The sequence below is a fragment of the Choristoneura fumiferana genome, chromosome 9, assembly GCF_025370935.1.
Source record: "Choristoneura fumiferana chromosome 9, NRCan_CFum_1, whole genome shotgun sequence".
NCBI classification, from domain to species: Eukaryota; Metazoa; Arthropoda; class Insecta; order Lepidoptera; family Tortricidae; genus Choristoneura; species Choristoneura fumiferana.
In genome coordinates, this window is record NC_133480.1 from 611,051 (window position 1) to 882,174 (window position 271,124).

The window sequence follows — 271,124 nt, forward strand, 5'->3', positions numbered from 1 at the left end:
TCTAGTCTGTCACAGGAACCCTCATTAAAATTATTTTTAGGGAACTTCGGTTACAGACGTTTTTAAACCCCCGACGCGAAAAGAGGGGTGTTATAAGTTTGACCGCTATAGGTGTCTGTCTGTGGCACCGTAGCTCTTAAACGGGTGAACCGGTTTGAATGCGTTTTTTTTATTTGAAAGATGGTTCTTAGACATGTTTTATCAAAATCGATTTAGCAGTTTCATGATCATCAGCCCTTTTGTTCGCTGCGGTAGGAATCTTAGACGCATAATGGGTATTTACTTTACTTTCAAACATCTTTGGGACCTAAAATTTGAAACACCCATGTATGCTTCGGCCTGATGCTGCAGCCAGGATAACCAGAACACTAGTGGGTACAATTTCGATAAAACCATAGCAGATTATATCCTGTTTGGATTCGTTTTGATCAGTTCTTATTTGATTCTACATACAATGCAATGCAGCCAGGATATCCAGCACACTTGTGCACTCTTTAAAAAATAATAGCACATAGGTAGGTATGTCGTGTTTGGATTCGTTTCGATCAGTATTTGTGAGATATTGAACTTTGATATTAATAATAAAAATATTTTTTATTTCGATCAACATAGGATCAGTAATACAGAAAGCTTAATTCTATTGTTAGTAACGCTACACCTTAGTCAGTACATTGTATATTGTGTTAATGTTGGTGGCTTTATATTTTTCTAAGTTAGTTAGGTTATCGACATCTAAGCTGACTATAAAATTTAAAGCTGTCAAATATGTTGTAGACAGAACCATGAGGTCCAGTTTCGTAGAACCACGTGTAATTCCATTTCAATTAAGAACAAAATGAACTTTATAGAAATAACTTACTTTCAAGTAGATTGGATCGGTAGAAATTATTGTGCTTTCCAGACAGATGGAGTCGCAGTAAACACGCGGAACACTCGATTACACGGGTTAAGCAATGTTCACTCAAGAGGGTAAGTGGATGGGTGACCCTTTTTTATTATTTTATGTATTGAAATTGTGAGTTTGACTTTTGGTTTATAACTTTTACCTAAAGTTTAGTGCGGTCTGAAGGAGGAGCCAGATAAAAAGATTATATATCAGATTATAAAGTAACTAAAGCAGTCAATAAATAAATATCATGGGACACCTGACACCAATTAACCTAGTCCCAAACTAAGCAAAGCTTGTACTATGGACACTAGGCAACGGATAAACATACTTACATTAATAAATACAAACTTAAATACATATTAAACATCCAAGACCCTTCATACAAATATCGGCCTGCACGGGAATCGAACCTATGACCTCAAGCTTCGTAGTCAGGTTCTCTGACCACTTGGCCATCCGGTCGTCGACGACAGATGCGGAGCCTACATTAGGTATTTCTACTTTTAGCCACTATGAGCGCTGCGATAGATTTCATTACCACCTAGTACTTCGCAAACAGCCAATAGCTAGAAACACACTGACGCAGGAGTAGAGTTGCGCCCGCTCGGTCTTTAAAGGGAGCGCTCCGATCTCGGTCAATCGGTCAAATGAACTAGTTCGGTCTTTTAGTTCCTTTAGTTCCTTTAGCTCCGAGGAGCGGCTCCGACCGAAACAGAGAAAAGGAAAGGGAAGGGAGCGAGTTTAGACTAGAATCGGTCATGAACTAAACTGGGAGCTAAAGATCGGAATGTTAAAAAATAAGGAGTATAATAAAAATATAACGTTGTAATCAGATAAAAACAATCAAATATTTTGGTATCATCAAACAAGCGGATGTAAAATAAATGCGTCTCTCTCGCACTTGAGCAGGATACGCTTTGAAATAATACTATTTGTCTCGTTCACATCGACCGAGCACCGCGCCATGCCGTCCGCTCCGCTCTTTACCTATTCGTTTCCTCGTTCACTCGCTCACTCCCAGCTCCCGCTCCGTTTTAGCTCCGGAGCCAAAGGAGCGCGGACCGCGACCGAGACCGATTAAGATCGTTTACGAGGAACTAGTTCTTTTCGGTCCGCGATGGGAATTCCGAACCGCCCCTCCACCGCTTTCTGTGTGCTTCAAGCTTAAGTGTGTGCTTATAGTGTGTGTGTGTGTGTGGTGCTGCTTACCTATGTGTTGGTGTTCAATAAAGAGTTATTGTATTTTATTGTATTGTGAGAGTGAGTAGCAGCGTTCTCTATTGCCAACTACGAACTCTTGACTCCAGGGCTGCGGTGTCGAAACCAAGGGAATACCGACGCACTATTTTCCCAAGAAAGTTGTCATGTAGGTTCACTAACTGATCCTCAACCAGTGTTGCCAGGTGTTCGGTATTTTAGCATTGTGCTCGGTGTTCGGTATAACAAAATACCGAAGTATGGGCGGTTCGGTATTTTTTTTTTCTGATAAACTTTTCTCCCTAATAAACGATTCAACTGTCAGATTTTTCTTCATGCGCACTGGTAGCGTTTTTTTCTGCTCACTGTTCGGTATTATTTGAAAAAGACCTGGCAACCCTGTCCTCAACTGATACTACCACTGCAGGGCTACTACGAAACTCGAAGTTCGTATCGTACCGTCCTTCTCGCTCTCGTATTAAATAGTATAAGTGTCAGAGGGACCGCTCGACACGAACTTCGAGTTTAGTGTGTCGTATTAGCCCTGCTAGACAGTCCTTTTGGGGAAAAACCAGGAGCTTTTTTTGCAGGTGGTAGGACCTTGTGCAAGGTCCGCCCGGATTGCTACCACCATCTTGCTCGCTAATCCTGCCGTGAAGCAGCAGTGCTTGCACTGTTGTGTTTCGGCGTGGAGAGTACGACAGCCGGTGAAATTACTGGCACTTGAAGTATCCATCTTAGGCCTCTAGGTTGGCAACGCATCTGTAATCCCCCTGGTGTTGCAGGTGTCTATGGGCGGTGGTAATCTCTTACCATCAGGAGACCCACTTGCTCGTTTGCCATCCAGTCGAATAAAAAAAAACAGTCGTACCCGCCTCTGCGAATCAACATAGCATATCCATAAAATAAAGCTCGTTTCAAAATTTACAGTTTTGAAAACATTTAATTACTATTTGATATTAGTCTTTAACTAGAACCGGTATTAAAAAACAAGGTCGCACCTTAACGGCCACGTAACCATGGAAACGGCAGCGGCGCGCGCACTCAGTCACCCCGTAGCCCAACGGCAGAATAGACGTCTCCCGTTCCAAATATAAACAAAAACAGTTCGTTTTTTCCAAATTTGAAACTGTTCCGCGTTGGCCAATGGCACGGCGGTATTTTGACACCATTCTGGGTTGCCAGTGCTTGTGAACCGTGGATGTGGCATGACGAGCCGATGGCCGAGAATGGCACTGGTGCGGTATGTATTTAATCGATTGTTATGCTGCATGTTTGTTTACCATAACAGTTAACAAACAAGGTAAAAAAGTTTTTCCTTACCTGTAGAATACGGGGGAAAAACTCAAAAAGAACGGCGAGTAACGCAAGCTTCTTAAACAGACAAAAACGTCATATGTGTGTTTTCGACATTAAGAGAAGAATTTTTATCATTTACGAGTTACGATGCAATGTTTATATAAAAACTTTCCGTATGATAACTTTTCCATTTACTATCGAATCAAAATCGTGTCTTAGGAAGAACCTTATCACAGAAAGAGAGAGTCATAGTATCAAAGCATTGCATGACATGGATAGTGACGGTGACACTTAAACACCTTTTTCAGGGTTCCGTAGTGAACAAGGAACCCTTATAGTTTCGCCATGTCTGTCCGTCTGTCTGTCTGCGGCTATGCTCAGAGACCGTTAGTACTCGTACTACAAAGCTGTACTTTGGCATGAATATACATTTCAGTCACGCCGACAAAGTGGTAAAATGAAAAACAAACAGTGGTGGTGTTTTTTTTTTCTCGACACCCTATAGTATGGGATATCGTTGGATAGGTCTTTTAAAACCATTCCGGGGTTGCTGAGACGATTTTTCGATTCAGTGATCTGTTTGTGAAATATTCAACTTTAAAGTACAAATTTTCATTACAGTCGAGCATCCCCTCCCCCTCTAAAATGTAAACTAAAATGGTGGAAAATTTAAAAAAATCCAGGATGGCAGTAAGAATATCAACAAGGAAAATTATAACGGCTAAGATTGCTTGAGAATTTAGTAGTAGTTTAAGAGTAAATATACCTACTATAGATAATATACGTAAACTTGGAAGATTCCGTACACAATACGAAAACCTTAGAAAAATATTACTTATTTTTTTCGTAATGGCTACGTAACCCTATCTTGGGCGTGTACGACACGCTCTTGGCAGGTTTTTTCATTTGCGTTTACTTAGTTCATTGTCAAAAATAACCTGTAACATTTTTGGCTAAATCGAAAATAGAAAACACATAATAAAACAAAGCTTCAGATACATTGTTAAAGGTCACATTGTAAAACCTACAAACTTCGAGTGACATTGACGTGACACGTATGAGACTTAAGAAAAAAATAACTTTTAACGTTCTTTTAGAATATGCCTCATCATCATCATCAGCCGGAAGACGTCCTCTGCTGAACAAAGGCCTCCCCCTTAGACCGCCACAATGAACGACAACTCGCCACTTGCATCCACCGGTTTCTCGCAACTCTCTCAGAATATGCCTATTTGCCCATATTTCTCATCATCAAATTCTGATGAAATTTAAATTATCACAGAGCCTGTTTCACCACTCAATGGTAAATCATGTGACAGATATATGTGAACTTCCGTCTCCATGCGCTCGCGGGTAAAGCGGGCGCAAACGTGAGTGCATGTGTGGTCAATCCAATAATTCGTAAAAACTAGTAAAAACTCCGAATTTTAACTTTTACATATAGGTCGATGATGGGGTCGGGTCTCGTGTAAGATGTTCATTTTTGCTCCAAAAGATCACCATAGCTATGGAATGACTAACGTAACCATATACCATTATTAAGTGTAAGGGAGCACAAACACTAATTTCGAGTTTGAGTGACAATCTTTTTAACTTTTTAATTTTTCTTTGACCATAAACTATGCACTTCACCTTCTGATATGTAAAGAATAATGTCAAATTTTACGGACATTTTTGAGAAAAATAATTTACGCCGTCGCTATCGAGTACGGTCACTGTAAACTCATGGTAGTGGTACAGTTGCCCTCGAACGCGCGAGAAGGAAGTAAACAATACGTAATTCCGCTCACAATATCGCGTTACGTATCAAGAGCACTCAAAGGCAAAACCTCATTTTCGATACCGTCCTATTCTATTTAAAACTAATCTTTATTCGCAGCTTTACTCGCGTAAATTAGCAGCAGTTATATAGAAAATCTGGGATTTTACTAAAGTCCCGTGAGGATTCCCAAAAAATTACATCGTGGTGACACTTGTGTTGTATGAAGAACAATCGCGCAAAATTGCATATTTTTAGACTTATTTCATAAAGAAAAGAAGGAAAAAAAAATCGTTACAACATGAAACCAACAAAAAAATCCTACATTCCAATCCTATTAATATAATAAATGTATAAGTTAAGATGTTTGTTTGCCTAAAAAAATGCATAGCTTCTTGCGGGTTAGTAAACGAACTGTTGAAGCTGTGGGCAACAGCTAGTAGCCTTTACACGCCGATCGAAACTTTAGTTGTAAAGTAGAAGATAATATTTTTCATGAGTTACTGATGCGTAACCAAGCCGTTAACTAAACTAATAAAAAACCGGCCAAGAGCGTGTCGGACACGCCCAAGATAGGGTTCCGTAGCCATTACGAAAAAAATCAAGTAATATTAAGTGCGTTATAACACAATTAAAACACTTACTACAGTCTTAATATCTATTACCAGAAAAAGAGCGTATAGAGTCCTTGTGATAAGAAGCGCAGTTTTTCGGCAATAACTCAAAAACGGTATATCAGATCATGTTGAAACCAATTCTCGAAGTATTTATTAAGCGTTACCTTTTCATATTTTTTGCATATTTTGGACAAACGGTTTACAAGATAGCCCTCTATTTGTGGCACAATTTTTGCTACTTTGGGAGCGATTATTTCCGGAAATCTTCACTTAATCAAAAATTTTTTTGAGAAACCTTACTATCTTTTCATAAGAGCTGAAGGAACTATGTGCCACACGACGATGCGAGTTAAAAATTTTTTTTTACAATTTCTGTTACGTGTATGGAGTGCCCCCCCTATAAGTATTTAATTTTGTAATTTAACTAAAAAACTAAATAGCGGCTTTGACAAGACATCTGTACGCCAAACTTCATTGATATACATCTTGTAGTTTTCGAGCAAAATGCCTGTGACATACGGATGGACGGACAGACAGACAGACGGACTTGACGAAACTATAAGGGTTCCGTTCTCTCTTTGCCTATTATTTGTTCTGTTCCGCCGTCAAATCGTCGTTAACAAAGGCAAACAAACAAACTAAGAGAAAACTAGCTTTTTATTACTTCGAAGGGTTTCAAAGGAAATGTTTTTTCTTCTGCTCTTTTTTTATTAGCCGTTTTAAGAAGCCGTAATACGAAGTTTGCTACGATAAAAAAAAACTGTATCATTTCGATGGCGATTGAACACGCGCGATAAATTTTTATTATTACTGTAATATGAATTTTGATTATTCGATTGTAACTTCGTCATTTTTTTATTTGCCCCAATAAGGCTTATTCTTGAGCCTATCTACGGCTGTAATTACTTGATATTATTCTGTCTTTTTTTTTCTAGAATTGTCTTGGTCAAAACTATATACCGTCCTATTTTTGTTTTTGATGATATTGAACACGTCAAATTAATAAGTTAATTTCACCAAGATAGGCTTTAGCCGCGGCTCCGTTCGCGTTAACGATTGGTTTCGGCATTTTAATTGAAATATTAATTAAGATTGGTTTTTTGGAATCATTTTGTATTTTTTATTTCAATTCCAAATTTTTACTTCTACGGTCTTCCCGTGAAACCTACATTGAAAATACAAACTGAAATATAGATGCACAGAAAAACCAGAAAAATAAGACCAACACTGGGAATCGAACCCAGGTCCTCGGTATTCCGAAAGTTTCTCGATGAGGACTACGGTATAGATGTCGCTAGCGTCACTGCTTAAGTGGCTAAATAAGAAACAAACAAGCTGAGATATGAGGTGCATAGGGGAAATTCGTGTCTGTACCGTTGACCAGCAGTGGTGTAGCGGTATAGCACGCGGTACGGAATACCGAGGACCTGGGTTCGATTCCAGTGTTGGTCTTATTTTTCTGGTTTTTCTGTGCATCTATATTTCAGTGTGTATTTTCAATTTTGAAATATTAATGTTTAAACATTTATTGTTTTTTGTTTATTTGGGCACAAACGGTACAATTTAACTTAGAGCTAACAAACTTATAACTAACAACATACAAGCAACATACATAACATCATGCGTGCCAAATGTAAAAAAAGATTTGATTTATGCGAGCGAGCGAAGAGAGCGAGCAAGACGGCTCGGAGCAGAAGCGACTTGGGTTGGTTAGGTTCAGAAGGCTAAGGCGGGAGTGAAGCTGAACCTAGCTTCCGCCCTAGCCATCGATGTTAGGTTTTTTTTTATAGCAGCCCGGATAATATTGCTTCACAAATGATCTTTGCTGTCGGATATTTGCCTGGTGTTCATACTTTTCGTTCATTATCCTCGATGTTTGTATGAAAATTATTTATTATGAAATAACGTTTTAAACTTTTGTGATTCTCACTCATAAAAGTGACCAAGTGCGGGTAGTTCGTGATACGAGTGCCGGTACTATTAGTGATCAAGTGCGGGTAGTTCGAAGAACTCGCGCTGCTAGGCAGACTTGAACCCCACACTTCAGTCCACTCGTGCCCACGGCCACTGCAATGTTGCCGAAACGTCGAGGTAAATATTACTTGTGTAAAAATAGCGTGATAAGTCCCGTATATGGTATTTTGACTATTTATTATGAACTTTGATTATTATGCTGCATGATTATTATACAGTACTTCAATATGCATAAGACAATTAGGCTAATTCAATAATATGATTTGAGAAATTGCACAATTTGTTTATATGCATATTGTGTTTATACGTTCTCAATATTTCGACAGATTGAAATTCTGATATTTGTGTTATGAGAAATGAAATTTCGCTAATCGTTGTTATAGACAAACATTACACGGCCGTTTCATTTCGCAACTTTTCATTTCGCAAACTCTAAACTGTAAATATTTCAGGATTTATTTCAGGGTCATCGTGTTGAACCCTTTATTAGGTAAGGAGTTTTTTAGCTCACAACGCAAAAAGAGGGGTGTTATAAGTTTGACGGCTATGTGTCTGTCTGTCTGTCTACCTGTGTCTTTTTTTTTATTCGACTGGATGGAAAACGAGCAAGTGGGTCTCCTGATGGTAAGAGATCACCACCGCCCATAAACATCTGCAACACCAGGGGTATTGCAGACGCGCTGCCAACCTAGAGGTCTAAGATGGGATACCTCACGTGCCAGTAATTTCACCGGCTGTCTCACTCTCTACGCCGAAACACAACAGTGCAAGCACTACTGCTTCACGGCAGGATTAGCGAGCAAGATGGTGGTAGCAATCCGGGCGGACCTTGCACAAGGTCCTACCACCTGCACCTGTGTGTCTGTCTGTGGCACCGTAGCTCTTAAACAGATTGGCCGATTTGAATGCGGTTTTTTATTTGAAATCAGGTTTTCTAGCTATAGTTCTTAGATATGTTTCATCAAAGTAGGTTCAGCCAAGTAAGTGACAAAGTAATAATAATAAATCTTTATTTCGCATAAGTAAGAATAAGGTACAGACATGTTCATGCTAAGATGAAAAAAAAATGAAAAAAATAAAAAAAATAAAAAAAAAAAAAAGTCGGGGGTTTTCCAACTTTATGTTGGTAAGGTTATAAAAATCCTAAAATATTTACAGTTACAGAAATATCAAACGTTTTACACCGAAACATTAGCAAACCATAGTTCCCATGCACAGGAAAGTGAAATTCCAGACAAAGTTGGTAATACCAGCTAATACCTGAAAGTTATAAATCATCACAGACAACCTCAATGATTGCGTCATTGCTGATAAGAAGCACGGATAGTTCTCCCTTATCGTTTGACGTGTACCTACATAGAAGCAGTGATTACAAACTAAACATACAAATGTCCTCTAACACACAAACATAATAAATAAATATATATATAATAAAATAATAAATAAAAACCGACCGCCTTAAGCTCAACGCTTTTTTAGGGTTGTCTGTCTGTCTGTCCGTCCGCGGCTTTGCTCAGGGACTATCAATGCTAGAAAGCTGTAATTTTGCACGGATATATATTTAAACTATACCGATAAAATGGTGCAATAAAAAATAAAATAAAAAAATTTTAGGTTACCTTCCATAGACGTAAAGTGGGGTTGATTTTTTTTTCTCGTCCAACCCTATAGTGTTGGGTATCTTTGGATAGGTCTTTTAAAACCATTAGGGGTTTGCTACGATGATTTAACGATTCAGTAATTTTTTCACGCGGAAAGCGTATTCCTACCCCGAGGGTGGTCCCATATAAATAAAAAAAAAATCTTACCCTAAGGGTAGGAAAACAGGAGATAATTGATTGTTCAGTCACTGATTGTAACGTATAATAACCAGGCATAACTTTTTCCAGAGTAGTCCGACTTTGATAATTATTTTTTTAATGAATACCTAGGGTATGCCTTGAGGTTGGTATTTTATAAATTTGGAAAAAATTACCCTAAGTATAAAATAAAAACTTTTTAACAAAAATATTAAACTGCCGAAAAAACTGAAAAGCAAAAATAATAAACCTTCTTTGTTTAACCTTAATCCAGGTACCAGTTTGAAGTCGATGGCTCAGCACAAGCCAGGAGGAGTGACAGGAGCCCATCAGGTAGACGGCTATAAAAAAGGTTTATTATTTTATGCTTTTCAGTTTTTTCGGTGGTTGAATTTTTTTTAATGCCTGTATGTATGTCTGAGCAGTAACTATCTACCTACACACTGCACACTGCGTATATTTTGCTTGGGAAATTAAGCTCTGTTAAAACTGGGTATCGAAAGATATGTACAGATCCCTCGGTGCGCGATTCTGACTCGCACTGGCCAGTTTCTTATAGTAATTTAAACTTTGTGAAGTTTTTTATTTTTATTTTTTTAATTCGACTGGATGGCAAACGAGCAAATGGGTCTCCTGATGGTAAGAGATCACCACCGCCCATAAACATCTGCAACACCAGGGGTATTGCAGATGCGTTGCCAACCTAGAGGCCTAAGATGGGATACCTCAAGTGCCAGTAATTTCACCGGCTGTCTTACTCTCCACGCCGAAACACAACAGTGCAAGCACTACTGCTTCACGGCAGGATTAGCGAGCAAGATGGTGGTAGCAATCCGGACGGACCTTGCACAAGGTCCTACCACCTGCAAAAAAAAGTAAAGTGTTTTATTTTATCACTTTTGAATAGTGTTTTCGAGTGACATAATGTTACAAATCAGTCCCGCATTTGAGCATTATGCCTTTTCAACATTCGTTTATCACACGTCACCCTACTCACTTGACTAGCTGATAACCGAATGCGTACAAATCAGCCGTGACTTGCGTAACTAAAGTATATACCACGCCAAACTTCAACTAAATGTAGATAATATACATTTTTAGGGTTAGTCTTTTAATTCAGCGTTTCCACCAGAGATGATTGAGGATGTGTTGCGAGAAATGCGTTTTTCACCAATAGAAACGCTTCATTTTCTTTTCCTCGCACAGCACAGCTCAGTAGAAAAAGCTGAGCGTAGCGAGGAAAGGTTTTCATTCATTTCAAGCTTTTTCCATTTGGTTCATGAAAAACACATTTCTCAAAACACATCGTGCATCGCTGCTTATATAAACAAAAGCGACACAAATCAAAAAAATAAAAAAGTTCTTTTATAAATAAATCGCATTTTAAGTAGGTATAGCCGTGGTGGCCTAGTGGTTTGACCTAACGCCTCTGAAGCAGAGGATCGTAGGTTCAAACCCCGGCTCGCACCTCTGTGTTTTTCGAAAGTCATGTGCAATTACATTTGAAATTTACCACGAGCTTTACGGTGAAGGAAAACATCGTGAGGAAACCTGCACAATCCTGCGATATGCTGAGCCGGGACCTTTTTATAGCGGCAACACTTCTTATTGTTATTTTTCCTAACCTTAATGTGTCATTGCTGTTATAAATAAATTATTTTCTTTCTTTCTTTCTTTCAACTCAATGGTGTGTGTGAAGTTCCCAATCCGCAGTTGGCCCGCGTGGGAACTACAGCCCAAGCCCTCCTGAGCCAAGCCATTCTGAGAGGAGGCCTGTGCCCAGCAGTGGGACGTACTGACATACATATATAGGCTGGGATGAGATAGCATATAAAATGCGATTTTTGCAATAAAAAAATATATACATATTTTTTATAAGCAGCGACATCATCGCACATCCCTGGTTGAACCGCAGTCTAAGTGACATTTGTCTTATTTTACGAAAGCTTTTACAAAGCTCTCTTAAATTTTCACCGCGCCCTGCAACTTTGCTATTAAAGTTACTCCAGGCGCTCGCTGCAGCCCTTCTATAATAATTATAACTTAGATTAGATCAGATTAGATTTATTTCATTTCAGATTAGGTTTCCTTACGATGTTTTCCTTCACCGCAAAGCTCGTGGTAAATTTCAAATGTAATTCTGCACATGATTTGCGAAAAATTCAGAGGTGAGAGCCGGGGTTTGAACCCACGACCCTCTGCTTCAGAGGCGATAGGTCAAACCACTAGGCCACCGCGGCTTATTATCGCTTTTACAAAATACATCCATACTTAATATTATAAATGCGAAAGTGTGTTTGTATGTTTGTGTGTTTGTCCGTTTTTCACGCCGTAACGGAGCGACGGATCGACGTGATTTTTGGCATAGAGATAGTTTATGGGTCAGAGAGTGACATAGGCTACTTTTTATCCCGGAAAAATGCACAGTTCCCGAGGGAACAGCGCGCGATAACCGAATGCCACGCGGGCGAAGCCGCGGGCAAAAGCTAGTTGAATTATTAATTAGACGACCGGATGGCTAAGTGGTTAGAGCACCTGACTACGAAGCTTGAGGTCCTGGGTTCGAATCCCGGCCGGGGCAGATATTTGTGTGAATAACACGAATGTTTGTTCTCGGGTCTTGGATGTTTAATATGTATTTAAGTATGTATTTATCTATATAAGTATGTTTATCCGTTGCCTAGTATCCATAGTACAAGCTTTGCTTAGTTTGGGACTAGGTCAATTGGTGTCAAGTGTCTCATGATATTTATTTATTTATTTTATTTATTTATTTAATTTATACCAAACCTGAGCGAACGAAAAAGCGACGTGAACTCTTGACCTATGCTTTCGTGAACGTTGCATTTCAATTGTGCACTCTACTTACTCTGTTTCTTGTTACTTTGATGTTTCCTTTGACTGCTATGTAGGTAACTATTATCTTAGCTGATTGTGAAGTTTGTACTTCATTAAATTTTCCTACAAGAATATATGTATATGCCAGCTCGTCAAAGAGCATTAATTAACAACATTAACAACCCTTTATCTTCACTAGCAAAGTACGAAAATTTTTAACTTTGCGATACTTGTAGGTAGGATGACCTGGTTAAAGCCGCAGGTTTACGGTGGATGCAGGCCGCTGCCAACCGAAGCAACTGGAGGTATATAGGGGAGGCCTATGGCCAACAGTGGACGTCCTACGGCTGAGATGATGATGATGATGATACTTGTAGGCAGGTATTTGTTAATACGGTTTTTCAGTTACTAACTAATTAGGTATAATAATCGCAAAAAAAAACTGATAAGAAACCGGTCAATTACGCTCAGGGTTTCACACAAGTTTGTAGTATCTAAGAATATCCGGGGTTAGCAGACCCCCACTTCACTCCTTACAATATTTTAACTTTTTATAAAGTCTTAACTTTCATTCTATACGGTATTTGATAGACCCACAATTTACCAAATTTTACCTAAGTATATTTTGCTCTCTTGTCTTGTAAATTTCTTGTTTTACTGTAATCTGCTGCAGAGATACGACCGAAGTCCGTTTTATCCTGTTAGCAAGCCGGGATGCAATTTGCAGCAATATGCAGTCCGCGCTAAGCGAGTTAGGTGCAGGCACGGCTGTCCTCTATTAGTGAGGCAGCACTGGCCACGCATTCGAGATATTATCTTCTACACACTAATTGACTCTAGCAATTAGCACTTTAAAGCTTAATATTTTGGAAATGAATCCTACACTTAAAAAACTTCTGAAAGACTTATTCAAACATATCCCCACTATATAGTGTGTTGTATGTTTTTATATGTTTCCGTTTTTAAATGGGTCCCACTGAAAAACAGCGTTGCGGCTTGCCGTAACATTATGCTGACTGGGGTCCACTTTATACTATTCGATGTTATTTTTTTTTCCATCTAATGTAATTTTATGTGTATCGAATATGTGTAAATAAATGTTTCTCTCTCTCTCTCTCTATATATATATTTTGCAGCTGGTAGGACCTTGTGCAAGGTCCACCCGGATAGCTACCACCATCTTGCTCGCTAATCTTGCCGTGAAGCAGCAGTACTTGTATTGCAATCCCCTGGTGTTGCAGGTGTCTATGAGCGGTGGTGATCTCTTACCATCAGAAGACCCACTTGCTCGTTTTCCATCCAGTAGAATAACAAAAAAAAAATGGGTTTAGATGACTTTCAAAAACTTCCAAACTTTACGTTTAGGGGACCACTTGGTTAATATATATTGTATACTAGCTTATGCCCGCGACTTCGTCTGCGCGGATCTAGGTTATCGCGCGGTGGCGCCCTCTACCGGAATAAAGGTATCCTATGTTGATCCTTGGGGTTCAAACTATCTATATACCAAATTTCAACGAATTGGTTTCGACGTGAAAACGTAACAGACAGACAGACAGAGTTACTTTCGCATTGATAATATTAGTAGGGATTCCATGCAAAATTACAGCGGACAGACGAACAGACATAGCGGAACTATAAAGGTTCCTTGTATAACTAAAGAACACTAAAAATGTGAACAGAGTAAATATAAAATCTTATTAATAACATTGCTATAGAAGTTTTCTTGAACCAAGTTCATATCTAGTTAGCCGACAATCCTCTTACGACCTGCGCAATCAAAACAAATCCCACGAGGGCTGTTAGCAATATTCCCGGGGGAACTTTCGACAAATTGAAAGTAAGTAGTTGGAAAAATGGGAAAGGATATATACCGTTATAATAATCAGCAGGGGAAAATTAGGAGAGAACAGCTAATACGATTGTACGAGTTATGATTTTATATGTAAGTATAAGGGTCACATTGAATAGCCGTGGTGGCCTAGTGGTTTGACCTATCGCCTCTCAAGCAGAGGGTCGTGGGTTCAAACCCCGGCTCGCACCTCGCACCACGCACACACACACACGCACGCATGCACGCACGCACGCACGCACGCACGCACGCACGCACGCACGCACGCACGCACGCACGCACGCACGCACGCACGCACACACGCACGCACGCACGCACGCACGCGCGCACACACACACACACTCAGTGATGTAAGCGGGAGCACTGCTTATCCTAGATCTACTTGTACTATTACTTATTCTGTGCTAGAACACAGGTTTAACTCATCTAGATATTATAAGAACTTTTGTATTTGTTACAATAAGGGATTCATTTTCCCTTTCGAGGTACGAAACTCTAAAAATAACCCAAATAAATGCGGTTTCATCAAAGGGAAAGTTCCAATCACCCGTTACTTTTCCGCCATAGTAACTACCAGAGTTTTGGAGCTAAACTTTTTGCGTTACATTTCCTTCCATTTACCGAGAGTATTTTCCTGCTGAAATAACTATTCATTACTTCTTAAAGGCGGTTAAACTTAACCATTCTACGGCTGCATGAGCGAGAAAGGAATACTTATATTTTTGAATAATTTTTAGGGTTCTAGAGCCAAAATGGCAAAAACGGAACCCTTATAGTTTCCTCGAGTCCGTCTGTCTGTCTGTCCGTCCGTATTTCACAGGCATTTTACTTGAAAACTACAAGATGTACGAGTATATCAATGAAATTTGGAGTACAGATGTCTTGTCAAAGCCGCTATTTAGTTTTGTAGTTAAATTACAAAAATAAATATTTATAGGGGGGGGGGGAGGGGCACTCCACTCCATACACGTAACAGAGATTGAAAAAAAAATATTTTAACTCGCATCAACGTGTGGCACATAGTTCGACAGCACTTTTGAAAAGATAGTAAGGTTTCTCAAAAACTTTTTTGATTAAGTGAAGATTTCCGGAAATAATCGCTCCCAAAGTAGCAAAAATTTGAGTCCCTATCTTGTAAACCGTTTGTCCAAATAATATGCAAAAAAAATATGGAAAGGTAACGCTTAATAAATACTTTCAACGAAAATTGGTTTCAACATGATCGGATATACCGTTTTTGAGTTATTGCCGAAAAACTGCGCTTCATCTCAACCAGTGAACAGAACAATCAGTGTTTTGCTCCCCCGAGCAATGTTGACCACTGAGCCATGGCCCTTTTGCACTGCAGCGCACACAAGCAATATGAAATGTTTACTTTTAAGTCTGGATTGATGTTTTGTATCCTTGTATTTAATCTTGATTGTGTGTGTTTGCAGTACCAAATAAACGTTTTTATCTATATATCTATCTATCTTCTCAACAAAAGGACCTAAGTGCCGTGAAGATACGCTCTTTTTCAGGTAATAGATTTTAAGACTGTAGTAAGTGTTTTAATTGTGTTATAACATAATGCACATAATATTACTTGATTTTTTTCGTAATGGCGACGGAACCCTATCTTGGGCGTATCCGACACGCTCTTGCCGGTTTTAGTAGTTACTAGCAGTTACCCGCCACACCTTCCGTGTAGAATTCGTTTATCGCTATCCCGCGGGAACTATGCAATAAAACTATCCTATGTCCTGCTCCGGGACTGAAACTATCTGTATACCGAAATTCATAACAATCAGTTATATTATGGTTTAGACGTAATGAAAACTACAAGTCTTACAATCTTTTGCATTTATAATACTAATATTTGTGGGATTTCATATTTGTCATACTCATATACTTTACTGCTCTTCCACGATGTACCTAGGTATTTTACAAAGATGTTATAAACAGATATGCGATCATTATGAACCCATATATGTAATGTACAGCATGGATAGATGTTGTTGTCTTGTGTGTACTTATAATATTTTATATAAAAGCATTCATTAAGGTTAATAGTGCATTATGCACGATTTAATTGAATCTTGAGGTACCTATACGCTTTATATTGATTTAATTATAATTTTTTATCTCGCGTGCCTAGGTTTTCCTTTCAAATTTGTAAGTTTATGCTGGACTACACATAATGCCATACTTATTATAAGCATGGTAGATTTTCATGTAGCGGAAAACCGGTGGATGCAAGTGGCGAGTTGTCGTTCATTGTGGCGTTCTAAGGGGGAGGCCTTTGTCCAGCAGTGGACGTCTTCGGGCTGATGATGATGATGATGATGAGATTTTCATGAAATAACTGTTTTTTTTAGTTAAATAACTTGTATTTTCTTTAACATTCAACTTTTCTTCAACTCACGTATTATTATACCTAAGTGACCCATCCGTAAAATCCATACTATAATATTATAAATGCGAAAGTCTGTGTGTTTGTATGTTTGTCCGTCTTTCACGTCGAAACAGATTGACGGATCGATGTGATTTTTGGCATAGAGATAGTTTAAGATTAAGATTGATTTATTTGCCAACATGAACAATACAGGATAGGCACACAGAATACAAATAAACAATAAACTAATAAAAAATGCGTTTGCCAGTCCCTTGCACTGTGTGGCAAAAGGAACAGGCTCAGCTTATGCTGCGCTTGCTCAGAAGCTGCCAGCGCTGGTTTTCAGCCTGCCCCCGTTGACTCAGGCTAGCTAGAATGGCTTACATAGCTGGTAGATTGGCACGCAAAGTAAAAAAAATAAATGAAAAATGAAATAAAATAAAAACAATAAAACTAAAATATCAACACATAAGTATTCTCTTTTTATCATAAACTAACTTTAATTAACAATTACTTAATTAACACCTGAGAACAACACTGGTTTCAATTAACGGTAGTTGCAGCTATTTTCAAGTTGCGTTGCAAAAAGAACTGCTCGAAACTTGCGTTTAAAAGTAGGTTGGGACATACTTATGGGCCAGAGAGTGACATAGGCTACTTTTTATCCCGGAAAAATGCATAGTACCCGAGGGAACAGCGCGCGATAACCCAATTCCACGCGGACGAAGCCGCGGGAAAAAGCTAGTCTCTATATATATATTCGTCTCGTTGTATAACGTCGTCAATGTATACTCGATTCACAAATAACCGTCGTATTGACCCGCCACTAGATCACGAGTATTTATAGCCGGCTGCATTATTGATACAGTTGACCCGAAAATATTATATACTAGACTTTACCTACGGCTTCGCACGTGCAGACCATGGTAGATCTCAGCTGAACCCTTTCGTGATGTTATTAACTTACCTACCAAGGGAATTCTCAAAATTAAAGTCATTTCATTAACATATAGAATATCCGCGCCACATTCCAAATCTCAAATCCTTTGATGGTGGTTGGAATTTTATATTAATCCAGTGGAAATGAAATGAAATGAAATGAAATATATTTATTTGCGTAACATTATGTCATAGTAGGCGGTGATAAGTTTAAATTTCAATTAAGTATCAATAATGTCAATTACCTTATAGAAGTAGGCATGCAAAAATGTTCTTAGTGTAAATAAAGCTACAAGTTGAATAATGTTCACATTTCGATGTCATTAACAATTAAGTAGCTAGAATTATATATGTATTGAATATTTATACTACTTTATACAAACGCTATAAAAATTATTTGAATGCAAGAATTTTAAGATAGCCACTTTAAAGTTTTTAGGCGGCAACTCTAGTAAATTAGTTGGGAGTTTATTATAAATTTTTACTGCCATCCCACCGACATTGTAGCGGTAGAAGGCAAGATTGCTCTTAATTGTCCGCAATTTATTAAGCCGCGTGCTGCTTGCGTTCGAAAAATCGGGATAAAAAGATAACATTCTAAATTTCATTTAAATCTCTTCTCACTAATCTCACTAATACATCACTGTTTGTTTGTTTATTTGTTTGTTAATTCATCAATCATCACATATAATATAAATTACTGGCACTTGAGGTATACATCCCATCTTAGGCCTCTAGGTTGGCAACGCGTCTGCACCCATGGTGTTGCAGATGTTTATGGGCAGTGATCTCTAACAATCAGGAGACCCACTTGCTCGTTTGCCATCCAGTCGAATAAAAAAATATAAACCACTGAACCGATTCAGATAATATTCGGTATACAGATAGTTTAGGTCCCGAAGAAGGACATAGGATAGTTTATATCCCGGAAAATGGCATAGTTCCCGCGGGATAGCGGTAAACAAACTGCGCGGGCGGAGTCGCAAGTAACGGCTAGTGACTTTAAGTAACCTTGTCGTTTCGGCATTGTAAAGGCTGTAGTCACGAGCCGACTAGGTACGTATATACCTTATAGTTAAGTAGTTAGTCGTCTTGTGACCTGGCACGGAGACACTTCGCACACTCTTGATCATTATAAGTACCTGGGCGACCAGGCTTTGGTCGGACTAAAACTCTATAAAAAGCATTTTTCTAGAGATAAGACCAAGCTAGATCCATTTGTCACCCCCGAAATCCCCTACATACTAAATTTCATCGAGATCGTTAGAGCCGTTTCAGAGATTCTGATTATAATATCCGTAGGTATATATTTATATATTAAAATGGCTCTTTTAATTAAACGTATTAGATATATGTATAGATAGATATGATGACCACATGAAAATGGCGATATCGATTATGGAAATAAATATACACGATAACCTTACGTTAACGTGGACACTCACAGTACGTCTAATCCATCACTTCAAGGTCGCTCAGCGAGCTATAGAACGAGCTATGCTCGGGGTTTCTCTGAAGGATAGAATCCGCAACGAGGCTATCCCACAGACTAAGGTCATCGACATAGCTCAGAGAATTAGCAAGTTGAAGTGGCAGTGGACTGGTCATATCAGAATCTGTCGAAGAACGGACAACCACTGGAGTAAACGAGTTCTTGAGTGGAGACCGCGTCTTGGCAAACGTAGTGTAGGACCCTCCGGCCAGGTGGAGTGACGATCTGCGAAAGGCTGCTGATAGAAGCTGGATGCGTCTAGCAGAGGACAGGACGCAATGGCGCTCTTCGGGGAGGCCTACGTCCAGCAGTGGACTACTATAGGCTGATGATGATGATGATGGTGGTAACCTACGTACCTCTATTATTAGATCTATGTTAACCACTGCTTTCACTTTATTTCTTTAAAGCCCACTTTACAACTGTACTTAACTTAAGTAAAAGCTGTGAGAGCTTAACGTCCAGTTCTGTTTGCTTTCGTTAAAAGGTGATGAAGTTTACCTAAATTCTCGGCGAATCAGGCTCATAGCCCGAATTCTAAGCTCCTTAGCGTTAAGTGACACCTTTATAAAGCTGAGGCCTTTTGGAAACTTTCAACGGATCCACTAAAGGGTTTGGAAATATTTAATTTATAGGAGCTTGATGGAGTAACTCGTTTGTTCAAAAGATTTACTGTCTACGAATGTTTCAAAGTCAAAGTCAAAGTCAAAGTCAAAATATCTTTATTCAATTTAGGCTACAACAAGCACTTATGAATGTCAAAAAAATCTACCACCGGTTCGGAAAACCTCTGCTGAGAAGAATCCGGCAAGAAACTCAACGAGGTTTTTCTCGAGTCTTGAGTGTTTAACCTATATATGCCCAGTGGGTCGTTTTTGTCCCGAAAAATAGGTATCAACTAACGCGAAAAGAAAATTTGTTTTTTTTATTTGAAATTTGAATTTGAATTTGAGATTTTGCAAAAGAAATTGCTTATTTGTGACTTTTGTGCTGAAAAAGAAATCGGAGACTAAAAATAGTTCTGGGCATATATGGGCACTACTTTGAAAAAATCTCGGATCTCAAATCAATACGTCAGCAAAATTAACCCTTAAAATAATGTACATAAATTTCACTAAGAAAGATTATCGATTTTGAGGTAAGTAAGAGTTTTTTTTAAAGTAGTGTCGATTATGTATCTATTATTACAAAGCTTAAATGCATTTACAAAGTTTAAATGTTTTCCGTAAATCTTTTCTGTTTTTCTTTCTGTTTTTATTATTTGTTGATATGCAATATATTTGGTGGTAATTTTATTGACATTCATAAAGTGCTTGTTATAGCCTAATTTGAATAAAGAAATTTTGACATTAACTTTAACTTTACCTCTATTATCATTTCGTACCGTTAACACGTAATACGTTAGACATATAATAACAAAAACAAAAAAAACTGGCCAAGAGCGCGTCGGACACGCCCATAATAGGGTTCCGTAGTCATTACGAAAAAATTAAGTAATTTTTTTCTAAGGATTTCGTATTTTATACGAAATCTTCCAAGTTTAGGTATATTTTATACCTTAGGCTGCTATTTACTCTTAAACTACTAATACGGTTTAGGTTTTAGAGGGGGGGATGCTCGATTTTAATGAAAATTTGCACTTTAAAGTTGATTATTTCGCAAACAAATCAATGAATCGAAAAATCGTCTTAGCAGACCCCTAATGGTTTTTAGGCCTATATAACGATACCCCACACTATAGGGTTGGATGACAAAAAAAACTCACCCCCACTTTACGTCTATGGGAGGTATCGAACATTTTTTTTTGAATTTTTTATTGTACCATTTTGTCGGCATAGTTTACGTATATATCCGTGCTAAATTATAGCTTTCTAGCATTGGTCGTCCCTGAGCAAAGCCGCGGATGGACAGACAGACAGACAGACAGGCAGACAGACATGGCGAAACTATAAGGGTTTCGTTTTTGCCAAAGGTCTCGTGCAAGAATCGTATTATTATGTCTGTAGTTTATGAAATTAATCCGGTACCTAGATCGAGTCAGTTTTTTTACGGAAAGCTCGGTGTGCGGGTCCGACCCCCATTTTGACAGTTTTTTTATCATGTATATCTTGTCTTGTAATTAATCAAGCCCTATCTATGCCTTTCAATGGATAGGAGCTTTACAGAACTTTGTTAAACGATAAACCTAACCTAGCCCAACCCAAAGTACATCAAATCGAATTAATAACAATAGAAGTTTGGTTTTTAAGATAAATTGCATTATATCAAATGAAAGTTATATCAACTCTTACATTATATCAATTGGCTATATCGTCCAAACAAAATATAAAGAAATACAAATGGTAATAATACCCGCTTCGTTGAAGTAGGTTAGCTGTACCAGCACAGAGGGTGTCTGGTACATTTGGGTCGAGAGGATCTCGCCGAAGAGAGCTATTAAATAAGAAAATGTTTTGATTAGTCTGATTCCGGCAAATACAATGCAAGCACACTGACCTGTTCGAGCTCGGTTCTGAAGCATCTGCGAACTTGTAGTGGACGACTTCTTGAAACCTGGCGCCAGGGACAATGATAACACTCCAACAAATTAAAAGTTTTGTTCTTGATGAAAAATAACACGAATTACACACACAGCACACGTTTTAGTCTTTGTTAGCAAAGGACGAATCTTTTGAACTGGCCGGACACACCACGACACGAGCTTCCAAAACTCCTTCTCCTCTTCTAGATGGCGCTTGGTGCGAGCATGCGCATTGGTCAATGCGTAATGCCATCATCAGACTGTTTAAGTTAGTTGAAAAAGCGTAAAAAAAACCAAAATCGAACATTCCGCCCACCAAAAATATTAATATTTTTAAACATAAAACAAAATAAATTATAATTCTAACACAAATTAAAGTTGCAACTTCAGCGGTTAACTAAACATGAAATCTAATGATTTCAATAAAAGGGTAATTTTAACAAAATACTTCTCTAATCACAATTGTCTGGCAGAGGACACAGCTTGACTAATGGTCTCCTGAGAATTCCTGAAGCAGTCTTCACAGTTGCTTGTCGCACAACGCCATCGGGGCTCGAGTGTAATTCTATCACACGAGCTAACGGCCAATGCAGTGGATATGAATTATCACATTTGATAATAACTATTGAGTTTACTTTTAAAGGTTTAGAGTCTTTTGTCCATTTTGCACGTTGGGTTAAAGAATTTAAATATTCTGCGCTCCACCGCTTCCAAAAACCTTGATGTATTTGCTGAATAAGCTGCCAACGATTCAGCCTATATAGTTTTACATCAGTCAGTTCCTCTTCCGGTAAAGAGGTTAAAGGTTCCATAGTTAAGAAGTGACCTGGAGTTAGCGCATTAATATCGTTAGGATCGGAACTAAGCGGACATAACGGGCGTGAGTTCATTGTGGATTCAATTTGCGAAAAAAGTGTATAGAGCTCCTCGAAAGTAAAACATTGTATACCTACTGTTCGATATAATAAAGCCTTGGCTGCCTTTATTTGAATTTCCCAAACTCCGCCATAATGAGGCGCAGAAGGGGGATTGAACCTAAACTCAACCTTATTTTGCTCTGCAGCACCACGCATCAATTGCGAGAGTTGATTCTTCGCACCTACAAAGTTCGTACCACAATCTGAATGAATAGTATTACAGCGACCTCGTCTAGCAATAAACCGGCGCAAAGCAGCTATAAAAGCCTCAGAAGACAAGTCCGACACAACTTCCAAATGAACTGCCTTGGTCGTGAAGCAGATGAACAGACACAAATAGGCTTTGCCTATTTTAGCACCTCGATGAGTACCATGTTTAATATTGAAGGGTCCTCCAAAGTCGACGCCTACAATCGAAAATGGTTTAACAGCGTTTACTCTTGCCATGGGTAAATCACTCATAAATGGTTCTAAAACCTTAGGATTGGTTCGAAAACATTGGATACAATTTTGTAATGCAGACCTTATGGCACGTTTTGGAGATAGAATCCAAAATTGCTGTGCTACTAGATAATGAGTTGTATTAATTCCAGGGTGACAATTATTTCGATGTATTTCTCGTACAATCCTTTTCGTCAATTCACTTTTACGTGGTAATAAAGCCGGATGCTTGTGCTCGTAAGCTAAACCCGAGCGAGAAAGCCTACCGCCCACCCTGAGAACACCTAACTCATCTATGAAAGGATTCAACTTACGAAGTTGTTTAGGCAATACCTTGCCATTTTGAAGTTTCTGAATTTCGTCAAAGAAGTGCTGATATTGAATACGCTTAACAAACAATCTCATAGCATCATTACGTTCCACACTTGATAAAGTTCCAGTTGTTTTAGTAGCAGATTTTCGAATGTTGCGTATAAAGCGTAAACAGTTGGCTACAATACGAATAACTTTATCTAAAGATGAATATTTATTCAGCAATTCGTCAAGAAGATGTACTGGCTGCTCCACTATCAAAGCTGATACACGTTTTTCAGAGTTCACCATTTCTTGATCTGGATCCTCGGACACAGGGATGGGCCAGTGGCTGCTACATTTCAGAAGCCAAGCTGGACCCGCCCACCATAATAAATTGTTGATAAGATCCTTAGGCAAAGCGCCTCTTGAACAGATGTCGGCTGGGTTTTCGTTTGTTGACACATGATGCCAACATGAACTGGGAAGAAGCTCCTGAATGTGACTGACTCTATTGGCAACAAAGGTCTTCCATCGCGAAGAATGAGACCGGAGCCACGATAAAACTACAGTAGAATCGGACCACGCAAAAATGTTTTCAACTGAAATATTTGTTTCAAATGTCTTCTTGACATACTGCATAAGATCAGCAAGCAACACGGCGGCACAGAGTTCCAGACGAGGTAATGATTGGTGTTTCAAAGGAGCTACTCTAGACTTTGCACATATTAATTTAACAATCACCCTTTCATTTACATCCACTGCTCTCAGATAAATAATAGCTCCATAGCCCGCCTCAGAACTGTCTGCAAATCCATGTAATTGATATGACACATTATTGTCTATAGTAATTCTTCGTGGTATCTGAACGGCCTTGAGAAGTGAAAGCTGCTCAATGTATGCCCTCCACTGAATAACTATGTTTTCAGGAGGTCGATCATCCCAACCAACACCTTGTACCCATAATATCTGAATTAATCGTTTTGCCAGAAAGGTTATAGGTGACAAGAATCCTAATGGATCGAATATTCGTGCTAGTTCGCTCAGAATATTACGTTTAGTGCATTCACGTTCACAAGGTACAACATCAAATGTGAAATGATCTGTACTGTTCCATTTAAGTCCCAACACCTTCAACGATTTAACTGTTTTATCATCAAATGAAGCCGATCCATGTAAACAATCCTCTGGTCGAATATCGCTGAGTAGATCCGGTACATTACTGGCCCATTTTCGCAGTTCAAATCCTCCCTGTCTCAATAAATTGATGACTTCATTTTTCATAACCTTAGCTTCTTCCAAGGAGGATGCTCCAGTCGTGACGTCATCAACGTATGTATCAAAATTAAGGACTCGTGAAGCCAATGGAAAATGTTTTCCATCATCATGAACAAGTTGCTTAATAGTTCGGCATGCCAAGAATGGAGCAGCAGCAGTTCCATAAGTAACAGTGTTTAAACGATATTCTTTGACTGAATATTTGGGATCAAACCTCCAAAGAATTCTTTGGTAATCTTGATCTTCTGCTCTAATTCTTACTTGACGGAACATCTGTTTCACATCTCCAATAAACACAACCGCATGAAGTCTAAAACGAAGGAGAATAGCTGTCAAATTTCCTTGGAGCTTCGCACCAATCAATAAAGTATCATTCAGGATTGTCCACTAGCACACACAGCAGAAGCATCAAAGACAACACGTAGCTTAGTGGTTTCACTTTCTGGTCGAATCACACAGTGATGTGGAATATAATAGTCTCCCTTTGCAATGTCAGCTACGTCCACAGGGCTCATGTGTTGATTGTCTATGTAATCCGTCAAGAAATCTTTATATGCTTGATAGAGTTCAGGATCCTTGAGCAGTCGTCTCTCTAATAAATGAAATCTTCGAATTGCAATCTCACGAGAACCTGGAAATTTGGGTTTTTCTTCACTTTTGAAGGGTAGTGGAGCTATGTATCGTCCGGATTCATCTCTACTGATGCCTTTGAGATACTTTGATTCACATAAACTCTCATCTGGAGTCAACTCTGGAGATGATGGAAGATCTTCAAGCTCCCATAGCCGTTTAATTTCTTCATTAAGTGACATGTCACTACTGCAAAACATGGCACACAAGTTATTGATCACCTGATTTGTCTGTACACTTGTTCTTCCCATTAACAGCCAGCCAAATATTGAGTTGATAGCTGTCGGTTGATTTACATCACCATCAATGCGTCCTGGTAACAAAAGCTTCATGAATACCTCAGCACCCAGCAGTACATCAATTGGGCCAGGAATATTACACTGTGGGTCAGCAAGCTGCAAATGCTTCACATGTTGCCATGAAGAAGTATTAAGATGCATTGATGGCATAACTCCACATATTATTGGTAAAGTCAGGAAATCCAGGTTAAAGTAAGTCACATTATCTGTTCCAACACAACACGTAATCGAACCAGAAACTTGAGAAGATGTTTTTCCTAACCCACTTATACTCCTATTTGCAGGGGAAGAGACAAAACCAAGTCTCCGAGCAGCAGCTTCAGAAATAAAATGTGCTTGGCTTCCACAGTCAATGAGAGCACGCATAGTTTGGTAATTCCCTTTTGAATCCATAACCTGTATGTTCGCAGTTGACAGCAATACCACAGATTGGTTAGTAAAAGTTGTAAGAGCACTTGTAGGTTCATTGACCTCTTCAGCAGGACATGAATGAGAATCCGGAGTAGCTTCAACACTTGTGCAAGGCAATCCGTGTTCATGTACAATTTCTTTATCCAGATGTAATAAAGTGTGATGTTTTTGTTTACACTTTTGACATCTGAAAACTGATCTGCACTCTTTCAGATAATGTGAAGCTCTCAAGCAGTTAAAACACCACTGCCTTTGTTTTGCACATTCATGTCGCTCATCCACAGATTTGTTAAGAAACATTTTGCAATTAGTTATAGCATGATTCTCCTGACAAAAGGAACATCTTTGGTCAGTTTTTACCTCAGCACTATCGGAAACTAGAGAATTCACCGGGTTACTCTTATTGAAACGTGACACATATGGGGAATTATTTGTTTGAGCTTTGATAAACTTTGGCAGGGTTTTACTACTACCAGCTGTGACTGACATAGGTATTCTGCCTCCCTTTCACGAAAGTGGTTGTCCCGAATTAAAGCATCACATTTTTTGTAGATAAAATTCTTTAGAGTTGAATAAGATGGCACTTCACAAGATGAGTGTGTTTCTTCAAAATCGCAACGAGTTTTGGAGTCCAGCTTAGAAAGCACAAGATAACTCAAAACAAAATCCCACTGATCAACTGGTAAATTCAAAGTCTTTAAAATATTCAAGTTTTCATTGAATGTGTCAAAAATGCGCCTATATTCTTCAGGGGAATTCGACTTAAGGTTGAAATTTAGCATCTCCTTCCAACAAGTAAAGGCTAACTCACGATTATTCTTGTAACGCTTGACAAGGCAGTTATAAGCTTCTCCATAATAAATTCCATAACAGGGAATGTATTCACTAATGCTAAAGCATCACCTGTGAGACACGAAATCAAATAATGCATTCGCTCAGTATCACTGAGCGATTCATTGAGATGTATCAATGAATTGAAAGTGTCATAGAATGCAGGCCATTGCTTAATGTCCCCTGAAAAGCTAGGTAAATTTATCCTAGGTAGTTTTAACTTGCTAGAGGTCTGGGGCACACTATTATTGACATCACTTTCAGCTACCTCACTCGCATAATCAGATGGGACCAAAGTCCTATGTAGTGTCAAAATGTGATAGTAAATTTCATCACATTGCCCTTGCAATTCATCAACATTCTCTTCATCGTCTTCCTCTAGGCTAAGAATGAACAGATGACACTCGTCAAACGAATTTCGATGTTTCTCAACCTCAATAAAGTGCGAAAGGAACAAAGTTAAATCTGACCTGTCTTGTAGAGCTTTAAGACCAACCTCCAACGCTTTTGATAGCCTGTTATAAGCTATTGTTCTTTTTCGCCGCAACGCCGGTAAATCTTTAACTGTGTAGTTCACCTCACTGTCTTTCTTGGATTTTCCAAGGGACACGCGACGCTTCACTTTGTTTGACATGGCGATCATTTACGAACACACTTGCAATTTCACAATCACACGAAATAAACACCACTTAACTTAAAATCGGTGACTTTAAAGTAAATAGCTCAGGCTAAACAACACGAATCGGAAGTGAATGACATCCAACTTGACAGCTGACTTTTATCACCCGCCATAACTGACTGACATAAGAAGAAAAACGTTTCGTTTCACCGAAGGATCCAAACGTGTTGCTACGCCCGCCGACAAAAACATGGAATGAAACTTAACGAAAAGAACGTCTCACAGATTGTACAAGTCTGAACAATTACCTAGTTCTATAGACATTATTGTGCACAATAATATGTAGGTGTAGTGTAGGGTATTTATGTATGTAGGTGTAAGTTCGAGAAAATTCGGTCGAAATGTTCTAGGTGAAATGAATGAAATATAAATATTGTAAGTAACACGACTGTATAAACACCGCATGAAAAGAGATTGTTTATACGATCTTACAAAATATTGTCCTATGCGACAAAACGATAAATAAATTCTAGCAGCTTAAAACTTTGCGACTAAAATTTACAAATCCACAATGAATCTACACAATATCCGCCATTACAACACGAACTTCACGAGAATAAAATAGATAACCAGTTTATTTCACGAGAACTTAAAATCTTACTGGAATAATCAGGCTGAATCGTATTTGCTTTAGTTTACGTTAACCGATATATTTACAACAGGTTAAATAATTAATTTTCCGACAAAAGGCACAAAATACTCAAAATAAAACGGAAATTAAAATTAATTTTAATTAGCATCTAATTTGAAATTTTGAACTAAAATGGCGGACGGAATTATCTACAGTTCCCTGGTTTCGGCACCAAAATAATGTACCAGCACAGAGGGTGTCTGGTACATTTGGGTCGAGAGGATCTCGCCGAAGAGAGCTATTAAATAAGAAAATGTTTTGATTAGTCTGATTCCGGCAAATACAATGCAAGCACACTGACCTGTTCGAGCTCGGTTCTGAAGCATCTGCGAACTTGTAGTGGACGACTTCTTGAAACCTGGCGCCAGGGACAATGATAACACTCCAACAAATTAAAAGTTTTGTTCTTGATGAAAAATAACACGAATTACACACACAGCACACGTTTTAGTCTTTGTTAGCAAAGGACGAATTTTTTGAACTGGCCGGACACACCACGACACGAGCTTCCAAAACTCACCTCTTCTAGGTGGCGCTTGGTGCGAGCATGCGCATTGGTCAATGCGTAATGCCATCATCAGACTGTTTAAGTTAGTTGAAAAAGCGTAAAAAAAACCAAAATCGAACATTAGCAATTACCAAATTAATAACATAGAGCTCATAACAACATTCTTTCTTCAAGAAACCACTTTGTTAATTAATTAGCAATCTAATGCTTACCTAACTGACTATTGCCGGATTATTCTGAGGCTTTGATGGTTCTGTACATTATTTAATCTTCAATTAATCGTCTCGGCCTATATACGTCCCACTACAGGGCGCCAGGCCTCCTCTCACAATGAGAGCCTAGAACTTGTGCTATGGCTTCCCACGTGCGCCCAGTGCAGATTCGGAACTTTGACACACGTCATTGGATTTCTTCACAGGTTCGTGCAGGTTTCCTCACGATGTCTTCCTTTCACCGTACAGCTCATGGTTTTCAAATGTTTATTTCAAACATAAATTCCTTACAACTTAAAGGTGCGAGGTTTGTTTCTCTGTGTGTTTTCTGTATCGCTTACTATTTCTGGTGTATAATAAAGAGTCTTTGTATTGTATTGTATTGTGCGAGTCCGGGCTTAAACCCACGAGCCTATGCATGAGAGGCCATAGGATAGGTCAAACCACTGGGCTTCTACAACGCTCAACCCTTCAATTAATATAAAGCGAATTTGTCAAGTATACATATAACCTAGTCATTTGACCTATCTATATGCTCTCGCAATTAGAGAACCATAAGTTCAAACCAGAGCTCACGCCTATGGGCTTTCCGGGATGATTTACCAGAGCTTTACGATAATAAAAAACCTCGTGAGGAAATCTGCAAACATCTACGATGATGATAACGCCAAGAGATTGTAAGGCGTGTTTTCCTATAGGTATCGAATGGAGGCAATGACCGTAATGAACAAGGTTTTTACCCGACTGCAAGGAGTGGTATTGTTTTTCGCACGTATCTTGTATGTAATTGAGTGGATTGATGAGGGGTAAGTGGGTCTCCTGATGGTAAGAGATCACCACCGCCCATAAATACCTGCAACACCAGGGGTATTGTAGACGCGTTGCCAACCTAGAGCCCTAAGGTGGGATACCTCACGTGCCAGTAATTTCACCGGTTGTCTTACTCTCCACGCCGAAACACAACAATGCAAGGGCTGCTGCTTCACGGCAGGATTAGCGAGCAAGATGGTGGTAGCAATCCGGGCGGACCTTGCACAAGGTCCTACCACCTGCAAAAAATTTAGGAGACTGGTTCGGCTTCCAAAATTAGAATCACCATGACGTTGTCCAACCTCTGATAGGAGAGGAATGGGAAGAAGAAGTGTGTCTATGTGTGTAACTGGAACTAAGTTATAAATAAGGTAAACGTCCTAGTGGTCGACACGTTAATCTCCAATAGATGACATAAAATTAAAGAGATGACTATTGAGACAGTGACGAGGAGTCGTAAGTTTACCTTAGATATAACACAGCCAAGACCATTATCTTCAAAGCAATTAGGCTTCGAAATAGAATTCGTGGCTAAACAACAAGCATGTTTACAAGTATGTCTATCAAACTCAGCTGATGTTCGCAAGTTTATTTAGTTACGTTCATTGCTGTTATAGTGTAGGATCTGACTGCATGTTTACCTACATCATAGACCACTGCATAAGGACAGTACAGGCTCTTATTTAAATCACTAAAGATTCGCCAAGAAACAAGGTCTTTCCGAGTTTCATTAGCCAGTTTATTAATTGAATTGTAATTAAACCATTGTCAAGTGAAAGTGTTAAATCTGATACGTTAGTATCATGTTATTTGTACCACATTTTTTAAATACACAAGTCCGCTACGATGCAATAAAATTGGCCACAAGTGCACAACTCAAAAAGACCAGGTACCTACTCGTACCTCGCTAACTCGACAAACATAACTCAAGCAGATTCTCTATTTCATGTAATTTTGGAGTTATTAAAAGCCCATATTTATTTGCCTCGTGAGGAATTCGATGACGTAAGTATATTTAATATGACGTAAGTACAATTGTTATCAGATCCTGTACTATAAGTGATGTGTCGTTCTAAGGCTTTCTAAAGTCTATAGACATTTCCAAATGCTTTGCCGGCGCAGAATATTTAAAATATTAATAGGGTATAATTATTATTCATACACAAGAATAGAAGTTAGTTAAGGTAATATAGTAGAAGTTAATAAAGATTTATGGTTTATAATTTGGTTATTCACACAAACTTCAGGTACTTTGAACTTGAAACTACCGCGAAACTTACTCGTTGCTTGTACTATTACGACAAAACAAGTTTAGTTCGACACGTTTCGGGCTAATTCGTAGCCCTTCCTCCCGAAGCACATGTCACGGCAGAACATCAGTGCGCGTTTTGCAGCAGCCGCCGGGGTGTGCGCTCCGAGATGCAGCGATTAGATGCTACGAATTAGCGCGAAACATTTCGACCTAGAAGCCGTGGTGGCCTAGTGGTTTGACCTTATTGGCCTCTCAAGCGGGAATCGTGGGTTCAAACCAACGCGCACCTCTGTGTTTTTCGAAATTCATGTGCAAAATTAAATTTGAAATTTAACATGAGCTTTAAGGTGAAGGAGAACATCGTGAGGAAACCTGCGAAGAAATTCAATGGTGTGTGTGCAGTTCCCAATCCGCACTGAGCCCGCGTGAGAAATACGGCCTTAGGCCTCTCATTCTGAGAGGAGGCCTGTGCCCAGCAGTGGGATGATGATGATGACTTAAGTTACTTACTTACTTACTTAACTCGATTTAAGACGTGAGTCATCCGGGTTTATTTCAATATAACGTTTAAAGTAATTACAAGCTTTTATTTAGTTTCACCTGTCCCGTTGTCTGTCTGTCTGTCTGTAATCAAATCTTGCAAGTTAAATTCGACCACTTCCAGTAGTCGCATTGACTAGAAATTTGGCATAAGTACTTACTTATGTTAATTGCGTGACAATAATCTGATAGTGACATCCAGATAGTCCGGCCAGGATCGTCTCCGCAGGACGGAACTCTTCAACGGTTAATGGCATCGATTTGAAATTTGATATGCAAATGTAGTTTGAATGACAATGCAAGTTAAGTCGACGAAAAGTACAGTCAGCCAAAAATTTTGTGTTAAAAATTATTTTTTTACCAAAAACTTATTTTAAAAGTATATACGTGACTATAATAATATGCTAAGTAATTATATTGAGTGAGGTACTCGTAGCTTGCCATTTATTACCCAGCTTGCTTGTTTACCTCTTCTATAAAAAATAGAAGCACATAATAGATAAAATTAAGTAGAAAGCTTGTGGAAAATAACCTTCATTTCGCGGTTCGTCCGTCAAAACAAAGTGCTACGGCGTAGAGTGTCTACGGCTACGCGGCTACGGCGTAGCAAACAACGAGATATATAAAAGATGATAGACATTGAATATTATTGTGGCTGCCGCTCACACCGTATTGCCCAAAGAAATTGTTTTTCAGTCGTATATTTTATCAAGCTTCATCATCATCATCATCATCAGCCTACAGCAGGCCACATAGGCCTCCCCCAAAGAGCGCCATTGCGCCCTGTCCTCTGCTAGACGCATCCAGCTTCTACCAGCAGCCTCTCGCAGATCGTCACTCCACCTGGCCGGAGGGTCCTGCACTAGTTCCCACGCGGATCCATTGCGGATCGTGAACTTCACGCCATTGAATTGCTTCGCAGGTTTGTGCCGGTCTCACGATAATTTCCGTCACCGTAAAGCTTGTGGTAAATTTCAAATGTAATTTCGAACATGAAATTTGATAAACTCAGAGGTGCGAGCCGGATGAACCTACGACTCTCTGCTTGAGAGTCATATGTCAAACCACTGGGTACCATGACTTCTCCCCCTAAATAATAGCTTGCATAAAATGCCCTGAAAGTAGCATGGTGGCACGGTGTGATGGGCGGCCCTTGTACCCTCGTCAACCGAGTCCGTGATGGCTGATCATTCTTTTATTCGATCTACAAGTAAATATTACGTAAGATAGGAATTGTGATGTATTTATCTTGTACCTAGGAGTAATAATGAGTATGTAATGGATGCTATCGGATAAATATAGTATTGTATTTAATTGTATTGTAATAGTACATTGTATCTTAAGGGCGGTAAATAAGGAATTACGAACGAGAGTCTATTAGAAGTCAGAAGTCGAAGACTTAATGAAGAAATAAAACCCTCTACCTTAATGTGCTTGTCATGAAACCCGTGGTCGGTAAATGAGTCATTGCCCGTACTAATTTTCTTGTCATGAAGCCCAAGGTCGGTAAATGAGTCAATGTGCGTACTGATGGTGTTGCGCGCGCTCCTGCTGCAGGAGCACCTGCACACGCACGCTGCGGCGCGTGCTGCGGGAGGGGGAGGGGGAGAGCGGCGCTACCAAGAGCGCAGCCTAAGGTATCGCCAATATTTGGAAGAATTATATTGTTCTTTTAGAAATATAAAATTTTACTCGTAAATGTGATAAAAAACATTGTTTGTCGCATGGGCGGTACTAGAATTACGAACATCGACTCACTAAAGCCCTCGGTCTTCGACTTGGGGCTTCTAATAGACTCTCGTTCGTAATTCCTTATTTACCGCCCTTAAGACACAATGTACTATTATCACATTTGCGATTAAAATTGTATTTAAAAGAGAAACTTATATTTTTTAAAAATTGCCGATACCGCTGACTGCGCCCTTGGCAGTAGGTACCAGCTCCCCGCCGCCCTCCCCCTCCGCAGCATGTGCCTGAAGTGCGCGCGCAAGTCCTCCTGTAGCAGCGCGCGCACGCAGCAGCAGGAGCGCGCGCAGCATTATAAGTACGGGCAATAACTCATTTACCGACCTTGGGCTTCATGACAAGAACAAAAGGTCGAGGGTTTTAATTGGGGGTTGCAACCAAGGTAGTCTGCATGTTATGACACTGTGAGCTACTGTGATAAAAACTTTAAATTGTACAGAAAAATAAATGAAATTCACAAATAATAAGAAAATAAGATTAACAAAGTAAATAATAACATGTTTTCTGATATTCGCTTATTTAGAAAGAGAACACACTACATACAAAATTACCTATGCTGCATTAGCTGCATACATTAAAAGGCCAGATATACATTCATACAAAACAAACAGATGCATCACAAAATGTATCAATGAGTGGCGCCCCTAAATGTTTCACAAAGTATCATCCATTTCTCACAATTTCAAAAGAGCTTTAGCATATTTTTATAAACCGCGGAAGGCGATCCATCACGCGCGGGCGCAACATTTCGCCAAGTTCCTCAGACAGAGACTGATTACTGCTAATCATCGATGAAAGTACCTTGAGGTTACTGGTTTGTTTTTTTTACCAGACTGCCCGAGGGAAGCCTATGTTTTTCAAGCGTATGTATGTAGCTATATATACGTCTATTTCTTTGATCCTCTCTCCGTTTTTTATTATGTAAGAGGGGGAAAACGAGCATGAGGGTCACCTGATGAGAAGTAATCACCACCGCCCATGGACACCTGTCAACACGAGGGGTCAACAAATCTAAAAATCGTAAGCAGGTAATCATTATTTACTTACTTACTTCGCCGGCTCAGCGACCCAAAGTGGATCTTGGCCTCCGACACAAGACTCCGCCAATTGTTCCTATCCTGTACAACAAGGCGCCAGTCTGCCACCTGCATGTCGCACAGGTCTTTTCGGACTTCATCCAGCCAGCGATACCTAGGCCTTCCGATTGGCCGTCTTCCAGTCGGTTGTCCTAGGTATGCTCTCTTGGCGCTGGCCCTCGCGCTGGCCCTCACGGCGTAGAGGAGCGTCCCCCGGGTGGTGGATGGGGGAACGGTCGGTAGCACAGCCTAGCTACGATTCCGGCTAAGTCCATTGGGCTCGCTAACCAACGACGGGTGTGGTCCTCCGGCATTTTGGGGGTTGTGCGGCGGGTTAACGGCCCGCCCATGTAAAAAGACGTTGTTACGAAACCGACAAAAGAAAATATACGATCCGATCTTAAATCATTAATTATATTTTATTATTTATTATCATTGTAGTGTATGATTTTGGAATGACTATCAGGTGAGCCGTCTGCTTATACATAAAAAAACGTTTTTTTTTTTTCTGAATAATATAATTTGTTATAGCTACTAAGTCTTAATACTTATAATAATGTAATGGTTTAAAATTAACTCTGTTCAAACCGTGTAGCTTAACTCTACGTTTCCACCGCAGACGTGCATCATCATCATATATTTAAGAGCTCTTGTTGGTGAAATAATTTCCAGCTTATTCTACGTTCCGCTCTTTCCTTCTCTTCTTTATATAATGAAACATTTATTTTTTCTTTTATTTGCTCAATATACCTATGTCCTTCTTGGTCCTCTCCTTTTCCTTTTCTCTTCTATCTTTCCTTCTATTATAGTCTTAATGTAATTATCGTGCCGTAAGATGGCCTAACATCTTCCCTCTCCTGTTCTCAATTATTTTCAACAAAGATCTTTTTTCGTTAACCATATTTAAAACTTAATTATTACTTTTCTTTTCTGTCCAGCTGATCTTTTCTATCCTCCTAAAACACCACATTTCAAACGCTTCCTTTCTCTCTCTGTCTCTTTGGGTCATGGTCCACGTTTCGCAGCCGTAGAGAGCTATACTCCAGATGTAGACTTTCACCAGTTTCTTCCTGACGGAACTTGATATTTTAGCTGCAAGCAGGCTTCTTTTAGTGTTAAATACCTTTTTTCGCCATGGCTATCCTGGTAATAATATCTGGTGTACATCTAGAGTCTTCTGTAATAATGCTGCCTAGGTTTCTAAACGACTTCACTTGTTCTATTGCAGTGTTTTCCAATGTAATTGTACTGTCGTCTCTTCTTTTGGAGACTACTAAAGTTTTGGCTTTGTTTTTATTAATTTTGAGACCCCTTTCCGAAAATACTTTATTCATTTCTAGTAGCACAGCAGTCGCAGACGTACGAAGGTGATAATTAAATAACTGAAAGCTTCAGACCACCCAAAAAAATTTTTTTATTTCTAAATTGGTTGATTGCATTTATTTTTGAATATCTTCATTATTTTAAAAGATATTCGTCTGTTTTGCTAAGTCAGTAATTCTATTTCATTTCTAACTCTACACTCATAATTTGTATTTGTCAGTTGCGCTTTGACGTTTTTAGAAGAAAATCACACATTGACAGCGAAACGGCCAGTATTAAATCTCAATAAATGAGCCAAATTTGACATGTTTATGTGATATAGTTTTTGAGTTATATATAAGTTATAAGGGGATCAAAAGTGGCTCCAAATGGTATTTTTTTTATACGACTGGAAGGCAAACGAGCAAGTGGGTCTCCTGATGGTAAGAGGTCACCACCGGCCATAAACATCTGCAACACCAGGGGTATTGCAAACGCGTTGCCAATCTAGAAGCCTAAGATGGGGTACCTCAAGTGCCAGTAATTTCACCGGCTGTCTTACTCTCCACGCCGAAACACAACAGTGCAAGCACTGCTGCTTCACGGCAGGATTAGCGAGCAAGATGGTGGTAGCAATCCGGGCGGACCTTGCACAAGGTCCTACCACCTGCATTGGGTTCGGGTAATACTGCTGCTCGCCAGTTCTGTTTGCTTGACTCTAGATTATCGAAATAGTATGCAACCTCCCTAAAATATTTAATTGGTGTCTGTTGCAGTCGTAACTTTTCGACTGGGCACAATAAAAAAGGGATTTCAAAGTCAAAGTCAAATATATTTATTCAATTTAGGCTATAACAAGCACTTATGAATGTCAAAAAAAAATTACCTCCGGTTCGAAAAACCTCTCTTGAGAAGAATCCGGTAAGAAACTCAACGAGGTATTTTGTTTAAACAGATTTACAATATTATCAAATGATATCTATTCATCACAAGTATTTAACACAACTTTATTTTTAACACAGTAGGTCGCTATTTGAAGGGATCGCTAATGCGGATCGGAATTATTTCCAAATATCCCTGTCCATGATATTTAAAAGCACAAGCACAACCTAATTTACTTAAAGCATAGTGTAATCGATTCTACTCTCGACTCTGAGCAAACTACGTTCTAGTTTTCAGTTATTTAGTTAACACCTTGTATTATGTTGCGAGGAGTGTGCTTGTCATGAAGCAATAGAAACTCTTCTCTTCATTTATGTATACTCGCTCCGCTAAGGTGTTTCCACTAGAGCTGTGTTAAGCGAGGATAGCTAAATTCAGCGTTTCTATTGGTTCATGAAAAACACATTCTCCATCTTTGGCGGAAATGCAGCCTATCAATCGAAGTCGAATCGATGATCAACCGGTTTGTGTGGCAACACCCTAATAAAAGGGCGGGCCAAGGGCGCGGGGGGTTAAAACAGCTGTGGTATTTTAGGGTAACTGGCTAAAAATAGACAACTTTTAAGGAAAGCGGATGTTGTTCAACCCTTGACTTTTAAAGGGTTTGTTAAGAAAAATTTACTAAGTGATTATTTTATCACAATAATGTTGAAAGTTTCTTTTGATTAATTACTTCCTACATAGGTACAGATACCGTTCGTATATACCTTACAGATTCAAAAGAGTCATTAGGACGAATCGGTCGGTACTTCATAATAAATAAATATCATGGGACACTTGACACCAATTGACCTAGTCCCTAACTAAGCAAAGCTTGTACTATGGATACTAGGCAACGGATAAACATACTTATATAGATAAATACATACTTAAATACATATTAAACACCCAAGACCCGAGAACAAACATTCGTATTATTCATACAAATATCTGCCCCGGGCGAGAATCGAACCCGGGACCTCAAGCTTCGTAGTCAGGTTCTCTAACCACTTGGCCATCCGGTCGTCAAATCTATCGTCTATGGGAGGTACCTACCCTAAAAAACTTTTTTTTTTAGTTTTTTATTGTACCATTTTGTCGGCATAGTTTACATATTATATTCGTGAAAAATTACAGCTTTCTAGCATTGATAGTCCCTGAGACAAGCCGCGGACGGACGACAGACGACAGACATGGCGAAACTATGAGGGTTCCGTTTTTGCCATTTTGGCTCTGGAACCCTAAAAAGCTGGAAAACCCCCGAAATTGTCACTTTAAAGCTCGATATCTCAAAAATGGCTAAACCGATTTTGATAAAACATGTCTGAGAACCATTGCTAGACAACCTGATTCACTCGTTTAAGAGCTACGGTGCCACAGACAGACAAATACACATAGCGGTCAAACTTATACTTACTCGTAACACCCCTCTTTTTGGGTCGGGGGTTAAAAAAATAAGAAACTTTGACGGACAATTTCTTCTTTCTTACGCGAAAACTCGTACCATGGGATATAAAACTCAGGCGCGCATTACTTTCCAAATATATCCTAAGTATGTAGGTGTAGATGAAAGTATACTGAGAGAGCAATGTATTTTTAGCACATTTAAACAACTCAATGAGATAAATGCGCAAAGCGAGCTTGGTGATTTATTTATATTTGTATTTTATATAACGAAGCAATAGCATTGGATATTAATCCTTCTTCCTGGCGTGTCCTTATCCAGCCAGATCTCCCGGGGTAACCATTCAGTGTCGTTTACTGGTAAAGCGCCAGCGTTCCATCCTGGGAAAAGTAAGGGTTTAGCAAGCTATGCAGGGAGAAACAGGAAAACTTTAATTAAACGTTTGTGCTGTCGAGAAAAATGTGTTATAAAGAATAGTATATTATGAACGTCATGAGCGACCGAACTTCGCTCGAGCTCAATCTCGGATGGCGCCACTGTTGCGTTAGGTTTTTGTGTGGCATTCAAAGTCTGTTATTACGGGCGTGAAAACAAAGTTCAGAGATTAAAACCATATTTAATACACCTTAAAAATAACGAGCAACCACAGTGTTGCGTAGTCCCGTTTTGTTCGGAAAAAAAGGGAGGACAAAAGTTTCCGAAAGACGAAACTGTCTCAAAACACAGACATTCATTGCCCCTTATCGCATAATTGACATAATTAATTTCAGGTAATGCAAAATAGTCACAAAATTATTCAAATTATAAATAAGCCCGCGTAGCTCACCCAAAAACTATGAGATTTGACATTTCGGAGACCTCACGCTACACTAGCGCCTCTAGCGGCGAATTCATACGCGATAGCCCTCATTGCAAGCAAAACCGTAACGTCAAAAAAACCTCACGATACTAACGCCATCTAGCGATATTTCGCCTGTCTTTTAGTCCTCATTGAGAGAGCACGATAAATACAAACTTTTCCGATAAAATACGATGGGAAAATATTATGCACTACATCTACATCTTGTACTTATTTACAATAAAGGAACCATAGAAAACATTTTTACTACAGAATTTTTTGCTGACTGTACTTTTTGTTGACTGTACTTGCATTGTCACCCAAACGACATTTGCATACTTATCAAATTTCAAGTCGATGCTATTAACCGTTGAAGAGTTCCGTCCCGCGGAGACGATCCTGGCTGGATTACCAGGATGTCACTACTAGATTATTATATTGTCACGCGATTTACATAAGTGTTCCAAATTCCAAGTCAATCTGCCTACTGCAAGTTGGCCAAATTTAACTTGCAAGATTTGATTACAGACAGACAACGGGACAGGTGAAACTAAATAAAAGCTTGTAGAAATAGGCAAAACTTGTGTTATTTTTATTAACAATAGGTAGTTGCCCCGACCGGGGGTCGAACCCGGGATCTCAAGCTTTGTATTCAGGTTCTGTTACCAGCCGGCTATCCTAACTATCGGTTAGAAAAGAAACAAGATTTAAAGCTGCCTGGAATCCACCACTCTGAAGCAACAAGGCCGCCTCTTGCTTACCTTGTAAATTTATCTTTGTGTACGATCAATTACTTTTATTCATGAGCTACCATGGAACCATTTCACAGTAAACGTCATAGTGACAGTCTTTTTTTACGAGGCAAAGCGCGCAGCAAAGGATTTGCGCCAATCAGCCACCGACAGCCAAAGATTCATTTTGTGCCCTGGCACCGACCCAAGCCTTCGGATTTACAATCTATTTAATAGGCTCTACGTGACAAAAGAGGCAAGTGATTTTACCAACGTAACATCTTGATGGAGCTATTTTTAGGTGCTAATAGTAGATTGTACAACAAGAGCATAAAACGAGCCATTTTACCCAAGACGTTCATATAGCCACCCGAGCCGGTACGGCGAGGGTGGATAGACACGTCGAGGGGAAAATGGGTTTAATGCTCGAGTTTTACACTCTGCTTTTCACTTAGATTGCGAGGAACTGGAATAGGAACAGTGGAAACAATAATTCACTTTCCATGTACCTTTTATTTTTTATGCATTATTATAATAATTCTTTTTTAAATTTTACTGATTTATTATGATGAAATTGAATATGTACAAACTGTGAAATAATAATAATGTGAAATTTGTACAAACTTTTTTGTTTGTGGCTGTTGACACCTGATTACCTTGGTCTTAAGTTGGTCTTAGACGAAGATTTTATTTTATGCACTAGAACATAAAAAGTCATTTTATGTCGCCCAGATACAGCATAAACACGAATATTACGAGCATGAGAAGTGAAAAAGTTATTTTTTTATTTGGAGTGAGATGATAAAGTAATACAATGATTATTATAATAAATCGTTTATTTCGGAGCCTCCAGATCGTATTAGTTACAAAATTACCTTGTTGAATATGTAAGTAACAACGGCTGTACTGTACCACCTTACATATATACGGTATATTTCTTGTTACTAACATACTCGTAGTCAATAAGGTTTATCTTTGTAACTAACACGATATTGTGGAGACTCTCGTTTATTATACTAGCTTTTGCCCGCGGTTTCGTCCGAGTGGAATTCGGTTATCGCGCGCTGTTCCCACGGGAACTGTGCATTTTTCCGGGATAAAAAAGTAAACTATCTCTATGCCAAAAATCAAACTATGCAAAAAGAAGGAGAAACATTAAAAATAAAAAGGACGACAAGTGCGCAAGCATTGTGTGTGTGTGTGTGTGTGTGTGTGTGTGTGTGTGTGTGTGTGCGTGTGTGTGTGTAGCTGTATCTACTGTGTATGCAGATGTGTGCCAGCAGGAGAAAGAATTATCTAACAAGAAGTAGGGCCTCCGTGTCTTTAAAAGATAGTGAGAGCAGCCACCCTTTTACGATCACTTTAACTTTATCAGTCATGCAGTATTCCAACCTATGTATTTTTTTGCAGATATTATTATACATTCGCCGGTGCATATAGTTTGGTGAATTCTGGAACAACACATAAAACTGTGTTCATGTGAACCACGTTCGTTTACTGCGTAACCGCTCAAACCCTTTTAATCACAGTGTGCTCGTATTTGTACCGCTTCAGTGTAATTAATTAGTTATCAAACCTATTAAATAGTTGTACCTCACTTTGACATCAAGCCAGGAAGTCATTTGTGTACCAACCTGTAGCGTTTGCCCTATTTCCTCGATGTGACAGGGCTGTCAAAATTCGTTGCCTGTTTCGGAATTTAATCAACATGTAATTGGGCCGATCAACTTTTTTACCGACACTAATCTGTCCGCGACATTTTTCAAACAATTGCAGATTTTTGTATGTAAACATGTTTTTTCTGTAATTTAATATTATGGTGTGTATGAATACATGCCATCCTACGTTAGTTCCACCTATTAAACCGTGAAATATCTTGTTGGTAGTACGATTTTTTGGTTACGCCAGAGACAATTTTGGTAACGCAGGAGACGCCCAAAGTGTCGGTAAAATAGTTGATTGGCCCAATTAATGGACTGGCTGGCTATTGCTGTTATAACTCAATCTATATATCATTATATAATTAGCCTATTGAATTATTCAAGCGTAAACTTAGGAACTGGCTAGTACAAGAATGTTTCTACTCTGTTGAAGAATATTTTGATTATTTTATACACTGAACGTGACATTTTATCATGTAATTAGCTTTATTGGATCTGTATTGTAATCATGACATATTGGTAATATTATTTTATTGTAATTATGACATGTTAGTTATCACGTTATTAGGCGATCATGTTGACATTATAATTTGAAACTTAATTGTCAAGGCATGTTTCTTCATATTAAGCGTAAACTTTTGTTACTGTCTCTTCTGTGCTCATTTTGCATGCCAGTTTCTGGTGAAATGTGTGAGACCATAAAATGTAATACCAGCTTTTGTACCACATTTTTACGCAAAATAAAGATATTTGTATTTGTAATTAAAGGGACCCGTCACGTGCCACTCGAGAGGCTAACAGCATCACAAATACCAGAGAATTTCATGGGGGATTTCAGAAAAAAATGTACCCGTTTTTCCTTAATCGTCCTTAATTTTCCATACTTTTTTTTTTTTTTTTTTTAGTAGCACATATTATAATTAGGAAAAGCAATAAATACTATCTAACTTCCAAGACTAAAACTATTTATAAACTAAACTATGTTACAAAATAAAACGTCATCCAAATTTTCTGCCCCAGGCATTGACCCCAAGACACTGGCAGCATTACCTCTCTGAACTGTTATTCCTAATCTTTGCGAGAGGTAAGTGCCAGCCCTGGGGTCACCTGAGGCCAAAACCAGACGAGTAGATAAGTCCTTGATAATATTTCCGACCATGGACCCATTGTCTCGAAAGCAAGCGCCGCAAACTCATGATAGTTTGTTAAAGCTGAGTATTTGCGGCGCTTGTTTATCTGAGCCTGTTCAGCAGCCGCCCCAGCTCTGAGCGCGGTGCTCTGGATGTGAGACGCGGCTAGAGTGTCGACACACGTCGCGTCCCACACCAAAGTTCGTCCCAAAGTCCAAGGCACTAAGGTGGCACATTTTTTTAATTTGAAATTTTCCATACTACAATTTATTAAGTCAGTTTTGTGACGGTCCATACAACATGTATGGTTAACAGCGTCACAAAACTGATAATTAAAGTGGGACACTTTTTTATAGCTTAAATCGATAGCGCTCGTGATTCTGAGTAGAAATAACCCAAAATTTGTTAGGTTTTAAAAAAGAAGTAAAGGGTACACTTTTTTCAGAAAATTCCCTCATTATGCTTTGAAATATTGGAACAACATTACAAAACTTGCTCGTCAACTTATGCAGTATGCACCCCAGGTATTTGAATGAATGGACTCTTAGTAAGTACTGCCTGGTATCTGGCATTTGGCTTTCAGGTTTGGTAGCGAGACTTGAAATTTTTCACAGTCATAAACTTTGTCGTTTTAAGGGTTCCGTGGTCAACTTATAGTTTGTAGTACCCTTATAGTTTCGCCATGTCTGTCCGTCTGTCTGTCCGCGGCTAAGCTCAGAGACCGTTAGTATTAGAAAGCTGTAATTTGGCATGAATATACATATCAGTATCTCCCATAGACGTAAGTGGGGGTGTTTTTTTTTCTCGACTAACCCTATAGTGTGGGGTATATATAAATATGAGACGTAATGGTGAATGAACGATGCTATACAACAGTTGAAAGAAATAACAATTAAAATTACTATACTACGTTTCTCATAATGGTCAAAATACATACTAGAAAATGCACATATTCATCATCATCTCCAGCCTATTTACGTTGTATTTGCATGTTAAGTTCTTCGCGGAGCTCCTATTCTGCGTAGTTAAGGCGCTTGGCGCCTGGACAAAAGTCTAACCTAACCTAGCCTATAAGATACCGACTGATCGGAGGCCGTATTGTCTAACTATTTTCAATTTCAGTGTCGATTATGTATTTCAACCATTATAGAAAACATACTGTAGGTTTTTATAATTTTATGTATTTTGAACGTTTACGTTATCAACATAGGTATGCATTTTGTGCCATATGACTAAGAACTATTATGCATTGTAACTATTAATTATTTTTTTATGTATTTTGAACGTTTACGTTATCAACATAGGTATGCATTTTGTGCCATATGACTAAGAACTATTATGCATTGTAACTATTAATTATTTTTTTTATGTATTTTGAACGTTTACGTTATCAACATAGGTATGCATTTTGTGCCATATGACTAAGAACTATTATGCATTGTAACTAATAATTATTTTGATCACTATGCATTTCAAGTCCCTTAGACAACGAGACAGAAAAACAAACAAGAAAAAGTTATCCGATCACACAGCGAAGCCTGTGAAATATCTGACACGTCCTGCCGGCCCGAAAAGTAGAGTCCTATCAGATATTTATGTAGACTTTGTTGAGCCATATATTATCCCTGGTGACTGTACAAGTATTGCTTGAAAAACATAACCCTTCTTCGGGCAGTCAGGTAAAAATACGTGTATATCTGAATCTTGAATTTGCCAGCAACTTCTCCAATGATACAATCATGTTCAGCTCCTGTACATGTCCATGATAGCGACTATACTTACTTATCAATGTTTACTAAAAATATAATGGGTGTGGCCTGTAATACGTGCAAAAAATTAAAACATAGATCGTCCTCGCCAAACTGAACAACATTAGTTCAGCGACTTTTATAAATAATGGAGTCTTTAAATTTTCCTTTTTTCATACAAATTAAATACTGCTATCAATGTACGCCATCCTAGAACACAACTGTCACGCTACAAACATCAAGCCTTTTGCTTTATATTGCTTCTTCGTATAAAAAGTGTAAGTAATAAAAATTAAAATACTAATTATTTTTAAAAGTCGCTTAAGTTGTTCAGTTTGAGGAGTATGATCTATGTTTTAATTATTTGCTCATATTACAGGCCACACCCGGTATGTTGTTATTCTACCACAGAGCATCAAAATATACCGATAATAATAAGCTGTGTTTGCAGGAATACGGCGGCGATAAAAAGAGAATAAAAGAGTCTTAGATCTTGTCGTTATATTTTTGTCTCAGATATTGCTGACGGTGTGCTGCGAGTAGATAAATAACTATCATAAAGTTTTATTGTTTAGCTATTTAAGATGATTAGTGGGAATTTATTATTATTTACTAGCTTTTATTACACCTACACAATTATTATTTTTTATACAAACAAGTAAGAGCAAGTGGGTCTCCTGATGGTAAGAGATCACCACCGCCCATAAACATCTGCAAACCAGGGGAATTGCAGATGCGTTGCCAACCTAGAGGCCTAAGATGGGATACCTCAAGTGCCAGTAATTTCACCGGCTGTCTTACTCTCCACGCCGAAACACAACAGTGCAAGCACTGCTGCTTCACGGCAGGATTAGCGAGCAAGATGGTGGTAGCAATCCGGGCGGACCTTGCACAAGGTCCTACCACCTATTTACATGTATGTATGTATGTATTTACATACACCAGGTGTGGCCTGTAATACGAGCCAATATAATTAAATCGTACTTTTCAAACTGAACAACATTATTTCAGCGAATTTTAAAAATAACGAGTCTTTAGTTTTTCCTTTTTCATACAAATTAAATACTGATATTATTGTACCGCCATCCTATAGCTCAATGACGTCGCCTATCACGCTACAAACATCAAACATTTTGCTTTACATTGCTTCTTCGAATAAACTTTAAAGTGTAATAAAAATGGAAAATAGACTAATTATTTTTAAGTTGCTGAACTAATGTTTGCTCAGGGACTATTAATGCTAGAAAGCTGTCATTTTGCACGAATATATACGTAAACTATGCCGACAAAATAGTACAATAAAAATAAAAAAAATTTTTTAGAGTACCTCCCATAGACGTAAAGTGGGGGTGAGTTTTTTTTCTCATCCAACCATGGATAGGTATTTTAAAACCATTAGGGGGTTGCTAAAACGATTTTTCAATTCAGTGATTTATTTGTAAAATATTCAACTCTAAAGAGCAAATTTTCATTAAAATCGAGCGTCCCCCCTCTGAAATCTAAACCGGTGGGTGGAAAAATTAAAAAAATATCAGGATGGTATTAAGTATATCAAACTTACAAGGAAAACTATAGCGGCTAAGTTTTCTTAAGAATTATTAGTAGTTTAAGAGTAAATACCGGCCTAAGGTATAAAATATACTTAAACTTGGAAGATTCCGTATAAAATACGAAATCCTTAGAAAAATATGACTTAATTTTTTCGCAATGGCTACGGAACCCTATTTAAAAAAAAACTGCGGTTTCTCGTGGACAGCTTTCTCTGGCCAGTGTCAATGCGTGGTCCGAAATGCACTACGCCAGTTTCCAAATCTCGTCTAAAAATACAATATACTTCTTGATCGAGCAATATCATCGTATCACTGACCATGATACAGTTTTCACATCATCAGAATTAGCTGCCAGAACAAGGCCGCATCGATGGGCGGCAAGGGCAGTGGAGTACGCCAAGGTCGGGGGCGCCGCCCTCCACGGACCGCCCAAGCGTGCAAGCGCAGCGATTCCATCTACTAAAAATTATTTGGTGTCTTAGAGAATATATTTGTCATCTTCGTTTTCTCTTTGCTCTTGACTGTACCAGGCAGTTGTCTCACCGCCAGCGAGGAAACGATTGGCTATCGACTATTTTCTCGCTCAAGAAGCGAACAAAACATATAATATCCTGTGTGAGTACAAGATACACATATATTAATAATACTTAGTTGATCGCTGCCTGTTCATTCTGGCGGCGAGAACTCGCTCTTACATCTTTTGTCGCAGCGACAAGAGCTATAAAACTCGCTGAGCTATAGATACTCGCTCACCGATGTCAGCTTGGCGGCCGCCCCGCACGAGCGAGTCGAGTGAAGCGAGTAATCGCCCGTCGCACTCAAACACTCGCTTACAGCCAGCGACAAAGCTTCTCGCTGCTCACCCACTCGTTTCTAGTTACTCGCTCTACTCGCTTCTCGCTCATCGTCGGCGGTGGGACAAGTGCCCTATAGTGGCCAGATGAAAACATTGCCAACATTGCCTCCCTAGCGCCAGTCGGCCCAGCACTTTGACGGTAGTTTTAAAACATCTGCAAGGCGCGTGGACCTGCGCTGCGCGGCTAAATATCGCTAGATGGCGTTGGTATCGTGAGGTTCGTTTGACGTTACAGCACAGGGCGGCCACGCCATACAAAACGCGCGTTCTTGAATCTACATAGGCACGACGACGTCTGTACACGCGTCAATGTGTGCGTAAGACACACAGGGCTGACTATCGCAAAACCCTAGTACTATAGGGTATGTAGGTATGGCTTAGATGTGTAAATAAATGTAATCGTTAATCATATATTTTTATTTAAACCTACTCAAAATGTGTCTGTCTATGTATTTAAGCATTATTATTTTACATTAGAACAAATACAAGTACCTAATTAGTTATTTCATGTATTAATCGCAATACTTTTAGACAATTTGTTATATAATTAGTATAGTGTGTGTAGATAAGATATATATTGGTCTATTGATAGGAGAGAATTAACAAATCAATTTTACAAATACCTACCTACTAATATAAGACGTCTATTTATACATTATAGGTACACACTTTTAAACCTAGGTATTGGTTTTTTCCTCAGTTACCTAATACCTAAGTACATTGTACATGTTGCTAATTAAAGTTGGTTAGGTACCTTACCTACCTTTTTTCGAAAATCGAAGTTCGTATCGTACCGTCCCGCCGACGCTTGTATTATTTAATAAGAGAGTGAGAGGGACGGTGCGATATGAACTTCGAATTTCTTAGTAGCCCTACAGATGCGGAAGCGCATTCCTTCCGGCGGCGCGTTCTCGAGCTGTGCTCTTTTGAATTATACCGTGTAACTCGATTTAACTTTCTATTTTTGTACAATTCATAATTGATTGGAAATACTTTTCTTTTTGATATTTTTTTTTGTTATATTTTGTGTGCCTTATGAAATTTTAAACGTGATACAACAAACAGCAGTCCAAACATAAAAAGTAAACATTTTATATTGTTCGTGTGCATTGTAAAACGGTCAATGCTCAGATGTTACCATTGCTCATGGGGAAGAGCGATGTCAATTCGTTAAACTGTGATAAAAACTACTAAATGTAGAAACGCTGTTAGCCCGTTATTTAGCTCTCCTACCGCTACCACTTATCGATTGACCCCCAGTCAGTAGGTAGGTTCTGAGTGAGGCTACGATAAGATTCCCGACTCAAACCGCGATAGCGCGTAAATTGTTACGAGAGGTCGAAGTTATTATTTCAGGGAGGCTAAGCCTTAACGACTCGAATAAAAATAAAACTTGTAAGCATAAAACGAGCTATTTTACCCAAGACGTTAATATAGACACGTCGAGGGGAAAATGGGTTTAATTCTCGAGTTATACACTCTGCTTTTCACTTATATTGCAAGGAAAAGAAATAGCAACAGTGGATATTTTTTCACTTATTATGTACCTTTTATTTTTTATGCATTATAAATAAATAAATATCATGGGGCACTTAACACCAATTGACCTAGTCCCAAACTAAGCAAAGCTTGTACTATGGACAATAGGCAACGGATAAACATACTTATATAGATAAATAAATACATACTTAAAAATACATATTAAACATCCAAGACCCGAGAGCAATCATTCGTATTATGCATACAAATATCTGCCCCGGCCGGGATTCGAACCCGGGACCTCAAGCTTCGTAGTCAGGTTCTCCAACCACTTGGCCATCCGGTCGTCAACTATTACTATATAAGTATAATTTATTTATTTATTGATTTATTTTGATTGATTTTAAATGATTTTTATTTTTGTATGAATTAAAAATGATAATAATATGCAGTTTATTTTTTGTTTGTGGCTGTTGACACCTGATTACCTTGGTCTTAGACGAAGATTTAACTTTATCCAATAGGGCATAAAAAGACATTTTATGTCGCCTAGATCCAGCATAAACAGGAAATTTACGAGCATGAGAAGCGAAAAAACATTTACATATCGTGCTCCTGCAAAACGCACATGCAAAACGACGAAAACATTACGGTATCGCAGATTCCATTTTTGATTGCTAGAGGAACCCTGGAAATTAAGTAGATATATATATGTGCCAATTCACGCCAATTTAGGTACTTAGTACATAAGTATACTAAGTATCCAAGGCTCGAGACAATCATTCGTATTTCTAACCCCAATGCAAACTTTTTAAGGTAAGTAAGTACTTATAAGGTTCGAAAATACAAATTGAGACATGGATGCACAGAAAAAGAGACCAGCGCTGGGAATCGAACCCAGGTCCTCAGCAATCCGTGCTGCGTGCTATAAACCCTACACCACCGCTGGACAGGAATCTAGACACGAATTTTTCCTATACATACATATTATCTCAGGTTGCTTATTTTTACTACGCTACTTATGCAGCAGCACTAGCGACATGTATCTATGTTCCGCTCTCATCGCGTCACATTCTTTCGGAACTAACCGCTCACCCAGACAAGAGATGTCGCTACTAAGCAAAAAACCACATCAAAATTTGAAAAAAAAACATAATTTGATTGTTTTCAAGGGATACTTACCCGTAAAAGTAACAAATTTGTAGTTGAAATAAAAACTACAAAAAGACTCCAAAAAACCAATCATAACTTATTAGGTTGTTTGTCTGTGGCGTCATAGCTCTTTAATGGTCCAATTTTGATTCTCGGTCCAATTTTTGGTTGAATTTTGAATTTCTTAGCTATCTTTTTTTTTACCTAACCATTTAAAAGTTGGAAAACCCCCGACTTTGTCACTTCAAAGTTCAATATCTCAAAACCGGCTAAACCAATTTCGATGAAACAAATTTAAGAACCATCGCTAGAAAACCTGATTTCAAATAAAAAAAACCGCATTCAAATCGGTCCACCCGTTTAAGAGCCACGGTGCCATAGACAGACAGACTGACACACAGACACACATAGCGGCCAAACTTATGACGCCCCTCTTTTTGTGCGTTAAAAATACATACAGTCGAACATAGAATCCCCTTTTTTGAAGTTGGTTAAAAACTAATGAATAACGCCACAGAGAACATGCTCTTAAAACAATTACACTTAAAATCGGGGTTCGATTCCCGGCCGGGGCAGATATTTGTATGAATAATACGAATGTTTGTTCTGGGCTCTTGGATATTTAATATTTATTTATTTAAGTACATATTTACATAAATATTATTTATTATAAATAAACCCGCGTAGCTCACCCAAAAACTATGAGATTTGACATTTCGGAGACCTCACGCTACACTAGCGCCTCTAGTGGCGAATTAATACGCGATAGCCCTCATTGTAATTGTCATATGTCAATGTCAAATTATTCTTATCTTTTTCATTACATGTACTGTTGCCATGATAATGTGGGCTATACAGCCAACTTATATTTTAGTCTCGTAGCTATTTTTGTATTTGATTTCACTTTGACTTGTTTTGTGTGACTTTCCGTAATTGCACTCTCCTGTGGCCCGGTGGAAGACCAGTGCTGGTTTTCAACCAGCGATATGCTGAGCCGGGACCTTTTTATAGCGGCAACATTTCTTATTGTTATTTTTACTTATTATGTGTCATTGCTGTTATAAATAAATTATTTTCTTTCTTTCTTTCTTTCTAATTAACGAAATAATTTTAGCATTAATTTAAGTTCAAACTTTTAATTATAAGCTGAGTCATATCTGTCAGATAAACACTCCAGATAAAGTAATCCAGAGTATTATTTTTTATTATTGCGGTCAAATTCCAAAAGCTAATCTGTACATTGTTGTACAGTCAGCACCAAAAGTACTCGAAGCTGTACACTATCGTACTTTCTCGTTTTACAGTCACGTACTAAACGTCATGCCAGATTGTCAATGTGTCAATGCGACAGATTAAACAAGTGATCCGCTGCTTTTGATGCTGTCTGTACTTTTCAAAAGGCTGGCGGATAAACCGAGGCCCAAATAAAATTCTATTTACGGAGTATCTTTTTCTGTATGAGTAGCCCCGGGGGGCCTTTATCAAAGACCGGGCTACCACACACACTTTAAAAAATCCTTTTAATATTACAAACTAGCATTTATCCGCGACTTACGGCTCTGTATGGCCGAAACACCTTTTGAATGTCAATTAAAATATATAATAAACTAAGGTGATGACAAACAAACAAGACTTGTGTCAAAGGGTTTCTACTCAGTTGCCGAATACTTCTTTTGATCAATACTAAATCAGGTGACATTTTGATTGTAATAAAAAAAAAAATTCATGTCAAGTTAAGTCAAAATATCTTTATACAATTTAGGCTATAACAAGCAGTTATGAATATCAAAAAAAAGTCTACCACCGGTTCGGAAAAACCTCTGTCGAGAAGAATCCGGCAAAAAACTCAACGAGGTATTTTTTTTTAAACAGATTTACAATATTATTCAATGATATCTATACATAACAAGTATTTTACATAACTTTATTTTTATTTAGCACAGTAGACTCCACATTGTAGACATTTTGCATGCCAGATGATGGTGAAATATGTGACCCAATATTGTCCTTTAACACCTCTTGTACCATATTTTAAGGGAAATAAATTAATTTCTCTCGTCTAATTTACAGAACTTTTGAATGGCTGTTTCATCATCATCATCATGTCAGCCGAAAGACGCCCACTGCTGGACATTGGCCGGAATTTGAAATAAAAAATACAAAAAGACTCCAAAAAACCAATCTTAATTTAATTGCTTAGTAGCGACATCTCTTGTCTGGGTGAGCGGTTGGTTCCGAAAGAGTGCGACGTCTGTCGACGCCACATAGATGTCGCTAGTGCTGCTGCTTAAGTAGCAAAGTAGAAATAAGCAACCTGAGATATAAACTAATAAATAAATAATAAATAATAAATTTGTATTTCGAACTACATTTATTCACAAGACAGCAATAGATAACACTACACAAGACATAACAATATTATTAAGTAGGATAGTATAGATAGGTAGGTTTATGAAAAATAAGTCACAGTATATACCTATCTAACAATTAGCAAGGACATAAATATATGCTTTTGGTATCATAAGTAATAGTTCCTATTTAAAAAAAAAACGTTTTTCAATAAGGTGACTCGCCAAGATTGTCTACCCTTTTTCTAATGCCAAAAAAACGAAGTATAAGAAGCCCCAACCTTAATTTTTGTTAAACATTTTTCATTTGTATTTTACCTTCTAGTTCAGAACGATCCGTTTAGTCAACGAACCTTTTCTGTGGTAGAAAAATACGTGTCCATTATCTTGTGATAATTCAACTGACGGATTAATAACAATTTTCGAAGACACTAGCCTATTATTAACGTGTCCTACTGCTGGGCAGAGGCCTACCCTTTTCTTCGCCATTCATCCTTGTCGAGAGTATACTCCTGCCACTCTAAACTCTTTAGTTGCTATGCGTCCAAGTCGTCCCGCCATCTCCTCTTCGGTCCGCCCCTCTTTCGATGGCCACCCTACGGAACCCATGACCAGTCCAGTCCCACTTAAGCTTGGTCTTGGCACCCACATCTGTAACGCTGGTTTCTAATTGTGGTATATGTACAATAATGTACATACAAAATAATGTAGGGTATGCATATTTATTTTTATATTTTAGGTGTGGGTAGTTTAAATTCCTTCGATGACAACACTGTACGGAACGGACGTGTTTTATCTGTGTTTTATTTAGCTCCGCTGAAACTCCTGAAGTACCTGAGGAATGCGAGGCTGGGACCATATACAATACTGATATGGTCAGTTCTATGAACACTAAAATACTGCGCTCCATTGCTTGCTTAGTACATGCTGGCAGTAATCCGTTTAGTGAACGAGTACGATTCCTTTCTGTGGTACAGCGGCCTAGGACAGCGCTGTGAAAACATCTCATTTCTCGGTGGCCGATTTCAAAGCGGCGCTTCAAACGTTTCCGATACAATTGCTTTTTATTTTATTCTTTGTCGGCGAAGATAATTAGGTATTAGACGCTGCGAAATGTTTACGGACTTCAAAAACTAGAGAACTCGTTTATTCGTATTACTTTTATTTTCATTGGTAGAGACGTAGTGTTTTTAAATAAAACTTTGATCATCACGCCTTGTTCTCAGTTGTACAGATAAACATTTACAAAAAAAAGGTCCTGAAGCTTCGCTAGCCGCTGCTGTGACATCCTTGCTTCGCTCGCTTAGCTCTCGCGATGTACTGTCACAGTTTTTCTTAAATATAGAGGCTTCGCTCGTCTAATTTACAGAACTTTTGACGGCTGTTTCATCATCATCATCATGTCAGCCGAAAGACGTCCACTGCTGGACATAGGCCTCCCCCAAGGCTCTCCACTCAGGCCGGTCTTGTGCTTTCCGCATCCACCGCGATCCCGCGATCTTAACCAGGTCGTCGCTCCATCTTGTTGGAGGCCTACCGACATACGGCTCGTCTCCCGGTCTGCGGACGCCATTTGAGAACCCTCTGACCCCATCGGCCATCAGTCCTGCGAGCACCCACTGCCACTTCAGTTTCGCAATTCTTCGGACTATGTATCTATTTCTGATCCTATCCCGCAGAGAAACCCCGAGCATAGCCCTCTCCATAGCCCTCTGAGTGACTTTGAGCTTCCTCATGAGGCCCATCGTTAGCGCCCACGTCTCAGATCCGTAAGTCATCACTGCTGCTGCTGCTTACACGGCTGTTTGTCATAGGAAAATGAATACTATACGTTTTGGGAATTACCATGAAAATAAACTATGATCCTGGAATTTAAATTTGACAGACATATTTAATGATTCACGCGAGCGAGACTTTTTTGGTACAGTGAAGTATAAAAATATACCTTACTAGCTTTTGCCCGCGGCTCCGCCCGCGTGGTATTCGGTTATCGCGCGCTGTTCCCTCGGGAACTGTGCATTTTTCCGGGATAAAAAGTAGCCCTTGTCACTCTCGGGCACATAAACTATCTCTATGCAAAAAATCACGTCGATCCGTCGCTCCGTTACGGCGTGAAAGACGGACAAACACACAAACATACAAACACACTTTCGCATTTATAATACTAAGTATAGGAAAATGAATACCATACGTTTTGGGAATTACCATGAAAATAAACTATGATTCTGGAATTAAAGATAGGTAAGATAGTATGAAGAATCTTAATACCAACCAATTCAAAAAGAAATTGACATGTTTATTAATTGAAAAATGTTACTATAATATTGATGAATATCTTAATGACAGGAATTTATAATTTTATGCTTCTTAAATGACATTATTTTTTTAGTTTTATATGTATTGTGCCAGACAGACATTGCTAATATTATTGACATTCATGAAATAAAAATCCTCGCTAAAATTGTTATTTAAAATTAATAATTTATATTATACGCGCTTTCTTGGTTATTTTTTAAAATTTTGTTTTTATTGCTGCTGTGAATACTTATTGTATTTAGACTAAGGTTAATGACTTGTTAAAGGAAAACAGAAATATTTGTCCGCCTACTGGCAAAACATAGAGATTCCTGAATGTTATGCTTTTAAGATCGATTCTGTACACCTATGTTCCACAAATAAACGTATTCTATTCTATTCTATTCTATTAAATTTGACAGACATATCTAATGATTCACGCGATCGAGACTTTTTATGGTACAGTCAAGTGTAAAAATATAACCTTATTCAAAGTTTCAAAAATAAGTACCACAGACTCTTATTCCGACGCAATAAGGCCGTAGTAACATATTTTGAGTGGTTCGAATAGATACTTATATTTGCACTTGACTGTACCTGGACTATCCCTAAAAAAGCCCTAGTGGCCTACTGGTTTGACCTATGGCCTCTTAACCAGAGGATCGTGGTTCCTAACCCCGGCTCGTACAGTCGAACAAATTGAATCATGACCCAGGGATGGAACCTTTTAATAATCAATGTCACTATGATTTCCTTGACAAAAGTATGAGATGTCAACATGACATTAGTAGTATTATTAGCACAATTGTCATTGATCTTGTGTATGTCTTGACTAACGAAACAACTGTTGTTTGTCTTTTATTTAACTTTTTACCATTTTTTCACTATTTATTAGATTAACATCTACATGTTAATTATTATAATTGAATATTATGTTTGTTCTCGTCTTGCTTGCTGCACGTGTGGTTGACCGTGTCAGAGTTGTCAATGTCAATGTCATGCTTGGCTTGTGTTGGTAGCGCTGACCATAGACAGTCGCGTTCACAATTAGGCACGGTCCGGTCGCACGTGCAGCGTGCAATGACGGCCTCACGGTCCCACCGGAAGACCAGCGCCAGCTCTTGAGCCGGCATTATGCTGAGGTGGGTCCCTTTCGTGAACAGTAACACTGTTTTTTTTTTCTCTTTCTTATGTAATTATTCTGTCACTGTTCCGAATAAATGTATTTTCTTTCTTCTTTCTTCTTCTTTCTTACAAAGGTTGCACCCTGGGACATGATTCAATTTGCTCGACTGTACCTCTGAGTTTTTCAAAATCTATGTGCGAAATTACATTTCAAATTTACCCCGAGCTTTACGGTAAGGAAGCCTGAACCAACCTGCCAGGCAATTCAAAAGCGTGTGTGAAGCTACCAATTCCATCGGGCCCAAACCCTCTCATTTTGAGACGAGGCCAGTGTCCAGCAGTGGAACGTATACAGGCTGAGATGATGATGATGACTATGATTCTAACAAGTTATTTTCTTTGCAGATGGGTGTGCTGCCGTACGCGGGGACGCGCCGCGCGAGGGCGCCACGGCTTGGAGAGATTGCGAGGTATTTGCCGCGCCATCTATTGGACAAGTAGCTAAACAAAATGAGAACATATTAAATATATTGACCCGGATAACTCACGTCGTAAATCGAGTTTAGCTCGACATGTTTCGGGCTAATCCGTAGCCCTTCGTCTTCGGAGCAACGCGACTCAGCGGCTGCTGCAACACGCGCACTCAGTCACTCACGGTAGTTTCATGTTCAAAAATGAGAACAGTTTCCAACTTTCCATCTTATATTGCAACTTTCGGGGACCTTCCATACGACGTGTTTTTGCTCTCGTTTGTACCGATACAAACGCAAGGAAACCGGCATGTTTATATCTTACAGACGATCCTTGCGTTTTTATCGCGTCTGTCCTCCCCCCCACCCGTTTTTAGGGTTCCGTGGGTATCTTAAAACGATATAACCTTCAGATCACTTTTTTTGTATACCCGCGATTTCGTCTGCGAAGAATTTATTTATGCAATTTCCCGGAAAAAACAATCCTATAGTCACTATAGTCGTTCCAATCGTTTATTTAACTTTTGACAGATCACGCACGTGAAGTTTTACAATAATTTTCGGTACAGTGTACTACAGAGAATACCGTACTTCATGGACGGGTACCGCCCACTTAGTGATTTCCCATTCGTAATGAATAAATCGATTTTATAAATAAAGCATACATTTAAAATTGTTGTGATTATATTTTATATCAAAATCACTTAAAAATAATAAATACATTAATATGCCTTTAGGTATTAGAAAGTAAAAACAGCTAAGATAGGCACTGGTATTACTATTTTTAATTATACCTACCACGGGCGTCTCGTTGTGAGTGACAACAAACTGGCGTCGCTGCCGCGTACAGTTTTGCCGCTTCATAATTGACAAAATTACTAAATTACTGTCGCAAGTGATAAACATATTAACTTAACATACCTAAATGTTTTATTTTAATATGTTAGATAAAGTAACTCAAACACCTGTGAATGTTTATAAAACAATGCAAAATGTTGAGCAAAAATAAAATATGAATGTGTCAAATCGATTAAAACTTCTTCATGAATAAAATCGATTGTTAAAAGTAATCGAATCAGTAACGCATCAGGGCATCACTATTTTAATTAGTACTCGAGCTGTCAAAAGTTAAATAAACGATTGGAACAATTATACTTTGAAAAAATCTCGTGTCTCAAATTAATATTATACTACAGTATGACCAAGTGGTTAGAGCACCTGACTACGAAGCTTGAGATCCCGGGTTCGAGTCCTGGCAGGGGCAGATATTTGTATGAATAATACGAATGGCTCTCGGGTCTTGGATGTTTAATTATGTATTTATATAGTACAAGCTTTGCTTAGTTTGGGACTAGGTCAATTTGTGTCAAGTGTCCCATTACATTTATTTTATTTTTATTTATTTATATGTCAATAAAATTGACTTTTAAAATAGCGTTCATAAAGATCACTAAGAAAAAAAAGATTTTGTGGTACAAGCTTTTTTAAAAGTAGTGACTCTATGTCCTTCGATCTCAAGGTATTGAATTATTTATCTCCCTAATTTCAACTAAATTGGTTGAGCACTAAAGAGTCAAAGCGCAACAAACTCCTATTCGCGTTAATAATATTTTTAAGAAAAAAGTTTATCCCTTTCCTATTAAATATCTTTATCTAGAGCGTAGAAATACGGGTTGTCAGCAAGTCTGGAAAATAGATAAAGGTTAATTTATAGTTCCTGCAAGATGCATTGCTTGGATACGCAATATATCTTGTTTTACAGGATATATGTTCAATTACAACAGATGGAGACTTATTGTGTGGACTAGAGGCATGGCGCGTGTAAAAGTACATTGTGCCTTGGGGGAGGTATAAAGAATTACGAACGAGAGTCTATGAAAAGTCTGAAGACGAAAATTGGAACGAGCTTCGTGAATTCCTGTACCGCCCGCAAAACATACAATGCTAAACATTACATTTGTGAGGAAACAAACCTTTATTTCGTCGTTTACAAAATTACCTAATGTATGTATGGGCTTTGACTCCGTTGCCTTTTCCAAAACAGATAAAAAATAACCGCGAGGCTGAGGCGTAAGTTGCAAACAAACAGCCATGACGGATTTTAAATGTAACGAATTTTAAAACAAAAGCTTTTTTATTCAAGATAAGGTAAGCAAGCTATTTGCTAGAAATTAAATCTGTATGTACCATGCCTAACCATGTGGTGCCACAAATAAAAAAAAAATCTCTTCGGCTGTGATTAGAATAACTAAATAAGGCATATTAGGCAAAGCTCTGCGCAGGGAGCGACACTAGCACAAACCGCAAAGAAAGAGTATATATTAATACCTATAGAAATCATGATATATTTATAAGTAACAAAATAAATGATATTTACATCGAAAATATTGAAATAATAATAATATGATATTACGACATCCTACGGACATTTTTTTAAATAGCCTATATGTGTGTCCCACTGCTGGGCAAAGACCTCCCTTCTTGACCTCCACATCTCCCTATCCAGAGCTACATCCGGCCACTCGCTCAGCTCTGCGTCCAGCAGGCTACTACGAAATTCGAAAATCGAAGTTCGTGTCGTTCGGTCCCTCTGAAACTTATACTATTTAATACGAGAGCGAGAGGGACGGTACGATACGAACTTCGATTTTCGAACTTAAGAGTAGGCCCTCTGGTCATCTCGCCATCTATGCCTTGGTCTGCCTTGCCGTCGGTATGGCTGTGTGCGCCCATCTTTGAGGGTGCATCCGACAGATATGCCCGGTCCAATCCCATTTAAGCTTGGCGGACTTTCCCAACATCAGCGATTCGAGTTTTAGAACGCAATGTGGTATTTCGGATTCGATCGATTCTTTTTTTTAACCCCCAATATGCTGCGCTCCATAGCTCGTTGGCAAACCTTGAGTTTGGATTTCTGGTTCTCAGTCAAAGATCATGTTTGCGCACCGTAGGTCAGGACGAGCAATATACACATGTCCACGAGTTTACGCTTCAGTGTCAGAGGAAGGTTACCCTTCAGGTTACCCTACGGGCATTTAAGATACTCAAAAAACATAAACCATAAACATGGTTGTGTTAGTACTGCGGTACTGCACTCTGACGGGAATTATTTCAGTAATTTTCCTTATTGGGATGTGGTATGGCACAATTGATACAAAATTCAGATCTATTGTCAAGAAGACATTAATATCAAAGGCGTATTATAAAGTTAATGATTATATCATGGACAGGGATATTTGGAAATAATTCCGATCCGCATTAGCGATCCCTTCAAATAGCGAACCTACTGTGTTAAAAATAAAGTTGTGTTAAATACTTGTGATATATACATATCATTTAATAATATTGTAAATCTGTTTTAAAAAAATATATATACCTCGTTGAGTTTCTTGCCGGATTCTTCTCAGCAGAGGTTTTTCCGAACCGGTGGTAGATTTTTTGTGACATTCATAAGTACTTGTTATAGCCAAAATTGAATAAAGATATTTTGACTTTGGCTTTGACTTTGATAGAATCTCTCAACAAACAAAAAATCTCTTTCGATTTTCAATGAAGTACAAACAACACGTGTTTTTTTGCTGTCTTTCTTTGTACGGAATCCTTAATACGTTAATCTCTCACGTGGCTGGTTTTTAGAGTTTATTTTTCATTCCTCCATTTTCCCTCCATGCTGAGCTCTGCTCGGCCCTTTACTAAGAAGTGCAAAATTCGAACTTCGTATCTTGTCGTCCCACTGACTCTTATATTATTTAATACGAGAGTGAGAGGGACGGTACGATACTAACTTCGAATTTCGTAGAAGCCCCTGAATATAAACCGAGCGGTGTAACCGAAGCTCAAACGAAAGTTCCGAGCATCTGCTTGGTAAGCTCTTAGAGTATTACATTACACACTTTCGTAGCAATAATAATAACCTAGAAACTCCGAGTGCTTTTAGCCAAATATACCTTCCCTACCTACCTTATTTCTCTGATGCAAGCTTTTCTTTTGATGTCAGCTTCTTAGGAATTGTCAAATTTTTGGGTCAACTTCATATTATAAAATTTCGGGTTATCGGGTAAAAATATGTTTTTCACTTCTCATGCTCGTAAACTTAGTTCGTGTTTATGCTGTATCTAGGCGACATAAAATTACTTTCGTATAGTGTGTTAAATAAAATCTTCGTGTAAAACCAAGGTAATCTGTCAACAACCACAAACAAAAAAGTTTCTACATATATTTTTTTAATAATCTTTAATTCATATAAATTTAAAAATCAATCAATTTAATCAAAATAAATCAACAAAATTAAAAAAAATATGATTACATAATAATACATGAAAAATTAAAGGTACAACTCGAGCACCAAACCCATTTTCCCATCGACGTGTCTATCCACCCTCACCACACCGGCTCGAGTGGTTTTATGAACGAACGTCTCGGGTAAAATGGCTCGTTTTATGCTGTTGTTGTACAATTTACTGTTTTATATTCGTTTTTAATGGCAATAAAGCGTGCTGCTGTCTATTCTCACATTAGGTTCCTTAGACCCCTTTTACGAGACACACAGGAAGCGATCACCCTGTCCTATTCTAAAACCGGAACAGGCTATTTAATGCTGCGTTCCGCAATTAATACCTACCCTTATCGTTTTCCTTAAAATTTTAACTTAACTTTCAGTTAATTGGACTTTAGTCCTGCATAAACCTCATCTTAAGTTTCGAACTCGCCTTTAACTATAGATCCAAGAATACTGATGACTTCACAACATTTATTAGCAAAAGTTGCTTATTTTATGAATATTTAAAACTTAATTATCTTGTTGCGAAACAAAAGTCGAGTAATGTTTATAAATAAACGATGAACGACTGCTTTTATCTGAACTTGCGTAAATATTAAAACTTTTAATCTATTTTGACAAAATTGGTAGGTAGGTATGGTCTAAAAATTTGTTTTTAGGGTTATTTACCTCAGAAGGAAAAACAACGGAACCATTTTTTTATTGGATTAGTCTGTTGTCCTTGTACGTCTGTCATGTCTGTCTGTCTGCTGATTTGGGACCATTTCGTGACCGTGATACGTAATTTTTTAGTTTAATTCTATATACCTATAGTATTTTGTGTAATAATGTCACGAATAAATGTTCTTTCTTTCTTTGTCAAGATCCATTATCATGAACACGTGGAGAAATCAAACTCAATCAATCAATCAATCATTTATTTGCGATAAAAACATACTTAAATGCATGCAAATACAGTTTTAGATGAGGCACAGAACATTATTTTATATTACGAATGAAATTAGAAAATAACTTTCAAATACAATGTCAAAGATAGAAAACATTAATAAATTCAATTCAATTACATTAAAATAACAATAAAGTCAAATTAAATAAAAGGAAGAAGGAATTAATAAAATTGAATTAGAGATGCATTTTTGTGTTGAAAAGTAATCTAGAATAAATGAATAAATAAAATGAGCATTTGAATGAAAATTAAATACGGAAATGTCAAACGGAATAATTAATAAACAAATAAAATTTGATATGCTGTAGATAGTTTAGTCTAACGCATTAGCATAGTATTCTTTAATAGAGTAATAGGGTCTAGTCATAAAATAGTCTTTTAGTTTTCGTTCAAATGTTCTCAGATCACTGCACCCCCTTAAGCTATTATCCAATTTATTGTACACTTTTATTGCAGTATTAGTTAGGCCTTTATCAAAATATTTAAAATTACATTTAGTCACCGAAAATTTATTTTTATTTCTAAACTGATGCACATTTTGTTTAGCTACCCTGAATTGGTCTTTGTGCTGAAAATGAATATCAAATAAATTTAATATTTAGTTAAGATATCTTAGTTTAGTTATTTTTGTTTTTACACCGGGTGTGGCCTGTAATACGTGCAAAAAATTAAAACGTAGATCGTCCTCTTCAAACTGAACAACGTTAATTTAGAGACTTTTAAACATAATGGAGTCTTTGAATTTTCCTTTTTTCATACAAATTAAATGCTGCTATCAATGTACGCCATCCTAGAACCCAACTGACGTCGCCTGTAACGCTACAAATATTAGCAAAAAATGGCAAGAAAAATCACGTTTGTTGTATGGGAGCCCCCTTTAATATTTATTTTATTCTGTTTTTAGTATTTGTTATTATAGCGGCCACAGACATAATCTGTGAAAATTTCAACTGTCTAACTATCACGGTTCATGACAGACGGCAGGACGGACAGCGAAGTCTTAGTAATAGGGTTTCCGTTCATACCCTTTGGGCACGGAACCCAAACTGTCGTAACCGAAAAACCTATTCATCATCATCATCATTTTGTTTGGCCTATACGCATCCCACTACAGGACACTCCTTTCAGAATATTTTCGTTCGCATATTCGGTATTTTAGGTCGCGTAAATTCTGCTGCATTCGGTTTTATACACAAGTCCAGTTTGTGTCGTACGTCAATCCAAAATGAGTTGTGCACTTTATGAAACCAAAATTAAGCGACTCATAACTCAAAAAATTACGATCGTCTGTCATCACGTAGGGTGTGTTCTCACGTCATAAGCTGTCCAAACTTTTCCAAACCTGTCCTACAGCCGTTAAGTAAGTCGTTATATATTAAGGATAAGCTTCGCAAGCCGAGCTCTAAAAGTTTTAACTTTCGCCAACTTCAGATATTTGCAACTTTTACTGGATAAATGTAGCATAAACCATTTCTTGACAGGGATTTTTGATAGAAATACAATCAAAATTCAAAAATTCAAATTCAAATGATTTATTCAGTAAATAGGCCGCAATGGGCACTTTTACACGTCATTTTTTTAAACTACCAGCGCATTCGGAAAGACCATCATTGCCAAGAAGAATGCGCCGCAAGAAACTTGGCAGAAAGTCATTTTGTCATAAAAATATAATTACAAATAAAATACTTAAAAACTATATAATACAATTAAAGAAAAAAAAATACAAAAAATAATAATAAAAGAAATACAGGGATGTATGGGGTCCCTTAGTTACAATACTAAACACTAACTATATCTAAACTATATCTACGTTCAGTGGAAGTGTAGAATGCTTCCACCGTCATAAATTTTAAAATAATAATAACAATAATTTAGTTCTGAAATATACATTTCAGGTCAAGTAACTATTAAGCTTTTGGATTTCGAAGGCAAGTTCACGTCTGCCGCCCCAAAGTTAGCTCACACGCACTCATGTCATGCTCTGAAAGCAGAGCGGTACCGAATCATTATTATCATCATCAGCATCAGTAGCTTACCGAAGAGTCCATTGAGCGCCATGCACCTAGTCCTCCATGCATCCAGCATCCAGCTTCTACCAGCAGTCAGTATCAGAGACATGCTGGAGCACCTAAATTACCTATACAATATCTGACACGCTTAAGAGCGTTTATACCTGCTGAGCTGGCAACGTTTTATTTTGTTAGTTTTTCTCGATTATTCCATAAAAATTCAATGAAAATTAAAAATATGTGGTCTGATAGAACTATACTATAAGTTAATGCGTCTACTCCAATAATTATTCGTGATAGACTTTTATATTTTTTTAAAAACGATTTAATGTTTATTAACGGTTTTTAAAGAAAATAAAAGTATATAACGAATAATTATTGGAGTAGACACTAACTTATGGCATATTAAGAAGAGTTTTATCAGACCACATTTTTAATTCTCATTCAATTTTTATGGAATAATCGAGAAAAACTAACAAAAATGCAACGTTGCCTATTGTCTACCCTGAATCTAAGTGTTTATATCATAAGTTTTTTGTACTGCTTTATGGTGTGCAATAAAGAATATTTGTATTGTATTGTATTGTTGCCAGCTCAGCAGGTATAAACGCTGTTAAGTATTTCCATGTAAATTTTTCTACATTTTTGAAAATCCGTAGTCGCTTTCCCCAATACTGGCAGGCATCGTAAAACTTTTTATTCTTTCTATCAACTAATCTACAAAATCTAATAGATCCCCACGACTCTCGAGTAAGCCCCCATTTAGCATGATTGGCTCCCCTACTACTCTTACAGATAAAAAGTGTAAAGATAACCCTCTAAGAGCTTTATGGTTTCAACCAAAACAGACATAACTCTGAATCAGATACGGGACAAAATGCGCACAAAGGAATAACTAACATAGATAAGAACGTGGAGTTATTTAGCGGACCCTGAACCTTAGAAGGGTTAACTTCGTAAAGACAGGCAACCTTGTCTACTGCAGGGCTACTACGAAACTCGAAACTCGAAGCTCGTGTCGTGTGGTCCCTCTGACACTTATACTATTTAATACGAGAGCGAGAGGGACGGTACGATACGAACTTCGAGTTTCGAGTTTCGTAGTAGCCCTGCAGCATTTTATAAACTATCTTTTACCCAGTCATTTACTTGCAAAAACCATGAGGAACAAAATTGGCTTGAAATTCCGTGATGCTGAATTAAACCTGCCCCGAGATATATTTAGACTGAATATTATAAAAATTATTAAATTACATTAAAATTTGTTTATTTCAATGGCTCTCATTAAATTCTATTCAAATTTCAGTAGGTAATAACATTATAAACCCGTGTGGTGTCGGGTTAAAATTACTCCTCTCCATTTCTCCCGTGGATGTCGTAAGAGGCGACTGAGGATATAGGTTAGGGTATACCGTAGGTGACAGTCTAGCAACCTGTCATATTGTACCGTTTTTGTCAAACTTAAAAGCTAAAATTGCTACACGAAAACCTAGTGGCTCCGAAGCGGTAACGTTTCGTGTGCTCTGCCTACCCCATTTGGGATACAGGCGTGATGTTTGTGTGTGTAATAACATTATTATATTTACAACTGTCATTATCATTCCATTATTATCATGGACAGGAAATAATTCCGATCCACATTGGTGATCGCTTATCAAATGGCGAAGCTACTGTATTGAAAATGTAGTTGTGTTAAAATTTAACAAGTCAAGTAGCGGGGTCACAACCATTCATTCATTTACAATTTTACTTTTACCATGTATTATCTTCAAACAGTTGGTGGTCCATGGCAAGACAGAAATTTTGTCAAATGGTCCCTCCTAACTAAAAGGTTAAGAACCGCTGTGTTAAATTCTTGTAAAATCATGAAATATTATTGTAAATCGATTAAAAGTCAATTATTTGGTTTAAAATAAAATATTGCTCTTTGAGTTGCTTATTAGATTCTTTTGATCTGAACTCAACATACTTAGGATGTCCCGAACCAGTGGTCGCATTTCTTTGACATTTATAAATTTTTGTACTTAATGTGTACTTTAAATAAAGATATTTTGATAGATAGTTATATAAAACGTTTATTTTGACTTTGACTTTGAGAATTATTAAAATAAGGTTCACCGTTACTAACACGGCTACTACAACTGTTAGGGTTCCTTCTTAGGATTACGATACCCAAAAAAGCTAACACTTGTCTCTCGTTCTCGCTTAACCTAGAGATAAAATTTGTCATAGCTTAGCTTATCTCCGTTGGAAAGAAACCCTTACATTAGTCAAAGCTTTGAAGAAGTTTATCTAAATGAAAGCTCGGAGCTTTGTGAACTAAATTGAGCTTTCTTACCGACCCAAATTGTCGAGATCCGAGATAGAGTTAATGGAGAATCCGTCAGTTTCGTTTGCGTTGTTCATTTGTTGAAAGTTGAATGGACAATGTTAGAACAAGGAATTTACGAGTTTAAAAGACTTGTAGAAATAAGAGAGATTATTTTAGAAAAACCCGCCGTGCGAATTGGCCTCGCGCACCGACAATTTCGTAGAAATAACTACATATACGAAATTGTCGGTGCGCGAGTCCAATTCCAATTGTAAAAATATAAGTATATGCTATCATCATCATCATCAGCCTATGTTCGTCCACTGCTGGACATAGGCCTCTCCCATGGCACGCCACTGAGCACGATCCTCGGCTACTCTCATCCAGCTCTTGCCAGCCGCCCTGCGAAGATCATCGCTCCACCGATACGTTTGCCGATCCGTGGTCTCCACTCAAGAACTCGTCTACCCCAACGGTTATTGGTTTTTCGGGTTATATAATATAATAAATATATGCGATAAACGGCCGTATTTATATAAATCTAGTGTTAGTAGAAATCTCATTTTGAATAAAATGTATGCAGTGTGTCATTTTATTTTATAATCATTTTAATTAAAGGATTCTTAGTTTATTTTCATACATTATTGATGTTCCTGCAAAAATTTTACTTGAAAAGTGTTACTTGCATATACTTGAAAAATATAATCCTTCTTTAAGCAGTCGGGTAAAAATAAATAAATAAATATCATGGGACACTTCACACCAATGAGGGCTATCGCGAATGAATTCGCCGCTAGAGGCGCTAGTGTAGCGTGAGGTCTCCGAAATGTCAAATCTCATAGTTTTTGGGTGAGCTACGCGGGTTTATTTATAATTAGAATAATTTTGTGAATATTTTGCAATATCTGAAATTAATTATGGCAAATATGCGTTCCGGGGCAATAAATGTCTGTGTTTTGAGACAGTTTTGTCTTTCGGAAACCTTTGTCCTCCCTTTTTTCCGAACAAAACAGGGACTATGCAACACTGTGGCATGCTCGATATTTTTATGCTACGGTTTTAAGGTGTATTAAATATGATTTTAATCTAAACTTTGTTTTCACGCCCGTAATAAACAGACTTTGAAAGCCATACTTGAAAACCTCACGCAACAGTGCGCCATCTAGTGAGACAAAAAACGATAGCCCTCATTGACCTAGTCCCAAACTAAGCAAAGCTTGTACTATGGTTACTAGGCAACGGATAAACATACTTATATAGATAAATACATACTTAAATACATATTGAACATCCAAGACCCGAGAACAAACATTCGTATTATTCATACATTTATCTGCCCCAACCGGGAATCGAACCCGGAACCTCAAGCTTCGTAGTCAGGTTCCCTAACCACTTAGCCATCCGGTCGTCTAATATTATAAATTCGAAAGTTTGTGAGTCTGTTTGTTTCTTATTTCATCACGTCCAAAACGCTGGACCGGATTAGATGAAATTCGTTTTACAGATAGTTTGAGTACCGGAGAAGGACAAAGGATAGTTTAATTTCCGGAAAATGTCATAGAGTCGCGGGCAACAGCTAAGTAGTAATAGTTATTTGTGTCACAAAGGAGCAAAATGGTGTATTTACGGCGAGGGCGTAAATTGAATCCAGAATGTAGCGAAGGATTCTACAGTAAAGTAGAATCCTAAGCGTGATGAGGGATTCAAGTTTTAGCGCCCAAGATGAAAATAATTTTGATCCCGAGTGGCTCATACAACTTTTCACACCGAGCATTAATAAACTTGAAAAAAATAATTCTTAATATTATTAAAGAACAACCAGCATAGAAAATGGCGTGGCTTTACAATTATCAACTTCAAAAAATAGCATTTGCAATAAAACACTTAGAAAAGCCTTGAACAGAAAAGATGCACTTTGCTCCCTCTCGTCAGGGAAGAAAAGTTACTTTTCTGAAGGAGAGGTGTGAAAAGAAAATTGTTACCTATTGTATTTTATAAGAGTTACATTGAATGAACTATAAATTCGTGAAATTGATACGCTCAAGCATTAAACAGGAAAACTTGCACTTTTACTATCTCAAATTACTTGCCGATAGAAATATTCCCTTACATTCCTTCTATAAATATACTGACAGACTATCGGGGAATATCTCAAGCGTATAAAACATGCCTATAACAGAACTTTTCTTGAAATTTGCAACACAATATTACAAAATATCTCACAAAGAATTTTCCATATTTTCGTCAAGACCTTCGCTCGCAGCGTGTCGGCTTTTTTTCTAAAAGGCATGTTTATAAGTTTATAAAATCGTCTCTCAGTAAAAGAAGAGTATGTTCATGAACAGTTTTGAATGATTCACGGTTATTTTATCGGGAGCTCATTATTATTATTATTACCTACTTATAGCTTTCAACTAGCTTATGGATTCGTCATGTCTGTCTGACAGTCCGTCCGTATGTCACAGCCAATTTTTTTCCGAAACTATAAGAACTATATACTATTTACACTTGGTAAGTAGATGTATTCTGTGAACCGCATTAAGATTTTCACACAAAAATAAAAATAAGCTATTAAATTTTGAATTTCAGTTCTAAGTATGGGGAACCATACTTAGAACTGAAATTCAAAAAAATTTTTTTATCAAACCCATACGTGTGGGTATACGTGTGGGGTATCTATGGATAGGTCTTCAAAAATTATATTGAGGTTTCTAATGTATTTTTTTTCTAAACTGAATAGTTTGCGCGAGAGACACTTCCAAATTGGTAAAATGTGTGTCCCCCCCTGTAACTTCTAAAACAAGAGAACGATAAAACTAAAAACAATATATGATGTACATTACCATGCAAGCTTTCACCGAAAATTGGTTTGAACGAGATCTAGTAAGTAGTTTTTTTTTATTTACTTACTTACTTCGCCGGCTCAGCGACCCAAATAGGATCTTGGCCTTCGACACAAGACTCCGCCAATTGTTCCTATCCTGTACAACAAGGCGCCATTCTGCCACCTGCATGTCGCACAGGTCTTTTCGGACTCCATCCAACCAGCGATACCTAGGCCTTCCGATCCTCGAGTTTTTTTTTTAATACGTCATAAATCGTAAAGTAAAGGAAACTTTTATATTATGTTACTTGCTGCTACGGAACCCTTCATGGGCGAGTCCGACTCGCACTTGGCCGCTTTTTTCCACACTAGTGGTCCCTAAGGGTAAAAGCCTCCTCCATCTTTTTCCATTTTTCCTGAATCATAGCAATATTCATCCATTATTTTCTTGTTATTTTTATTTTTTTGAGGTAATCGATCCATCTTTTTCTCTGCCTTCCAACATTTCTTTTTCCTACTGGGCCAGGCCATTTTGTTGTTTGGAGAGCCCATCTTTTGTCTTTATACCTTGCTATATGCCCTGCCCATCTCCATTTCTGTTTCAAGCTATATTGAAGAGCATCTGTTTTCTTGCGAATATCTATGTTTCTAGTTTCCTGTATTCTTCTCAGTCTTAAGATGCTTCTTTCCATTGCGTGCTGACAGGACAAGATTTTGTAAATGAACTACACTACACTGACACGTTTCGAACTCAACCAGAGCTCATCTTCAGAGTGACACAACCGTACACCATGCTACCAGTTGTTAGTCTAGTCCAGGTGTGTGTTGTGTGTGTTGGTAGTGTGGTGGTGGTGATAGATGGGTTTGTGTGATTTGTGTGTGTTCTTACAGTGTGGAAGTGGAGGAACTGCATGAACACGCATATTTTGCATAAGCTTAGAGCTTTTTTTTCGTGACAAAATTTATTTCCTTTTTTCTTTTCTTTTATTTGTAAAAATGTCACGAATAAATGTTTTTCTTTCTTTTTTTCTTTTCTTTCTTAGCTATCGTAAGGTCGCGGGTGAGCAAGGAAATTCTTTTAGTTCATTGATATGGACCTCCGCAAAGTAACGCCTGATTCTATAAAAGATTTTGTAAGTTCTATATCGGGAACTCATTATGAACCTTTTATCACGGTCGACATCCCGCACCAAATATATCTAGCGGCTGAAAAAGCAAATGTAGTCAACGTAATCAAAACATCAGTCATTACATATAACATAAGGCATTTTTATACAACTGCCGGAGATCAAAACCTATAGGGTAATTACAGTTGTCCTAGAAACTTTAAAAGTATAAGGGTAGCTTAATAGTACACTCTATAAGAAATAAGATTTTGGTAAAAAAAATATATAACAAGTTTTTTGCTGACTGTACTCTTTGTCGACTTTACTTGCATTGTCACCCAAACTACATTTGTATACCAAATTTCAAGTCGATGCCATTAACCCTTGAAGAGTTCCGTCCTGCGGAGACGATCCTGGTTGGACTACCACGATGTCACTACCAGATTATTGTATTGTCTGTCACGTGTATTGTATTGGAAGTTGGTCGAATTTAATTTCCAAGATTTGACTACAGACAGACAGACAGACAACGGGACAGGTGAAACTAAATAAAAGCTTGTAAAATCTGAAAATCTTATTTTTTATGTCAATCTTTCTATTTCAGTAACCAATCTAAAATAATACCATTCTGTTTTGGATATTCACAGATTTCTAAAAATTTCTACGGAACTCTCGGTGCGCGAGTCCGACTTGCAATTGGCCGGTTTTTTATCATCATTTCAACCTAAACATATACAGATCGAGACAGTATTTCACTTCGGCCCACCGCCTCCAGCTTTATAAGGCGCAGGTTCGCCCACATATGGAATACTGCTCTCATCTGTGGGCAGGGGCTCCCCAGTACCAGCTTCTCCCTCTGGACCGCATACAACGGAGAGCGACTCGAATAGTCGGCTGCCAACGAGTTTCCGATCGACTTGACTCTTTGGCGCTGCGTAGAGATGTAGCTTCACTGTGCATCCTCTATCGCATGTACAACGGGAGTGCTCCGAGGAGTTATTCGGGTTGATCCCTGCCGCATCCTTTCGCCACCGACCTACGCGACAACACTTCCATCCTCACCATTTAGATGGTTGGCGGTCCTCTACTGTGCGTTTTTCCAGAAATTTCCTGCCTCGCACAGCAAAACTCTGGAATGAACTATCGCCTGCGGTATTCCCGGACCGCTATGACCTTCAAGTTTTCAAGAAAAGAGCGTACTCCTACCTTAAAGGCCGGCAACGCACTTGTGACTCTTCTGGTGTTGCAGGTGTCCATGGGCGACGGTAATCGCTACCATCAAACGATCCGCCTGCTCGTTTGCCCCCTATACCATAAAAAAAAAAAAAAAGTCTCAATGCAGTGCACAGGCCTCCTCTCAGAATGTGAGGGCTTGGGCGTAGTTTCCACGGAGAGGCCACAATATAACTACATTTAATGTAATATACAGTATTCTGCTGCTCTTGGTGTGCCTGTCGCCCGTCAAGACAATGACATCATGGCATCAACCACCATCTTTATTAATCAGCCTCGATTCATGCCGTCAGTGCCACAGTAACTATAAACAAGCAGAAGAGGTATTATCCTACTAATATTATAAACTAACGTCCGTTTGTTGGATTGAAATTTCGAAATTTGACTATATTATCATGGGAATTCCAAAAAAAAATTTCTTTTTTTCTTTAATGTTTCTATGTAAGACATGCGCCAAATTTCATGTCTCTAGCTTAGCTACTCCTAGCGAGATGTCTGACCTGTGAATAGGGAATAGTACTGCCAAGTTCTGCCGCCAGAATGCAGCACTAGCATAACGTAAACAGTTTTTGACAAGTTCTTCAAAACTATGAAAAGATTAAAATTTAAACCCGCACAACATTTTCGAAGCAGTTTTTTTAGATCATACACTTTTAAATGTCCAAAGGATGCCATTATATCATATTAATTTTATATTTTGCAGGTGGTAGGACCTTGTGCAAGGTCCGCCCGATTGCTACCACCATCTTGCTCGCTAATCCTGCCGTGAAGCAGCAGTGCTTCCACTGTTGTATTTCGGCGTGGAGAGTAAGACGGCCGGTGAAATTACTGGCACTTGAGGTATCCCATCTTAGGCCTCTAGGTTGGCAACGCATCTGCAATACCCCTGGTGTTGCAGTTGTTTATGGGCGGTTGTGATCTCTTACCATCAGGAGACCGACTTGCTCGTTTGCCATCCCGTCGATTAAAAAAAAATATTTTTAGAAATATAGCTCTATCGTTTGATCATGACATATTAAATATGTCATGCTTTTCTCTATAGGTAGGTTTCATAGCAACATGTATAATATGGTATGTGCTAGTGTCGCCCCCTGCACAGAGCTTTGACTAATATGCCCTATTGAACCTCCACAATTGTGAAAAAAAACAGCCCTAGCTTTACGATACCAATCAAAAAGCTCTTTCAAATTGAAATACCATTTCGTTTCAAAATAAAACCGGCCAAGAGCGTGTCGGACACGCCCAAAATAGGGTCCCGTAGCCATTACGAAAAAAAATAAGAAATATTTTTCTGAGGATTTCGTATTTTGTACGGAATCTTCCAAGTTTAGGTATATTTTACACCTTAGGCTGCTATTTACTCTTAAACTCCTAATAATTCTCAAGAAAACTTAGCCATTATAGTTTTCCTTGAAAGTTTGATATACTTACTACCATTCTGAATTTTTTCAAATTTTTCCACCCACTGGTTTAGACGCTCGATTTTAATGAAAATTTTCACTTTAAAGTTGAATATTTTGCAAACAAATCACTAAATCGAAAATTCGTCTTAGCAACCCCTTAATGATTTTAAAAGAACTATCCAACGATTCCCCACACTACAAGGTTGCATGAGAAAAAAAAATCACCCCCCTTTACGTCTAAGGGAGGTAAGTACTACACTAAAAAAATATTTTTTGAATTTTTCATTATACCATTTTGTCGGCATAGTTTAACCTATTCGTGCAAAATTAAAGCTTCCTAGCATTGATAGTCCCTGAGCAAAGCCCGGACGGCCAGACAGACAAACAGACAGACAGACAGACAGACATGGCGAAACTATATGGGTTCTGGCTCCGGAACCCTAAAACGGAAGACAATGGCAGTTTACATCGATGATTCCAACTTATAAGAAAAGAAAAGAAAAGTTTCGCGATGTCGCAAATGCTTGATTTTTTCTTCTTCTTAAATTGTCTATTTGTGTTGTGTTCTATAAATGTAAATGTTTGTATTTTTTTCCGTACTAGCTTTTGCCCGCGGCTTCGCCCACGTGGAATTCGGTTATCGCGCGCTGTTCCCTCGGGAACTGTGCATTTTTCCGGGATAAAAAGTAGCCTATGTCACTCTCTGACCCATAAACTATCTCAATGCCACGGACAAACATACAAACACACACTTTGGCATATTTATAATATTAGTATGGATGTGTTTCGTATCTATCTCATTGCACGAAATTTCTTTGTAGTAGGTACGTCCTTCTGTAAATGACACAAAAAGGGGGTATTGTAAGTTTCACGTTAAAGTTTGTCTGTCTATCCGTTTGTTTATCTGCCCGTCTGTGCCATCGTAGCTCTCAAGCGGATGGACCAATTGCGATACTTAAAGTTTTTCTTACTTACGTGAAAGCGAGTTTTCATGGAACCAGATCCTGAAATAAACGTTTTGTTATTAATATTATTATGTAATTAATAATGTAATGAAATGTGATTGATTTAATTAATTTGAATTTATATGGTTTGACATAGATAGACAGTTTAATTTAATTGGATGTGATGTGTTAATTTGAAATGAAACATAAGTTAATTAATTAATTAGGCAGTGTACATGAATGTCATGTAAATTAATGTAGGATATATATATCTTATCAGCGTACTACCATAGTCTTATAAGAATATTGTATAAATAAAGTAACAATACTTGGATCTACTCAGTTATCCGAAAATAAATTATTTTGATTTTTGATTTTGTTTTTTTTTTTATTTGATATGGTGGTTCTTAGCAATGTTTGATAAAATGAATCGTGGACGACTTTTAATTTGATTAAGGTCAACCGGGGCTAATGCGCCACAATACTTTAAACAGCATATTTATGAGAGAGAAAGAGAGAGAGAGTGAAACATTTATTTACTTATAAGACCAGATTATAACAAACATAATGTGTTGATGTATCCTTAAAAGCTAATTTCATATTTTAGTGCCATTTTATGTAATTTTTAATAACTTCTACGTGTAAATTATGTTTTTGTGAAAGCTGGGATTTTTAGACGCTTTAACCCCAGGTGGGGTGAAAGCCTTTTACTAGTATTATGTGATCGGATTGGTCGGAATGATTTTAATCGAAACCATTTTATAAAATCACACATGACAAAGTTTATTATTATCTCGTACGCTCATTAAATTCTATCCTTAGTTGTAATTAGTTGAACAAAAATATTCGGGGCTATAGCGTCTAATTGACCTCGTTTCTTATAGACGCATTAAAAAAAGAGCTCTGCCACGACATCTAGTGATCATTTTTTGTACTTTTAGTGCCAAAACCTTTAAAAAAATGGCGTGAGTAGTTCTAAAGGATTTAGGACTGTAAAATTTTGGAGTATATCAAACTTACAAGGAAAACTATAACGGCTAAGTTTGCTTGAGAATTACTAGTAGTTTAAGAGTAAACTAAGGTATAAAACATACCTAAACTTGGAAGATTCCGTATAAAATACGAAATCCTTAGAAAAATATTACTTAATTTTTTCGTAATGGCTGCGGAATCCTGACTTGGACCGTGTCCGACACGCTCTTGGTCGGTTTTTAATTCCATCGCAGAAGGATTAATTTCGAGTTGAATGTTGGTCATATTATTTATTTATTTAATAAAACATTACACCATCATTACAGGGCATCCAATGCGATAGCGTACCAACATAATTATTATACAATTTAATATATATACAAATAAGCTTAACTAAAAATTGACTGTATAGATGACCGTGGCGTGTGAGGCATTCCATTGGCTGTCACGACTGGATGACTGTGGCGGTGAAGAGGCTAACTACCTTGACATATGTAAATATAATAGCGTGACAAGGGAGAAATTTAGTAAAGTTTTAAAGAGAAGAATTTCCAGCTAATTTAAATAAAAGCGATTTTTCCCTGCTCAGAAATATAGCTTCAACAAAAAAGTACAATCCATTAAAATGTCAAGTTAGTCCTGAAGATTGAGAAGGCGGTTGTATAATTTAAGTATTATCATTATCATAAGTCATGTTTTTAACTGTAACTTTAGCAGTATCTATTTGTGGAAACAAAAACAACAGAATACTCAGAAAGAACACTTTAATAGACTTTACTCTGTTTGTGTTTATTGTTTATATCTTAACTAGCTTTTGCCCGCGGCTTCGCGAATGCGAAAGTATTTTGTTTTCCTCCCACTAAAACAGTTGAACCGACTATGAAATACCTATATATCTGTAGCGATTCAACGAGGCAATGCGGTAAGTATTTTTGGTACATTTGGTTCCGGATTGCATCGGTCCGGGGATGGCTTTGCGGTTTAGGTTTTAATGACGAAGCGTGTTGGGTTGGGCTTGGGGATCGTGAATATGTTTTGTTGACGAAGCCTGTTGTGGATTACGATTTGTTCAAATATGACGAAGCTTGTTATGGATATCCCAAATGTTCATCTGACGAAACCTGCGCTATAGATGTGGTCCTTCTAAATTGTTATTTTGCTGATATATACAATTTGTCATTTATTTATTATTAAATATAGATTAAATTAAATTAAATAATAATAAGAAGAAGAAGACAAAGAAAACTTACCTAAGAAACGTAAACTAAATATATCTATATGTTACTATAAAAATAAAAATTATAAAAAGAGCACCCCGTCCAAAAGATCTGCCTGTGGCAGAGTTCCCATGATGCTGGCCGCATTACCCCTTTGGACCGCAAGTGCGATCCGCTGGGATAAATACGTACCAGCTCTTGGGTCCCCAGAGGTGTCGATCAACCGGGAAGAAAGGGCCTTTATGAAACACTTCGTCATTGATAATTAAAAAATAAGTAATAACAATAATACAATTTTATATTCATATAGTTTGAGACCCTTGGAAGAACAAAGGACAATTTTAATCCCGCGAAGTAGCGAAAAATGAATTATTGACAGTTGAGATCACGGGCAAAAGCTATAGTGTCAAATAAATAACATAAATGAACAATGAGTTCATTATCACAAGTCGGAGTCATAAATAAAATGATTCACTTGATTCAGACGCATCTGGCGTCATTTGATCTGCACACAAGTAAAATGTGTTGTCTGAAACATATAAAAACCGGCCAAGAGCAAATCGGACCGTGCTCAGTCGGTTCCGTAGCCGTTACTAAAAAAGTAAGGGAAGAAACACTCACCTCTTCCAAAAAAACAAATAAATTCAGGCCTTCGCGAGTAATTGGGGAAGGAACAGGGTCAAAGATTTGTTACACTTTACTACCTTGTCGCTGTCACTTCATGTTTAGACTTTTGTAAAAATAAAACCGGCCAAGAGCGTGTCGGACACGCCCAAGATAGGGTTCCGTAGCCATTACGAAAAAAACAAGTAATATTATGTGCGTTATAACACAATTAAAGCACTTACTACAGTTTTAAATTCTATTACCAGAAAAAGAGCGTATCTTCACGGCACTTGCGACCTTTTGTTGAGAAGCAATTTTTCGGCAATAACTCAAAAACGGTATATCCGATCATGTTGAAACCAATTTTCGTTGAAAGTATTTTAACAATTTTGTCAACATCCAGAGCGATTACTTCCAAAAATATTCACTCCATCATCATCATCTCAAAATGAATGGGCTTGGGCCGTAGTTCCCACGCGGGCCCAGTGCGGATTGGGAACTTCACACACACCATTGAATTGCTTCGCAGTTTTGTGCAGGTTTTCTCACGATGTTTTCCTTCACCATAAAGCTCTTGGTATAATTTCAAATGTAATTTCGCACATGAAATTGGAAAAACTCCTCGCACCTCTGTGCGAGCCGGGGTTTGAACCTATGATCCTCTGCTTTAGGGGCCATGGGTCAAACCACTAGGCCGCCACGGCGTAAAAATATAAACAAAATATTCACATATTAATCATTAAAAAAACTTTTAAGTTCGTTATTATAGAAGTAGGGTAGAATATGATTTTAGTCTTACAAACTTTCAATATATGGCACAAAAGGCTTGAAGGGTTCCAGTAAAGATGCAAAAACAGTTCTTCCTACTTCTGAAGAGTAGTCTTTGAATGGCCCGGCGACGCTTTCTATAAGGGGGAGTACACAATATGTCTAACGTTCTTATAAGTTCTAATTATTCATTCAAATTATCAAAAAAAATATGGATTGGATTGAAAATCGGTCCATTCTTTTGCGAGCTACGATGCCATAGATAGCCACACAAACAGACAGACTGTCAGCTGAGGTTGGTGTCACACTTAAACACCCCTCTTTTCGAGTCAAAAATGGGGGTTAAAAATGTCTAAGGGTCGTTTTAGGCTGCGTCTCAATCAGAGATGTGTTGCGAGATTGTGTTTTTCTTGAACCAATAGAATCGCTTCATTTACCCCGCCTCGCTCCGCTCAGCTGTTTCCACCAGAGATGTGCTGTGCGAGGATGTGTAAATGAAGCGTTTCTATTGGTTGATGAAAAACACATTCTCATTCGATTCCTATTGTTTGCCTTGTAATTTTCTTTCTGTGTACCAGTTTTCTGTATCTTATACCTTTAAACGAGCAATTCTTGTATGTAATATAAATATATTTCGGGATCTCGAAAACGGCTCCAACGATTTCGATGAAATTTGGTATGTAGGGGTTTCCGGGGATGAGAAATCGATCTAACTTGGTCTTATCTCTGGGAGAGCGATTGTTACCGAGTTCTAGCCCGAGCAAAGCTCGGTCGCCCAGGTACTCGCTTATTATTTGTGGTGTACAATAAAGAGTCATTGAGGGTATGGTATTGTATTCCTCGCAACACATTCTCGCACATTTCTGGTGGAAACACAGCCTTATAGGCATCAATAAGAATTTTAGCCCTCGTATCAACTGACTTAAAACTAACTAAAATCTTCACAGCATTTGTACACCTACCTTTATCACGAGCTCTTGACATTGCCAATATTTTCCCCTGCACGTTCGATAATAGTTCCTATTTTACTTGCAAAAGAGTAGGTTCTTCTATACTACGAAGTGCAAAATTCTAACTTCGTATCTTTCCGTTCCGTCCAGCTGACGCTTAAGGTAGGCGTCCACTTATCCGCATCGTACGCTTCGGACGTATCGGATTTGTTGCTTTGTATAGAAATGTGCGATGCTTACGATGCGGACAGGTGGACGCACTTATATGAGTTACTATACAAAGAATACTACGATCCGTTGCGTGCGATGCTTCCGATGCGTACGATACCGACAAGTGGACGTTTACCTTTACTCGTATCTTACGTATCTTACTATCCTACTAATTATTATAAATGTGAAAGTGAGTGAGTGAGTGAGTATGTTTGTTACTTCTTCACGCTGAAACGGCTGGACGGATTTGGATGAAATTTGGCAAAAGGTTATTTTATAACCTGGATTAAAACATAGGATACTTTTATCCCGATATTCCCACGGGATAGGGATAAAATCTTGAAATATAACCGCTCGGCTTAGAATCATGAAATTTGGTATGAGGTAGCTGGACATCTGAAATAACATATAGGCTACTTTTATCCCGATATTTCCACGGGATAGCGATAAAATCTTGAAATTTCAACCGCTGGGTTTAGAGTACTTAGATTTTGGATAGTTAACACAACCTCTATGAAGACCACGATCTAAATTTTGGGAATGGCCAGAGGAATTTTGTAAAATCCTGGAATTTCAATTGTAACTACTAGATCGAATAGTTTAGGCGTGCGAAGCCGCGGGTAAACTAGTATTTAATACGAGAGTGAGAGAGACGGTACGACACGAACTTCGATTATCGAATTTTGTAGTAGCTCCCCTGATTCAGCGAGATATTCAAATGAAATATGATAAATTATGGGTGGTCTTCACGTGGTTGGTGTCGAATGACAATCTCAGGTTATATCCCTTATATGGTAGACATTCCTCCGTATATGGTATGGTGTCCTATTATTAATCTGATATTTGAATATGATACTTTATTAAGCCGTGGTGGCAGAGTGGTTTGACCTATGGCCTCTCAAGCAGAGGATCGTGGGTTCAAACCCAGGCTCGGACCTCTGAGTTTTTCGAAATTCATGTGCGGAATTACATTTGAAATTTACCACGAGCTTTACGGTGAAGGAAAACATCGTGAGGAAACCTGCACAAACCTGCGAAGCAATTCAATGGTGTGTGTGAAGTTCCCAATCCGCACTGGGCCCGCGTGGGAACTACTGCCCAAGCCCTCTCATTCTGAGGGGAGGCCTGTGCCCTGCAGTGGGACGTATACCTATAGGCTGGGATGATGATACTTTATTTCAATGTTATGTCATATACCTACTTACTCTATACACTACAAGTTGTGGCCTTAATACGTTGTGAAGTCTGTCTGGGTTTTGGATGGTGTTAAGACTTCGTGAGTTAACTTGAGCACGGAGGTGTGAACGGGATCGATCGTAAATACATACAAATGAGACTTTGATCTGTCTGCGATGTTAGGAAGTTTATCTGCGTAAAGGCTTTGATACGCCAACGAGACATCTCTAGACGCCTAGATAATAATTTAACGGCGTAATGTGACGTACAAAAAGGAAAAACAAAAAGGTTACACAAAAAAAGTAAAGTATTAAGTACAAAGGCGGACTTATCCCTGCTGGGCTCTCTACCAGTCAACCTTTGAATGGTAGAGGAGCAATCAAAGAACAAGGATCGACAAATAGAGCAAAGCATTTGAATAAATATAAATGCATATATGTAAACCTCAAATACCTAACTATATACAATAAATATATAACACAAACATATATAAAACATTGATATAACTATAACTAAATATAAAATAAAATAAATTCCACACACATTTCAAGAAGACATTAATATCAAAGGCGTATTATAAAGTGAATGATTATTATCATGATTATATCATATTTGGAAATATTTCCGATCCGCATTAGCGATCCCTTCAAATAACGAACCTACTGTGTGAAAAATAAAGTTGTGTTAAATACTTGTGATGTATATTGTAAATCTGTTTAAAAAAATATATACCTCGTCGAGTTTCTTGCCGGATTCTTCTCAACAGAGGTTTTTCCGAACCGGTGGTAGATTTTTTTTTGACATTCATAAGTGCTTGTTACAGCCTAATTGAATAAAGATATTTTGACTTTGACTTTGATTTCGACACACACATGTCGAGCTAAACTCGATTTAGGAGGTACGTTATCCGGGTTTATATCATTAAACATTTTAGATCTACATCGAGCTATCTTGACCTCGTAAACAATTGTTATCGTAAATCATAAGATTTATTTATAGTCCCAACAGTACTTACTTAAGCTAGGTTGCTTAACTGTTTAGCGGTGGGTGGCGATTAACTGCCGGATAAGGGACGGTTAAAGCTGACCGCCGGTTAGTGGGCGGCTGTCGGACGCTTTCGTAATTATTTTCTGTTTTAAATTGTTATCTCTGTTTGTATAAAGGGGTTAAGGATTACATAAAAAATAATTCACTGTTAGAAACCTACACAACATCAGATTAACACAGACTTTATATTCCCGGAACACTTGTCAGTCAGTGAAGTGATTTTATGGTCAACGAAAAATTAAAAAGTTAAAAAGATTGCAGGCGCGCTAGCTCGACAATAATAAATTAGCGCGCCTGCAATCAGTCACAACTTTTAAAAAAAGTTAAAAAGGCCATGGAAATGTTGGCACAAGTCGTATACAGCCAAATCTAATGGGCGGTATCAGATATTTTGTTGGAACTTCGGACTTTTTTTATTGGGTCTGAAACAGCTTGTGGTGTTTTCGGTAGAAAAATACAGCTGCAGTTTATTTTTAATGAAAAAAGGCGGGAAAGCATAAGAAAAATAATTGGAATAAAATTAAATGTTAGATTATGTTTGAAAGGATTCGCGCTGTCATCGTTCATCCACCATTACCTCTCATATTTCGTTATCTAGTATTATGATATATTTTGAGAAAAAGTTTAGTCTATTTCAGATTATTCATCATTTTTGAGAAAAGCTTTATATTAGTCTCGGCTGGAATAGCAATTGCTGGCTTCGTATTAGTTAAACGGACTCGCAAGCTCGTCCGTTTAATACTCATACTCAGCCAGCAATTGGCTACTTCCAGGCCACGACAATAATCTACTATTATTTTGTTCATTATTGTTTAGTTATGACGCTGGTATTTTATTTTTCTTTTTAATGATTGCGTGCGATCGTCACAAGGTCGAAATATAATAATTAAATTATTATTTTGTCACAATTAGCTTTTACCCGCGGTTTGACTCGTATTAACCATTAAAAATAACAGTTTAAAGAAAAACCATGGACTTCCCGAAAATTACATCGTGACATTATTTAGGTATAGTCCTGACAAACGATGCTCTGGTAAGTACCGTAATAGCAAAAACCGGACAAGTGCGAGTCGGGGTAGCGCACCGATGGTTTCATACAAATTTGTTAGGTATCTGGGAAACAGTATTAGCAGATCGCTCCTAAGCAAAATGTAAGCAGCGTGGTGTCATTTTAGATAGTTACTGACACAGACAGGCAGACATAAAAAATAAGATTTTCATTCTTTCTAGGACAATCGGAAGTACCATAGATTTTTCTACTACTGCAATGGAAACTGTAAACTGTATGGAAGCACCGTTTTTAGTAACTGTAATTTTTGATTGCGTTTTTCAGTGCAGTGTTTCAGGGGATAGAGAGAGAAAGAGAGATAGAGAGAAAAACATTTATAAAATTTACGCATTATAAACATACTCGTAGCAGACTCGAGTATCTATCTATTGCTTACCTTGTAATTTTTTCTCGTAAAAAAGCCGTGGTGGCCTAGTGGTTTGACCTATCGCCTCTCAAACAGAGGGTCGTGGGTTCAAACCCCGGCACGCACCTCTGAGTTTTTCCAAATTCATGTGCGGAATTACATTTGAAATTTACCACGAGTTTTGCGGTGAAGGAAAACATCGTGAGGAAACCTGCACAAACCTGCGAAGCAATTCAATGGTGCGTGTGAAGTTCCCATTCCGCACTGGGCCCGCGTGGGAACTATAGCCCAAGCCCTCTTGTTCTGAGAGGAGGCCTGTGCCCAGCAGTGGGACGTATATAGGCTGGGATGATGTATCTGTTTTCTGTATCGCTTACTATGTCTGGTGTACAATAAAGAGTCTTTGTATTGTATTGTATTGTATCTAGTACCCGTCAATTTCAGCTTGATCCTTCCACGCGTTGACAAAGTGTTCCTTTATTTGTGGGTTCAGTTTTTCCTTTTGAGATGCGTAACCTTTAAAACATATATAAATACTACAAACAAAATATATTTCACTTTTGCTTTTATAATATTAGTAGGTACTATTTTGTATAGCAACCGGTAAATTCAGCCCCATTTAAATGTTTATTTCAGACCTTCAGTTCAAAGCCGACAATAAATTATATTTATTCTTGTTTCTCGTGCTTTTGGCCTTTTAGTGAGCGTTTATTTTTTTTTCATCACGCAAAAGCTACGCATTTTAATGGTTTTAATTATCACCTGGGCGACCGAGCTTTGCCTAGAGTATTTTTTGTTTAAACTGAAAAACGAGCGTTTTCCAGAAATAAGACCTAAATAGATACCTTAGAAAATAAGACCTAAATAGATTCCTTAGAAAATCTTTATGTATATACCTGTGTTTTCCAGAAATAAGACCTAAATAGATACCTTAGAATTCTCTATGTATATACCTGTGTTTTTTGTACGCTTACTGTGTTGGTGTGGTTGGAGATGGGGAAACGTCGAGGTAAAAATACTTTTGTGTCGTGATAAGTCCCTTTTATGGCATTTAACTACAAAATAGAACTATTGTTCGAAACCTCCACGTAGAAAATGTCATCAAAACGGTTAGCGCTTTTTCCGGGATCCCCGGAATAAGGAAGGCTTTACTTTTCAACTTTTCCAACATTAGACTTTTATATCAAGTTTCTTTCATGTGCTCGTAGTAATTTTTACTAGTTTTATTAACAACTTTCTTTAGGTAATTTTACTGCGACAGAAAATACCAGGGAGTTTCAGAAAACTCCACATAAACACGCCAAAAATATGATCACTAGTTATTAATTTAAACTTTCCTAAATCGGCCATTATCATGAGAATTAAGTAAAAAATAATAATAAAACAGTTGAAATAGATAAACCTGTAGAGTAGCAACGGATTTTTTTTAATCTACTTTAATGAAAGAGGTTTTTAATTCAGTTGTTTTCTATCATGTTGGGGTGTACGTGTTTGTCATGTCGGGTTGTGTGAATATATTATTTAAATGAACTAAAATAATTTCCTTGCTCACCCGCGACCTTACGATAGCTAAGCTTATGCAAAATATGCGTGTTCATGCAGTTCCTCCACCTCCACACTGTAAGAACACACACAAATCACACAAACCCATCTATCACCACCACCACACTACACTGACGCGTTTCGAACTCAAACAGAGCTCATCTTCAGAGTGACACAACACAACCGTACACCATGCTACCAGTTGTTAGACTAACGAACCACAACCACCGTTTTAACTTGTCACTGTAACTCCCCAAGTACCCACATACGTTTTATGAAACAAAACAAAACTACCCACTAATTATTAATAAATTTTTTAACCGTCCTTCAAAACTACCTTGATTTTTTATTTATTTACTGTCAAGGCAGTTTTGAAGGACGGTTAAAAAATTTATTAATAATTTGTGGGTAGTTTTGTTTTGTTTCATAAAACGTATGTGGGTACTTGGGGAGTTAAAGTGACAAGTTAAAACGGTGGTTGTGGTTCGTTAGTCTAACAACTGGTAGCATGGTGTACGGTTGTGTCACTCTGAAGATGAGCTCTGTTTGAGTTCGAAACGCGTCAGTGTAGTGTGGTGGTGGTGATAGATGGGTTTGTGTGATTTGTGTGTGTTCTTACAGTGTGGAGGTGGAGGAACTGCATGAACACGCATATTTTGCATAAGCTTAGCTATCGTAAGGTCGCGGGTGAGCAAGGAAATTATTTTAGTTCATTGATATGGACCTCCGCAAAGTAACGCCTGATTCAATAAATTAATATATTATTTGTTTGAGAGCGTAGAATTCCCGTTTGTCTTATTTGAGTGAAGAATTAAGTGCCACCAAAAGGACTTGGTGAATGTGTCAAGTGCTCTGTGATATTTATTTATATTTATAATACGGTAAATGATCATTGACCATAGAGTTTAAAGCCGTCCATACACAGGCGCGGACGACAGCGGACAGCGGGCCTTAGTGAAGCAATGTTGTGAGTGCGCGCGCAACCTACTCGCGTGCAACTGGTTTTCGGACAAAGAGTAAAATTAGATGTGGGCAGAAGCGTCAGAAAAACTTTTCGGGCTGCCTTTAAATTATGTGTATAAATAGTAGTCCTTTTTAATAGGTGTTTTACTTCAAATCGATAGAATAATTACATAAAATATCACAGTATTTTTACAATATTTTGATATAAATGATAATTACAAAGTTCTGTCTATATCAAAGACGTTTGGATATAAGTAGCTCTGCTCTGTTGTTTATATTGTGTGAAAAGTTACTCATAAAAGGTAATGAAAATAGTAAATGAATAGTTTATAAGTTTCAAAATATGCGACCAACAAGTAACAGGAAACAAATATACTTAATTAATTTCCTCTTAATAGTCTCGAGCATAGCATTTAATGATGAAAGACTTCGAGACTTCGGGGAACGCATGTTTCCATTTTAATTTATTTTAGATACCTGGAAATAATCACTCTAAAATGTTAAGGCCACTTATGGCAAATGTTCTGTATGCAGTGTTTTTCTCAGTATTTTTATGTTCTTAATATGCTTTTCGTGTTACCTACATCAGCGGGGCAGTGCGAAGTCCATCTGTAGCTATTCTACGGGAACTATGCAATTTTTCAAGATAAACTATTCGGTTTCCCTTTCTGGGACTAAACGAACTCCGTACATACCGAAATTTCATCTAACTTGTATTCCATGATTGAGTAGCAACGTCTCCATAAACTTTCTCATCAATGATATTGAATAGTATATTAGGAAGTAGGATTTAGGAGAAAATAGCTGTTGCTCGCGACTCCGTCTGCGTGGAATTCGTTTATGGCTATCCCGCGGGAACTGAACAATTTCCTGGGATAAAACCTATCCTATTACCTTCTCCGAGGCTCAAACTATTTGTATACCGATATTCATCTAAATTATACAACAATACAATACAATACAATAACTCTTTATTGCACACCAACACATAGCAAGCAGTACAGAAAATTAAAATAAATTATAAAAATAATATAATTATAATTACTAAATTATTTAAGCGGTTTAGACGTGAAACAAACAGACAGACTTACAAACTTTCGCATTTGTAATGTTAGTGGCATTAACGGCCTCAGTGAGGCATAAGTGCCGGCATAACTCTACATACTTAACCCGTTTACACACGGATCTGTCGCTTCTGTCAGCGACAACGGCTCTCCGCCGGCATAGCCGCATGGCGCGCTGAGCTCCGCGCACGTGTTTTATTTTTCTTTTTCTTTTTACGTAGTTGCCACAGTCCGAACCGCTTTTGTTTTTAATTTAGTTTGACACAAACCATACGCAAGCATAGACTAAAGTGTAACATAAACACAAGTGTTTTTGTTTTGTTTTTTGTGTTGTTTGTGCTAAGATGAATGGAGTTTTGGACGAGAGAGAGGCGATCATTGACAGGTTGGTCGGATTGGATTTTTGTTTTTTTATTGGCACAAAAAATTCCGACATCTGAGGACTTGTAGAGTTCAACGTGCTCTGTGTTAAACTTTTTAAAAAGTTTCGGCGACGAAAGAAACTTATACAGCTTCTTTTAATACTATGAAATCTTCTACTAATGATTACGTTTTAAAAAATCTACAGTTTAATAAATGACTATCCACATAATAATAATATACCGGGTGTGGCCTGTAATACGAGCAAAAAATTAAAACATAGATCGTCCTCGTCAAACTGAACAACATTAGTTCAGCGACTTTTAAAAATAATGGAGTCTGAATTTTCCTTTTTTCATACAAATTAAATACTGCTATCAATGTACGCCATCCTAGAACACAACTGACGTCGCCTGTCACGCTACAAACATCAATAATTTTGCTTTACATTGCTTCTTCGAATAAACTAAATTAAAAGTTTAATAAAAGTGTAATAACAATTAAGAAACTAATTAACAACTAAGAAACGACTAGCAAAATTTTATAAAACATACAAACAAATATTATACATTAAATAAAATCTTAAAAAATATATATGTCCTCCTTTAATGAAATCGTGTATAATAAATTTGTACGCTACTATTCTTAAATAATATAACAATAATAATAATAAAAATCATTTATTCGCTTATAACTTTAGACATAAATTATACAACAATGAAATATCTGGCCTCCTCACACTAGGCTGAGTCTGTATCTTGAGAACCTGGAGTGCAATTTAGAGACATACCTGGGAATATAATAACTTAGTCGTATTTTTTTATCATTATAGAACAAAGATATTAAGAGTATAGCATAAATGAACTATAGTTATTTAGCGTAGCGAGGGATTATAAAGTAGAATCCTGAGCATAATGAGGGATTCAAGTGTTAACGCCCAAGATGAAAATAATTTTGCTCCCGAGTCGCTCATACAACTTTTCACACCGAGCATTAAGAAACTTGAAAAAAATAAATTCTATATATTATTAAAGAACAACCAGCATAGAAAATGGCGTGGCTTTCCATTATCAACTTCAAAAAATGGCATTTGCAATAAAACACTTAGAAAAGCCTTGAACAGAAAAGTTGTACTTTGCTCCCTCTCGTCAGGGAGGAAAAGTTACTTTTCTGAAGGAGAGGTGTGAAAAAATAATTTCTTTGCTCACCCGCAATCTTATTATAGCTACGTCTACGCAAGATACGCGTGATCATGCAGTTCGTCCACCTCCACACTGTAAGAACACACACAAATCACACAAACCCATCCATCACCACCAGACCACCACCACACTACACTGACGCACAACCGTATGTACACTGGCCTGCATAAGTGGATGGACACCTTACGTTCTATAATCGTTTGAACACGAGAGTTGGCGATTTTGTTAGGTGTTCACAAGAAATGAACTAGATGGCGCTGTGAATCAGTTATTATGATATGATCGATATTTTATCCCAGTAACAGCAATGTGCCGATAGCTGAGTTGATCGGCTGCTTAGATAAACTCGTAAATGATCATGCATGAGTTCGTATCCTACATATCAGGATTGTTTTTTTGTTCTTATTTTTTATTTATAACTTTCTATTTTAATTTTGTAGATAACTGAAATGGAAATTAAAAAAAATACTCTGAAATAAGGATAACGCTGCAACAGAAATAATACACGTTTTGAAGTTTAAAACATAAAACTTTTATTCCTAAAACAATATTTCTATTCATTAAATATTGACGCAGTTGTTAATGTTATACTATATATTAATTAAATAACTGAAAACCAGAAACAAGTTTGCTTAATCCAGAGTAGAATCGATTACACTATGTTTTAAATCAAGTAGTGTTTGAGTTTTTAAATCGTTTTTTTATTGTGCCCAGTCTAAATATTACGAATGCATACGCCAATTAAATGTTTTAGGGATGTTTCATACCTCTTAGATAATTTAATACTGGCCGTTTTGCGTCAGTTTGGCTTTCTTCTAAATCTGACATTAAAAATTACGACCGTAAAGTTAGAAATGAAGTAGAATTACTGATTACGTAAAACATACAATTATTTTAGGAAATAATGAAGGTATTCGAAAAAAAACGCAAACAACTAACTTAAAATAAAATGAAAAAATATTTTCTGGGTGTCGTGTGAGGTTCAGTTATTTAATTAGCACCTGACCAAAAGTTGTATTTTAACATTTTATTGAGGTATTAGCTTAAGTATTCATTTCCAATTCTGGAAAGAGGATTGAAGCTGAACCACAATAAAAAAATAGTATTTGAAAGTAAATTATACCTGAGACCGGGTTATCATAAGACTCGTACGCGTTATAAATTATAATAATTGAAGTTTTCCAGTTTTAAACATTTACTTATCAATAATTAATGGCGTAGATCCACTGTAGTGTGTAATGTGTTACTGACAGTTATAATAAGATTACAGTCATATATTGAACTTTCATACTTATCTCACATAAGTAAACAAAACTATCAAGGTATAATTAAATGTTTTGTTCATAATAATAATTACTTTTACATAACAAAGTGACACCTACAGGATCACAAATAAAGATAAATATTTTGGTTTATATAATACAGTGTGCTAGAAAATCAGATGCGGATATTTTGAGGATCGATTATTTGCATCGTCGTTAATTGGTTTCAATTAAATTAAATAAAAAAATACAGTTAATGTTAATGCGAGGATGATTATTTTTGGACGGAATGATATTTTTGTATGAAGCAAAAAAATATTACCACACAATACTTAAATAATTTATGTGTATAATTAATTCTTAGGTTATTAATTACATAACCTGAAAATATCCGCACCTTATATATTTTATTATAACATAATTGTTTGAGTATATAACCCGGTCTACACGTAACTATCAATTTTATTTTAATAACTGGTGTAACCACCATGATTGTCGATAACTGCTTGCAAAAAGAATCGCATCGATGCAACTAGATTTTCACACATATTAGAGCCGCGAATACTGTCCCTTATTTTTACACAGTGGGCTTCTAACGTTTCCGGAGTTCGCTTATTTTTGTTATCCCAACGTTGGACATGGTTATAACACCTCATAATTTTTCAATGGGATTTAAATCCGGTGATCTGGCAGGCCAAGGAACGACTTTTTGTGTTGATCAAACCAGTCTTGCACAATACACCAGTATTGGGCAGTTATCTTGCACGAACGTTATGCACGGCACTTGTTCTTCTGGATAGACAACTCTAACAGTGGGCAACATCATAGCTGGCGCTGCGGCGCATCTATGAGTCGTGGTCTACCCGATCTTTGACGATGCAGCAAAGATCCTTCGTCTTGATATCGTCGTACCCATAATATAACTGTTTTTATCTGTAACAATATAAATAAACATAAAATAATATAACGTAGATATAATTTTAATGAAGAAGTTGGTATGATGAACGTAATCAAATAAAAACTCACATTAACTCCAATTTGTCTAGAAGTTTCCGACAATTTTTTTTCCTTCTTCATATAAATTACTTAATATTTTCACACCTTTTAACCATTTCAATATTGCGATGAGAACTCATTTTAAAGAATAATTACGATAATAAGCAGATTCAACTTGAAAGAGATGATCAAACGATGTTGCAAGCAGCTGAACAAGTAGCAAAATCTTTGTAATAAAAACTTAGCCTGGTAGTTTGAAGATATTCAGTCTACCCTCTTTAAGTTTCGTTAAACATGCATGACTTACCGATTAATTTTAAGACGACCCGATATAGATCCGATTTTCATCGCTTTAGATAACAGTAATATGGTCAAGTGGTTGTGAACTTCGTTCTTCGTTCGTATGTCACAAGTTCAAATCCCACCAGGCGATAATGTTGAGTTTGTGTTTTTGTAAATTTACTGCTAGATTTGGAGATTACTAAAGTTGACACTAATTCGCAACATGGGTCTTCGTAAATAAAGAATTTCATTATCATCAGCATCCCAGCCTATAGATACACGTCCCACTGCTGGTCACAGGCCTCCTCTCAGAATAAGAGGGCTTGGGCCGTAGTTCCCACGCGGGCCCAGTGCGGATTGGGAACTTCACACACACCAAAGAATTTATCGTTGGAATATTTGAAGGACATGAAACGATAGTAATGCGAATAATAATATTCTCCTTCTCTGACGTCAAGTACGAAAGAGACAGAAAATGTCGTTACGCGATTCGCGGTATCACCCCACGGTGTCCCACCCAGGCAGAAACATAATTTAGTTACTACGGCAGCGAAATATCAAATTTCTAACATGAATATAAAATATTTTTTTAAGGTCAGCGCCAGTGCCATCTAGTGAGATCTCAATAAACTAACTAAGTTAGTAAATAAGTAAATACCGCTAGTACACTTCAAACACATAGATGGCGCCGTTTCTCGCGTCAGACGATTATGTTTTGGAATTGTCCATCGACTTTTGCAGGCCATAGTACATCATGTTACCAGATTTTAGACGTCTAACGGGTCACTAGTTAAGAATAAGAACATTCGAAAGTATAATAATTTTGGACTACCGGATAGCTCAGTGGTTAGAGAACGTGACTATGAAGCTTGAGATCCCGGGTTCGATCCCCTGTCGGGGCGATCTTTAATATACCTACCAATGGCTTGACCAATTTTTTGTTTTTTTTTTGTGTGTATTCGGTAGGGGAGCGCCAAAGTTCGCATACTCTTCGCTGGTCATACCGTAATTTTTGTCAGAATCATCGTTTGTCATAATTTTTTTCCCACTAAAACCTTACAGTTTTCTGAAATTTTTAAATGTTCATCCTATAGAAAACTTTCCTTTAACCTAAAACCAACCAACACCAACCACCAACCAACCCACCAACCACCAACTTTAACCTTTTTGTTTTTCCTTTTTGTACAATAAAGAGTATAAATAAACAAACAAACAAACAAAACTATTGGTTAGGTTAGGTTTGTTTATACTTAACAATTCTCAACAATTATTGGATTCAGAGAAAAAAGAGTTATGACAAACGATCGTTCTGACAAACATTACATTCGGACTTCCAATAAGTCTGCACACTTACTTACTTTGTACTTAACACTTTGTTTTTTTCTATAACCTTTTTCTTTTTCCTTTTTGTACAATAAAGAGTATAAACAAACGAACAAACAAAGTATGCGAGCCGATATGAACCCATTCGGTAGGTACCTAGGACGTCCACTATTTTTCATACTTTTACGCGGACGGAGTCGCGGGCAACAGCTATATCTGCATAAAATATACGAATGCTTGGTCTCGAGACTTAATATATAATAAATAAATATCACGGGACAATTCACACCAATTGACCTAGTCCCAAAGTAAGCTTAGCAAAGCTTGTGTTATGGGTACTAAGCAACGGATAAATATAATTATATAGATATAGATACATACTCAAATACATAATAAACACCCAAGACCCGAGAACAAACATTCGTATTTTTTACTTGTGTGTTTGTTTAATTTATATTTAAGTATATGTTTATAAGTTGTCTAGCACCTATGGTACAAGCTATGCTTACATACATATATAGTTTCGGTATAGGTCAATTGGAGTCAATTGAGCCATGTTTTTTACACGCCAAGAAAATCTACATAATTATTCACAATCAATTACCAATATAAATATTAAAACTATTTTTTCCTTGAACTTTTAGCTAAGGAGTTGTCACATCACATGCTAATATGTTTAATGGATTGATCACTGAACCAGTTTATTACATTAAGTTACTTTAAATAAGTATATGTCATATTTAATTTTAGCTTCGTATCTCGTAAACAATCAGAAACGAGTTGTTTGAATACTAATATATGTATTAAGATTCATCAATGGTTATATATTCTGTCGATTTTGTTCTCAAAATAGCAAGTGCGCGTTATCTTTTTAAAAATATATCATGTCACATTACAAAAGGAGCACTGAGCCTATTTTTAAAACAACATCTGTGAGAATTCCATTCGATGGAAAAAATCCTACTAATATGTTTTTTTTTTACATAAAACTGACCGTGAATGACCTCTATCTCACCTGATGTTAAGTGTGTGTAATGGTGATTTTCCAATGGCGAGGCGAGACGAGACGAGGCAAGACGAGAATTGAAATTTGTATGCAATATAAATAAATACCACGGGATACTTCATTACCAATTTAACTAACCCCAAAGCCTCAAACGCCGCAAATATGCCACCCTGGGAACCAGCTACATGTTTGCGGCATTTGGTGTTGAAATCTTGGGGCCTTGGGGGCCAAGTGCGCGTCGGCTGTATAAAGATTTGTCGACGCGCCTAATAGAGGCCTCGGGCGACCAGAGGGCTGGCCACTATTTCGCACAGCGTATAAGTATCGCTATACAACGAGGAAATACGGCCAGCCTTCTGGGCACCTTACCCATTGACGGCGATTTAGGCCAAATTTTCTATCTATAGTTTAATTATGTTTTATTATGTTTCTTTTTAACAATATACAATATTGTGGTAATTAAAAAAAAAAAAAACACACCCCAAAACATTGTATTGTAGATACCAGGCAACGGATAAACATACTTCTAGATAGACACATACTTTAAAAAAACCACGCAGGTGGGAAAGCTACTTATTCATTCTTCGTAAATCTATAAATTTATTATTACCTATTTATTGTACACTTTTCCGACACAAACTTATTTGTGCTGATTCCGGTCCAGCACATTAGGTGCAAAGATATGAAGGTGTTGGCTGAAAATCAGCGCTGTAGTAGGCAGCATATACTTACTGCAGCATAATGCTGAGTCAGTTCCTTTTCGACATCATCAAATGTTTTTCTTTTCTGTAAATTATGTATTATTTTAAGTTTGATGTCGAAATAAAGTTATTGTTATGTCTACATAGACAGACAGACTAAATACATATTAAACACTTAAGAATCGAGAATAAACAGTCGTATTTTTTTTACAAATATCTGCCCCGACCGGGGATCGAACCCGAGACCTCAGCTTCGTAGTCAGGATCTTTAACCACTGAGCTATCTGGTCGTGAAATATTTAAGATACTTTTCCTCGATGTGGCATACGAGTAGTCGCGGGAGATCCTGTATACGTGGAGATTATATCACAGCTTTTGTATTCTATATTCTAAGGTACAAAAATATGCAAAGAAACCTCGCTTATAATGGCTCTGTATATATTTGAAGAAGTATATTGCTAATATCTCTGTTTATCCAAGAAGCCAGGGCTACATTTAAAATCACATCATAAACATAAGTGTAAATTTGGAGCCAAGTTAAATATTGAGTATTTGCATGATTGTCGAACTGACCAAAGAATTGGGATCTCAACGGGTGCTACGTTCTGTGGATAATCCAGAAAAGATTTAGCAAATAATTTAGGATAAACTAAAGCTCGAGATCTGAATTGGCTATTTTAACCTAGACATAAGTCTTAGAAACTTTCCCAATATCTGTTTGAGATATATTTATAAAATTTGGAATTGTAGTTGAACTGAGGGGTTATAATATACCTGAACCAAATTTTATTTAGAGACATTAAGGGGTCAAAAATTGCGTCAAATGGTTCGTGTAATACTACGCAAGGTTGTTGCGTAACCTGTTTCTTTTTCTCTGAACTTGGCTTGACGTGCTACCAATTTTTATTTGTTTAAACATGTTGGAGATGCTAAGCGTAAAATGATGCGTAAGTATAAATTAAAGCGACTCTATATAGATACGCAAAATGTCTTATTTTTTTAGACATGCTTTGAAATGATAAATTTGCAATGCAAGTTGCAAGTCCGTTTTGCACTTGATTTGGTTTTATTAAAAAACAAAATGCTATGATCTATAATGGGTTGAACTATGATTTATTATTACAAAGTCAAAGTCAAAATATCTTTATTCAATTTAGGCTATAACAAGCTCTTATGAATGTCAAAAAAATCTACCACCGGTTCGGAAAAACCTCTGTTGAGATGAATTCGGCAAGAAACTCAACGCGGTATATTTTTTTAAACACATTTACAATATTATCAAATGCTATCTATACCTCACAAGTATTTAACACAACTTTATTTTTAACACAGTAGGTTCGCTATTTGAAGGGATCGCTAATGCGGATCGGAATTATTTCCAAATATCCCTGTCCATGGCAATATAATCATTAACTTTATAATACGCCTTAGATACAGTATTATTTAACTAAGGAAAACCCCATTTAAGCCTAGTTTAGACTTGTAAGAAAAATTGTGCAAGTTGCATTACATTGCGAGGCCGTAAAGCCAACGAGTTTGTAGTGGTCAATCCAGCGCCGCAATGCAATGCAACTTGCACGATTTTTCTTGCAAGTCTAAACTCGGCTTTAGACCATCCGAGAACTCGCAAGCAAGTTTCACTACATCGCAGTAAGTATTTGTTTAATCAACAGAATCCATTGTGCCTTAATAGTCCGCGATGTAAAGCAACTTACATGCAAGTTATTGCATGGTCTTCTTCTTCTTCTTCTTCCGCTGGCGCTACAACCCTCTGTGGGTCTTGGCCTCCTCCACAATTTTCCTCCAGTTGTCACGGTGCCTGGCAACCTTCTTCCTGCATGGTCTTAGTGGAACTTAAGTATTACCTAGAGACGTAGTGAGATACGTGATCCGAAGATATTTTTCCTGGCTCAGTAAATGATAAATGTCTCACGATTAAGGTAGAAACATAAATTTACCATGTTTTTCGTGTTGGCCGTGTTATCGTCAGAAGCGCTTATAAAAAGTACCTTCAAAGGGCCAATTACATTAGTGAGTAAATATCTCTAAATGCTAACATTATTATCATTTCCATTAAAAAACTCAAAGTCAAAGTCAAAATATTTATTCATTTTAGAAAGGCAATAACAAGCATTTATGAATGTCAAAAAATCTACCACAATTAAGGAAAAATATCTGCTGAGAAGTATTTTAGGATTTACATCACAAATATTTCACACAACTATTTTTTTAACTCAGTAATATATACACGTTACCAAGGCGCCAAAATATCTATACACCTTAACGCCACTAACAATAAGGTCGATATACTCGTATACATAGTATATGTGGCAGCTCTTTGCCTATATGGTTTTTTTTCGTGTAGGTACAGTCACCAGCATTAATATCTGCCACAGCGGAGCGTGCAAATATATCTGACACGTCCTTCCGGCCCTAGAAATAGAGTCGTATCAGATGTTTATGCACGCTTGTTGTGTCAGCTTGTGCTTGTTGTGGCAACACGCTTGTGTGTGCGCCAAAATTAGGTAAGTGTGACTCAGATAGGGTCCCGTCAAAGTCTGCAGAGAACTAATAGTTAGAGAAACGGAAATTTCACGCGAGTTACTCATACTCATACTCATACTCTTTTATTGGTAATATCATTATTACATGTCATTGTATTATGTTAATACCGCAACCGCGCATCCTAACTAAAAAAATGCGAATGAATGTTTGCAAAGTTAATAAAGCAAAAGCATTTTATTTATTAGAATATTTAAAATAGAAAGAAAGTAAAACATTTGTTGCTCATAAAAAAAAACACTTATTAATAAGAAGGTACATGCTCAGCTATGAGGTAGGTGTTGAGGTAGGTTGAGGTGGGTTGCCTATTGGCATTAAAATGGAAAATTAGCACATGATTACACGGAAATTAAAGTTTAAATCAAGGAATTAATAATAAACAGTATTTAATTTAATAAAATTAAAAAAAAAATTCTTGGCTTAAGTAAAACTATTTTAGAAAATAGGATATTGTTTGCATGTCATTGTATCTGGGTAGACATGTCACTATTTATTACTAACTAGATTTATTTATCAAATTTCATTTCAAGAATCTGACGGCAGAAAGTTGCAGTAATATACCGTATTGATACACTAATGTGACAGTCGTGTATTGTAGGTAATGTATGTCAAATTGACTCACATTTGGGGCGATTCGCGCCGTGCAACAGGCGAAGTTCACGCTTCACGGTTCTCGTTTCACGCTTTATAGGCCGTGATTATGCATAAGAAATATCTAGATTTTCTCAGCATATATAACTCGCACTGCTGGGCACAGGCCTTCTCTTAGAATTAGAGAGAGAGAGAGAGAGAGAAACATTTATTTACACATATTCGATACACATAAAAATACATTAGATGGAAAGAATAAAAATAACATCGAATAGTAAAAAGTGGGCCCCACTCAGCATAATGTTACGGCAAGCCGCAACGCTGTTTTTTAGCGGGACCCATTTAAAAACTAAAACATAAAAACATACAACACACTATGACGACACGAACGCCAGCGGAAAGAAGTTCGCAAAAAAACTATATGGCAACACTCGATCAGTTTAACCATTATTAGAGGGCTTGGGCCGTAATTCCCACGCACCATACACCATTAAATTGCTTCGCAGATTGTTCTTTTCCTTCACCATAAAGTCATGGTTTTCGAACGTAATTTCGCACATGAATATCGAAAAGCCCAGAGATGTGACCCCGGGTTTGAACCCATGGTCCTCTGGATCAGAGGCCATATTACTAGGCCACAGCTCAACATACCGATAGATACAGCATACTCCTACCTAAAAGGACGGCAACGCACTTGTGACTCTTCTGGTGTTGCAGGTGTCCATGGGCGACGGTAACCGCTTACCATCAGGCGATCCGTTTGCTCGTTTTCCCCCTATACCATAAAAAAACATATTCATTGTGATATTCCCGCTCCCGTGTTCGCCAAGACCTTGGAGTATTTAATTTGAAACTGTTCGTTGTTTGTGAACCTCCTTATTTACATACAGACGGTTGTATTAACATAGTCTCGGCTCCTGGGAGGATAGGGATGGGAATTTATCGATCATTCTGGAATATCGATGATCAGTAGTAATTGGAACTAAGTTACCTATACTGTTAACTTTCGCGATTCTCATTTACAACTAATATATCTCGGTACTTAATCACGACTACAGTTAATTTCTAAAATTACCTTGGCGTTTCGACCACATAGCAACGGTCGTGGTCGAAACGTCGAGGTACCTAATATTCGCAATAAATTGTAACCTTCAGCTCCATGGCATTACATCGTAGGCTATTAAGGGGCAATGAATTCACTTGATCAAACAAATACAGCAATGTAGTGAAGCTTGCATGAAAGTTCTCGCATAGTCTCAATAGAATGAAACGAAGAAGTATTTTTATTTAGTACCTACATTGATTATTTAGGGTTCTGTACCCCAGTTTGCAAAAACAGAACCCCTATAGGACTTGGCTGTCCGTCTGTCAGTCCGTCTGTAAAAAACTCCGTGGAGATATCTGAAGAATCTAGGCAATAGGGATCCCGATAACACTAGAGGGAAATGAAATACGTCTTAACAGCTGATCGTTTACTCAAAGACAAAAACATAAATCGATCCACAACTACCTTAATATTAAAATCATAAACATAATAAATCTACCTTCAATATTTGTACATCACACCTCCCGCCTTAATCACTGCCGTTTACATACTATCGGGTACATTAACTACATTAGAATTAAAAACTAAAAGCTAAATAATACCAATAGAAAGTACAATTGACATTTTATTGACTTACAAACTAAAGATTACCTATAATTATGCTAATCTATTTCCAGCGGCAACCTGCGCTTAATCCTATTTGGCAGTGGTCTGAGGACCACCGGCGACCGCCGCTGAGGCTGCGGTAGCGGGCGTGGGGAGGGAGTGCCTCTTGGTTTATTACCACCAGCGATGTCAGACTGTTCAACTTCTACTTCCTCCCTTTCTAATCGCTCAGCACTTTCCCTCTCCCCGTCCGCTTGCCCGTCCGGTAGCACACCGTCCTCACCCTCGTGTGAACGCTCGTCGTTGTCGTTACCCTCCTTAGGAGTTGGAACACTCGATAACCTGGACCTGCGCCTTATCTGGTCGATATGTCTAAGTAAGGGTTTGCCGCTACCGTTATCGATGGAGTATCTGTTTGAGCCTTCCGCGCCTAAAACCGTGCCCCGGACCCACTTGTCTGCTCCGGTATAGTCGCGCGCCCATATATCGTCCCCGGGCGCGACCGCGCGGCGCGTACCTCCCGCTGCCTGCACTTGGCGGCGCTGCGCCTCACTCACGCGCTCCGTCAGCGCGCGCTCGCTGCGCAGCAAGTCCAACCGCGAACGCAGAGAGCGTCGCTGCAAAAGCATTGCTGGGCTTTCGCCTGTTGTGCTATGGATACTGTTTCTGTAAGCCAGCAGATAAGTTTGCAGCGCCGCGTCGATGTCTAAGCGATCCCTATGGGCCTTTTTTATGGCCTTCTTACATAATTTAACCGCATTTTCTGCGAGACCATTCGATGCAGGATGATACGCTGGTGAGAATGATTGCATTATCCCATTTTTCCCTAAAAAGTCCTTCATTTCATTGCTGGTAAAAGGAGGGCCTTGATCAGATACGACTTCTGTTGGCAACCCAAAACGAGCAAAAGTGGCTCTGAGTACCTTTATTACCGCGGCTGCGTTGGTCCGCTCCATTTCAAAAACTTCTAACCATTTTGTGCTCGAATCGATCAACACTAGAAACGTCTTTTTGTTAAATGGACCAAGAAAGTCTAGATGAATGCGTTCCCACGGTTGAACACAATGTGGCCATGGATTAGGGGGCGCCCGCGCCGGCGCAGCCGCCTCCGCCGCACAAGTGCTGCACCGCTGGCACAGTGCCTCGATATCGGTGTCGATGTTTGGCCACCATACGTAGCTTCGGGCCAACGCTTTAGTTTTCACTATGCCCATGTGACTTACGTGAAGTTGTTTTCGAATCGAGTCTCTCAACACTAACGGTATCACTAATCGATAGCCCCACATTAAACACCCCCTATCTATGTACAATTCGTGACGTCTTGTGTGATATGGCTTGACTTCTTCGCTGGGACACGATTCCGGCCACCCTGATTGAACGTACACTACAACCCTGCTCAGAAGAACATCTCTAGCTGTAGCTGCTCGGACGTCCTTATGCGTAACGGGTAAAAAATTCTCAACGAAATTGAGGTATGTAATTTCATTACTTCTCGCGCTTACGTCATTCTTCTGCGGGAGTCTAGAAAGTGCATCGGCACAGTTTTTTTTAGACGCTACGTACTCAATTTTGTAATTATAGCCTGATAACAACACCGCCCAACGCTGCAGTCGCGAGGCGGCCATGACTGGCACCCCTACTTTATCTCCGAAAATATACGTCAAAGGCTTGTGATCCGTTCTCAATATAAATTGACGCCCATACAGATATTGATGAAATTTCCGGATTCCGTATATTATCGCTAATGCCTCTTTATCTATTTGCGCGTACGCTCTCTCTGCCGCCGTCAACGTCCGCGAAGCATAGGCCACGGGGCGCTCCCCCTGTGGCGTAATATGGGATATGACACAACCTACTCCGACACTGGATGCGTCAGCCGTCAGAACCAAGGGCAGTGAGCCTGAATAATGCACCAGCACCTCACTCGAGCTCAAGGCCCGTTTTATTGTTTCAAACGCGGTTTGACACTCTTCATTCCATACAAATCTAACTTCTGTTTTCAGTAAATTGTACAAAGGAGTTAGTATGGAACTGACATTACGCACAAACTTGCCGTAGTACATAATCATGCCAATAAACGCTCTAAGCTCGGATACATTCGTAGGTGCTGGTGTATTTGTAATTGCTTTAATTTTATCTGGGCAAGTGTGGACCCCTGCCTTGCTTATCACGTGACCCAGATAATTTATCGACTCCGCGAAAAACTCACATTTCTCTTTTTTAACCCGAAGACCGAACGACTGCAACCTTCCAAACACCTTGTATAAATTATCCACGTGTGTTTGTGTGTCGGGGCCCGTTATGATGACATCATCCAAGAATACCCCTACGTGAGGTAAATCCGCAAATAGTTGTTCGAGTCGTTTTTGAAAAATTCCCGGACTCGACGACAACCCATACACCAAACGGTTGTACATAAACAGTCCCTTATGGGTATTGATAACGGTATATTTCTTCGATTCATCGAGCTCTAATTGTGCGTAGGCTTGTGAGAGATCGATTTTACTAAACCGGTCTCCCCCATGCAAACGCGCCAACAGATCCTCCACCCTAGGCAGCGGATAGCGATCGACCTCTAATACTCGATTTAATGTTATTTTAAAATCAGCGCAGATCCTAATGCTACCGTCTTTTTTAACGACCGGCACGATGGGCGTGGCCCAGTCGGAGCGGTCCACGGGGGTGAGCACGCCGTCCCTCACCAGCTGGTCCAGCGCGCGCTCCACCGGCTCGCGCAGCGCGTACGCCAGCGGGCGCGCGCGCATGAACACCGGCCGGGCGCCCGCGCGCACGTGGATGCTCACGCGGCCGCCCGTGAAGCGCCCCAACCCGTCAGCGAATACATCAGAGAATCTGGAACTGAATTCCTTTATGTTAAATTTGGGCTCATCGACACTATTTGCATTACAATTTGTAGCCGCCGCTAAAGGTACCCGTATACAGAGCTCTGTCAACCATTGTCTGCCCAATAAAAGCGTTTTACCGCCCTTAACAATATACAGATCTAAATATTTCTGTTTATCTTTATATTTCACTAGCGGTCTTATTACCCCTACCGGATTAACTAACTCGCCTGTATAATAGCGTAGTTTCAAATTACATTTGTTAATTTCTAAACCGCTAAATAATTTAACATATAATTCGTCACTAATGCACGAAACGGCACTGCCCGTATCGCATTCCATAAGGAGCTCGATACCGTGTACTTCGATCTTGATTACAATCGGCTTGTATGCCGTTATAGACAACTGACTTAGATTTGTAATGATTACCTCGTCACTTCCTTCACTAGCCGTAGCGTTGTGATTATTCTCGTCAACCGCTACCTCCACGCTGTGTTGTTGAGTCATGTAGGGCACATGCGCCGTAGATGTCCTTGCTTAGTGCACACTCTGCACACATAGCGGGCGAAACGGCACGTGCCTACGCTGTGCACGCCGCCGCACGCGCTGCACTGCCGGTCGCGCTGGCCCGGCGTGCGCGCCGCCGCCGCGTCCAGTGCCGGCGCGCTCGCGCCGCCGCGCCAACTCGCGCGGCCGCCGCGCCCGCCACCCGGTGCTCGCGCCGCCGCGAGCCCATCCGTCCGCCGCCGTGCGACGCTCGTTACCGCTTGGCACCCTACTGCGCTGGCTCCGCTCGCCGACCCCGCGCGACCTTCGACTACCGCGGCATCCCTTTCGGCCGCCTCCATATTGACCGCCAATTTATACGCTTTTCCGAAGTCCAAATCATCCTCCGTGAAAAGCCTCTGCCGTATGGTATCACTGTTTATTCCACACACCAGCTGATCCCTTAAGCTTTCCTGTAGCCATGAGCCGAATTCGCAGGTTTTCGACATCTTCTTCAAACTCGCCACATATTCTGCAATCGACTCGCTTGTCTCTTGTTTCCTATGCCTAAACTTAAACCGTTCCGCGAGTGTGCTAGGTTTTGGTTGTAAATGTTTTTCTAGAATGTTCGTTAATTGTGCAAATGTTTTCGACTTAGGTTTGTCCGGCGTGCATAAATTAACTAATAACTCGTAGCACTCGGCGCCAATTACAGTTATTAAAGTAGGTACTTGTAATTCTGCATCAATTTTGTTCACCAGAAAATATTGCTCCAAACGTTCTATATACAAACACCAATTGTCCGTTGCCACATTAAACTCGGGAATTTTTCCCACCGACATGTTGCACTTATATAATTTAGGTCACTTATATTTCCACTGCACAACCGCCTTTCCTTCACAAATAACTTGGGTTCAGACCGACTCGTCGCCACTGAAGAATCTAGGCAATAGGGATCCCGATAACACTAGAGGGAAATGAAATACGTCTTAACAGCTGATCGTTTACTCAAAGACAAAAACATAAATCGATCCACAACTACCTTAATATTAAAATCATAAACATAATAAATCTACCTTCAATATTTGTACATCACAATATCAAGCTGAAAATAACATGAAATACTCAAGAGTCGTTGTGTGCTGTATTTGAACTGTATGTTTATCATTCAATGCTAATATTTACATCGATATTTTCGTTTCGATGCCATCACTATACGAATGCATTATAAGATAGTTTCGAATGTAATTGAAATATCGTTTGAATAAGACAATCTGAATTAAACGCGAGCAGTAAAAGGGATTTGCAATATTAAACAGCATTTGAATCGGTTTTGAACTATGGAGATTTAGTGGTTCAATATGGATTTTACATCAATTATATTTAAGTGATTGAATTCAAGTTTCAAACAGAATTGTATTCGTACTTTTTCGGGGGAGTAAAGATTGAAAACAATTTTGGCGACATTTTTGTTATTAACTAAAATAATTTCCTTGCTCACCCGCGACCTTACGATAGCTAAGCTTATGCAAAATATGCGTGTTCATGCAATTCCTCCACCTCCACACTGTAAGAACACACACAAATCACACAAACCCATCTATCACCGCCACCACACTACACTGACGCGTTTCGAACTCAACCAGAGCTCTGTGGTGGTGGTGATAGATGGGTTTGTGTGATTTGTGTGTGTTCTTACAGTGTGGAGGTGGAGGAACTGCATGAACACGCATATTTTGCATAAGCTTAGCTATCGTAAGGTCGCGGGTGAGCAAGGAAATTATTTTAGTTCATTGATATGGACCTCCGCAAAGTAACGCCTGATTCAATAAATTATTTTTGTTATTAAAGCATGTACTGAAGTTGTTTCTTTGTCTGTTATTTTAAATTGCGGAGAGATCGCTTTAAAATAACACTGCCTATTGGCTGGCCTTGCCTTTTAACTTTTACAAGCTTTTGTTTAACTTGCAATATGCATAGCTATTATAAAGTCAAATTCTGTATGTCGATATTCACCATATATTCACTCACTTCTAGTGATAAGATTGTTTTGAAATGAGGTTTGAATAACAATGCAAAGCAAAATCAAGAAAAAATATAGTCAGCAAAAAAACTTGTAATTAAAAGCTGATTTACTTGATACCTTTTTCAGAATTATATTTCCATTATTTAAAACTAAAATGTATTGAGTAAAGTTCACATTATATTTATACAATAACATCACTAACATTCCTACAGTAGCCAATATAGTCAGACCAATGTAATAAACATAACACTTCGCGAAGCACATACACTAACAGAATATATCCTTTGAAGTCGACAGAGTGCTTAGGGAAGAATTTCTGAAATTCCCGAGCAAAGTCAATATTAACCACTAGAGCCCATTAAAACTGCATAGCAAGGAAACAAAGAAAAGGTAATCCATAGAGATTAGTTACAATGAAAAACAATATTATCAACTATAAACATTACTTTGCTCACTCGCGACTCTGCGATAGCTAAACCTCTATCGCCGTTGCTACTGCAATACCGCGTAACTAGCTCTTTCCATAAGGAATAATTTTGACTGTCAGAACAGTACTAACATTGTACTGTTCTGACAATGAAAATTGAACCTTATGGAAAACGCTAGTTACGCGGTATTGCAGTAGCAACGACGCTATGCAACAAGTGCAGCTCCTCCGCCTGACGCTATAAGAACACACACACACACATCACACATCGCCATCACCTCAGTACTCCGACACGTTTCGAACTCAATCAGAGTTCATCATCAAACCAACACAACTGTTCACCAGCTACCAAAATAATGTTAAACATTCGCCTGGATACAGATTTCTCTAGTGGTACACAAGGATGTTTTAAAATCCATTCAACATCATGTCAAAATATTTAACGAACAGTAAGGTTTTTGTGGAATTAATGCAAATATAATTCGCATAACGAGATAAAACATTTCGTTTTTAACTTCGTTACAATGTAGATGGAAGTCAAAGGACAAAAATTACGGAAACCAATTCAAGGTCTAAATCAACTTCTTAGTATGTATTTATACGGTATTTTGACGTTAATAATTATTATTATAACTGTAGAATCTTAAGGAAGAAATAAAAATTTGTTGAAAAAAAAACATTGGAGTTGCAAAAAGCAAGCAAAAAGAACATAAAGCGTGTATGCCACTGTTTACAGTCGGTTATTATGCAGTAAAAAATAAGAAAAGCATCTACAATGGCCATAGACAATCTATTTATGTTCGCGGGTCATGCGCACTCGATCTCGGGGTTATCTGCCACAGATAAACCATCTGTATTCAAAACAAGATGGCGACTAGCTGCGTTTGACGTCATTGCGACTGAAATACAATCGAATTTAAAAACTATACTCCTTTAAAAAAAAATCTGATATAAGTATAATAGCGGGTCACCTCTCTTCCCAGCCTATATATGTCCCACTGCTGGGTACAGGCCTCCTCTCAGAATGAGAGGGCTTGGGCCATAGTTCCCACGCGGGCCCAGTGTGGATTGGGAACTTCACACACACCATTGAATTACTTCGAAGGGTTGTGAAGGTTTTCTCACAATGTTTTCCTTCACCCGTGTTTTCTTTTACCCGTGTGGTGTCGGGTTAGAATAACACCTCTCCATTTCTTCCGTGGATGTCGTAAGACGCGACTGAAGATATGTTAAGGTATACCGTTGGCGACAGGCCAGCAACCTGTCACTATTGTACCGTTTTTATCAAACTTAAAACCTAAAATTGCTAAAAGTGGCTCCGAAGCGGTAACTTTTCGTGTGCTCTGCCTACCCCATTTGGGAATACAGGCGTGATGTGTGTGTGTATGTGTGTGTGTTCACCGTAAAGCTCGTGGTAAATTTCGAATGTAATTTCGCACATGGGTTCCGAAAAACTCAGAGGTGCAAGCCGGGTGAACCCACGACCACGACCCTCTGCTTGAGAGACGATAGGTCAAACCCACGGCTTTGTCGTGGGTAACCTGGTGGAAAGCAAAAAGTAATTAAAAACGTCATCATACATACATACATACATAGTTTTAGTGCTAGTTCTAGTCTTAGTTTTAGGTGGTACTTTTTGGAGCCAAAATAAACTTTTCTTTCTTTCTTTCTTTCTTTCTTTCTTTCTTTCTTTCTTTATTTCTTTCTTTCTTTCTTTCTTTCATCAAATTATACAGCCTAATCATAAATAAAGGTGACCACGACAATGAGGAGGTCAAAACGCTCAAAATACTTTTTGATTTTAAATTATAACAAAACGGGTAACTGGGCCAATTAACTATTTTACCGACACTTTGAGCGTCTCCTGCGTTACCAAAATGGTCTCTGGTGTTACCAAAAAAATCGTACTTCCAACAAGATATTTCACGGTTTAATAGGTTGACCTTACGTAGGATGGCATGTATTCATGTACACCATCTATTAAATTACAGAAAAAACATGTTTACTTACAAAAACCTGCAATTGTTTGAAAAATGTCGCGGACAAATTAGTATGAGTAAAAAAGTTGATTGGCCCAACTACGTATGAAATCGAGTTTAGTTCGATATCATCATCATCATCCCAGCCTATATACGTCCCACTGCTGGGCACAGGCCTCCTCTCAGAACAAGAGGGCTTGGGCCGTAGTTCCCACGCGGGCCCAGTGCGGATTGGGAACTTCACACGCACCATTGAATTGCTTCGCAGGTTTGTGCAGGTTTCCTCACGATGTTTTCCTTCACCGCAAAGCTCGTGGTAAATTTCAAATGTAATTCCGCACATGAATTTCGGAAAACTCAGAGGTGCGAGCCGGGGTTTGAACCCACGACCCTCTGCTTGAGAGGCGATAGGTCAAACCACTAGGCCACCACGGCTAGTAGTAGTAGTTCGATATGTTTCGGGCTAATCCGAAACCCTTCTTCTGGGAGCAACGCGACTCGGCGGCAGCTGGAACACGCGCACTCCAGCGTCTCCAGCAGGCTAGCAGGTTCATGTTCAGGACTTTTTGTTTTTTGAAAATACAAACTGAAATATAGATGCACAGAAAAGCCAGAAAAATAAGACCAGCACTGGGAATCGAACCCAGGTCCTCGGTATTCCGTACCGCGTACTATACCGCTACACCACTGCTGGTCAACGGTACAGACACGAATTTCCCCTATGCACCACATATCTCAGCTTGTTTGTTTCTTATTTAGCCACTTAAGCAGCGACGCTAGCGACATCTATACCGTAGCCCTCATCGAGAAACTTTCGGCATTCCATTGGAACTAACCGCTCACCCGGACAAGAGATATCGTTATTAAGCAATCAAATTAAGATTGTTTGTGTGAAATTTGGAATTGAAATGAAAAAAAAACTTATTTTTTTTTATTTTTTTATTTGGTGATGTGATCCCTTAATGGGAACCCTTTCTCTGTGAACGGTTATATTAAACGTATTTTTTTTTTATTTAACTGGCTGGCAAACGAGCAAGTGGGTCTCCTGATGCTAAGAGATCACCACCGCCCATAAACATCTGCAACACCAGGGGTATTGCAGACGCGTTGCCAACCTAGAGGCCTAAGATGGGATACCTCAAGTGCCAGTCATTTCACCGGCTGCCTTACTCTCCACGACGAAACACAACAGTGCAAGCACTGCTGCTTCACGGCAGGATTTGCGAGTAAGATGGTGGTAGCAATCCTTCAAGTATTTTAGAAGCGAAGAAGCATATGTCACACTATAAAATAAACTCTTTTTACACAAAAGAACAAGGAAACAAGCTCAAAACGAGTCGCTTTGTTTGAGTACAAAGTCGTGTCTAAAAACATTACACTGTTTGTGTTACATTACATTGCTTATTCGTGACTGCGCGATGTAGATTGTTAGATGTATCTTGTTAACGACAATGACAAACTTCGTCTTTGCATTGACGAGCCGAAGTTTCTAGCCGACCTCCGTTCAAGAACTTTAAGACTTTTAGTGTGTCTAGACTATAACTAACCCAGTCAATTATAGGGCATTGTTTTGTAACAATACTGGGTGTCGAGAGGCGGAGCAAGACTAATGAAGGCTATCGCGTATGAATTCGCCGCTAGAGGCGCTAGTGTAGCGTGAGGTCTCCGAAATGTCAAATCTCATAGTTTTTGGGTGAGCTACGCGGGTTTATTTATAATTAGAATAATTTTGAGAATATTTTGCAATATCTGAAATTAATTATGGCAAATATGCGTTCCGGGGCAATGAATGTTTGTGTTTTGAGACAGTTTTGTCTTTCGGAAACCTTTGTCCTCCCTTTTTCCGAACAAAACGGGGACTATGCAACACTGTGGCATGCTCGATATTTTTATGTACGGTTTTTAGGTGTATTAAATATGATTTTAATCTAAACTTTGTTTTCACGCCCGTAATAACAGACTTTGAAAGCCATACTTAAAAACCTCACGCAACAGTGCGCCATCTAGTGAGACAAAAAACGATAGCCCTCATTCTAACGCCCTCAGTAATAGGGAATATTACTGCAATTTTCTGCCGTCAGAGTGCAGCACTAGCACAAACCGTAAACAGGTTTGGTTTGAGTATCTGAAATGTCCGTAGGATGCCATGACATATTATTTCAATGATTTTTTTGGAATACAGCTCTATCGTAACTATGGATGTAAATAAATAAATAAAATAAATAAAAAGACATTTATTGCCACATTAAAAAAAAATACAACGAACATAACAGAAACACAGCAAATAAGACGTAAATTTAGTACTACACAATGTCCAAAAAGGTAGAAAAAATAATAATAATAAAAAGGAAAAAATAAAAACAACAGACACGTTACAAATATGTGGCAATAGGCTCAAGCTCAGCATTCACATGCTGTAAATATCATGTCATGATTTTTAAGTACCTGGGCGACCGAGCTTTGCTCGGGCTAAAACTCGATAATAAGCGTTTTCCTAGAGATAACACCAAGCTAGATTGATTTGTCATCCCCGACCACCCCCACATACCAAATTTCATAGAAATCGCTTGGAGCCGTTTCCGAGATTCCGATTATATAAATATAAGATTTATTACTAAGAATTTTTGAGCTGATCACACGATTTAAATGGGTCCCGACTGTTGATCTTCAACCTCCAGAGTCCTGACATTTTTAAACAAACTTAGTGATTAAGATCCAGACGAGGTTGACCTGCTTTGTTATTTTGGATATTATTCCAGAATTCTTAGAATTCTGTATTCAATGAACACTTTGTACTGAAGGCTGGCAGCATTCCCGCGTTGTATCGCAAGGCTAATCCTTTGCCCAAAATAGCTGAAGCGTAACTCAGAACAAATTCCACAGAAAAAGTGGCCAAGAGCGTGTCGGACTCGCCCAAAATAGGGTTCCGTAGCCATAACGAAAAAATCAAGTAATATTTTTCTAAGGATTTCGTATTTTATGCGGAATCTTCCAAGTTTAGGTATATTTTATACCTTACGCTGCTATTTACTCTTAAACTACTTACTAATAATTCTCAAGCAAACTTAGCCGTTATAGTTTTCCTTGAAAGTTTGATATACTTACTACACCGGTTTAGACTTTAGAGGGTGGGGGGGACGCTCGATTTTCATGAAAATTTGAAAGAAAGAAAAGAAATACATCAATTTGCACTTTAAAGTTGAATATTTCGCAAAAAAAATACTGAATCGAATAATCGTCTTGGCAAACCCCTAATGGTTTTAAAAGACCCATCCAAAAATACCCCACTCTACAAGATTGGATGAGAGATGAGAAAAAAAAATCACCCCCACTTGACGTCTATGGGAGGTACTCTAAAAAATTTTTTTTTTATTTTTTTATTTTATTCGTTATTTACATATCCCGAATTTTTTCAAATTTTTTCACCCACCGGTTTAGATTTTAGTTTGACAGACAGACAGGCATGACGAAACTATAAGGGTTCCGTTTTTGCCATTTTGGCTCCGGAACCCTAAAAACGACTTATGATTCAAATACGAATCCTTTTCAAGGTTGCAAATAGACATGCTTGTTGATTGGTTAAAATTCAGAAACAAAGCAGGGATTGATTTGCGCGCGTGATGCAAAGTCAGATGTCAATCAAATGACACGCAGAACACGCTTTTAACCCCCGTCTACTAGGACAATGAAGGCCATTTCTATAAAGCAGTTACAATTCCTGACTTATTATTTATTCGTGTGTAATTAACATGTAAAACAATTTGGAATGGAGATAGTTTAAGAACCTAGACAGGACATGGGATACTTTTAATCCCAGAAAACTATTTGTTCTCATTCGGGGATAGCGATGTACAAATAGAGAGACATAGTTGCGGGCGATAGCTAGTTTAACATATAAATCTGGTATACTTTTTGTTGTTAGACCACAGAAGCCTGCCAAGGTCGAGGATTACTCTATTTTCGGCCGCAGCCGAGGCCGTTTTTAAAATTGAATTAAGAATTAGTTGGTTCACCGAAACATGTTTCAACATGATAGAGCAAGCGTATGTCAAGCTACTTACGAATCAAGTAGTAGTTTAGTTTAGTTTAGTTTATTTATTCAATCAATACATCATTACATTATAATTTACATAAATGTCAGTTATAAGAATTTGTATTGAAACAATTATCACTTTCATAAACTTCTTATTTATGCTACATAGGTTAAGCAGCGTTTCCAACAGAGATGGGCGAGGATGTGTGGCTAGGAAAGTGTTTTTCATGAACCAATAGAAAAAAAAACAGCGCTGCAGGCGGTTAACGCTTCAGCATAATGCTGAGTCAGCGACCGTTTCACTTTCGCGGGGACACACAACATTGTGTATATTGTATTTACTATTTTCATGTGTTTTCTGTAATTTAATTTTAGTTTATTTGTGTTAATTTTGCTGTATATGTGTGTCTTCTGTGTTAGTGAATAAATGTCTTCTTTCTTTCTTTCTTTCAATAGTAACGCTTCATTTACCTCTCCTCCGCTCCGCCCAGCTGTTTCCACCAGAGATGTGCTGTGCGAGTATAGGTAAATGGTTAATGTAAAACTCATCCCTCGCAGCACATCCTCGCTTATTATTAGTTGCAACGCTGCTTAAAGCTGAATACGACGCTCCCATACTGAATACGACAAAAAGTTCAATACCTATCTTTAAAAAATGGCTGTACCGATTTTGATAAAACATGTCTAAGAACCATCGTTAGAAAATCTGATTTCAAATAAAAAAACCGCATTCAAATCGGTCCACCCGTTTAAGAGCTACGGTGCCTCAGAAAGACACACAGACACACATAGCGGTCAAACTTATAACACCCCTCTTTTTGCGTTGGGGGTTATAAATATACATACCTAATCTTCGTCTAAAGCAATTCACAAACAATGGAAAATTGAAAATTAAGTTTTTTTTAATAATCCGTGATTTGTATCTTTAGGCAAGTTTATTATATTCCCTTGGAATTTCTCAAAATTGACATCGTAGATTTTCATGGAAGCGGTCCTTCCTAACGTTACGTGTTTACGAAAATTTCGCCCGCGCCGTTCAACCATCTGTCTATTATAGGTACAATACTCGTATAGTTTTTAAACATCTCTCATTATAAGTTACGGAACTGTTCCTATTGTGTGTGTATAAGTCTTTTGTTCAAACAGCCGATACAAACATTTTAACAATGTGTCGGCCACATTTGCCTGTTGTTTAAAAAGCACGTTCAATTAACTCTTTCGTATGGTTGCAAAAGTAAACTTAACTAATTTTTGTATACTTTGTGGAGATGTGGAGGTCCATATCAATGAATTGACAATAATTTTTACATGCATGAACACGCATTTCTTGCATAAACGAAGCTATCATAAGGTTGCGGGTGAGCAAAGTAACTAATTGTCTCAGTTTATTAATATTTTTTCACCTAGTTTCTCCGCTGCCAATTTTACAAGCTGGGTACAAGTTTATCTTTAGCTATTTACGGCTTCATACGAACACTAGCGCACACATGCAAAGCGCTAGTCAAAGAAAGTCCATTGTGCCATTTAGCTGAAATTCTAAGCCCTCTTTCTATTGACAACTCCTGAATGACCCAGAAACTGAATCAACGGATTCAGAGCATCATGCTCGCTGGGTTAAAATAAGCCGTTAAGTAGGATCCCTACGCTCGGCTGGCCTTTATATAGAACTATCTGTTTCCGGTGACTACGTCTGCGAATAATTTGTTTAAGATTGGTTTTTGGATCTTTGTGTTTGTTACTTTTACGGTCATCCCTTGAAATCCAACGAAAATACAAGCTGAAACATGTATGCACAGAAAAAAAACAGAAAAAGAGACCCAGCTAAGTTAAGTGGCTAAGAAAGGAAAAAGCGGGCTGAATTGTGTGGTGCATGAAAGAAATTTGTGTCTAGACTCCTGTCTAGTGGTGGTGTAGGGGTTTAGCATGCAGCGCGGAATGCTGAGGACCTGGGTTCGATTCCCAGCGCTGGTCTCTTTTTCTTTTCAGTTTGTATTTTCGTTTAATAATTTGTTTGTCGTGCGCCCGTGGAAACTATATATATGTAAGGTGGAACGAAACGTAATGAGTGAAAGAGACAGAATGAGAGAAAATACTGACGAATGAGCGAGATGCAAGGCAGTTGAGATTGAGGGATGTATGAGAGTGATAGAAATAGGTTTTTAGTATGTAAGAAAGAGATAACAATAAAGAGATCATGGCGGAATCTGAGCCTCAATCCTTACATATATAGGTATATAATTTTCCTTTGGCACATCAGTAAGTTTGACCAAGAGGTTTATCTGGGATCTGACGATGGAACACTCAGGCAGGTTTACCATTAAAGTGGGTTTTTATTATTTATTTGAATATATACAATAACACCCTTCGTCTACGAGTACCTGCGTCATTGTATTCTCAAGCAAAATCAATTGAATAGCATGACGATTAAATCAAATAAAACATGAGTATGAATCAATAATTGTTATTGAAGTTATCGCGTAATTCCATCCCATAAACATTCTGCATGACAATACTAACCTACTTATACTATATGTAAAGTTATTATGTACCGTGTGTTCAATTACGCTTAGAGTTTTACGAATATTATAGTACATACACACACAAATACGCACACGCGCCTGCGCGCACACACACACCCTTTTTTCTATTTTTTATTTTTATCAGTATGTTATGTATATTGTGGCATTGGTAGTATCTAATTATATTAATATAATGACCCGGATAACTCACGTCTTAAATCGAGTTTAGCTCGACATGTTTCGGGCTAATCCGTAGCCCTTCGTCTTCGGAGCAACGCGACTCAGCGGCTGCTGCAACACGCGCACTGAGTATCTAATTAGGAAGGTTTAATTCTGTTTCTTCTGAACTACCTCTGTACCTATTAAGAACACTGTAATTCGTTTTTTGTTTGGAATACCAACCCATCAGGGCGCCCAAGATACAGGCACTGCCTAGTTGGGGCCCGCTGACACTGTATTTTAAGTTATACTGTTTCTAATCAATAAAAACTTTTCATTTTTTTCATTTCACATACACTTTAGATAAATAAAAAACAATTGCCAAAGTAGGTACAGTCGAACAAATTGAATCATGGCCAGGGCGGAACCCTTGTACTACTAATATCATGTTGACATCTTAAAGGGCATTACTTTAAAGCACATCACTCACGGCCTGTGTACCTACATCTTACTACTGTGCAAAGGTCTTCTCCCAGAATAACTGGACTTAATGTAGCTTTAGATCCTACGCGGGCCCACTGCGGATTGGGAACTTCACGCACACCATAGAATTGCTTCGCAGGTTTTCTTTCGATGTTTTCCTTCACCGTAAAGCTCGTGGTAAAACTCAGAAGTGCGAGCTCGGAAGGCTGTATTTGCCACTGGTCCCGTTCTTTTCCCAGTCTTTTTCTTTTTCTGGGTTGCCTAGCAAAAGTTTTCATCCCATGCTACTGGCTGATAGGTATAATTAAGGAAAATAACAATCAATTGTTTTTCCCAGTTCTGTATAGGTACATACAACAGTCGACTGGGATATAGATAGAAAATCGAATCAAATAAACACGATTGCGTATGCTTTATCGACGGCGCTTAAGACATATAAATATAAACATGTTGCTGAAGTCTGTTGATGTTCGACTTCCACCGGTCGGTAAACACTGAGAAGTACTTACAACAGGAGTTGCCTATAGCGAGGGCGACGGATAACACTGCTCATTATGCACACCACACTCATGTCAAAAATGAACATGCCAACTCACTTTAATATTTTTTTTTTTTTAAGTATTTTATACTTTTTCCCACCCTTGGGGTAATTTTTTTCCAAATATATATAATGCAAACAAAATCAAAATAAAAAAAAAATCTAATATCTTTATTTCACATTTATAAGTAAGTAGGTTTACAGTACCTAAATAAATATATATTATACGCGTCGACTTGAGAAGCTCCTTCGTTTTTTTTCTTCGGTTAAAAATTAAACGGCTAGACGGGTTTGAATGTAATTTTTTATTGAAAATACAAACTGAAATATAGATGCACAGAAAATCCAGAAAAATAAGACCAGCATTGGGAATCGAACCCAGGTCCTCGGCACTCCGTGCCTTGTGCTATACCGCTACACCACTGCTGGACAACGGTACAGACACGAATTTCCCCTATGCATCGCATATGTCAGCTTGTTTGTTTCTTATTTAGCCACTTAAGCAGTGATGCTAGCGACATCTATGGATGACCGTAAAATTAAAAATTTGGAATTGAAATAAAAAATACAAAAAGATTCCAAAAAAACAATTTTGTCATTTTTTATGTCTTATAATTACTTACGCGTCTGATATAGACTGTGCGGCGGTAGGGTGTACACGAGGCCTCATCGAACGCACGCAATATCGTGCGAGCGAGATGGCAAAAAAGCTAGATTTATAAAATAATCTAATCAACTTAGAAAAGTTGAAAAGTCCCCGACATTGTCATTTCAATGTCCATCCGTTTGACACCTACACAATGCCGCAGACAGACAGGCAGATAGACAGACATTGGCGTCAACCTTATAACATCCACCTTTTTGTGTCGGGGGTTAAAAATATAATTTAAGAAAAGAAAAAATGATGATTGACTAATTTTAATATTTTTTTAACCAAGAACACTATCCTTTTCCGACGGCGCGTAATCCGCCGTTTCGCTTAATTTGGGCGGACACACACAATTGTGCGTTATGTTACTATTTTCATGTGTGTTTTCATGTATTTTTCTTGGTTTATTTGTGTACATTTTATTGTGTTTGTGTCTTCCGTATTAGTGAAGTCTTCTTTCTTTCTTTCAAATTCTCGCGAGCAATAGCGCGGGTAAAGGTCAATATACTCGTTATTATTAGGCAAGCACACACTGCGCTTGCCGATCCGCGGTCTCCACTCGAGAACCTTTCGGCCCCAACGGCCTGTCGGCGTACCATATGGCCTGCCCATTGCCACTTCAACAAACTAATTTACTTGGCTATGTCGGTGACGTTGTCATCTCTCGTAGTAAGTGCTGCATTGTAAACAACGGCCACTGTAGCTGACGTCAAATAGCCGGTAGTTTTTTTTAGTCAACTGCAAATATTGGCAATAGTAACGATCTGTAAAGGTCTTTCTTATGTGTCTTAATGTAGGTGGAAGTTGTATACAAGGTGTTAATTAAATAACTGAAAACCAGAAAGTAGTTTGCTCAGAATCGATAGTAGAATCGATTACACTATGTTTAAAGGTAGCCTAGAAGAGATAGGCCGCCTATATTGCTTACCTTGTAATTTTCTCTTTGTGTATCTGTTTTCTGTATCGCTTACTATTTCTGGTGTACAATAAAGAGTTTTTCTTTTGTATTGTATTGTAAATTAGGTTGTGTTTGTGTTTTTAAATCCCTTTTTTTATTGTGCCCAGTCTAAAAGTTATGACTGTAACAAGCGCCCAATTAAATATTTCAGCGAGGTTGTATACTATTTCGATAATATAATACTGACCGTTTTGCTGTCACTGTGTGATTTTCTTCTAAAACATCAAAGCGCAACTAACAATTATACAAATGATGAGTGTAGAGTTAGAAATGAAGTAGAATTACTGACTTAGCAAAACAACGAATATCTTTTAAAATAATGAAGGTACTTATTCAAAAATAAATGCAATCAATTACTGCTTGAAATGAAAAAGAGGTTTCAGTTATTTAATTAACTCCTTGTATAACAAGTTATGCAGACATAACGCCCTAGTTTCACGTCCACGTTCGTCAGAACCTCTAAGCCCGGGCGACCGACTTTTGATCAGGCTTAAACTCAAAAGCACGCATTTTTGCGAAAATAAGACGAAATCCCAGAAATATTTTTTTGCAAATGTACTATTTTATTTAATTAGCAGAAGGCTTGCTCAACATACTCTCAGACTCTTTAAAACAAATGAGTTTTTGGATCTTGGCTGTATAGTCAAATTTTAAATTGCTTAGTTGTAACAGTTTTCAAATAAAATTACAGCAATTCTACTCTCATGGATCGTATTCAAACTGTCGCGCATTTCCGTACAACATTGATTTATGCGCACGCGCTGCTAGCAGCAATAGGCATGTCGATAACGTTTTATGTCGCTGCTGCGCAGCCACGGGTGACGAATTCTGTTTAAAATAACTAATAACTTCATACCCATCTGCTACACCGACAGCTCGAAGAATATGCAAGTTAAAATGCAATGGGCGGGCCATTTTTTTTTATTCGAATGGATGGCAAACGAGCAAGTGGGTCTCCTGATGGTAAGAGATCACCACCGCATGGGCATGTTTATGGAAACATCTGCAACACCAGGGGTATTGCAGATGCGTTGCCAACCTAAGATGGGATACCTCAAGTGCCAGTAATTTCACCGGTCTTACTCTCCACGCCGAAACACAACAGTGCAAGCACTGCTGCTTCACGGCAGGATTAGAGAGAAAGATGGTGGTAGCAATCCGGGCGGACCTTGCACAAGGTCCTACCACCTGCAAAATGCTCCTGCAATGCCATGCTCGAAGACCTGATAACCGTTGGGGGAGAAAAGTCCTAGACCGACCACGAACCGGAAGACGAAGCGTTGGCAGACCACTACGTGGTCTGACGACATTGTGAAAATTGCGGGAAACCGGTGGATGCAAGTGGCGAGTTGTCGTTCCTTGTGGTGTTCTAAGGGTGACGCCTTTGTTCAGCAGTGAACGTCTTCCGGCTGATGATGATGATGATGAACCAGAAATTATGATTGGTTTTATGGAGTCTTTTCGTATTTTTTATTTCAACTCCAAATTTGTTACTTTTACGGTCATCCCGATGAGAGCGAAACATAGATGTCGCTAGTTGCTGCTGCTTAAGTAGCGTAGGAGAAAAAAGCAATCTGCGGTATGTGTGCATAGGAGAAATTTGTGTTTAAACTCCTGTCCAGCGATGGGTAGGTAGGGGTTATAGCACGCAGCACGGAATGCTGAGGACCTGGGTTCGATTCCTGGCCGCCCCTGAATATGAAGTCATGGGCTTGTTACTCTGGTCCCTTTAGTCCGCTATCTCCGTGTCCGCTCAATACTCTTCATCATCAAAACCCCATCCTATACACGCCCCACTGCTGGGCACAGGTCTCCTCTCAGAATAAGAGGACTTGTTAGCACCCACACGGGCACAGTGACACCTAAAATCTAATCGTTGTCTAAAAAACTAAATTAAAAACAGAATTAAAAATTCATAATTTCTTGAAATACCAAAGCCACATTGCATATATCTTACACGATGTGTTTTTTTTGCAGTGTTGACACATTTAAAATGATTTATGTTACACCGTAATCGTCAGATTTGCGACCAGCAAAACAGCAAACAAAGTATATCGATGGTGGAAGTCTCAATTGGCGTAAGGGACAAAATACCGAAAATCACTTTTAAACATAGAAAATTAGAGTTTTTTTTTCTCTGTCGATGGTAGTATTCAAGTTACGATACGGCCCTTACTTTTGCTGTTATCAACATTTATTATTTTAAAATAAAATAGCTTAAGGGACATGATATAAAATATTTGAGCTGAAAAATGGCGTAAATGTATTGTTTTTTTAATATTTGGGTCGTAAGGGGCTGTGGCAGTCTCATATGTCCTTTACGACTCGGCTCATGTCGTTAAAAAAAACCCAACAAATATAATAAAAGGGCGTATGGGTCAATTATTGTTTCATTGCCCTTTACACCCCAACATTTTTATAACGAATAAGATAAAAAAGCAAGAAGTTGTTGGGCGTTACCTTACCGCCTGTACCTATTTCTTGTACCTAACATCAAAATACTAACGCGTCTACCTACCTTCCACGCGCCGAGCGTTTGTGCATTGCACATTCGGTCAGTCGTGCCAGACACGTCAAACACGGAGGACGTATTTGATTGCCTACGTTTGTTCTTTGTCAACGCGCGTATTTTTTATAAGATGCCAAAAGCAAAACAAAAAAAAAGATTAAGTTGATGGATCCCTAATGGCTAGACGTCGAGCTAACATTTCCGTAATGGAATTTCAGTCAAGGCTGTTGAGGTACATTTCTCTTAGCTACTTTGTTTATTTTAAGCTATCCTGACAGCTGTTCTGACAGATCCTAATAAAGGAAGCCTGTGCCCAGCAGTGGGACGTATATAGGCCGAGATGATGATGCATATATAATAATAATTGGCCTGTATAATTAATTAAAAAACAGCAATTTATAAAATAAGAAGTACTTTTATGGGCGTAAGGGGTATAAAAAGCAAGAGCTAGAGTAAATTGCCGCTCGTAAGGGACAGTAGCAAACAGACATTTAAAAAAAAGGTGTAATTGGTACGTCGTAAGGGGCATTAAATAACAGCAACTTATAAAATAAGGAATACTCTTATGGGCGTAAGGGACATCAAAAGCTAAAACTAGAGTAAATTGTTGGTCGTAAGGGACAATAACAAACAGACATTTTAAAAATTGAGGTTACTTTATGGGTGTAAGGGGCACTTAAAGTAAAATACCTTGCTTGCTTCTTTTAGTTCATTAAAATACCTTGTTAATGTTAGGTCGTAGGAGGCATCAAAACAGATGGTTTTTAGAACTTGTAGTGATTGAAACAACAACTCAAGCAAGCATACTCCCAAATGTGCAAGAAATAGTGCAAGCAAGCATGTAAGAAAGCATGCAAGCAAGCATGCAAGCAAGCAAGCAAGCAAGCATGTAAGCAACCACCTAAGCAAGCTTGCAAGTGAGCATGTAATTTTGTCAATCAAATCAACAAACATGCAATTTTATCGGCCTGGGTTAGATGAACATCGCGGGCTACCCCGATCCCGCGATGACCGGTCTATGGTATCTCCTCCAGCGCTCATGAAGCGGGCTGGCGTCCCACTCCCTCACAGCTGCAAGCAGTGTGTTGGAGGAAGCATAAATAGTGCAATCAAACATGCAAGCAAGCATGCAAGCAAGCAAGCAAGCATGTAAGCAATAATGCAAGCAAGCAGCGTTAGTACGCCAGTGGTGGTAGTGAAAATCAGTTCATCATCATCGTCATCAACAACATCATCAGTTTGTTTATCGCTATCCTGCCGGAACTATGCTATTTTCCGGGATAAAAACTTATTTACTTGGCGATTTTTAACAGCTGCAATATCTTCCTTGACCCTCTCAGCTATAAACAAACAAGTCAGCCATAGCCGAGCATTTGTTGGAGTCAGGACCAAACCACTGGATTGAGCTTCACAATCCCAAAATTCTGTCCACGGAACGTCATTTCTACTCAAGAATGGTACGTGAAGCAGTTGAAATAAAAAAGCATAAAAATGTCAACCGGGACAATGGATATAAGCTTTCATCTTCGTGGAATCCTGTTATTAATAAGTGTCGACGTCGGGATGAGTGTTGTGAGTCGGTGTGATGGGGTCACAAATAAAAATCACCAAGTGCGGGTAGTTAGTGATACGAGTGCTGGTACTATTAGTGATCAAGTGCGGGTAGTTCGAAGGACTCGCGCTCATAGTCAAAATACCACAAACGGGACTTATCACGCTATTATTACACAAGTAATATTTACCTCGACGTTTCGGCAACGTTACAGTTGCCGTGGTCACGAGTAGACTGAAGTGTGGGGTGTCAAGTCTGCCTAGCAGCGCGAGTTCTTCGAACTACCCGCACTTGATCACTAATAGTGCCGGCACTCGTATCACGAACTACCCGCACTTGGTCACTTATTAGTCACCCTATCACACCGACACACAACACTAACAACGTCTGATCGTCCCTCCGAACATTCATCCCGACGCCGACACTTATTAATAACAGGATTCCACGAAGATGAAAGCTTATACCCATCGTCCTGGTTGAAATTGTTATGCTTTTTTATTTCAACCGCTACACGTACCATTCTTGAGTAAAAATGACGTTCCGTGGACAGAATTTTGGAATTGTGAAGCTCAATCCAGTGGTTTGGCTATGGCTGACTTGTTTACCTGGCGATTTTTAACAGATGCAATGTGTTCCTTGACCCTCTCAGCTATTGTTCTTTTCGTCTGTCCGATATAGGAACTACCACAACTACAATCAACCCTATAAACACCCGGTGTTTAGAAGGGAAAGACATCCTTGGGTGTCCTGATATGCCTCGCAAAAACTAAAACTAAAACTAAAACTTAAGAAAATGTTACAAATTACATATTTTTAAGGGGACGTGCAAAAAAAATATGGCTTTTGCGCGTTATTTTAAATAATTAAAGTGGTTCTTTGAGTTAATTCACTATTTTTTTTAATTTTATTACTGGAACTTACGTCCAAATATGTAGCAAATAAAATATATGATGTCCTATAAGACCAAAAATCGGTTACTACATTATTTATTTATTTACGGTTTATGAGTGTAAGGGGCTATGACACCCGTATGTCACGGGCGTAAGGGACAGCTATTTTTCTTGTTAAGCTTTTTACGAAAATGTCTATAGTTTCACGTTGAAAAGCAAGAAAATTCAAGATTTTACGTAATTATAACGTCCTGCTAAGTTAAACATTAACAATGCTGTGAGGGTTTGAAAATTACCAAAAACTTCTTTTCGCTCTCCTGAAAAGTAGCATTTTGTCCCTTACGTCAATTGAGACTTCCACCATCGATATATTCAAGCCAAAGGTCAGTGCTAACACAACAGCAATACCTAGAAAATGCATGTAAGTTTAAAATAAACACTTATACAATGAACGGTTACATGACATCAACGTATCTCGACGATAATAACCCGTTATTCTCAACTAATTTAATGTCTATTACATACACAGACGGATAAAGGTACAAGGTGTTTGAAAAATTATGCAGAATTCCGTAATATATTTTTGAGTCTTTGAGTCTTTGACATTCGTCTGACACGTGTCTTTACTTCCTGTAGAAATCATGCGAGTGTCTGCCAAATGTCTGCGGGGGCAGGCTGAAAACCAGCGCTGGCAGCATAAGCTGAGCATGTTCCTTTTGCCACACAGTGCAAGGGACTGGCAAACACATTCTTTATTAGTTTATTGTTTACTTGTATTCTGTGTGCCTATCCTGTATTGTTCATGTTGGCAAATAAATCAATCTTCTTCTTCTTCAAATTAGGCCAGCTGGACAGTACCTAACTGATTCCCTACTAGGCAACGGACCCAGATATTAGCAGAGCTACGCTTGGAGTTTGCATGTGTACAGAAAAAAAAGAATAAATATCACCCTTCCAATATCTATTCCTTAGGCTGCATTTCCACAAGAAATGCGCGAGGATGTATTGCAAGGAATGTGTTTTTCACGAACCAATAGGAACGCTTCATTTGCCTCGCCTCGCTCCGCTCAGCTGTGTCCACCAGAGCGGTGCTGCGCGAGGATAGGAAAATGAAGGGTTTCTATTGGTTCATGAAAAACACATTTAAACACACACATCGTCGCACATCCTGGTGATAAAGCCGCCTCATGTCTAATTTGCCTGAAAGAGATCGCTCTGAAGCGATAAGGCAGTCTATTGTTTACCTTTGAAAATCTCTATATACCTACCTGTGTTTTCTGTACTGCTTACTATGTATTATTTTATTGTGTACAGTTATTGTATTGTATTGTATAGGACACTTGACACCAATTGACCTAGTCCCAAAATGAGCAAAGTTGGTGTTATGGGTATGTGTATTGTATTGTATGTGTAATAATAATGTAAGTATTTTGCGAAAGGCGAATAAATATTTCTATTTCTGTTTCTGTTTCTATTTCTATATTTACTTAAACTAGACATTACTCACTGTTTTGTACGCATAATCCAAGATCATCATCATCATCATCATCATCAGCCGGAAGACGTCCACTGCTGGACAAAGGCCTCCCCCTTAGAATGCCACAATGAACGACAACTCGCCACTTGCATCCACCGGTTTCCCGCTACTCTCACGATGTCGTCAGTCCACCTGGTGGGAGGCCTGCCAACGCTTCGTCTTCCGGTTCGTGGTCGCCACTCGAGGACTTTCCTTCCCCAACGGTTATCTGTTCTTCGAGCGATGTGGCCTGCCCATTGCCACTTCAATTTGCATATTTTTCCAGCTATGCTATATATGCTAGGCTATAATCCAAGATGATGCAGTTGAACTAAAAGTTCGGGAGTTTACTTTAATTCCCCCGTTCATCGCTAGATCACCATCGGAGCAACACAACCGTTCACCTGCAACCGTTCGTTCTGATCATGACCTCTGGTTGAGTTCGAAAACCGTCAGCGTAGTGTGATGGTTGTGACACACACACACATTTGTTGCATAGAAGTAGCTATAGTAACGTCGCGGGTGAGCAAGCTAATTGTCTGTAGTTAATTTAGAAACACCTTGTATAGAGACAGGTAATGAGATGCGGCAGACAGCCAACTCCAAGTGGCCAATTAGACAAAACGGTAATTCAATCAGTCAAGTGCGAGTCGGACGTTTTAAAAGTAAATATAGAATGAAAGAAGAAAGAAAGATAGAAGACATTTATTCACTAATACGGAAGACTATACACAAAATAAAAACACATAATCGGGATAAATTGTTAAAAGAACAAACCTACGAATAAATAATAAGTCAGGAAGCGTGACTCAGAACAAATTCCACACAAAAAGTGGCCATGCTTTAAACCAAAACGACTTATGATTCAAATACGAACCAGTTTCGAGGAAAGGAGGTTTAGGAGGATAGACGTTGTTGATTGGTTCAAATTTAGAAACAAAGCAGGGATTGGTTGATGCAATATGAGATGCACGAGAAATGACGCGTAGAACACGGTTTTTAAGCCCCGCCTACTAGGACACGCGAGGCCTTTTTTCTGACGCAGTTTTAATTCCTGACTTATTATTTACTAGCCGTTACCCGCGACTCCGTCCGCGTAGAATTCGTTTATCGCTATCCCGGGGGAGCTATGCTATTTTCCGGGATAAAAACTATCCCATGTCCTTCACCGGGACTCAAACTATCTGTATACCGAATTTCATCTAAATAAGAGATGAATTACGAAACTAACAAATAAACAAACAGACTAACAAACTTTCGCATTTATAATATTAGTGAGATAGTGAGATTCGTAGTAAAAGAAATTATCCAAATAAGAGGTCCAACTAATACTGTTAAAAATAAACTGCCTTTAATAGGTTTAAAACACTGTATTTACTTGTTTTCACGTTAAAAACAACAAGATAAAAAATGTGCGCGCCGAATCTCAGAACAACTGTCAAATGTGAAAATTTCGTTCGAAAACTATATACGAATTCCGTTTAGGAATCTGAATTTGAGCGTTTTTTTTTGCTATAATTAAACATTTTTGTTTACTACAAGGAAAACTACAAATAATTATTTCTAACAATTCGGCCGTCCTGACCCAAAACCCGTCCTCGGGTTTGAAACACGAGAAGTTATATGTATTTACATGTACGTTTAATTAAACGCGAGTACATAGTAAAATAACACATACTATATGCTATTATTATTGTCATTTTACTACACAAACTAAATTCTACTGTGTCCAGTTACAAACAGAATGTTGTTTTATTTATTTAGTTAAACACAAATGGTCTACTCTGGATCAACATAACTTAAAAATAATAAAATTGTAAAATTAACAAGAACATCAATAATAATCACCCTGCCTGAACAATAGGCTATCTGCCTGAATAATAGGCTGTCTGCCTGTATGGTTGGCTATCTGCCCTGTTGGCTATCTGCCTGAACTAAAGGCTGTCTGCCTGTATGGTTGGCTATCTGCTCTGTTGGCTATCTGCCTGAATAATAGGCTGTCTGCCTGTTTGGTTGGCTATCTGCCTGAACTAAAGGCTGTCTGCCTGTATGGTTGGCTATCTGCCCTGTTGGCTATCTGCCTGAACTATAGGCTGTCTGCCTGTATGGTTGGCTATCTGCCCTGTTGGCTATCTGCCTGAATAATAGGCTGTCTGCCTGTTTGGTTGGCTATCTGCCCTGTTGGCTATCTGCCTGAACTATAGGCTGTCTGCCTGTATGGTTGGCTATCTGCCCTGTTGGCTATCTGCCTGAATACTAGGCTGTCTGCCTGTTTGGTTGGCTATCTGCCCTGTTGGCTATCTGCCTGAACTATAGGCTGTCTGCCTGTTTGGTTACATGAAAACAACCATCCACCAGTTACTCTTGCTTTAATCTAAATTACATGATATTTCTGGTTCCCTTCTAACAAAAAAAAAACAATCAAACATAAACACCTTCTAATCAAAAAGTTAATTATGTTATAAACTATATATATGTTTTTAACTTTCTTTACGTAGCTTACTACGGGTGCCATAACTGTCATCTTTCATACCTTCTGTTGCAATGCTAGACCTGTCAGATAGGTCACTTGTCTGGGATGTATCATCGTCAGAATCAGAACTTTGTTTACCACTCTCGTCGTCAGAGAACCGATCAAATATTACCCATGGTTGGAGTTTGTCCACTGCCACCACGGACTTGAAAGTTCCTGATCGTTTCTTTGTGAGAGGTGTGTCTTCAACCTCATAGCGATCATGATCGAATACTTTAGTAATCCTATACGGCCCTTGGAATTTCGGCAGAAGCTTTCTGCTCTGACCTGTGGCACTGTGATGTCGTTGTACGCGCACTAAATCCCCGACTTTGTACTTTTTTGCTTCTGTCCGTCTCTTATCATATTGATGTTTTTGGTATGCCTGTTGTTTACCAATGTGCTCACTAACTTGCTGTAAAATCGGCTCTCTATCCATTCTTTGAACTTTAACATCATCCTGGAGCGATAGACTCAGACGACTATCTGCAATTCCGGTCATTTTGATACCAAACAACACTTCGGCCGGTGTGCGTCCGATGCCTTTGTTTAGCGTGTTATTTAATGACCATTGGACTTTAGCTACATGTTCGTCCCATTTATTTTCTGCACCATCGTTATTGGCGGCCGCTAACGCCTCTGTAATAGTTCTGTTGTACCTTTCCACTTGACCGTTAGCACGGGGCGTAGCTACAGCATTCATTATGTGTCTAATACCAAGTTCTGACATGAATTTTTTAAAAGCCTTACTTGTAAAACTGCTACCTCGGTCTGAAATAAGTCTAGTGGGAACACTAAAGGTATAGAAACAATCTTTCAAATTAGTAATAACGTATTTTGTGTCTGTACCTTTGACAGGCTTTATCATTATAAATTTCGTGAATGCATCAATCAGAACTAGTAAAAAGGTGTTGCCTTTTGAACTGCGAACAAACGGACCAAGATGATCGATATGGACTGTGTGAAACGGGATTGGCGCTTTTGGTATAGGATTCAGAAATCCTTCAGGTTTACCACCAGGTGCTTTATGGTAAGCACACTCTAAACAGGATCGAATATATTTTTGCGTGAATTGTTTCATGCGAGGAAACCAGTACTTTTCGGTCAATTTTTCCATAGCCTTACCCAGCCCTACATGACCTAAGTCATCGTGATTTTGTTTTACAATACGCCATCTTGCAGCTTTAGGAATGACCCACTTATCTCCATCAGTTGTTTTTCTGTAAAGTCGCCCATTAACATAATGATAGTTTTTTTTTATATCCGATTTTTCCTGAGTAGGTTTGTCTGTTAAAATGTTAATAATTCGCTCTAACCTCGGGTCCGCCGTTTGGATAGTGGCTAGCCAATCGGTAGTATTCACCATCATGATACATGACTCATCATCATCATTACTTGTTTCGTTATTACTAACTGGATTTCGGCTCAGTGCATCAGCATGTGCCATTTTAACTCCTGGTCTGTATTCAATGTTGCAGTTAAACTCTTGTAGTTGACCCCACCATCTTGCTACTCTTGGTATTAAATCTTTTTTTTCAAAAGTAGCTCGCAGAGAGTTACAGTCAGTTACTATCTTGAACTCCATGCCTAACAGATATACCCGAAAACGTTGCAATGCATTGATGACTGCTAGGGTCTCTAAATCATAAGAGCTAATTTTTGCTCATCACAAGTAGTCTGCCGGCTGAAATAGGCAACGGCGTTGAAGGCTCCATGTTTATCTTTCTGAAGCAGTATTGCCCCTATTCCAAATCTACACGCATCTGTGTGCAGTTCAGTTTCAGCTCTTGGATTGTACAAGGCCATCGTTGGTCTTTGCGTCAGTTCTTCTTTTAATCGTGTAAAAGCTGCTTCTTGATCTTCAGACCAACTGAACACAGAATCCTTTTTTAGCAGTTGAGTAAGTGGTCTTGCTATTATTGAGAAGTTTTTAACGAACCTTCGAAAAAAACTTGCTAGACCAATAAATTGTCTGACGTTTTGTTGAGTCTTTGGACGAGGAAAGTTAGTAACTGCGTCTGTTTTCTTAGCACCAGGCTTGATTCCTTGTTCGGATAATTCAAAGCCCAGAAAATCTACTATTGTCATAAAAAAATTACATTTTGATAATTTCAATGTCAACCCAGCGTGTTTTAATAATTCTAGTACAGTCGTCAATTTTTGTAAGCCTTCTTCTATAGTTTTCGAAGGTATTATAATGTCATCCATATATGCCATTGCAGTTCCAAATCGCGCTTTACCCAACATTTTATTGATCAACCTCTGGAATACCGCTGGGGCATTAGCTAGCCCAAACGGCATTCTATTAAATTCGAACTGACCTTCTGGGGTAACGAAAGCCGTTTTGTGTTTATCTTCTTCTCTAATCGGTACTTGGTAGTATCCTGAGGCTAAATCAAGCGTTGTGAAATACTTGAACCCTGACAAATTGTCTAGCTGATCTTCTATGCGAGGAAGAGGATAATGTTCCTTTGTCGTTTTCTTATTTAGCGCTCGATAATCAATACACAAGCGCTTGTCACCTGTTTTTTTTTTTACGATTATGATTGGACTTGCAAATTGTGAACTGGACTCGCGTACAATACCTGCTGACATTAGCTCATCAATCATTTGACGAGCTGTGTTTTTTTCATCAAATGATAGACGATAAGGTCTATACACAACCGGTTTACTATCTGTTAAATTAATAGCCATCTCTTCAAATTTTGAACATCCTAATTCTTGCAAATTAAATGCAAAGCAGCTTCGATATGTGTTTAATACCGTTAAGAGTTTATCAATTTCAGTTTGACTAAGACTCAGATCTATAGTTACTTGTTTGCTGGTTATAGTACTAACATCTTGGTTTTTTTGTTTAGTGGCATTCTGAGGTTCTAGTGATTCTATTCCAAGAACATTTGGTTCAGTATACTTAGCTTGGTGTTCGGTTAAATATCCCCTTGCCACAGTATCACCACAACTAAGGCGCAACATACTCCCCAGGACAGTTTTTAAAACAATTTGTCCTTTACCCTTATCAAAACGGTAAAGTCCTCTAAAAGCAAAATATTCTTTTTTTGGTTCTAGTCGAGCCCCTCCTTCAACATATAAATCACCATTAAATGAGGGTTCTGTTTGTACATCAACAACAGTAAGTCCATTAATGATTGTGTCCTTACTGATTCTTATAACAAATTTAGCAGTTTGTTCCTCACTATTTTGGGTAATTTTTAATTCTTCAGCAGTTTTTACAATAACTATATGGTTTTTTTCTGTATATGTGTGCCCAATCAATAAGGGGTAATTAGGTAAATATTTGTCAGGAATTACTATGACTTCAGTTAATGCACTAATACCATCAATAATTATTTGAACATCACAGAGACCAAGAGGTGTTACGGATGCATTACCAAATCCAACCAGCGATTCCTGGTAATATTTATTCCAGTTGCCAAAAATTTCTCGGGCCTCTGTTTCTCTTATTAATGTTTTTCTACTGCCTAAATCTATAAAACAGTTTAAAGTGATACCATTAACCATTGCCTTTTTATAATATTTTGAATCCTCATTGTTGGTTGTAATTTTCATAACTGATTTAGTCAAATTCGAACCTCCATTATCAGCAGATGTATTTGTAGAATTAACACTATTATTAGATTTTTCTTTTTGATAACAATCACCAACCAAGTGACCCAGCTTGTTACACTTTTCACACCGCTTTACAGGAAACGGGCATTTGGGACTATAATGGCCTAACTGACCACAGTTATAGCACTTTACATTATTTATTTTAGGTTTGTACTCTTTTTTTTGTGTCCTGAACTATTAATATTAGTATTACTGGTCAATCGCCCCTCTGGACGTTCATCTACACGTTTTGTTCTAGTATTACGCAAGAATGCTAACAATTTATTAGGATCGTCATACTGAGCTGCCTCAGCGCTTACTCTGACCGCTCTGTCATCAATACCTAGTATGATGCAATCAGCTGCATCTTGCCCACTTATTCTACATCTATTTAACAACACCATTTTTTCATAAAAATACTCCTCTAGGGAATCACCAAACTTAGCCCGCTTTGCTAACATTTCTGTTAAAACTAGACCATAATTTTCATGACAGGGAAATGCAGCTAATAATTTTTCCTGCCATTCTGACCAAGTAAATAATATAGACGGTAAACTTTCATACCACATTTTGGCCATCCCAGTCAGTTTATTTGTAGCAAAGTGTGTGGTCTGTTGTTCCGTCCATCCATGAATAGCTGCACATTCATTTACTTTTCTTAACCACACCGGCATACTTTGGTTTCTTAAGGATGGATTAAACTCTGGTACAGGATTCATGGATGTCAAAAATTTATTACTATTGTTGTTATTACTTTGACTAAACGCAGAAGAGAACACATTAACCAGTCTATTAACACAAATATTGTCACTGTTATTGTTTTCTTCAGCTAATGAAGGTGCACCAACAATTTTAATATTACTGTCAGACTCACCCACTTTCTGTTGAACCCACCGACAACAAGGATCACACATATTTGGCATGCATTTCCTGTGGTGTCCTCTCGCACTGCTTGTCTCTTTGACATCTACCTGGCCGACTCTGTTGCTAGGAGGTTGCTCTCTACGAGAACGCGATCCACAGGTTCCATCCGACGAATGCCTCTCGCACCTACTGCGCCGTCCCGCAGATGAGCGTTCCGTGCGCCGACCACGAAGTGCATCCGGTGATTGTTCAGCCCGCCAAGTCTGCCCGCCACCTGAAGAACGTTGCGATCGCCGATCTCGTCCATCTCGCGAGATCTTCTCTCGCCGTCTGTGCTCTCCTTGAGAACGCTCCAAATGTCTACCGCGAACGCTCTTCGGAGATGAGCAGCTACGCCCACAACGTCTGCCGTCTGATGAACCGCCCTTCTGTTGTCCGTGGCCCCCTTTTGGAGTGCGCAACAGTCTACGACTAGAACACCCACTTTCATGAACGCGCGAACGCGAGCGGTCGCGACCAGAAACGCGGTTTGCACTTAACAAGCGTTTACGACTACGATGCCGACCTCTTTTAGCGTCACTTTTAGGTTCAAACACAAAACTTGGTTCTACAGGAGTATATCCACGACTATCTGTACTCATCTTGAACTTTGGGGAAAACGACCCACTTCTGAATTAAAAGAAATTATCCAAATAAGAGGTCCAACTAATACTGTTAAAAATAAACTGCCTTTAATAGGTTTAAAACACTGTATTTACTTGTTTTCACGTTAAAAACAACAAGATAAAAAATGTGCGCGCCGAATCTCAGAACAACTGTCAAATGTGAAAATTTCGTTCGAAAACTATATACGAATTCCGTTTAGGAATCTGAATTTGAGCGTTTTTTTTTGCTATAATTAAACATTTTTGTTTACTACAAGGAAAACTACAAATAATTATTTCTAACAGTAGGGTCAAACCCAATAACTCGATCTAATAATTCGGAAAAACTTCGAATTTTATCTTCTACATGTAGTGTTAGTTTTTCAACAGTCAATTATTTTGACTTATCGATTCTGTCAACGCACTCCTTTAGATTACATGTATAACTATCTCAGAGTCATTTAAAGTAAACAAATGACTGCGTTACTTTATTTCTAATTTGGCAGGAAATCGTGTAAATGATACAATCCTTTAACACATAAAAAACACGAAACGATTAAAAAAATGACACCCAACAAGTTATTATGTTTGATTCACTGATGTTATCCGATAAATACCTAGAATGTGAGGCCATTAAAAGCGAATATTAACTGGTTTTTATACTATTAATAAATTTACTATACTGTTTGTGTAAACATTTAGATACAGTAATAAAGAAAAACACAACGCAAGTTTAAATTATAACAGGTATCACTAAAACCGGCCAAGAGCGTGTCGGAAGCGCCCGAAATGGGTTCTTACGCACACATTGACGCATGTACAGACGTCGTCGTGCTTATGTAGGTAGATTCAAGAACTCGTATTTTGTACGAGCGTCAGTTAAGGTAGCATCTCGATGTTGGCGACTGCAACCTGCTACCGCGATCTTCTACGCATTGGCCATCCGGTCGATTATTATTAAAACATAGGCATGGACCTACTTGTAGCTTAACACGAACACGGCCGGTATCCCCCCCCCCTTATCCCCTCCCACCAGGAGGCTTTCAGGCTTGACATCTATTAGCTTCGCACCTTGTCTTATTTTCTGTGGAACGTAGACCTAATTGGAATCTAAATTGTATTTTTTACAAGCTTTCATTTAACTTGGCCTTTTTATTTTTTTGCTTAGTTTGGGACTAGGTCAATTGGTGTCAAGTGTCCCATGAAATTTATTTAAATGAACTAAAAGAATTTCCTTGCTCACCCGCGACCTTACGATAGCTAAGCTTATGCAAAATATGCGCCATCATGCAGTTCCTCCACCTCCACACTGTAAGAACACACACAAATCACACAAACCCACTGATGTATCACAAACCCATCTATCACCACCACCACACTACACTGACGCGTTTCGAACTCACCCAGAGGTCATCTTCAGAGTGACACAACCGTACACCATGCTACCAGTTGTTAGACTAACGAACCACAACCACCGTTTTAACTTGTCACTGTAACTCCCCAAGTACCCACATACGTTTTATGAAACAAAACAAAACTACCCACAAATTATTAATAATTTTTTAACCGTCCTTCAAAACTACCTTGATTTTTATTTATTTACTGTCAAGGCATGTTTTATTAACTACCATTGCTGAAATTAGATCCAAGCCGTAGCAAGGGAGATGAAACTTCCCTTGCTACGGCTTAACTTGTTTTGATTTGATTCAATAAATGAAATTTATTTATTTTATTTATTTATTGTTTACCTCGTTTTTTGTTTGAGTCAAATCTTGCAAGTTAATTTTGAACCACCTCTAGTGGTAGGATTGACTTGAAATTTGGTATACATATAGTAGAAGATCCGTTTAAGAGCGACCTTCCGTTATATTAAATTTAATATGTTAATAAATATATTACAAGTGGGTTGCCTAAAAAAATCGTGAGCAAAGTAAAATAAATAAATAAATAAAACTACAACCGTTATGCAAATTCGAACCAGATTTTTTGCAGCTAGGTAACCCTATACCATTATGTTTGCAGTGAAATAGCGCTTCTGCGATAATATGATTAATTTACTATACAAATGATATCCGCAGTAGAACTAAGGTTACCGACATAGCCCGAAGAATTGCAAAACTGAAGTGGCAGTGGGCGGGGCAGATTGCTCGCAGGACTGATGGCCGATAGGAGGTTCTCGAATGGCGTCCGCGGACCGGGAGACGAGCTGTCGGTAGGCCTCCAACAAGATGGAGCGACGACCTGGTTAAGATTGCGGGATCGCGTTGGATGCGGAAAGCACAAGATCGGTCTGAATGGATAGCCTTGGGGGAGGCCTATGCCCAGCAGTGGACGTCTTTCGTCATGATGACTATAAAAATAGTCATCCCAACGCTTATAAAAAAAATTATTTATAGGCTTCATACTTGCGATTTGGTATTAAAATTTATTCGTGAAATTCATGAGTATAGGTATGAACTGAACAAAAAGTTATTAATTTTTTTATTATACTTTGGACAGGATTGTTTTAATCAACCCACTTGCAATATATTAATTAACATATTTAACATGATATAAAATAAGTTTCATCCATTAACTAGTTCGGTGAAGGTCGTTTTACACTCGGATCTTAGACATGTTAGTTGGGTGACAGTCAGCGAAAAAGCTCGTATTAAAAATGATTTCTAACAAAAACGTATTATATTATAAAAATGCATTTTTTCCTTAGGGTTCCGTACCCCAAATTTACAGGTGGTAGGACCTAGTGCAAGGTCCACCCGGATTGCTACCACCATCTTGCTCGCTAATCCTGCCGTGAAGCAGCAGTGCTTGCACTGTTGTGTTTCAGCGTGGAGAGTAAGACAGCCGATGAAATTACTGGTACTTGAGGTATCCCATCTTAGGCCTCTAGGTTGGCAACGCATCTGCAATACCCCAGCATCTGCTACCCCAATAATGCTGTATCAAAAGACCCACTTGTTTGTTTGCCATATAGTCGAATAAAAAATAAAAAATAAATGAAACTAACGGAACCCTTCTAAAATCACTTTGTTATCTATCCATCTGTCTGTCAAGACCCTATTTCTCAGGAGCGCGTGAAGGTATCCAGCTAAAATTAATACCAAATACTCAGGTCCAAGAAAAAACATTTAAAAGTCTCTACCTACTACGTCTCACGAAGGCCCTTTGTACCACTGGGGTTCCATAGGACGACAACACACACACACCTACTACATCGTATCATGCCATGATCGTTATAGGATATACGTCGTATCGTAGTGTCATATTTTTCGATACAATATATTTTTCACTTCTCATTATTTTGAAAAGTCGCTGAACTAATGTTGTTAATTTTGACGAGTATGATCTATGTTTTAATTATTTGCTTATATTAGGCCACACCCGGTATACGTTAATGTGTCTACTCCAATAATTATCCGTGATAGACTTTTATATCCTTTAAAAACGAACACATGTTTATTAACGGTTTTTAAAGAAAATAAAAGTTAGTTAGTGTTAGGTATTTTGCGAAGGATCAATGAACTTTTAACAATTTACTGCCCGCGATATTACGATAGCTACAAATCAACGCACGTAAAAAGAGCTCTGGCGATATACCTGCGCAGTGAGCGAAATACGGACCAAATTGGCGGCGGAGTAATGGGGGACGCGGGAGGGGTGTAGGAGCGCGCGCGCGGCCGTCACGCCATTGGCTTGTTAGTTGACAGATGCGCAAACGTATCCCCTCCACTAGCCACCCAGAGCTCTTTTTACGTTCGTTCGTTGACTTGTACGTCTATGCAACAAATGTATCGATCCAGTTCCTCCGCCTCCACTAATCCTCAAAGTTAAGTTAAATAGTAATGTGAATAAGCTAAGTTCTAATCGGGAGGTACCTATCGGGTGTAGTGTAAACATTTAAAATCGTAAAATTTCAATGGCTAAGGCACTTGTCTCACCACCGGCGAGGAAGTGTTTATCGAAAATAAAATCTGAGACATGGATGCACAGAATAACCAGAAAAAGAGACCAGCGCTGGGAATCGAACCCAGGTCCTCAGCATTCCGTGCTGCGTGCTATAACCATTTCTCCTATGCACACATATCTCAGGTTGCTTTTTTCTACGCTACTTAAGCAGCAGCACTATAAAAAAGCAACCTGAGATTATGTGTGCATAGGAGAAATTTTTCTCTAGACTCCTGTCCAGCGGTGGTGTAGGGGTTATAGCACGCAGCACGGAATACTGAGGACCTAGGTTTGATTCCTGGCGCTGGTCTCCTTTTCTGGTTTTTCTGTGCATCCATTATCCATGTCTCAGTTTTTATTTTCGATATGGTCTTACGGGATGACCGTAAAAGTAACAAATTTGGAGTTGAAATAAAAAATACAAAAAGACTCCAAAAACCAATCATAGGAAGTGTTTAGCTAACGACTATGTTCTCACCCAAGAAACGAACAAAAGATATAGATCGCGTGTCAGTAAAAGAAATACACATAATATTAATCGCTGGCTGTTCACACTGCAGGTATAAAAACTCTTTCTCCACTAGTTTATCGCAACGACAAGAGCTGTCAAAACATAGAACTCTTCCAGCGATGCTTGCTTGGCATTCAGAACTCACGGCGAGAGAACGACCAGCTGAAGCAATAAAGGTCAAACTTCTTCGTTCGGCGTTCAACCTCCAGCTTTGTATATAAGCTACTTGGTCGTCAGCTATCTGTGATTAACCTTCGCACTGGTCAAGTCTATTCATACCATGGAACCTTTTGAAAGGAGTCATTACGATTTTCCTTGTTAATTAATGCGATGTCACTATGACGTTTACTGTGAAATGGTTGCAAGGTGGCTCATGAATAAAGTCCTTGACCGTACACTCACTTATAGCGGTGAGATTAACTCGTGTTTGTAGAGTTCTCGCTCTCTCGCTTCTCACTGCTCGCCAACTATTTTCTATCTAGCTCTACTCGCTTCTCGTTCATCTTTGGCGGTGGGACAAGTGTCTAAGACTCTGTTTCCACCAGCGATGTGCGATCATGTGTTGCGAGGATTGTGTTTTTCATGAACCAATAGGAACGCTTCATTTACCTCGCCTCGCTCCGCTCAGCTGTTTCCACCAGAGCGGTGCTGTGCGAGGATAGGTAAATGAAGGGTTTCTAATGGTTCATGAAATAGTAGATTGATACCAAGGGTGGAAAGTGACCCATTTCATCCGAGATATTTCTGGCCAATAGTTCGAGGGGAAATGGGTAATTTCACCCGAGTTAGACACTCTAATTTTCATTTCGACTGTGAGGAAAGTAAAATACTACAAAAAAATGAGAATAATAATAATTGAATTTACTTATATCCAATCTCCAACGGTACCTTTTCGACTAGCCACTTGCCACGGCCGACTATAAAAAAAATCGAGTCGCTCACGACACGACCAAGGAGCTTATATACAAAACTGGAGGTTGAACGCCGAACGAAGAAGTTTAACCTTTATTACTTATTTATATATTCCATCTCTTTCTTTCACATTTCACGAATGACTTCCATCTCTTTCTTAAACTAACTAAAGAAAGAGGTGGAATGTGTTCATGACGGCGTTCAACCTCCAGTGTTGTATATAAGCTCCTTGGTCACGACGTGCATCTAGATGGCCATACCGAAACGTGAAAAAAAAGTGTCATTGACGTAACTCAATTATCTTCGACTCCGTGGATAATCTAAAAATTAAAAAAAAACTTTCCGAACAGGAGAGATGAAAAACACAGTCCTCGCAAAACATCCTCGCACATCTCTGGTGGAAACAGAGCCTTGGTGCCGATTCATGGGTATTCCTTAAGAAATGTAAATGACGTCGATGTAAATATTCGTGAGTGATTTCAAATCAACTGCCAGATGGAGTGTTTCACGCGACGGGAGCCACGAGCAAAGGAAAGTTAAATTATAAACACACTTATTGAGTGATTTACGATAAAAATAACATTAACAGACTCATTCATATCTGATGTATATCTGACATTTCGTGGGGCGGCGAGAATTGAAATATTAAATGGGAATTAAATATTTACAATTCTCGTTCACGTAATAAGGCTGTATATCCACTAGAAGCGCGCGAGGAAGCAGAGCGGAGCGGTAAAAATCCAGTAATAAAAAAAATCATCTGCAAGTAGGTCGCGGGCTCTTTTGGGCCAATCAACTTTTTTACCCACACTAATTTGTCCGCGACATTTTTCAAACAATTGCAGATTTTTATAAGTGAACATGTAATTTTTTCTGTAATTTAATAGATGGTGTACATGAATACATGCCATCCTATCCTACGTAAGTTCAACCTATTAAATCGTGAAATATCTTGTTGGAAGTACGATTTTTTGGTAACGCCAGAGACAATTTTGGTAACGCAGGAGACGCCCAAAGTGTCGGTAAAATAGTTGATTGGCCCTTTTACGTTCACTTTTTAAACTATCAGCGCTTTCGGAAAGACCATCATTGCCAAGAAGAATGCGCCGCAAGGAACTTGGCAGAAAGTCATTTATTCAAATCAAAATATTATTAATTAGTATAAGAAAAGCATCGCTTACTGTCAGCGAGGGTTTTATGACAGCAGGGCTACTACGAAACTCGAAACTCGAAGTTCGTGTAGTGCGGTCCCTCTGACACTTATACTATTTAGTACGAGAGCGAGAGGGACGGTACGATACGAACTTGGGGTTTCGAGTTTCGTAGTAGCCCTGCTGGCGTTGGCGCTAGTATTGTGAAGTCTATTGGCGCTAATATTGTGCGCACAGAGCGTGTCGCCCGCGCAATGGACAGAGAACACGCCTCCCGCGCCGCAAATCGCGTGTTACGGACTGGGGGCGTCGACGCACACTGTCTGTTTGTATCGGAGTAAACGAGAGCCCACTGTCGCTGTAACTGAGCAGCCGGGTTTCAGATGATAATAATAAATAAATATTGAAATAAAAAAAAGTATGGATTGTTTGTGAAATATGACTCGTTAGTTATTTAGATATGAATATGTTCACTTCATGTTTTTAATTGCAGACTCATACGTCTAAAAAATAAAGACATAGAACCGTTTAAAGATGATTTTAGACCAATCTTTGCAATTTTTTTTTATCGAGCCGATTTTGTCCAATTATGTATCGAGTCCGTCCATTATCTTTGAAATATGATGAATATTAACATTTTTTTTTTTTTGATGAGCTAGAACAATAAATAGTTTTTCTTAAAAAACTGCTTAAATAACATCAATTTCAACAAAATTAGGTCTTGTCAGCCTCTAAATTCTTTAAGATTTTGTGAGATATAACTTGGGCGTAATAATTTATTATTTATAATAATGGGTCAGTCGAGAAACCATAGGACTCTGTGTCTGCTATGAGAGATATAAGCCTCGCGACTGTCTCGAAATGGCTGAAATACGTTTTTATTACGAATAGAAAAAACGGAACTTATAGAATCACTTTGCTGTCCATTTTTTTGTGGCCGGCAACACAGCTGTGATACAGCCGTGTTGCAGGTGTCCGTGGGCGGCGGTGTTTGCTGTTCATCAGGTAACCTGAATACTTGTTTTTCCCCTCTAAAGGAGCGGCCATACCGCTACTTAAAAAACGGTGACGGTACGGAATCGCAGTGACGCATCGTATGCGTACCGTTTTTTTAGTAGGTAAACCATCTGAGTTTATTAGGACCCTTACTTAGTAAGTACTCTTAAAGTTTGTGGTTGTAACAAAAATACCCAAATACAATACAATGTAATCGAAATGTATTGTGGTCGAAACGTCGAGGTAAATATTACGTGTGTTTTATCGTGGTTAGTCATGTTTGTGGTATTTTGACTATGACAATACAATGACTAAGATAATTTCTTTGCGGCGCCTGGGGCTAAGGGGGGGGGGGATTGTGGTTGGCGGTCTAACATCTGGTAGCATGGTGTACGGTTGTGTTGCTCTGAAGATGAGCTCTGGTTGAGTTCGAAACGCGTCAGTGTAGTGTGGTGGTGGTGATACATGGGTTTGTGTGATTTGTGGGTGTTCTTACAGTGTGGAGGTGGAGGAACTGCATGAACACGCATATCTTGCATAAACTTAGCTATCATAAGGTCGCGGGTGAGCAGATAAATTCTTTTTTAGTTCATTGATAAGGACCTTCGCAAAGTAACATAAATTAATACAACGACTCTTTATTTGTACTGTACACCAAAAATAGTAAGCGATACAGCAACAGCAACCTACACAGAGACACTCATATATATGTCAGAGGTACTCATATATATGTTGGATAATGCCAGTCTGAGGATAACAACCCGCAATTTACCTATCTCCTCAATATCTGGATTCTAAACTACAGCTCGCGCCACTAGTCCGTGTGTACACAGCTGTGAACTAGCATCGTTGTGTACACAATTGGACAGTGTGTACATGCACTATGGCTGCCAGCATAGAGGAACTAACCGATAGTGTGGTAATACCAGTGTTCGTTGTCGAACGCTTTAGTGACGTCAGTCACCGGTGGCTCCCTCTTTTAAGTTTAACATGTTAAAAATAAAGTTGTGTTAAATACTTGTGATGTATAGATATTATTTAATAATACTGTACATCTGTTTTAAAAAATATACCTCGTTGAGTTTCTTGCCGGATTCTTCTCAACAGAGGTTTTTCCGAACCGGTGGTAGATTTTTTTGACTTTGACTTTGAACGTTGTTTACGGTGAACTATAAACAAATCGCTCACCCGCGCTCTTGACCTTATGAGATGCCTATGCAGCGAATGTGTGCTCATGCAGGTCCTCCACCTCCACGATGTAAGAACACACACACACACACACACACACACACAAACACACAACAGTGCTTGTTTTAATGGCGAGTGCGGTGGCGGTTTCACGTTTCAATATTAGTAGGAATGTATAATAGCGGCCGTTTCGCTTTTACGGGGACACACTTACATCATTATAAATAACCAAAAGCCCAACGATCCCTCCCCCTTCCCCCTACTCCCTCCCCCCTTTAGCCCCCTTTTAGGCCGGCAACGTACATGCAGTCCTAATAATGCTGTAGGTGTCCAAGGGCGGCGGTGATCAGCTATTTGACAAAAAAAACTATTGTCTTTATTGTATTTTTTCTTTTTAAGAGTGAATTAATGTGTTCTTCCTTTCTTTCTTACATACCAAATTTCATCGAATTCCGTCGAGCCGTTTAATGGTGCACACACACACACACACAGCATAAACTCGCACGCTCACAAACTTTCGCATATTAAATATTAGTAGATCTCTACTCTATTGGTGATGCCTGCGAGGGCCGGCGTTAAAGCGCTCTGCCCATTAAGCGGGTCGTGTTGTCCTGTCCTGAACTTTGCCCGTTTTAACTCGTCCCCGTAAAGCACAAATGGGGGAGACGAGACAGGAAAAGCAAAATTTTCTCGTTGTGTTACTCGTTCCCGGCATTGCTGAGCTCGCTAGTTTTTTACCCCCGACGCAAAAAGAGGGGTAGTATTAATGAGCGTTTTTTGTACAGACGAAATACCGCTAGATTTTATTTTTACATTTTATACCTGCTGAGTTGGCGACGTTGCATTTTTGTTAGTTTTTCTCGATTATTCCATAAACATAAATTGTTGGGAGTAAATTCGTCCTGGAATCCCTATTTCTCTCAATCACTGTTGATACCTTCCATATACGAGTGAAAGACGTTTCGGGACAAAAGGCTTTGATAAAACGTTGCTCAGTTTTACGATTGACTTACTTTTATTGAGAGAATAGAGTTGCAGACGAATTGATACTAAAGGCTCTTATTGATGGGATGTTTAAATAGTCATAAAGTTAGTCGTCGCAGGATATCAATCAGTGTTTCAAGTACTTCACCATAATTAATTGATTTAGACTTTACTTTCCGGTCTATGGGTGATTTTTAATCGGTGATCAGGAATAACAAAAAGCGATAAAGACGGTCATACTGAATAACTACACCTAACCTCGAACCTAACTATACCTCGTTGAGTTTCTTGCCGGATTCTTCTCAGCAGAGGTTTTTCCGAACCGGTGGTAGATTTTTTTTAACATTCATAAGTGCTTGTTATAGCCTAAATTGAATAAAGATATTTGGACTTTGACTTTGACTAACTTCCGGGAAAGCGGGTTTAGCTGTTTTTGAGATGTTAAACTTTGAAATTATGGAGTGTGGGATTTTTCAACTATTAAATTGGTTAGGTTACCAATTCTAAAATGATTGGACTATTACCTGACTAACGGCATTTGAATTCTTGTGTCACGCCCATCTGAAGCCAATGAAATGAAATGAAATGAAATGAAATGAATGAAATGAAATGAAATATTTTATTTGTTAATAGTAACCCAATAACCCAATTTAAAAGATAAATCCTACCAATATTAGATGCGAAAGTTTTTTAGTCTGTTTGTTTGTTACCTTTTCACGTCTAAACCACTAAACTGATTTAGATTAAATTCAGTATACAGATAGCTTGAGTCCCGGGGAAGGATAGCGGATAATTTTTATCCCGTAAAATTGCATAGTTCCCGCGGGATAGCGATAAACGAATAGAGTCGCGGGCAACAGCTAATAAGTAATAAACACAAAAAAGTATGCACTTTAATAGCATTAGTTGGCGTAAAAAGGAGTATAAGTATCATATTTCCACAATATTTCATTAGATTCTGCTGACTGTGTACGTAATCGTTTGTTTTTGTCCAAAGCAGGTCATTGACCGCTCGATGAACATGTGTGCATTCCCCGTTTTATTACGATACCGATGCTATGTACCTACAGATGCGTGAAACGGTCCATTCCATTGCTTCACATTTATCTTCATCTGAGGTCATGATAGGGTTCAGTTTGGGTAAATATAACTACAAGCGTGAAAATAAAAGTGGAGGATTTATTACCACATAGGTACACATTAAAAAACACGGTTGATATAAGTAAACATGTCACTTAAAGGTTGACTGATATAGAACATAAGGAATAATTTGCCTATGTAGGTAGGTACATGTATCTCAACGTTTGTCAATTGGGCCAATCAACTATTTTACCGACACTTTGGGCGTCTCCTGCGTTACCAAAATTGTCTCTGCCGTTACCAAAAAATCGTACTTCCAACAAGATATTTCGCGGTTTAATAGGTTGAACTTACGTAGGATGGCATGTATTCATGTACACCATCTATTAAATTACAGAAGAAGCATGTTTACTTACAAAAATCTGCAATTGTTTGAAAAATGTCGCGGACAGATTAGTGTGAGTAAAAAAGTGGATTGGCCCAATTACCTATGATTGCTAATTTATTTTTACAATAAAGTGTTTACGTACAAACATACATACATAAAACACGATAATGAGAGTTTCTTGCTTGTGATTTTCTCATTTCATTGTTAAACCCTTAATCAAAGGTTAAACCAATCATCATCATGATGCGAGCGTCTTAACCATCGCAATTTTCAAACATTTTCATTCCGCGTCTACACAAGGTTCGACAAATTTGTATCAACATTCCTATGCCTACTTTCTTTTGCTATGTCTGATAACATTTTCGTTGTCAATCTAGTTCGCCTAATTGTGCACTCGAGTATAGATAACCAGGAAACTGTAACAGAATCTTCTACCATGCCAACAAAAAATGTGGCCACGGAAATCATACAGAATATACTCTCGAATAATGACTCTCATACCGTTCGCAACAGACTTCTACCAAGATTATGTTATCCACTATATCAGAAACATTTCCACATTCCATTCAGTCAGCGAATCACGAAAATACCTAACGTTGCTATGCACGATAAGAATCGTTGGGGTATGCGAAACATGCTGCCGATTGGCGCAACTCGCCGGTTTACCGCCTATACGATACCCTTATTGCTAATAAACTAGAAATAATAGAACTAAGGTTAACTGAAAGATATCCCTTTAAAAAACAACATGTTTAACTTAAAAAATATTGTATGTACGGGAGCGCCAAAGTTCGCATACTCTTCGCTAGTCATACCGTAATTTTTGTCCGAATCATCGTTTGTCAGAATTTTTTTCCCACTGAAATCTTAAATTTTTCTAAAAATTTTAAATTTTCATCCTATACAAAACTATATAGGTTAGGTTAAGTTTGTTTTTTAACAATTCTACCGTTTGTGCCCAAATAAACATTAAAACAATTCTGAACAATTATTCGATTCAGAGAAAAAAGAGTTATGACAAACGATCATTCTGACAAACAAACATTCGGACTTACAATAAGTATGCGAGCCGATATGGACCGGAAAAAATCTATATTTCACGTGTTTCGGTTGAGAAACGAGTTTATTTTCTTACATAATATAACTCCATAGTCATTAAGATTGGTTTTTTGGAATCTTTTAAAAAAAAAAAAAAAAAGATTCCAAAAAAAAAAAAACAATCTTAATTTGATTGCTAAGAAACGATATCTCTTGTCCGGGTGAGCGGTTAGTTCCAAAGGAATGCCGAAAAAGTTTGAGGGCTTACGGCATAGATGTCGCTAGCGTCGCTGCTTAAGTGACTAAGTAAGAAACACAAGCTGAGATATGAGGTGCATAGGGAAATTCGTGTCGGTACCGTTGACCATCAGTGGTGTAGCGGTATAGCACGCGGTACGGATTACCGAGGACCTGGGTTCGATTCCCAGTGATGGTCTTATTTTTCTGTTTTTTCTGTGCATCTATATTTCAGTTTGTATTTTCAATTTCCATAGTCATTGTTGAAAAAAAATGTGAAATTCACAAACTTGCCGTATCACAGTAACGTTGCACGCCGTGGCCGTGTTGTGATTGTGACCGCCGCTATGTAGTTATAGTAGTCGAAACGTGAAGGTGATTTTGACGGTAAATAGTTTATGAACAATATTACATAAGCTATGGGCAAATGGACATATTTGATAAAATTACAGAATTAAACATTCAAAAGTCATGATTAAGATTATTTCATATATTTTTCTTATATTTCGTATTGTTTGTATTGCATTGTATTGTTGTTGTAACGGTCCGACTAGTTTAGATCTTTGTTTTTTAGGGTTCCGGAGCCAAAATGGACCTTCCATAGACGTAAAGTGGGAGTGTTTTTTTTTTCTCATCCAACCCTATGGTGTGGGGTATCGTTGGATAGGTATTTTAAAACCATTAGGGGTTTGGGGTTTGCTTAGACAATTTTTCGATTCATTGATTTTTTGTGAAATATTCAACTTTAAAGTGCAAATTTTCATTAAAATCGAGCGGCCCCCCACCCCTCTAAAATCTAAACCGGTGGGTGGAAAAATTTGAAAAAATTCAGGATGGTAGTAAGTATATCAAACTTTCAAGGAAAACTATAACGGCTAAGTTTGCTTGAGAATTATTGGTAGTTTTACTCTTAAATAGCAGCCTAAGGTATAAAATATACCTAAACATGGAAGATTCCGTATAAAATACGAAATCCTTAGAAAAATATGACTTAATTTTTTCGTAATGGCTACGGAACCCTATTTTGGGCGTGTCCGACACGCTCTTGGCCGTTTTTGTTTTTAATTTATAGTGCGTGATTATATACCGTTAAACTGCTTCAACTTTGCCCTCTGGCCCCAACATTACCTGATTTGATTTAGAATCGTTAACTTAGCACTCTTATGAGGTTTTACCCAACTTTGATCCACAAGGGCTTTTATTTTTATTACGGGGGATAAAAGTTTAAAAACCTAAAGGGTGCTAAGTTATCGACTCTAAATCGAATCAGGCAATGTTTGGGCCAGAGGGCAAAGTTGAAGCAGTTTACGGTATTTATGGAAAACCAGCTTTTCAAGGCAACAAAGACCGTGGAAGAACACTTCTGAACTACGAGTATGCTAATGCCTGTCAGTACTCCAGTGTTGAGACGTTGGCGCTGTCACCACCTGCCATGAATAATCGGGCGCCGGCAGGCATACTGATTAGGGTTCGATTCCTGCCCTTGCTCTCCCTCTTGTTTGAATTTGGGCACAGCTTAATTTTGACTTATTTTGGAGTAAATCCGGGTTGATGATAAAACGCGCGGGTGGGACGCGGGAAATTAGCTTAAACCCACGGCTTTAACCATCTAACATCACGGAGAATCGTGTTAAAACTCTTACAGGTGTGTGGCGAGTATAGTTATAGTCCATCGGGAAATGTCGAAATACGATGGCACCCGAAGTGCCAATCAATTATTGTATTAAATGAGTGACATTTTCATATCTGTTGATATGGAACATTATTATTCAGTGTCAAATATCAAAACCCACCCAAACCTCTAAATTTCTTCCGCGGATGTCGTAAGAGGCGACTGAGGATATAGGTTAAGGTATACCGTAGGCGACAGGCTAGCAGCCTGTCACTATTGTACCGTTTTTGTCAAACTTAAACCTAAAATTGCTTAAAGTGTCTCCGAAGCGGTGCCTACCCCATTTGGGAATACAAATCTATATGCACCATATAACCTTCCAATTTCAATTCTTTCCTATTCACTTCCAGGTAGAACCGAACAGTATCGGTACCTAGCTGGTTCACTAATATGTTGCATAAAATCGAATCTCATAATTTCGTTTCTCATAACAACCTTGAGCAGAATCATTATATCACCGAATCACTTTTCGCATATATTTTTTCTCATACTATAATTTCTCATAATTTTGTAAAGCAGAATATTAACATCACATAATATCGATGAGAATAATATTTATATGTTCGAATAGTTGTTACGCAGAAAGACATATCTCATAATATTACTTTGCATAAGGATAATATAAAATGGCTCAGTATAATGCTGAAGCGTTAAAAACACCACAGCGTTGCTTTAATTGTAGCTCTATATTAACCTAACCTTAATTAGCAGCATTAAGATTCTGGCTGTTGTGGTTGCAGTTCTAACCAAACCCAACCTACTATGTAGCTGCTGTTCTGTTCTGGGGCTTTGCCTGCTGCTGTTACAGCACGCTTGCTTTGCTGGCCTTACTTTAACGCTAACCCATTCTTATATGGTAGCTGTTAGTTCCGTTAACTATGTCATTACGCCATGTTTAAGTCAGCGCTATTTAAAATTTCGTGAAAATACAATAGTCCAAACTAGTATTTTGCTATGCCATTATGCCATATAAAAATCGGCGATACTAATGTTCTGCTATTTAATATTCGGAGAAATGACTATTATTCGAACTGATAAATTATGCAAAGTACTTAATGATTATGCAAAAGTATCATTCGGTTAAAAAAAATATGAGATATCTGTTATGCGAAGTGTATTTCGGAGAATCAATATTATGCAAGATAAAGGGAACCCTCGGTAGTTCTGTTGCCGACCCAATTCGCTGTAACTCTAGATCACTTGTTCTCCCTAAACTGTGGCGTTTAGCGACCCGCATGAACGATCTGTCACCTCGCTGAGTTGCGGAGGCGACGGGCCGTGGGGCAGCCGTCGCAGCGGATTATCGAGATTGTGCAGCTTCTGTATTTTATATAGTCTGTGCCATAGAGTAACTTGTGTCAGGAGACGGCGTAAAATGGTTTCTAATCCACCTGTCTGTGTCTGGTTTAACTTTCATTTATATCCACCTGTTTTCACCTATGTTTGACAAATAAACGTATTTGTATTTGTACTCGTAATGTAGCGACCTACTGGAAAGAAATTTGGACTACACTACAATACTACAAATAATAAAATAATTTTTTATCAAATTAATTTAGATTAATTTAATGTATGATTCAATTTCGCTCAATTTAATGTGATTGTGGTTGTCAAACGATAAGTTTTTAATCAAAACATTTCTCACAACAACACATTTTGTGAAATAAAAATAAAATACCTACCTTTATTTCAGACCTTATAAAAACGATCAATAGTATGGTTAGTAAAATACAGAAATTATTTAAGTAATTAATTGTTGGTTATAATACAAGTAAAAATAAAATCAATATTAAAACCAAAATTTTACAAATGAATAGTTCATTTTACAGACTTGTTAGTTTCGGTGAAACATTAGCAGGTAGAGCAACGTTTACAAGGGACAATCCAATGACAACTCCAGTCATAAGTGCTTCGCTTTGTGATCTGTGGTTTTAATGTGACGTCATGAACTTTGAACAATTTAACAAATTTGATCCGATGGTTATATTAAAACCTTTGAACTGAAAATATTGGCGTAGGTATTTAGGCGAAAGAAAAATATGTATTTTTATGGTATTTTTTTTTATTTATTTTTTATTCGACTGGATGGCAAACGAGCAAGTGGGTCACCTGATGGTAAGAGATTACCACCGCCCATAGACACCTGCAACACCAGGGGGATTGCAGATGCGTTGCCAACCTAGAGGCCTAAGATGACATACCTCAAGTGCCAGTAATTTCACCGGCTGTCTTACTCTCCACGCCGAAACACAACATTGCAAGCACTGCTATTTCACGGCAGGATTAGCGAGTAAAATGGTGGTAGCAATCCGGGCGGACCTTGCACAAGGTCCTACCACTGCATAATCCATACATCATTCTGATGTCGTTTTCGATTTTTTGTTAGAGTTACTGTATTTAAAAGAAAGAAAAGAAAATACATTTATTCACAACACAAGACACAATAATAGTATTAAGTACAGTCGACTAAGAAATTCATTTACCATCATAATAAGGTTTAAAGTCATTTGTAGCGCTTAAAACGTCAAAGCCTGTTTTCTCTCAAAGTCAATATGACAATCAGCCTTATTGTTTTATTGTTAACCGACTTCAAAAAAGGAGGTTTTCAATTCGGTTGTATTTTTTTATGTTTGTCACCTCAGAACTCCGTCATTTATGAACCGATTTGATTTTTTTTCTGAAGTATTCCTACTGTCATTAAAATTGGGAAAGCACTTTCTTGGTCCACTATATAAATCACAGTAAATAGACAAAACCAAGGAAAGTATGTGTCATTGCGGTTGTGAATCGGACACGGCTCAGCATAATGCTGAAGCGTTAATAAACACCCCAGCAGAAACACTAAAAAAACTGTATCAGAATATTCGGCCATTTTCACAGAAAAGTGTCCAGAAAATGAGACGATTGAAAGTATTGGAACGCTCGGAATACCTAACCCTAAAAATAACTCATCCCTCGCTAGACTATGCAACTTTGGTAATATCTACCTAGTGATATTCCGCTGTACATAGGATAGGATGCGAACCCGTGGCCTTTGCCGCTCTCCACTTTTAATTACCGTCATGTCGTCCGACAAACACTTTTATTGGCCATCGCACGGTCAAGCGCGAGTCGTACACTCGCAGGGTTCCGTGCCGTGTAATCCATACTTACTAATATTATAAATGCGAGTGTTTGTATGTTTGTGTGTTTGTCCGTCTTTCACGCCGTAACGGAGCGACGGATCGACGTGATTTTTGGCATAAAGATAGTTTATAGGCCCGAGAGTGACATAGGCTACTTTTTATCCCGAAAAATGCACAGTTCCCGAGGGAACAGCGCGCGATAACCGAATACCACGCGGGCGGAGCCACGGGCAAAAGCTAGTTAAGCTACGTACCTACACTATCCCCATACAAAACAGTTGACCCATAGTGAAAGCGGACTCCTAACAAAAGCTTTATGGTCCCATATTGGGGGCGCCCGGACAGGGAAGGTGTACCGTTAATATAGTATTTTGTATGTTATTTCAGAAAGAAAAGTTTAATCGTTATAAGATCGCTTAGTTCTTTTTCTGTATGTCATGCTCTTTTTCTCATTAAAGCGTGGTCCCAAACTTGAACTTAGATAGGGCTTGTTTTTATTGATACATTTTATATGGCAGATAAGTGTCGTCTCTATTTGTTTTGTTCGAATAAACAGTGACGACATCATATTTAACGAAGAGTGGTGAAGGCCCTTAAAGTTCACAAGATCAAAAGTCATCCTATTGAAAGTGTGTTTTATACAAAAACCGTGGGCTCGGAACCTATAGAGTACTTCCTGTTGACCCACAACTATGAAATTTGGCAAAAAGTAACCTCAAAACACAAGAAAAAAATCCGACCATCATTGAAATTATAAAATAACATTTTTTGTCACAGAAATACCATGAAATAGAAACTTATTTTTTGCTGCTTGTCAAAGTATAGACTCGCACTTGACTGATTTATATCTATAGTCAAATACAGATTTATGACATCAAACCAACACCGTAAGTCTATATACATTTTTTTTGTTACAGGTATGACCACAATTCGTCAGAAGCACGTCAAAACGGTCGACCATCACTCAGTTCAGTGGTTTCAACATAATTTTATTAAAATTTAGTTAGGTGATGAGCTAAAAGACTTTCTTTGCTCACCCGCGACCTTATGGTAGCTGAGTTTGTGCAGGATATGCAATAAATTAATTGCCAGTTGTTGTAGTTGCGCGACTGGTTTGCTAATTGTAAGTAGAAACACAATACATGTATAGAATTTAAGTTTTAAAAGTTGCGTGTTAGTTAAAAAGTAAAAATCTTTATTTGTAAACAAAAGAATGCTACACATACAACAAATACAGTACATACAAACTAAACCAGTTTAACTTGGTGTATTTTTCGGTGCTCGCTGATACGGTATGTTTAAGCATTTTCTCAATAAGTGAAATGTAAATTTCTTTGACAAATAAAGTTCTTTAACCATAAAATCAATCGCTATAAGCGGAATCCTAAATAATACCGTTAGGTTAATAAGCAAGCCAATAACCCGCTCGAGATGTGCTTGTGGCGTCGATAAACGATAAAACAATTGATGTCGATTTAATTAGCAGAAGCACTCCACGCTAGCCGAGTGGGTTATTAAATTTTTTGATATCCGACTCTAAAGTACTAGCGATTTTTAATCACAAAGCAAATATCGTGGCCGTACCGTCTAAAACCCAGTTCAGATCTGCAAGAAAAATACACCAGACTGATGCGACTAAATGTGGCATTCAGAGATGTATTGTGTGGCAGACAAAAAGATACATGGCGTGTAGTGCAAGTCGCATTACAAGTTGCATTGAAACAGACAAAGCCGCGGGCAAAAGCTTAGAAAATAAAGTCTCTGGACTTGACTTTAGTTTATCTTTAAAAAGGACGAAGCAGCTTGTTATGAAAACCTCAAATGTATATTTTCTTTAATTTAACCTGCTGATAAATTTAACCAGTGCTCGAGTGCATTCACAGACACACACACACTCACACTCACGCTCACTCACTCACGCACGCAAAAAATATGAATGTGAAATTGCAAAATATCATGTTATGCGATAACTTCTGTTTTTAGTTTTTAAAATTCTAAAATAAGTTTGGATGTTGTTAACAACCTAGCGCTGAACAATGTAAACGGGCAACCACTGGGGCCTGCAATACAATGAAAACTAACGCAGTTTCCAGGGCTTCAATAGTTATTTGTGTCACAAGGGAGCAAAATGGTGTATTTACGGCGAGGGCGTACATTGAATCCAGAATGTAGCGAAGGATTCTACAATAGAATCCTGAGCATAGCGAGGGATTCTAAAGTAGAATCCTAAGCGTAATGAGGGATTCAAGTGTTAGCGCCCAAGATGAAAATAATTTTGCTCCCGAGTGGCTCATACAACTTTTCACACCGAGCATTAATAAACTTGAAAAAAATAATTCTCAATATTATTAAAGAACAATTAGTATAGAAAATGGCGTGTCTTTACACCTATCAACTTCAAAAACTGGCATTTGCAATAAAACACTTAGAAAAGCCTTGAACAGAAAAGTTGCACTTTGCTCCCTCTCGCCAGGGAGGAAATAGTTATTTGTGTCACAAGGGAGCAAAATGGTGTATTTACGGCGAGGGCGTACATTGAATCCAGAATGTAGCGAAGGATTCTACAATAGAATCCTGAGCGTAGCGAGGGATTCTAAAGTAGAATCCTGAGCGTAATGAGGGATTCAAGTGTTAACGCCCAAGATGAAAATAATTTTGCCCCCGAGTGGCTCATACAACTTTTCACACCAAGCATTAAGAAACTTGAAAAAAAAATCTAAATATTATAAAAGAACAACCAGCATAGAAAATGGCGTGGCTTTACAATATTATCAACTTCAAAAAATGGCATTTGCAATAAAACACTTACAAAAGCCTTGAACAGAAAAGTTGCACTTTGCTCCCTCTCGTCAGGCAGGAAAAGTTACTTTTCTGAAGGAGAGGTGTGAAAAGTTATTTTTCTGAAGGAGAGGTGTAAAAAAGATTATTATTATTCTGATACAGTTCGCACCTCAACTTAAGGTGGTAGGGTAGTACTGGCTTGACGCTATTAGTGCAGCATTTTTTGTCCTGCGAATATTTTGTTGATGTTTCATTTTTCTATATTTGGTAGATGAGCTGCCCACCTATCTCCCATTTAAGTTTGTCGTATATGTATTGTATTGTATGTCGCATATTTGACTGCCCTTACATGGCTCACTGCAATGGCTTGCACCGACCTGCTACCGTCATCATGTGGTGACCCTCATTGTTTTAAATCTTTTGTATTACTAACCAAATGTGTCAATGTTAAATGAATAAACAAGATTTTATTATTTATTATATTATATATTTACGGAACATCTTGTATACAAGCATGGGAGAAATCGCGATGTTAAAGGTATAAAATTAAAAAAAAAACTTTCAAAGTTTGCAGGCCGCAATATTTTACGTTGTGTTTTAGTTTTATAGAAGCACGTTGCGTTGCAAACTTGGGAATTGTTGCGAAACCCGTTTCTGAAACAATAAATCTAGTTGGACCTCATGTGTACAATGTATTGTTCATTACGGTCCTCTAAACCAGTTTTCGCTGTAGACAAGCGTAATCTAAATACAAATAAATATCACGGGACAATTCACACCAATTAACCTAGTCCCAAAGTAAGCTTAGCAAAGCTTGTGTTATGGGTACTAAGCAACGGATAAATATAATTATATAGATAGATACATACTTAAATACATATTAAACACCCAAGACCCGAGAACAAACATTCGTATTTTTCATACAAATATCTACCCCGACGCGGGAATCGAACCCGGGACCTCAAGCTTCGTAGTCAGGTTCTCTAACCACTAGGCCATCTGGTCGTCTACAAAATACAGAGAGTGAATATGTATTTTCATCTAGAAAAGTTGGATCTAAGTAGGAACACACCCGCAGTCCCAATAGTGCTGTAGGTGTAAATGCGAGAATGGTCTCTTGAAATACTTTCATTAAGAACAAATATATTTAGACTTTTCAAAAGATTAATATTTAATAGAGAAATATGATTAAAATGCAACGCAACCTTAACGACACTAAGCTACACTGTTCCTCGCTCTATCTGTCAGAGAGCTTGCTTCTCAAGAATTAATATATGTATTTACCCAGCTGAAATTTACATATATAATATTTTTATTGCCACTGCAACAACAAATAATGAGTTATTGTTTGTATTTTATCAATCAAGCTAATCCAAGTATCTCCTGAATTATTCCGGAACAATTTTGAGACACCATGTATTTTTTTTTATCTATTCGCTCTTTGTCGATTTACAATGAAATCAAAGTCAAAATATCTTTATTCAATTTAGACTAAAACAAGCACTTATGAATGTCAAAAAAAACTACCACCGGTTCGGAAAAACCTCTGTTGAGTAAGATGCCGGCAAGAAACTCAACGAGGTATATTTTTTTAAACAGATTTACAATATCGAAAATACAAACTGAGACATGGATGCACAGAAAAACCAGAAAAAGAGACCAGCGCTGGGAATCGAACCCAGGTCCTCAGCAATCCGTGCTGCGTGCTATAACCCCTACACCACCGCTGGACAGGAATTTAGACACGAATTTTTCCTATGCATACATATCTCAGGTTGCTTATTTCTACTACGCTACTTATGCAGCAGCACTAGCGACATCTATGTTTTCGCTCTCATCCAGAGACGTCACATTCTATCGGAACCAACCGCTCACCCAGACAAGAGATGTCGCTACTAAGCAATCAAATTATGATTGGTTATTTGGAGTCTTTTTGTATTTTAAAAAAAAATACAAAAAGACTCCAAATAACCAATCATAATAGATTTACAATCCTTAATCCAGTCACGTCTAGTCTCCCTATACGCCCTACTAGTCCCTCGCCGGAGTTGTTTACAATATTACGGATAATATAATTATTTGCTTCACTTATATCGCGTCGCTCCGGGACTACAAATTCAAAACCTCCATACTACAAGGTTCTACGTTCCCTCAAAGTTTACTTAAAATCGAACCTTGCTGTCGCGCTGTAAGGTTGAATGTGGATTGTATTCACGGTCAAACAAAGGGTGTTGTTGTTTTGAGCGCGTGAATTTTCGACTCGGAGCAATATAATTCGGGTTTAACTCAATTATTAAACAACGAATGAGGTTTTAACATGTTTACGGCGGTTGGGGAAGAAAATGTGTGGAAACTAAATCAGGACTGTCAAAGTTGCGCATGATCTATGGGGCTAGTACGAACTTCAAAAATCGAAGTTTGCATCGTTTGTAATCTAAGCGTCAACGGGACGGCAAGATACGAAATTCAAATTTTGCACTCCGTAGTAGGTAGAGGGCCTGTACCACCTGTACACTGAAAAATAAGGATAGCTGAACTAGTTTGGCTAGGCACTTGACGTTTAGTCACAATTGTCTAATTAGGAACCAAAATTATGATATATTGCAAAACTGATTTTGTAAGACATCACCTGTCTTTTAGCTACTAGTAGGTCTTAGTTTTGTAGTCACTCAAGTTATGTTACAAGCACCAATTTTTTTGTTACTGTTGGCAAATCTTTTTTTTTCAGACCTACGTTAAAAAAGTCCTGGCCGACTGGCCCAGTCTTTCACATAAGCTAGCTTTGGGGTAAATACAATTTAGGTCGATTTAAAGATGTCCCTACCTCTGGTGGCATGGCTGGTTGGCAATCCAGCACCATTATGTGGAACTTTTTCCACGCACGACTAAACTAAATAACCAGCTTCCTAGGACCACATTCCCGGAGCGGTACAACTTAGGCATATTTAAAAAACAAGTCTTTTAATCTTTCAAAGATCCGGCAACGCACCTGTGATACCCCTCGTGTTGCTGGTGTCCATGGGCGGCGGTGATTGCCTTCCATGCTCGTAAAAAAATACTAAACCAGTGAAGTCTAGAGATCTGAACATCTAGGTTCGACCTCATCTGTACTCATCATCAGGTGAGATAGAAGTCAATCGCAAGTCATTTTTAAGTAAGCACCTGGACTATTGGGCTTCGCTCGGTTTTTTTTAGTTAATTCGTGTTTTTAGTTGTGGATTTATTTAAATTAAATAAGCTTTAGAAGTAAAATTTAAGAGCAACGCGACGTCTTCTTATTACTAGTATTTGTGTTTGAATAAAAATACATGCTGTATATATATACAAATTGTTAAAGAAATATCAAAATACAGGGTGCTAACATATTAAGTACCAATATTTTAAGAGACGTTAAATTAGACCAAAACAATTAAGTAACTTTAAATATAAATTAAGAAAACTTTTTATACGATATTTTTGTTTTAATTTCCTGGACGTTTTATTTAGGGCCGTTTTCTTTTATTTAAGTGACGGATATCAGAGATGCCGTCTTTGTTTGTTTTGTCCGAATAAACAAAGACGGCATTACTTTTATCCGCCGGATATTTCACTGTGCGATTTCAATGTTGTATTATAAATAAATTTATTCTTATTCTTTCTTATTCTTATTCTTATTTGACACTTAAAGTTAGTCGACAAGTGGTCAAACAGGCCCTTAGTAGTTTATGTTAATAAATGGTAGATTTTAGTTATTATTTTTGGTAGGTTCTCCGATAAAAGAGTGATCAAACTGGTTGTTTCGGAGCTGGCGCTCGGGAATTTCCGTCACGTCGGCTAATGTCGGACACAGCCGGGATTGATCGCGTTTAGTTTGCACACATTTAGATTTATTCGACACTAGCGTTGGATAGCGCCGTCCATTGATGAAATTGAGATTAATTTCTTTGCTTTTCACTCGCATTGGTATCTAGGATTTTGCGACATTTCCCGTCGGAATTTCCAAAAAAATACATCGTATGAGGATTCATTATTAGTTGAGTTTCTTGCCGGATTCCTCTCAACAAAGGTTTTCTGAACCGGTGGTAGATTTTTTTGACATTCATTAGTGCTTGTTATAGCCTAATTTGAATAAAGATATTTTCACTGAACTTGATTATCGCTGTACTTGATTATGTTGCATTTTAATTTTTCTGATCTACTGTTAATGCACCACCTGCTGTGAACTAGTCCTTCCTTCTTTCTGTAAAAAGGTTGCCTGGAAGAGATCGCTCTTAAGCGATAAGGCCGCCTATTGCTTACCTTGCAATTCTCTCTGTGTCCCTGTTTTCTGTATCGCTTACTATTTCTGGTGTACAATTAAGAGTAATTGTATTGTATATTTTGTTAAGAAAATTCAACAGTCGGGTCTGGACCCATACAAGATCGAGCCAGCTCAAAGCATCCCGATAACTTACTTAAATGGATCAGTAAGTGGTGGCAGCTTTATTGGTTTATGTATATTGTAATTTGTTTATTTTTAAGAACCATGTACCGTTTGTGCCCAAATAAACATTAAAACATAATGGGTCCCAAGACTGTTGAATCTCAACTTACTAAATAACAGCTTTTTAGTTTAAACTACTGCTTTTTCTCTTTTGAATTTTGTACAAATCAATCTTGTCGTTTTATTATGAAAGAGAAACAAACACAACAAACATTTGGCTTAAGCAATAAAATATGAGAACAATTCAAACAGCCTGTAATTAAAATGGAGATTTTGAGTGCTCGTAATAGCATAATAAATAAATAAATAAATAAATATCACGGGACAATTCACACCAATTGACCTAGTCCCAAAGTAAGCTTAGCAAAGCTTGTGTTATGGGTACTAAGCAACGGATAAATATAATTATATAGATAGATACATACTTAAATACATATTAAACACCCAAGACCCGAGAACAAACATTCGTATTTTTCATACAAATATCTGCCCCGACACGGGAATCGAACCCGGGACCTCAAGCTTCGTAGTCAGGTTCTCTAACCACTAGGCCATCTGGTCGTCTAAAATCTGGTGGTGGTGGTCGCATGAGTAAATAAATACAGTTAAAAATATAGGATATAACGACGTTGATTAATATCTGCCCACACGGAATAGGGATTTAACCACTGTCCGGGATAAATCGATTGTTACGTTCACGATCGGTGCTCCATTTTAAATACCGCGCTGTCAGATCGCGGTGTAAGGCTGCGTTCCCACCAGAGATGTGCAGAAATGTTTGTGTTGTTTGAAAGATTATAAATATTACTAGTGTGATAAGTCCCGTTTTAGTATAAAACCAAAAAAATACTAAAACGGGACTTATCACACTAGTAATATTTACTAAATATTACTAGCGTGATAAGTCCCGTTTTAGTATTTAACTATGAATGGAATGTCATGAAAGTTTAAAACGAAATGAAATGAAAATATTGAAAATACAATTTATATACGGTATTAATTACCGGGTGTGTGTGTGTGTGTGTGTGTGTGTGTGTGTGTGTGTGTGTGTGTGTGTGTGTGTGTGTGTGTGTGTGTGTGTGTGTGTGTGTAATTCACTTATCATTACCCAACTCTTAGTAATAGTAATAGTTACTTAACTATACAATTTTTGTCTTATCTACATCTTAGGACTAGGACGATATCTTACATAATAACAATTCAGTTTCCTCGTAACTCAGATGTTTAAGCAAATCAGTAACGGCTTTCTTACACTTATAGTACTGCAGCTCATATATGCCAATCTTAGTATTTATTGCATTGTATAAATATGCCGGTTGTGCAGCATACCTACTGTCTTTTAATAGTATCTTATGCAACTGTATCGTAATAGGGGTCCTTAAAACACGAGTGTGGGTTTATGAAACGAGGGTCACATGAGTGTTTTAAGGCCTAATTACGTACAGTTGCATACGATATTTTATCTATATCCATATATTAAATCCTCTATCATGTGTTCAAGGACCATTGAGAATGACCTGCATTAACGAGAACTAGGTAGGTATGTCTGCCCCACGAGCTGCGCCCGCGACGACCTGCTGCTGCACGTGGTCGCGGTCCCCCCTCACCGTATTATAATGATGTATGAAATCTCACTGAAAATACGTAAACGCCTACAAGGAACAGCTGAGCAATGCGTTCATAATGACAAAACGGGTTCGTTATTTCTACTGGCGACTCATGCAAAGCTGGCTACGCACCAGGGCCACTACGAAACTCGAAACACGAAGTTCGTGTTGTGCGGACCCTCTGACACTTATACTATTTAATACGAGAGCGAGAGGGACGGTACGATACGAACTTCGAGTTTCGTAGTAGCCCTGCAGCACTCCTTATGGCGCTGCTAGTGATTGAACAGCAGTGATAACCTGAACAAATTTTTCTATTTCTATAATATGTTCTAAGGCGGAGGCCTTTGTTCAAAAGAGGACGTCTTCCGGCTGATGATGATGATGATGATTACTGACGGATTAAATAGATGTTTTTTTTACCCAAGAATCTACCCAACTTTGTGTCGTACTTACTTTTTAATAACTCGTTCACCTGTTGCCACTTTAAAAGTCGAGCTCTAGAAATTATAGAAAGGTATCCGTTAACAAAGCAACTTTATGGCACAGAGAAGCAAGTAAAGTTTCGAACTAAACTCTTTAAAACTACGTAAGTGCGGCCAACTAGTTGCCAGTCAGTTCGCGACAGGCAGTCCCGCGGGAATCCCAGTTAGGGGGAGTTTCGCTTCGTCCCATCACTAGTCACGTACTTAAAAAGTTCCCGGGAATTCGCATAGCTCGTGACTATTTTGAGTCTAAAAAAATACCGATAACGTAACCGACGTTATAGCATCACTCCAAGCCAACCGTTAGTAGTGTAGTTTTAAGCATCTTCAAATACAAATAAAACGGATACAAAATTCCGATCTATTGTCAACAAGGCATTAATATCTAAGGCTTATTATAAAGTTAATGATTATATCATTGACAGGGATATTTGGAAATAATTCCGATCCGCATTAGCGATCCCTACAAATAGCGAACTTACTGTGTTAAAAATAAAGTTGTGTTAAATACTTGTGATGTATAAGTACTACATATCATTTAAAAATATTGTAAATCTGTTTAAAAAAATATACCTCATTGAGTTTCTTGCCGGATTCTTCTCAATAGAGGTTTTTCCGAACTGGTGGTAGATTTTTTTTGACATTCATAAGTGCTTGCTATAGCCTAAATTGAATTTAAAGATATTTTTACGGTAGGTACCTAATGTGTAGACGGCTTTAGGGTAGATCTGATTTTGTATTACATGTGACCTGTTATCTCTGTTATTATTGATCGCAAGCTGTTAATACACATGACAGCCCCAGGCTAGTCCAACCTCGTATTTCGGCTCCCCGATGGCGGGGTCTCATGCATATTCATGTAGCACTGTGATCACATACATCGCAGCACAAATAAGGCGTAAGGCAAGGGGTTTATTTGGGGATATGGTTCGTTGAGGGTTTTGCTAGCAGGGCTGAGTGCTTTCATATAACCAGAGACTCTTACTGTATGATTGGTTTTTGTAGTCTTTTTGTATTTTTTATTTCAACTCCAAATTACTTTATGTATAGAGGTAAGTACTTATGTTACTTTTACGGTCATCCCGTGAAATCCAATGAAAATGCATACAGAAACATGGATGCACGGGAAAAACCCAGAAAAAGAGACCAGAGCTGGGAATCGAACCCAGGTCCTCAGCATTCCGTGTTGCGTGCCATACCCCTACACCACCACTGGATAGGAGCCTAGTTACATTTCTCCCATGATCCACACATTTCAGCCTGCTTTTCTCTTTCGTAGCCACTTAAGCAGCGACACTAGCGACATCTATGTTTTAGCTCTCATCGAGAAACATTAACAAACCGCTCACCACTTACAGTATCCAACCAGTTGAGTTTCATCATCACCATCATCATCATCATCATATCAGCCATAGGACGTCTACTAAGCTGTTGGACGTGGGTGCGTAACGACGGATATAACAACTTTTTTTTTCTTTATTTATTAATGGAACTTTCATCAAAAGATAATGAACATGTCAGTTCCCAAAGGCCTTAACTATAAAAACACCATAACAGCTTAGCCATACGATTTAAATGAGTAACGACTCGTGCCAAGAAGGACATGACCTGTCCTCAAACCATACCACCGGATCACAGAGTGGCAAACCTGCGCACGGATTCTCTTACCCAGATATAACAACTATTGATATAAATAATGTAACAATTGATATAATTTTAATTTGATAAAATGTAATTTATCTTAAATACCAAACATATTTCTATTGTTATTCATTCGATTTGATGTACTTTGGGTAGGTTAGGTTAGGTTTATTTTATAAAAAAGTTCTGTGAAGCTCCTAGCCTTTCTAGTTATATCAAATGTTGTTATATCCTTTGAAATTATATCAAATGTTGTTATACTGATCATTACACACCCGTTGAACGAAAGTCTCCCCCTTAGGGTGTACATCTATCAGCATCGAATCGCATTTTGTAATACAAAAACGCAATGTTGTATGAAGTGCGTCCGCATGGTTCTCCTCTCTGTGTATTTGTATTTTTATTTTTATGTGCAATAAAGAGTTTACATACATACATACAAAAACTGACATTTGATTGCGATCGCGAACGTCAGAAACGTTAGGCAAGGGCCAGGGTGACACTCTTTCCCGGCCCTGATAACACCGACATGGAAATACCGGCCCTGTTTTTTGTGTACACGCCCATAGAAACTGACAGGAGCTTCTATGGGCACCCGTAGGCAATACAGCCTCAAGTCATCCGTCCATCTTGTTGGTCAGAAATCAGAAATGTGGAGATACGTAGAAGAACAAGGGTCACCGACATAGCCAAGCGAATTAGCTCGTTGAAGTGGCAGTTGAGATTATCTAAAAAAAATCATCATCATCATCATCATCCCAGCCTATGTACGTCTCACTGCTGGGCACAGGCCTCCTCTCAGAATGAGAGGGCTTGGGCTGTTAGTACCCACGCAGGCCATTGCGGATCAGGAACTACACACACCAAGGAATTACTCCGCTGGTTTGTGCAGGTTTCCTAGCGATGTTTTCCTTCACTATAAAGCTCGTGGTTTTCAAATATAAAATCGCATATGAATTTCGAAAAACTCAGTGGTGTGAGCCGGATTGAGCCCACAATCCTCTGCTTGAAAAAATACATTCTTTTTTGTATGAAAAGCATTTTTTTTTAACGTCCCATAAGCCTTCCGAAACCGGATTTTTCGGCATTCAAAACCGGAAATTTATAATCGGCATAAAGTTGAACGGTTTCGTTAGAACGAATTTCTTGTCTGTGGCAATGTTAAATATTACTTGTTTCTGAATAAAAAAAGCTACGGTTGGGTGCACAGTGAAAAGTTTTCAATTAGCGCCATTTTCATGTTTCTTTTTGTTTTGTTTATAAAATATGTGAAGATAAAGTAGCAGTGTAAGTAGGTAACTGAACTATATATTAGGTACACATTAAAAAACTCGTGATTTTTTATAAGCTCGCCCATTTGTATTTTAATGCTTCTTATTATGAAACAATCACATAAACTACTATAACTACCTCGATAAACATCCAATTACTATAAATAATCGATGTAATAACCATTAAGTCGACCCCGTACTGACACACAACACAATCGATTTTACCCGCATCGTAAGATAAAACTTTATGATTTTGAACTAAATACATTATTTTTTCTCAAACATGCTCGGAAATGTATGCGTTAATGTCACGAAATGGAGACATGAAGTTTCTCATTTATGGCTCCCTACCACCTCCCTACATAACTTCTTGGCCTAGTCCATGAAGTATGTATGAAATCCATTATTGTCCGCTGCTCTAACTTTTTAAATTTGCTTACTAACATTAAACTGACAAAGAAAAATTACAGACAGCCAATCACCACTACTCTGTAAGCATTTGCGATATTGCGATGCGATGCGATGCGATGCATGGATGGATGGATGGTTGGATGGATGAATGGATGCGTGGATGGATGCATGGATGGATACATGGATGGATGGATGGATGGATGGATGGATGAAGTATTTTTTTATTTTATTTTTTATTTGACTAGATGGCAACGAGCAAGTGGGTCTCCTGATGGTAAGAGATCACCACCGCCCATAAACATCTGCAACACCAGGGGTATTGCAGATGCGTTGCCAACCTAGAGGCCTAAGATGGGATACCTCAGTAAGTGCCAGTAATTTCATCGCAAGCACTGCTGCTTCACGTCAGGATTAGCGAGCAAGATGGTGGTAGCAATCCGGGCGAACCTTGCACAAGGTCCTACCACCTGCAAAATATATTTCCTCACATTGTTTGAGAAAAGCACTATATACAAGCCTCGGCCAGAACAGGGATTGCTGGACTCGTTTTATCCGGCCTCGTCTACGACTCGGCCGTCTACCCCGAACTCGTCCATCAATTAGTAAGGGATTGATGGCCGGTACCCCGGTAAGCGGCCGAGTCGTAGACGAGGCCGGATAAAACGAGTCCAGCAATCCCTGTTCTGGCCGAGGTTTGTGTAGTGCTTTTCTCAAACAATTGTGAGGAAATATTTCATCCATCCATCCATCCATCCATCTATCCTTCCATCCATCCATGCATCGCGAGGCATCGCAATATCGCAAATGCTTACACAGTAGTGGTGGTTGGCTGTTTGTAATTTTTCCTTCGTCAGTTTAATGTTAGTAAGCAAATTTTAAAAAGTTAGAGCAGCGGACAATAATGGATTTTCATACATAGTTCATGGCCTAGGCACAAGGTCATAAAGGTGCTAAGTCCATAAAGGTGCAGTATTTATTTGATATAAAACGTCACTAAATAAATACGATGATCGATGGACGGTCGCCAGTGTTCGGAGATCGTCGTGAACAGCCAAATGTCTTTTTCCGAAGACCGATGTGCAATCTTTATCGCCGATAGATGATATAGGTATCTTTGGCTTAAAGCAAAGGCAATAAAAGCTCTTGTTTCAGAGTAAGGCAACACTGGTTTTAATGGCACAAGACCTCGATTATTATCCAGGCCTATGATTATGTTATTGTTCGTAATTGCGGGTCTGCGTGAATTAATAACGTCGTGACATACTTAGGGCCTGCTGCATGGCCCTCAGATAAGTTTCTGATAGTTTAAGTGATAGATGATGCCGTCTCTTTTTAACCCCCGACGAAAAAGAGGGGTGTTATAAGTTTGACCGCTATGTGTGTCTGTGTGTCTGTGTGTCTGTGTGTCTGTATGTCTGTGTGTCTGTGTGTCTGTGTGTCTGTGTGTCTGTGTGTCTGTGTGTCTGTGTGTCTGTCTGTGGCACCGTAGCTCTTAACGGGTGGACCGATTTGAATGCGGTTTTTTTTATTTGAAAGCTGGTTTTCTAGCGATGGATCTTAGACATGATTTATCAAAATCGGTTCAGCCGTTTCAAGATCATCAGATCTTTTGTTCGCTGCGGTAGGAATCTTAGACGCATAATGGATATTTACTTTACTTTCAAACATATTTGGGACCTAAAATTTGAAACACCCATGTATGCTATATAGCTACGCAAGATTATGGAATCTCGGCCTGATGCTGCAGCCAGGATATCCAGAACACTAGTAGGTACACTCTTAATAAAACTATAGCAGATATATCGTGTTTGGGTTCGTTTTGATCAGTATTTGATTCTACAAACAATGCAATGGTGGCAACAGGATGAGCTGATGCTGCAGCCAGGATATCCAGCACAATAGTACACTATATAAAAAATAATAGCACATATGTCGTGTTTGGATTCGTTTTGATCAGTAATTGATTCTACATACAATTCAGTGGTGGCAACACGACGAGCTGATGCTACAGCCAGGATATCCAGCACACCAGTATACTCTTGAAAAATTATAGCAGATATGTCGTGTTTGGATTCGTTTTGATCAGTAATTGATTCTACATACAATGAAGTGGTGGCAACACGACGAGCTGATGCTACAGCCAGGATATCCAGCACACCAGTATACTCTTGAAAAAATAATAGCAGATATGTCGTGTTTGGGTTCGTTTTGATCAGTAATTGATTCTACATACAATGCAGTGGTGGCAACACGACGAGCTGATGCTGCAGCCAGGATATTCAGCACACCAGTATACTCTTGAAAAAATAATAGCAGATATGTCGTGTTTGGATTCGTTTTGATCAGTAATTGATTCTACATACAATGCAGTGGTGGCAACACGACGAGCTGATGCTGCAGCCAGGATATTCAGCACACCAGTATACTCTTGAAAAATAATAGCAGATATGTCGTGTTTAATTCCTTTTGATCAGTATTTTATTCTACATACAATGCAATGGTGGCAACACGATGAGCTGATGCTGCAGCCAGGATATCCAGCACACTAGTACACTCTATAAAAATAATAGCACATATGTCGTGTTTGAAATCGTTTTGATCAGTAATTGATTCTACATACAATGCAGTGGTGGCAATACGACGAGCTGATGTTACAGCCAGGATATCCAGCACACCAGTATACTCTTGAAAAAATAATAGCAGATATGTCGTATTTGATTCCTTTTGATCAGTATTTGATTCTACATACAATGCAATGGTGGCAACAAGATGAGCTGATGCTGCAGCCAGGATAACCAACACACTAGTACATTTAAAAAGATATACTTATATCAAAGTTTAAAAAACATGAAATAAAAACTTAAATTTAAAATTTAAAAACCCCCGACTTAAAAAACGCCAGCAAAAATAAAAATAAAAACGCCGAAAAAACGCTGCTTGAAAAGACAATTAAAAAGTAAAAATAATTATGCGCTACCTAGCTGTTGCCCGCGACTTCATCTGCGAAGAATTCGTTTATCCCTATCCGCGGGGATTATGCTGATTGCCCGCAAAATTAGCCTAAGTTAATTTAGTATAAAGTATCTAGTAATATTTTTTTATCTAAGCGTTGTCGGTGTCGGGGACCGCTAAGGTTAATACTTTAAAAAATACACATATTTAGTTTCATGTTAACCTTAGCGGTCCCCCGACACCGACAACGCTTAGATAAAAAAATATTACTAGATACTTATACTAAATTAACTTAGGCTAATTTTGCGGGCATCAGCATAATCCCCGCGGGATAGGGATAACGAATTCTTCGCAGATGAAGTCGCGGGCAACAGCTAGGTAGCGCATAATTATTTTTTACTTTTTAATTGTCTTTTCAAGCAGCGTTTTTTTTCGGGCGTTTTTATTTTTATTTTTGCTGGTTAATTTCTTCGAATTATGAGATTATGATGGCATTTCTGTTTCATTTATTCGAATAGTGCGATAATTGAAGCAGGAAGTAAATTAAGATACTAAGGCAAACTCGTTAGTGCTGACCTAGAGTTAAAATAGTGTCGAAATGTAAGGAAATTCCATCCACAATATTAAAGAGTTAATTTTTAACCCTAGCAAGCAAGCTACTGCAAGCAAGTAAGCTTTGGCGACCGGATGCTCAAGTGGTTAGAGAACCTGACTACGAAGCTTGAGGTCCCGGGCTCGATTCCAGGCCGGGGCAGATATTTGTATATTTACTATAAGTATGCTTATCCGTTGCCTAGTATCCATAGTAACAAGCTTTGCTTAGTTTGGAACTAGGTCAATTGGTGTCAAGTGTCCCATGATATTTATTTAGGTATTTATTTTATTTAAGCAGCCTTAGTGAAATTAAAACTCTCAGATTCTCTACATCACTTAAATGAGAACTTAAATGTATGTGAAGAATAAATAATTTGAAGACTCCCACAGATATTATAAATGCTAAAGTTTGTTTTCTCGTTTGTTTGTTTTTTACCTCTTCACGTCTAAACCACTGAACCGATTTAGATGATTTTCGGTATACAGATAGTTTGAGTTCTGAGGAAGAACATAGAGTAGTTTTTATCCCGGAGAATTGCATAGTTCCTGCGGAATGGTGCTAAACGGCAATAGCTAAAATAACAAAACGGTGACCCACGCCTAGATCTTATTTAAGTACTTGCTAGGTACATTATTGCTTTGCTTAAAAAAAGTTAGGACTCAAAAGTTCTCACCGCATAGAACTGACTCCTGAGTCAGGTCTATGGGGGATTCTTATGTCCAACAGTGGACGTCCTACGACATGAGGAGGATGAAATATCCTCTGCTTGAAAGGTCATGTCAAACCACTATGTTGCCAGGACTTACATTTACACGTACAAATTCAGTTATAACTACAGGTAGGTAAACAAACAGCCGTAAGTCGTGCATTATTTAACAGAGCCACAACTCAAGACATCCATTATACTAACTCACTGAGTGCATCTGCACCCGAGGTTGAGCGAGGCTGCTGCCAGAGCTACGAGAAATTCCGGAGCTTGGACATAAATCAGTTCTTTTCTCTCTTTCTCAGTTCCAAAGAGCAGCATCTAAAGGCTGTGTAATTTTTTATGCCATGTTATTCTTTCAAATAGCTACACTCTTTATGAACTACGCACAGCACAGACACACAGACTGCACTACAGGCTGCAGAGCCTCGAGCACTGTCGTAGAGTTGCTTGTATGTCTGTTTTTAACGGATACATTTTGATGAGTATGCACAGAGTAAAAAAAGGAAAAAAACTTTGCTCACGACCTTATTATAGCAACGACTATTTATGCCGTTCTTCCGCTTCCAGCTGTAAAACACACACACACACACATCACACAAGCCGAGTTCATCATCAGAGCATGCATGCACGCATGTTTGTCAGTTCCTTAGCTAAATACTACAATGTAATTCTGCCAATTGTATATTTGTTTATTTTCTTTTGTACGATACGAGTAGTCCTTTTATACCTACAGATTGAGCGTGCCAGACACGTGCCGTGGCAGACAAAATAATATTAATTATTAAGTGTCAGTCGGCGTCTGCGCAACCGTGTAACGATAGATATAAATAAGTAAATAGACACTTTATCCATACTAATATTATACATGCGAATGTGTGTGTGTTTGTATGTTTGTCCGTCTTTTGGCATAGAGAATAGTTTAGGGGCCAGATAGTGACATAGGCTACTTTTTATCCCGGAAAAACGCACAGTTCCCGAGGGAACAGCGCGCGGTAACCGAATTCAACGCGGGCGAAGCCGCGGGCAAAAGCTAGTAGAAGAATGGGTCCATATCGGCTCGCATACTTTTCGAAAGTCCTGTAAGTGTAATGTTTGCCAGAATGATCGTTTGTCATAACTCTTTTTTCTTTGAATCCAATAATTGTTCAGAATTGTTATAAAACAAACCTAACCTCGCAGGTTTGTGCAGGTTTCCTCACGATGTTTTCCTTCACCGCAAAGCTCGTGGTAAATTTGAAATGTAATTCCGCACATGAATTTGGAAAAACTCAGAGGTGCGAGCCGGGGTTTGAACCCACGACCCTCTGCTTGAGAGGCGATAGGTCAAACCACTAGGCCACCACGGCTTTGGCCTGCACAAACCTGCGAGGCAATTCAATGGTGCGTGTGAACTGCCCAATCCGCACTGGGCTCGCGTGGGAACTATAGCCCAAGCCCTCTTGTTATGAGAGGAGGCCTGTACCCAGCAGTGGGACGTATATAGGCTGGGATGATGATGATGATGAAACCTAACCTAACCTATAGTATTATGTAGGATGACCATTTAAAAAAATCAGAAAATTTTAAGGTATCAATGGGAAAAACATTCTGACAAACGATGATTCGGATTTTTTTGCAGGTGGTAGGACCTTGTGCAAGGTCCGCCCGAATTGCTACCACCATCTTGCTCGCTAATCCTGCCCGTGAAACAGCAGTGCTTGCACTGTTGTTCCGGCGTGGAGAGTAAGACAGCCGGTGAAATTACTGGCACTTGAGGTATCCCATCTTAGGCCTCTAGGTTGGCAACGCATCTGCAATCCCCCTGGTGTTCCAAGTGTCTGGGCGGTGGTGATCTCTTACCATCAGGAGAGCCACAAGCTCGTTTGCCATCCAGTTGAAAAAAAAAATTAAAAAAAAATACGGTATGACTTGTGAAGAGTAGGTATGCGAACTTTGGCGCAACCAATACGTGTAAGAATGTTTGTTCTCGGGTCTTGGATGTTTAATGTCTGTTTAAGCATGTATTTATCTATATACTTAAGTATGTTTATCCGTTGCCTAGTACTCATAGTACAAGCTTTGCGTAGTTTGGGACTAGGTCAATTAATTGGTGTCAGTGTCCTATGATATATATATATTTTATAATTTATAATACTCTAATAAAAAATATTAAACTTGCAAAGACTATTCACGAATCATTCTCATTGCCATTCTGGGCAGTCTTGCCATGTGAAATTCCGTAATTTTATCTAGCAACACCTGCACTGCAGTCTAAAGTACCTCGACGCCTGAGTATATAACTCTGGGGCACTTGAAATGCATGAGAATAGAATATAATATAGACTTGAAGCTCGCGTATACTGAGATCTTTTAATGCTTCAAAAATCAAAAAAATCATTCAAAATCATTTATTTTCTCACAATGTGTTTACAGTTGTTGACGAATCCTTGTTTTAAGTGTAACACCTTGTATTAGGAGGTATTCGCTCTTTCGTACAAGGTCGTAATTATGCTAAAAAATAAATTCTAAAGATAAATTTATTACTATTCTGTTTCCTCGTAGCTTTTACCCTCTAACTAAATAGCTAACCAGATACATATTTGTATTTAAAACACATTCATTTATGTACTTAGAACTGGAGAAGTGAGATTTTGGTATGCAAAGACGTGTCGTTATAAAAATAGCGAAATTATGTATGTCATTGAATGAAATGTCACTTTTTTTTAATATAAATAGGCCAGTGTTTGGCCACAATTATGCCTGATGGCAAAGCGAAGACGCTTGCCTAATAAATGTCCACTACCTTAGATTTGAAGAAGGCCAGATTGTAGCCGATCAGGGAACATGGACACAGGCAGGGTATTCCACTCATTTCCACTTTGCGGAAGTCCATGTTCCACTTTTACAACAGTAAAGTAACAACTTCCATATGTATTTAGTGTTTACCCACTGATTTGCACACTTAAATACATTTACTTAAATACTTTAATCCGAGCCGAGCCGTGGTGGCCGAGTGGTATGACCTATGGCCTCTCAAGCAGAGGATCGTGGGTTCAAACCCCAGCTCGCACCTCTGAGTTTTTCGAAATTCATGTGCGGAATTACATTTGAAATTTACCACGAGCTTTACGGTGAAGGAAAACATCGTGAGGAAACCTGCACAACAAACCTATGCGAAGCAATTCAACGGTGTGTGTGAAGTTCCCAATCCGCACTGGGCCCGCGTGGGAACTACTGCCCGAGCCCTCTCATTCCGAGAGGAGGCCTGTGCCCTGCAGTGGGACGTAAAGGCTGGAATGATGATGATGTTGATGATGATACTTTAATAAATTTTAAACTGAAATGTAAATGGTTCTAACGGAAGACCAGCGTCGGCTGCAAGGTTGACCATTTCGTAACAAAATTTGTCTCGATTTCCGTTTTTCTTTTTCTTTGTTTTGGTAAAATGTCACGAATAAATGTTTTGGTTTTACTTCTTTAAATAATTCATCAGTTGAATTGAAATTTCGGGATTTTATTAAACTCCCATAGGAATTCCCGCCCATAATTCCACGAGTAACTCTAGTAAACATATAACTAACACATTCCAAGATACAATTACCCGGATAAAGGTACGGCGAGATGGACAGCCATTGTTCCTTTTGTTAGCCGACGATGACGAACGACTCCTGGTGGATTACCTAATGTTAATGTTATTGTAGCGGATACTACAATGTTATACAATATTTTGGCGTTAGGCAAAAGGGAAGTCTTTCATATTAATATAACAAAAGACAAAAGCAGGTACTCACGATAATATTTTATTAAATTACATTAGCGGGTTACGTTTTACTTGTTGTGAATATTATCTAGCTTACTTTTGTTACTTAAACCTGGATGCAAATTAATAGTTATTTGTTATGCAAGGGTGAAAGTTACTGTTTGCTGCGAGTGTTTATATTAAACCAGAGCAAGCGAAGGATTCTAGGATTTAAAAAAGAAGAATTCTGAGTGCAGCCGAGGGTTTCAAGACACGAGAGGCTAAACAACTTTACAGCCAAGCGCAGCACACAATTTTTCACCTCACTGCAGCGAAAAAATAATAGATCAATGGAAGTAAATAATTGCATATTTATTAATAAGTTTTTGATTGTTCGTAATTAATTTAGAGGTGAATAATTGAAAAAGAAACGGAAATTAGTTACGATTTTTATTAGAAATAACAGTATTTATATTACTTAAACAATGATGAATAACATTACTGTTTTTGAAAACGCCCCAAAATGTTTTTTTTTGGATGAAAAAGTGAACATTGTACGTCCAAATTTATTTTTTCTACAAGATGGGTAAACGCGCTTTTCCACGCAGATTTCGAAGGAGCAAGAGCGCCTTTTCTAGCTAGTGCGGTGAAAATAATTCCTTGCTAATTTATATGGGAACACCCAAATACTCCGAAATATTTTATTCCGATTTTCACACAATTCCTAAGACATATAATTCCGATTACTTAAAAACACGAAATTTATTTTTCCGAATTTGAAAATATCGATTTTTATTATACCAACCAATTTAGATAAATTGACCTGCATACTTAGGTTAGATTAGGTTAGAATTGCGACAAGGCGCGAAGCGTCATAGCTGCGCCGAATAGACCTTTGTGTCACATTTTTGAAAATCAGTATCAGTAAATAGTGTTTTAGGCCAATCTAACCTACATATTATAAGTAGCTTAAGTTAGTAAGTCGGGATTTATTATTGATCGTTGTAATGATATTCGGAATTTTGAAAATCGGTTTTAGTAATCGGAATTCGTATTTTTGACATTTTGGATTATTATTGAGTCGGACTTCTTATTGTTCGGTTTATTAAAATTCGGCATTTTGAAAACATGAGGTATTTTTAATTTTCGGAATCGGAATAGTCATATTAGGAGTTTTAAAACGTTCGGAATTATAAAAATCGGTATTTGAAGTTCGTGATTCCGACTTTTGGAATTTCGTTTTTCGTATTTATGTAGTGTACTTACCCAGTTTATATTTATAGTCATATATTTGAAATTACCTAGCCGACAATCAATTTGAGTAGGTAACCGATTGGCGTGTAATTTCCACAAGATCGAAGTAAATTGCCCACCTGGCCGTGGGTAGTAGCCATTACAATATTAGACCATAATACGCTGGTAAACTACTGTCAAGTAATAAGGATAATGTTTATCGAAAATTAACATGCACGATTTTGCCCGCTATTTCGTTCACGTGTAGGTAAGTAGTAAAATTAACGACACCTACTAGGAAAGTGCCTTCTCGATACGTCCCACTTGTATTATAAATGTGAAAGTTTGTCTGTTTCTTTGTTTTTTTGTCTGCTCTTCACGTCTCAACCGCTGAACCGATTTATTTATGTATTTGGGCGCAAACGGTACAATAAAACTTACATTATAAACAATGACATCTAACATTGACCAACAAAGTTGCCACAGGTTATTAGTTCCCAATAATAAAGTATAAAACGGGAATTTTAAGTATTTATATATTTGTCAAAAAACATAAAATACATAAAGCCTTATTCTAATAAGTCTTACAATATTATGCACCCTGGTAGGGTATAGCCACATTTATAATAATGTTATCTAATTCTATTAGGCAACTAAAAAGTAATACATCCCACGTACTTGCATTAAGGCTTAAAAACTATGGTTACATTATGCTATAAATTAAATTAGACTGTTATAAACTATTATGGCACAATAATATTCTGTTTACAAATGCGTATAATAAGTACATGTACATATTTATTTAAATTTACTGACATTTTCATTCATAGAACATAGAAGGTATAGAAATAACAAACACAGAAAGAAAAGAAAAAGGCTACGACTTGCAAAAAAGAGAACGTGCATATATATATAACCCATTCTCAAAAAAAATGGCATAACAAATTACTTAACTGCTACTAATGACAGTCTTATAGGTACTTAGAGAAATGCTAAATATATCAATGTCAGAGAATTTGCTGTTTATACATTTTACAAACTAATTTTGATCTGAAAAACTTTTTCTTACAATACAATACAATAACTCTTTATTACACACCAACACATAGTAAACAGTACGGAAAACACAGGTATGTACACAAAGAAATTTCTAAGGTAAGCAAGCGACCTTATCGCATCAGAGCGATCTCTTCGCGGCAACCTTTACAATGGACAGAAGTAAGGAACAAAACTGTTTTGGTATGTGTTAACTATTATAGATTAGGGTATCATTGAAGTATTATTTTTAAGCTATTTGTTTTCCATTAAATCAGGGTTTCTCAAAGTGGGGTACGCGAACCCCTAGGGGTTCGCTATTCGACGGTAGGGGGTTCGCGACAAGGCTTACGTGATGGTGGCTGCAAAAATGGCAAGATGATTAAGATTGGTTTTTGGAGTCTTTTTGTATTTTTTATTTCAACTCCAAACTTGTTACTTATTTGTTTGTTATTTGTTGTTGTTTGTTTCAGTTTGTATTTTCGTTGGCAAGATGATTCTTACCTATATTTGTTACTTACATTTTATTTAAATAAATAATATACGTTATATTATGATGATGATTGAAATAAAAATAAACTTAGTTTCTACAACAGCCAATTTTATTACTATCTTTGGGGGGGGGGGGAGGTAGGGGTTCGCTGTCATCTAGAAACTTTAACAGGGGTACGTGGAGCCATAAATTTGAGAAACCCTGCATTAAATAAATAAAAAAAACTCATTTACTTAGGACACGTTACCAGCCTATTGTAGAATCACCTATTTCCTTGGGGACGTACGACATATGGTTCAACAAACGCGTCCTAAAACTCTATTTTTCGTTATCCACCCCAACTAGGTCGCTGTAGTGGAACGGGGTTGATCAATATGTTGCAACACAGGTGATATATCGAAGCAAATTAATAGAGGGCTATCGTTTTTTGTCTCACTAAATGGTGCACTGTTGCGTGAGGTTTTTAAGAATGGCTTTCAGTCTGTTATTACGGGCGTGAAAACAAAGTTTTGATTAAAATCATATTTAATACACCTTAAACCGTACCATAAAAATATCGAGCATGCCACAGTGTTCCATAGTCCCCGTTTGTTCGGAAAAAAGGGAGGACAAAGGTTTCCGAAAGACAAAACTGTCTCAAAACACAGACATTCATTGCCCCGGAACGCATATTTGCCATAATTAATTTCAGATATTGCAAAATATTCACAAAATTATTCTAATTTTAAATAAACCCGCGTAGCTCACCCAAAAACTATGAGATTTGACATTTCGGAGACCTCACGCTACAATAGCGCCTCTAGTGGCGAATTCATACGCGATAGCCCTCATTCATGTCACATGCCATTCATGTAATTTGCGATTGTAGGTACAGTCAGAAAGAGACGTTGTTGAACCAACTGTTTGATTATTTTGTTATAATTTTCTTTTTGCTGACTAAACTTTTTTACCTGACTGCCTGAAGAAATTCTTTGTGGTTAAAGCTACCATTTTCACAGGAACATTAATAAATAAACATCATGGGGCACTTGACACTAATTGACCTAGTCCCAAACTAAGCAAAACTTGTAGTATGGGTACTAGGCAACGGAAAAACATACCTATATAGACAAATATATATTAAACGTCCAATGCCCGGAACAAGCATTCGTTTTATTCATACAAATATCTGCCCGGGCAAGGATCGAACCAGGGACCTCAAGCTTCGTAGTCAGGTTTCTAACCACTTGGCTATGTGTTTTTTTTTTTTTTACACGACTGGATGGCAAACGAGCAAGTGGGTCTCCTGATGGTGAGAGATCACCACCGCCCATAAACAGACGCGTTGCCAACCTAGAGGCCTAAGATGGGATACCTCACGTGCCAGTAATTTCACCGGCTGTCTTACTCTCCAAAACACAGCCGCTTCACGCCGAAACACAACAATTAGCGAGCAAGATGGTGGTAGCAATCCGGGCGGACCTTGCACAAGGTCCTACCGCCTGCAGATGTTCATCTAAACTTGCTTAAAACTTAATACGAACGTTTTAAGAATAAAAGCTGGTAAAAAACCGGCCAAGAGCGTGTCGGACACGCCCAAAATAGGTTTCCGTAGCTATTACGAAAAATAAGTAATATTTTTCTAAGGATTTCGTATTTTATACATAATCTTCCAAGTTTAGGTATATTTTATACCTTAGGCTGCTATTTACTCATAAACTACAAATAATTCTCAAGCAAACTTAGCCATTATAGTTTTCCTTGAAATTTTGATATACTTACTACCATCCTGAATTTTTTTAAAATTTTTCCACACTACCGCTTACATTTTAGAAATTTGCACTTTAATGTGAATATTTCGCAAAAAAATCAATGAATCGAAAAATCGTCTTAGCAAACCCCTAATGGTTTTAAAATACCTATCCAACGATACCCCACACTATAGGGTTGGATGAGAAAAAAAATCACCCCCACTTTACGTCTACTAAAATTTTTTTTTGTATTTTTAATTGTACTTTTTTCTCGGCATACTTTATTTATATATCCCTGCAAAATTACAGCTTTCTAGCATTGATAGTCCCTGAGCAAAGCCGCGGATGGACGGACAGACAGACAGACATGGCGAAACTATAAGACTTCCGTTTTTGCCATTTTGGCTCCGGAACCCTAAACAGGAGCAGTATCCCGTCTCGGCAGCCTCCTTGATATAATTACCTACCTCGGTACGCAAACGCGAGATAGCGCTGCCTACCTATACTAACTGCCACCTTTCAGTTATTTGATTTGATAATGTCACATAAAATTTAACCCTTAACTACCTACGTCCTAACCATTAGGGGTTTGCTAAGACGATTTTACGATTCATTGATTATTTGCGAAATATTATTCAACATTAAAGTGCAAATTTTCATTAAAATCGAGCGTCTAAAATATAAACCAGTGGGTGGAAAATTTTTAAAAAATTCAGGATGGTAGAAAGTATATCAAACTTTCAAGGAAAACTATAACGGCTAAGTTTGCTTGAGAATTATTAGTAGTTTAAGAGGCTGTTTCACCCTCCATTGATTAGTGTTAAGTAACTGTTAAATGTGATGTCTCTGTCTCTATTTGTTTTGTTCGAATAGACGAAGACGGGGCATATTTAACCGTCACTTAACACTAATCAATGGATGGTGAAACAGCCCTAAGAGTATATAAGTAAATAGCAGCCTAAGTATAAAAATACGTAAACTTGGAAGATTCCGTATAAAATACGAAATCCTTAGAAAAATATTACTTATTGTTTACGTAATGGCTACGGAACCCTACTTTGGGCGTGTCCGACACGCTCTTGGCCGGTTTCTATACTGTGAAATAACCCTGTGGAGCAAGCTTCTCCACCGCGCAATGAACATAAAATGCCCGATGTGCCGCCGATCGGTCGTAGTCACATCATAAAGACGTACCCCACCGTTATTATTCCATTAAGCAAAGTTACTTGGGTAGGTTGAAACTTATTAAAGGTTAATGATACATGCACTGTACTTATTAATGCTAATTTATGAGCCCATAATCCACTTTAGGGGCGCTTGCTTTGACACGTTTCCTACTGATTGTATGAGTATGCATAGCTACCTACCTGTAATCTTCCGCATAAATGTTATAGTTAGGCTAAATAGGTGTATAAGGTCCGCCCGGATTGCTACCACCATCTAATCCTGCCGTGAAGCAGCAGTGCTTGCACTGTTGTGTTTCGGCGTGGAGAGTGTGACAGCCGGTGAAATTACTGGCACTTGAGGTATCCCATCTTAGGCCTCTAGGTTGGCAACGCATCTGCAATACCCCTGGTGTTGCAGATGTTTATGGGCGGTGGTGATCTCTTACCGTCAGGTGGTCACTTGCTCGTTTGCCATCCAGTCGAATAAAAAAAATAGCCTAACTATAACAAAAATTGAAACTAATTAACTACGATGCAAATTATCGTTTCAATTCAATTAAATTAAAAAAAATACAGTTAATGTTAATGAAAGGTTTTTAGGGTCCATTATTTTTGGACGGAATGGTATTTTTGTATGAAACAAAAAAATATTACCACACAATACTAAAATAATTTATGTGTACAATTGATTCATATGTTATTAATTACATACCCTGAAAATATCCGCACCAAATTTTCTAGCACCTTATATGTTGCTGTGTATCTATTTATATTTTGTTATATTATGTATTGTCATCAGCATCATCACCAGCCGGGAGACGTCCACTGCTGATCAAAGGCCGCCCCCTTACAACACCTCAAAAACAGCAACTCGCCACTTGCATCCACTGTGTCCCGTAACTATCACAATATGTATTGCACTGATTAAAGAGACTCAGTCTTTTAAAGTTTCTTAAAAGGACTAGACTCCATTTTACACGACTCTAGCTATTCACCCTAAAATGAAGACATTTTGGTTGTACCCGCTGGCTTTCAAAGCACGGAATCTTCAGTAGGCCATTTAAACTCGCTCTTGGCCAATTTTCTGTTACTTACAGCTATAACCGCCTCCGACCGTACTTAATAAAACAGGGCGAAGCTTAATACCCACAAAGATGAAAATTTCAAAATGTATTATAAATAAAAGAGTACAAACAGTTTTAAACATGGTATTGTGAGGAACAGAGGCATGTAATCCAGAAGCTTCTGTTTGCAAGCATTAGGTACTCTGTAGGGACCTTTCTACTAGTGATGTACTGGGTATCCGAATCCGTTTAAAAGAAAAAAAACATTTTATTCACAACAACACAAGACACATCAATATTATTACAAACGATGGTTCTTTCTAGCGGATCACCAAACCGATATTTTTCGTAAAGAAATTCAGTATTACGGAATTGTATTATGTGCTTCAGCTAAAATTCTTTTTTTATCAATGAACTGAATAACCACCAGTTTATCCTTTTCTCATCGGGTGGAAAGTGAAGCCAAAGGTTTAGGTATTGAAGAACCCCAAGTTGTGTTTGTTCGGAAATATCGAACTGAAGGCCCTTTTCTTAGCATCGATAGTAGGTATTAGCCGAAAAAATTCAATGTAAAACAGCCCTTTGCGGCCACTATACAGAATAAACATTTATAATTTGAATAATCCTTATCCGTATCAGACTCTTCGGATGCACATATTTTGTTATAAGACCCAGAACATCACTAGTTTCAGCGTTCCATGCCTTTTGTTCGTTGTTTAAAGATTTAAAACCGGCTGTTTATAGAATTAATTATAAGGGTTTCACGGGATGTTGAATAATATAATGACGTCGCTATTTTGACGAGTGTTTCAAATGTTGATACAATGGAGAAAATATGCGTGGTTTTAACTAATAGGTATGAACTACACTACTTTATCTTATTTTTCGTCTGGTCGTCTTCACTTCAATGGTTCAATGGTTTCAATGCAGGGGGCCTACCATGATCTTTCATAAACGATCCAAACGCAGAGCAGTTCAATTTAGGCACCTAAACTGAATCGTCGAAATTGGTACCACGACGTTTATTTCTCAGAGCTGAGTCTCAATGGTTTACAAGTGAATGAAAGACCGATATTGTCTCTGGTCCGAAACTGAAACGCTAAGTCGCGAAAGGGATGCCGCTATATGCAAACCAAATATTGTATACTAAAACCTCTTTATTTTGGAAAACCATAACTCTATGTCATTCCGTGTTCTTAGCAACCGTTGTGTTGATTACAAATAAAATGTTTACGCTGTCACTAATCCACGAGTCTCTTTTCTCACTGAAAAAATAGTTTTATCAATGAGGAGTTAAGAAGCACAATGTCGTGAGTACCTATGAAAAGTTATAAAACTTGAAAAAAGTTTAAAAGTTCTTTAAATTTAAAAATATTCCAAGTAAACTTATACTGAGTCGCTAAATTTGACACTGAAGCGATTCAATTCCCACTCAAGTTAAGCGTCATGGTACGAAAACCGCTTGAAGTGAGTGAATGAAAATGTCTGTATCGCTGTCGCTGAACCGTGTTTGAACTGAATCGCAACAGTAACGTCGTGATACGAAATAGCGATGCAGTTCAGTTTAGCCTAAACTGAATCGTATTAATAGAGCGTGGTAGGCCCCCTGGTCATCTTACTTGAGCGTCTTATCTACTTTAGTTGATCGTCTTATGTACTTCAATCGGTAGTCTTATGTACATTGGGTCCTCCTATCTACTTTTCTGCAAACATGCTGCCTCATTATTGGTTAGAATGGTTTCGCGCTTTCCAAAAAAATGCTCATTGCGCAAGTACATCGATGTACAACTGTAAATACTCGTATTTAAAGAAACCATACTGCCACCATTATTTTTCTCTAACCTACCCTCTCTATGTGTGTTGTAGCTGTGACATGGACACACACATAATCACAAACTTTCACATGTATCTTTACGTTAATACCTTTCGAGCCATTCTTGTATATACATTCATTCATACAAATAAATCATTCATTCATTCTCTCGTAAACGGCTCCAACGATTTCCATGAAATTTGGTATGTTGTGGTTTTCGGGATGACAAATCGATCTAGCTTGGCCTTATCTCTGGGAAAACCCTTATAAACGAGTTTTAGCCCGAGCGAAGCTCAGTCGACCAGGTAGTTACATTGTAGGATTCATTTCAAAAGAGCTTGGTTATTTATGTTTATTTTTGTTTCTTTTTTAGGTTTCAATAAAGAATGACTGTGTTGTCCGCCTGTTTGTCTGTCTGTCTGTTCGTCTGCCAATTTTTTTTCTTAATTGCATTGGCGTGGGATGGTGGACCTGTACCGCCCACGTCTAAGTGAGTTCCAAGAAACACCTAATGTATAAAAGCGTGATCTTACTGATAATTAATTTAATAAATAATCTCCGTAGAATCAAGATACTCGTAAAGATACATTAAACGACATTTATTTGGATTGGCTCCGCGTAGAATGCGTCGCTATGTTGGCTCACCAGATTAACTTTATAAATTCCCCTCGTCCTTATTTGCTTAGGCCCGTGATACATTAACCAAGAGCGGAATTTACGGCCAGGTTCATTTTAACCTTAGTCTTTTGGTTTTGTAAAGTCTGTTTTGTGTGTTAAAAACTTAAAAAAGGGGGTAACAAATGTAGTAGTCTAGAACTCTGTTAAATTACTTAAAGTTCAACCTCCTTGGTCCTGGGTCCAAAATGGTCCTTAAATTATCAGTGTGTGCGTGCGGCGCCAACCGGCGCGCACAGATTTAAGCCGCGCGATGTACTTTTGTTCGTAGTGAACCTACTTGTCCTCTTTTACTACGTCAAAATGCACCACATATGTTGAAAACCCACCCATGTAATCCATTTAGGATACAGAGAGGATCAAAAAATATAGATACACTCGAAAAAAACATAACCCTCGGACAGCCGGGTTACAATCAGAGCTTCAAATACCGGTAAAAATTTGGTAACGTTACCTCTGTCAAACAGATTTAACGTTAAATCGTAATTAATGTTAAAGGATTGACCTTTACTTTTACAATTTTTACCGGTATTAAAAATTTAACGTTTTAAGCTGTTCACATAAAGTTAACGTTAATTTAAAAGTATCGTTAAAAGATTACTTCGCACTTTTACATTATAGCGGCGTCCCTGGTCATCGTTCTGCTAAATTAGAACATTCGATTATGCTATTAAATCTACACAACGACGATAATGTATGTGCTTGTATGTAATTCGTATCAAAAATAATTAAGAATTGCTATTTTTTACGGATTATATTATGCATTCACGATTATAATTTTGATCCCGACGTTTTGAGTCCATTTCAAGTCTCATGGTCACGGATAAACTTAAAATTGAAGGAAACAGAAATTGAGGATGAATTGAAGTAATTTTACTTTTTGAACGTTATAATAATGTGAATTGGGTAACGTTAACAAGCACTACTATTAGTTACTATGTAAAGAAAATTTACCGTTATCAAGTAACGTTATAATTTAACACCGGTACAAGGTATTTCTACGATTTTACCGTTACGTACCGTTACTTATAATGCAAATTTGGTAACGTTAACAAGCCCTGGTTCCAATACTAAAACGCCAACAGCAAAAACGCTTAAAATCGGGTTTTCTTTAATGAAAAACATATAATCTCCTTTTTTAGCACGTCGTTTTACGCGATGTCGTTAACTCCAGCTTAATTTAATCAGCAAGTCTTCTAGAGTTAAAATAAAACTGTTTACGACCCACCTAACGCGATCCGGTTAAACCTTGGTTATATTAAAACTGAACTTTAAAACTCCCGCTACGTGTATAATTTAAAAAAGGCTATTACCGCGTTGGACTCGCGTACTGAGGGTTATATAAATTTATGCGAAAGCAAAAAAAGTTCGCATACAAGCATATTTCGAGTGATGTTAAATTCGCACGCCGGTTTCCGGTAGGATATGCTACGAGTAGATAGTACTAAGTACTGTAGGAACTAGGCTGTATACCGCTGGCAGGTGGTAAAACTGCAGTGGCGTAGCTAGGTAACCTAGGGCCCTGGGGCAAATAAAAAAATGGGGCCCACTGCTATCAAAACTGATAAGGTTTTTTGAAGTAAAATCATTATATATACAAATACTTTAAAAATGCTAAGCAACTTTATCATCAGCTATAAAGCAGAATTTCGAGGGCCCCCTGAGCTTGAGGGCCCTGGGGCACTGCCCCGCCTAGCCCCTTGGTAGCTACGCCACTGTAAAACTGACCACCTGGCAGGATAGATTGACTTTGTTATGTATAAGGATAGGATTTTTATATTGTATGTTTCTAGAATTTGACTTTAAAAACGATTGACAGCGGTATACATGCCGGAGGGCAGATTGCTCCCGATAGCCTAAGCGGCTGGAACCATTTTATGTAGGTAAATTATTTATAAGTGCTACCAAGTTCTAAAATAAAATATAAATAATTAAAGAAATATATTGTTTATCTCATATCAGTTTAAAGTCACGCGCGTAGATCCCCAGTACCTAAGCTCTTACCAAGTCACAATCCCCACAGTACTGTTACATTATATTCCACCTTTTGTAACCATATTCAGCGACTAAATTTTCATTCATTCAGCATTCATTCATACTCGTAATACTTCCTTAAAAGAACTTAGAACCTACCTATTAGAAGAAAAGTTTCTTTGCAAACTACTTTTCGCTGGCGTTCGTGTTGTCACAGCGTGTATGTGTGTGTGTGTGCGTACGTGCGTGCGTGTGTGTGTGTGTGTGTGTGTGTGTGTTTTTATGTGATTTAGTTTGAAATAGGTCCCACTTAAAAACAGCGTTTTTAAAACATTATGCTGAGTAGTGCCCACTTTATACTATTCGATGTGCATATTAATTTTGCCTTTGTAATGTATTTTTCTGTGTTTCGAATACTTATGTCTTATGTATAAACAAATATCTCTCTCTCTCAAATTTAGTAAGGTCTTAAACTAATAACAGCCAAATTAAAGCTAAAATAAAAAATGTGTTAATTTAATCAAGAACCGCCAAGGCCCTAACGTATGAAGACTAATAATAATAATTTTCGGGAATCTCTATTAGAATTTAATAAAAACCTAAAATTCAATTAAAATGCCCGACCAAATTAACGAAAGCGATGCTAATAAATCTATTAACTTAATAAAGAAGCTCGTTTCTTTGTAAACTATTAATTTACCTGAATAAACCAGTGACCATCTATTATTCATCGGACGCGCCCCAGAACTCGGTTAGCCGGCTCCGCTTAACTTATCCAATCCGAGTGAGGCAGGTTTAACTAAGTTATCTATACCGTATTAGAAGCTAGACAAATCTAGGCAAATCCTAGCTACACAGGAGGGAAATTATCTCATCATTGCTTAACCCATATATGCCCAGAACTATTTTTGGTCTCCGATTTCTTCTTTAGCACAAACGTCGCAAAGTAATTAAAAATCGCGCGTTAGTTGATACCTATTTTTTGGGACAAAAACGACCCACTGGGCATATAATGGGTTATAATTGTTCCAATCGTTTATTTAACTTTTGACAGCTCGAGTACTAATTAAAATAGTGATGCCCTGGTGCGTTACCGATTGAATTTCTTTTTACAATCGATTTTATTCATAAAGAAGTTTTAATCGATTTAACACATTTTAATTTTATTTTTGCTCAACATTTTGCATTGTTTTATAAAAATTCACAGGTGTTCAAGTTACTTTATCTTATATATTAAAATAAACCATTTATGTTAAGTTAATAATGTTTATCACTTCCGACGGTAATTTTAGTAATTTTGTCAATTATGAAGAGGTGGACGCGGCAGCGAAGCCAGGGCTACTACGAAACTCGAAACTCGAAGTTCGGGTTGTGCGGTTCCTCTGACACTTATACTATTTAATACGAGAGCGAGAGGGATGGTACGATACGAACTTCGATTTTCGTAGTAGCCCTGCAGTTTGTTGTCACTCACAACGAGACGCCCATGGTAAAATGGTATGGCCAAATGGCCATGGTATAATTAAAAAATAGTATTACAGTGCCTATTTTAGTTGTTTTTACTTTTTAATCCCTAAAGGCAATATTAATGTATTTATTATTTTTAAATGATTTTGATATAAAATATAATCACAATAATTTTAAATCTATGTTTTATTTATAAAATCAATTTACTTCAAAACGGTTTTTATAGTCTATGGTCATTCATAATGAATGGCACATCACTAAGTGGGGTTGCTCGTCCATGAAGTACGGTATTCTCTGTAGTACATTGTACCGAAAATTATTGTAAAACTTCACTTGCGTGATCTGTCAAAAGTTAAATAAACGATTGGAACGACAATAAGTAGGTATATAGTAACCATCGGTCGGGGCCGATACTTGTATGAATAATACGTACCTATGCTTGTTGTATTATAGAGATTGGTTGATCCCTACACGTCTCCTCTCCGCTCCGCTCGTCTCCGCCTCAGTGGAGTCGCCTGCAGGGCTACTACGAAACTCGAAATTCGAAGTTCGTGTCGTGCGGTCCCTCTCGCTCTCGTATTAAATAGTATTGGTGTCAGAGCGACCGCACGACACGAACTTCGAGTTTCAAGTTTCGTAGTAGCCCTGCTGGAGTCTACTTATATGTAGGCTTTTTTCAGGATTAGAAGCATTGCATTGTATACAAAACCTCCCGCCTTCAGTCTCTAATCCTAGTGGTTGAAATTTTGGGAATTCATCCCAATCCTGTGGGGATAACGGGATAAAAAGTGTAATATAGGACCGAAAATTAAATTTAGTGGTGTAACTCGCCGAAACCGATACCGAAAATTTCTTGGTCACTAATTAATACCCTGTTCGTCTGTATAGCCGTACACGCAAATGTTGACGCGGCTGAGGATCTCAAAGCTCGCCAACAATCCTTTGAGCGAGGAGTTTGTCCATTTTGGAGCGCGCTCGTGTTTGTTAACGAACGGTATTTCCATTCCACCTTTGTCATGGCGCTGCCCGTAGTTCGGGTTCCGTAGCCGAAAGGTTGACAAAGGGAGCCCTTTTTTCTACATTGTCCGTGGGTCCCTATCGGCTAGCATAATACGGTATTTTACTATATTTATTTACTTTATATTTAAAATAAAACTTGACAATTCATGTAATCGAATAGAAAAAACGATTTTTAGATAACTTTAAATACAACAGAGTTATAAAGGTTTGAATTTCAAGGTTAGACGGAGAAAGACTTACTTGCATGTGACGTCAGACGCAAGTAGCGCCGTACTTGCTACATAGAGAAAAGCGTTAAAAAAAGCCAGATATATAGTTTTTTTTAAATCGCTATAAATCCAATTTTCAACCGAATATTTTTTTCTCTTCACTATACATTATCTGTGTATTTATATTTTTATAATAATATAAAGAATATGGCAAATTCAACAGTTGTCCAATACCATATCGTTGAAAGTTATTGTAATGTTTGTTGCAATTGATTATTTCTCGTAACTCTTTTTTTTTCTCTGAATCCATGAATTGTTCAGAAATGTTATAAAACAAACCTATCGAGTTCCACAAGTGATAATTTCATAATTTCTAAATTATTAAATAAATAAGTATGACAAACAATGAATGACTTTCTATAAGAACTATGCGACTTAGACGGTTACCTAATGATTCGCCGACTATTTTTAGGCAGATTATTGATTGGCAGACAACGTTTCGCCGAGTAACGGTACGCCGATGAATTTGTACGCAGATGTATTGTTTCGCAGACTAACGTTTCGTAACTCAACCTTTAGCAGACTATTTACTTGGCATATGAGTCAGTAAGCCGAACAACTATTTACAGAAATTCGTTTAGCCTATTAATCACTACACATTTTGCACATTTGGTCGAACAACATTTCGCTTTTGTAACGGTTGAACTATTATTCAGTGCGCATATCAACTTTTCGCATCTTTTCGTTTCGCATGGGGAATGGCATTCAATACCGCGAATATGTCGCACGACTGGATTACACTATGGCGTTATTAGCATTTTTACACGCCGTGCTGACCGCGCATTCTTTATGATTTTCTTATGTACCCTCACAAGTTTTAAACATATAACGCAAGTAATAAACGTATTTTTGACCATCGTTTGTATTTATTTTGTATTGGAGTCTAAACAAACAATGTCGCGATGCTAGCAGTTCGGTTCTGGCACTTCGCCGGCCGCTACCGCGGCACGCTCGCTTCGCTCGCTCGGCTCGTGCGTTGTTGGTCGCAATTCTACCTAACACTCCTCCTCGCTAACGCTCGTCGTCGCACCTAACTTTATTTTGATAAAAGCTAGTATATTTATATAGTCAACTCAGTAAAATCCTACCTGTCGTTTGGCCGATTTTATCTACGCAGATTACGAAACAAAAATCGACTGAACATTAAATCTACTTAACAATATGAATGCCACATGATAACTCTGCTTATTGTGTGTCGACGAACAGTTGCTCGGTTTACTGAAACAATTATGAAACAAACAATCTACTAAACGTAAATCTGCTTATCGCTATTCTTCCTGCCGACTACTCGGCGAAACGAATAACAGGCGTAACGAAATTATACCAAACGTTGCTCAGCCAAAAGAAAAATCTGCCAATAGTTGTCTGCGAAACGAAAATCTGCGTAATGAAACTCGGCGAAACGACAGGTCACCGACTTAGACACATCCACTGTCAATTATTATCCGTCTGTCCGTGAAAATTAAAATAGACATCATTGTTTTATTGCACCTACAACAACAATTAAGAAAAATAAAATTGATAAATGTATGTCTATAAAAAATGAAGGAGTCTCCCAACCAAACTAGCCAGAACAAAAAACTTCACATCAATACATCTTTCCAGCAATATTTTGGTGTTGAGACCCTAGGGCCGTGGGGGCCAGGCGCACGCGATATCGCGAAAGAGATATCCGCGCGCCTCATTGATGTTTCAGGTGACCAGAGGGCTGGCAGCTATTTCGGGCAAAGGATTAGCCTTGCGATACAACGCGGGAATGCTGCCTAGGAGAGATTTTTAGGGTTCCGTAGCCAAATGACAAAAAACGGAACCCTTATGGATTCGTCATGTCCGTATGTCACAGCCACTTTTTCCGAAACTATAAGAACTATACTGTTGAAACTTGGTAAGTAGATGTATTCTGTGAACCGCATTAAGATTTTCACACAAAAATAGAAAAAAAAATAAACAATTTTGGGGGTTCTCCATACTTTTTTCATCAAACCCATACGTGTGGGGTGTCTATGGATAGGTCTTCAAAAATGATATTGAGGTTTCTAATATCATTTTTCTCTAAACTGAATAGTGTGCGCAAGAGACACTTCCAAAGTGGTAAAATGTGTGCCCCCCCCCGTAACTTCTTAAATAAGAGAATGATAAAACTAAAAAAAAATATAATATTATTATGATGTACCTACATTACCATGCAAAACTTTCACCGAAAATTGGTTTGAACGAGATCTATTAAGTAGTTATTTTTAATACGTCATAAATCGTAAAGTAAAGGAAACATTTATATTATGTTACTTGCTGCTACGGAACCCTTCATGGACTTGCACTTAGCCGCTTTTTTATTTATAGGTTATATATAGCCTAGGTTATATATTTTTTGTACATAGCCATATTAAATGTTTAATGTATAATTTATTGTATATTGTTATAAATAAATGTTTTTACCAGTATATTATTAATATCGACGTCTAAATATTTGTAGAACAGAACTAACAAGTGTATGTTGTTTCAAAATATTATTATTGAATGAAACTCTGAACGCAAGGGTGTGTTATAAAGGAGTGGGGGGTGGGGACAGGATGACGAATCACTTCAAGTGCTGTGCAGACAGTTTGTCTTTTATCTTCTAACATACATGATATATCAGACACAGGGTAGGGGTGAATAGCAAAATAAATGTACTAAAATGTAAAAAAAAGTAAAGAGATTAGAAAATTATACCAGATTCAGTTTAATAATAAAAAATGGCAGTCGTAGGGCCCGGAATTTTACGTGCGGCCATTGACAGATCGTAGGGAGAGAGCACCGCTTTTTATCGATATTATCGACAAATCGACAGTTTTGTTTATTTAAACTCTCCTATGATACGTACAGTCGAATAAATTGAAGACCCAGGCAGCGTGGAACCTTTGTGCTACTAATGTCATGTTGACATCTCATACTTTTGTCAAGGAAGGCATAGTGAAATTGATTATTAAAAGGTTCCAGCCTGGGTCATGATTCAATTTGTTCGACTGTACTTTTTTCAGCGGTCAGTGATGAAAAAGTTCGAAATATCGTAAAGTTTAATCCGTTTAAATTGCCTTATTGAAATCACTATAGCTACAATACAATACAATAACTTAAAGACACAACAACACATAGCAAGCAGTACAGAAAACACAGAGACTTTCTGAGGTAAGCAATAGGCGGCCTTATCGCTTCAGAGCGATCTCTTCCAGGCAACCTTACAGCAGGCTTACCTTAGCTACGAATACATATTAGATATATATAAAGAGTTGTAAGTAAGTAGGTATTTGCTTGCAAGTGTTATTTTATTTAAATAAATTAACCGCATTGACAAATAGGTGGATACAATCGATAATATCGATAAAAAGACTTGCTCGTTTGCCATCCAGCCGAATAAAAAAAAAAAAAAAAAAAAAAGAGGTGCTCTCCCTACAATCTGCCAATAGCCGCACGCAAAATTCCGGGCCCTACTAATGACAATCAATAATTTATTAGGCACTAAGGCACTTGTCTCACCGCCAGCGAGGAAACGATTGGCTATCGACTATTATCTCGCTCAAGAAACGAACAAAAGATATAAGATCCTGTGTGAGTAAAAGTGACACATATATTAATAGTTGATCGCTGGCTGTTTCACACTGTCGGCGAGAACTCGCTCTTACATCTTTTGTCGCAGCGACAAGAGCTATAAAACTCGCTGAGCTATAGATACTCGCTCAGCGATGTCAGCTTGGCGGCCGCCCCGCACGAGCGAGTCGAGTGGAGCGAGTAATCGCCCGTCGCAACGCGAACACTCGCTTACAGCCGAGCGACAAAACTACTCTCGCTTCTCGCTGCTCGCCCACTCGTTTCTAGTTACTCGCTCTACTCGCTTCTCGCTCATCGTCGGCGGTGGGACAAGTGCCTAATATAGGTATATCTGACGTTTTGGACATCTCGCATTGTGGTGATTGATATCAGCACAGACCTGCATAATTATCTGCCACAGCGGAGCGTGCAAAATGATCTGACATGACCTAATGGCTATAGAGTCGTATCAGATATTTATGCACGTTTTGTCGTGTAAAATATCGGTGCTAGTGACTGTACACACTCCGTAATTGTACCATTGTAAATAGGCTGTTGGTATAATTATCAGTAAATAAATTGTCATATTGTAAAATATACATGATGCGAAAGTACTTATCATCCTCATCCCAGCCTAATATACGTCCCACTGCTGGGCACAGGCCTCCTCTTAGAATAAAAGGGCTTGCGGGCCGTAGTTCCCACGCGGGCCCAGTGCGGATTGGGAACTTCACACACACCATTGAATTGCTTCGCAGGTATGTGCAGGTTTCCTCACGATATTTTCCTTCACTGTAAAGCTCGTGGTAAATTTGAAATATAATTTCGCCTGAATTTCTAAAAACTCAGAGGCCACTAGGCCACGACGGCTTACTAAATAATGGATGGTTTGGAGTGGACGTACTAAACAAACAAATTAAGAATATTAAGAAGTAGACATATATACTATCCAGTCGTTCCCTCATGACTGAGAACCGTGTTGATCAACGGGTGGTCTACATTGGCATGGATTATTTGTTTCCATCAGCTTCTGTCCATGGCAGCCTTGGCAACGGAGCTAAACCTCGGAGACCTGGAGTCCCTAATTTGATCGGTGCAACTGGTAGGAGATCTGTTCCAGGATCGTTTACCATTCGTATTCCCAACTACAATCAGTTTCTCCAGGCTTTCATCACCCCTTCGCATTATGTGGCCAAATATGAAAGGATCCTTTGGTGACAAATCGTGGACAGACGAGTTTTTATCTTGAGCTCTGAGAGGATCGCATTTAGGACATTTTGTGGACTTACAACATACATTAAGATAAGATCTCCTTTGTTCCAGACACTCGGCCTTGGATGTCGGCGTCGGCGCCGAAGGCAGAGACGCCAAGCTCTGGCAGAATGCAGACGGAGACAGGTACGAACTGAAGCAATGATGGCGCTTTTAAAATCTCAGCAACCAGTCAACTCCAAGGCTTTCAGACTAGTGTTTTATACGCGCATATAAGCTCGTTTTTGAAAGCGCGTGTACGCGCGCACAGGTGCGGTTTTGTTTTCTTCGAGCGTGTATATAAACTCGTATAAGCGCTAGCTAGAACATGTCCTTTACACCAAACACGAGCAAGCACGCAGAAATGAGCGCGTACACGCGTTCCAAAGTTACAAGTTAATAGTTTAAATTATAAGGTTAATGATTATATCATGGACAGGGATATTTGGAAATAATTCCGATCCGCATTAGCGTTCCCTTCAAATAGCGAACCTGCTGTGTTAAAAATAATGTTGTGTTAAATACTTGTGATGTATAGATATCATTTAATAATATTGTAAATCGGTTTAAAAAAATATACCTCGTTGAGTTTCTTGCCGGATTCTTCTCACCAGAGGTTTTTCCAAACCGGTGGCAGATTTTTTTTGACATTCATAAGTGCTTGTTATAGCCTAAATTGAATAAAGATATCGGCGAATAGCCGGATAGCGGTCAAACTTATACCCCCCTCTTTTGCGTCGGGGGTTAAAAACGAGCATTATACGCGCAGAAAAACACCCTAGTCTGAAACCGCCCCAAATTTGGCACGTACAGGACAAGACACAAATCGAAATGAAACAAAGGGTAACAAACAGAGCCTTCTGCGCACAGCTAATATTTGTTCGTTCTCATTTGCTCGTCGTGTAGCATCACACTCATACAGCAGGGCTACTACGACACTCGAAACTCCAAGTTCGTATCGTGCGGTCCCTCTGACACTTATACTATTTAATACGAGAGCGAGAGGGACGGTACGATACGAACTTCGAGTTTCGAGTTTCGTAGTAGCCCTGCAGCGCGTATGTCGCTGCATGATCAATACTCTCACCTGCGACTACACAGAAATCGTAGAAATAAAGTTTCATTCCATAACACTACTAAACCTTCGTGTTTTTCACATTAAATTCAAAATTCAAATTCAAATGATTTATTCAGTAAATAGGCCGCAATGGGCACTTTTACACGTCGTTTTATTAAACTACCAGCGCTTTCGGAAAGACCATCATTGAGAAGAATGCGCCGCAAGAAACTTGGCAGAAAGTCATTTTTTTCATAAAAAATAATTACAAATAAAATACTTAAAAACTATATTATACCTACAATTAAAGAAAAAAAAATACAAAAAATAATAATAAAAGAAATACAGGGATGTATGGGGTCCCTTAGTTACAATACTAAACACAACTATAAACACTAACTATATCTAAACTATATCTACGTTCAGTGGAAGTGTAGAATGCTTCCACCGTCATAAATTTTAAAATAATAATAACAATAATTTAGTTCTGAAATATACATTTCAGGTCAAGTAACCATTAAGCTTTTGGATTTCGAAGGCAAGTTCACGTCTGCCGCCCCCAAAGTTAGCTCACACGCACTCATGTCATGCAAATTTAAATACAGTTACGCGAATTTATTGGAAAGAAAGAAAGAAGCTTGTCCGAACCAGAGTTTCCACGTTCAGATTAGTTTGTCCTGACTGATCATCATCCCTCAACCAATACTACTGGAGCCAAGGACTGGAATTTTGCAGGTGGTAGGACCTTGTGCAAGGTCCGCCCGGATTGCTACCATCATCTTGCTCGCTAATCCTGCCGTGAAGCAGCAGTGCTTGCACTGTTGTGTTTCGGCGTGGAGAGTAAGACAGCCGGTGAAATTACTGGCACATGAGGTATCCTATCTTAGGCCTCTAGCTTGGCAACGCATCTGCAATACCCCTGGTGTTACAGATGTTTATGGACAGTGGTGATCTCTTACCATCAGGAGACCCACTTGCTCGTTTGCCATCCAGTCGATTAAAAAAAGACATTTCTTCTAGGGTCACTAAGATTCACTAATAAGGGTTCTACGTAATTTAACACTTCAGGATGACCTGGTTAAAGCCGCGGGTTCAAAATGCAGGCCGCTCTTAACCGAGGCAACTGGAGGTCTATGGGGGAGGCCTATGTCCAACAGTGGACGTCCTACGGCTTATATGATGATAATGATGAACCCCTCAAGGGGTTAATAGGGGTCAAAGATAATATTTAAGTCCGTCATTTTTGAAACTGGAAAGTTACAACTTTTTTATAGTTTTGTAATTATAAATAAATAAAAACGTAGTTTAGCTGTTTTAGAAATTCGAAGACGATGTTATTACTTTATGCAATAGAACATAAAAAGTCATTCTGTTGCCTATATCCAGCGTAAATACAAAATTAATGAGCATGAGAAGTATTCATATTTTTACGGTTTATGAGGTCATTCATCCCAATGCCAAGCACAGGTTAAACTTAGGTATTAAATCTATCTAATACCTTTAAACGAGCAATTCTTGTATATATATATATAAATATATTTCGGGGATCTCGGAAACGGCTCCAACGAATTCGATGAAACTTGGTATGTAGGGGTTATCGGGGATGAAAAATCGATCTAGCTCGGTCTTATCTCTGGAAAAACGCTTGTTGTCGAGTTTAACGGCCTGGCCACGAACTTGCGGCAGCGGCAGCGGCAGCGGTGAGCGGCGAGCGGCCAAAACAAATTCAAAAGACGCTTGAAGCATGCCACGAGCCACCGCGGCGGCGATTTTACTCGAGCGGCCGGCGGAAGCGTGGCGCGGGGCGGCGCGCGGGGGGAACAACGATACGGGCTAGTAGGAGGGATGCCACGACTCTGAGCGGCGCGAACGGCGTTATTGGCGGGACGCGAAATTTTAAATAGGCCATATGGCTGTCGAAACATCCTCAGCATAAGTTAAGGCATGTGATCTACTTTTTAACCAAGGTTGGGAGGTTATCAATTCGGCTGTATTTTTTTATGTTTAGTTCGTGCACTCCTTCTCTGATATTCATAATGTCCTGCCTGAAATATGAGCTCCTTTCGAGGCACTGAAGAACAATTTTCGATAACGCTATCTTAATTTAAGTACGTCCCTTCGGCTCGATACCGCTGAAAGCTACTGCGAAGTACCTACGTGGCATGCTCACCGCTCCGCTCTCTCGCCGCGCCGCCCGCCGCCCCGCTCACCGCTAAGACCAAAGTCCTGGCCAGGCCGTTAGCCCGAGCAAAGCTCGGTCGCCCAGGTACTGGTATTAACGACCTAACGAAGTTTAACGTGTGTTATATTGTAACGTAGTCCATAAATGTTATTTATGGCACGGCTTATTGCACCAGACAGCGCAGTTGTTGGAGAAACAGTACGGAATGATGGAAAAAGATTGCGAAGGAAAGATTGGACTGCGTCAGCTGTTCTATTATGGCCATAAGTTGGTTGTTATTACGAAAATCTTTCGAATAAGATGATAATAAATGAAGACAATGTTTCATGTCAATATATCTGCACATTTAGCACTACTTATTTCATTATATCGATGTATTATCGAGCTTTGCGGTGAAGGAAAACATCGTGAGGAAACCTGCACAACCTGCGAAGCAATTCAATGGTGTGTGTGAAGTTCCCAATCCGCACTGGGCCCGCGTGGGAACTATGGCCCAAGCCCTCTTGTTCTGAGAGGAGGCTGTGCCCAGCAGTGGGACGTATATAGGCTGGGATGATGATGATGATGATGATGATTTCATTATATAAAACTAAAAAAAATTAATGTAGCAGACAAACTTTTCTTAAATTTGAATACATACTAATGGCATCAACCTGAAAATCTTGAAACATAAAGTAATCATCCAAAAAGATTGCATTAAAATTACATTTTTAAACATTTTTTTTTACAATACTAGTTAAATTTTGCAAATAAATGTAAAAGTTTTTGCTTTTAGAGAATTTTCTGGAATTCGCTTGCAAACGCCGGTCCATGTGGAGTTAGTTTCACGGTGTATTAGGCAAGCTCTGGACCTGTCCCGATGTTGTATTGCAGGGCATATTGCCAGCGACAGGTCACAGTCAACCCAACTTGCACAGTAAACGAGAAGATTTGTTAAGAGCGTTTATACCTGCTGAGCTGGCAACGTTGCATTTTTGTTATTTTTCTCGATTATATCATAAAAAAATTAATGAAAATTAAAAATGTTGTCTGATAGAACACTTCTTAATATATAAGTTAATGTGTCTACTCCAATAATTCTTCGTGATAGACTTATATATTCTTTAAAAACGAATTAATGCTTATAACCGGTTTTTAAAGAAAATAAAAGTCTGTACTAAAAAAATATTGGAGTTGACACATTAACTTATATATTAAGAAGTGTTCTATCAGACAACATTTTTAATTTTCATTAATTTTTTATGAAATAATCGAGAAAAACTAACAAAAATGCAACGTTGCCAGCTCAGCAGGTATAAACGCTCTTAAAGAAGATTAAACTTCCCTATTTAGATTTGTTAACTTCAAATGTAAATTGTTTGCTTCACAAGTTAACTGATTTTCGTGGACCGGCTGACTTAAAATAATTTATAGGTAGAAAATTGACATGAAGGTTTACTGTTTTTTTTTTATTCGACTAGATGGCAAACGAGCAAGTAGGTCTCCTGGTGGTAAGAGATCACCATCACCCATAAACGTCTGCAACACCTGGGGTATTGCAGATGCGTTGCCAACCTAGAGGCCTAAGTTATGTTTGTGAATCGACGGCCAAGACCACTCTTTTAAGTAAGTAGCGACTTAGAAGAGAGAGCTGTAAAGTTTCGATTGCGCTAAAAAATATTTTTTTAGCAAATAAATTAGTAGACATACGCGAGAAATTCTGAAATGCCTATATAGTACCTACCTATTATGTTAGACGTTTATGTTTAAGTAGTGATTTTATTATTCCCATCTCGTCCTCGTCGCCACTGTGGTGTAGGAATCAAACGCGTCAGCTGTTGTAGCGGAATATTGACAACTAAACTTAAAACTAACTGCGATGCACGCACTCATGCATGCATACACCGCACTTTCCTTGTGTGTATATTCAAAGCGAAAAAAGATAGAGTTCACATTGAGAAAAAAATCGGTAATTCAAAAGAAAAAGTAAAGTGTTTATCTCTAATTTATTGGATCGCCTGATGCTACTTTGCGGAGATCCATATCAATTACCTAAAATAATTTCTTTCTCACCCGCGACCTTGTGATAGCTACGTTTATGCAAGATATGCGTGTTCATGCAGTTCCTCCACCTCCACACTGTAAGAACACATCAAAAAAATGGAGTCTAACATCTGGTGCCATGGTGTACGGTTGTGTTGCTCTGAAGATGAGCTCTGGTTGAGTTCGAATCGCGTCAGTGTAGTGTGGTAGTGGTTAGTGATGCAAGAGACCTCTGTTTCTGTTTACGCAGCTGCGGAAGTTCCACGCGCTTTTTAACATCCGTTTCCGCTTCTGTTTCCGCAACTTATATAACGGAAATATAATCGGAAGTTTACGACGGTTGAGATGACAGTTGAGACTCTCAATTCTCGCTCAGTGGCCAAATTACTTTTCACAAAATATATATAATACCATTAGCATACGCTGAGTACATCCCTTTTGCCACAGCAAATGTTAGTGTTTAAGTCTAGTTTTTTATATTAATTAAGTCTTCGTTGTACTATGTGTTGTGGCAATAAATGATATCTTATCTTATCTTATCTTACTTAATTTTGAATATTAATAAAATTTTAATTTGCAATATTGTTTTCTAGTGTGTATTTCTATTTCTAATGTAGGTTTTGTGTGTATTTGATATCAAATAAAAAAAAATAAAAAATAGGATTTTTTCATACTACTTACACTTCCGTTTCTGCTAAAATTTATTTTTGACATCTGTTTCCGTATCTGGTTCCGCTAAGAGACTTCCGTTGCATCACTAGTGGTGGTGATAGATGGGCTTGTCTGATTTGTGTGTGTTCTTACAATGTGGAGGTGGAAGAACTGCATCAACACGCATATCTGGCATAAACTATCATAAGGTCGTGGGTGAGCAAAGAAATTCTTTTAGTTCATTGTTTTTCACTGTTTGTTATATTTCATCCTAGCTTGCTTTACTGTTTTAACATATTGACTGTGGTATCTCGGCACAGCAATATAGGAATTTAGCGAACAAAGAGACTCAAGTGCTAAGCCTGGAGGATAAAGTTCAAAGTCGTCGAGCAAAGCTATTATGCTAGATAATTGAAAATGAATTAAAAATGTTACGCGGGATTAAAATGTGTTTGCGATGTCTGGAAGAAGGTCAGCTCATCCTGGATGTTGGCTTTTTGTGTTGAAAAGAGCTTGTGGAATGAGGTTATTAGAATATTTGCTCCACTTTGAGCAAATAGCTGGGGGAAGAGGACCTACGAGTAGGCATTACTTAAGTACAAAAATGGACTTAACGCTTGTGGTTAGTTTCTTGCAGCGCATTCTGCTTGTCCTATCTTAGTCCACTGCTGGACATAGGCATCTCCAATTGCACTGAAAACTATATGATAAGCCATGGTGGCCCGAGTGGTTTGACCTATGGCCTCTCAAGCATACGATCATGGGTTCAAACCTCGGCTCGCACCTCTGAGTTTATTGGAATTCATGTGCGAAATTATATTTTAAATTTACCACTAGCTTTACAGTGAAGGAAAACATCGTGAGGACCTGCACAAACCTGCGAAGCAATTCAATCGTGTGTGTGAGGTTACCAATCCGCACTGGGCCCGCGTGGGAACTACGGCCCAAGCCCTCTCATTCCGAGGCCGCCCAGCAGTGGGAGTATATAAGCTGGGATGATGATGATTTATTAACGTTTACATGACATTACAGTACTTAATGACCAAGTCATCATGAAACTTAAACTAACTATGAAAGATTATTGATTTAACGAATAAACACTAACAGGTAACAAACAAATTATACTGGAACAGTAGAACATCTATCGTCCATCGCCTCACAGTACCTCAAGCATTCAGTACAAGTGATGATGATGATGAATCTGAAAACGCTCTAAAACCCAGTATTACCTACCGAGGGCAAACATTCTAAAATAATTCTCCAAGGAAGCACTTCTTTGTTTCATCAGTCCAGTAGCAGGCGAAGGACGCCCTACAATTTTCTTTGTTGCAACTTTCAAAGGAGCAAAAGGCTCAACTTTATGCTCTTGTGCTTTTCCAACCTTATTATTCAAGAAAAGCTCACCAAGTTTCGATTTGATTGCATGAATTTCGTGAGTTCGTTACGAAATGTATTATTTCTGAATTAATTTTAGGGGTTTCGAGAATCGTTTAGAATATAATTGTAATAATTATTTCTGAGAAATTCACGACCTTCGCGGCTGCGTCCTTTCACAGGTCAAACATGGATAGGGGTCTTCGCCATTAGGTTGTCAAGTCAACATTTAAAATTTTGCATAGATACGAAAAGAAGAATACCTTCACTACTTTAAAAAAAACCGAGCGTGTCTGACATGCCCAAAATAGGGTTCCGTGACCGTTACGAAAAAATTAAGTAATATTCTTCTATCTATAGCAGTATAGACAAACCAAAATTACCTATTTACTATGTCAAGGTTCTATAGTGGCCTAGGAATGAAATTGGTTGATTGGTTGACAGGTGATTCAGGAGACGTCAGCGGGGACCAACTCTACCGGATTCAGTTAGAGCTACATATCGTACCAGTGTATTAGTGTGATTAACTTTTTTTTAATGTCGCAAACAAAAAAAAACTACCCTGCTGCCCGCAACTCGGTCTGCGTAGAAATCGTTTATCGCTATGGCGCGGGAACTGCAACTTTCCGGGATAAAAACTATCCCATGTTCTTCATCTAAAACGGTTCTGCGGTTGAGACGTGAAGAGTTAACAAACAAACAGACTTACAAACTTTCTCATTTATAATATTAGTGGAATTAGTAAGACATTAAATACAGCTAACGCAATTATCTTCTGGACCCTTGCTTAAGTATTCAACGCAAACTAATTTAAATAGAAGTTAGCAAATGTTTCCCGGAAAAAGAAGGATTCAATTTGCACGAGACGTTCAGCAGCGCCGTGGAATACTAAAGCTTTGAACTATTTTGTTAGAAACTTGACGTCTTTCTACAACGGTAGCAAAGTGATTTATAGAAGAAAGTCGCTTTTTTAAGTGGCTCTTGCAAGTTGGATTAGCAATCACTGTTTTTAGGTTCCCTAAACATAATGGCAACACGTATCGCTTATAGTTCCGCCATGTATATTTGTCCGTCTCAGCTTAACTTAGAGACTATTAGTGCTAGAAAGCTGTAATTTTGCATGTATATAAATACGTAGCAATTCTGCCAACGAAGTGGTTAAAAAAAAATTACAGAAAATTTTTTTTTGTTACCCAGATACAGTCACGGACACCAATATCTGACACAACAAACGTGCATAAATATCTGATACGGCTCTATTTCTAGGGCCGGAAGAACGTGTCAGATATTTATGCACGCTCCGCTGTGACAGATATTAATGCTGGTGACTGTACCCTGAAACAGCAAAAAAAAAGCAATAAAAAGAGATTTAAAAAACAGATACAAACTGTAAGAAAAAAAAAGAAAAAACATTTATTTTAAATAACAACAACACACACCTCAAGCTTTACAGTCAGCTTCTTTAAGCACTTGGCTATTCGGTCGTTAATAGTACATTGTGTCTTAAGGGCGGTAAAATAAGGAATTACGAACGAGAGTCGTAGAAGCCCGAAGTCGAAGACTGAGGCTTTAATGAGTCGATGTTCGTAATTCTAGTACCGCCCGTGCGACATACAATGTTTTTCATCACATTTGCAAGTTAAAATTTTATATTTGTAAAATAAAAAATATAATTGTTCCAAATATTGGCGATACTTAGGCTGTGCTCTTGGCAGCGCCGCCCTCAACCTCCCCTCCCTCGGCATGCGCCGCAACGTGCGTGTGCATGTGGTGGTCCATGTGGTCCTGCAGCAGCAGCGCGCAGCACCATCAGTACGGGCACTGACTTCATTTACCACCACGGGTGTCATGACAAGCACATTAAGGTCGAGGGTTTTATTTGGAGGGTTGCAACCAAGGTAGCCTGCATGTTACGACACTGTTTACGAGCAAGTGTGATGAAGAATAATAAAATTAAGTTATAAATAATAGATAATTATAAAAGAGGAAACGAAGTGCTTCGTGCAAATTACCGTAATATTAATGACATGCCAGTATGGCTTCAACTTCTGACTTTACAAATCGGTTTAGGTTCGATCGGTGCTTAACCAAATGAATTATTAATCAACAATTAGCTTTATCCTCCATGGTTTATTCACAGTCTAAGTGGATATCCCCTTTTTAACAACTATTAGATAACACGGGTACGGAAGTAATTAACCTGTTCACTTAGTGCGTTCATAATTAAAATAGGAATCAGTTAACTAAAGACAAGTGTACGCCCGAGTACCCACGAGTGGCGACGTGCGAATGTTCCTCTATTCATTGCGTGGCCGACACGCTCACTGCAACAGTGGTTACCTGCCGGCACACGCAATGAACAGAGAACCGACTCACCGCGCCGCCAGTCGCGTGATAGTCAGGTTATCGTGGTAAGAGTAATAAAACGGAATCTTTTTGTATTTTTTATTTCAATTCCAAATACCGGTACCGTTGACCATCAGTGGTGTAGCGGTATAGCACGCGGTACGGATTACCGAGGACCTGGGTTCGATTCCCAGTGTGGTCTTATTTTTCTGGTTTTTCTGTGCATCTATATTTCAGTTTGTATTTTCCATTTAGGTTTTACGGGATGACCGTAAAAGTAAAAATTTGGAATTGAAATAAAAAATACAAAAAGATTCCAAAAAACCAATCTTGGCTTATAATTATCCAAAATGAAAAATGTCTAAGCAGGCAATGTCCAATAAAAAATATGCCCAATAATAAAATCCACCGATTCTAAAAACGCTCAAGTATAAATTATGACCAGTGAGACAATTAGCCAGCTATAAAAATCACCAATGATAAAATTGTCCAACCACTAAAAATATCAATTATTATATTATATACCCAGCCTTAAATGTGACCAACCATAAAAATGAACAAGGATAATATTGAGCAACGATTAAAATGGCCAGTAGTTTACTTGCCCGACCATTAAAATTATCAAGAATAAAATTATTAGGTATTGCAAAGTAATTGTTAATTAATATGGCGGACCTCTGCAAGGTACCGCCTGATTCAATAAGTTGTACTTGTGTTTAAAAAAAACTGAAAAGAAAAAAACAAGTCTAGAACTTTGTTAGTGCCTTAAAGTTCAACGGTTGGGACCCATTACTGGGAAATTTAAAGTTAACCACGATTTTGAACGGGTTTCAACTGTCGAACTTTTTTTTTTATGGTATAGGGGGCAAACGAGCAGGCGGATCGCCTGATGGTAAGCGATTACCGTCGCCCATGGACACCTGCAACGCCAGAAGAGTCACAAGTGGTACAAGGTAGGAGTACGCTCTTTTCTTTGAAAACTTGAAGGTCATATCGGTCCGGGAATACCGCAGGCGATAGTTCATTCCAGAGTAACTTTAAGTTAGGTGTTATATATATTATTATTATTATTATAGCAACACTGGGCTTGCTGTTCCCTCTCTCTCGTTGGACAATGGGGAACGTATGTAACGTGTCTGAATATTAAATGCTTCATTATTAAGTAATTGATCTTTTAATTAATGAAGACCTAACATTAGGTACAGTCAAGGGCGTAAATATAAGGCGTCAAAAATATATGTATGCCACTGAACATTATAATAAGTTCGAAGTATATTTGACTGTACTTACCAGAGTTCTAGACTTTAGTTCTTTCTTTTTCCTCATAGTTATTCCCTTAGACGTACGGAATCCTAAAACTCCATAAAATTAGACATTAACCCAACTGTTGAATGATTTATCATCCAGTTGAGGCTGCAGGATACCGTGGATCAGTAATGCTATTATACGTAATGCGTTATGGGACTTGTGGGGCTGGCCGCGTCGCTGCTTCCGCCAGCAGCAGGGTTGCCAGGTATTACACATTAATTTTAGCTTTAAGCGCACACACTGAGCTATATACTATACACTATAGCTAGAGCTATATACTATAGCTACAGTGCTTTCATTGTAGCATGCTGCGGGTGACACTCGATGCACATACATACATACATACATACATACATACAATTAAGTGAAGAAACGTAATACGCATGTAACGTAACACCAGAGACCTGTTTAGTGATGGGATCTAATGGATCTTGAGTTATATCGGTACTTATTAATTGGTAAGTAACGAATATTCTTGCAAACTCCATTTAGCCTAACTCAAGTGGCAAATAATATTCCAACCTAGAATTTCACTAATATTCTCATCAAAATTAGCGTAATAATCGGATTAATGATAATATTTAATTATGATTATGATTTTAAATGTTTAGTTTTATCGACTCCAGTTTCGACACTTTGACTCTCTAGTCTTGTGATATTGACAGTTGTCACCCGCACCATACTACAATGAAAGTACTGTAGAGACTTGTAGCATTTAACAGTGTATCGCTATGGAAGGGTCCTGTAACACAGGGGCTTCTTACTCGTAGCACAGGACCCCTACTTGTAACTCTTCTATAAAATAATTGTTGGAATAAACACTTTTCATTTTTCTATTACAATAACACTAGACTACGAGTGGCTTTGCACGTGTATTCCATTAGATCCGGCAGTCGAAATGTAATTACGGGATTTTTCTAAATTCTCACTGGAATTCCCAATGACTACATCGTGGATTTCATTAACGTTACGTATGAAACATCTGTAAACATTTAATGTAAGTATCCAATTTTAGCGATTTAAATTTTACGAATTTATCTCTGGGATCCTTTCGACTGCCGTAATTTTAGAAGTCATAATTTTAGGGTTTTTAGGGGGGGGGGTTTCTCTGCGGGATAGAATTAGAAATGATGATATCCGCAGTAGAACTAAGGTTACCGACATAGCCCGAAGAATTGCGAAACTAAAGTGGCAGTGGGCGGGGCACATTGCTCGCAGGACGGATGGCCGATGGGGCCAGAAGGTTCTCGAATGGCGTCCGCGGACCGGGAGACGAGCTGTCGGTAGGCCTCCAACAAGATGGAGCGACGACTTGGTTAAGATCGCGGGATCGCGGTGGATGCGGAAAGCACAAGACCGGTCTGAGTGGAGAGCCTTGGGGGAGGCCTATGTCCAGCAGTGGACGTCTTTCGGCTGACATGATGATGATGATAATTTAGAAGTCATAATGTAATGTTTGTCATAATTAATGTTAGTCATATTTTTTTTTCCCGCTGAGGCCGTACATTGTTCATAAATTTTAAATGGTCATGTAGAACTGTATAGGTTAGGTTTGTTTTATAACAACTCTGAAAAATAAATGTTTTTCAGAGAAAAAAGAGATGTCAAACATTACATTGTCGTTATGACTAACAATTTTCGCCAGTTGATATAAAGACCCATTTATCCCTATCAACAGTAATATCGGAATAAAAACTTGCCTCTTTGTTTATGTAACAAAATAACATGATATTACTAAATACATAAACTAAAAATAATAATAACAAATAAACCTAAAACTTAAACAAATTACATATAGTTCAGGTCCCGAGGATGCTGGCAGCAATTCCTCTTTAAATTAGCTAATTCTTTGCCCAAGGAAGCTGCCAGCTGCAGTAGATCCAGTAATTTAACTGAAATTCCCGGATCTCGCCAAATACCCATCGAAAATCACCAAAAATTACGTCGTGAATTTAATAAACGTTGCATATAAAACACCTGCGCCGAATCTCAATCTTAACGTTAGAAAATTTGGGATGTTAGCCGAATCCCGAGGAATTTTGGGATAAAAAGTCCATAGCCTGTATTGTTCCAGACTTTCAGTTGTTTCATAGTTTGTTGTCAGTCTTTTCACTAATGTACTCACAAGGACTCACATTCTCACACACACAACACGCAAACACGACACACGCACGAACGCACACGCTCACACACACACACATACACACACACTTATCACACTTTCAACTAAACTCAGTCAGACCATGCTTGTTTTTTTTTATTTTTTTTGTAATTAGTTTCGTTTGTTATTTGTTATTTGAATATATATTTTTTTTTACTATACGTCTTCTTCAAATAATGATTTTGTAGCATAATAATGTTACAACTAGCCTCCGCTAAAGGGGCCGGTCTGAAAATCAGCGCTGGGTGCATGCTGCCATGTGTCCAGCATTCGCTGAGATTGGTACCCATTGCCGGAACGTAGGTAGCTGCTGGGTTGTAATTATGATGTGGCAATAAATGATTTTTTATTTTATTTCATTTATTATTTTATCTATAGGTATACTAAATTTCGTCCATAATTCTAGAACGCCCCGAAAAGTATCATGAATTTGATTGGCGTTGCACAAAAACTCAACTTTTTTACCAAAACGCAATCTAAATCCCAAAACCAAACTGAGAAATCAGCCCTTATACTTATATCCCTTACGTTATTTGCGGCCTGTCGCTCCTCGGCCCCAAGCCCCAACCCCCGAACCCCTGCGACCCCCGAGTTAACTGTGCCATAAAACAGCGATGAGCGGACAGGTGGACTGTGATAACTGTGCTTATAGTTTATTGGGGTTAATAGATTTCGGGCGGAGGGATTCCTGGGATTTGCTATTTGTAAATAATACAGTACGTTTTTGGATAGAGGTTATAAATCAAAGACGGAAAACAGTAGAGGCTTACTTGAGTGAGAATATAGTACTTACCTACTATCAGAGATTAAAAACATAAGCCGAAACATTTATTTTTCACTCCCGACGCGAAAAGAGGGGTGTTATAACTTTGATGCCAATGTCTGCAGGGCTACTACTAAACTTGAAACGCAAAGTTCGTGTCGTGCGGTCCCTCTGACACTTATGCTATTCAATACGAGAGCGAGAGGGACGGTACGATACGAACTTCGAGTTTCGAATTTCGTAGTAGCCCTACTGTATGTCTTTTTCCATTCCCTTATACATACAGCACCCATAGTACAGTATAGCTTTGCTCCGTAAGCAGTAATCAGTCATTTATTTGCTCAAATATGGTACAAAGAAGATGTTTTACATACAATTTATAATGCGACACGTTTTGTCAGAAAGACATGCAAAATATTTTAAAGTTGCGTGTATCACTTGCATTTATAACAGTAACTACCTATCTATATTCTAATGTAAATTATGAGTGTCATTTTTAAATACTCTTGAATAGTAAGCTTTTGATACTAAATAATTTTCTCTGCTTATTTTGGGACTTGGTCAATTGATGTCAATTGTCCCATGATATTTATGTTGCATCGTAGCTTTCAAACGGATGGGCCGATTTCTGTGCGGTTTTCTTTACGTAAAAGCGTGTTTGATTGATTGGGGTAGTTCTTGGATAGGTGTAATAAAGGTTAGTTCCAATGAAATTGCTTCCAGAGCCTTTTGATTCGGATTTTTTAATTAAAGCTAGTTTTATTAAGATGGTTCTAAGCTATGTTTTATTAAAGTCAGTTCTTCCGTTTTTGAGATATTAAACGTTGATATAACAGATGCGAAGTTTTTCATGTATCCTAAGTTTTTTTCTGTTGAAACACTTTCAAATTATTATCCTTCAATTACTTTCCTTCCAGTTTAAGCACGAATCAAAAGTTAATATTACAGACCCAATTAATTTCATAAAACATCTCATCTTCATTTACATCGATGCCATAAAATTGAGCCGGTAGGATGAAGTCAAAAATTGCGCGCCATTTATAACAGCTGTAGCACGTTCGTAGCGGCTCTACGGATCTCCGTAGCAGCTACGTTTTCGTAGTAACTGCCCCTCTTAATTATTTCAAGTTCAATGAATATTGGCTTGGATTGTAGAGGAAAGAATAAAAAAATCTCATGCGCGGGAATTGCAAAAGTGCCCAGCTTTAAGCAGTAAACAACAGTTCCAAATCCCTCTAGAGTAGTGCTAGAGTAGCAAGAGCGTGTGAAATAATTTATGAAATCTGGGGGCAAGGCAGTGCCCCCGCCAAGTCGAGCTAAACAAAAAACAAAGGCACGGCCGTACCACACTTTTCTCAAGCCATTCAGGCTATTTTCAACATATTTATTATCCTATAGTGTTTTAATTGTTGCTGCCTTTAAAACCACTTGTTGTAGCGCGGCATATTTAACATCTTTTGACGGACTATTGCATACAGAGACATTCTTTCCTTCTCTCTATATCATCTAATTATTATAATGCCTCGAGTTTGTAATTCTGTTTGTTCTCATGCACGTCTAAACCTGCTTCTATCCAAGGTAGGCGATACTTCACTACGGACCAGCTCATTGGTCCTGCATGGAGTATTGCTGCCACCTTTGGGACGGTTCTGCTGAATATCAGCTAGCTGCTTTGACTCGCAGATTTTTGTCGTCAGAGCCTACGTCATAGCAGAAGAGTGGCTTCCCTGTCGGTATTCTAGAGGCTACATTTCGGTGAATGTGCTTCGGAATTTCACAACCTTGTTCTACCTGCTCTTTTTTCCACAGTTCGACCAGAAGTGGGCGGGGTCTTTTCACCTTACGTTGTCAGTATTCCCAAAATCCGCACAAGCGTTTCCGCTCTTCCTTCATCAACCACACAGCAAAAGAGTGAAATCCCTGCCTGCGACTGTGTTCCCTGAACTGCATCAATTTGGCGCTTTCAAGTCCAGGGTGAATGAGCATTTACTAGGCAGCGTGCTCCATCGTAGGCCTCATCCTCGCTTCCATCAGGCGTGAATGTGCCAAACGCAAGCCTATACTGATAAAAAAAAACCCGCTGAACGATTTAGATGAACGATTACAAATAGTTTGAACAATTCGGTGTACAAATAGTTTGAATCCGGGGAAGATCATAGGATAGTTCTTATCCCGGAAAACTAAATAGTTCTCGGGGGAGAGCAATAAAACGAATTCTACGCGGACGGAGCCGCCGGCAACAGTTAGTTCTCTATAAATAATAGGATTTTATTTGACAGCTTCACTTGCTGCCAGTTAGTAATATTTTCTAACCTTTAACCTCCATGTTTGTTTTTTTTTAAACCGGCCTAGAGCATGTCGGTCACGCCCAAAATAGGGTTCCGTGGCCATTAAAGAAAGAAAGAAAGAAAGACAATATTTATTCGTGAAACATGATGGTCAATGGATAAAAGAAATAAAAAAGATGAAAAAAAATAAGTTTTGCATGTGGAAATGGCCCAAATAGGGTTCCGTAGCCATTACGAAAAATTTAAGTAATATTTTTCTAAGGATTTCGTATTTTACACGGAATCTTCCAAGTTTAGGTGTATTTTATACCTTAGGCTGCTATTTACTCTTAAACTACTAATAATTCTCAGACAAACTTAGCCGTTATAGTTTTCCTTGAAAATTTTATAGACTTACTACCATCCTGTTTTTTTTTTAAATTCTACCCACCGGTTTAAATTTTAGAGGGGAGAGGCTCGATTTTCATGAAAATTTGCACTTAGAAGTTGAATATTTCGCAAACATATCACTCAATCGTCTTAGCTAACCCCTAATGGTTTTAAAAAACCTATCCAACGATACCCCACACTATAGGGTTGGATGAGAAATAAAAATCACCCCACTTTACGTCTACTTCACCCTAAAAAATATTTTTTGAATGTTTGTTGTACCATTTTGTCGGCATAGTTTACATATGTATACATATCAGAGCAAAATTACAGCTCTCTAGCATTGATAGTCTCTGAGCAAAGCCGCGGACGGACGGACAGACAGACAGACATGGCAAAACTATAAGGGTTCCGGTTTTGCCATTTTGGCTCCGGAACCCTAAAAATCCACATCTTTGCATGAACTAGACATTTCACTATCATGACATGAAACTTTTGCCGGCAGACTTTCAACATATCCAAGCGGCGACCGCGCCAACTTGCTGCGCTCGCACGCGGCCAGAAGCGCGGAGTGCAACCCCGCGGGGTCGCCGCGCCCCAGACGCGCGCCGCGCGAGTCGCGCCGCGTCTCGCTCGCGCAGGCCTCGGGATACGTACAGCTCAACCAGTACAGGCTGTTGCAGCCTATTGGCCAGGTCAGTGTCGCATCTCACTCGCTCGTCAGTCGCATCTCTCGCGCAAGCCTCAGTTCAACCAGTACAGGCTGTTGCAGCCTATTGGCCAGGTAAGTGTCGCTTCTCACTCGCTCGTCAGTCGCATCTCTCGCGCAAGCCTCAGTTCAACCAGTACAGGCTGTTGCAGCCTATTGGCCAGGTAAGTGTCGCCTCTCACTCGCTCGTCAGTCGCGTCTCGCTCGCGCAGGCCTCCGACTACGGCAGCTCAACCAGTACAGGCTGTTGCAGCCTGTTGGCGAAGTGAGTGTTGCGCCTCTTCGAATAGTAAACGAATGTTTGTTGAAAACGCCACACTAGGGGCACTGTAGGTACTCCGCTAGTAGGGAATAGATTAAGTCTCTTTTATGATGAAAGGCAAACCGTACTCGATCGTCGAGCATAAAACTAATTATGTAGAAAAATTCTGGCACCATAAGCCTTTTTTTTAACTAACTTAAAATGTGTCCCACTGCAGGCCAAAATGCTCCCCTTTCTTACTCCACTCGTCTCTACTCTTGGCTAGCTCTTGCCAATCTGACTGGAATCAGTCCAAATCGTCCCGCCATCTTCTCCTGTCTACCTCTGCTCCGGTGCCCGTCGTATGGAATCCAATCGGTGATAACTTTGGCCCAGCGATCCGGATCCATGCGGCAAACGTGTCCCCAGGCAAATTTTATAATTTTTCTCTCCACATCGAAAATTTGTTCTGGAGCCCAGATCTGTGTTCCTGATTCTATCAGATCTCCGAACACCTAGAATACTGCGCTCCACAGCTCGCTGGCAAACCTTAATCATAAGCGTTACTTTGTAGAAAAACAGATTCAAACGCCTGAAATCACATTTATTTCCAAATCAAATACACCTAGGAAATAATACATCCTTTCACGTTGTAATCAATTTCGGGCACACCGATATATCCCTTAAAAACGCATTAATATTCATAAAAAATTGCCCAAATAAAAGGTCGAAGCGCGTCGTAATTGATTTTATTCCCATTCGATTGAGCTCTGGGATTCGGAATAGGGGACTGAATTTTAGAATTACACCAGATATATTTGTTACGGGATGTGGATCGTCATTACATTAGCTGTCGGGGAAGATATCCTTATTAATATTATAAATGTGAAAGTTTAGGAAGATGTTTGGAGGTTGGGAGGTTTGGATGTTTGTTACTCGCTTTGCTGCTCGATTCTGAGAAAACTACTTTCTGGTTTTTAGTTATTTAATTAACATCCTGTATATAGGCCAGGAATCAGATGAACAGTATTTTTACAATAAATATAAGCAGAATTTTTGAAATACGTTTACAAAAGACAGTGAATAATTAAACTGAATATTTTTAACCTTGATAACTAGTCTAAAATGTAATTTGAGCTGTAATTTGTGCTGTGCCCAGCAGTGGGACGTAAATAGGCTGGGATAATGATGATGATGATGATGGTGATGATGATAAAGAAAAGAAGACAAGACACACAGGCAAACTTGCTATTAGATAAGTGCTATATTTGTTTCATCACTAATTGAACTTATTTAATTACAGGGATCATATGGCATTGTTAAGCTAGCTTACAGTGAAGAAGATGACACACACTATGTAAGTTATCTAATTTTTAGTTAATTACGTAAGTCCTGTAAAAATGCAAGTTGAGTGGCAATGGGCGGGCCACATCGCTGGAACAGATAGTCATTGGGGGAGAAAAGTCGAGTGGCGACCACGAACCGGAAGACGAAGCGTTGGCTTCCCACTAGGTGGACTGATCATATCATGAGAGTTGCGGGCAACCGGTTGACGCAAGTGGTAAGTTGTCGTTCGTTGTTACGTTCTAAGGGGGGGCAGTGGATGTCTTCCGGCTGAAGATGATGATGATGATGACTTAAGTCCTAAACAATGCAATGTAGAAATAACCATGTAAATCTGGCGAATAGCGAGCGAAGCGTCTCCGTGTCATGTGGGAACATCGGTGATACCTACTATCTAATTTAAACCCTCAGGCCATGAAGATCCTCTCTAAACGCAAGCTAATGCGGAGGGCGGGGCTGTTCGGGCGCGCGCCCCCCCGCCGCCCCGGCCCCGGGCCTCCCCCCGACCCCCTCCAGAGGGTGTACCGTGAGATCGCCGTGCTCAAAAAACTGGACCACCCCAATGTCGTGAAGCTGGTTGAGGTAACAGACATTGTTTCAAAAGAGAGAATTGTTAGAAAGAAAGAAAAAAAGAAAGAAGTCATTGCATTTGGCCTACACTAATGTGAGACACCTACTGTCACCAGCAGAAGTAGATAAGCAGTTGCGGTGCTTAAAATGATCTAAACACCTTGTTACCTTGGCAGTAGAGTTGTGTGGTAGATCATTTTGAGCAGCGTAATCATCCACTTCTGCAGTTGACTGTACACAAAATGTCTCAAAATTCATCTCGAATATTTCGGTAGGTCAGCGTGGTGGCCTAGTGGTTTGAACTATGGTATCAAGCAGAGGATCGTAGGTTCAAACGCAAAGTCCCACCTGTGAGATTTTCGACATTCAGGGGCTGTTTCACCACCCATTTGACGGATAAATGTGATGCCATCTCCGTCTATTCGAGCAAAACAAACAGAGACGGCATCACATTTGTCCGTCAAGTAAATTTAATCAATGGTTGGTGAAACAAGGGGTAGTTGCCATTAAATTTTAACGCGTTCTTAGTACAAAAACAGAATTAATTAATTAGAGACATTACTTTCCTTAATATTACAATATCGGTCATGTCATTAGCAAATAGCAACGTTAGCTCTAAATTAAGAAAGTAAATAGCAATTATTTAAGACAATTGAAAACAAAAAAAGATTCCTAATGTATTTTTAATAAAACTATCACTAACAGTCAATAAGTTAATCAATAAGTCATTAAGTACTAATAAGTACAGGTTATGATAGCAAAATTAACTAAAATACCTATATAAAGGTCGGTTTGCAGATTGTAAGTATCTCATTTGTATCCTTGTCTTAATACCGCGATCATGTTATCACGAACTATTTCTAAGGTCCTGGACGATCCGGAGGAAGACCAGTTGTATCTGGTCTTCCAACTGCTGGAAGGAGGGCCCGTGATTGAGATACCCACGGACCAGTATCTCAGCGAAGACCTGGCCAGGAGTTACTTCCGCGATGTACTTCTTGGCGTAGAATACTGTAAGTTAGAACAGTTTTTTGTGATGCACAGTTAGTTTTTATTGGGGTTGAGTCGCCTTCTCCTTTATAAATCCCTAAAGGGCCTTAAAGGGGTGCCCTATAGGGCCAGAGCGAAAATCGGTTGCAAGAGCGACCGCTAAGCCATGAGACGCAAAATTAAGTGTTCACATACTGTTATAATATATTCAAAATCTTATGACTTATTGGATAGATTGTGAAAAAGATTGGCGTGAAAAATATGGCGACGGCGCGTAATTTATGTATGACCCCTCGTCATCCCCACTTTGACTTGCAAAGTGACCTGTAATGTGACATGCACATTTTGAATTTTGAATTTGAATTTTGACTTTCCCAGTGCATTACCAACGCATCGCCCACCGCGACCTGAAGCCAGCGAACCTGCTGCTTGGCGAGGGTCGAGTCCAGGTGGCTGACTTGGGTGCCTGCGGAGAGCTGGCGGAGGCGGGCAGGCTGGCGGGCGGCGTGGGAACCCCAGCCTTCAGAGCCCCGGAGGCTGCTGCACCGGCCGACCGATACGATGGCGAGGTGAGGGCTAATATACAAGTATTCTTTCATCATCATGTCAGCCGTAGTTATTGGTGGACATGCGTTTGCCGTGACTATAATTCATAATTCATTTATTTGCAGTAAGTGTTGGTTATAAAGGTCTTAAATTTAAAGCAATAAAAAATGTTCACACACTTAGCTAATTATAATAGCATGCAAAATATAAAGTTTTATAACCTTAAAATAAAATAAAAATAATGTCAATGTTAGTTATTATGTCTAAGTGAATAATTATGATAAAAATGTCAACTGATCAGATTAAATTTAAATGAGATATGTCTCATTCTCTATGTCGATGGCCCTCGTTCTTCTACGTATCTCTTCATTTCTGAGGCTAGTAAATAATGTCGAAAAATTTCTAGCCGAGCTGGCATTTAATTTTACCAACTTCCATGCAAAATTTCCGACTGCCTTCAACCAAGTTTTCCACGTCCACGCGTTGCCAGGACAAACGAAATTCATTAAGATATTTCCATTTATTATATTCTATTCTATTCCATTGAGTGACGGCGATTTTGGCTGGCAGGAATAGGCATGTGTGCATTAAGTCAGTGTTTTATATGTATATATATATTATCAGCTAATAAACCATTCTTACTCTTACTCTTATTCTTACTAACTAAATAAATCCCCACTCCTCATCCAGGCGGCTGACATCTGGTCGCTGGGCGTGACCCTGTTCGCGATGGTGACCGGCCGCGTGCCGTGGGCCGGCAACTCCTGCGCAGAGCTCCAGAGGCGCGTGCAGACCGACCCCCTCAAGTTCCCCGCCCAGCCCGCGCTCTCGATGCAGCTGCAGTTTCTGTTGATGAACATGCTGGACAAGAATCCCGCCAGCCGCTATACTATAAGGGATATTAAGGTATGTTTGTTTGTTATTACATAAGTACAAGTAGACAAGTCCTTTTATCTTTCCATTGTAGTGTCTACTCTGGTTTCTGTTGTCCTTTCAATCGTCCAAAGGATAACTGGAAGAGATCCCTTTAAGGGATAAGTTCGCCTTAGTACATCTCTTTCCCTTGTTAATTGTAATTTTCATATGTTTTATGTACAATAAAGAGTTACAACAACAACAAAGCAGCAAACAAGGATGAAACAATCAAACGAATGCAAATTTATAGGGTATTTTCAGTTGTCCTCAAACTTGAAAGTTAATATGAAAGTAGCTTTTATAACACAACCAATAAGGCGAATCTGAAACTCTTCATTTTTTATTATATCTGTCTATGTCAGTAATAACCTAAAATGATCCCACTCAGCGTACATTTTGCTTATAAGCAGGGTTGTTGTGGTAACAATGGATATTCAACACCTACAAATTTCCTGATAATCTTACTGATAGATTATAAATAGAGTATACCCAGGAAACTGCACAATGCCTCATCAATCATTACAGTCATGTTACTTTCTACCAGATTTCTCAAAAACCAAATTTGATCATAAACTTGCATTGGTTTAGCAACGCATTTCATAAATAGTCTTACTATATTAACCCTAACTACTGTCACATTCTGTCACATTGACTAATTCTGAGAGGAGGCCTGTGCCCAGCAGTGGAATGTATACAGGCTGGGATGACTGTCACATTGTCACATCTGATGCATTCTTTCCAGGAGCACCCCTGGGTGACTTCCGACGGCCGGTACCCTCTCCCCTCGGAACAGGAGAATTGCCGCCTGGTGGAGATCACGGATGAAGACATGGCGCAAGTGGTCACCTCTATCCCGAACCTCTCGACCCTCATCTTAATCAAGACTATGCTGAAGAAACACAGCTTCCAGGTCAGCTATTTCACGTAAAATAAAAGAAAATAAATCATGTGCACTTTCATTTGCTCCTCAAACGAACCCTGTAGAACGATGAAATGCCGATGTAATCAAGCTATTAAATTATAAACTTATACAGAACCATGACATTTTAGGTCATAGGGTAAACATTGCTATAAACAGATAAAATTATTTACTATGATAAGGTTTCATGGTGGCCCAGGAACCAAATTTTAGTCGTGGATACGGATAATAAAGTAATAAAATTATAAGAGTGGAGTAATAAGTAATATAAAAATATCATGCGATACTTGACACCAAATGACCTAGTCCCAAACTAAGCAAAACTCGGGGAATCGAACCTGGGACCTCAAGCTTCTTAGTCAGGTTCTCTAACCACTTGGCCATCCGGTCGTCAATGACGTGCTTTGCTTACGTCGTTAATAACGTTAATTAACGCCGTTAAAACGTGTTTTATTTACGGTAAGTATAAATACTATTAGTGACTATACACAATGAGTGGCAGATGAAAATCAAAACAGTCTAAATAAAAAATTTGGTAATGAAAGTTTGTTGGAAAATATATATTCTTTTATTTTATGAAAGGCATAGGGAGTTTGTTTTGCCACAGTTTAATAAATCTACCCAATGAATGCTAGTAGTGGTATTGAATACAAACAAAAATCAAACCTGAGTCAATTAATAAAAAAGCCATAGGGAAACCACTATTAATAAAAACTCACTGACGTGCACTTTTATTTACTCCTTAAATAAATCCTCTGAGATCAAGCTAAAAAAATATACGGAAAAACAATCACTTATTAATTTATTCTACTGGTAAGTTTTACAAATGCAAAAGTTTTAATCACATAAAAACGTATTTTTGCTAATTTGCTACTGTATTTGACTACCAGGAAAATGCAAAGTTCTCGTGGAATAACGACAAACTAATTATATTTCTTCGTTGCCGTTCCAGTGTGTTATGAATATTTGCAACGGACATGAAAGTTACTTCATAACAGAGTAAACTAAAAAAAAATACGTAAAAAAATGCAGGGTTGTATGGGATCCCTTAGTTAAAAAATTAAAAACACACACTTGTTGCGTCGTAAGGTCGCGGGTGAGGAAAGTAATGAGGGTTTTTCGACAGGTCGCTATCGCTAGATGGCGTTAGTGTCGTGAGATCCGTTTGACGTTTGACGTTTCAGGCTCAATATAACGCCATCTAGCGATATTTCGCCTCAAAAAACCCTCGTTTTAGTTCAGGGATCTAACACGAAGATGTGTCGTTCCAGAACCCGTTCCTCCGCAGCCGGGAGGGCAGCTCCTCGCGCCGGGAGTCCTCTGAGGCCATCAAAGAGCCCGAGAAGCCGAAGCGAGGAGGCTTGGCGCGCTCCGGGCGGTCGCTGTCCGCTCCTGGCAACTATCTTACTGACAGGTTTGTATCTTACTCATCATCCCAGCCTATATACGTCCAACTGCTGCGCACAGGCCTCCTCTCAGAATGAGAGCGCTTGGGCCGTAATTCCCACACGGACCCAGTGCGGATTGAAAACTTCACGCACACTTCGCTACGCAGGTGGTGCAGGTTTCTTCACGAGTTTCCTTCATCGTAAAGCTCGTGGTACAATTTTAAATGTGATTTCGCCACATGAATTTTGAAAAACTCAGAAGTGCGAGGTGGGGTTTGAACCCACGATCCTCTGCTTGAGAGGCCGTATGTCAAACCACTAGGCCACCACGGCTTCTCTTTCATTTCGTATCTTACTATAAAGCCTTATTGTCCGACACACTTGGAATCACCATAGTTTTCACTGCTTCTTTCTTAACATCCTGATAAACTTGAGCATTCACTTGTACTCGTATTACTGAGCACTGGTTGCTGGAGCAATGACGATTGTGACACTTCGACAGTGGTGCTACGATTGTGACACTTGGCAGTGGTACTACATTGCACACTGACAGTAACTACGATTGTGACATTGTCAATGGTGCTACGATTGTGACACTTATACGTAGTGCTACGATTGTGACACTTTGACCGTGCTGCTACAGTTGTGACACTTCGATAGTAGTGCTACGATTGTGACACTTTGGCAGTGGTGCTACGATTGTGACACTTTGACAGTAGTGCTACGATTGTGACACTTTGACAGTGGTGCTACGATTGTGACACTTCGACAGTGGTGCTACGATTGTGACACTTTGACAGTTGTGTTACGATTGTAACACTTTGACATTGGCGCTACGACAGCAATACGATTGTAACATTTTGACAATAGTGCTACGATTGTGACATTTCGACAGTGCTAAGATTGTGGCACTTTGACAGTGGTGCTACGATTGTGACACTTTGACAGCGGTGCTACGATTATGACACTATTACAGTGGTGCTACGATTGTCGCACTTTGACAGTGCTGCTACGATTTTGACACTTTGTCAGTGACGCTACGATTGTAATACTTTGAAAGTGACGCTACGACAGCGCTACGATTATGACACTTTGACAGGGACGCTATAATTGTGACACTTTGACAGTGCGGCTACGATTGTGACACTTCGACAGTGGTGCTACGATTGTGACACTTTGTCAGTGGTGCCACGATTGTAATACTTTGAAAGTGACGCTACGACAGCGCTACGATTGTGACACTTCTTAGGTGACTAGACAAGTTCTTTCCGTGGACCCTTCATAATTATACCCATTTATGAGTTGGAGGATGTAGCTACGATTTTGTTTCATTGTACTCTTTCTAATGATCAATTATCTCATATTCAAGCCGGCAGACATCCTTCGACATCGCACTGGAGTCAGTGGACGAGGCGCGCGACCAATCCCAAGAGCACGACAAGAAGGACCAGCCGGGAGAGGAAATGGCCGCGCGGTGATACAACAAAATGGCGGCCGGGCCGCCCTGCGTGCGCGCACCCGCGCAGCGCGCCAGAATTTAAAGCTTTTCCACTAGAGATGTGCGACTTTAACAGGTCTTATTGTCTAACGCACTGGGAATAGCAATCGTTCTCGCCACTTCTTTCTATCATACGGCATAAGACGAGGGTAGAGAGAGATAGTGAATTCGATCGTGATCGCCCAGGCGTTAGCGATAACAGGCAAGTCTAAGATAACGTTCGCCAGTGCTAAGCTAAACTATGAATACGAAATTTATTCTAGATATTGAAAAGTCTTTAAGTATTCAGGACCATTGTGTGTTGCCAGTGAGATTTGGATCCGATACGTGGTGCGTGATTGAGCGATTGCCACTTACGTGCCGCAGATGAATAGAAGTCCATATTATTCTCGAGCAAGACCACTAGAAGACGAAAGTGGGAGAGGTATCGCTTTTTTTTTACTTTAGACACACTGATCACTACGCGGATATTTTAACGCTACCTCTGGTTTTATTTCACATTTTAAGACTTCAGCAAATGATTAGCCAAGTTCAACACCCTTGCAACAATTCTACACCGAAAGCTTACGTAGATGATGACATTGCTACGACGGATTATAATATTTTGAATGTCAACCAATGGAAACATTTGTCTAACTCAATTAAATTTTTCTGAATAACTTTCACACATTCGAAGTAACCCAACTTGCTCAAATATCCCAGTCTTATAAGCAGTATCTCTATAATAGTTATTGGAGTATAACCACATCCCTAGCTTAACATGATTAAGCACATCTCTAGGGGAAAAGCTGTCGACTATGCCACACAGGCCTGTAGGGATTCCGCCGTCGCAAGGGCTGCATCATCTGTTTGGCAAAGACTCCCCGCATTCACTGCTGCACTTTCTGCAGTTCCACCTGGCAAGACACTACCCCACTGGAGAAAATCCAGAGTACCCTGTATTACAGAATACAACCCTTTAGTTACAAAATATCCTCCCAATAGGTTCGAAAAGACCCTACTAAGATTCTATCGACAGACTATCGCACAGTTGAAACAATTTGGACATGTTGCGAGCAAGTGGTGTTCAGCAGTTGGTGGATATTAATATCCATTCGAAATATCTACCAATAATTGAGGGTTGAGAGTTCGCTTAGTACATCATTGATCCTCAGATATATTTTTAAGTCTAATGCTTAAATGTAGCATTGAATGCGTTAGAGAAAAAAACACATATACAAATGCCATTTTTAAAAATATATTCATGCATTTTTTGCCTTTATAGTTTGTAGAATACTCTCTAAGTCAAGTTCGTTTGTTTTTGTACTTACGCTAAAGTGACAAAAAGTGAGGTTTATAGCAATTATCTTAACAAGCACGAAGATGATATTTTTTATATATTATAGTATAATTAAAAATATTGTAAATATTTTTAAATTTTAAATATTTCATCCTCGACTAGTCCCAAAGTTTTATGATATTGTAAATAAGGTGTTTTTCCCTTTTTGACCTAATATAAGAAATGCACTTCTTGTCTAAATTTCTTTTATGACAGCTACTTACTTTTGTAATTTAAAACATGTTGATTTTTTATAATTGTCTCGATGTAATATAAACGTGTTTATATTTTATAATATGATTTAGACTACGTACCTATTATTTTATACATAGTTTGTTATAAAAAAATAAAATTGGCCTTATTTCTATATGTACTTATTAGTATAGTCAATATTGACTTTTAGGTATAATTTCAATATCCAAGCCATATTTTTCTAATTCACATAATACTAATATCATCGAATTGCTCAATGCATTGAATCATGTACATATAACAGCTTACTTACTCTAATACTTATATTCAAAATATCTTGATCCAGCGGGCCACTGACGAAACCATTTTATAAACCCTGGATATATTCATATTATAATATTCTGAAGAGGATCAAGCGAATGTTGCAAAAACTCTACAGATAGTAGCCTGCTGGATTGACGTGCACAAAAACCTAAATCTACCCGCAAGTCAACGAGGAGGAAAATAAAAAGGAATGGTTTTGTTTTATTACCAGGGGGCCTACCATGATCTTTTCATAAACGATCCAAACGCAGAGCAGTTCAATTTAGGCACCTAAACTGAATCGTCGAAATTGGTACCACGACGTTTATTTCTCAGAGCTGAGTCTCAATGGTTTACAAGTGAATGAAAGACCGATATTGTCTCTGGTCGGAAACTGAAACGCTAAGTCGCGAAAGGGATACCGCTATATGCAAACCAAATATTGTATACTAAAACCTCTTTATTTTGGAAAACCATAACTCTATGTCATTCCGTGTTCTTAGCAACCGTTGTGTTGATTACAAATAAAATGTTTACGCTGTCACTAATCCACGAGTCTCTTTTCTTACTGAAAAATTAGTTTTATGAATGACGAATTAAGAAGCACAATGTTATAAAACTTGAATAAAAGTTGAAAAGTTCTTGAAATTCATTAGTTGAAAAAAAGCAATCCAAAAGAATTGACAGAATGAGTAACTTATACTGAATCGCTAAATTTGACACTGAAGCGATTCAATTCCCACTCAAGTCATGGTACGAAAACCGCTTGAAGTGAGTGAATGAAAATGTCTGTATCGCTGTCGCTGAACCGTGCTTGAACTGAATCGCAAAAGTAACGTCGTGGTACGAAACAGCGATGCAGTTCAGTTTAGTGCCTAAACTGAATCGTATTAAGAGAGCGTGGTAGGCCCCCAGTTCTTACTGAGTTGTGTCAGTATTCCTTTACCCAGTGTACATTACGCGAAAACAGGGTGTGAGTAATGTCGTCCCTTGATTTTTTTGCATTAAAACAGCGTAAGTGTACATGCGACCCTTTTACGCTCATTAGTAACTTGAATGCCATAAATTTTATTGTTTTTTTTTTAGAAAATGTTAAATTGTTACTGTGTACTTACCCAGTGAAAATTACGAATAATTTGTTTACTATGTTATTTATTTTAACTTAAAATGCGTAGGTACTTATAATTGTTTCCAGTTTTGACATCTCGAAATTATCGACCAACCTTCAGTTTAAAACTAAGCTTTAATTATAATTAAACGAATTTGTAACATCCAACAGGGTCCTCCGCCATAACGCATTATACATACATTCCTTTCGTTTATTTTAGTTGTAATAAGTGTGTATTTTATAATTCGACACCGACAAGCAAAGTCAGCAGTAATTTTGGATAGACATACTTTAAAAAAAATCAGCAGAGACAAACTGTCATTTATTTTTTTATTTAGTTTATTCGGTGTCGCACAACTGGATAAATGCCCTCCCTTTTTTGTTTTGATTTTGTTTAAATTAGTGTTTCTGAGACGGGCTAGATGGCGCTAGTGTCGTGAGGTTTGACAACTTCGACATTTGCATCACGCTTGCGATTGGTGAAATAAATAAACGAGCAATCGGAGCAGGGTCAATCAACTTTTTCTTGTTTGTTATTCTGTCCCGTTGTCCGAGAGACAACAGTGACAGAGTTTCTTAAAAAAACTGCTTTGATACAAATACAAATACAAATAATTTATTTGTCAAACATAGGTTAAAATAGTTGGTACACTGATCATAGATTTGTATCACTATGCTGCGCCCGAGGGCATACAAATATAAATGTCTTGTAGGTAGGCACATTCAGTCATGCAGTAAACTAAATAAAGTCTAAAAAGTTGCAGAACTATCACGCATATACTCCTCCATTGAATAGTAGGCCTTACCCGCCAAAAAGTTAAAAAGTTGATAACGCGACTAATATGCTTAGGAGACAGTCTATAAAATAATGAGCTTGTAACTATGACAAAAATGTATACTCGATTAATTAACTACAGAAAACAGAGAAACTCGTGGTTTTAAACAGTTGTCCAGGGGACGTAACCATGGCGACGACGTACAGTAAAAAGTTGATCGACCCAGCAAGACTGTGACGTCAAACGGACCTCTCGATATTAACGCCATCTAGCGATATTTCTCTCATTTCGATTCCGATTTTTAATCATATTGTGCGACGTGTTTTTTAGAGTTCAATAATGTTTACATAATACTGACTTTGCTTGAAGCATGATGAGAACCATCTGAGCTTAGATTAGATCATTTTTGTGAAACTGAAGCCTGCCAGAAAATTACATTGGACTAGCTTTCGCCCGCGACTTCGGCCGCAGAGAAATATAAAAATTGACCTCTCCTTCCTCCTTATATCCAAGACTACTACGAGAATATTCAGCACATCCTATTTTTCACCCGGTTAGAGGTTGATTTCAAAAAAAACGTAAATGCATAATAAGGATAACTCAAAATTTCACTCAAAATTTGACATCTCTAGCTTTCGCGTCTATACACTTCAATGCTTATTTATTACACTAATATAAAATTTGAATTTTCAAAAATCCGTCCTTAGTGCTTACATGAACAAGGAGCACTGTAAAAAAAATCGAGCTTCTATTGTAGTCTCAGTAGTTGATATTTAAGTCAGCCAGTCAGTTAGTTGTTGTACCGTGTGGTGTCGGTCAAGAATTGCACCACCCCTCTCTTCCCGTGGGTGTCGTAAGAGGCGACTAAGGGATAAACGGAGGATGGCAGCAGCGTCTCCGCGAACTATCGGATATAACTGCGGTCGCCAACCCGCCTGCCAAGCGTGGCGACTAAGGCATTTTCCCCCCAAGGTACAAGATATAAAAACTAATGAATCCACACAATCAGCCCAGACCCTAGTCCCCGGCGGCCCTGCTATTCCTGGCTCCGGTAGCGGCCATGGTAACGCGGGGCAGGGGGTGCTATAGTTAATCACGGCAGAGGCCCGGCTACCAAAAACGACAACCTTTGCCTGGCAACATATAACTGCCGAACGCTGCGGACCGATGAAAGGATACTGGAACTGGAGGAAGAATTGAGCAGGTTACGATGGGGAATCATAGGGTTATCAGAAGTCCGTAGAGAGGGGAGGACACGATAACTCTTAAGTCCGGTAACTTGCTCTATTTCCGGGAGGGCGAAACCAGTCCCAGGGAGGTGTCGGGTTTATCGTCCACAGGTCCCTCGTGAACAACGTGGTGAAGATCGATAGTGTGTCGAACCGGGTAGCATGCCTTGTACTCAGAATGACCAACGATATTCGTTGAAGGTCATACAGGTATACGCTCCGACCTCGACGCACTCCGACGATGAGGTGGAGGCTATGTATGAGGATATTTCCAGAGCCATGCATAGCTCCAAAACTCACTTTACGGTTGTTATGGGGACTTTAACGCAAAGCTGGGCAAACGAGACGGTGAAGAACTGAGAGTGGGAAATTTGGAGTGGGGCGTAGGAATCACCGGGGCCACCTACTGGCCGGTTTTATGGAGAAGGAGGGACTCTATATGATGAACTCCTTCTTCAGGAAACGTGAGCATAGGAAGTGACCTGGATGAGCCCTGATGGTGTTACGAGGAATGAGATAGATTTTATCATGTCGACGAAAAAGCACATATTCAATGATGTCTCCGTGATCAGTGCGTTTAAACCGGGAGTGATCACCGTATGGTACGAGGCTCATTGAATATCCAGTTCAAGCTTGAAAGGTCTCGACTGATGAAATCTACGCTCCGCCCAGAACCTGCTCAGCTCCAAAACCCCGAGAGCTTTCAGCTCGAACTTCAAAATCGTTTCGAATGCCTAGGTAGCGAGGTGGACGATTACAACGACGGGTTTGTGGAAGCTGTCCATATGGTCGGGTCTAAGTTCTTCAAGACCCGCCGTACTAGAACCAAAAGGCTTTCGGATTCCACCCTTAGGCTCATGGAGGTGAGGCGTGAGATGATTTTGCAGTCTTCTGGTGACGCTTCTCGTTATCGGCAGCTCAACAGACAGATCTCAAAGTCTCTGAAGCGCGATGTACGCCGATTTAATACTACCAGTATTGAAGAGGCTATTGAGCGTAACAGGGGCTCTAAGGTGTTTACCAGGGATCTGTCTGTTGGTCAAAGCCAGTTGATGAAGCTCAAGACCGACGACGGCAGAATCGTTTCATCCAAACCTGAGCTGTTGGAGGAAGTTGAGAGGTTTTATGGACAGCTATACACGACAACCGAACACCTGTCGAAAATCTAGCTAAAGACCGAGGGCTAGATTAACCCGACACTATACCGAAGACATCCCGGACGTCAGCCTGTACGAGATTAGTATGGCCCTCAAGCAGCTTAAGAATGGCAAAGCCCCGGGTGACGACGGAATTACAGCCGAACTCCTGAAGGCGGGTGGTAGACCAGTCCTTAAGGGCCTTCAGACGCTGTTTAGTTCCGTCCTTCACCAAGGGAGAACGCCGAAAGCATGGAACAGAAGTGTGGTGGTGCTCTTCTTCAAAAAAGGTGATAACACCTTGCTGAAGAACTATAGACCCATCTCACTTCTGAGCCATGTTTACAAGCTATTTTCCAGGGTCATCACAAACCGTCTCACACGCAGGCTTGACGACTTCCAGCCTCCCGAACAAGCCGGCTTCCGAAAAGGCTATAGTACCGTAGACCACATACATGCGCTGCGGCAGGTTATACAGAAGACTGAAGAGTATAACCTCCCCCTTTGCCTAGCATTTGTGGACTACGAGAAAGCCTTCGATTCGATCGAGACTTGGGCTGTGCTGCAGGCTCTCCAGCGGTGCCAAGTTGACTATCGGTATATCGAAGTGTTGAAGTGTCTGTACGAAAACGCCACTATGTCCGTCCGATTACAGGATCAGAGCACGAAGCCTATTCCTCTGCAGCGGGGAGTCAGACAAGGAGATGTGATCTCTCCGAAACTGTTCACCGCTGCATTGGAGGATGCTTTTAAGGTTTTGGACTGGAAAGGACGAGGCATCAACATTAATGGCGAGTACTTCACTCATCTTCGATTCGCCGACGACATTGTAGTCATGGCTGAGACCATGGAGGACCTCGGTGCTATGCTCGCTGACCTCAGTAGAGTTTCCGACCGAGTTGGCCTGAAAATGAACATGGACAAGACGAAAGTCATGTCTAATGTCCATGTTGTACCAACTCCCGTAATAGTCGGAGACTCTGCGCTCGAAGTTGTTGACGACTATGTATACCTGGGACAAACGGTCCAGTTAGGTAGGTCCAACTTTGAGAAAGAGATCACTCGTCGAATCCGACTCGGCTGGGCAGCGTTCGGGAAGCTTCGCAGTGTCTTTTCGTCCAAATTACCGCAGTGTTTGAAGTCAAAAGTCTTTGACCAGTGTGTGTTGCCAGTGATGACATACGGATCTGAGACGTGGGCGCTAACGATGGGCCTCATGAGAAACTCAAAGTCACTCAGAGGGCTATGGAGAGGGCTATGCTCGGGGTTTCTCTGCGGGATAGAATTAGAAATGATGATATCCGCAGTAGAACTAAGGTTACCGACATAGCCCGAAGAATTGCGAAACTAAAGTGGCAGTGGGCGGGCACATTGCTCGCAGGACGGATGGCCGATGGGGCCAGAAGGTTCTCGAATGGCGTCCGCGGACCGGGAGACGAGCTGTCGGTAGGCCTCCAACAAGATGGAGCGACGACTTGGTTAAGATCGCGGGATCGCGGTGGATGCGGAAAGCACAAGACCGGTCTGAGTGGAGAGCCTTGGGGGAGGCCTATGTCCAGCAGTGGACGTCTTTCGGCTGACATGATGATGATGATGATGATGAGTCAGTTAGTTTGTTTGCTTGTTTTTAGTCTTTATTGTACAAAAAGGAGAAACAAAAACATTATTTCGCAGGTTTGTGCAGGTTAAGATAAGCCGATTATAGCCAAAAAAAATATTAACAATGTCTTTTCTACTTACGGTACTTCATTATCGAGCCTTAATGAAAGGTTGTTGCACAAAATTGTGGGTTGTTGTGGGTTAACGTCATTAAATGCGCTCAGTCGGTAAACAAAGGGGGGGGGGGTAACTACGCCACGTTCGTGCTACATTGGAGGGGACCTTCAGTCATGACGACATAACGTGCGACAAGAAACCCGACAGACTTAAACTACGCTCTCCCAAAACCATGAAATCAATAAATAAATATCATGGGACACTTGACACCAATTGACCTAGTCCCAAACTAAGCAAAGCTTGTACTATGGATACTAGGCAACGGATAAACATACTTATATATATAAATACATACTTAAATACATATTAACATCCATGACCCGAGAACAAACATTCATACAAATATCTGCCCCGGCCGGGAATCGAACCCGGGACCGTAAGCTACGCAGTCAGGTTCTCTAACCACTCGGCAATCTGGTCGTCAATTAATTCGTCCATTAGGAATGAAGAACCTTAGATTAGATTAGATTTATTTAGACATTTCTTAATGAAAATTACATTTCAGGCACGTCAAAATACTTTAAAAACATGATGCAAATAAAAATAACATCAATTATACAATTATAAAAAACAGTATCCAAATCAGTCTATCTGTTAGTCTAATCAGTGATAGTTACGATGCTACAGACAGAGCGTTAGCGTCAAACTCAGGGAATAAAAAAGTTTAGATATGAGTCCGGGTTCAAACCCACGATCTACTTGTGAGGCCATAGGCTTCTACTGGGCTAACACGGCATAACATTTATGGTTATCATTTAGCATGTCTATTTCGTGTCGTAACGTCTAAAAGCAGCCAATGTTCCGCCCGATATAACCACCGCAGCCCAGGGTTGGCACAAAGTGGCACTAATTCGGGCGCGTCTTTGATGTGGGCACAACCCTACCGGGCAAATAAAGGCCACGCTTACGTTGACAACTTTCAACGCAACATTTTGTTTTAAAAAATCAAAAATCAAAATCATTTATTCAGTAAATAGGCCGCAATGGGCACTTTTACACGTCATTTTTTAAACTACCAGCGCTTTCGGAAAGACCATCATTGCCAAGAAGAATGCGCCGCAAGAAACTTGACAGAAAGTCATTTTTTCAGGAGGACGACTAAAATAAGGGTATCTTTAGGGTAACCGAAGAGCATTCAAGCAAAATAGGTGTTCAAGGAGGTGTTTGGCATTCTAAGTCTGGGTGTTACCCCAAGACGATATACGCGTGAGTATGTATATCAGTAGCGTGGTGAGATAATTTTCGTGATAGGCTACTTTTTATCCCGATATTCTCACGGGATAGCGATAAAAACTTGAAATTTTTAAAATAAATTTTGGGAATCACAGGGGAATTTTGTAAAATCCATGAATTTCAATTGTAACTACCAGATCGAATAGTTTACGCGTGCGTAGCCGCGGGTCTCTAGTTTAATATAAGTCGTTGAGTACCTACATTCAGCAGCAGAAGTAGATGAGAGGTTGTGGTGCTCAAAATAATCTAAACTATCTCTTATTACCTTGGCAGTAAAGTCGTGTGTAGATTTTGTATTCGTAGCCGCTTGTCTAACTACTTCTGCTGCTACATGGCTATGCTGATAACATGGCTTCTTCTTTCTTACTTTTTTTCTGGCAGGTGACGGTTATATTTTAGTTTCCATGTAAGTAAATGGTCCAATATTTTAAAATTGCCTTTCCATGTTGTGATAGCAGATTAGGGCGTAACGCTTTTAATATTGTCATTATTATATCAATAATGTTATATTGATTACTTGACTGTATGTAGTATTTAATATTAACGCCTTTGTTGACGGGCGTGGCATGGTACACTTGCTCTGTGACGTTGTAGTCCGTACAGGAATGCTTCGTCACACTGCCGCAGTTTGTAAGATTGACTCCAGCTTAGAGTTTCTTTCAAGACCATCACGAAGGTTGGTGCTCCTCCGCTGCGCTTTTTGTCCAGTTTGTCCAAAATCTTTAATGTAGCACCTAGGTATTCACTATATGCTACGGGGTGCGTATTTAGTCGCATAATATTTGAAAGTCATAATGTAAATATGTCAAAATGTAATATTTGTTAATCATATTTTTTAAATGGTAGCTGTAGAACTATATAAATAAGTTAGATTATGTTTGTTTTATAATAATTCTGAACAACAATGAATTCAGGGAAAAAATAATTTTATGACAAACTTTACATTATGATAAATGTTACATTATGACTTTTAACAATTAGGCGACCCGACACCGACCCTTTGCTATGACATGGGCGCCTTAAAAGGCGAGTGTATCATGTCTTATAAAGCCGGTGATGTACCAAGGGTCTCAATGGTCTCATAGGAGGCGGTAGTCACTTAACATTAGGATTGCCCATGGATGCCCATGCCCGTTTGACGGCTTTAGTTTTAGAAACGAACGCCACGCCGCGGCCGTTATCAACAAAGATTTTTATCTTTTAAATTTGATATTTGGCTTGAATTTTCTGTTGCATTTTGCCTCAAAATTGTAATTAAGAAAAGGGGGTAAGCTGATAAAATTCTGAAATATAAGAGTAGGCTAATAAACAGATAAAAACAGAACTCGTCTTTCCTGACGATGAAATTTGGACCCATTTTTTTTCTAAATGGACTAGGAAGTTGACGAAGTTTAAACTTGTCAAATTTTCACGTAAAATTTCAAAAATCCCGATTATTAAAAATTATTGATGAGATTTTAAAGGGTCATAGACTTGATTTAAAAATATTGGCTGCAAACTTTTAACTTTGGAAAGACTTGAATCTAAGGGGCTGTTTCACCATCCATTGATTAGTGTTAACTGCCGGTTAAATGTGGTACCGTCTCTATTTGTTTCGTTCGAATAGGAGGAGACGGCATGACATTTAACCGTCACTTAACACTAATCAATGGATGGTGAAACAACCCCTAAATCTGTTTATTATCCAATACGGTACGACCACGCTAGTTTATCGCTTTGCTAAGATATAGCTGACTGACATACACAATGTCATTTTTCACGTGATACTTTATTGGAGTTCCTAGCACAGCTAATAAAAAACAATACATGTTTTTTTACTTAGCGTGTAGTGCGTTCCACTCTAGTCCCACTACTGCTGGCCAAAACACACACAAACATCACGCCTGTATCCCAAATGGGGTAGGCAGAGCACACGAAGCGTTACCGCTTCGGAGCCACTTTTAGCAATTTTAGGTTTAAAGTTTGACAAAAACGGTACAATAATGACAGGTTGCTAGCCTGTCGCCTACCTAAATCCTCAGTTGCCTCTTACGACATCCACGGAAGAAATGGAGAGGTGTAATTCTAACCCGACACCACACAGGCCAAAAGCCTCCCATTTTTCTCTCCACTCGTCCCTACTTTTGGCCGAATCTTGCCAAAGTGACTGGAAACGGTCCAATTCGTCCCGCCATCGCCTCCTAGGTGCGGAAACCAGTTAGTAATCAATAAATTTATGCATTAAATATATCGACTAAATTTTTAAATTAGTCTTATTTTTAATTAAGTGTGTCCATACTTTGACTGCGATTTAATTACAACAAAGTATGAACATCCTTTTAATCAGACTTACTTAAACAATAATTAAGTGAATGCATTATTGTCCATCATTAACTGAGCTAGACCTACACTAATTTCTTATCATGCATCCACGACACTCCGACTTAGTGTGGTCGTGCCGAATTTAATTATATGATGATTATCGCTTATCCTCTGTAATAAAATGTTCGATATAAAATATTTAACTTCAAACTCAAAGCAATAGCACAATAAGCATTTTTGAACTAAGCTTGTTTTCAATTATTTTTAATATTTATAATAGTGTATTATATTCTGTTATTTTTTAAATCACAAGTCAAAAATAAATGAAATTTTATCTCACGACTGGTTGAAATTCATTTTACATTTGAAACTACTCTAACCCTCAATATGTAGCTCGCGAGTAAGTGATTTAAAAGGACTAAGTATTATTAGTTCATATAGCGCTCTCATTGGCTCATTAGGATCCAATAAATGGGTCAGTATATCTTTCAGCTCCCTCACTCTGGCAAAGCAAAAGGCTCGATTGAGAAATTATAGTGAATTGGATTATTGTGAAAGTCATAATTGATATTAAACAAACCTAACCGTAGAATTCAGAATAACCATTTATAAATTTCTAAAAAATACAGTTTGGACGGGAAAAAATTACCTAATCAAACATTTCATTAAAACTTTCAAAAAATATACAAATAGATACATACCTCTTAAGCAAATAGAGGCACTATAAAAATATAAGCACGAACAAGATTACAACTAAGCTCTTGAAGCCACCAGACGACCAACCTCAATAATACCCCTTTATCTCCCCACCTGATCGCTGTAATGTCAGAGCCCGATAAATTTGAAGGTGCCTATATTAATTGTACCCTACACATGTGGTGCCGTGACCTCGTATCGATGGCTAATTAGGTGTGGGTCGTTACGTGATTTGAGCGAAACGAAACGAAACTGGTGACAAGAATCATGTCACTGGTCACTAAAACCGGTGATTTTAGTAACCAGATTCTTTCACTGCCTGCAGTGACGCGTTCTGTGACAGCCACTGGAACTGAATTTAACGTTATTTATCACAAGCATCGTTTTTCGGTGTAATGCCAATAATTTCATAATCTAAGAATCGTTTCCTTGACGTTGTATAAAGTTAAGGTTATAATTTTTACTCTGTGCTACTCGTGACGTCTGTAACGTTAAGGCGAAAATCACATAACCAGAAAAATAGCTCGTTACAAAAATCACCACTTGTCGCTTGACGTGAAACCAGTTATTTGGTTATTCAGCACGACACCAGTTACTGCATACCGTGACGTGAAATAACGTCCACCTCTATGGCTAATGAATTTACGACTACAGTATAGGTGCCAGCGACAGATGGTGCGGAGTAGAGCGGACAATTAAATGTAAACAGACAACGAATTGATCTGTCGAGCGAATTAAGTGTACTGTCTGAACTGAATCACGTACCGGGGAACCTTTGTGCTAACACTTACCCCCCGTTTCACCATAAATTGATTAAATTTACTTGACGGATAAAATGTTATGCCGTCTCTGTTTGTTTTGTTGGAATAGACGGAGACGGCATCACATTTATCCGTCAAAATCAATTTAATCAAGGGGTGGTGAAATCTTAGGTACAATCGAACAAAATTAATTATGACCTAGGGTGGAACCTTTGTGCTACTAATGTCATGTCACATCTCATACTATTGTCAAGGAAATCATAGTGACATTGATTATTAAAAGGTTCCACCCTGGAACATGATTCAATATTTTCAACCGTATCTAAGCGAATTTTTTTTTTTATTCGACTGGATGGCAAACGAGCAAGTGGGTCTCCTGATGGTAAGAGATCACCACCGCCCATAAACATCTGCAACACCAGGGGTATTGCAGATGCGTTGCCAACCTAGAGGCCTAAGATGGGATACCTCAAGTGCCAGTAATTTCACCGGCTGTCTTACTCTCCACGCCGAAACACAACAGTGCAAGCACTGCTGCTTCACGGCAGGATTAGCGAGCAAGATGGTGGTAGCAATCCGGGCGGACCTTGCACAAGGTCCTGCCACCTGCAAATTTAGTATGTATGTATGTAAACTCTTTATTGCACATAAAAATAAAAATACAAATACACAGAGAGGAGAACAAAGGCGAGCTTATCCCTAAGAAGGGATCTCTTCCAGCTAACCTAGTTAGGAGAAAACAATAATAATAGTAATGTCTAAGCTAGGCTACAAGTGTAACCTGTGTTAACAGTTCAGGATTGATATAATAATAATAGTAAATTTATTTCAGACCAAGGATCCTTATTATTGGTAGTACAGTTTTTGCATATTTGAAACAAGTGTTAGGGGCTGTTTCACCACCCATTGAAAATTAAACTTAACGGATAAATGTGATGCCGTCTCTGTCTATTCGAACAAAACAAACAGAGACGGCATCACGTTTATCCGTCAAATAATTTAATCAATGGATGGTGAAAGAGGGTGTTAGTGTTTAACCCTTAATAAGGTAGAGGCGATTTAGCGACCACTTGCATTGAGTTGGAAACTGAACCTTATTAATTTCATAATACGTCACAATTTCCATTGTAATTATTGAATACGTTTAAAAATATTCTTTGTCAGGTATGTATTCGATAGCTGCTTTTGATTCTGTGGTAGTATGCTCCAATAACGGGGCCTTATAAAGGGTTAACAATAAAACAGAGAACAACAAACAAAATACATTACAACTGCACACGATTGAACTGTTTAAGCCGGTGTTGCCATACAATTTAATATTTGTTTTATTTTATTTTTAATTTTTATTTTAAGTTAGTTTTTAGATAAGGTCCTCACTGAAAATCAGCGCCACGGCTTGCCGTGGCATTATGCTGAGTGGGGACCTGTTTAGCGTCATGTATGTCTTTATTTGTTCTATGTTTGTTTTTTATGGCGTTAAATAAATGTATTTTCTTTCTTTCTTCTTTCTTTCTTTCATTAAGACAATTATTTACAGGTATAAAACAAACCTAACGTAACCTACAGTTTTCTACAGGCTGATCATTTAAAAACTTAAGAAAAATTTACGTTTTCATTGGGAAAAAAAATGACAAACAATAATTCTGATAAACATTACTTCGCTACTGTACCTATTGGTATCAATTGTCTTGTGTCTTCATTTTGAACCCCCGACGCAAAAAGAGGGGTGTTATAAGTTTGACCGCTATGTGTCTGTCTGTCTGTGGCACCGTAGCTCTTAAACGGGTGGATCGAATTGAATGCGTTGTTTTTAGGTATTTGGTAGCAGGCTTTCTAGCGATAGTTCTTAGATATATGTTTCATCAAAATCATATATGTTCAGCCGTTTTTGTGATATCGAACTTTGAAGTGACAATGTCGGGGGTCTTCCAACTTTTTTTTTTAATTTAACTGGATGGCAGATTATGTGGGAAACTAATTTTAATTAAGTAGTTCTCTTTACCGTGGGATTTTGAAATGCCTTCTTAGCTTCTCCACATATGATCTATAAAAATCTATAAAATTACATACCTAGCCGAATCCAATTAAAAAATTTGAAAACCCAATACTTTCATGTTCAAAATTATTTAAATGCTGTTCATATTTTTGTATGTTTTTCTTGAGTCTTGTGTATTTTTCCATTTTTGTGTATAATTTGAATTTCACAGTGCATTGGTTTTCTAACTGTAATGCTGTATTTTTATTAATAAATAAATAAACAACTTCCAGTCTTTGAACGCATTAGGCTTGTGATATGAGTCTAGATAAAAAAAAAGTTTATAATAAAATTAAATGACGCTTCTACGCTACGTGATCGTTTGATTGAATCTGGATCGTCGAAGCCCTCAGCGCTCGGGGGCGCTATCTGAAACCCGCAGCTAATTTGGTTATCGCTATCGACCGACACCTACGGCCCGCCGCGACAGCGTGCGAGCGCCAGCAAGCGTTTTCTAACGAAGGCCACGATAAATTCTTCTGGCTATTGTAAATGTCTGGAAGATGTCGCTCTGAAGCGATAAGACCGCGTATTGCTTCATCATCGCGTGTGCATGTGGTCCTGCTGCTTCGCCATGCGCTGCAGCGCGCGCAGCACCATCAGTACGGGCACTGACTCATTTACCGACCTTGGGCTTCATGACAAGAAAATTAGTACGGGCAATGACTCATTTACCGACCACGGGTTTCATGACAAGCACATTAAGGTCGAGGGTTTTATTTGGGGGGTTGCAACCAAGGTAGCCTGCATGTTTCGACGCTGTTTACGAGCAAGTGTGATGAAATAGTAGATTGATAACCAAGGGTGGAAAGTGACCCATTTCACCCGAGATATTTCTGGCGCTCGAAGTGAGAGCGCCAATAGTTCGAGGGGAAATGGGTAATTTCACCCGAGTTAGACACTCTACTTTTCATTTCGACTGTGAGAAAAGTAAAATAGTACAAAAAATGAGAATAATAATAAATTAAATTTCCTTATATCCAACCTCCTACGGTACCTTTTCGACTGGCTACTTGCCACAACCGACTATGAAAAAAAACGAGTATATACAAAACTGGAGGTTGAACGCCGAACGAAGAAGTTTGACCTTTATTACTTATTTAAATATTCCATCTCTTTCTTTCACATTTCACGAATGACTTCCATCTCTTTCTTAACCTAACTAAAGAAAGAGATGGAATATGTTCGTGACCTAATAAAGATCTAATTTCTTGCTTCAAACGGATGTTCGGCGTTCAACCTCCAGTGTTGTATATAAGCTAGGCTCCTTGGTCAAGACGTACATCTAGATGGTCATGCCGAAACCTGAAAAAAAAGTGTCATTGACGTAACTTAATTATCTTCGACTCCGTGGCTAATCGAAAAATTAAAAAACAAAATACTTTCCGCCCCAGAGATGAAAAGGCAATTTTCCACCCGGCTATCTACCCATGAAAATTAAACTTTCCGAACAGGAGAGATGAAAAGATATGTTGTATATAATAAGTTAAGTTACGGTACGAAAAATGCGACGTGACACCCGAAAAGTTCTTACAGCATTGAACCCTTGTCCTTTTTCAGCAAGCACGCCTCCCTAGGGTAAAAGCCACAAATATGGTTCATTACGGACCTGCTATCAAATTATCGACGTCCTTAAAAGCTGAATTTTACACTGTCCTCCCATCGCATGAATTATTGATATCGTAAACGAGATATTTACCCTAAAACCATCATATCTCCAACAATCAACCACAACAATTTTCAACCGCATTCTTTCAAAGTCAGAGTTCAAACTAGTTTTTTCCATTGAAAGGGAGATAGGTCCTGTTGAAAATTGAGTTCTCAAATTACTAGTGGGTTGCCCCGCGGCGCTGTTCGTTGATTTCCCGAGAGAAGTGCAACCGGAGTTTGTGTGGGAATTTTTATTTCACACCTATTTTCAGGGCTGTATTTAATTTTGAGCTTTAAAACGTGGTGTTAGGTTTCATGTAAGAATTATTTAGTCTCATATAATTGAGAGGCTGTTTTTAGCGAAAGAGATAATTTGACGATGTCGTCGTTATGACTTTTGATACGTTTTATTAACGTTAATTTGGAATAAGTATTTTTTCGGGGTCCCCAACCAACTGAAATAAAATGACTTAGAATTTACTCGTGCCCACGGCCACAGTGGTCGAAACGTCAAGGTAAATATTACTAGCGTGATAAGTCCCGTATGTTTAGTATTTAACTATAAATGATTAACCATCGAATTCATCGATTATCATTGGGGCCATTGTGTTCTTGGGTGGCGACCACGTACCGGAAGACGCTGCTGGAAAGACCTGGTAAAGGTTGTAGGAGTCTAATGAATACAGGAGGTGCAGACCAGATGGTACAGTCAACTGCACCAATACAGACACAACAAAGGGTGCATAAATATCTGATACCACTCTATTTCTAGGGTGTCTGTGGCAGATATTAATGCAGGTGGCTGTACCGTTCTTTAGGGCAAGCCTAATGTTTGAACATGGCACAAGGCAGTGGGTGTCTTGATATTATAATTATATAAAAAATATGGAAATTGATATTATGGCACTCTATTAATATAACACTTATGAACTATGGGATCTAAATTATGGCAAATAAAGTTTATGGCCCGTGACCACTATGGCATACTAAGGGATATAATTATATACAAATGTGGGATAGTAAAGCGAAGAAAACCACTTTATCCAGATAAAATAAAGATGTATTAAAACCAACTCCAGAATATTACAAAATTTACACGTCTTCCGTCTTCAGTCTCTACTCGTATAACAATCTCTTTTGCGTAGTATTTTTATTCAATCTTTAAAACATGTCTAATCGTCAAGAAGTGATAGCCGTTGGGACCTTTGTGTTCTTGAGTAGCGACCACCTACCAGCGGACGCAACGCGGCTAGGCACTGTACAAGGTAGACTGAGGACCTGGTGAAGTTCGCTGGAGTCCAATGAATGTGGGCGGCGCATGACTGGTTATTCTGTTCTTTGGAGGAGGCCTATGTCAGAACACAGGGCGGTGTCCGTTAAACACGCTTCTATACCATTAATTGCCGAAAATCTGTGAATTACTGTTCTACACTTGAGGACTCCCATCACTTACTGTAACCAGCTTGTACATTGGCGCATTATTCAGCACCTGGTATCCTGAATTTGGAGGGCTCACGAAGTACAGAGGACTCAATACTTCCAAGTTGTTCGGCGCAGTCACTGCTGCATACAATTGACCGTTGATCATGTAAGTATTTTGGGTATTTACTGGCACGTACGTGTTTGTATTCGTCGGTGTAGGGTTGAAAATATTTGAAGCTGGATATTGTATTGGTGTGTTTGAGATGAATTGATTGGAGCCGATATTTGGTGCAATGCTGGTGCCATATTGCACTGTATTGGCTGGTGCTTGAGCTACAACGCCTTGTGTATTGTAATAAGGTACATTTGTGGTCTGTAAAAGTTGATAATTTTGATTGTTTGCTACAGGAACTAGCATGTAGTCACTAGTACCTCCGAATCTAGTAGAAAGATCTGGCTCAGTTTTATTAGAATTCACAGAATTTCCCACTTTAATTTCAGTTCCATTAGCAGTGGTTGCCATTTGTTTCACATCGGTTTCTTTGTGTGCGTCTTTGTGAACGATATTTTCATTAATTACCATTTCTTTATTTACTGCAGCATTAGTAAATATATCTTTAACTTCAACAACAGGTACCTTTGATAACAATGGTACGTCAGCTTTAGTCTCAGTATTTTCGTTATTTACACCCAAATCACTCTTTTGATTATTAGTTATCATTGCTTCGACATTTTTACTTGCACCATCATCACCATCGTCGCGTGGAAAAATAACAGCGTCGAAGTCTTTGATGATTGTATGAGTTGTGGTTGCTTGATGATCAGTTGGTGATGATTGCTTGTGTGACTGCCTTCCCATGTAGCGGCAATCCACGAAATATGCGCAAGCGATGATTAGAATGATCTGGAAATTAAGTTAATCGAAATAAAAATGGAATGACTTATTAAACGCCACACAATAAACAATTCAAAAAATAAACACTGTCAAAAAAATATATAAATTTATTTAAAATAAATATCATCATGGGACACTTAACACCAATTGACATAGTCCAAAACTAAGCAAAGCTTGTACTATGGATACTAGGCAACGGATAAACATACTTATAAATAAATACATAGTTAAATACATATTAAACATCTCCAAGACCCGAGAAAAAAAATCATACAAATAATCTGCCCCGGCCGGAAATCGAACCCAGGACCTCAAGCTTCGTAGTCAGGATCTCAAACAACTTGGCTATCCGGCCGTCATTTAGTTATCTTTTTACATGCAACATGACGGTTAACACCATGGCGTTACATTAGATACTTAAAATTAACTTTGAAAAGTAAAGTACATAAACTTGTGAGCAAAAATTTGATCAAAAATAACTGAACACGACTCTATCGTCAACGGCGTAGAAGCGTGTTTAGATATTGTTGATCAAATTTTTGCTCACAAGTTTATGGACTCGACTGTACTAAATAAAAAAACTAGTGACACGCAATTCTCACTCATCATGCATTCTCTCTAGCTCTCTTCTCCATTCCATCACACTGAGGGGCTGCTTCAAGTACAGAGTTGAGGAGTGCTGGTGCGTGCATAAAGTAATCACTGACACTCTTATCTTTACGGAGTAAGTAAATATCTAATCTAGGCAACTTTTGGAAATGGGAAATACTTTGCAATAATCAAGTAATTTCAATAAGTTATTGAAGAAAAAAATCTCGTATGGACGTTTCAAGTAAAAAAATGCATAAATCCATGTTGGTTGGATACACAGTTAAATATCTTGTCATGAAAATATGAAGCAGACTTTTTCATTCTACAATTGATTACCTATACAAAATATAATTTATATAATTATAATATTTATATATATTATAAAAAATAAAACTTACCTGCGCTAGAGTCGCCATATCGTTGCAGACTGACACAGAACGTGTCAATTAATAGATTATGATACTTAAAAAACAATTAACAAGGTAAACTTATCATTAAGCTAATGAAAGGAGGGTTTTTCTGGACGGTGGAATATATAAATAAAAAATAAATATCATGGGACAATTGACACCGATTGACCTAGTCCCAAACTAAGCAGTGCTTGTACTATGGGCACTAGGCAACGGATAAACATACTTATATAGATAAATACATACTTAAATACATATTAAACATCCAAGACCCGAGAACAAACATTTGTATTATTCATACAAATATATGCCCCGGCCGGGGATTGGACCCGGGACCACAAGCTTCGTAGTCAGGTTCTGTAACCACTTGACTATCCAGTCATCGTAAATATCCTCGCATATCCTCTCAGAATAAGATAGATTGGTCTGTAATTCCCATGCGGACCGAGTGCAGGTTGGGAACTATACACGCACCATTGAATTGCATCGCAGGATTTTGACATCATCATCATTTTGGTGTGGTGCAATGTCGGGTTAAAATTACACCTCTCCATTTCTTCCGTGGATTTCGTAAGAGGCAACTGAGGATATAGGTTAAGGTATACCGTAGGCGACAGGCTAGCAACCTGTCACTATTGTACCGTTTTTGTCAAACTTTAAACCTAAAATTGCTAAAAGTGGCTCCGAAGCGGTACTCTTCGTGTGCTCTGCCTACCCCATTTGGGAATACAGGCGTGATGTTTGTGTGTGTGTGTATCATCTTGGCCTATATACGTTTCACTGCAGGACATTGGCCTCCTCTCGGACCGAGAGGGCTTGGGCCTTGGGGCTTAGTTCCCATGCGGGCGTTATGCGGATTGGACACTTATACACAATTGAATCTCTTCGCGAGTGTGCTGGTTTCCTCACGATTTTTTCCTTTGTTTGAGTAGGTTTTTGCCTTTGTTTGTGTTTGTGTGTGCTCTCATTTTCGACAACCGTATATATATAGTATATATAGGCTGGGATGATATGATGATAATAAGAACAGAAATGCTCTCTTGTATATTTTCGTCCACAACAAGTTAGCAATGGACACGCGTTTTTTCATATTCTTCATAGATTTAGTATTAGTTACCCACGAAATAATGAGCTTAATAGCGACATCTCTTGTCCGGGTGAGCGGTTAGTTCCAATGGAGTGTTGAAAGTTTCTCGATGAGGGCTACAACATAGGTGTCGCTAGTATCGCTGCTTAAGTGACTAAATAAGGGGAAAAACAAGCTGAGATATGTGGTGCATAGGAGAAATTTGTGTCTATACTCCTGTCCAGTGGTGGTGTAGAGGCATAGCACGCAGCACGCAATGCTGAGGACCTGGGTTCGATTCCCAGCGCTGGTCGCTTTTTCTGGTTTTTCTGTGTATCTATGTTTCAGTTTGTATTTTCGATATAATGAGCCCAATTTTTTGAACAGTCTTCGATATTCAAGGTGCCTACGACCATGGGGTTTTAAATGTAAGATTCGATTCCACTCACATAACTGAACTAAGTACTTTTGTTTGTAACCTTTTGAAATGACTCGAATTTCGATAATTTATTGATCAAAGCTTAGGTTAATCAGTTCAAGTCTAGGGTGAATGGCATTTGTGGCAAATGTTCGTAGGCAAAATCCTCCTTTCCATCAGGCGGGATTCCAAATAACTATACTGTATATAAAAAAAATCCTCACGATAAACATTTATCAATGTGCTGTCAACTTAGTATTGTATTTCATGGTACAGGGAAATTTCATTAACTTTCTATAAATGTACATGTTTTAATATCTCAACAAAAAATACATTTATCAATGTGCAAGTAGAATCGAATCTTGCATTTAAAGCTCTACCTTGGTCATAGACATCCTGTAGACTGATATCAAATACCTATAGTATAGTTATTTATCAGTTAGGATACCTAGTTATTAAAGATTACTACTTTTTTCCCATCGATACAAAAATTATAAATGCGAAAGTGTGTGTTTGTATGTTTGTCCGTCTTTCACGTTGAATCAGAGCGACGGATCGACGTGATTTTTGGCATAGAGGTAGTTTATGGGCCAGAGAGTGAGATAGGCTACTTTTTATCCCGGAAAATGCACAGTTCCCGAGGGCACAGCACGCGATAACCGAATACCACGCGGGCGAAGCCGCGGGCAAAAGCTAGTGAACGATCACTACTACTATTTACTTAGTTTTTTTCGAAACGTCTTTCGGCTGACGATAAACAAACACACATACAAACTTTCGTATAATTATAATAATTATTAGTACAGTCACCAGCACCAATATCTGACACAACAAGCGTGCATAAACATCTGATACGACTCTATTTCTAGGGCCGGAAGGACGTGTCAGATATTTTTGCACGCTCCGCTGTGGCAGAAAGATATTAATGCTGGTGACTATACCTAGCATTAGTTCATTGAGTGATTCAGTTTTCTTGTATAATAATAATAATAAATTCATTTATTTCGGCAACTTGGCCCATACAATAAATACCTTACAGACTAACATACGATGAGTGGCGAGCTATGCCGGATGCCTACACTCAGCATTGGGTGGCTATGGGCTGAAGAAGAAGAAGACTAACATACATATAATCCTTAATATTTAAAACTAGTAATTAGTATAAATAGGCTAACGGTTAGCGCATCCGTTAACCTCGTCGGTACGAGTGTGAAACTTGATTGTAGTTCAATTAACTAACAACCGGCTAACCAATCATCAATCATTATAGTTATTTACTACTTAATTGTTCTGATGGTTAGTGTTTCGTTGTGCAAACATTGTGTAATTATAGATATAGGTAACAACGTTTGTTATAATTTGATTTATTTTATAAAATAATCCTGACCGAACCTTTAGGTTGGAATGCGTTGGAAATAGAATTAAACAAAACATCCCTTTAATATTCTAAACACGAAAGTTTGCAAGTCTGTTTATTTGTTTCCTTTTCACGTCTAAACCGATTTAGATTAAATTCCGGTATACAGATAAGTAGTTCGAGCTTCAGGAAAGGTCTTAGGATTGTTTTTATCCCGGAAAATTGCAAAGTTCCTGCGGGATAGCGATAAACTAATTCTACGCTTACAGCTAGAAATCGTATAAAGTTTACTTTTTTAGTAAATCGAATTATATTTATATCAAATGTGGTTGTTATTATATTTCTGGAAATTCTTCCATAATTTTAAACTAGCCTTTACATGATCCTGGCAGCAACTTAGAAATTCCGGGATTTTACATAATTCCCCCAGGTTTACCCACATGTTGTTATATATAAGGTAAGTAATTTATATTAGATTTTGAAAAAAATGTCTTTCTGCCTGTTTCTTCTGCATTCTGCTTGACAATGATGGTCATTATTACGAAAGCGACGGTAGTATAAAAAGTGCCTTATATAAGTTGGTGCTGAAGAATACCTACTTAAAATTAATTAGAATAGACCAGTAACCGTGGCATAGGGGTTATTGAAGCATATAATTTACTCTCAAAAATAATAATACTTTATTTTATGTAAGTATGTCAAATCAAACCAACAATGAATAACATGCGTATAATTTTAGCAGAAGATATATTAAATGAATATTCCTTTCACCCGACTTCAAAAAAAAAATGAGGAGGTTCTCAATTCGTCTGTACGTTTTTTTGCCTAGAGTTATTTGCTAGTATTTTTATCATCAAATTTACGAGTATATACATGTCAATTTATTCCATAGTGTTTGTTTTTATTCTTTTGGTAAATAAGGAAGGTTCTCCAATCTTCTCAACAGGATATTTCCGCAGAACTTCCAGAATTTGAGGAGTCAATGGCACCCTGAATCCATTTGCCAGAGCGGTCCTCTTGTCGAAGCCGATGCCTTGGCGCCCTATCACGTAAGGATAGGGTTCCAGGGTATCCGCGTAGTAGGGTGCCGTGAAACCCGGGACCAGGGCGGGTTCATAGGCCGAGTATACTGTGATGGCGAAGGCAGGGCTCGCAAGAGCCACTGCTAGAAGGATCTGTAAAGAAATTTGAGGTTGAGTTGGTATGAGTTGTAAGGGGGAAATTAACTTCGCTACCCGCCGATAGATGGCGTTGTACGCCTTTGTGTCTAGGTAACGGCGCGTTGCCATGGAATTCAAATTCAAACGTCTTTAATTCGGAATAGAAAGACATTCATTAATAGAAGTGTTAGCTAGTGCGTACGAGTCTTTTTTTTGTGATGATAATGTATATAAATAAATAAGAGTAATACAAGAAGAATACAGTCGAGAGAGAAATGTTTGGAAGTGCGTAATGAAGTAAAGTGGCTTTACTGGGTTAGTCTGGGTTAATACTAAAAATTAGATAAATGGTTTTGAACTTTTGAAAAATATGTGAAGAAACTTGTAAAGTCTGGTTCAGGTTTCTTCATGATATATTCCGTCTCCGTAAAGCTCGTGTTCTTTAAGCGCATTGCGTTTAAAGCAGCGTATATAGTCATATTTGCTATTATAGTTGGTCCTGTGGGTATAAAAACCCAATTATGTTATGAAATAATGGCCAAATATTAGACAGAAATCCGATAATTTAAATATTTAGATAAATGTCGTTCGGGAGAAAATCTCGAAATCTCATTCGCTTGTTTTAGAGTCATACTAAAGAGCACTGTTGTTTACAATGCACCGTCAACAAAGACCACAATGTAATATATAAATAAAGAAGGAAGAGGAAAAGAAAACATTTATTCGTGACATTTTACACAAAATACTCAGAAGAAAACTAAAAAAATTACGTATCACTGTCACGAAATGGTACCAAATCAGCATAATGCCGCCGCGCTGGTCTTCCTTTAGGACTATCAGGACTATACAGGACATACGGGAATTACCACGGGAATTCAGTTTAATCCCGGAAACTGCTGGATATAATGATTCACGCGAAGCCGCGGGTAAACGTCAGTTCCACTAATATTATGAATGCGAAAGTTTGTAAGTCTGTTTGTTTGTTACGATTTCACAGATTTAGATGAATTTAAAAGTAAAAGTAAGTAAAGTAAAATAATCTTTATTGCCAAAAAAAACCTAGCTACTACGTACAACTCACAAAAAATAAAAAAAAAACATACAATAAAATTTAGAATAAAACGAATTATTAAAGACTAAAAACACTAAGAATTTTAGGCAATGGGTCCCAATCTCAGCGTATGCTAGGCATGCCCAGCGCTAATTTTTAAGATTGGTCCCTAGAAGAGGGACGGTCGCTACCCGAAAATTTTGTACGCTGTGTAAATATGTACGGTATGTACCTCATTTGTACCTCAACCAATGCAATAACATATAAATTAAAAAAATGTGGTGGGTGCTGTCGTGTGCGTATTTGTGCATTTGCGCATGCGCCTGAGTATATGCATGTGGGTGTCCGTGATCGATTTAGAATGATTTGAGATGAGATTTAGGTGGCATTATGCTGAGTGGGGACCTGTTTATCGTCATGTATGTCTTTATTTGTTCTATGTTTGTTTTTATGGCGTTAAATAAATGTATCCTTTCTTTCTTACTTTAAATTCGGTAAGTACCTATACAGATAGTTTAAGTCCCAGGAAAGGACACAGGACTGTTTTTATCCCGGAAAATTACTTAGTTTCTGCTGGATGGCGATAAATGAGTTCTACATGGACGGAGTCGTGGACAACAGCTAGTATTTAATAATACAAAAACTAACTTACCAAAACTAATTTCATAGTGAATAGGCACGACCGTCGATCTCAATGGAAGTAATCCGTCTGCCTGCAGAGCGGCTGATTTATAAATGCAGATATGCAATTTAAATAAGTATTAATTATGCGATCAAAATAAGCAGTATTATTATTACTCGTGGTTTTGCTCATGTAAAATATTATTTCCGGGTTTCTACTTAATTCCCATTTATTATTAACTAATTATGGATCCTGAGTCAACCGTTGTATGTAGACGGCCCATGCTTCGTTCTTCCTTCTTTAAGATTTTGGTGTTTTACTTGTATCCCGCGGGAATATCGAGATAATAGCTACCGTTGTATCCCGGAGACAGCCTTTTTAGCGTGAATGAGCCACAAACACACACGTGTGGGCACGCACACACATTCATACGGATGTTTGTGAATATTAGTACTTCTTCATAGGCGTATATAGAGGGGGGGCGGGTGGGCCGTGCCCACCCCTGTATGGTCCAGTGCCCACCCCAGGATGTTGGGCTACCGATTCAAAATTCCATGATACTGATAACTTCACACAAAAATTCAGGCCAGGCCCCCCGCACCCCACGTCTTTCGGAAACCTTAATCGCACCTTTAATATTAAACTGAAACAATTCGAAATATTCACATTTCCAAAATAAACTTTAAATAAAACACAATCTGATTGAATTTAAAAATGAGAAAATTTTAAAAATTTTGTCCGAACAAAACGAGACTAATGAACACTGTGGCATGCTCGATATTTTTATGGTACGGTTGTGAGGTATTAAATTTTATTTAAATGTAAATTTTGTTTTCACGCCCGTAATAACTAACCACTACTTCAGGCAGGACCTTTGTCTACGGTGGCGCCAACTGGTGAGCGCGAAAACAGTAGCCCTCAGATGGACATTACATTACAGTAGGTATGTCGACGAGTAGGTACATTTAGTTGGGTCAACAGTCTAGCAAGACCTCTAAAATAACTAGAAAAGGAAGAAAATTCATTTATTCACAACTAGCCTCTTGCCCGCGTCTCCGTCTACGTAGAATTCGTTTATCGCTAACCCGCGGGAACTATGCAATTTTTAGGGATAAAACTATCCTAGATAATGTAAAGAAATCCCGGGGAAGGCCCCGGGACTCAAACTATCTGTATACGGAATTTTGAATTTAGACGAGGGGCTATGTTTAACACTGGATCGTAGATACCTACAAATTTGTACGAAACCCTCCGTGCGCAAGTCCTACTCGCTCCTGGCCGATTTTTTAATGTATATTGTACAGTATATTTAAGTGAAAGAAGTCATAAAATAAAAATACAGAATGATAATTTAGTTAATTTATTTATTCAGATACCAAAACATTCTTTGATTGTTAGTAGGTGTAACTTATGACTATGTTAGTATCATGTTCGCTCGTGTCTTAGGGCTAACAATTTTAGTTATTTTAGGCTCTAAGTGCGTGTTAAGGACCAACAGACGTTCTTGCACTCCGACTTCTAACCGGAGAATGTGACGTATTCCGTCACTTTAGGGATGCGAAGATAAAATATTTCTAAATATACTTCGCTTATTTTAGCATTAGAAAAAGGAGATAAGTAGGGATTACTTATGGATCTAAAAGAATGTGTATAACCATAATGTTCTTACTAGATAATAGTCATGTGTTTTGTTATGGTACAGGTACCGCTGGGAGGACAGTGTCCAGGCGGATCTGCGACGTCTCCAAGTCGACGACTGGCAAGAGGCTGCGCACGATCGGGACAGATGGGGTGCTCTCGTTTCGGAGGCCAAGACCCTCTTTGGGTCCCTGAGCCAAATTAGTTTGTTTATTTTTTTTTTAGTTTTGTTATGACTTCTTTTAAAAAGTTTGTTGAATAAAAAGACACGTCAAAATCGCTTACCTTCTATCTAATGCTAAAATAAACAAGGTGGTCACAATACTTGTGTAAATTTTAATTGATAAATAAATAAATGAATATTTACAACTGTATCAGGTTGCTCGTGTGCGCGGCGCGGTGTATTTACACTAAGGTTTTTTATACAAGGCGTCTTAGAGCGTTTTCGCATTATCCGATGTGATATCGGTATCGGACAAGTAAAATATATGATGATGTACCTACCTGTCTTTCACATTGTCCGGCCCGATATCGGATATCGGAGCCACCACCGCAGTTGGCGGCACCATCAGACGCCCGCCACGTTTGCATGTGTGCTATGCGTGTATCTAAATTGTCTCTGTGTGCGCAGAGCCCGATGCGTGGCGGCCATTTTGAGCCGGCCGTATCGGAACAATTTTGTCGGAGATATGTGAAAACAGCACTGGTGTCGGCTATCGGGTGTCGTCCATCGTCGTCCGATACCGATATCGGATGGGATAGTGTGAACACTCTTAAATAAAATAAATAAATAAAATAAAAAATGATTTATTTCAGACCATTTTTGATCCATAGCAGGTTAGTAACAAGTGCCTTAATACTATGTTAGTCAATATTATTACTATATATTTCAACAGATGGTTAGATTAGTTTGAACAAACTGTAAAGGTTTGTCGTCGGAATTTTTGAATCAAGAAAAATAGAGAATATGCAAGCATTTTTTTTAATTTCTTCACATAAATCTTTATTATTTGACAAACCGAATTATGAAATAAAATATCTACATCATAATAAACACGAAGATATGGACGTTTTAAATAGCCAATTAGGCAAAGGGCTCTGATATTGTGCACTTTGCCTCTTTTTTAACCAGGTCTTCCTCTTTTTTAACTGTCCAACCAACTAGCCGGTTAGAGCAGGTTGCGGTGTTGGCTGCGTTTGCAGATTCTGCAGCTGCAGCAGCTGCTGTATGCTGGCCATCGTCTGGAGATTCTCAAGGTTCCGCAGCAGGGTCTGCAGCTAAAACAGAAATAATACAGGTTGGATTGCTGGTTGAGAGCCAAATGGCGAGGGTGGATATGAGTTACGTGGAGCGAATACTTTCTAGTGATTTTGAAAATAGGAAAATTTTATTTTAAAAACCATATTACAATGTCTCTGTGTGTGTTTGTTATTGCTTCACGTTACAACGCTTAGACGGACTCTGAAATTTTGTATTTAGATAACTACCCGCTATAGCGTCCAGCCCGCTGCCAAAGAGTTCGTTGTCACAAGAAATACAAACTTGTAGAACATACGTTTAATTTCGATTAATTTTCAAAAACAGTGACAGACACAAAATGGGACTGTGTTGTTTACAATACAATTGTACTTAGAATGTTAATGTCGCTCGAGACTCGTCAGTATTCTTCTTTTTCCAAGATTCAAAAGGGAAAGAAAAAGAAAACCATCTTATGTTTCCTATTGTACCCCAATATTGTTGTTTGTTATTGTTCGCGGCAGTACCAACTCCCTCCTGAGGGTGGTGGTAGCAAGGGCCGACAGCCCCATTATAGCTCATTGGATGTCTTTGCATGTAAAATCCAATGACCATTTCTTTTTTCACTAACATAATTTTTAAGTCTCATTGTTACTAACATATATGTATATGGGTATTTAATTGCTCAAATTGGTATCTGAAATAAATAATTTCATTTTTCATTTTTTTTTCATTGTTTCAAAGGCAGGCCTTTGTTCAGCAGTGAACGTCTACCAGCTGATGATGAAGTGTACCTGTGCTTGGCTCAATCCCAGTTGCTGGAGCCTCTGCGCTAGCCGGATGGTCCTGCGGGAAGGCCGGCGCCGGCCCCCGAACAAGTAGTCCAAGTAATCGTCATCGTCGAACAGTAAGCGTTTGGTCCGACCATGCTGGGGCTGGAGCGGGCTGGTCGTGGCAGGCTCGATGGAGGGTGAGTCGGGCTGGTCGATGGTCGCTCCGTGAAGGAACGGCACCAGGAGGAGGCACTGCAAAGCAAACAAGACTCGCTTTTGGGTACGCGAAGCGATTGAACCGCCGTGAAGAGCCTCGGCGATGGAGGCGTGGTGTCAGATCTTGCAACTGAACTTTCAAAGCCAAGTTTGGGTTTGCTAGTTTTTGCTAGTTACGCGCGCGCCCTCGCAAGTGCCCAGAATAACTCATCTTGACAGGGTATCGCAGTCGACGGATACGTCTGGGAGAACATCATCATCATCATCATCACAGTCACCTGCATTAATATCTGCCGCAGCAGAGCGTGTGAAATTATCTGACACTTCCTACTGGCCCTAGGAACAGAGTCTTATCAGATATTGTATGTATGTATGTATGTAAACTCTTATGTACAAAAGAAAAGAAACAAAATACAATTTTCAAACTTTGACTTACTTGTACAAAGGCGGACTTATCCCTTTAAGGGATCTCTACCAGTCAACCTTTATGCACGCTTCGGGTCAGATATTGGTGCTGGTAACTTTACATAGCGTTTTTTAAACACGGCGTCGTTTTGTCGCTTGCACCATTTTGCATTATATCAGAATTATAAGCAGTGTAGTTGGGCCAATGTAGTAAGTACCGAAAACTGGGTAAGTGTCAAAACTACCCTTTGCAGTATCTTATTGTCGCTTTAAACAATAACGGCTTTAGTATTGAGTTCTAGCAAGATTCATTTTATCGGCACTCTAATGGGCAACTTGCATCAAATTACTACTCCACTGTAGTGCAACACTATCATATGGACCTATTTATGCAAACAGGATCCAACCCACACGTGGCTAGTTTTGAGAAAAATCGGTTTTTGTTTAAAACATGCGAACAAAATTTTCTATAAACATCTCAAAAAAAGTTTGAATGCAAAATTTTAGACAACGGTAAGTTTTTTGTTGTCTTATACTCGTTTTCCAAAAAATAATAATATTTAGGGACGTTTTTCTTCAAAAAGTCAATGGATCTTTTTTGCAAAAATGCTCATGTGTGGGTTGGTTCCTATTTGATTTAATAGAAATTAAAATTGTAAATAATATAATAAAATATACATATGTTATTTCAATTTACTTTATTGAAAATAAATGCTTATACTTACAGGAAATCTTTTTTACCATTAAAAAGTTCTAGAAAAATAAAAAAATTGTGAATAATCAAATCATACATTTCAAAACATCACTCATTTACTAAAGAATATAAAACAGAATCTCAGTTTTCTTTTTTACCATTAAAAGTTCTAGAAAAAATAAAAACTTTTGTGAATAATCATACATTTCAAAACATGAAAAGAATATAAAACAGAATCTCAGTTATCGAAATAATTTTCTTCCAACTCGAAGTCAAGTTCACCAGAAAAGCCTTCCAGGTCATCTTCAATATGTTTGTCTGCATCGAGATTGACGTAAAAACTGTGGTACTCCTGAGGAATCAGGTGCAGAAGGCTCTTTAAGTCTTTCAACTTGCCTCTGGTATTGGTTTTCCTGTAGGCCAAAGAGGCTCCATTATTTCTTTTGAAATAGCTGGTTGCCTCACGCGACCAATTTTTTTAATGTCTAATTCCTTAAATGTCTATCATGAGCGGATAGTTCACCGCATGAACCAAAACGACTTTTTATCGTCTCTAAAATTAGAGAAAAGCATCACAAACAGAAAAAAAACTACTGATGGGATAAAGTAAGTACTAAAGAAATTTAACTAAAAAAAGGTGAAATGTACAAGATTTACATGCGGTCGAACTTTTATGAAGATTTTAAGGAATTAGACATTAAAAAAATTGGTCGCGTGAGGCAACCAGCAATTTCAAAAGAAATAATGGAGCCTCTTTGGCCTACAGGAAAACCAATACCAGAGGCAAAGTTGAAAGACTTAAAGAGCCTTCTGCACCTGATTCCTCAGGAGTACCACAGTTTTTACGTCAATCTCGATGCAGACAAACATATTGAAGATGACCTGGAAGGCTTTTCTGGTGAACTTGACTTCGAGTTGGAAGAAACTTATTTCGAAACTGAGATTCTGTTTTATATACTTTCATGTTTTGAAATGTATGATTATTCACAAAAGTTTTAATTTTTTCTAGAACATTTTAATGGTAAAAAGAAAACAGATTCTGTTTTATATTCTTTTAGTAAATGAGTGATGTTTTGAAATGTATGATTATTCACAATATTTTATTTTTTCTAGAACTTTTTAATGGTATAAAAGATTTCCTGTAAGTATAAGCATTTATTTTCAATAAAGTAAATTGAAATAACATATGTATATTTTATTATATTATTTACAATTTTAATTTCTATTAAATCAAATAGGAACCAACCCACACATGAGCATTTTTGCAAAAAAGATCCATTGACTTTTTGAAGAAAAACGTCCCTAAATATTATTATTTTTTGGAAAACGAGTATAAGACAACAAAAAACTTACCGTTGTCTAAAATTTTGCATTCAAACTTTTTTTGAGATGTTTATAGAAAATTTTGTTCGCATGTTTTAAACAAAAACCGATTTTTCTCAAAACTAGCCACGTGTGGGTTGGATCCTGTTTGCATAAATAGGCCCAATTAAATTTAACAAGTAACCATATTGTGTGAATCTTTATGAAAGTTTAGGCTTTGTCAATTTTTGTTTTGCAAACAAGGTGCATCCCGCATGGTCCCTTGTGAAAATTTTGAGTCCGTCAGTTTTTATTTTGCAAACGAGATCCAACCCGCATGGTCCCTTATGAAAATTTAGACTGCGTCAGTTTTTATTTTGCAAACGGGATCCAACCCACATGGTCCCTTCTGAAAATATATAAATTTGCGATTATGGGGAACCAAGCGACATGGATCCATTTATAAAAAATAAAACATTAACATTTTGTAGAATACAGAGTTATCATACAGCATGAATCTTATTAGCTTATTATGAGGTTGTTGCTATCACGTTTGGTAACTTTGTTGACTTAATGTTTTGATATGAGATAGTTGCCAGATCAATTTGATATTTAAGTAGGTCGATAGAAGGTGCATTTTAAAAGCTTTCTGTGTATTTAACTCAATTTTGACAGGAGTGTGGGTTGGATCCTGTTTGCATAAATAGGTCCATATATGATTAGATTCGTAGGGCATATTAGTTATCACTGTTATCAGCTGATATAACGCTTCACTTTTCGTCACATTAATTTTATCATTTACTATCAGCTGTTTTATTCGTCACATAATAATATAGTTAAACCATTATGCATTTTGGGCTAAGCGACATAAATTTTCTAAATTAATATGCTTTTATTTAAATCAGAAAGTTTTTTTTTAATTATTAATAGGTATGCAGTAAAAAAATATTTCAGTACTTTTTTTTTTTTGTAAAACAAAACTTAAATTGTTCCCCTGCGTTATCCCCCTGCTTTAAATTGTGACAAAATGGCGCTTAGCGTTATTGTCCTTTCAACCGTGATTCTCACTGTTTAAATTACAAAAAAAAAAAAAAATACAAAAATATTTATTTGCTTAATAATTCACAAGTTTACAGTATAGTTATGCCCAGCGGACCCCAAACTAGGCTGAGCCTGTATCTTGGGACCCTGGAGTGCAATATGTGAAACAATACAAAAGAAACAGAATAAAACCTAATTTAGTCCAGAAAACCTAAATTACATTAAAAATAATAAAAAAAAAAGACTACAAGTGCGCAAGCATTGTATGTGTGTTTGTGTGTGTGTGTGTGTGTGTGTGTGTGTGTGTGTGTGTGTGTGTGTGTGTGTGTGTGTGTGAATTCTCTCGTTATGTTTTTAAACTTACGCGATTTGCACCCATAATTTCTATTCTAATCAAAGTTAAAAGTTACTTACAAATATAGCAATTTTCATCGCTCCTTGTATTGGAAGGACTGACGTACTAACCCACAGACACGCAGTGGCGTAATGCACGCAATGCAAGTATCGGTAATAAATAATGTTAGGAAGTTACATTTCCTTAACAATTTTAAATGATTCATGACCAATTACATCCTATCCTTCTTACCCTATTCCATACTAATATTATAAATGCGAAAGTGTGTGTGTTTGTGTATGTTTATCCGTCTTTCACGCCGTAACGGAGCGACGGATCGACGTGATTTTTGGCACATAGATAGTTTATGGGCCAGAGAGTGACATAGGCTACTTTTTATCCCGAAAAAATGCAGTTCCCGAGGGAACAGCGCGCGATAACCGAATTCTACGCGGGCGAAGCCACGGGCAAAAACTAGTTAATATTGTAAATGCGTGTGTACGTTTGTTACCCTTTCACGATTTAGTACTCTAGGTACCGATCTGAATCAAATTTGGTATGAAGTTTAATCACAATGATCAAAGTTTTGTTTTATTTTTATATTTATTTTCACGAATACTTATCCGTATTTATTTATGTAGGAGAGGGAACGATTAGGCGAGTCACCTGAAGGGACACACACTACAGTCAGCACCAGAAGTAGATGAGCGGATGAGTTGCCCAAAATAATCTAAACACTTTATTACCTGGCAGTAGTCGCGTGTAGATAGCTCATTTTGAGCACTGTAACCGCTCGTCCACTTCTGCTGCTGATTGTAAATACATATAATCTCGTGAAGGTATTTCTAATACGGCAAAGCCGCGAGTTAGAACTAGTGAGACAAAAACCGGCCAAGAGCGTGTCGGACACGCCCAGGATAGGGTTCCGTAGCCATTACGAAAAAATCAAGTAATATTTTTCTAAGGATATCGTATTGGTTACGGAATCTTCCAAGTTTAGGTATATTTTATACCTTAGGCTGCTATTTACTCTTAAACTACTAATAATTGTCAAGCAATCTTAGCCGCTATAATTTTCCTTGTAAATTTGATATATTCACTACCATTCTGAATTTTACAAATATTTCCACGCAACAATTTAGATTTAGATTTTAGAGGGGGGGGGCGCTCGATTTTAATGAAAATTTGAACTTTAAAGTTGAATATTTCACAAACAGATCACTGAATAGAAAAATAGTAGCAACCCCCAATGATTTTAAATACCTATCCAACGATACCCCACACTATAGGGTTAGTCGAGAAAAAAAAATCACCCCCACTTTACGTCTATGGGTTATCGTCTATTCATGCCCAAATACAGCTTTCTAGTACTAACGGTCTCTGAGCTTACCCGCGAACAGACAGACAGACGGATAGACATGGCGAAACTATAAGGGTTCCTAGTTGACTGCGGAACCCTAAAAAATATTATTGGATGAAGACAGTGATCGATTGCACTTTCGTTACGGCATGTAGACCGTAACTTATTACTTTTAAATAAATACGGCGACGCGTCATAATACCGAATGTCCATAATAATACCTTCATTTAAAATACCATAAATTTCGAAAGTGATAAACACCAAATGCTTGAAACAGCTATTTTCATGATTGGTATTTTGGAGTCTTTTTGTATTTTTTTATTTCAACTCCAAATTTGTTACTTTTACGGCTATCCCGTGAAACCATATCGAAAATAAAAACTGAGACATGGATGCACAGAAAAACCAGAAAAAGAGACCAGCGCTGGGAATCGAACCCGGGTCCTCAGCAATCCGTGCTGTGTGCTATAACCGAATAGACACGAATTTTTCCTATGCATACATATCTCAGGTTGCTTATTTCTACTACGCTACTTATGCAGCAGCACTAGCGACATCTATGTTCCGCTCTCATCGAGAGACGTCACACTCTTTCGGAACCAACCGCTCACCCAGACAAGAGATGTCGCTACTAAGCAATCAAATTATGATTGGTTTTTTGGAGTCTTTTTGTATTTTTGTACTTTTTATAATTCTAACTGGCTATGTCTTCATAATTCTAACTAGCTATGTCGTCATAATGCTAACTGGCTGTCTTCATAATTTTTTGTTAAATTGAAATATAATATATACAATAGTATAGTGAACTAGTTCATTTCTTAGGACCATTGCCTAACAGGGTGATGTTAAAATTAAAACAATGTTTTGGTAAGAGGCTCGATTTAATCAGTCTTGTCATTATAACTACGTATTCTAAGTATGTACAATTACTATAAATAACCCGTTTATTAACACTAACTTAACTACTAAACAATATTTGATTGAAAAAATTACTAAAGAGAATGTTAACTTAAATTGTAAGGTTAAAAAGAAAACAAAATTAAATGTTCATGCATTGTAAAACATATTCTACTTTAACATACGACAAATGTTAATTATATCTTAAATTAGGTATTTAGAATATATCTCAAAGTCCTTTGTACGTTGCCAAGCCTTCTTAGCAGCACATAGCACACAAAACGTCGTTTATTTTGAAATAGTAGGTTTTACATATGTGTTTTTCGCCTAAAGAGCAGTATGTATACTTATAACTATTTGAAATACAATGATCTGACAACAATAACATGATAAAAGTATTCGCAATTTTTGAAGAAATTGTTGTTTGTTGATTTGCGATTTGCTATTTGCGAACATATTGTATGTATGAGCTACTTCACTCGTTTTCAAGAAAAATTCCAGGCGTTTCTGCCAATTACACAAGTCACCGAGGTATTTCTTACTTTTTTTTCTTCTGTTTTATTCTCAACTGATTATCATTTACTTAAGAAAAGCTATGTGAGCTCATTTGGAGATTTTAATATCGGAATTTATTACCTCTATAGTACCTACTTATTGAAAATGGGTTGGAATATCCTAGAATTTCTCTGTAGAACGTTTCTCCCAATCACTTAAAGGATTATTCGCGATAGTTCATTTATTGGAAGTGATGCCATTCCTTGTTCGCTTTTGTTCCTTTACAAGTTCCTTCTGTCGCAGGCCACGCCATCTACTTACGTATACTATTATTCCTTTAGGACATCTATTATCTTTAGCCCCTCACAGTTCGATAGCAAATCGAAAGGGAATCAAAAAATTTCGCTAAGAAATGTAAGGTGGCTCTACCTGCGACACCCTAAAGCTGGGTACTGACCAACGTTACGAGGTGAAATGTACATTCGCATCGAGCATGTTACGCATTGAGCATGTTCGCTGTGTTCTCAAAATCTGCGTAATGTTGCTCGTCAAAACTTGTGCTCCATATTCGCCAGCCACTCTCAGTAAAGATGGCTGACTTGTTACAGCGTACTGACTGAACCGCGTAACAGTCAAAGGATTCGCCAAAAAACCGACAGCCGGGTGGAGCACTCGTTGCTCGCTGGTTTCCCCGTAACACTAAGTACTGACTGCACGAATGCTCGCTGTGCAACATGTTACATTACACCTCGTAACGTTGGTCAGTACCCACCTTAATACACATAAAGGCGATTGTCCAAATTTCTTTTCCAAATAAAACAAGATCGAGCTAACATCGCTGCGTTATTTTTCTTCTCTTCAACCATACAAACAAAAAGGACCTTCCTTTCTTACTTGTAATGGATAAAGAGCTAGAAAAAATGGCATTAATTCCAGGTGAAAGAGCTGCGAATGATCCTTGAATCTTCTATGACCGTTGCCCCCTGACCCTGGTGGCGTCGGTGAAGTTGATGGAACACTCCCGGACGGCCATGTTGGGTCGTAGGAAGTCCGACAGCGCGCGCGCAGGGTTGGGCCGATCGAACGGGTATCCCATGGCCTTCCGGTCCGGGTACTTCCGGTCCCGGATGCCGCAGTACGAGGCAGCGTCGTTGCACGAGCCCACCAGGTCCTGCTCGATCTGAGGATGAGGTAGATCATTTTGTGAGCAACCAACGCAAATCGGAATGAAGCCACTCGCCACTGTTCATAATTTAGCCGAGTTAACATACTAGTAGCCGTGGCGGCCGAGTGGTTTGACCTATGGCCTCTCAAGCAGAGGATCGCGGATCCAAACCTCGGCTCGCAACTCTGAGTTTTTCGGAAATCATGTGCGAAATTACAATTGAAATTTACCACGAGCTTTACGGCGGAGGAAAACATCGTGAGGAAAACTGCACAACCTGCGAAGCAATTTAATGGTGAGTGTGAAGTTCCCAATCCGCGCTGGGCCCGCGTGGGTACTACGGCCCAAGCCCTCTCATTCCGAGAGGAGTGCCCAGCAGTGGGACGTATATAGGCTGAGATGATGATGATGATGATGATGATGAACATACTTGTAAACCGGAGTAGCATTATACGGCCATATTACGAGCAGTGGTAAGTGGCTCCCTCTGTCTACTTCCTCCCACCCTGTTCTCGACTGTACGTGCGTGTCTTTGTTACTCCTTCAAGCTAAAACGGCTAGACTGATTTGAATAAAAATTTGGTATACGAACGCTGAATCTGTAGAATAACACATAGGCTACATTTATCCCAACATTTCCGAGGGAAAATATAGCAAGAGCCCGGGATTTCAATAAAAAAAACCAGCGTTAAAGACTGGTAATTATATAAGAGACGGATTGGCTTAGTGGTTTGACCTAAGTAGGTGTGGCATCTCAAGCAGAGGGTCATGGTTTCAAATCTAGGCTCGCATCTCTAAATTCCTCTAAATTCATGTTGTGTGTGAAGTTCCCAATCCTATGACCCAAGCCGCAGAGCAGAGGGCGTGTAGAGGCTGGGCTGTTGATCATAACATGAACTCACCCTGTCCTCCATCCAGTTGGACACCATCACAAACAGCACCATCTTGTATCCCTGCGCCGTCCCCTTGGGCAGCAGCATGTGGTGTGGCCAGCCGCAGCCGCAGAAGTCGAACTCAGCGGCCTCAGTGGAGCCCGGGTCTCCAGGCCTGCGCTCCTGGTTGCGGAAGGTGCGCTCGTACGGAATGGTCACGGAAGACTCCGTGCTGCGATGGCGGATGGTGTTGTTCCCGGGACGCACTGAAGAGACCTCAATTATTAGCTAAAGATGTAACGGTATACCTTCAACTTACAGGACAGTACAGTAAATACAGCATACGGTACAACGGGTTGAGTCAGCTAAACGCGAATAAAACTTTTTGATGTTTGTTTTATTTTATTTTATGAGGTGCTTTTTAGGAATGAGGGCGTACAGTCGGGAAAAATCCATTATGGACGCCTGGGAAAGGGGGACCCAGACAGTTCCGGACTCTCACCGGTTAAACAAACCCCGTTGCACGTCCCCAACTCCCTGGAGCTTATTACGGGTAGGGAGGACTCAGCTATTTGTTTAGTGGAAGGCCGGAAGAGGACTGTTATCCTAAACCGAAACACAACAGTGCAAGAACTGCTGCTTCACGGCAGGATTAGCGAACAAGATGGTGGTAGCAATCCGGGCGGACCTTGCACAAGGTCCTACCACCTGCAAAATCATTCCTTAACTGAACCTAGCCCCTTTACAGGTTACTCCTAAGTTAGAATACTCACGGCCCTGGGAGAACTTGTCCAGCTCGATCATGAGCCGGCGCTGTTCCTCGAAGGGCAGCGTGTGGCCGCGCTCGTCGGCCACCGGCGCGATGAAGATGCGGACGGTGCCCATCAGACTCGCTCCGCTTGTGTTGTCCACCTCAATCCTGGAACACCGCGCCGTATTATTTCTGATACATTCCTCATCATTAAGATCGTCTCGGTGATATGATCAAAAATATCTGAACACTGACACAATCTGGACAATAGTCAATCGTGTAAGCGGACGTTTCATAATACCATAGGTGTCTCTTACACCTTTTTATTTCCCTTTTGACGTTCCCTAGCCCCCGTACCGTATTCTCTCGGAACACTTGAACACATAGATAAAATTAATGAACTAAAATAATTTCTTTGCTCACCCGCGACCTTATGATAGCTCCTATGATAGCTAAGTTAGTCTATCGTCAGTTACACTGTTTAACATTTCAGTTTCGGTTTTATGTGTAAATTGTAACAAACACACAGGTCTATGTTTTTTGGTAGCCTATAGTGTCCCACTGCAGGACAAAGGCCTCCCCCATTACAGGTCTAATTTAATTGCCTAAACATATCGTGCTAACTGACAAGTAAACATCGACAGTCGATAAAACACAATGGTCAATCCCTCTTGACATTTTATTTTTGCTATGAGAATTCCGCTCCTCGGTAAATCTCGTTTTATGCTCTTGTTGTACAATCTAATTATCCTGTGGCCATGCAATAAACGATTTCATTTCATTTCATTTCTACTATTTAGCGTCAGCGGGACGGCAAGAGACAAAGTTCGAATTTTGCACTTCGTTCCAGTGATAGGCTGTTACTCACACGTAGTTAAAGTCGTCATGCTGGAGATGCTCGAAGCGGGCCAGCATGCTGCCGCGCGGCATGAAGTCCAGCCCGCGGGACAGCTCCACCGTGCTCTGCTCCCATTGCGTACGGAGCGTGTTGGCCCCGCCGCGGCCCTCCACGCCGATTGAGGATACACGGATCGCCGGGAACTCCAGCTGGAAGATTACCAGGTAAATGAGAAGCTGTGGTAGCCTGGTGTTTTGAAGTAGCCTCATAAACACAGGATTTTAACGATGTTTTTTTTTTCGATTGGATGGGAAACGAGCGAGTGGGTCTCCTGATGGTAAGATTACCACCGCCCATAGACACCTGCAACACCAGGAGGATTGCAGATGCGTTGCCAACCTGGAGGCCTGAGATGGGATACCTCAAGTGCCAGTAATTTCACCGGCTGTCTTACTCTCCACGCCGAAACACAACAGTGTAAGCAGTGCTGCTTCACGGCAGGATTAGCGAGCAAGATGGTGGTAGCAATCCGGGCGGATCATGCACAAGTACTGTAGATATACAGCTGACGAAGGATCTCCGGAGATTTGACGGCTGGTTTGACACTGGTTATCGTTATTAAAAACATGCGCCCTGAAAGAAAACTGCCTTGTGAATTTTTAGCTGGTTCAACTTTTGGGTGAGACAAGTGAATTTCAATAAAACTTTGAATGCTCCTTTGTTACTTTTTAAAAATAAAGTAATATTTCCTTTAAGTAAAATAAGCTAACTGAAGGATTTATGGCAGTTTCCTTCCAGGGCTCATAAATTCTTTCCACCCTGTATTATAAGATGTGCTCGGGAGAACAATAACATTATCGGTATTCGTATTCAATTAATAAGTAAAGTTTGGAGCGCTTACTGGGCAAAAGTAATGCGATGAAAATGTTATTGATCATTCTGTAATTCATTTGTTGCAACTTTCTGTAGAATTTCTCGTGCCACATTCTTCTTACAATAATGAATGACATTGTTTGAAGGTTTCGTAAATTGACCTTTTGATTTCGACTTAGTTACCTGTCTTGGAGTGTAGGCCGGAAGTTTAGCTTTGTGCAGATTGAATATGTCGTCTACGTGCGCGTGCCAGCGGTAAAAGACCGGGTCCCGCATAGCAGTCGCTGAGTCGCCCATCACTCCGAAATTCTCCTGCCGGGGAAATAAGCGTTAGAATTCAGGTTCTGAGTGTAGTCACTTTAACAAATTATTGTCGAAGTAGTTTGGAAAGTATATGCCTGGTACGGCACTTTTAAATACGGTGGAATTGCGAGAGACTGCATGTTGTAATGTTCTCCACCAAACTTGTAGGCCACCACAGAATCTTCTGTAAGTCCTATCTTCGTTAATCGTAAGAAAGTCCTTTGACTCGTGCCCAATAATCCTCCCAGATCGAGCACGGCTCGAGGCGAGCCGAGGCTCTGGGAAAGTCACGACTCACACTTGCCTCTCGTGAGTTGGCTAGCGGCGCGTCACTCGCGCGCTGCTCATGATGATGGTTATGATGATGTTGATGATGAATGAAAGGCAATGCAAAAAATCATGATAAAACCAGTTTTGAAGTAGTGATGGGACGACGTACGATGTTGTGATAAACCACGCGCGAATATAAAAGGACTAATAACTTAAGTAGATAATGGAATAAGGTGAAGCTTACAAGATGCCTGTTGTCGGGATCGTGGGCGAAGGAGATGAACACGTGCCCCATGTTGTGGAGGTCGCCGTAGTGGCTGCGGTTGCGGCTGATGATGGACGACTCCATCAGGTTGCCGAGCACGTCGATGCCGGTCGCCTCGTCCAGCGGGTGAGTGCGTCCGTTGGGCTGCACGGTAAACGTTATAGTTAAAGTCAACGTAGATAGTTTTCAAGCTAGCTGCAAACAACGGTAAAGTATAAAAATCGGCAAAGAGCGTGTCGGACCCGACTGAAATAGGGTTCCGTAGCTATAACGAAAAAAAAAAATCATATTTTTCTAAGGATTTCGTATTTTGTATGGAATATTCCAAGGTTAGGTATACCTTAGGCTGCTATTTACTCTTAAACTACTAATAATTCTCAAGGAAACTTAACCGTTATAGCTTTCCTTGTAAGTTTGATATACTTAACTACCATTCTGATTTTTTCAAATTTTTCCACCCACAAACATATCGCTGAATGGAAAAATCGTTTTAGCAACCCCCTAATGGTTTTAAAAGGCCTATCCAACAATACCCCACACTACAAGGTAGGATGAGCAAAAAAATCACCCCCACTTTACGTCTATGGGAGGTACTCTAAAAAATATTATTTTAATTTTTTATTGTACCATTTTGTCGGCATAGTTTACATATACATTCGTGCAGAATTACAGCTTTCTAGCATTGATAGTCCCTGAGCAAAGCCGCGGACGGACAGACAGACAGGCAGAGACAGACATGGCGGAGCTATAAGGGTTCCGTTTTTGGCATTTTGGCTACGGAACCGTAAAAAGTACCAGCAGAATGGCACCAGCTTCGATGGCTTCCAGGAAGCGGTCACGCCAGATCTCCAGTTGGTACACGTCGGCACGGATCAGGTCCACCGGCCGGTCCAGGTCTTGGATGCGCGAGTGCGCGAACCTGGAAGTGTGGGTCAAAGTTAGATGGACAACCGTAGTGGTTTAGGGTGGATGCTTTGGCAAGGCAATCCGAACACTTATAGAAGCTAGGTACGTCTTTGGACGCAACACCTTGCAATTGGGTCCATAACTTTGTTATCAAGTGTGTTTCCAGGGCAGGCGGAAAAATCAACGATGACCGAAAGTATTATGTTAGTGGCGAAACAAAACGATATGTATCGCTCTCCATACAATTCTGTATCGTTTCCGCGTAGCACGCGCCTTTCGTGGTACGGGGTGGGCGGGCGTGAGACATCACAAACCTTTTTCGCCAGGAGTCTCGATTAAAGATGATTTTATGTTAAGTAAATGTTTATTTATTTATTCCTCATCTGATTATATTGTAAGTATTCTGGTATTTCAAATACATGAAAATTCTGCAGTAGATACAATAATTCTTATTTTAAATTTAGATACCTACACTTTTAAATAACCAACTTGAAAATTCTAAAACTCCAGACAATTTTATTTCAAAGTTCAAAGTCTTGTAAATGGCCGAATTGGCTGAACCTATTTTGATAAATAATAAGTTCCCAATCCGCACTGGCCCTGCGTGGGAACTACGGCCCAACCCCTCTCATTCTGAGAGGAGACCTGTGCCCAGCAGTGGGACGTAAATAGGCTGGGATGATGATGATGATGATAAATGCGTTAGTGTTTTCATTCTTGTTATTATTGTTATTTATTATCACCAAAAGAATAGATAACATTTATTTACAGCCGGCCTGATTTATGCTGCAAAGCAGCTTGGCTCTACCACTCAATATGGTGTCACTAATTTGGCACCACCCGGGGATCACGTATAAGGTCTCAAAGGGAAACCTACCTATTCTTCGAGCGTTGTGTTGTGGGCGTGGTGGCCTGCCCATGGCATTCCAAAGCGAGTAGGTAGGGTAGGTTAAGCACTTGTTAGTAGGTTAATATTACCTGGGTGGCCAAGCACGAGAGGCTACTTGTGAGTTGAGTTTGGGGAAGTAACCCTCGGAGATAGGGCCCCTGAAGTCTTGGTAGGGCTCCACGCGAGCCAAGTTGTTGCACATCCGCTCCGTGTTGTACCTACAAGAAAATTTTATTTATTTGTTACGCTCATGCTACTCAACTATTTACCGGCATGGATAATACCGACATGGAAATCCGATCCGATATTTGCGTGTACACCAAATATCAGGTCGGTATTGTACGGTTGGTAAATACCTAGTGTCACCCGTGGTGATAACCATTGGGATTCCAAGTGTCTTAAGGTGATTTTCCACCCGCGAGGCGAGACGAGGCGTGGCGAAACGAGAATTAAAGTTTTTACGGCGGCGGCCGCGGCTGGCGCGCGAGAATGCATACAAATTTCAATTCTCGTCACCTTTAAGGTGGTATCAGACGGTTCATTATTCGTTTATTTCTGTCTTTCATTCGGCATCTTTCACTCGAAATGACACGTCTAAACACACAAAGGGAAACAAAGTGAATTCATTAATGAACCGATCCACCATTCGGCATCATTCATTCCGAATGAAAGAAAATAAACAGTCTGAAAACAGAGAGAACGTTCACTCGCACGACTACATTCGACGCCATATTGAAGGAAACTACGGATGAATGTTCTTTTTTACGTCATTCCAGCTAAGCCGTGTGGACATGGAATGAATGAAAACTGAAGCATTCACTCGAAAGAACATTTATCCGAGTGAACCGTCTGATACCACCTTTAGACAATATACCCAGTAGTTGGACGCATATAAGCCGAAGATCGTGTAGGTGCACTCACAACTCTCACAAGTCAAAAGACGTACGTTTTCCGACCCTACTACTTCTCTATTTACTATGATAATTTTATTTAAATCCCTCATTACCTTGCAATAATTTGCTGGTGCATATAGTAGAAGAGCTCGCCGCGTCTGTCCTTGTTCACGATGTTGACGTCCGCTGACTCGAAGGGGTACACCAAGTGCCAGTGCCAGTGGTGGAGGTTGATGCCGATGTCCTCGCGGAAGTAGGCCACGCGCTGCTCCGGCTCTAGGTCTGAGGCGGTCGCTTGGGGAATCACAATTGGTGTCTGCGGAAGTAAAGATGTGGTGATTGTAGACAGGAAAAACTCTACCTTTAATAATGTATTTAACTAAAAAGAATAAAGGTGATCAACCTCTTTCAGTCTACAACAACTGTAGACTTACTAGGTGATAAAAATGTGACGTACTGATAAGTGGCACCCTTCCCTACTCCACATATTTTGTCTCGGGGGAGAGGAAGGTGCTAATGGACACTTACCCTTTCGCCTTTCTGGACGGTGGTGGTGATTTCTCTAGCCTTACGGACCACCTTTTGGTCCACAAACTTGTCGGGGAAGTTCTCGGCAAGAGTGGGGATGTTCAGACCCTTCGTGTCAGGCCTAGAAGAAAACAATGGCTAATTAATTTTTGATAATCCCGCAAAAAGTAATTTATATCCAACGCTGGCTCTAGCCTTTAATTAAAATAGAGCGAAATAAGATAAGATACTGATTTTTTTACCAAACTGGATTACACAGTCATCTATATATATAAAAGAAAGTCGTGTTAGTTACACCATTTATAACTCAAGAACGACTGCACGATTTGGCTGAAAATTGTGGGGAGGTAGCTTAGAACCAGTAGACGGACATAGGCTACTTTTTATCCCGATATTCCCACGGGATAGGGATAAAATCTTAAAATAACAACCGCTGGGCTTAGAGCCGTGAAATTTGGTATGTGGCTAGCTGGTCGTCTGGAATAACACATAGGTTACTTTTTATCCCGATATTCCAACGGGATACCTAGGGATAAAATCTCGAAATAACAATCTCGGGGCTTAGAGCCATGAAATTTGGTATGTAGGTAGCTGGACCTCTGGAATAACAACACATAGGCTACTTTTTATCCCGATATCCCCACGGGATAGGGATACACACACACAAACACCACGCCTGTATTCCCAAATGGGGAAGGCAGAGCACACGAAACGTTACCGCTTTGGAGCCACTTTTAGCAATTTTAGGTTAAAATTTGTCAAAAAAGGTACAATAGAGATAAAATCTCGAAATAATAACCGCTAGGCTTAGAGTCATGAAATTTGGTATGTAGGTAGCTGGACATCTGGAATAACACATAGGCTACTTTTTATCCGATATTCTCACGGGATAGGAAAAATCTTGAAATTTCAGCACTGGGTTTAGAATCTTGAATTTTGTACAATACGGTATTTGACAACTCCTGATTTTGCCATATCTTAATATTATTATTAAAATACAGATAGTGTTTAGCGAAGAGAAAATTTAAATCGGTTGAAAATAGGATTTATAGTGATTTTTTGAAAAATCTATATACATGTCTCTTTTTCAAACGCTTTTCTCTATGCAGCAAGTATGACGGTACTGGCGTGTGACGTCACATGCCAGTATGTCTTTCTCTGTCTAATCTTGAATTTCAAACCTTTATAACTTTGTTATTTGAAAAGGTAGCTTAAAAATTGTTTTTCTATTCGATAACAGGCATTGTGTAGTTTTAATATATAAAACATATACAAAATAGTCAAATACCGTATTGTTCACATTCACAACACAACCTCAATGAAAACCACAATATAAATTTTGGAAATAATCATTTATAATAATGGTGTCCTAACCTGATTTTGTTTTATTTAATCCTTATTATTCTAATAAACTTTAACGTTATGTTTATTTATACTCATTCAGTTACGTTAGTAAAATCCTACATTGTTTAGCTAAAAGTTAACACGACATTCATTGTTTGCCTGTTAAGTAGGCGGTACGAAGTTCGCCGGACAGCTAGTAGAGATATTACAACACAATATTATCGCCATGCTACTTATGAACTAAAGTTTAACTGTGGTTCACACACTAGGTCGAGCCTGTATCGTGTGAGCCCAACAAATTACCAGAGGAGTAGTAACTAACAATAGTCTACACCATTTCCACGCCTCTCAAAAGGTGCCATCATATTTTTATTTTGCTTTGAAAACTGGAAAATGACGCCCCTGGCCATCTGGTCAATAGAACAACCGCTCCCTTTTGCTCCACCCCAGAGCCGGCGCCATTTATGTCTGAAATAACCTTCGATATTGAAAGTTTTTTTTATTCGACTGGACGGAAAACGGGCAAGTGTGTCTCCTGATGGTAAGAAATCACCGCCCATAAACATCTGCAACACCAGGGGTATTGCAGATGCGTTGCCAACCTAGAGGCCTAAGATGGGATACCTCAAGTGCCAGTAATTTCACCGGCTATCTTACTCTCCACGCCGAAACACAACAGTGCAAGCACTGCTGCTTCACGGCAGGATTAGCGAGCAAGATGGTGTTAGCAATCCGGGCGGACATTGCACAAGGTCCTATCACCTGCAAAAAAAAGAAGAAGAGTGAAAGAGAAGGAAGAAAATGGTAGTCATTGTTATTGATTGTTACCTGTCAATAAATTTTAATAGCTTGATTGTTCTCTGAACTACTATTAGACAAGTGACATATAGTATCGAGAGGTCTGTTTGATTTGAAGTTATAGTCTTGCTTGCGATTGACTCATTTAGTTAGGTATTTAACCAATCACAAACGGGACACAAATGTCTAAGTTGCCCAACAGACCTCACGATTCTAGCGCCACTTGGCGATAGTACCTGGGCGACCGAGCTTTGTTTGGACTAAAGCTCGATAATAAGCGTTTTCCCTAAGATAGGACCGAGCTAGATCGATTTGTCATCCCCGAACACCCTCACATACCAAATTTTCTCGAAATCGTTGGAGCCGTTTCCGAGATTCTGATTATATACATATACAAGAATTGCTCGTTTAAAGGTATTAGATAGATAGATTTCAACTAACCTGTTACGAAACCTTCATAGAACAGTCTTAAGGTCTCTGTGGCATGTGGTGTGTGTAGCTTACCTGTGCAGAATGGCAACAGAGAGGCAGTAGTTGAACATGTGCGGGTTGATCCGCAGCTGGCAGTACGAGCAGAGTGACTGCAAATCATTCACGTCTCGCATGTCTGTGGAGAGGAGTTAGGTTTCAATACTTACTCAGCATAACCTTCTTTACGGCACTCTCTTTAACCCTGCAACTCCTCGCTACCTCAAAGAGCGATTTAGCTACGTAACTTCTATTCGATGCTCTCAGAACTTTCTCCTTTCCGTGCCTCTATCTAACTCCAAATTCTATGTATATTCTTATACTGTCCAGGCTATTCGGTTGTGGAACTCCTTACGATTGACTTACGACGCGCAAAGTCTTTGTCACTATTTAAATCTATGCTTAAGGAGCACTATCTGTCATCTTGTAATTATTAGCCTTATTATAATTTATTTATTTATTTATTTGTTGCTGTTTATCTCACTACCTATATTTATTTTGGACGTATATTATATGTACGATATAATTATGTATGTATCGTAGATGTATTGCTGTTACGTTTAAATTTTCTGATCTACTTTTGATGCACCACCTGTTGTAAACTAGTCCTTCCTTCTTTCTGTAAAAAAGGTTGCCTGGAAGAGATCGCTCTTAAGCGATAAGGCCGCCTATTGCTCACCTTGTAATTTTAATAATTGTTTTCTGTATCGTTTACTATGTCTGGTGTACAATAAAGAGTCTTTGTATTGTATTGTATTGTATTGCATAACAAGATGCATAATGTTAATTAATTATATTAATTTCTCTAGCACCTTTCTACCTAAAACTACGATAAAAAGTTTTCCCGTAAATAGGTACGTCTCACTTTTGTTGTTGAGACGCTTAAGAATGCTGAGCAACGCTTCTATTTCAAGGAGTCACTTACTCATAAAGATGTCAATAAATTTTCTAGCCATCTTTCTGTGCGCAGGCGCGAAGAGAGAGCTGATCATTGTGAGGCAGCTGTTGAAGCACAGGCACTTAGAAACGTTTTTATTCCAGGGAGAGTTCATTTACTCGTAAAGATGTCAATCAATTTTCCAGCCATCTTTCTGTGCGCAGGCACGAAGAGAGAGAACTAATCATTATAAGGCAGTTGCTGAGGCAAAGTCACGTCGAGAAACGTTTTTATTCCAGGGCGAGTTCACTTACTTATAATAGTAATAATAATAAAATCATTTATTTCAGCTCACAAGAATCCATATAATGTCATAAGATATAAAATGTTATTAAGATGTCAAACAATTTTCCAGCCATCTTTCTGTGCGCTGGCACGAAGAGAGAAAACCGATCATTATAAGGCTGAGGCAGTCACATCAAGAAATATTTTTATACCAGGGAAAGTTTACTTACTCATAAAGATATCAATCAATTTTCCAGCCATCCTTCTGTGCGCTGGCACGAAGAGAGAGAAATGATCATTGTAAGGCAGCTGCTGAGGCAGAGACACGTCGGGAAGCGCGATGTTTCTGACGGGGATGGTGCGGCCGGCGTCTGCGCCGAACTTGTTGACGAGCTGGTTCGTCACGGACTTATATTTGTCTGGCTGGAATTTAGTTCAAATTCACATTAGTTTGTGTTGTCATGTTGAAATGGATACGTACATTCGAATAAATTGAATCATGACATGACCCAGGGTGGAACCTTTTAATAATCAGTAGGGAATAATAATTTTGCAGGTGGTAGGACCTTGTGCAAGGTCCGCCTGGATTGCTACCACCATCTTGCTCGCTAATCCTACCGTGAAGCAGCAGTGCTTGCACTGTTGTGTTTCGGCGTGGAGAGTAAGACAGCCGGTGAAATAACTGGCACTTGAGGTATTCCATCTTAGGCCTCTAGGTTGGCAACGCATCTGCAATACCCTGGTGTTGCAGTTGTCTATGGGCGGTGGTGATCTCTTACCATCAGGAGACCCACTTGCTCGTTTGCCATCCAGTCGAATAAAAAAAAATACATTTTGTTTTTGATACATTGAGGAGAATGCCATTATCGTGAGCCCACTTTAATAGATTATTAAAATCAGCTTGCAGTTTGTGTTGTATGACTGTGACGTCCCTGTCGGCGCCGGGCGCACACCAGGCACGTGTCGTCCGCGTACATGTACGTGGAGCTGTGCTCCACCACGTTGCTGATGCTGTTCCGGTTGGCACCCCATACACAACTTCCGCTTCCTCTCCCGTCTCCCCATTTACCATAGTACGCAACGTTCTATTCTTTAAGTAGCTTCGAAACCATTGATTCAGTGGACCACGGACCCCACACTCTTGCATAGCAAGAAGTAGCACTTCGTGGTCCAGTGTATCAAATGCCTTTTTGAAGTCTAGAAATAAAACTACTACATACATTCGGTTATCTAACTTATCGTTAATATTATCAGCGAACTCCACTAGTGCAGTTGACGTACTCCTCATTTTCCTAAAGCCATGCTGGGATTGGGATATAATGTCATGCTTCTCCAAGAACGAATGAATTCTTTTAATTATGACTTTTTCCGTTATTTTATTTATTACAGACAAAATAGCTATAGGTCTATAGTTCGAATAATCCAAGTGGCCGCCTTGCTTATATATAGGACGAATAATAGATTTCTTCAATTTATCCGGGTAAACTCCCTTCTCAGCGCACATATTCACAAACTTCGCTAGGACCGGACTAATTTCTTTTTTTATATATTTAAGATCCTGTACCCTAATTTTGTCACATCCCGGCGATTTACGACAGCTTAATTTATCTATAGTTTTTTCAATTTCCATAGCTGAAACTTTTTGAAAACGTAGGGATGCGTTACTTTGAGTTACATATTTTGAACGATCTAAAAATTTATGGCTACAGTGATGTTTTATTTTATCTATTTCTCCTGTAAATGTTTTGGCGAAGTTTGTGCAAACATTACGCACGGTATCTGTTTTACCGAGGTACTTCAAAATTACATTATCTAAATTTTCTTTTTTACATCCCAACCATCCATTTATTGTTGCCCATATTTTCCTATAATCCCCTTTACAGTCTAAAATTTCCGTTTTTCTATATTTATTTCTAGCCTTATTTATTAATACATTAGTTTTATTTCTATGCCTCGTATATTCAAGTCTTAAACTCGCGCTTTTCGGACATGCCTTCCATTTCCTAAATAACTCATCCCTACGTTTTATCATTAGCCTAAGTGTATTATTAACCCAAGGTTGTGTTTCCCGTTTTTTATGAAGTATTTCAATCTTACACATTCCATATATGTTACTAAATATAGCATGCATTTTCTCATATAATAACAGCGGACAGTCTAATAATAGCAACTCGTTCCAATCAATTTCACTTAGTTTTGATCGTATCGCTTTATTATTGTACGCACACGCTTTATTATTATGATTATTCGCACCGCGCGCTAAACTACACTTACTGTCCGCGAGGTTCACCCCGACCATATAGTGATCCGATATCTTACTGGTGAGCATGTGTGCGGCGGCGCGCATGCGGCCGCGCACCCACACGTGATCTATGCATGACGCAGTCAACACACCGGCAACCATCTCTTCTCGCGTACACTCGTTGCTACTTATAACTCTCTACGATACTACTTGAGTCCAGTATGTTTATATTTGTGTCGCCAATAACTACGATGTCATGTTTGTCCGGTTTTTTTTTAACATTGTGTTTATCTCTTCTATAAATGTTATTTTATTGGTATTAGGTGGCCTATATATAGCTAACACATGAATCATTCCCGTTGCTTTTTTAGTTGAACTGAAGTTTTTAATTTGACAGTGTATTGTTTCCATTGTACTTACATGAGGGCTGGTAAATTCCGGACATAACTTAGTTTTAACGTACATTAGCAGACCGCCACCCCGTCTCGTTTCTCTGGTGCATGCAAACATCTCGTATCCATCTAAATTATAAAACGTCAGTTCCTGCCGCCTGATATTTATTACACTGAGAATTATAATATCAATATTGTGCTCACTGCTTTTTAAAAGAACAAGTAATTCGCTGTAGTTTTTTCTCAATGATCTTATATTTAAATGAATTATTTGTAATTCGTGTTTTGTTTCCTGTATGTATTTTACCCATTTATCTAATTCAGTAAATTTTTGATAATCCAAATTACAGACAATGCTGGATGCCGAATCGTTGAATTTTACTAGCAAAAGTAATCATGTAGTGTATTCGCGCACTATGTTATAGTGCGGCTTACTCATCAGCTGTTGCAGCGTTTAGCCTACTTATGTCAGCGTCCGACCGAATATTAATTATTTTAGAATTATCGTCTTTTTTGACAAGAATGCGCATATTTTGTATCCAAATATACTTAAATTGTCCTTTCAACAAGGTTTTAGTGTTCCAGAACAGCTGCCTCATATAACGAAGTAGGCATTCGTTTATATAAATACGTTTGTTGTTTTCATTTTGTAGAATGTTATTATTTGTAATTACTGTCCTTCTTTTGGATATCCATACATTTCTATCTTGTTTTGATCGGAGCGTTACAACAATGGGTCGAGTTTTTTTCTCGTTTTCTCTGCCTACCCTCTTAGTACTTTCGATGTTATCGGGGTTAATATTCAGTTTCTGGGCAATTATTTGGACAACCTGCGTCACATTCTCATCCTTTTTTTCATCCAGACCTATTATTTCAACTTCTTTCTCTAGATCTTTGGCTTCTAACAATGCAACTCTTTCCTCAAGTGCTTCGTTGATTTTTTGTAAATTTACGTTTTTGTTCTCAAGCACAGTTATTTTTCTTTCGGCGGTTTCCTTAAATTCCATCAATCCTTGGTATTTTTCTGCATAAAAATCAACGGTGTCGGTCAAATCTTGGATTTGTTTTTGCAGACCGTAAAGTATCTCAAGCTTAGTATTTACTTCAATCAATACCGTTTCGGCGTTAGTTTTATTAACGTCTCCAATGTTCAACATCGGTGACTGTGATTTAGGGCTGCCTACACTTTTATAACATCCATCACAAAGTTCATTCCGCAGCTGAAACTGCTTGATGTTCAAGCACTTTTTATGATAGACTCCTTCACAGGAACCCTTACATCGAATCACGTCACCCTTGTCCGTTGACAAAAATAATTTACATTTTTTGCACTGCACCATCTTTCACACAATGTTATGGTTAAACACAATAATCGATAATTACACGTCCGTACGCGGAGTGCGCGCGCGACTGACTGACCTCTCTACCAAGGGTCATGTCATGATTCAATTTGTTCGACTGTACGTTATCAAAAATATGCAGGGTGTTCGGCCCGGTCACGGTTTTGGAGATATGATGTTTTAAATATATTTTTCAAATTCCTCGAAATCCCGCCTTTAAACGTTCGTACCTTTTTTTTATTAATGTATGTAAAATTACAATTTTTGTATTTCATATTTGGTAATACATGCTTGTTCAAATAATAATATTTTTTATTGTAGTTGATTCCAAAAAGTTACTGATTTTTGAGCTGGTCAGGATTTGAATAATCCCAACTGTTGAACATTAAGTTAGCTACTTAGCAGAGTTCTAGCCCACTAGACTTGTTTTCTTCTTTTAGGATATTTTAAGGCAGTTGGGTTTTTTTTTTTTTTTTTCAATTTATTCATATTTCTATGAAAATGTTAGATAAAAACGATTATAACCCGTATATTTTTACAATGGGCTAATAATTAGCTTTCATTCGATACCCTACTCGATAGGTTTGAATAAAAAAAAATGAAAACTCAATTTGGCGCCAATAATCCGCCATTTTGTTTTTTCAAGAATTTTATGTACCGTAGCATGTACCCAGTGTCAAGACGAATCCAATGACGTATCATTTATCAAAATCGGTTCATCCGTTGAGTAGTTACGAGAGGACATACGGATAGAAATACATGCATACATTATACATACTTACGGATCAAACAAGTCTTCACAGCCGGGTAAAAAAGAATCGCCGTACCTTTTAACTGGAATAGACTCCTTTAAGTAGTCTATAAGTAGCGCCTTTGTACATATCTTTCTGTTAAGTGTTATTTTTATATGTTTTATTACAATAAAGACTTATACAATACAATAATAAATAAATAATAAATCATGGGACACTTCACACCAATTGACCTAGTCCCAAACTAAGCAAAGCTTGTACTAATCGTATGGATACTAGGCAATGGATAAACATACTTATATAGATAAATACATACTTAAATACATATTGAACATCCAAGACCCGAGAACAAACATTCGTATTATTCATACAATATCAGCCCCGGCCGGGAATCGAACCCGGAACCTCAAGCTTCGTAGTCAGGTTCTCTAACCACTTGGCCATCCGGTCGTCAAACAATACTTATACCTTTTGAGTAAGTATGGGTAGAGCACTCAGCCCACAGCTGGACTACTCACGTAATGGTGGTCCGACAGCTCCAGCACGGCGTTGTCGCTGCCCTTCTGCATGAAGCAGGGCTCCGTGGGGCGGTCGAAGAACAGAAGAAGGTCTTTGTTGTTGCCGCTCATGATGTTGACAAATTAAGATTTCACTTGTCTTGCTCGTAAAGTTCGCGTTTAAGCTGGATCTAGGCGACATAAAATGACTTTTTATTCTCTAGTGCATAAAGTAAAATCTTCGTCTAAAACCAAGGCAATCAGGTGTAAACAGCCAAAAACAAAGAAGTTTCGACATATTTTCTTAATATGACATTACTGCAGAGGCCATGAAGTAAAGGATTGATGGACGAGTTCGGGGTGACGGCCGAGTCGTAGAACAAGTCCAGCAATACCTGTTCTGGCCGAGGTTTGTATAGTGCTTTTCTCAAACAATGTGGGGAAATGTACCATCCATCCATCCATCTATCCATCCATCCATCCATCCATCCATCCATTCATCCATCCATCCAGTCATCCATCTATTTATCCATCCATCCATCCATCCATCCGTCCTTCCATCCGTCCACCCATCCATCCATCCATCTATCCATCCATCCATCCATAATATACCAAATACAGTCTAGTGGTGGTTGGCTGTTTGTAAATTTTCCTTTGTCAGTATAATTTTAGGAAGCAAATTTAAAAAGTTAGAGCAGCGGACAAAAACGGATTTTCATACATTCCTTATGGCCTAGGCCAAGAAGTAATAGAATAGAATAGAATAGAAATATGTTTATTCAGCCAACACATCATGACAAAAAAAAGAAAAAACACAGTTACAAAATGGTAAAGAATACAAGAACAAGCAATAATGATGTGAAGCCGAAATGGTCTCCACTCAGCGGTGCTGTTGGCACGACTAGCGTTGTCAACGGCGCTGGTTTTCTGCGGAGCCAACTAATGTAGGGAGCTATCAATGAGAAACTTCATGTCTCCATTTCGTGAAATTAACGCATACATTTCCCCATACATACATACGCTCAAAAAACATAACCCTCATTCGGGCAGTCGGGTAAAAATAAGATATAGCTCAAAAATCAGAGAAGGTTGAAGACTACCTTCTTACAAACTACAGACAAGTTATGGGAGCAGGCTATATGAACGTCTCGGGTAAAATGGCTCGTTTTATACTCTTGTTGTACAATCTACTTTTTTTATTACAAGCTTATTTAATTCGAAAGCCATGGTTTATTTCGACTCTTTGCGTAGGTCAAGGATACAACAAATATAATAGTGGGACACGCATGGACTACGGTGCTCGAGGCCCCGAGTTCGAATCCTAGAGTATTTTTTTCTGATTGGAAAGAAAGTTTTTTGTTCTGATTGGAATTATTTCCAAAAATCCCTCTCCGTGTTTAAAGAAGACATAGGCACACCTACTTGTTGTTCCTACTTGTACGCTTGTACGGTCGGTTCCCTTACTTATGTACCAACTTTTTCATACTACAGTACTTTAATTGTAGCGTGGTGCGGGTGACAGCTGTCAATATCACAAGACTAGAGAGTCAAAGTGTCGAAACTTGAGTCGAGAAAACTAATAATTTAAAATCTTAATCATAATTAATGTCACCATTAATCCGATTATTACGCCAATTTTGATGAGAATATTAGTGAAATTCTAGGTTGGAATATTATTTGCCACATAAGTAAGGCTAAACAGAGTTTGCAAGAATATTCGTTACTACCAATTAATAAGTACCGAAAACTCAAGATCCATTAGGTTCCATCACTAAACGTTACGTTACATGCATATTACGTTTCTTCGCTTTTAATTGAATTAATGCATACTAATATTATAAATGCGAAAGTGTGTTTGTATGTTTGTGTGTTTGTCCGTCTTTCACGCCGTAACGGAGCGACGGATCGACGTGATTTTTGGCATAGAGATAGTTTATGGGCCCGAGAGTGACATAGGCTACTTTTTATCCCGGAAAAATGCAGTTCTCGAGGGAACAGCGCGCGATAACCGAATACCACGCGGGCGGAGCCGCGGGCAAAAGCTAGTTGATTATAAAAATCTGATAGCTTGAATTTATTTCGTAAAACATGGTAAAACATAGATCTTTATGTTCAAATATTTTACGCCAGTCATATTCAGGCTACAACTGAAATATACTTCCATATTCTTATTCTTATATTATATTTTTCACCTCAGCACCTCAAACAGGCAGGTTTTGCTATGAGAAATCAGTGAGCAAAATCGCATTTTGCTCACTCCGTGAGACAAAGTAACTTTTTTTTTCTTTTTTTTTTAATGCTGAGTACAGTGTTGGGTCTACTCACTGAATTCCAAATATTTGAACTTTACTTTGATCTGTCATTTCACTTCAACTCGAAAAAAGCAAGAGATAGGATCAAATTTGTCGATTACAAACTTAAATTAAATTCATTTGTGGTATTAAAAATATATTGAAATATTTCCAAAATGTAAATTTTCCCGATCTTTTAATAAAGTATGCAACCTCGTTGCACGAAAGCCGCTTCTCTTGTTTTTTTTTTATAAAAGAATTCCGTATACGGCCTCTACAGTATAATTATTATGTGTTAAATTGAATGATTTTTTAACAAATCTATTTATGTTTATGTAATAGAAATCTTAATAAAAATCATATTTAAAGGTTTAATTGTTCAACCTTTTCAATTACCCCGAGATGAGGCTTTTTGCAGTATTAAAAAATAAGTGTGACATTAGTACAAGAAGTTAAGATTGCATGTTATGAGTATGCGATTTGTATTGTAGCTACTGGACTCTTTTTATGGTTTTAAATGTAATTATTATATTTGATAATAATCGGATTCTATTTTAAAAAAATATGTTTGTTTTGTAAACAGGTAGGTATATGTGGTTTTATTCTTATGTTACATTTAAATTATGTTCTCGCTGCTGAGGTGAAAAATTGTATGTGTCACACGAGACCAAAGTTTTTTTGCATCTCGTGTATTTCAATCCCTTGCTGATCTTTTTTTGAGTAAAACAAAACTTGCATCAAGTGTCACCCGCACCATCCTACAGTGAAAGCACTTTAGTTGCATAAAAAAGTGGGTACTTACTTACTTATGTTTTTTTTTAACAGCTTCGCGCTCTTGTCGCATTACTTACTTATGTTAGGGCACCGACTGTAATATCGTTGCAATCAGGCCCTATACTACGTACAAAGTGCAAAACTCGAACTTCGTATGTTGCTGTCCCGCTGACGCTTATGTCATTTAATATGCGAGTGAAAGAGACGGTGTTTCGAGTTTCGTAGTATCTGGTCCACTTTAGGCCATTAATTTTACCCACGATAAGAATACAAAAACCGGCTAAGAGCGTGTCGGACACGCCCAAAATAGTGTTCCGTAGCCATTACGAAAAAAATAAGTAATATTTTTCTAAGGATTTCGTATACGGAATCTTCCAAGTTTAGGTATATTTTATATCTTAGGCTGCTATTTAAGTCCAAGTCAAAGTCAAAATATCTTTATTCAATTTAGGCTATAACAAGCACTTATGAATGTCAAAAAAAATCTACCACCGGTTCGGAAAAACCTCTGCTGAGAAGAATCCGGCAAGAAACTCAACGAGGTATATTTTTTTTAAACAGATTTACAATATTATTAAATGATATGTATACATCACAAGTATTTAACACAACTTAATTTTTAACACAGTAGGTTCGCTATTTGAAGGGATCGCTAATGCGGATCGGAATTATTTCCAAATATCCCTGTCCATTAACTTTATAATACGCCTTTGATATTAATGTCTTCTTGACAATAGATCTGAATTTTGTATCCGTTTCATTTATAATATTTTTTGGAATTTTATTATAAAAACGTATACAATTTCCCAGAAACGACTTTTTGGTTTTAGCCAGTCTGTAAGATGGAACTTTAAGCTTCCCTGTGTTTCTAGTAGCCTGTGGCTTATCGACGTTAGTGGGAAAATTACATATGTTCTTCCTTACATACATGATTATTTCAAAAACATAAAGCGACGGCAGGGTTAGGATATCTGTTTCCTTAAAAAAAGATCTTAAAGATTCACGCGTCTTCAAATTATAAATTGCTCTAATTGCTCTCTTTTGTAAGATAAAAATTGACTCAATGTCTGCAGCAGATCCCCATAAAATAAGGCCGTACGAAATAATGCTATTAAAGTAAGCAAAATACACCAACCGTGCCGTCGCCACATCGGTTAGACCATTTAACTTTATATTAGAAACTGAATTCGAGTTAGATGAATTTATCAACGAGAATTTAATACATTTAGTTTTCTTACGATTTAGTAACAAATTATCGGCAGCAAACCATGCGGATATCACGGACAGGGTTTCATTGGGCCCAATGAAGTCGGTATCTTTTCTACTAACCTTGAACAGTAGACGTGTCGTCAGCAAACATAACTATACCCGACTTATGGCTTACCATATAAGTAAGGTCATTTACATAAATAAGATACAGGAACGGGGCAAGAATGGATCCTTGAGGCACTCCCATTTCGACCACAGATCTCTCCGATACCGTTCCGTTAATCGCTACCTTTTGCTTTTTTGTGTGAGGTAAGATTTAATGAGTTCTAAAGCGAGGCCACGAATGCCATAAAAATTTAACTTACACATAATTAAAGTATCATGATCCACACAATCAAAAGCTTTCGAAAGGTCACAGAATACACCTATAGCGTCATGTGATTCCTCCCAAGCTTGCAATATGAATTTAAGTAAACTATGACCCGCTTCTGTAGTAGACCTGCCTTTGTGAATCCGAACTGCTGTGGATGGGTGATTTTATGGGTATTAAAATGCGAGATCATTTGCGTCAGCTCAACGCTGATAGGATGGACACAGGACGATAATCAGAGGGATTATCTTTATCACCTGATTTAAAAATAGGAACAACTTTACTATATTTCATGAAATCTGGAAATACGCCTTCATCTATACAGCTATTAAAAATAAATGCTAAAGTTGGAACAACGACATCTAAAATGGAATGTAGAACCTTAACTGAGACGCCCCCACAAGTCTTCCGTTTTTTTTTTACTTTCAATAATCTAAAAGTCTTAATGATGTCACAGGGAGAGACATGCGTGAATTTAAAATTACTTGAGTTTGGAATACATACATTTTGTTTTAAGAGCGATTCAGCTTTGAGGGCTCAGGCCTGAAATGTCTGTTTTCCTAAAATGTACAATTCCAAAACGTTTGCGTTTTCACAATAGTAGCACTTCTATTTTGTCAGCTTTCTCAAAATGTCTGCTATTTAAAATGTGTACAATCTCAGGAAGTCGTCTATTCCTAATGTTTACATTCCTATAATATTAGCATTACTATAATTTCTGCTTTCCCGTTATGTTCACTTTTTTAAATACTAATAAAACTATAGACTTGTAATGTTTGTTTTCCCATAATGTCTGCTTTATTTTCAAATCAATCCTAGCAACACATCCTCGCACACATTGTTGTTTTGCACTATTGTTTTGTATCTACAAAAACCTCGCTTCGCTGAGCTGTTTCCACCAGACACGTGCTATGCGAGGATGCGTAAATGAAGCGTTTCTATTGGTTGATGAAAAACATATTCCTCGCAACACACCCTCGCACATCTCTTTAGCTTTAAAACCAAATATTTCTCGTTCTCAACCGGTTTCGTACCCGAACGAAGGGATTTTTGTAGTTTAGAGTGTTTTACTAAAATCAATGCTAATAAATGTGAAAGTAACTCAGTCTGTCTGTCTGTTACTCTTTCACGGTTAAACCGCTAAACCGATTTAGATGAAATTTGAAGACCATGATTGGAGATATTTTGGGAATAAGACTTTTCTGGAATGCCAACGTTATAAGCAGGCGGATATTTTGAGGTTGCAGATATTTTGAGAATAAGCACTTTCTGAAAAGCGAACATTATACAAAACTGTCATTCTTGGAGACGGGCAATTTTAAATAGCTGACATTTTGAGAAGCTGACATTATGGAAAAGACGTGTTGACATTCTGAAAAGTAGACATTTTGCGAAAAATACATTTTAGGAAAACGGATATTTCAGGCCTGAGCCCCAGATGTTAAAAAGTAGAGCTACCCAAAGGTGATCAAATTTAGGTCACAGAGTTGCTAATGTAAGCACCCGCCGGCAACCGTTGTATTAGCGACAGCGCCCATTTGATAGATTCCATTGAAATAGAAAGCTACCTGTGACTGATGCAACCATAATGATTAAACGATCATCAAGACTACATCATACAGGACTGGTTCGGTGGGTAGGTCATAATGCAAGAGGCTTGCCTCCGAACCTTGAGGAGACATTGAATTGCGAATATAGTTATTGGCAAAATATGAACAACATTAGGACACTATAAATACATTCGCCATTTTCACTCATTAAATAGACGCGTAACAAAATGTTATATGTGTGACGTTTAATTAAGAACATTTACTCTAAATAATATTACAAATCATACCACATGAACCACTCTACAAGTAGGTTACTCGATTTAAAAGTAGGTTAGGGTTATGAATTTATACTGGGTGTGGCCTGTAATAAGAGCAAAGAATTAAAACATAGATCCTCCACGTCAAACTGAACAACATTAGTTCAACGACTTTTAAAAATAATGGAGTCTTCGAATCTTCCTTTTTTCATACAAATTAAATACTGCTGTGTAATAAAAGTAAAAAAAAAACTAACTATTTTTAAAAGTCGCTGAACTAATGTTGTTCAGTTTGACGAGTATGATCTATGTTTTAATTATTTGCTCATATTAGAGGCCACACCCGTTATGTTTTGTTCGTTATAATTATATACTAACATATATGTATATGCACTTCGGGATCTCCTATCAGTTCTCAGTTCAGAAGCGCCTGTTCATTTTTTTTCGATAGTATATTATTTATTTAATAACACGTGATATAACTATTCTATACTTAATTTATTTGTTCGAATCCTAGATTGACATTTTCATTGACATTGTTTTATTGATTAGTTTATTAATTAGTTTCAGTAATTGTTTTGATTTTGGTTGTGGGTAGTTATGCGTTCTACTTGAATTATTGTATGTCCTGACAGGGCGTCATGGATTGACTTATAATAATATTGTAACACCTTATATATGTAACATGACATTACAATGAATAAATAAATGAATATAAATGAATGAATAAAATAGTATAATAATAATCTATATAAATTTACTAATATCACCCAAGTTGCTGCTATAGGGCAGGGTGCCCATAAGGCTGTCTGCGTAAATTAACGCAAACTCAAACATTCTACCTGTTTAAACACTGTCAGTATCTGTGATCTTTGTTTACTATGTCAAACTCGTTGGTCGGAAATATCTGTGCACCTTGATTTTATGGAAATTGGTTCTTTTTTCCCTATTTTCTTCCTTGTTTGCACTTAAATGATACGGTGTGATAACAATACAAAAGTGTTGTTTTTATTTCGATATTGCCATTATGTTATAATCTTATTTGCTTATTTATAAACCTCTAGTATGAAATAGTAAAGTGCACAGATATTTCCGATGACTATACTGTGCTGTGACCTTGCACAATGAGTTCTTAATCAAACCGCGTTTTGGCGGATTTCCTAGTTACAATATAACGGACTTTGTTTTGGTGTAAAAATAGACGTTACTTACTGGGCCTTCCCTAAGGTCATGGTGTGTTTATTACCTATGTGTTCGTAAGCAATTGTTGCTAGATAATTGTTTCAATGGGTGAATACCATGAGAATTTGTTTTGACGCCGTTTAATTATTTATCACACCAGGTAAGCGTGGCGGAAACAGTCGAGATTTTGTTTACTTACGTCTAAGACTTCAAATCAAATGTTTTTGCTTCGGTTAAACTCATACTGGCATCAGTTCAGTTTATCATTCGTTTTAAATCCCCGACGCAAAAAGGGGTGTTATAGTTTGACCGCTATGTGTGTCTGTCTGTGGCACCGGAGTTCTTAAACGGGTGGACCGATTTGAACGCAATTTTTTCATTTGAAATCAGGTTTTCTAGCGATGGTTTTTAAACATGTTTCATCAAAATCGGTTCAGCTGTTTTTGAGATATTGAACTTTGAAGTGATAAAGTCGGGGGTTTTCCAATTTTTTGTTGGTTAGGTAAAAAAATAAAATTAAAAGTTGTTTATTTGAATAAAAAAAATAAACGTACATTTCAT

General features: G+C 38.6%; 5 protein-coding genes across 9 annotated transcripts; 1 reads left to right on the top strand and 4 right to left on the bottom strand.

The window, feature by feature from the left end:
- Positions 1 to 3,170: 3,170 nt before the first annotated feature.
- On the top strand, positions 3,171 to 214,008 carry LOC141430897 (calcium/calmodulin-dependent protein kinase kinase 2). 2 transcript variants are annotated; one of them, XM_074091763.1, is made up of 12 exons: positions 3,171 to 3,329; positions 55,049 to 55,113; positions 183,916 to 183,990; positions 200,870 to 201,059; positions 202,618 to 202,671; positions 203,070 to 203,240; positions 204,094 to 204,241; positions 204,597 to 204,787; positions 205,455 to 205,670; positions 206,422 to 206,589; positions 207,870 to 208,012; positions 209,356 to 214,008. In XM_074091763.1, exons 1-12 carry the CDS (start codon positions 3,288 to 3,290, stop codon positions 209,462 to 209,464), a joined length of 1,572 nt encoding a protein of 523 aa, XP_073947864.1. In that variant the 5' UTR covers positions 3,171 to 3,287; the 3' UTR covers positions 209,465 to 214,008. The 2 variants fall into 2 exon arrangements, with proteins under 2 accessions (XP_073947864.1, XP_073947865.1); XM_074091764.1 differs by lacking the exons at positions 3,171 to 3,329; positions 55,049 to 55,113 and adding an exon at positions 84,266 to 84,483 and having other exon boundaries at positions 209,356 to 214,007.
- Positions 214,009 to 227,036: 13,028 nt separating this feature from the next.
- On the bottom strand, positions 227,037 to 229,394 carry LOC141430757 (uncharacterized). Its single transcript, XM_074091618.1, has 2 exons — positions 229,305 to 229,394; positions 227,037 to 228,324 (listed from the first exon to the last, which is right to left on the bottom strand). The coding sequence occupies exons 1-2, from the start codon at positions 229,320 to 229,322 to the stop codon at positions 227,425 to 227,427; spliced, it is 918 nt and encodes a 305-aa protein (XP_073947719.1). The 5' UTR covers positions 229,323 to 229,394; the 3' UTR covers positions 227,037 to 227,424.
- Positions 229,395 to 232,872: 3,478 nt separating this feature from the next.
- Positions 232,873 to 235,082, bottom strand: LOC141430759 (uncharacterized). Its single transcript, XM_074091619.1, has 2 exons — positions 235,021 to 235,082; positions 232,873 to 233,332 (listed from the first exon to the last, which is right to left on the bottom strand). The coding sequence occupies exons 1-2, from the start codon at positions 235,033 to 235,035 to the stop codon at positions 233,039 to 233,041; spliced, it is 309 nt and encodes a 102-aa protein (XP_073947720.1). The 5' UTR covers positions 235,036 to 235,082; the 3' UTR covers positions 232,873 to 233,038.
- A 2,460-nt stretch (positions 235,083 to 237,542) lies between these two features.
- On the bottom strand, positions 237,543 to 242,762 carry LOC141430760 (uncharacterized). The gene is made up of 3 exons (XM_074091620.1): positions 242,711 to 242,762; positions 238,660 to 238,890; positions 237,543 to 237,906 (listed from the first exon to the last, which is right to left on the bottom strand). The coding sequence occupies exons 1-3, from the start codon at positions 242,726 to 242,728 to the stop codon at positions 237,790 to 237,792; spliced, it is 366 nt and encodes a 121-aa protein (XP_073947721.1). The 5' UTR covers positions 242,729 to 242,762; the 3' UTR covers positions 237,543 to 237,789.
- Positions 242,763 to 245,538: 2,776 nt separating this feature from the next.
- Positions 245,539 to 263,062, bottom strand: LOC141430903 (phenoloxidase subunit 1-like). Of its 4 annotated transcripts, none has more exons than XM_074091770.1 (13): positions 262,952 to 263,062; positions 257,938 to 258,130; positions 256,582 to 256,684; positions 253,936 to 254,056; positions 253,521 to 253,723; positions 252,604 to 252,732; positions 251,515 to 251,638; positions 250,699 to 250,863; positions 250,065 to 250,193; positions 249,039 to 249,217; positions 248,193 to 248,338; positions 247,450 to 247,685; positions 245,539 to 246,562 (listed from the first exon to the last, which is right to left on the bottom strand). In XM_074091770.1, the coding sequence occupies exons 1-13, from the start codon at positions 263,060 to 263,062 to the stop codon at positions 246,350 to 246,352; spliced, it is 2,052 nt and encodes a 683-aa protein (XP_073947871.1). In that variant the 3' UTR covers positions 245,539 to 246,349. The 4 variants fall into 4 exon arrangements, with proteins under 4 accessions (XP_073947871.1, XP_073947872.1, XP_073947873.1 ...); XM_074091771.1 differs by lacking the exon at positions 262,952 to 263,062 and adding an exon at positions 260,370 to 261,734; XM_074091772.1 differs by lacking the exon at positions 262,952 to 263,062 and adding an exon at positions 259,805 to 261,734.
- Positions 263,063 to 271,124: the final 8,062 nt, after the last annotated feature.

Coding starts and splice junctions, on each gene's coding strand:
- LOC141430903 (XM_074091770.1), bottom strand. CDS start 263,062: ATGAGCGGCAACAACAAAGACCTTCTTCTGTTCTTCGACCGCCCCACG. Junction 251,639..252,603: donor TCTCGTGCTTGGCCACCCAG/GTAATATTAACC, acceptor CCACACTTCCAG/GTTCGCGCACTCGCGCATCC. Junction 250,194..250,698: donor ATCCCGACAACAGGCATCTT/GTAAGCTTCACC, acceptor TTTCCCCGGCAG/GAGAATTTCGGAGTGATGGG.
- LOC141430897 (XM_074091763.1), top strand. CDS start 3,288: ATGTGGCATGACGAGCCGATGGCCGAGAATGGCACTGGTGCG. Junction 3,330..55,048: donor CCGAGAATGGCACTGGTGCG/GTATGTATTTAA, acceptor TTTTCTTTGCAG/ATGGGTGTGCTGCCGTACGC. Junction 55,114..183,915: donor CGGCTTGGAGAGATTGCGAG/GTATTTGCCGCG, acceptor CCTTTGTTCCAG/ACACTCGGCCTTGGATGTCG.
- LOC141430760 (XM_074091620.1), bottom strand. Junction 237,907..238,659: donor TGGGATTGAGCCAAGCACAG/GTACACTTCATC, acceptor TTTCTGTTTTAG/CTGCAGACCCTGCTGCGGAA.